This window comes from Dermacentor albipictus, chromosome 3, assembly GCF_038994185.2.
Source record: "Dermacentor albipictus isolate Rhodes 1998 colony chromosome 3, USDA_Dalb.pri_finalv2, whole genome shotgun sequence".
NCBI classification, from domain to species: Eukaryota; Metazoa; Arthropoda; class Arachnida; order Ixodida; family Ixodidae; genus Dermacentor; species Dermacentor albipictus.
Window position 1 is genome coordinate 186,640,634 of NC_091823.1, and position 288,358 is coordinate 186,928,991.

At 47.9% G+C, this 288,358-nt stretch overlaps 2 protein-coding genes across 2 annotated transcripts; both read right to left on the bottom strand.

Moving 5' to 3' along the window:
- Positions 1 to 2,732: 2,732 nt before the first annotated feature.
- Mip (Myoinhibiting peptide precursor) lies at positions 2,733 to 239,856 on the bottom strand. Its single transcript, XM_070536382.1, has 4 exons — positions 239,760 to 239,856; positions 125,595 to 125,799; positions 79,495 to 79,645; positions 2,733 to 3,162 (listed from the first exon to the last, which is right to left on the bottom strand). The coding sequence occupies exons 2-3, from the start codon at positions 125,796 to 125,798 to the stop codon at positions 79,523 to 79,525; spliced, it is 327 nt and encodes a 108-aa protein (XP_070392483.1). The 5' UTR covers position 125,799; positions 239,760 to 239,856; the 3' UTR covers positions 2,733 to 3,162; positions 79,495 to 79,522.
- On the bottom strand, positions 93,599 to 103,251 carry LOC139057110 (uncharacterized). Its single transcript, XM_070534885.1, has 5 exons — positions 103,108 to 103,251; positions 98,351 to 98,695; positions 97,951 to 98,236; positions 95,071 to 95,106; positions 93,599 to 94,116 (listed from the first exon to the last, which is right to left on the bottom strand). The coding sequence occupies exons 1-5, from the start codon at positions 103,249 to 103,251 to the stop codon at positions 93,599 to 93,601; spliced, it is 1,329 nt and encodes a 442-aa protein (XP_070390986.1).
- Positions 239,857 to 288,358: the final 48,502 nt, after the last annotated feature.

Here is a 288,358-nt window from a genome sequence, read left to right on the forward strand (position 1 = left end):
GATTGATTGATTGATCCCTAGACTATCAGGCAAGACACTTGTAGTTCAAAACTATGACCAACCCTCGGTACACAAGACTTGGTCAGGGATGACTTGAGGCACGACAAATCTATGCCCCGTTTTTCCAGTTTGGTGTGAGAGCAGTCAAGAGGTAGAATGTGCGTTGACTGTGCTAGCCGCAGTGGGTTCAACACTTTTAAAGAGGTTCCAGTCTTCACCTAATGTATGGCACGCCAGAGGCCAAATAAGTTTGTCGTGATGCCATATCTCGAAACGATTTCTTACAAACTCAAAAGGATCGGCCAAGAATACGGCGTTGAGCTCGTCTTCACGCTCCTTTCAAGCTTTCTTGGTTGTGTGCCCTTGAGAACGGCCATAAGAAGAACTGCGAAAAGAAACACACGAAGACCTTCGCCTCCTGTGCCGCCTAAGTGTTACACAATATACCACTCGACTGTGGAAAAGTTTACGTTGTGCAGACGGGCAGCTGTCTAAATGACAGGCTAAGAAAACATTCTTCATATTTAAAGACCCTGAGCATCTCCGCGCACCTTCCTGCGCACTGCAGGGAATGTGGCTGCAAACCGCTTTTAGATAAAAGGGATATTATAAGCAGATCCAAAGACCGACTCGAAAGGGAAATCCTCGAGGCAGGTCAGATTCACGCTCACGTTAACCTTTGTATTAGTGCCCCGTCAGTGCATATGATGGACAAGGAATTGACGTTCTTCGCCCTAGGCTGAAGCTTCTGCGCCTCCTCCTCTGTGGCCCCCGTGTACGTGCCGGGCCACGTTCAGGCCGTGTACTTCAGGCCACGTGTACGTGCCGTTGTTCCTATCACCCCCACTAGCTGCCGTTATCGGTGTAGTGATGTATTCCCCGTTCGGTGATTTTTCTTAAAAAATGTTAATTTTTTTCACAATTCTTGATGGCAGCGCATGCGAAGTATCGTTTTTGGTTGTGTGTCTGAAAATATGCTTAGTTGCACCTATACACAAGTATACACAAGTATACCTATTCCAATATGTTTTTATTCCAATCTCCTGATGTCAAATTTGCGTAATCACCGACGCAAGGATTGGTCGGTCACCCGCAGGGTTGTCTGAACAGACCAATAAAACGCTCTCCTCGTTCATAGGAGGTCACTTTTGCTTGCTTGAAAAACGAATAACACTGTCTACACTGAGCGGCTTGTCTTATCTAATCAGCTCACAAGAGCCGACGAGCATGCTCAAGTGGAGAGGGATTCGATGGGGCCGAGCCACTGCCCTGAATATCGATAACCGTTTGAAGAGGGTGGTGCCGGCGTCTGCGATTGGTCCGCTTTCTCTTACTTAGCTGGCGGTGGCTCCTCGACAATCGCGGTGGCATGCAATGGAAGCTTAAGAATGACCCTAAAACCGATCGTCAGCAAAGAGAAGTTGGCAGAACAAGGTCGTAAACGCGCCGAAATTTCTCGAGAACGTTACCCGGCCACGAAAAAGTTTTTTTTTTACACGGAAATAAACCCAAGCTCTCCGGCGGGGGCGAGTAGCCATTTCCGCAGCGATCGGCTGCAGCCATCTTTTATTCCTTTCGGAAGGGGGCAGCCTGCAGCTATTCAGAAGAAAATTCAGTTTTGTTCGGCATATTATTACGTCTTTAACGCGTGCGCGTCACTTTGACACGGTAAGTTTTTGCGGTTTTGTGACGTCCTGTAAAAGGCAGGTAAAGTGGGTGCAGCCCGAAAAGTTTTGAGCAATAGCCGAGGGCTGTAATGGCGAAAATGCGTCAAATCAGAAATAACTATTTTTGTTTTGTTCCGTCAAATTATGCATAAACAGTGTGTACACGTCATATCAGATGGGGAGCTATCGTGGTTTTCATGACGTCTCGTGACAGAAAGGTGAAGTGGGGGTGGTCGAAAAAAGTTTTTAACCAATCGTGGTGGGCTGATTGCAGAATTGGAATAGAAACGTTTGGATTAGTTTTACGTTGTAGCACCCATATATAAGAAAACGGCTTACAATTCTCATGTGTGGGCAGATGTCGCGCTTGAATACATTTCGCGACTCATTCTCGATAGATTTTATCGACTTGTCTCTCACCAGATTTCTTATAACAAAGGTGTGCCAGCTGCTGCCCAGACAACTCGGTTATTTGTGAACGTTCACCGTCTGGCTTTTCTCTGCACCAGTGTCACCAGATTATCACCGTTGTCCCTCGGCACAAGTCTCGCCTGCCTTACTCGAAACTTGACGAGCGCTTTCGCCTATGTTAACTTGGATACATTTTAAAATCCACGAAATTGAATGCTCGGGTTTGACGTGCCACGATTCGATTACGAGGCACGCCGTAATGGAGGACTCGGCATTAATTTTGACCACTTTAGGTTCTTTAACGAGCGCCTACACTATGCACGTACACACCTGTGATTACACTCTTGTCTCTGGTGCATTAGTGGCCCGGTGAAAATGCGCAGGTGGTAAAGAAACGCAGCGCAACACAGGTCGGCGGCAAGTTGAGTGGCCGAGTTTGCGCGATCAGCGGGACTCCAGGCTGATGCGATGAGAAAAAAGGCGACCTCGTGATGCAGCGTGGTTGTCAACCAGCGATTCTCCGATGGCGCGAAGCTGGCCGTGCGGTCCAATCAGTGGCCGAGCAGCGGGCACTGTGGAATCTACGCAAGCACCAGCGATGGCGGTGAAATGTGCGGTGACTGGACGAGTAAGGAAACAGAGGCCGTCAGCATCTTTTTCAAAGGGTTGCCTTTATTGGTGCGGGAGCACTTGCGGAGGTAAAGAAACACGTGGTTAGATCAATCATATCAAAGAATGGACAAAGCCTGTCTGATAAAATTAAACTGCAGTAGGTGCTGCAAACATTTCTGTTGCACGCTGTGCACGTAGAAAGATTTCATTTCCTATTGGCTGCTGCTGAAATGAGCAGCTACAGGCTGACGAAAAAAAAGATATGTGGGAGTCCAAGCTGAAATCCAACTACTGGCGCCAACAGGTGACCAGTAATGTGCCGCAAAAATAATGAAAATAAACGGCGGTGTTTTCAGAATCGTCTGCTCATCGGCTCCAACTGGCTTCCTATGTACACATGCCTGCCATTCTTCCAGGGACCAGCGGAGGCAACCCAAAGGCTTGCGGCCGTCGGAAGCACTCGGTGGTAAACCTGCGACAAGGCAGAAGCAGTGTCCAATGGTATGCAATAAACCAACTCTGAAATCGTTCACCTGACAAGCAAGGCGCTATGACCGAGGCACACGACGCGAGTCGAGCAAGGCGACAAGTTACCAGGGGCTATCGTTTCAATGCGTCTAGAAAATGAGTGTGCAGTTAAAGGGAATTTTTTTTCGGCACCTAAGTATACACAAGGCCTCAGAATGACTTTTGCCATATTTTAAAGCACTACGGTTTTTTGTAATTAAGAATTTCCTAAGAGGTACACTAAATACTCCTACAGAAGACATTCTTTTCACCTTTGCAACTGGTAAAAGCATTGAAAAAATCATTGCATAAGTGCAACAAGTTCGTTTCTTTTTTAAGTATGTGATGGTAGACTCAACACGGAGGCTACTAACTGAGATACCTTAAATAACTAGTTGCAATGTAGCGTGTTTCAACTGCCTCCTGCTGTTGATAGAGGCCGTAAACAATGAGCGAGTTTTGTCGGCAGATGGTGAAGATGATTGCGTGGCGTACCTATACCGGACCCATTTTCGGTGTAGCTCAGCACAAAACACTTTCGTGGTAAAAAAAACAAAAAACTTTTTGTTTTCATTGCGGGGAGAACAGAAAGGCAAACCGGACACACACAGCGCTGTGTGTGTAAGATTCGCCTTTCTGTTGTGCTTGTTCAGCTTGCGCTACAACGAAATAAGATATGCCGTCCCAACAAGCCTCTATAGATATCGTCACCTTCCATGCACCCTGATTTACTGCGATGAGGATGGTCAAAACCTCCAGATTTTGCTTCCGCGTTTCCATGTTGCATCGGATACATCCACTAGCTACAGCACTCAATGACAGAAACAGGAGTCGTAATAATATTGGGGTAGGACACACAAAAATCCATTTAGCAAGAGCACGACGTCTGGAGTTCAGAAGTCTCACGTTCTTTATGCCTACTTTAGAACCGAAAATAGAGCAATGGTAATCATGAAAAAAAAAAACAGACACGTTCAGGTTTCCATCCAAATTGGCTTTATACCACATATATTTCAGTTACCCGGACAAGCGCATACGGATAGAAGAAATTGTTTGTTGAATGATGCGCTTCGAATGTGCTGTTCTCATCTCTGTGGTTCAGCTTTGCAGCGCTGCGTTTTCAACGCAAATTCTTGGAGTCGAGCGTTTGTCATTCCAGAATCAAACTTTGAAGGCATGTAAGCTATGTCACGCGCTATTATCAACTGATGCGTAGCCACGACGGCAGTCCGGTCCTGTCCAGCTTTGGCGTCTCCTCCGTTGCCCATTTGGCATGCTGGTGTATATGATGTACCGACATGCCTGTGCACACAGTACTTGCGCGAAATTCCAATTAAATGTATTGTCATTTATTAATCCGTAAAGGCCCCTTTAAGGGGTGTATATATATATATATATATATATATATATATATATATATATATATATATATATATATATATATATATATATATATATATAATTGGAGCTGCAGCGGCGGCGCAGAGGTAGAGCATCCGCCTGGCGTGCGAGAGGACCGCGGCTCGAATCCCACGATGCCATGCATTTTCCACCGGATTAAGAAAAAATTTCCGCGTGTTTATAAAATTGTACAAACAGGCCTGGAGTGCGGCCTGATTGCGGGGACCAGAACCGGTAACGCACTCCCTCACCAGAGTAGGATTGGCCACCCTGGTGCAGTACTTGGCCACAACCTCCTTAATGAATAGAACAATCAAACCCCGGCCCTCAGTCCCCAGCAGCTGCGAAGCAACTGACCATGGCGGCGGTCAGACCTGTGATGCAGCAGAGGGTGCTAAGAATCCCTGGATCGGGACAGGGCGCCATTGGAATCTGAAACTGGCAGCGTTTAAGGTTAAAACGATATCTTACTGGCATAACGTTAAAACGTTATGCCAATAAGCTATCGCAGGAGACGAAAGATCTGATTAAGAAACGCTAATGTAAGAAAGCCTTTAACCCTACAGCTAGAATAGGACTGGCAGAAATTTCCAAGGTAATCAACAAGCGTAAGACAGCTCACATAAGGAAGTGTAATAGTGATAGAACTGAACATGTTCTCAGCAACGGAGGAAGCCTAAAAGCAGTGAAGAAGAAACTAGGAATAGGGAAGAATCAGATGTATGCATTAAGAGACAAAGCCGGCAATATCATTACTAATATGGATGAGATAGTTCAAGTGGCTGAGGAGCTCTATAACATTAACGAGAGGGTGGCAGGTCTTGTTGTGAAACTTAATAAGAAGTACAAATTGAAGGTGGTACAAGTCTATGCCCCTACATGCAGTCATGATGACCAGGAAGTCGAAAGTTTTTATGAAGACGTGGAATCGGCGATGGGTAAAGTCAAAACAAAATACACTATACTGACGGGCGACTTCAATGCCAGGGTAGGCAAGAAGCAGGCTGGAGACAAGTCAGTGGGGGAATATGGCATAGGCTCTAGGAATAGCAGAGGAGAGTTATTAGTAGAGTTTGCAGAACAGAATAATATGCGGATAATGAATACCTTTTTCCGCAAGCGGGTTAGTCGAAAGGGGACATTGAGGAGCCCGAATGAGGAGACTAGAAATGAAATAGACTTCATACTCTGCGCGAACCCTGGCATCATATAAGATGTGGACGTGCTCGGCAAGGTACGCTGCAGTGACCATAGGATGGTAAGAACTCGAATCAGCCTAGACTTGAGGAGGGAACGGAAGAAACTGGTACACAAGAAGCCAATCAATGAGCTAGCTGTAAGAGGGAAAATAGAGGAATTCGGGAGGAAGCTACAGAACAAGTATTCGGCTTTAACTCTGGAAGAGGACCTCGTTGTTGAAACAATGAACGACAATCTTACGGGCATCATTAAGGAGTGTGCAATAGAAGTCGGTGGTAAGTCTGTCAGACAGGATACCACTAAGCTATTGCAGGAGACGAAAGATCTGATCAAGGAACGCCATTGCAGGAAGACCTCTAACCCTACACTACACTTAGACTTAGAATAGTCTTAGAATAGAGCTTAGAATAGAATACACTTAGAATAGAACTGGCAGAACTTTCGAAGTTAATCAACATAAGGAACTATAATATGGATAGAATTTAATATGCTCTCCGGAACGGAGGAAGCCTAAAAGCAGTGAAGAAGAGATTAGGAATTCGCAAGAATCAGATATATGCGTTAAGAGACAAAGCCGGCAATATCATTACTAATATGGACGAGACAGTTCAAGTTGGTGAGGAGTTCTATAGAGATTTATACAGTACCAGCGGCACCCACGAGGATAATGGAAGGGAGAATAGTCTACATGAATTTTAAATCCCACAAGTAACGCCGGAAGAAGTAAAGAAAGCTTTGGGAGCCATGCAAAAGGGGAAGGCAGCTGGGGAGGATCAGGTAACAGCAGATTTGTTGAAGGATGGTGGGCAGATCGTTCGAGAAAAACTGGCCAACCTGTATACGCAATGCCTCATGAGCTCGGGCGTACCGAAATCTTGGAAGAACGCTAACATAATCCTAATCCATAAGAAATGGGACTCCAAAGACTTTCATTTCATTTCATTTCATTTATTTACTCTCAGGGCCATTCGGCGTTACAGAGAGGAGTGGGTATACAAAAATGCAAATGGCTATACACGAATTCATTTTTTTTAAACAGGGAGCTTAATGAAGGTGATCGTATACAGCAGACTTGAAGACTTCGGGTACTGCGATGGACACGACGGAGGCAGGAATGTGGTTCCAGTCCGCGCTTGTCTTCGGAACAAACGAATCAAAGTAAAGATAAGTCCTGCAGCTTGGCATGCCAACTTTGAACCGGTGGTCCATGCGGGATGAAAAGTAAGTAGGAGTAGTAAAGAGTGGTTGCTTAAGAGTGTCAGAGGTGAAATATACTTTGTGAAAGAGGCATAATCGAGAAATACGACGGCGTAAGGAAAGGTCAGGAAGATCTAATGCTTTCTTCATTAGCGTTACACTGGCTGAACGAGAATAGTTAGAGAGTATAAAACGAACAGAATGATTTTGGATGGATTCGAGGGCTTGTATGAGTGATTTAGTGTGAGGATCCCAAATGGAAGAAGCATATTCTAGTTTCGGACGAACAAGAGTATTATATAGAAGTAGTTTTAGGGACACAGGAGCCAGGAAAAAATTACGGCGAAGGAAACCAAGTGTGCGGTTAGCATTATTAGTGATATGTTCAACGTGCTTTTTCCATGATAGGTTGGCAGTAATGTATACGCCAAGATACTTATAATCAGAGATTGAAGTTAAAGAAGCGTTATTAAGGAAGTAGGTGCATGAAGACTGGTTAGGCGTGCGCGTTATTCTCATTGCTTTGCACTTACCAATATTTAGTTTCATAGACCAGGTATGACACCAAGTGGCGATGTTATCCAGATCACATTGAAGAATGGCTGCATCAGAAGGTTTAGATATTTGTCTATATATTACGCAATCATCATCATAGAGTCTAATTTGTGAGTCAATGGAATCAGGAAGGTCGTTAATATAAATTAGAAAAAGCAGAGGACCTAGTACGGAGCCTTGGGGAACTCCGGATGTTACGGGGCATGCAGGTGAGTCACAGTAATTAATTGAAACGTACTTCGTACGGTCCTGCAAAAAACACTCGATGCACTTCATCAGATTAGTATCTAGGTTTAGTTAACTAAGCGTGAGAAGTAGTAGTTGATGAGATACAGTATCAAATGCTTTCGCGAAATCTAAAAAAATACAATCCACAAGTGATGAACAGTCCAAAATGGAAAACAAGTCATTAGTAAACGCGACCGGTTGAGTTTCACAGAAGTGGTGTTTGCGAAAACCATGCTGATTGGGTGTGAAGAAAGTTTGATTCTAGATGCAACATTACGTTATAATATATTATATGTTCAAGAAGTTTGCATGAAATTGATGTTAATGAGATAGGCCTGTAGTTGTGGGGGCTATGAACATCACCAGATTTAAGCACCGGAACCACCTTTCCCACCTTCCAGTCGTCCGGCAACGTGGCGCTCTGCAATGACTGAGAAAAGACATACGACAGTATAATGGATGAACAAGTCTGAGTGTTTTTCAGAAACTTGTGGTTAATACCATCGGTGCCAGCTGACGATGAGAGTTTAGCAACTTGAATGAGTTTACTAATGCCTACCCAATCGATAAGGATAGGGTCCATTTGAAAGAAGTCAGGTGCAGAAATAATAGGAAGGGTTATTGGTGCAACATATGAAAAAGATAATGAAAATGTGTCATTGAGTAAGATACAGCACTGTTTATTTGATACAAAGAATCCTCGATCATTCTTCAAGCGAACTTCGGATTCGCGCATGCCGATAACATTCCAAAATTTGCGTGGATTTGAAGTAAGTAAAGAGGGAAGGGTTGAATGAAAATAATTGTGTTTAGCACCGATGAGAGCACGTTTATATTCCGCAGCGGTAGATTGATAAGCCAACCTTGATCTATCAGTAATAACTTTCTTGCAGCGGCGGAACATGCGCTTTTTCCTGTTTAGTAAGCGTTTTAAAGATAAGTTGAACCACGGCGAACGCCTCTTGCTAGATATTCTTCGTAGCGGAATATATTTATCGATGAGTGCTTTGACTTGCATTTGAAATAACCGCCAGTTCTCTTGCACTGTGCGTTCCCAGAAGTGTGGCAAGAACTCGTCAACGAATTTTTCCAAAGCAGTAATAATGGCTTGAAAGTCTGCTCTCCCGTTATCGCGGATTATTTTCGAGTGTTTCGATGTGCGGCGCGAGCGCGATGGCGCAGTAAAATGGATTGTATAGCTATGTTCACACTACGGTCGTAACGCGCGTAACAGCTCTTTCGGCGTATCGAACGTAACGGCTGTAAAAAACGTTACGGCAGTTAAGCCGGTACCTTTGTTCACATTTACTGCTGCGTAAATTACGGCTTTTACAACAGGCCAATCAAATTTGGAGCTGCAGAATCGACGTCACCCGCAGACCAATATGGCTCCTGTCAACATGCGAGCGCTGGCCGAGATCGAAGAAATTCACGCTCAAAACAAACTTACAGTCATGTATTCAATCGCACAAAGACGACGAAGGCGACGCAGAAGGGTTTGAGAGTGGCGTGTATTTCTCGACGGGGCCGTGGACGGCGATTTTCACAACCTTTTCGCCAAGCTCCGAGTTGGTGACGCTGTGATGTTTCATAACTTCATGCGCATGTCGCCCCAGCAGTTCCGCTTCCTAGAAAACCTAGTGAGACCACTCATCGAAGTTCGGAGCACGCGTCTGCGGCCATCGATTTCCTAAGCGGATAAACCAGATGAACTGAAAACATTGTTGTAAGGCGCACTGCACAAATTTTCACGAACACAGCGAACCTAATCGTGCGCACGGAATGGCGCTTCCCACGCCCGGAGCTGTCTGCAGACGGGAGGATGGAAGCGTCGTCACCGGTTGTTGAAAACCGAAAGCTCATCGGTCATTGGCTGTGTCGCAACGGTCGTAACATAACAGTCGTAAATGTTGCCAACCCTTTAACACTCTCACCCACGATTTTTGCGAGAATTGCGCACGTTGGTACCTTTACGTTCGCAGTCTGAACTAGACGCATACGCTTGTTGCGCTTCTGCTTACGTATGTTACGAAAAATCGGCGCCTTACGAACGTAGTCTGAACATAGCATAAGGCGATCACTTAGACCTGGCAGTAGCGTTAGGGAAGAGACCGAATCGGGATAGTTGGTGAGTACAAGGTCGAGTACATTTGCACACGAAGGGGTAACACGAGTTGGTTCTTGTACAAGCTGGAAAAGATTAAATGTAGAGCAGAGGTCAATGAAAGCTGTACACTCGGATGAATTAGTAGTTACAATGGGGTTAGAATCGGTCCACTGGATACCTGGAAAATTGAAGTCACCCATAAGAAATATTGGCGCTTTCGGGTATCGAGACACAACTTTGTTCAGACTATCATGGAGTTCATCACAGAACGTGGTGGCAGAAAGCGGAGGCCGATAACATGCACAAACGATGACATCTTGATGGTTTAAGGTAACGCATGTACATAGGAATTCAAGCTGTCATTGGATCGGGACAACGTAAGAATTTATGTCTTCAGAAAGGGCAATCAAAACACCGCCCCCTGATCGGTCCCTTCGGTCGTGTCTGTACACTGTATATTTCTTTTCACATGAAAAGAGTTCACAATTCATGACTTTACTTGACAACCAAGTCTCGGTGAAAACAACGATATCGGCTACGCACGTGTTTATTAAACATGACAAGATATCACGCTTCTTTAATATACTTCTGATGTTCGCAAGAAGGAATTAATAGTCGCCGATGTGCTTCGTCTGAACGGCCGGTGATTCCTAAGTCGGAGCACTATGAGGGTGTGACACATTGGAAGTTGAAGCAGTATCGGAGGCATGTGCCAGAGGAAAACCAGCAACGTGTTGCGGATCTGAAGAAGATAGGTGGATACCAGATGCAAATGCGCTAGGGGAATCTATTTCACAGACGTTATCAGTTTCTTTGGAGTAGACGTAGCATTTTTTATTAATATATAATCGATTATATCTTAGGTTGTAGGGCTGCGTGGTAGCTTTGGCGAAATCTATCAGCTTTTTACGTATCTGTCGCGTTGTTTTACAGAAGTCCTTTTGTAGAGCGACTGCCGTATTTCTAAGTTTAGACCTGTGTGCTAAAACATTCTCTCGTGTTTTAAACGAAGCAAACTTCACAACTATAGGACGATTTCTGCCAGTAACAAAGGAGCCAAGTCTATGCGCTCGTGAAATTGCATTTGCAGGAAGTTCTAAAGATAGATGATCTGCAAGAATGGCTCGTACGGCTTCTTCAGTGTGGACCCAGCTTTCTGAAGGATTGTCTTTCAAGCCATACATAATTAGGTTTTCACGGCGGGACCGGTCCTCAAATTCGTCAAGGCGTGCTTGCAGTGCAGCGTTTAACTTCGCACTATATTAGCAGCAACGCGGTGAACTTCGGTCGCATCCACATTGTGAGTGCCTTCGAGAACGCTTAGTTTCGCTTCAACAGTTGTTAATCTCGTGGTGATATCAGACACTCGTTCTTCCAACAGCTTTTGACTAGCTTTTACCTCATCAAGTGAAAACATCACTTCAGCGTGTCGTGCCTCCATCATACTTGCGAGAGCATTTATGGCAGCCAATACTTCAGCATTGCCCTTGTCAACTTTATCGGGACCAGGGTTTTGCTCCACATCACCGGACAATAGCAACATCTTCAACACTTGAAAGCAATCCGCAACCAAAAGTACCAAAACATGTGCGCGTGGGACGAGCAGCAAGCAGCGATTACTCGAGCGTTTAGAATGCAAGGAATATGAAGCACCAATCTGGATAAAGAAGAAACATGTCTTTAGCCGCGCCTGCATACTTGCTGCCCGCCAACGCCCACTGAAAGGTGCGCACGATGCCCGGTCCCATAAGTACAGCACGTCCGGCGATGTCCTCAGTGATGTGGTTGACCAGCCCAGAGGGAGCACTGGTGCTGTTTCCAGGCGGAACTTGGAAACAAGAATTGGATAATCATCTGCCGCCGTCAGCAGCACGTTGCGGGCGATAGTATTCATCTGGTGCACCACGATAGCAAGTTGATCCGTCAAGGCAACGGGCCAAGTCCAGGTGAAAGCCAGAAACTGGATAAAGAAGAAACATGTCTTTAGCCGCGTCTGCATACTTGCTGCCCGCCAACGCCCACTGAAAGGTGCGTACGATTCCCGGTCCCATAAGCACAGCACGTCCGGTGATGTCCTCAGTGATGTGGTTGACCAGCCCAGAGGGAGCACTGGTGCTCTTTCCAGGCGGAACTTGGAAACAAGAATTGGATAATCATCTGCCGCCGTCAGCAGCACGTTGCGGGCGATAGTATTCATTTGGTGCACCACGATAGCAGGTTGATCCGTCAAGGCAACGGGCCAAGTCCAGGTGAAAGCCAGAAACTGGATAAAGAAGAAACATGTCTTTAGCCGCGTCTGCATACTTGCTGCCCGCCAACGCCCACTTGAAAAATTATAGATTGATCAGCTTACTGGCCGGTGCCTATAAAGTATTTACTAAGGTAATCGCAAATAAAATCACGAACACTTTAGACTTCTGTAAACCTAAGGACCAGGCAGGATTCCGTAAAGGCTACTCAAAAACCGACCATATTCACTCTATCAATCAGGTGATATAGAAATGTGCGGAATATAAGCAACCCTTATATACAGCTTTCATTGATTACGAGAAAGCGTTTGAGTCAGTCGAAACCTCAGCAGTCATGGAGGCATTACGAAATCCCACGTTATTCCCACGTTAAGTTCAACGAGAACTTGACGTGGGAAGACCACGTGGAACATGTTGTTTCTAAGATTTCAAGTGTCGTAGGAGCTACGTACATTAATAAAGAGATACTGCCTGTGCAGGTCAAGGTTATTCTTTACAATACATTATTTCACTCATATTAATTATGCACATTTAGTTTGGGGAACTACGGCTGTTAAAAATTTACGTAAAATTCTTACAATGCAAAAAAGAATGTTGCGACATGTTCTCGGTGTTCCTCGAGATCATACATCTCAGCCTTTGTTTGCAAAGCTGGAAGTTATGAGAATTACTCAAATGTATCCATACCGTCTGTGTTTAACATATAAAAAGGATGTGAAAGAAAACATAAACTTTCTCTCAGCTTTAGCTGCTCTGTCTAAGAAAGCTCCTTTATACGATACACGTAGTAGGGAACTTTGGAACGTAGAAACGTGTCGAACTACCTATGGACAGCAAATGATGAAAAGAAAGCTGCCAGAATTATAAAATTTTTGTCACAGACACGCTATACAAATAGAACATACATCAAAACAGCAATTAAAATTGTTCTTTTCTGCCTCAGTTGTATTTCCCTGAACATTGTTCTCGTATGTATAATTGGTATGCATATCAAATTTCTTTTTGTCTTCTGACGTGCTTCCTGAACTTTCTTTTTTCATTGTGAAATGTAGTGACGAATGTTCATGATATACCATTATGCAGATATTAATAAGCCGTTGTTGTGTGTACGCTGTTTACATATGTCTTCCAACAGTGTTCTGTAAACATAATGTCGTTACTACAGTTACATGTTCACATGTTTGGGAATGTGCATATTTATACTCCACAAAGATGCTTGTAGTTCTACGTATTATTTTTGTACAATCAAAAAATGTTCTTTGCTGTCGATAGCTTAACTGTCTGCCTTTATGGAATGTTTTTTTTCTTTGGGGGGGCGGGAACTAGTCAAGCTGTCTGTTACAGCTTTTTTTCCCTTACCTCCCCCATCACGTTGATGGAAAAATAAATAAAGGTTATTATTATTATTATAAGGGTGTAGACGAGCCGTATGTATAAATACTGAAAGATATCTGTAGCGGGTTCACAGCCACCGTAGTCCTCCATAAAGAAAGCTACAAAATTCCAATAAAGAAACGTGTCAAGCAGGTGCATACGATCTCTCCAATGCTATTCACAGCGTGTTTACAGAAGGTATTCAGAGGCGTGGATTGGGAAGAATTGGGGATCAGACTTAATGGAAAATACCTTAGTAACTTGAGATTCGCTGATGCTATTGCCTTGCTTAGATACTTAGGGGACCAATTGCAAGACATGCTCACTGACCTGGAGAGGCAAATAAGAAGGGTGGGTCTAAAAATTAATCTGCAGAAAACTAAAGCAATGTTTAACAGTCTCGGGAAGAGAACAGCAGTTTAGGATAGGTAACGAGGCACTGGAAGTGGTAAGGGAATACATCTACTTAGGGGAGGTAGTGACTGCGGATCCGGATCATGAGACTGAAATAATCACAAGAATAAGAATGGGCTGGGGTGCGTTCGGTACGCATTTTCATATCATGAACAGCAGCTTGCCATTATCCCTCAAGAGGAAAGTGTACAACAGCTGTGTCTTACCAGTACTCACGTACGAGGCAGAAACCTGGAGGCTTACGAAAAGGGTTCTACTCAAATTGAGGCATACGCAACGAGCTATGGAAAGAAGAATTTCGGGTGTAACGTTAAGGGATAAGAAAAGAGTAGATTAAGGGAACAAACGCTAGTTTATGACACCTTAGTTGAAATCAAGAAAAAAGAATGGCATGGGTGGGGCATGTAATGAGGAGGGACGATAACCGATGGTCACTAAGGGTTACGGACTAGATTCGAAGGGAAGGGTAGCGCAGCAGGGGGTGGCAGAAAGTTAGGTGGGCGGATGAGATTAAGAAGTTTGCAGGGACAACATGGCCACAATTAGTACTTGACCGGCGTAGTTGGCGAAGTATGAGAGAGGCCTTTGCCCTGCAATGGGCTTAACCAGGCTGATGATCATGATGGTCATGATGATGATATACATAATTGAAGGAAAAGTTCTGTAGGTTCGTTACACAGGTAGTTGAAGAAACTAATGATTTTACGTTTCGGGCCGTGGCACAGCCTGACAAAGGCCGCGCTACTGCCGAAACGCTAAAACATTAAACATGCAATTTTCGTAACTGTGCTTTTTCGTTTCTTGAACTATGTACTTACATGCACGAGAACGAAGGAAAACCGAGGGGCGAGATCTTTGTTAATCATGACTGTATAAAGCCAACACACATCGTATTGTATAAAGCCAATAGCTTGGTTTGTCCGATGCCGAGTTTCCTTCTCACTGATTTCAAGCTGCGTCCATATTTTACGGCTTCCTCAGTCTTCCTCAAGTTAAAATTTCGAATACGCCTCGTTTCCGCCTTGTTGATCAGTTTAGAGAGTTCCGCGAATTCAACCTTATCTCATGAATCGGACACTTTCATTCTTGGTCGCTTCTTTATCAGGTCATTTGTTACTTGGGAGAGCTTGCCTACTGGTTGCCTTGGAACCTTGCCTCCCACTTCAGTTGCTTCCTCTGAAGCTAGCCTAGTTAAGGTTTCAATCATTACCGCTATGTCATCTTCATCCGTCTGTTCTAGGGCTGTATGTTTCTTTGCAAGCACCAGCCTCAATTTGTCACCATTTACCCTAACTGCATCTAGGTTGGCCTGTGTTTTTTTACCAATTTTCCTTTTTCTCTCTTCAAATTCAGGTAAATCCTAGCCTTCACTAACCTATGACCCCTGCCCCCGCCCCCTTTACCTTACCTGACACTTCTACATCCTGCAATATGCTGGGATCGGCAGAAAGTATGAAATCAATTTCATTCCCTGTTTCACCATTGAAGCTTTTCAAGGCCCACTTTTTGTTGCTACGCTTCCCGAAGAAGGTGTTCAATATGCCCAGCTTATTCCTTTCTGCGAATTCTACTAGCATCTCTGCTCTAGCGTTTCTAGAATCGACACCGTCGTGCTTGTTCACCAGCCTGCTTGAAGTCGCGCATTACTACACTGTACTGGTAGGGCAGCAAACCTGGCTCAGTCTTGTTAACCTGCCTGCCTTTCCTTCTTCCCTTCTCTCTTTCTCTACACTATACTGAGTTGTGCACTATTCTCATCGCTAATTCAACATCTTCATACAGCTGATCTACTTGATCGTCATTGTGAGTGGATCTTGGAGCGTAGGCTTGCACTACCTTTAATCTATACCTCTTATTAAGTTTGATTACGACTACTGCTACCCTTTCACTAATGCTGTAGAATTCGTCAATGTTGCCCGATATGTTCCTATGGATTAGGAATCGTACCCCCTATTGCTTCTTATCTGGATCACACATCTCAGTTTCTCTATTCGCACAGTTGTCATATCTTGATACACTTTTCAGTCAGCGCTGTCTCTGTGAGTTCCTTCTTGTATCGTCATGTGTGGTAGCGCTGTTTCCTTAAGGTCATAAACCAACTTGCCCGAGTCAATATCCGATAGCGTTCCAAGACACCACAATGCCACAACTTGTTTCCACGGGGGCCACAAAATAGCATTTTGTTTCTAAATATTGGCCACCGATATACGCTGGTGCATTGTGGCGAAGTTCGACAGACGGCCGAAGGTTCAATGGCCAGAATTCTTCGACAAATCTCCCTGCCCAAACCCCCACTCTCCTCAAGAAAAAAAAAAACAAAAACAAAACAAGCTCACTTTTTATTTTGGCTCAACCCCGACAGTACTAAGCAAAACTTTTGAAAAAAAAACAAAGACACTGCTCTAGGTATATTATTGTCCACACGCAAATGCGCATTTGTTTTCTCTTTCGACAGAAGATGTGATGTTTGAGAGCTTCTGCGGCGTGCTCCTTGTTCGCGTGTTATCTGCGAATTAGAGGCCAAGTTTTTAAACTGAATCGGCATTACGCATGTGTTGCCTCGGTGACTTGTGCATAATGATGGCGTGAAGTAACACGAAAATTATGAAGACGGCCGTGCGGAGAAGGTAGGTTAAAGAGGCGCGAGAAACGAGGACAGCGAAAGAAACTCACAGCACACCGTGAGCGCAGACTGCCCACTGTTTATTCATGAAACCAGAGTATAGGCTATTTCAAACTGGATGCCCGGCACATGACCACATCGTCAATCACACTTGTGCAGATAACATAAGAGAATTCTGCAGACTAACTGTAGCATAGTTTGCACCGAATAAATATGATGAAAAAAAAACCAATCTGTCATGAGCACAAGCATTCAGCGATCCAAAAAAATGAAGCCAACACACGTAATAACCGAAGTGTAGGCAATAAGTGAGGGAATGTAAAAGCGCGATGGTAACGGTAAAACATGATTACAACAAGGTCAACACAAGTGGCGTAAAAAGGAGAAACGATAACCAAGATGACGGAGTAAAAAGACAACAATCAACCGAAGTAAAGGCGAAGGTGAAACTATTGAAACCTGAAAACTTGTGAAATGGTATGAGAGAAGAGTAATGAAACCCGTTAATATATGATAAAGGTCAGCATGAACTCACGAGCTCACAAGTGGCTCCCCCCCAAAAAAGCTATTTTTCGTGTAGAAGCGAGACAGACGGCGTGCAAGGGCAGTCAGCAAGTGCAGCGCTTCCTTTCGGCTGGATATCCGGCGAATTTATTCACCAGCGCGTGTGAAAGTCTCCTGCAGAAACAAAAAGTTCGCAAAAAATATATTGTACTGTAAAATAGGGAGCAGTGGGGCTGTGGCTAGGAGAGAGACAACGACTATGAGAAAGAACAACCTTGTTTCGGTGCTCGGTCGGCTACACTACCTCTCGCTGCTCCAACGTTCTAGTCGCGAACGCTTACTGCTCAAAGTGCTTCGCGAAATTTGGTGGAAGGTGCTCGACTTATTGCAAACCTGGAACTCCGAAGCCGGACGATCCCTGTTACATCTCCCATGCCTGAGGAGACTAGTCCTCCCGCGCCACCCATGGCACCGCCTCCAGTCGTCTGTCCTGGTGCGCCACACCAACGGGATCCTCCCATATTCAATGGCACTGACGATCATGACGTAGAGGACTGGCTATCATCATACAACCGAGTGAGTGCCCACAACAAATGGTCTGAAGCTGACAAGCTTGGCTACGTACCATTCTACCTTTCCGGGGTCGCCCATCTTTGGTTCCGCAACCATGAGGCTGACCTTTCCACCTGGACAGCATTCCGAACGGCACTTCAAGAAGTATTCGGTCGCCCTGCTGTGCGCGAACTTCGGGCTGAACAACAGCTTCGCTGTCGTGCCCAACAAAAGGGCGAAACCTTTACGAGCTACATTGGAGATGTAGTTGACATCTGCCGGCGTATAGACCCAGATATGACCGAAGATGACAAGGTCAAGAACATCTTCAAAGACATAGAAGATGACGCCTTCCAAATTCTCATGGCTAGGAATCCTCAGACGGTCAACGACATCATAACACTTTGCCAGAGCTATGAGGAGCTGCGCAAACAACGGCTTTCTACGTGCCAAGCGCTCTCTCCGGACGTCGCGCTTTCAGCTCTGAGTGATGGTGTCACTTCTACTCCTTGCAGTTCAGAAATTTTCGACAGAACCAAGCAATTTGTACGAGAAGAAGTGGCGCGCCAACTCTCTCTTCTGCCAGTCGCTCCAGGCTCAGAGCCGCGCTTGTCTCCAGATCTCCGTCACATGATACAAGAACAAGTTGCTAACGCAGTACCACTTCCTCATCAACCGCCTCCTACGCCTGTGCCACTTACGTACGCTGCCGTTGTCGCTAATCCAAGGTCTCCTTCTGCAGGTAATCAATACAGACTTACCAGCGCCTTTCCCTCCCCTCCGCAAGCAGCTGCAATATATTCTCCAGCCCCCCCAAGCAGCTACTGGCCGCCACAGCAGCCCGTGCGCCCTCCTCGCCAATATTTCCAACAGTCTCCACCCGCTGTTCTCAATCCATGGCGCACCCATGACAATCGGCCTATCTTGTATTCGTGCGGCCTACCTGGGCATGTAGCACGGCTTTGCCGCCGGCGTGGATGGTGTCCTTCGGATTCTCCGAGGGCACAAAGTAACGGTTTCGACTCTCCGTCCCGTTCTGCTACTGCTGATCAGCCCTTCGAAACCTCGTCTCCTCTTTCCCGACCCTTCAACACCCGTCGGTCTCCGTCTCCCCGTCGGCGTTCTCTGTCGCCGCTTATCCGTCGTCCTGAAGCTATCCGAGAGGAAAACTAAGGACCGCAGTTCCGGAGGCAAGAACTGCGATCTCAGCGAACTCCTCAAGACCTCATTTATTTCCTGCGAACGTCCTTGAAATTTATGCAGAAGACATTGCCCTTCATGCGCTTGTAGACACGGGAGCAGCAATATCAGTGATTGCGGACCAGCTTCGTCTTACCCTAAAAAAAGTCGCGACGACTTATTCAGTCATTTCATTACGTACAGCAAGCGCTGCGCCGATTGAACCCTTAGGGCAGTGTACCGTGCGTGTTGTTATAAGCGGCGCTTCATACCATATTGAGTTCGTTGTTCTGCCTCGCTGCTCTCATGCCATGATTTTAGGATGGGACTTTCTGTCCTCTCATCATGCCGTTATAGATTGTGCCCGTGCTGAACTCGCGCTGTCGCCATTCGGCACCGACGTTTTTGAAGATACTGATGACACTTCCGGTCGTGTGTTCGTCACCGCCGACACCGAGATTCCTCCATACTGTACCGCACTTGTACCCATTTCCTGCGTTGGGTTTTCCGACTCCGCAGTTCTTTTCACTCCGTCTAAGCTTGTTGCTCGCTGCCATCCTTTCTTGCTTCCTTTTGCCCTTCTTGCCATTCGACAAAATTCGAGCGCACTTTACGTATCGAACCTGTTTCCTTGCCCTGATAGGCTGCTCCACAATGAGTGTTTTGGTTGTGCCGACGAAATCGAACCAAGCTTCCTTTACGATGTGCCTCCGGTTGACGCTCTGGTCCTTCAAGTTTCTCCTCTCACGCCACCGTGTGATACAACATTTTACCAGAGTATTGATCCCAACCTCACTCCAGCGCAGCACGCCCAGATCGTCTATCTTCTAGACCGCTTTCGCACGTCATTCGACCTACAACAATCTCGCTCAGGCCGTACTTCCACTGTTGTCCATCACATCGACACCGGCAACCATGCGCCTTTACGCCACAGGCCGTATCGTGTATCCGCCACGGAGCGTAGCGTGATCGCTGAGTAAGTTGCAGACATGCTCCAACGCGGCGTCATACAACCTTCGCACAGTCCCTGGGCTTCTCCTGTAGTGCTGGTAAAAAAAAAAGATGGCACAATTCGCTTTTGCGTGGACTACCGGCGACTTATTAAGATCACACGCAAGGAGGTTTATCCGCTACCCCGTATTGACGACGCGCTAGACTGCCTCCAAGGCGCTGAATTCTACTCATCCTTAGACTTATGATCCGGGTACTGGCAAGTGCCAGTGGCTGAGTCAGACCGTCCGAAAACGGCCTTCATCACACCTGACGGTTTATTTGAATTCACCGCGATGCCATTTGGCCTGTGTAATGCGCCTGCCATATTTGAAAGAATGATGGACAACATCTTGCGCGGCCTCAAATGGCAGATATGCCTGTGTTATCTGGACGACGTCGTTATCTTTTCACCGGACTTTCCTTCCCACTTACTTCGACTTGAACGCGTCCTAAAGTGCATCGCCGATGCTGGCCTCCAGCTTAACTTGAAGAAGTGTCACTTCGCTGCACGGCAGCTGGTCATCCTCGGCCATGTCGTGTCGAAAGAACGTGTACTCCCTGATACGGCGAAACTACAAGCTGTTGCCAAGTTTCCCCGACCAACGAATTTGAAAGAACTGCGCAGCTTTATTGGATTAGCGTCATACTTTAGCCGTTTCATCCGAAAGTTTGCCACTATAATAGCACCTTCAACGCAGCTTCTTCATGGTGGCCACAACCTTTCAACCTGGTCACCGGATTGCGATGCCGCCTTCACAAAGCTGCGTCGTCTCTTGACGTCACCACCAATCCTGCGCCATTTCGACCCAAGTGCTCCAACTGAAATACACACGAGTGCCAGTGGCGTTGGCCTAGGGGCCGTTCTCGCTCAGAGAAAGGCTGGCTTCGATGAGCACGTCGTTGCCTTCGCCAGTCGTGCACTCACTAAACCTGAATTGAACTAATCTGTCACAGAAAAGGAATGCCTGGCTATAATTTGGGCCACAACCTAATTCCGGCCATTTCTTTATGGCCGCCCGTTTGACGTCATAACTGATCACCATTCGCTGTGTTGGCTGTCGTCCTTAAAGGAACCATCCAGTCGTCTTGCTCGATGGGCCCTTCGACTGCAGCAGTACGACATTCGCGTGCTGTATCGTTCTGGCCGAAAACATTCGGATGCGGATGCCTTGTCTCGTTCGCCACTAACAGACGAGGCTAGCTTCCCGAAGGCCTCATTGTCCGAGTCTTCCCTTGCCGCCACGGACATTCTTCTGGAGCAGAAGAAAGACCCATAGATTGTGCCCATGCTGCGTTTTTTGTCCAGCCCATCGACACCCACTACCAATCGCGCATTACGTCGCCAGGCACATCACTTCTCCATTCGCGACGGGCTTTTGTACCGTCGCAACTGCCTCCCGGACGGCCGCAAATGGCTGCTTGTCATCCCGCGACACCTGCGTTCGGATATTTGCGCAGCGTTCCACGACGATCCCCAATGCGCGCATGCACGGGTACTGAAGACATACGCGCGTCCACGCCTTCGTTACTACTGGCGGGGGATGTATCGATTCATCCATCATTATGTCCGCTCCTGTCTGGTTTGCCAACGCCGTAAAGATCCCCCTCGTCTTTCAACGGCCCCATTGCAGCCGTTGCCTTGCCCAGCACGTGTTTTTGATCGAGTATTCGCCGACATTTATGGACCTCTGCCAACGACATCAGATGGCAATCGCTGGGTAATCGTGGCCATCGACCATCTTACGCGCTACGCGGAAACTTGCCCTTTGTCCAGAACTTCAGCATGTGACGTCGCCTGGTTTCTCCTGCGCCACATCATCCTTCGCCACGGAGCTGCCAGTGAATTACTCAGTGACAGAGGACGCGTCTTCCTCTCCGACGTCATCGAGGCTCTCCTCAAAGAATGCCGCATCATTCATCGCACCACTACTGCGTTTCATCCGCAGACTAATGGCATGACCGAACTCTTTAATCGCACCCCTGGTGACATGCTGGCCATGTAAGTTGCATCCGACCAAACCAAATGGGACCATGTTCTACCTTTTCTGACCTACGCTTACAACACCGCCACGCAGACTACCACGGGATTTTCGCCCTTCTTTCTCCTGTACGGACGCGAACCTTTTTCTACAATGGATACTATCCTTCCGTACCGCCCTGACTCCACGGAAACAACTACCCTATCCGAAGCTGTGGCACACGCAGAAGAGTGTCGCAAGCTTTCCCGTATATTTACGTCAGAAGACCAGCAACGCCAGAAGCACCATCGAGAAAGTTCCAATGCTCCTGTATCCTGTGCTCCTGGCTCGCTAGTGTGGCTTTGGGTTCCAGCCTCTACCACTAGACTGTCACTGAAACTCGCGTCGAAGTACCAAGGCCCATACCGCGTGATCGACCAAACGTCTCCAGTCAACTATATTGTGGAACCCCTCGAGCTACCTTTGGATCATCGCCGTCGTGGACGCGAAATTGTGCATGCCCAGCGTCTCAAGCCCTACTATGATCCGCCTGTGCTGTCCTACCCGTAGGTCGCCGGTACGGCTTCCTTTTCCGCGGGGGAGATAACTGTACTGTAAAATAGGGAGCAGTGGGGCTGTGGCTAGGAGAGAGACAACGACGACGAGAGAGAGAGAGCGTAAACTTTTATTTCAAATCAGCAAGATTTGAGTCCGGCGTCTTTTAGTGGGTCTGGGCACCCGCCGCGGACGCGGTTCCGAGACCTTGTCTCGAAGCGGGTTCCTCGGCTCGCTGGACGGCCCAGAGTTGTGCTGTCAGGTCAGAGCTGAGCAGTGCGGTCATCCAGCGTGACTGGAGGCTGACGGTGGAAGAGACGGAGGGGTCGGCACTGCCCGACTTGTTTGTTAGGTCCCGACACTCCCATAGCATGTGATTTAGTGTGGCAACCTCGCCACACGATGTGCATCTGTTTGTAGTGTACATGTCTGGATACATGGCGTGCATGAGTCTGGGGTTTCTGTAAGAGTCTGTTTGTAATTGTCTGAAGTGTACTGCTTGCGTCCTGTCTAACATAGCGTGAGGGAATGGGTATATACGTCTTTGTAATTGGTAGTGTGCCGTGATGTCGTGAAAAGTGGTCATACGATCCTCCCATGCCCAGACGTTTGCAGTACCCCGCGGGGGCTCTTCTTCCGATGCTGCTCGGTGAGTCAGGCCTCGAGCAACGCCGTGAGCCGCTTCGTTGGGGGTGCTCATTCCAGTGTGTGCCGGGATCCATAGCAAATGCCTTCGGTTATCAACGTCGGCCTCTCCCTGGTGTACGGGATGTCGCTGGAGTATCTGATACGCCTCTTGCGAGATGCGCCCATTTGCAAAATTGCGAATTGCCGTTTGCGAGTCACAGATCACGTGTGTAGCTTTGGTTTGTGTGAGGGCCAGTGCTATGGCCGCTTCCTCTGCCGCTTCGGCATGTGCCGTGTTCACGGTGACGCTCGTGAGGTGGTTGCCTCGGTGGCTAGTAACTGCTGCCACGAAACTCTTCCTGTCTCGATAGCGGGCTGCGTCGGTGAACACCACCTCCTTGTCGTTAGAGTAACTTTTGTTCATTTGTTGTGCCCTGGCTTTACGCCTCCCCGTGTGTTGTTGGGGGTGCATGTTGCGAGGCAATGGGGGTACGTATAGTTGCTCGCGTATGGGTCTTGGAATGTCTACTTTGACGCCGTGTTGCGAGTGGTATGTGATGCCGAGATTTTCAAGCACGTGTCTGCCCGGACGGGTCTTAGATAGGCGTTCAAGTTGGGACACTTGTTGCGCCTCCACGAGTTCTTCGAGCGTATTGTGTAGGCCTAGTTCTAAGAGCTTGGTGGTAACTCCAGGCGCAAGTCCCAACGCACATTTGTATGCCTTGCGTATGAGCGCGTTGAGCTTGTTTTTTTCCGCAACCGTCCAGTTGTGAAACGCTGCCGTGTACCTTATCTGGGAAATGACGAAGGCTTGTATGAGTCGGATGACGCTGCCTTCGCGCATGCCCGCGTGTTTGTTGGTGATGCGTCGAATGAGCTGCATCGTGCTGGTGGCCTTTGCCGTTATCTTGCGAAGTGCATCGCCATTGCCACCCTTATGCTCTATCATCATTCCTAGTACCCGGATTTTCTCTACTATCGGGATGGGTAGGCCATTTGATGCCGTTAATTGGATCTTTTGCTTTTCCAGGGGGGTGTAGCATTTAGGTGGGCGCCCCTTTCTGACTGGTCAATACAGCAGCAGTTCGGATTTTTCGGCCGAGCAGGCGAGTCCCGTGCCCACGAGGTAGTTTTCTACGCATTGGATGGCCTGTTGTAAACGTTGCTCGATCACTCCGTCGCTGCCCGTTGTCGTCCAGATCGTAATATCATCCGCGTATAGCGTGTGATGCAGTCCTTCGATTTGAAACAATCGGTCGGGCAACCCCAGCAGGACGAGGTTGAAGAGCATTGGCGAGATCACCGAGCCTTGCGGGGTGCCCGAGCTGCCGATGTTGATTTGCTCTGACTGTAGTTGCCCCACTCGCATGCGAGCGGTTCTCCCGTGAGGAAGTCTCGGACGTAGTTGTGCGTGCGCAGGCCGACATTTAGATTGTCTATTTGTCGCAATATGGCATCGTGGCGAACGTTATCGAAGGCCCTTTTCAGGTCCAGCCCGAGGATGTCTCTCGTCGAACGCCCCGGATTGTCTATGATTTGGTGTTTTAGTTGCAAAAGGGCGTCTTGCGTGGAGAGATGTCTTCTGAACCCAATCATGGTGTGTGGAAATAAGTCGTTGTCCTCGAGGTAATCCGTGAGTCCATTGAGAAACGCGTGCTCCATTAACTTGCCCACGCAGGACGTGAGGGAGATGGGGTGCAGGTTCTCCAGCTGTAATTTCTTGCCAGGTTTCGGTATCAGTGTGATATTTGCTTCTTTCCATTGCCGGGGTAGCTTGCCGTGCGCCCAACACTCGTTAATGTATTTTGTTAGTTTCTCGATCGATCCGTAATCGAGATTGCGTAGTGCCCTATTGGGTATTCGATCGGGGCCAGGGGCCGACTTGGTGTTCAGCTTTACGAGGGCCGCCTGGATTTCGGCAACGGAGAATTCCTCGTCTAGGGTGGCGTTGCTTTCTCCTGATTAGTCTGGATATATTTGCGGTGGCGTTTGGGACATGTAAAGGCGTTCCGCATCCCGTAGGAATTGTTCTTCCGTTCCCCCGTAAGCGTGTGTGATTTTGTATATGCCTTGCGTGTGTGTGGTCTTGGTGTTGGCGGGATCGATCAGGTACCGCAGTATCTGCCACGTGCAACGCGTGGTGAGTTGACCATCCATCTCCGCGCATTTCTCTTCCCATTGTTGATGTTGCAGGTTAAGCGCGTGCTTTTCTATTTCTTTGTTGAGCTGTGCTATCCGTTTACGCAGTCTCCTATTGTGTCTGTTGTTTCCATCGGTGCTGCAGGTTAGTTTTGGCTTCCCACATGTGCAGCAACCGGGAGTCTATTGTCTCGAGCCCAGCTGTCGACGGGATCGTTTGCGTCATGCGCTCGATATCCCACCGCAGTTGGTCGGTCCACTGTTCTATATCTGTGATGTCTTCCATCTGTTGCTCATCACGATGTTTGCGTAGCCGATTCCAGTTGGTGATCTTCATTTGACGACCGGCATTGTGTTCCTGCGGACCGCCTTCTGCTTTTATGGAAATAATGTAGTGATCGCTCCCCAAGTCTTGCATGGTGTTTGTCCAAGTGACTTTGCGTGTGTTGCACGTGAAAGTAAGGTCCGGCGTCGTGTCAATGCTTACGCTGTTGCCCTGCCTTGTTGGTGCCGCGGGGTCGGTGACCAGCTCGAGTCCGGCGTATTGCGCCGTTGCCCATAGATGGGTGCCTTTGGGGTGATCGTGCTTGTAACCCCACGCCGTGTGCGCCGCGTTAAAGTCCCCCCCAATGAACAGCTGTTGCCCCTTGGCGGTGTCGATTGCCCGTTTGAAGAGGACATGGAAGCGGTGCTGGCGGCATCTGGGACTGCTGTAAACGTTGAGTACGAAGATGCTATTGCGGGTCTTGCGTGGTGGAATTATTTCTACGAGAACGTTATCGATGTCTCTGATTTTGGTATCGTGTTCGATAACTGTGTGCGCTCGCTTGACCAGTGTGGTGACGTTTGGTTTCTCCGCCTTGCCTGTTATAGGCTGGTACCCCGCGAGTTTGGCGGGACCATTCGTTTCCTGCAGTATGATGACGTCTGGGCGTTCGGGGATCGTTTTCACGTATTGTTGTAAGTGCGCTCGTTTGTTTTGGTAACTTCTGCAGTTCCACTGCCATATCGTGTGTTTTTGTTTCGATGAGTGTCGGGCCATGCTTATATCTTGTTACATGTGTTGCACCGCTTCCCTATGCGACGGTACGATCGTGCTGTTTGCGGCTTCTAATCTCGACAGTCTGAGGTGAACACTCTCCAGGCTCCGCTGGATGGTACGCGTGATGGACGCGATGATAGTTCCCTCGAGATTGCTTAAGCGAGCCTCGAGTGCATCTATTCGCGCGTCGCGTATCGCTGCGCGCGTGCGTTTGGGTCGTGTTGCCTCTGTAAGGGTGGGAGTGGGTCTTCGTTTGGTATCGGGGAACTCGACCTCGTCGTCCTCTATGGGTTCCTCTTCTGTTCCCTGCGTGGCCTGAGTGGTCTGTGAGGGAGCGGGTCTGCGTTTAGTGTCGGGGTATACGACTTCGTCGTCCTCTATGGGTTGTTCTTGAGTTTCATGCATGGCCTCTGTATCGGTACCGCTCTTCACGGCATGCTGGAGTTGTTGTATGAGGTCGTCTTTTGCGCGAATTTGTGTCTGCATGTGTTCTATTTGCTTCTGCAGCGCTTGTATCGCCTGTGTTAATTTAGTTACCTCCGTCTCTGTTTTAGCGGGTGCTTTGTCGCCAGCCTTCGTGGTTGGTGCTCGTTTTCCCGTGGCCACATCTGCCCAGCTCACCTTCTCGGTGGTTTCGGTGTCTCTTGTTGAGGTCCTTCTGGGGGTGCGGCTGCGAGACCGGCGTTGCTGCTGCTGCCGTGGGTTTGGGGTGCGGCTCCGGGACCGGGAGGGGCCTCGGCTGCGGGTCCTGGATCTCGAGCGTGGCTTGCCGGCGGGGCTGGTGGCTTTGGCGGCCGCCTCCGCTTCCTCGGCGGCCCTGTGTCGTTCCCATTGCCTCTTTGTCACGACGTAGGGGGTCTTGTACCTTGCGCGGCAGTTGCGATCCGCTGTCATGTGTGTTCCCCCACACAGCTTGCAACGTGGGGAGCACTGGTGGTCGGGGCCTGGGTTTACGGCGTCAAAACCACGGCACACTTTGTCCTGAGGATTGAGGCACACGTCCTTGCGGTGACCGAGTCTCCCGAAGCAGTGACACATGTCGACTTGCTTGCGATACAGGGTGCAGCGAAGTAGGGCGCCGCCGTACCTGACGTAGGAGGGCACTCGCCGTCCTTGAAAGGCCACTATGACCGTCTTGGTATTACTGAGCCGTTTGGCTGCCAGGGCGTCGGGGTTGCGGGCGTGAACGATGTTGGTGTGAATGGACTTGGCGTCCTCCTCCAACGGGATTCCCCTGATGATTCCCTTCACCGTGTAGTCGGGGGCCGTCTCATAGGCACTGACCTCGTGGCGGCGATCACCGATGGTGATGGCTTCTAGTTGTCTGTACTTAGCGGCGTGAGTAGCGTGAGGTGTACTCACGACTATGATGTTTTGGCGGTTGTTGGTGCACACCGTGTCCTCCCCTGCTTCTTGCCCCGGTACGTTGGCCGCCCGGTAAATGGCCGACGCGAGGAGCACGGTTCCGGTGGCGGCAACGTCGAGGCCTCCTCTTGCTCGTATCACGACCTTGAAATCACTTCGTGGGAGTAGTGGCATTTTACTGTTCCTGATGACTTGCTGCTTGACGTTACGCTGTCTTTGACGCGAACGCTGTCGGTCGCCGTTCGCTCCCTCGCCGGTGCGGGAGTGGGTTCCGTTCTGGGTGTTGCTTTGCGCGGCCTCGCGGTTGAATTGGGTATTGTATCGAATGGTGCACCAACCGTTGCCTTGGAGAAACTCTTCAGGGGAGATGTCCTCCCCGTTCACTTGAACTTCCATCACTGCTCCGGCGAAGCGAGCTCCGGTGAGGGTTAGCGTGGAGCTGGTCAAAAGCCTCTGTGATTGGGAAGGAAGTCGTTTCCCACCTTGAATATGGTGCCAGTAGAATCTTGGTGACTTCCTGCATACCCTGGTGTTACATTCATGAGGTGAATGAGCGATAATCACAGCAAAAGTCTTGGAAAACGGAGCCGACGTGAAGTGCGTTCGCTCCCTTCGGCGACTTCTTCCAACGACGACGAGAAAGAACAACCTTGTTTCGGTGCTCGGTCGGCTACACTACCTCTCGCTGCTCCAACGTTCTAGTCGCGAACGCTTACTGCTCAAAGTGCTTCGCGACAATATATATATAATGAGACTTTCAATAATGGTAAACTGCAGGTTATGACCTACATTCATCGCGTTTCACACAACATTAAAAAAGTGCCCAGTCGTTATGAGGTCAAGGTCGGCTTCTCGGCTCCATGTGAACTCAGCAGTGCGACTTTTGGTGACGCAAAAAAATAAGCATAAGCCTCAGTGCAGAACAACGCCCGGTAAGAAGTTCACTGAGTGCATTTGTGGGCTTGTTTATGTAATTCCCCTCACCTGTGACAGGTTGTACATAGGACAAACGGTTAGGTGTTTCAACGATAGTGCACGTGGATATAACTGGAATGTAAAGAATAACGCAGGGGGCACCTTAGCCCAACATTGCAAAGGATGGAAACGTAAAGGTGAGGGAAGAAAAAGACTCCTTGCAAGCCGATGTTGGAAAACATGACGTTTTTGATCGGTTCGAAAAACCAGAGAGAAAGGGAGACTGCGAAAGCATTTCACGTTACAAACTCTAGCGATAAGTCTGTCAGCACGCCATCTGTCTCGCGTTTGCACCAAAAATTCCTTTCTTTGTAGGAAGCCACTTGTCAGCTCGTGAGTTCATGCTGACCTTCGTCATATATTAACGTGTTTCATGATTCTTCCCTCATGCCATTTCACAAGTTTTCAGGTTTCAGTCGTTTCACCTTCGCCTTTACTTCAGTTGATTGTCGTCTTTTCCTTCTGCCATCTTTGTTATCTTTTCTCCTTTTTACGTGACTAGTGTTGGCCTTGTAACCACGTTTTACAGGTACCATCGCACTTTTATATTCCCTCACATTTTGCCTAAACTTCGGTTACTGTTACGACATCTGCCATCTTCATTTTTTTTTTGCATCGCCTAATGCTTGTGCGCACAACAGATTGGTTCGGTTTTTTTTCTGTCATGTTTATTCGGTGCAAACTATGTTACAGTTTGTCTGCAGAATTCTCTCATGTTATCTGCACAAGCGTGAGTGACGCTGTGGTCATGTGCCGGGCATCCGGCTTGAAATAGCCTATACTCTGATTTCATGAGTAAACAGTTAGCAGTCTACACGTGTGGTGTGTTTCTTTCGCTGTCCTCGTTTTTCGCGCAGTTTTAACCAGCCTTCAAGTATGATCCAACTAGCCCTCAAGACCGTCCTACTAAACGCGTGGAGAAACAAGCGAATGAGGCCACGATCAAAAGGTGCTTTGTGTTTTCGAGAAACACTTTGATCTTTTGTGTGATCCCTCCGACGTCACCAAGTCAGCCTTCCTAGTTGCAAGCTAGAGTTTGTCATGTAGTCCAGCTAAGTCTGCATTACATTAGTAAAAACATAAGCTGATACGTCAATCCTATCAAGAATGTCAGCTGGTGACATACTAACGTAATGGCAAATGCTTTATTTATTTTATTTACATGAACACATGTTTATTTTACTTATAACTCTCAGTCGAAAGTCAGGTTTCTTGAGGGAGCAGGCTATCCTTATTGCTCTATTGCCACCTTGCCGAGGCATCCCACCTCGACGCAAAAACTGAAAGCGAATGAACGGGAACGAAGGAACTAAGGGATTCCACGGTTAGAGTGTTTTTTGAAAGTGGAACAAAAGAAGCGAAGGGAGAGAGTGAAGGCCTGCCGCGAGAAGAAGTGCACGGCGTGCGCGAGACGATTGACGAGCGCGATCCGGAAGTGCGCGATCCGGAAGTGGTTCGTGAAAGACCGCGCACCACGTGCGCACTGGTAGCTTTAAATCTGGGTGGCGAGAGGGTGACGTTCGGGAGTAATTGAATCGGAGCAAACGATACAATACTTGCACATAGCGGGTTTGACTATAGCCTGTGTAATTGCAATATGGCCTCTAGAACTAAACTGTTGCGTCAAGGGTAGAAGAAACTGTTCAAGTGCAAACAATATTCGCGGCCACGGTCATCCACTTGACAGATATCAGATAGCTGAGCAAATGAAATGTGACGAACCCAGCCAAAGAAGGAACAAAATATGTTGATCAGTGGTCTTTGAAACGGCGTATGCGAAGGGACACCGCTTTCCTAGCTAGATAAACAAACCTAAAAAAATCGCGTATCCCGCATCGATAGCTTTAGGTGCTACTGGAAGAGCTCAAGAATACGTGCCCCTCACACGCTCCCGTTCTTCCATGACGCCCTTCGTATTCATCATCATCATCATCATCATCATCATCATCATCATCATCATCATCATCATCATCATCATCATCATCATCATCAGCAGCAGCAGCAGCAGCAGCAGCAGCAGCAGCAGCAGCAGCAGCAGCAGCAGCAGCAGCAGCAGCAGCAGCAGCAGCAGCAGCAGCAGCAGCAGCAGCAGCAGCAGCAGCAGCAGCAGCAGCAGCAGCAGCAGCAGCAGCAGCAGCAGCAGCAGCAGCAGCAGCAGCAGCAGCAGCAGCAGCAGCAGCAGCAGCAGCAGCAGCAGCAGCAGCAGCAGCAGCAGCAGCAGCAGCAGCAGCAGCAGCAGCAGCAGCAGCAGCAGCAGCAGCAGCAGCAGCAGCAGCAGCAGCAGCAGCAGCAGCAGCAGCAGCAGCAGCAGCAGCAGCAGCAGCAGCAGCAGCAGCAGCAGCAGCAGCAGCAGCAGCAGCAGCAGCAGCAGCAGCAGCAGCAGCAGCAGCAGCAGCAGCAGCAGCAGCAGCAGCAGCAGCAGCAGCAGCAGCAGCAGCAGCAGCAGCAGCAGCAGCAGCAGCAGCAGCAGCAGCAGCAGCAGCAGCAGCAGCAGCAGCAGCAGCAGCAGCAGCAGCAGCAGCAGCAGCAGCAGCAGCAGCAGCAGCAGCAGCAGCAGCAGCAGCAGCAGCAGCAGCAGCAGCAGCAGCAGCAGCAGCAGCAGCAGCAGCAGCAGCAGCAGCAGCAGCAGCAGCAGCAGCAGCAGCAGCAGCAGCAGCAGCAGCAGCAGCAGCAGCAGCAGCAGCAGCAGCAGCAGCAGCAGCAGCAGCAGCAGCAGCAGCAGCAGCAGCAGCAGCAGCAGCAGCAGCAGCAGCAGCAGCAGCAGCAGCAGCAGCAGCAGCAGCAGCAGCAGCAGCAGCAGCAGCAGCAGCAGCAGCAGCAGCAGCAGCAGCAGCAGCAGCAGCAGCAGCAGCAGCAGCAGCAGCAGCAGCAGCAGCAGCAGCAGCAGCAGCAGCAGCAGCAGCAGCAGCAGCAGCAGCAGCAGCAGCAGCAGCAGCAGCAGCAGCAGCAGCAGCAGCAGCAGCAGCAGCAGCAGCAGCAGCAGCAGCAGCAGCAGCAGCAGCAGCAGCAGCAGCAGCAGCAGCAGCAGCAGCAGCAGCAGCAGCAGCAGCAGCAGCAGCAGCAGCAGCAGCAGCAGCAGCAGCAGCAGCAGCAGCAGCAGCAGCAGCAGCAGCAGCAGCAGCAGCAGCAGCAGCAGCAGCAGCAGCAGCAGCAGCAGCAGCAGCAGCAGCAGCAGCAGCAGCAGCAGCAGCAGCAGCAGCAGCAGCAGCAGCAGCAGCAGCAGCAGCAGCAGCAGCAGCAGCAGCAGCAGCAGCAGCAGCAGCAGCAGCAGCAGCAGCAGCAGCAGCAGCAGCAGCAGCAGCAGCAGCAGCAGCAGCAGCAGCAGCAGCAGCAGCAGCAGCAGCAGCAGCAGCAGCAGCAGCAGCAGCAGCAGCAGCAGCAGCAGCAGCAGCAGCAGCAGCAGCAGCAGCAGCAGCAGCAGCAGCAGCAGCAGCAGCAGCAGCAGCAGCAGCAGCAGCAGCAGCAGCAGCAGCAGCAGCAGCAGCAGCAGCAGCAGCAGCAGCAGCAGCAGCAGCAGCAGCAGCAGCCTAGTTACGCCCACTGCAGGGCAAAGGCCTCTCCCATACTTCTCCAACTACCCCGGTCATGTACTAATTGTGGCCATGTTGTCCCTGCAAACGTCTTAATGTCATCCGCCCACCTAACTTTCTGCCGCCCCCTGCTACGCTTCCCTTCCCTTGGAATCCAGTCCGTAACCCTTAATGACCATCGGTTATCTCCCCTCCTCATTACATGTCCGGCCCATGTCCATTTCTTTTTCTTTATTTCAACTAAGATGTCATTTACCCGCGTTTGTTGCCTCACCCAATCTGCTCTTTTCTAATCCCTTAACGTTACACCGATCATTCTTCTTTCCATAGCTCGTTGCGTCGTCCTCAATTTCAGCAGAACCCTTTTCGTAAGCCTCCAGGTTTCTGCCCCGTACGTGAGTACTGGTAAGACACAGCTATTATACACTTTCCTGTTGAGGGATAATGGCAACCTGCTGTTCATGACCTGAGAATGCCTGCCAAATGCACCCAAGCCCATGTTTGTTCTTCTGATTATTTCAGCCTCATGATCCGGAACCGCAGTCACTACCTGTCCTAAGTAGACGTATTCCTTTACCACTTCCAGTGCCTCGCTACCTACCGTAAACTGCTGTTCTCTTCCAAGACTGTTAAACATTACTTTAGTTTTCTGCAGATTAATTTTTAGACCCACCCTTCGGCTTTGCTTCTCCAGGTCAGTGAGCATGCATTGCAATTGGTCTCCTGAGTTACTAAGCAAGGCAATATCATCAGCGAATCGCAAGTTGCTAAGGTATTCTCCATCAACTTTTATCCCCCATTCTTCCCACTCCAGGTCTCTGAATACCTCCTGTAAACATGCGGTGAATAGCATTGGAGAGATCGTATCTCCCTGCCTGACGCCTTTCTTTATTGGGATTTTGTTGCTTTCTTTGTGGAGGACTACGGTGGCTGTCGAGCCGCTATAGATATCTTCCAGTATTTTTACGTATGGCTCATCTACACCCTGATTCCGTAATGCCTCCATGACTGCCGAGGTTTCGACTGAATCAAACGCTTTCTCGTAATCAATGAAAGCTATATTAAGGGTTGGTTATATTCTGCACATTTTTTTATCACCTGATTGATAGTGTGAATATGGTCTATTGTTGAGTAGCCTTTACGGAATCCTGCCTGGTCCTTTGGTTGACAGAAGTCTAAGGTGTTCCTGATTCTATTTGCGATTACCTTAGCAAATACTTTGTAGGCGACGGACAGTAAGCTGATCGGTCTATAATTTTTCAAGTCTTTGGCGTCCCCTTTAATCTTATGGACTAGGATTATGTTAGCGTTCTTCCAAGATTCCGGTACGCTCGAGGTTATGAGGCATTGCGTATACAGGGTGGCCAGTTTCTCTAGAACAATCTGACCACCATCCTTCAACAAATCTGCTGTTACCTGATCCTCACCAGCTGCCTTCCCCCTTTGCGTAGCTCCTAAGGCTTTCTTTACTTCTTCTGGCGTTACCTGCGGGATATCGAATTCCTCTAGGCTATTTTCGCTTCCACGATCGTCGTGGGTGCCACTTGTACTATATAAATCTCTGTAGAACTCCTCAGCCACTTGAACTATCTCATCCATATTAGCAACGATATTGCCGGCTTTGTCACTTAACGCACACATCTGGTTCTTGCCTATTCCTAGTTTCTTCTTCACTGTTTTTAGGCTTCCTCCGTTCCTGAGAGCCTGTTCAATTCTATCCATACTATAGTTCCTGATGTCCGTTGTCTTACGCTTGTTGATTAACTTAGAAAGTTCTGCCAGTTCTATTCTAGCTGTAGGGCTAGAGGCTTTCATACATTGGCGTTTCTTGATCAGATCTTTTGTCTCCTGCGATAGCTTACTGGTTTCCTGTCTAACAGCTTTACCACCGACTTCTATAGCGCCCTCCTTAATGATGTCCATGAGATTGTCGTTCATTGCTTCAACACTAAGGTCCTCTTCCTGAGTTAAAGCCGAATACCTGTTCTGTAGCTTGATCCGGAATTCCTCTAGTTTCTCTCTTATGGCTAACTCATTGATTGGCTTCTTGTGTACCAATTTCTTCCGTTGCCTCCTCAAGTCTAGGCTGATTCGAGTTCTTACCATCCTATGGTCACTGCAGCGTACCTTGCCGAGCACGTCTACATCTTGTATGATGCCAGGGTTCGCGCAGAGTATGAAGTCGATTTCATTTCTAGTCTCACCATTCGGGCTCCTCCACGTCCACTTTCGACTAACCCGCTTGCGCAAAAAGGTATTCATTATCCGCATATTATTCTGTTCTGCAAACTCTACTAATAACTCTCCTCTGCTATTCCTAGAGCCTATGCCATATTCCCCCACTGACTTGTCTCTAGCCTGCTTCTTGCCTACCCTGGCATTGAAGTCACCCATCAGTATAGTGTATATTGTTTTGACTTTACCCATCGCCAATTCCACGTCTTCATAAAAGCTTTCGACTTCCTGGTCATCATGACTGCTTGTAGGGGCATAGACTTGTACCACCTTCAATTTGTACCTCTTTTTAAGTTTCACAACAAGACCTGCTACCCTCTCGTTAATGCTATAGAATTCCTGTATGTTACCAGCTATTTCCTTATTAATCAGGAATCCGACTCCTAGTCCTCGTCTCTCAGCTAAGCCCCGGTAGCACGGTACGTGCCCGCTTTTTAGCACTGTATATGCTTCTTTTGTCCTCCTAACCTCACTGAGCCCTATTATATCCCATTTACTACCCTCTAATTCCTCCAATAACACTGCTAGACTCGCCTCACTAGATAACGTTCTAACATTAAACGTTGCCAGATTCAGATTCCAATGGCGGCCTGTCCGGAGTCAGGTATTCTTAGCACCCTCTGCAGCGTCACAGATCTGACCGCCGCCGTGGTCAGTTGCTTTGCGGCTGCTGGGGACTGAGGGCCGGGGTTTGATTGTTGTATTCATATGGGAGGTTGTGGCCAAGTACTGCACCAGGGTGGCCAATCCTGCTCTGGTGAGAGAGTGCGTTACCGGTTCTGGTCACCGGGATCAGGCCGCACTCCAGGCCTCTTTGTGCGATTTTCTCAACACACGGTTTTTTTTTGTATTTTCCGGTGGAGAATAGCGCGGCACCGGGATTTGAACCACGGTCCTCTTGCACGGGAGACAGATTACTCTACCGTCCCCGCAGTAGTTAAATTAAAAAATTAGGTTATGGGGTTTTACGTGACAAAACCACTTTCTGATTATACGGCACGCCGTAGTGGGGGACTCCGGAAATTTCGACCACCTGGGGTTCTTTAACGTGCACCTAATTCTAAGTACACGGGTATTTTCGCATTTCGCCCCCATCGAAATCCGGCCGCCGTGGCCGGGATCCGAGCCCGCGCCCTCGTGCTCAGCAGTCTAACACCTTAGCCACTGAGCAACCACGGCGGGTCCCGCAGGAGTTGTACGCCTCATTTAACCTACAGTGGTGCCCTATTTGATCAGTCAAGGTTGGCCAATCTGAGATCGGTTATACCGCACGGATGGCACTCGACTAGAGATCCTGGTATTTATGACGTGCACATGTGTCGTCATACCTAATTGAGGATGCATATATATATATATATATATATATATATATATATATATATATATATATATATATATATATATATATATATATATATTTTAAGAGGGTTCCCGTTCAGTCATAAAATAAAGGAAAAGACATTAGAAAAAAATAGAAAAAAGGGAAAAAAAAGGAACATAACAGGTGATTTGAACTGATGACCCTTGGATGTTGCCCGGAAAGATAGCTCAGTCGGTTGGTTCGTCAGGCCCCAGGTTACTTTCAAGCGCCATAGCTCCTGCTCCGAGCCTCATACTTACGTGGAAAGAAACTGATGTTGTCCGCGACAGTCGAGTGGTTGGAAGGCACAATTTCTTAGGAAAAAGGGGGGGGGAAAGATGAGGGGGGAAATATGCGCTAATAGGACCCTAATAGGACTACTTTCGAAAGAACAAAAAAAAAAGAAAGGAGACGGTTCAGAGGGCTATACTACGAGAGCTATGACTGATAATTTTCTATGTATATATGTATTCATCTCATCTATGGGATCGCATGCGCGCGTTGTTGCTTTGTCTCTAAGAATCAAGGAGAGGAAAGCAAAATTGCAGCGCCGTGGTTTTAAAGCGCACCCGTGGTAGAGAAACGGAAGGCGATATAAGCGTGCGTGGCTATGATACGCACACGAAAAACTGCCTCAAAATAGTTAGACTTGAGGGAAATATTCGTTAACAAACTATAGCACAGCAATCAGCATTCGAATATAATCATAGCCCTAATAATATTTGTAAATATTCATCTCATCTATGGGATCTAAGATGAGATGAATATTTACAAATATTATTAGGGCTATAATTATATTCGAATGCTGATTGCTGTGCTATCGTTTGTTAACGAAGATTTCCCTCAAGTCTAACTATTTTGAGGCAGTTTTTCGTGTGCGTATCATAGCCACGCACGCTTATATCGCCTTCCGTTTCTCTACCACGGGTGCGCTTTAAAACCACGGCGCTTACATTTACGAGCGGCAGGAAATCTCTTGAGCGCAACTTTTTGTTTCCAGCAATTCGGAACGTACCGGGGACAGATGTTTAGCTTGAGCATACGCATTTGCATTAGCATTCACGATTCCACCCCCGCCCCCCAATTTAAGGAAAAGAAGACCGCATGCTGAAATGGCAATTGCAATAGTCCATGATCCACGCAGTATTTAGAGCGCCCCTTCACGGTTGCGGCCCCTTCCTAAACTAAACAAGTGCCAGTGGAATGCCTACATGAGTGAATGAAAGGCCACGAACCGGTCTTTTCTATCCAGGGCCATAAAAAGGAGAGCATAAAAGAAAATAGCCTGTCGCATAAATAAAGCGCGCTGCTGTAATCGCGGCTGCAGGCCCTCGTCGTTTTGCGCGGTGCACTGCTGAATGGAGTGCGCAGTGCAGACGGCACTTTTATGTGCACGCGAAAAAGCGACGCGCCACAAACTTCTTACCAAGCTTCACATGACAGGGGCACGCACCGAGGCGAAGTTGAGAAACCGCGGCTAAAACTGTGACCTAGGGAGGCCCTGTAGGTCATATTTATGACCACAACAAAGGATAAAAACGGTGTGGCGGGTTCCTATTTGTGACCGCAATGGCTGCAGTAGAAAAAATGATAAGTGATAATTCTTTCTTTTTGCTTTTATTTTTATGCGTTTTGACGTGCCACAACGATGATTTCATTATGAGGCAAGCCGTAGTAGGAGATTCTGGAATAATTTAGACAACCAGGGGTTCAATAACGAGCAGCTAAATCTAAGCACACGGGTGTTTTCTCTTTTAAACGCCATCGAAATGCGGATAACAGGGACTGGCCAAGGCATAATAAAAGTGCTTGCGCATGCCCTCGGGCAACGAATTTATTAGCGCTTAGGTGAAAAAAGAACGCAGCTGTATCTGTTTTTTGCAGCAGACGACAGAAAGCGTCGCCTGCTTCGCACTAGGCTCCCGTTACGCGCCATCCTGAGAATGTACTCCGTCTCATGCATAACGTGCAACGCTGCCAAGAAGGGTGCTGCTTACGTCGAGAAAAGGTAGTGCACAACGCTGCTCGAGGAAACAAAAAAAATTACATCGCAATTATAATAACTAGGATTTCCTCACTCTTTTGTCAAGAAACAAAGTTGATCCACACTTAATGCTCCAATATACAAAGCATGTTGGTTTGAATATCCGTCTTATAGTTCGTATCATGTTTTGCTTCGTCCGGATAGCTGAACCAAACAAAATGGCGTCTCCCGCTTCAGTGGGAAGCGCATCAGGTCTTCGCTTGTTTTCTGGTATACGTTTCGCGAAGTATTCGAAGCAGTGCAATTGCGAATATCTATGCCGCGACAAGGCCCGAAAAAGAGCCCACGAACCCGCCGTGGTTGCTCAGTGGCTATGGTGTTGGGCTGCTGAGCACGAGGTCACATGATCGAATCCCGGCCACGGCGGCCACATTTCGATGGGGGCGAAATGCGAAAACGCCCGTGTGCTTAGATTTAGCTGCACGTTGAAGAACTCCGGGTGGTCGAAATTTCCGGAGTCCTCCACTACGGCGTGCATCATAATCAGAAAGTGGTTTTGGCACGTAAAACGCCATAATTTAATTAGGAGCCCGCGAAGTTGTTGATATTGTGAGCGCTGACAGGTGAGTGCACTGTCGCAGAATGGAAGACCCTCCAGCCGTCTGACCTACGGAAGGGTGCTCGTGGAGTGTCACGCTCTTGTTCCGTTAAGCAGGGCAGTTTTATGCTTCTCGCTCTTGAGCTGAAGATGCATTGTATGTATGCTGAAAAAGAACTTCCAGCTCTTGAGCAAGTTCTCCAAGCGGTTAACGAAGTAGATGACCTGCCGCAGCTGAGCGAGACGACATTGTGCAGGGTGTTGCATCACACTGCTTTAACAAAAGAAAACGAAAGCTGGCGGTCATCGAAATGCGATGATATTATTGGTTGGCGTCGGAGTTTTACTTGAGAGCCACGGAGGAATTAAGGAAGCCTGGCAGGTACGAATCATGAACTATACTTTTGCGATTTAAATGCTTAGCTTATTTTCCTGCGCTTTCTTGTTTTTGGTAAGTTACATTACGAACAGTTTATGCACTCTATTGGCTAAAATAGAGCAACACTTGCTTTACTTGGCACTTTAATTGTTTCTTACGTAACGCAATGTCGCTAAGCTTCAGGGGCAAAATTCAGTAAACTGTGCTGTCTGTACGCAATCTCTTAGCCAAAAAAGTTCATAGCTGAAGGAAGGGTGCTGCCGGAGTCGCAGTGCATTTAACTCACGGTGCTGTATGAAAGCGAGGAGGAAGCAAAGCTCGGATTAAACGACAGAAAATGAAAGCGTGGTCAGCATGATCGCACACCATGCATGCGTAGACGAGGCTATATTATTAAGGCAAACACCCTTACTCAACAGCCTTACTTTTTGTGGGTCGCCTGCTGCTGCGCCGACAAGCGCCACCGCCCTCGCCTTTTGACCGCACTGCCGTATAAAGAAATGCAGTGGACGTGTTATGGATTCTTCTCACATTTGTGCGATAGACACGACTGGCGGTCACATGGTGACATATCTGGCGCAGAAAGAGTCGCTCAGTCGGAGCAATTGCCGGCAAGGTCCGCCAGGCTGACCCTGTTTGCATACATCACCACCACCACCGTACTACAGAGCAGCTAAATGCCTATTTTTCTATGCTAATTACGGAAATAAAAATAATAAGCTCCATAATATATGGTTCTATGGCCTCAACGCAAAGGGCCCATCATCCGTACGTTCATCGATGTGGTATGCGATTGCGCTGCACATGGTTGCGAGCGCATATACGGTTCCTTGCGGCAGTCGGCACACCGTCTAGAAGATGCTGGTCGACGATGTCATCCACCGCCAACCGATGACGAAACTCCCTTCTCATAGGATCACTGTCGTGCGCACGGAGAATTATGAAAGCAGCCGTGGCTACGGACATCCGCGAAATTCGACAGAAAACTTCACTGGGTAATATTGTTACGTGTAGAAAGACACAGACAAAAGAGGCTATTTAGAGACTATTTACACTAGACTGGTGCCAGAGCGCCAGGCCGACATTCACTCGCGCCAAGGGCACAGACCCACTTCGTCGTCGTTCTCACGGCGGCTCGTCTCTCGGGTATCTACCGATAATATCGTAATACTACCCCCCGGCGGCAAAAGCGCCGTCACGGTGCTGTTAAATATCCAAGGCACGTGGAGAGTTGTAGGGCTTGAGTCGGGCGACGTGGACAATGTCACTGGTTGTTACAGCAGAGGACGTAGTGGGCGTGGCGAGAACGATTTCGTAGGTGACATCTGTCACTTGGCTAAGCACGCGATATGGGCCCGTGTAGCAGGAAAGCAGTTTTTCACAAAGGCCAACTTTACGCGATGGTGACCAAAGCAACACGAGGGTGCCGGGAACAAAATTGACATCATGGTGACGGATGTCGTAGCGCTGCTTTTGTTTGTCTTGGGAGACTTGTAGACGAGCGCGCGCAAGTTGGCGAGCATGGTCAGCATGGGCGATAGCATCACGGGCATAAGCGCTAGTTGATGCTGTGGTGGACGGAAGCACAGTGTCCAGTGGCAGCGTCGGTTCACGGCCATACAATAGATAAAAAGGAGAAAAGCCAGCAGTGTCGAGACGGGAAGAGTTATACGCAAAGGTGATGTAAGGTAGAGCCTGGTCCCAGTCACGGCGGTCGTCTGAAACGTATTTGGATAGCATGTCTGTAAGGGTGCGGTTCAAACGCTCAGTGAGGCCGTTCGTTGGAGGGTGGTAGGAGGTGTTAAACTTATGCTGTATTGAGCAGGCACGCATAATGTCGTCAATGACTTTGGCTAAGAACGTACGGCCACGGTCTGTTAGCAATTGACGCGGAGCACCATGAATCAAAATGATATGCAGGAGGAAGTCCGCAACATCAGTTGCGCAACTGGTCGGAAGAGCGCGGGTTACGGCATAGCGGGTCGCGTAGTCCGCCGCGACTGCAACCCACTTGTTTCCTGATGTAGATTCCGGAAATGGGCCGAGAAGGTCTAAGCCGACACGATGGAAGGGCTCGGCAGGGATGTCGGCAGGCGGCGACGTAACGTCGTACGGAACGGGCAAGGCCCGGCCAGAAAAAACGGCGACGTACACGGTCATAGGTTCGAGATACGCCGAGGTGTCCTGTCGTTGGTGCGTCGTGAAGCTCTTCTAAAACGGTTGAGCGGAGGCGTTTAGGTATGACAAGTAGGAACTCAGAGCCGTCCGGATGAAGGTTGCGACGGTACAGAGTACCGTCGCGGAGGACGAAGAGGCGTAGTGTGGCGTCGGCCGGAGAGTGTTCAAAGCGGTCCTTGGTTGGCCCATATTGTGATATCATCCGCATACATTGCATGTCGTCTGCCCTCGATTTCGCCTAGTTTCCTGGCCAGGCCAAGCATCGCAATGTTAAACAGTATGGGTGAAATGACTGAGCCTTGTGGCGTACCTTTGCTTGGGTTACAAAGGTTTCGCTTCTTATATCCCCTAGTCCTATTGGGGCCGTTCTTTTTGCTAGGAAGGCTCTCACGTAGTCATGAGTCCTCTTCCCAGAATTTATGTTTTGAAGCCCTTCCGTTATTGCCGCGTGGCTGACATTATTGAAGGCTCCCTTGATGTCTGCAAGCGGCAGCAAACCGCGTAGAAAACTATGGTAAAGCAAGAGGCCTGGCTTGCTCCACAGAGAAATCGGAAATACTCAGAATTGGAAAGAACCCCACCAAGGCCAAAATCGAAATAAACTCAGAGGGCCAGCTTATAGCGGAAAAGAACATGATAAGAGTTCTAAGAATGTGGCTGCAAAGCAGCGGAAAATGCAGTCACACAATTAGCTTACCCAAAAAATCGACATATCAAGTAAGCAGGATGATTACGAGAGTTTCAAATAGAAGACATGGCATGAAAGAGGCAGACACGATCAAGTTGGTTAAAAGTTGAGTGGTCAGCAGAGTCCCATACTCGCTACCTTACCACTTGATGAACAAGCAGAAACCATACTAAGGAAGGCGTACAAAACGGCACTACACCTACCGAGGAATACTTCAAACGACAAGCTACTGCAGCTAGGAATACACAACACGTTCAGCGAGCTGGCAGAAGCGCAACTAAACACACAAATAGCGAGACTTTGGCAGTCGGCTACAGGAAGAATGCTCCTAAAGAGACTAGGATACGATACGAAAGGGGCAATAGATCGAGAGGCAGACATCCCAGACAACGTCAGACAAACCCTCAGAATAAGTCCAATTCCACGCAACATGGATGCGAACCTACACGCAGCTAGAAGGCAGGCAAGGGCAGATTACGTGGAAGGCCACCTGGCAACACAGGAAAACACGGTGTACACGGATGCAGGGCTATACCCGTGGGACAAGCACACCAGAACACACAGAGCTACGGCTGTAGTAGACTACATGGGAGAGACAATCAGCTGCGCAACCATAAGGAATCGCACGGTAGCGGAGGGGGAAGAGGTCGCCATAGCGCTTGCAGCGACCGAAGGCTACCGAAGTAACAGATCACTAACCATATTAACAGACTCCAAAGCTGCATTCAGGCATTACATGCAGGGGAGAGTCTGTAAAGAGGCCCTGCGAATCCTTCTCGGAGCAGGAACCCTCGGAAATAAAGTGAAACACAAACTTTTCTGGATACCGGCCCATACCTGGATAGAAGGGAACGTGAGAGCAGACAGTCTAGCAGAAGGGTTGAAATCTGGGCCAGTTGGTACATACTTGAACGAAAAAACCAGTCAAAAACACAAAGGACAAGAGAAGAAGCTCACGACACAACGACACAGTCGTTGTGTCGTGAGCTTCTTCTTTTGTCCTTTGTGTTCTTGACTTGTTTTTTCGTTCAGACAGCCTAGTTCGTGAGATCACATACCGAGCTGAACAGATAGAGCCTCTCGAGACCCCTACAACGGTGGAGCCGACGTGTGCGGAAATATTAAACTACTATAGAGGGCAGAGAATCAAATATCCTCTGCCACACACACTACTTACACTACAGGAAGCAACCGACTGGAGAAGGCTACAAACCGGAACTTTCTATAATCTACACATACTAAGTAAAATGTACCCGACACCATACAGAAACTCCTGCCCATGGTGCGGAGAAATACCAACTCTTTACCACATAACATAGGAATGTAAGCATAACTACACAATCCATAAACATAAAAACCCGAGTGCGGAGCAATGGGAGGGCCTGCTCACCAGCAGCGAACTCACCGCCCAAAGGGCAATGGTGCAGCACGCGTGCGAAGTGGCCAGGCTCAGTGGAGCCCTGGAATAGGGGCACACCCGTGCTGAAGAGCCAGGCAGCAAGCGCAAGACGGCTCACCGCTAAACCCCTTGATTGAATCAATAAAGGTTTTCTCTCTCTCTATCTCTCAAAACGGTCGATGAGTGCTCTGATGTAGGCGTCACGACGTTGCTCGTCGGCGAAATGAAGCAGCTGCGACACAGAGAATACGCAAGCAGCACTGGTAATATTGGAGGAGTCAGGGTCGTGAACAGGGTAACGCGACAAGCTGTCAGCATCTTGGTGCAGGCGGCCAGACTTGTACAACACGGAATATGAAAATTCTTGTAGCCTCAAAGCCCATCGACCAAGCCGGCCTGTAGGATCTTTTAGCGATGAGAGCCAGCAGAGGGCATGATGGTCAGTGACTACGGAAAAAGGGCGACCGTAAAGGTAAGGACAGAACTTCGCAACCGCCCAGACTACAGCAAGGCTTTCTCGTTCCGTAATGGAATAGTTGCGCTCCGGTGGTGAGGAGGCGGCTCGCATAAGCAATAACGCGATCCTGGCCACGCTGACGCTGGGCTAAGACGGCACCTACGCCATGACCGCTGGCATCTGTACGCAATTCTGTAGGGGCATCAGGGTCGAAGTGGGCGAGAATGGGTGCTGAGGAGAGAAGAGTAACGAGACGAGAGAAGGTGGCGGCTTCTGCAGTACCCCACGAGAATTGTACGCCTTTCTTCAAAAGATTAGTGAGGGGTCTAGCAATTGCCGCAAAATCTTGAATAAAAGGACGAAAGTACGAGCATAGCCCTACAATACTTCGAACGTCGGCTGTCTTCGGAACCGGAAAGTCTCGGACAGCGCGAGTTTCGTCAGGATCAGGCTGTACTCCGGAAGCGTCAACGAGGTGGCCCAGAACAGTAATTTGGCGGCGGCCGAAACGACATTTGGACGAGTTAAGTTCCAGCTTCGCCTTTCGAAATACATCAAGTATTGCTGTTAGACGTTCAAGGTGAGTGTCGAACGTGGGTGAGAAGACGATGACGTCTTCGAGGTAGCAGAGACATGTGGACCATTTGAAACCTCAGAGGAAGGAGTCCATCATACGCTCAAAGGTGGCAGGGGCGTTGCATAATCCAAACGGCATTACTTTAGATTGGTATAGGCCATCAGGTGTGATGAACGCGGTCTTTTCTCTGTCCATATCGTCAACAGCAATCTGCCAGCATCCAGAACGACGATCAATAGAAGAGAAATAGCTGGAACCGTGGAGGCAGTCAAGGGCGTCGTCTATACGTGGGAGCAGGTAGACGTCCTTCTTAGTAATGTTGTTCAGATGACGGTAGTCTACACAGAAGCGCCACGTGCCATCCTTCTTCTTAACCAACACTACAGGTGACGCCCAGGGACTCGAAGAAGGTTCAATGATGTTTTTGTCTAGCATTTTGTTCACTTCGCTTCGGGCACGGCGAGACCTTCGTGAGCACAGCGATGAATCCGTTGCTCCTTTTTTTAGAGGTCACGCTGTGGACTGCTTCCATACCTGTTCGCAATTCATCGGATAACACGACAACGATCGCCGACGCTCAAGACCACGTGCTCACCTACGGAAGACGGGCTTTCATGACGAGGCCAGACCATCCGGACATGACATCAGCGCCGCCACTGGGATATATAAGCCACGCCGACGGGGAGCACATCAGAGGGCACGGCGGGACCTTCATGCGCACAACGATGAATCCGTTGCTCCTTTTTGTGCAGGTGGGTGTGCAACGCTCATCTATATGTCTTCGTAGCGATAATAGGTTCATTATTGTCCTGCCGTGCCCGGCTGTATGTTTGTCACTGATTGATGAAGCGTGGAATGTACTTTTGCTACTGCTGGCTGGGGATGTAGAATCCCGGACCTTCTGGTATTGAGCTAATGTTAAAAACCATGCAAAAAACCTTGCAGGCCTCGATTACCAGCGTTTCTGTTTCACAAACATCTCTTGAAAAAACTATGAATGATAGGTTCGATAAACTGAACGACGTACTAACTGTTATTGCAAAACACACAGAACAACTGGCTCAGTTACGGTCCGAGGTCAACTCTTTGAAAGAAACTATACACAATCAACAGAAGAAGTTAAATGACTTTGAAGACCGAACTCGAAGAAGGAATCTTATAATTTTTGGCCTTGAAGAACCAACAAATGAGAGCGCTGGTGACTTGAGAAAGCGGGTTCTTGATGACATATTTCGTGCAAAACTAGGTGTCGGCACCAACACAGTCAAACGGATACACAGAATAGGTAGAATCAGCGATAAACCTAGACCTGTGTTGATTAATTTCTTTGACTACAATGAAAAAGTGTCTGTACTAAAGAATTGCTTTAAGCTCAAGAAAACAGGTATATCGATCTGTCACGATTACTGTAAGGCTACGCTGACTAAGCGTTCTCATCTTTGGCGGTATGGTAAGCAATTTAAAGATGAGGCGCGAAAAATTTCACTGGACTATGACCGGCTACGCGTAGACGACAAGATATACGAATGGGACGAAGTAAGCTCGCAGGTTGTCGCGCTTCATAAATCTCGATCCACCCGGACATCTAACTGACCCGAAACGAAAGAACTCCGAATGATCTTGCTTAATGCAAGAAGTCTTGCCAATAAGTCTAATCAGCTTGAAGACCTTCTTTTTCTTCACAACCCACATATACTTGCCGTAACTGAAACGTGGCTTACACCTAATATTAATGATTACGACATTATTCCGCCTTCCCACAAAATAATAAGACGCGATCGCGAAGGACGAGGAGGGGGGGTGGCTATAATAACAAAAAATGAAGTACAATGTGTCGAGCTTGAGGGAATTCGAAACCATGAAAGTGTCTGGTGTAAATTCAATTACAAAAATATTTCTACCTTGTGTGGCGTGGTTTACCGGCCACCAAAAAGCAATGTGTCATACCTGGAAGCACTGGCCGCTTACCTAGAGCGCATGCTCAAACCAAATCACAAGCTGGTGCTCACTGGCGATTTCAACTTGCCAGGCATAGACTGGAATGTACTCGCTATTTCGGGGCCCGATGATGCAGACAACGCACGCTTACTTCTCGATTCTTCATTTTTTCATGACATGAAACAAATAGTCACTATTCGGACTCGCACCACTGCAACTGTGCAATCGGTTCTCGACCTTGTTTTTCTGAAAAATTTTCCTGAAGATTACTCAGTTATTACTTCTGATGGCATCTCGGAACACAAGATTGTTCAAGTTAGCCTAAAAGTCAATAGCACAAAAGCACCTCCCTCGGTAGCAACTTTTCATGACTTTTCTGCTGCAGATGATGAATCTGTCCTACATGCAATGCATTTCTCACTTTTTGATTTTGAGCATGGTGGAGATGTTTCTCATCTTTGGAACGAGTTCAAGAAATAAGTGTCATCATGCATTGACAGGTTTGTTCCTTTGCGTAGAAAGATTACAAAGCGTCGGAACCCATGGATTAGTCGGGACATAATCCATCTAAAGCGGCGTATTAAGCGAAAGAGGAAGGGTAAAACTACGTCAGCATTAACCGCCCTTCAAGAACAGCTGGTTACTAAAGTGAAGCTTGCGCGTAGTAAATTTTATGGCCAAACTATTACAGCTTTCTTAAAGGAATCTCCTGAGAAATTCTGGCGCTACTTGTCAGGTTCCCAACCGCGCGTGAATTATCTAAATATTAACGGTAACATGTGTACAAACCTTACTCTTGTTGTAAATGAATTTAACACTACTTTTCATCAAGCGTTTACAAGACCGAATGTTCAATATTTACGAACGCAATACTCTGATCCACCGCCCATTGCAAACTCAATGCCTGACCTAGTTCTTGGTCGCGAAGGAATCCTTTCTCTTCTTTTAAATATAAAAGTGAAAAAGTCAAGTGGTGCTGACGGCATACCGAATGCCTTCCTTGTACGGTACTCAGAGATTGTGTCCCATTACCTTTTTGTTCTGTTTAATGCATCACTCAATCAATGCTCCTTACCCGCAGATTGGCTCAGGGCAAGAGTAGTTCCCATATTTAAATCGGGAGACAGGCTAGAAGCTCGTAACTACAGACCAATTTCTCTAATAAGCACATGCTGTAAATTGCTGGAGCACGTAATAGCTCACCATATATCTCAGTACCTTGAATCAAAAAAATTCTTCGTTGAGTATCAGCATGATTTCCGGAGGACTGTCTCAACAACTACACAATTAATTTCAGTTATACATGATTTTGCTTCAGCTCTAGATAATTGTTGGCAGATAGATGCGGTTTTTCTTGACATGTCAAAAGCTTTTGATCGTGTGCCACACACTTTACTCATTGACAGATTAAGGGATGCCGGGCTTCCTGAGAGATTGATATTATGGTTGCAGGCTTATCTGAGTAATCGCTCACAATTTGTGGAGTGTGCGGGTGTTAGGTCTGCTGATCTGCCGGTATTGTCTAGAGTTCCACAAGGTTCAGTGCTTGGTCCTCTGTTGTTTTTAATTTATATAAACGGCATTGTTTCTAACATCGATAACTCTGTTACAATAAAATTGTTCGCTGATGACTGCGTGATGTATAGTGTTGTCAATTGCTCCTCTTGCCAAACACTACTGAACAATAGCCTCTGTACACTCGCGGACTGGTGCGAACGAAACGGTATGCAAATAAATTTTGATAAAACAGTTGCCATGACAATAACCACCAAGAAAAAGCCACTGTCTCATGCGTACCACATTGCTAATAAAGCTATTAAATCGGTAACGTCAGCCAAATATTTAGGACTAACTATCACAAGCAACTTAAAATGGGACAAACATTTGAAGAACGTTTGTACAAGAGCGTTCAATAAACTTTGCTTTTTGCGCAGGAAACTAAAAGACTCGCCGTCAAGTGTTAAACTCGAGGCATACCGCACTTTGGTTCGACCAGTCCTTGAGTACGCTTCCGCAGTATGGGACCCATACAACGTTAAAGATATCGCACAAGTAGAACGAATTCAGTGCCTGGCTGCCCGATATATTGTGTCTGACTATCGGTCTACATCATCTGTTACTGACGTGTTGCAGCGACTGAATCTGGAACCCCTCTGTGTACGCCGAAAGCTTGCAAGACTAAACATGGTTTATTTGATATATCAGAACAAAATCGGTCTCCCGCGCGAAACTTATCTTTCCCGCTCACAACACAGGTCTTCTAGAATTAATCATTCGAATGTTATCCGCCCGTACTTTGCGAGGACGAAAATGTTCCAGGAGTCTTTTTTTCCGCTCACCATTGAAGAGTGGAATTGTCTGCCAGCGTCTGTTGTTGATTGTGCAAATGTAGATTCCTTTGTGAAATCTTTGTCATTGCACTTGATGTAACCCTCTCCTGCTAGGGCAGCATTGCTGCCTGCAGTATTTTGAAATAAATAAATAAATAAATAAATAAATAAATAAATAAATAAATAAATAAATAAATAAATAAATAAATAACTTGGAGTTCCGACGCAGAAAGTCGGTACGGTCGTCGGTGAATAGGAGTAGCATCGCCAGTAAGAATCCGATGTTTGACCGCGAGCGTCTGGCCTAAAGGGTGATCGTCGAAGTCGAAAATATCTCTGTAGGCCGATAATACTCGATAAACGTCTTCAGCCTGCGCAGAACACAGGTCCGTCGCAACCATTTTCTGTATCTTGGGATCGGCGGCCGAGGCTGGCACGAGAGGCCTGCTAAGCTCGCAAGAAGGATCGGTTGATAAATTTGCCACGTGGTGGTCACCGAGACAATCAACTATGGCAAGGCAAATACCTTGTGGTAGAATTTGCTTCGCCAATCCAAAGTTAAAGATAGGCATGAAAGTGCGGTTCGCAGTAATAGTAAGTATACTGTGAGGCACGGTAACGTCATACTGTAGTGGAATGTTGCGCAGAGGAGTGACGAGGTACTCGCCATCAGGGACTGGTGGGGAAGACAAGAGTTCAATATAGGCTATTGATTTTGGCGGCAGACAAATAAAGCCAGTGGGGCGTAGGCGGCACTGGGGTGCGTCAGAAGGTTCTGCGAGAATCGGGAACTCAAGGCGAAGGGTACTGGCAGAGCAGTCAATAAGAGCAGAATGCGCGGAGAGAAAATCGAGGCCGAGTGTGAGGTCGTGGGGGCAATGAGCAATTACGGTGAAGAGGACAGGAGTGTGGCGGCTGGCAATGCTAACACGTGCCGTACACATGCCGATGATAGGCACAGTACCGCCATCCGCAACGCGGATGACGCGTGCCGACGCTGCGGTGAGGAGCTTGTTCAGTCGTTGTCGGAAGGCAGCACTCATAATAGAAAGATGTGCCCCTGTGTCGATGAGTGCCGTGATAGGATATCCATCAACGTCAACGTCAAGAAAGTTTTGGTTCGTGTTTAACGTGAGCAGAGGATTTGAGGGCAGTGTCGACAACGCAGCTTCACCTCCAGAAGCTGCAGTGCCTAGCTTTCCGGCTGGGCCCGGGAGGTGATAGGCGGCGAAGAGAAGCGTCGAGATTGGGGCGAACGGGACTGACGGCGTCGAGGTGAGGGCGAGCGGCTGTAGTGAAGGTTCGGAGCAGGAGCATCAGCGGCAGTAGGTTCACGGCGGGTGGCATAGGGAACAGAAGGCCCAAAGGTGCGGGAGTAAGTGGCAGCGTATGTCTGAGGAGGCGGAGGCCATCGGTTGTGGCAGTGACGAGCGACGTGGCCGATGAGACAGCAGTGAAAGCAGATTGGTGTGTCATCAGGGGTACGCCAATCGGATGGGTTGCGGCGAGATGTGGCGGAAAAGGACTGACGGGGACGAGGAGGGCCGGTGGAGAACTGGGGAACGCTGGGTTGAGATGTTGAACACACGGAGTTCAGACCCATGTTCTCAAATTCTTGTCGGACTACGGCGTGAATCATGGCAATCGTGGTTGCTGGCGGATCGGGAGGCGTCGTGGAGAAAGCTGGCGAACAGGCGGCCTCAAGCTCGCGGCGAACAATACGGGTGACGTCGTCACAGGCGGTGGCCTGACGCGATCGACCCTCACATGTCGACGTAGCAGCGGTGTTGGGTAGCCGCGTGATGTGGTGTGTGATACGACGGCTCTTGGCTTGTTCAAGGCGACGGCATTCTTTAATGATGGCGTCGATGGTCGAGACATCGCCGAAAACAAGCAAATTGAAAGCGTCGTCGGCGATGCATTTTAGGACATGTGACACTTTATCTGATTCAGACATAGCATCGCCAGCTTTGCGGCATAGAGCCAAGACGTCGAAGATGTAGGAAACGTACGGCTCTGTAGATGTCTGAACGCGAGACGCAAGAGCCTTTGTCGCGGCAACCTTGCGGCCAATGGGGCCGCCGAACAGTTCCCGTAGCTTTTCTTTGAAAGAGTCCCAACTGCTGATCTCTTCGTCATGCGTCTGGTACCACACGCGTGAGGTGCCGCCAAGATAAAAGATGACATTGGCGAGCACAATGGTTGGGTCCCACCTGTTATTAGCGCTGGCATGTTGATATAGCTTGAGTCATTCATCAACGTCCTGTCCCTCCAGACCAGAGAACACACCAGGGTCGCGATGTTGGGCAACCGTGACGACGGGAGCAGTCGGACCAGCCGGAGCCGTTGCAGAGGCGGGCTCGTCACCGGGAGGCATGGTGACAAGCTCGATGTACCGACCATTCCGGAGTTCCGTGGCGAGGACGGGTATCGCTGACCTCCACCAGAATGTTACGTGTAGAAAGACACAGACAAAAGAGGCTATTTAGAGACTATTTACACTAGACTGGTGCCAGAGCGCCAGGCCGACATTCACTCGCGCCAAGGGCACAGACCCACTTCGTCGTCGTTCTCACGGCGGCTCGTCTCTCGGGTATCTACCGATAATATCGTAATATGCACACCTGTGAGTCGTGCTGCCTATCACTCTTTGAGATCGTATCAACGTTCATCGCCTCTTCTTGGCTTAAGCTGATAAAACACGATGAGGCCTCGAACCAGATCGAGAGTTTGTTTCGCAGGTTCCGGCGGCCGCATTCTGACAGCGGCGGAATGCGCAAAGGCGCGTGCACATAAACTTTGGAGACTGGTCATAAATGATAAGTTGGTGACGTCACGGCCTAGGGTCCCTTACTATACGCTGTCTGTCATAGCCCAAGAATCACCTCATATAAGTCAATGCTAATCAGTCAACATCATCCCGATGCTCGATCGTCATAATACTCCGCACCAAATAGTGGTTCAACATTCTAGCTGGTTTCGGATCAAATCGGTTCCAGTCTTCGATTTTGCGGCACTGACGCGCTTTGTTCAGAGTACTCACTACACATACAGTACGGTGCCATGGCGGCATCCAAGCGGAGCCCGACGCGGTTCTGTGAACATGCGAATGCGCCCTCGCAGTGCGAAGTGAACTGCGGCTCCAGAGTTACAGTCCGTTAAAATTTCGGACGGGTTTTGGATGTTGCGAAACTTCATCAACGTACTTTTATGTTTACTACAGGGCGAAGGCCTCTCCCAGCGATATATAATTGGCCCTGACCTGCGCTGATTCGTGGTTGTGCCTGCAGAATTCATTATTTCGTTACCCCACCTAATTATCGTTCATTTTCCCCTTGCACCCCCTCCATATTTCTAGTGGACCACCCATTATCTGCCCGACGAATTATCTGCACTGCACAGCTACAAGTTTTTGTGTTAACTTGAACTACTGCTAGCCCAGTTTGCTCTTTAATCCACACGCCTTCTTTCCGTCTGTTAAGGTTAAACTTGACATTCTTGGTTTCATCGCCTGTCTGAGCGGTCCTGGACTTGTTCTCATGCTTCAATATTACCCTTAGATTTCCTGCTCCATATATGGTAGTGCTGAAAGTGTGGAATGATTGCAGACTCTTTGTTAGAGACCATGCTGAACTCCCCGTAATGTTTTGATAATGGCGGCTGTGTGCGCTCCGACCTATTTTCATTCCTCTGTATATTTTGTTATCATGATCAGGATTCTCTGCGAGTAATTAACCGAGATGAACTCCCTCCCGCACGCACATTAATGGTTGACGGCCGATGGGTAATTCTTTTTTGCTGGGAAGAATATTCAACGTTAGCTTTGTCTCCTGCACAGTAACCTTCAGCCTACTCTTACACTTGCTCGGTTAAGGTTCTGAATAAATTATTGAAATTTCTTCCAAACGTTGCTGAACAGGACAATGCCGTCGGCATGCTGAACTTTCATTAAAACTTCTTTCTGGGCGACTTGGTGCATACTTGATTTGAAAATTATAAGAGCGCTAACACACGCATCCACAAAGGAACAAAGACGAGACACAAGAGGTGAACGTTGTTGATATATTCGCCGTTGACCTTCACTCCTAATCTTTCCCAGTCTAACAGCTTCAACATTTCTTCCAGGCATGTAATGAATATAGTTGTAGATATTGTGTCTCCTTGCCTGACAATTTTCTCGACAAGTATTTTTCCACTTTTCTCGCACATAGTAAAAACCTGTGAAGCCTGAGGCAGATTCGAAGCCTAAGGAGTTGCGGATACATGCGCTATGTCTTTGCGTATTTACACGGCTTTCTCACTTACGTGGCAATTACATGGCCTTGATGCGAGTCCTTCAGTACGATCCACGCGATATGCACTTGCGCCGCTAACTACACGCGATTGTCTTAGCTTCGTCCCAGAGCACTAAAGAAGTTCGAACTGCGCGCCGCAGGGAGAGCAGACAAGGAAGCTTAACTCGAGAAACGAAAGCGCTGACCTTGCTGATACAAAGCGTTTTAGCGACCATGCTTGTCGTCTAGCACGCTTCACATCATTCACTTCGCGATGCCAGGCCACTGCGGCCGACTCTTTCATCCGTCATTTTGACCTGACTACTGCGCAGCAAATGCGGAGCACAGTAAGACTACCACTGGGTTGACGAAAATTCTTGCGCTGAATTCCCAAACGCCTCCGAAAGCATTCTTAGTTGAGAAATGGGAAAAATAAAAAGAACATCGCACAAAGAAACTGAAAGACGCGAGTGACGTATTTTCGGCCAAGACCAATCTTAGTCTGGGTTTTAGAATAAGCATCTGCAGCCGACCATAAGACGATGATGGCTATCGTATGCTGTCGCTTTGCTTTGTCGTCTGCGCTTCCCATGGTGCCTTGTCTATTACAAGCTTTTTCAGTAATAACAAGAACGCAGGGGCGTCATTATGACCATTATTTATGGGTGTGCGTTTGTGTGTGTGTGCGTGTGTGGGCTCAAGCGACAATGATTCAGATCGTTCGTGACGTGCATTTTATTTCACAGCATCACTTTTCTTCTAGCAGTCCACATGATTTTCGCATCAATAGTGATACGTGATTTTATTCGCTATTTAGTTTTTTGCGTCTTCTACGTATTTGACGTCCCGCTTCACATCATAGACAGGATTTCCGTCCGTCGTACGAATACGCTCGCTCACACCGTAGGCCACAGGGTGAGCAAAACCGTGAGCACAGACACTACGTCGCTTCGACTTAACGCTGATTTGAAACTATGAGTAATATAAGGCTATAGCTGGTAGCATGGAAAATGACAGCTAATTGTACAACAGCAACAAGCTTTGATAATTAGTAACATTTAGGCGTTTCTTTCCTTGTTTCATCTCTCATGGAGATGCATAGCGGCAAAAGCGTCGTGATATATAATCATCCGAAGCCCTCTGAGCGAAAGCTCAAACTAGGAAAAAAGAAGTGCTCAAAAGTTATGAATGACAAACTTCATGGTCCTCAGGGACGGACACCACGTTTATATTTGCTGGTACCCAATAGAGTGTCAGGTGCAGCGGTGGCGTAGAGGTAGAACAGCCGCCTCGCGTGCAAGAGGTCCGTGGTTCGAATCCCGGTGCTGGCAATTTTCCACCGGATTAAAAAAAAATCCGCGTGTTGATAAAATTGCATAAACAGGCCTGGAGTGTGGCCTGATCCCGGTGACCAGAACCGGTAACGCACTCCCTCACCAGAGCAGGATTGGCCACCCTGGTGCAGTACTTGGCCACAGCCTCCTATATGAACAACACAATCAAACCCCGGCCCTCAGCCCCCAGCAGCTGTGAAGCAACTGGGGGCTGAGGGGGCCGCAACGGCGGCGGTCAGACCTGCCACGCAGCAGAGGGTGCTAAGCATCACTGGCTCCGGACAGGCCGCCATTGGAATATGAACCTGGCAACGTTTAACGCTAGAACGTTATCTAGTGAGGCGAGTCTAGCAGTGCTATTGGAGGAGTTAGAGGGCAGTAAATGGGATATCATAGGACTCAGTGAAGTTAGGAGGCCAAAGGAAGCATATACAGTGCTAAAAAGCGGGCAGGTCCTGTGCTACCGGGGCTTAGCGGAGAGAAGAGAACGAGGCGTCGAATTCCTGATTAATAAGAACATAGCTGGTAACATACAGGACTTCTATAGCATTAACGAGAGGGTGGCAGGTCTTGTTGTGAAACTTAATAAGAGGTACAAAATGAAGATTGTACAGGCCTACGCCCCTACATCCAGTCATGATGACGAAAGCTTATGAAGACGTGGAATCGGCGATGGGTAAACTGAAAACTAAATACACTATACTAATGGCGACTTTAATGCCAAGGTAGGCAAGAAGCAGGCTGGAGACAAGGCCGTGGGGGAATATGGCATAGGCACTAGGAATATCAGGGGAGAGTTATTAGTAGAGTTTGTGGAACAGAATAATATGAGGATAATGAATACCTTCTTCCGCAAGCGGGATAGCCGAAAGTGGACGTGGAGGAGCCCGAACGGCGAGACTAGAAATGAAATAGACCTCATACTCTGCGCTAACGCTGGCATCATACAAGATGTGGACGTGCTCGGCAAGGTGCGCTGCAGTGACCACAGGATGGTAAGAACTCGAATTAGCCTAGATCTGAGAAGGAAACGGAAGAAACTGGTACATAAGAAGCCGATCAATGAGTTAGCGGTAAGAGGGAAAATCGAGGAATTCCAGATCAAGCTACAGAACAGGTATTCGGCTTTAACTCAAGAAGATGAGCGTAGTGTAGAAGCAATGAACGACAATCTTGTGGGCATCATTAAGGAGTGTGCAATGGAAGTTGGTGGTAACTCCGTTAGGCAGGATACCAGTAAACTGTCGCAGGAGACGAAAGATCTGATCAAGAAACGCCAATGTATGAAAGCCTCTAACCCTACAGCTAGAATAGAACTGGCAGAACTTTCGAAGTTAATCAACAAGCGTAAGACAGCTGACATAAGAAAGTATAATATGGATAGAATTGAACATGCTCTCAGGAACGGAGGAAGCCTAAAAACAGTGAAGAAGAAACTGGGAATTGGCAAGAATCAAATGTATGCGTTAAGAGACAAAGCCGGCAATATCATTACTAATATGGATGAGATAGTTGAAGTGGCTGAGGAGTTCTATAGAGATTTATACAGTACCAGTGGCACCCACTACGATAATGGAAGAGAAAATAGCCTAGACGAATTCGAAATCCCACAAGTAACGCCGGAAGAAGTAAAGAAAGCTTTGGGAGATATGCAAAAGGGGAAGGCAGCTGGGGACGATCAGGTAACAGCAGATTTGTTGAAGGATGGTGGGCAGATTGTTCTACAGAAACTGGCCACCCTGTATACGCAATGCCTCATAACGTCGAGCGTACCGGAATGTTGGAAAAACGCTAACATAATCCTAATCCATAAGAAAGGGGACGCCAAAGACTTGAAAAATTATAGACCGATAAGCTTGCTGTTTGTTGCCTACAAAGTATTTACTAAGGTAATCGCAAATAGAATCAGGAACACCTTAGACTTCTGTCAACCAAAGGACCAGGCAGGATTCCGTAAAGGCTACTCAACAATAGACCATATTCACACTATCAATCAGGTTATAGAGAAATGTGCGGAATATAACCAACCCTTATATATAGCTTTCATTGATTACGAGAAAGCATTTGATTCTGTCGAAACCTCAGCAGTCATGCAGGCATTACGGAATCAGGGTGTAGACGAGCCGTATGTAAAAATACTGAAAGATATCTATAGTGGCTCCACAGCCACCGTAGTCCTCCATAAAGAAAGCAACAAAATCCCAATAAAGAAAGGCGTCAGGCAGGGAGATACGATCTCTCCAATGCTATTCACAGCGTGTTTACAGGAGGTATTCAGAGACCTGGATTGGGAAGAAATGGGGATAAAAGTTGACGGAGAATACCTTAGTAACTTGCGATTCGCTGATGATACTGCCTTGCTTAGTAACTCAGGGGACCAACTGTAATGCATGCTCACTGACCTCGAGAGGCAAAGCAGAACAGTGGGTCTAAACATTAATCTGCAGAAAACTAAAGTAATGTTTAACAGTCTCGGAAGAGAACAGCAATTTACAATAGGCAGCGAGGCACTGGAAGTCGTAAGGGAATACATCTACTTAGGGCAGGTAGTGACTGCGGATCCGGATCATGAGACGGAAATAATCAGAAGAATAAGAATGGGCTGGGGTGCGTTTGGCAGGCATTCTCAGATCATGAACAGCAGGTTGCCATTATCCCTCAAGAGAAAAGTGTGTAATAGCTGTGTCTTACAATACTCACCTACGGGGCAGAAGCCTGGAGGCTTACGAAAAGGGTTCTACTCAAATTGAGGACGACGCAACGAGCTATGGAAAGAAGAATGATAGGTGTAACGTTAAGGGATAAGAAAAGAGCAGATTGGGTGAGGGAACAAACGCGAGGTAATGACATCTTTGTTAAAATCAAGAAAAAGAAATGGGCATGGGCAGGACATGTAATGAGGAGGGAAGATAACCGATGGTCATTAAGGGTTACGGACTGGATTCCAAGGGAAGGGAAGCGTCGCAGGGGGCGGCAGAAAGTTAGGTCGGCGGATGAGATTAAGAAGTTCGCAGGGACGGCATGGCCACAATTAGTACATGACAGGGGCTGTTGGAGAAATATGGGAGAGGCCTTTGCCCAGCAGTGGGCGTGACCAGGCTGATGATGATGATGATGAATAGAGCGTCTGGAAAGTATTAATGATCCGGCTTTGCGCGCATAAAGAAACACAGCCTATCAGACATTCAGCAGAGAGACGCAGCGCAGCATTTATCTTACGGCCTTCCACAGCACCGCACGCCCAATACGATTATGTAGTAAAACATATGTACTAAAACATTTTGTGACCACCGCAACGACAGTGGTCACAAAAATCACCTCCTTGACGCAGGTTCTCCTCCTGTGGTTCGTATTGTCGCTTTGGCGGAGCTTCCACGGCAGCAACACGTTTCTAGCTTATCACCAAAGAGCACCCGCCCAGATGCTACCCATGGTCCTGAACGATTCTTCACAAGTCACCTCACACAAGCCGTTCCTTGCCACAGTCCGGGTTTTCGTCTGGCAACATCGAACAACTATGCACGAGGGACAGCCGCATCGACTAGATATTGCACCACCGGACTGGCGCCAGTTGGGGCACGCCACCGCAACGACAGTGGTCACAAAAATCCCCTCCTTCACGCAGGTTCTCGTCCTGTGGTTCGTATTGTCGCTTCGACTGAGCCTCCACGGCAGCAACACGTTTCTAGCTTACCACCAAAGCGCACCCGCCCAGATGCTACCCATGGTCTTGAACGATTCTTCGCAAGTCACCTCACACAAGCCGTTCCTTGCCACAGTCCGGGTTTTCGTCTGGCAACATCGAGCAACTATGCACGAGGGACAACCGCATCGACTACATATTGCACCACCGGACTGGCGCCAGTTGGGGCACGCCACCGCAACGACAGTGGTCACAAACATCCCCTCCTTGACGCAGGTTCTCGTCCTGTGGTTCGTATTGTCGCTTCGGCTGAGCTTCCACGGCAGCAACACGTTTCCAGCTTATCACCAAAGCGCACCCGCCCAGATGCTACCCGTGGTCCTGAACGATTCTTCGCAAGTCACCTCACACAAGCCGTTCCTTGCCACAGTCCGGGTTTTCGTCTGGCAACATCGAACAACTATGCACGAGGGACAGCCGCATCGACTACATATTGCACCACCGGACTGGCGCCAGTTGGGGCACGCCACCGCAACGACAGTGGTCACAAAAATCCCCTCCTTGACGCAGGTTCTCGTCCTGTGGTTCGTATTGTCGCTTCGGATGAGCTTCCACGGTAGCAACACGTTTCTAGCTTATCACCAAAGCGCACCCGCCCAGATGCTACCCGTGGTCCTGAACGATTCTTCGCAGGTCACCTCACACAAGCCGTTCCTTGCCACAGTCCGGGTTTTCGTCTGGCAACATCGAACAACTATGCACGAGGGACAGCCGCATCGACTACATATTGCACCACCGGACTGGCGCCAGTTGGGGCACGCCACCGCAACGACAGTGGTCACAAACATCCCCTCCTTGACGCAGGTTCTCGTCCTGTGGTTCGTATTGTCGCTTCGGCTGAGCTTCCACGGCAGCAACACGTTTCCAGCTTATCACCAAAGCCGCATCGGTAAGAAATTAAGCCCACGGGTAGCACCCGCGGGTAAGCCCACGGGTAGCACCCGCCCAGATGCTACCCGTGGTCCTGAACGATTCTTCGCCAGTCACCTCGCACAAGCCGTTCCTTGCCACAGTCCGGTTTTTCGTCTGGCAACATCTAGCAACTATGCACGAGGGACAGCCGCATCGACTACATATTGCGCCACCGGACTGGCGCCAGTTGGGGCACGCCACCGCAACGACAGTGGTCACAAAAATCCCCTTCTTGACGCAAGTCAGTTACCTTCCGAACGCTGCTTGTGTCCGCTCTGAAAATCGCTCTTTTCTTGCGGTGTCGTGTCCCCCTTGTGTTAGTGGAACTTGTTGTGGGCTGTTGTGTGAAATGTTATCTTTATACATCAATGCTAACACAATTACTCTGCTCCTGTTGCTGTCGGGCGATGTAGAATTAAGCCCAGGACCAAATGACGTTTCACCGCCGTCCATTGAAACTATTGCAAAGGCCATATCTCGCATAGAAACATCACAAAACTCTGTTCTGTCCGAACTTTCTCTAATCCGAGCATCACAGAATAGCACCGAGACCCTCGTGACCAGCCTTTCGGCTCACGTTGATGCCCTGGAGAAGATTGTCCAGTCGACTCAGTCAAACGAAATATGTTTAAACGCGGACGTGAATGGTAGCCTTGCAAAATTTTCCACGGAAATCAAATTTCTTACCGAAAAATGCGATGATGCAGAAAATTGCCTGCGCCGTTCAAACTTACTTTTTTTGCGGAATTCAAGATACAAAGGGTGTGACTTGGCTTGAGTCCCAGACAAAAATGGTATCATGCTGCTCCGAGCATCTCGGTGTATCCGTTAGTACAGACGACTTGGAGCGTACACACCGACTTGGTCGTTACCAGCAAGACAAAACTAGGCCTAATATTGTAAAATATGCAAGATTTAAAGATAAATAAAGAATTCTTGCAGTGGCTTCTAAGCTCAAGGGCACGAATGTTTCGATTCGCGTGGACTACTCAGCCAGAGTTCGACAGGCGCGAAGGGAACTTTATCTTCATGGACAACAGAGCGGCAGATCATTTAAACTTCGCTTTGACAAGCTGCTGCTTGATGACAAGCAATTCACGTACAATGCTGAATCTGATTGTATAGTTGAACTGAGGGCATAGCGGTCACGGCGTCTCTCCAGGCATGCGCGTCCCTCTCCTCCCCCCAGACCTGCCTCGCCTCGATTACTGTCCCTGTTTATCAGAATATGTCGGTCTTGCTCGCAAACATGCGTAGTTACCTGCCTAAGAAAGACGCCCTAGAATCTATCTTGAAAGACAACAATACTGACCTTGATATACTTGCGGAATCTTGGCTGCGTGCAAATATTGCTGTCCACGAGCTACTAAATGATAGCCAAACATACGCTGTTCACAGGCTTGACAGGTTGGGGCGCAGGTGAGGCGGCTTTTTGATTTTTGTGAAAGAAAGTGTTCCTTCATATGTCACCAAATTGAACTGTCAACGTGAAATTTTGTGTGTAAATATATCACTTCGGCCAAGTATGACTGTGATTATTGCTTGCTATCACGCTCCTGACTGTGATGTTTCTTTCAACCATGAACTAAATTCTGTACTAGCGAATCTTTACTCACGCTTCCCGTATGCGAATTTTATGCTCTGTGGCGATTTTAATTTTTGGGACATTAACTGGGCAAATGAAGAGGCACATAACCGGCAATCCAAAGATTTTCTTGACACAATCCTTACATTCAACTTTACTCAGATGGTTAATATGGCAACCCGTGGGGAGAACATTCTAGACCTTGTCCTTCTTTCTATCCCCAAAATAATAATATCGCTATCATCCGTTGCTGGTCTAAGCGACCACAAATTACTGCTATTTAATCTCTGCATCCCAGTTCCTTCCAGACAGCCCTCGACCGAATACATTAGGGACTACAACAAAGCAGATTTTTGCAAAAATAACACTGAACTGAACACTTTTTCAAATTTTTTTCGTGACACTGCTCCTTCTCCTGCAGTAGATGAAAAGTGCTTGTTATTTAAGAATAAATTATTATGGCTTGTTGAGAGACTTGTACCTCATGTTCGCATTCGCGGTGATTTAGGAAAACCCTGGTTTTCTAACACACTTTGGAGGCTGTCGGGAAGGAAAAAATGTCTGTTTGGTGATGTGAAACGCTCTAAATCTTGTTCAAAGTGGGACAAGTACTTCAAATGCCTGCGGAAACACGCTAGCACTTTGAGACAATTTAAAAAGAAGTTCTTCCACCACAATTTGCCTAACATCATACGTGTCAACCCCAAAAAATTTTGGAATATACTGAAACCAAACAATAGCTCAAATAACATTTCCTTGACTTATGCTGATGGTTCAAAGGTGCCGCTTGATCAGCAGTCAGACGCAGTTAACTCATATTTTTCTTCTGTTTTCACTCGTGGGCCTGTACTGAAGGACCTTGATTTGCCCAGCCACAGTTGTCCCCTCATGTTTCCCATTACAATTAATTCTCAAGGCATTATGAAACTTATTGATAACCTAAAGATTTCTAGTACCCCCGGGCCAGGTAACATCACTGCTAAGGTACTCAAAGGTACGAAAGCAATTTCCAGTCTAATATTACAAATAATTTTTACCCAGTCCATTACTGATAGTTCACTTCCAAATGACTGGAAGATTAGTAAAGTGGTACCGGTATATAAGTCAGGCAGCCACTCTGATCCTTCTAACTATCGCCCCATTTCCCTAACGAGTATTCCCTCTAAACTCCTAGAACATATAATATATTCGCAAATAGCATGTCATCTCGGTGATCATTCCTGCTTTTTTCACAATGAGCACAGTTTCCGGCCTGGTTTGTCATGTGATACACAGCTTTTTGAATTTATTACTGAAATTCACCTGAACTTACACTCATCATTTCAAACTGACGTCATATATGTAGACTTCGCCAAAGCATTTGACTGTGTTCCCCATCAGCGGCTTTTGGCCAAACTTTCATGCCTCGGTCTCGACCCTCTCGCACTGTCATGGATCCGTTGCTTTCTTCCTAATCGATTCCAGTACACAGCTATCGGAAATCATTGCTCTACCACTGCTAGCGTCATCTCCGGAGTACCACAGGCGTCCCTCCTCGGTCCCCTTCTCTTTCTCATCTTCATAAACGACCCCCAACGGCATATCATCCTATATCCGACTTTTTGCAGATGACTGCGTAATCTACCGTCGCATTACAGATCCAGCCGACCATGCAATGCTCCCAAAAGACTTACATTCATTAGAAACCTGGTGTTCCAACTCTTTAATGAAACTTAACATCTCCAAATGTAAAGTTATGCAGGTAATTCGTAAACACTCTAACAAGAATCATCCGTACGTTTTAAACTCGACAGCCCTATCCACCGTTGAATCTTATCGTTATCTCGTCATCACTATTAATAGCAAGTTGACCTGGTCTGACCATATAATAAAATTGGCTACCGACACTAATAAATCACTTGGTTACGTCAGACGTACCCTTGCGCTGTGCCCCTCATCCACAAGAAAACTAGCTTATGAAACTTTTATGCGAAGTAAACTTGAATACGCCTCAGCTATTTGGAGCCCGCACCCAGCTTACTTAATTAATATGTTAGAATCAATGCAAAATCGTGCCGCTAGATTCATCACTTCCAGGTACAGCCGCGAAGAAAGTGTCAGTGCAATTAAATCATCTATAGGACTAGAACCATTGGTGTTGCGTCGGGAAATTGCGAAACTGTGCCTTTTCCAGCGACATTATTATAACTTCCCCAAACTGCATGGAAGGCTTCTAATCCCACCAATCCGTACATCTCGTCACCTTTTTAACTCTTGCAGTATCCAGCGCTTTCATGGTTAAACATTTTCCTTTAATCAATCGTTTTTGCTTAGCGCCATTATAGAGTGAAACAATTTACCAGATAGAGTTGTCAATGAGCGCAACCCCATTTTCTTAATGCAGCTGCTTACTGATCACCTTAAACCCTAACATTTTAATGACCCTACTGTGCCTTCATTCTTTTGCGATTGCCGTCTCACATTGTGACTGTTCTGCTGATTTGCTTTTGCATTCTATTCAGTGTGCCTCTTGACTTTTTGTTTGTTTGTTTTAATGCGAATACACAGGCTGAGTCTTGTAAGAAATTGTAACCATATCTTTGTTTCTATCCTAATCTTCTGTAACCCCCCCTTATATAATACCCCGACAGGGGTCCTTAAGGAAAAATAAATGTCTATGACGATGATGATGATGATGGTGATGATGATGATGACTACCACTTCGAGATGGAGGACACATGCACCGAGATGGATGGCACATACTTGGAGCACTGGTTTACGACGAAGCTGTTGCCCAACATCTCTGACAACAGAGTATGGACAATGCGCCTCATCACAACGTCGCTCGAGGAAAAGTGCCCAACGCATGGCGATGAAAAGGTGGCATCCAAGCGCGGCTTACAAGGCGGAGAATTGCTGGGGATCAGTCCGTGCCGAACTTTCAAAGAGAGTGAGCGCGCCCAACGCTGGCACTCTGTACAGTATAGAAACGATTGCTGCTCAGCACGGTCATGATGTGTTGAAACTGTCTCTGTGCCACTGTGGATTCAACACGATTGAGAATCTATGTGGTTTTGTGGAAAGGGGGCCAAGTAGCCATAACAAACAAAGAGTGTACTTTGGCGCGTGCTGAACAACCTTGCCAGAGGCACATCCCCAGTATCTCAACAGATGTTGAGAGTCTGTTGGGATGAGGCCGCACAGATGAGGCTCCTGTGCGGCCACTCAGCACCATTATATAACAGCACAATGAGCTTTACGCTGATTCTGCTGCTGAATTGCCCAGAACTTGTTTGATTCCCTAACATGAGCACCGTTAAGGCACTACGCTGGAGGGTACTCTACAGTATTGTGTCGACTGTCGAGAGCTGAACGATACCCGAGTGTTACCCACTGCCCCGAATCGACACATATGACACTACGCCGTGCCGATGCTGCAGCCCGAACACAAGAACAGGCTCGTGCAGCCGAGCGCAAGCAGCAGCTACTTGCCGAGGATCCGGCAGCCTACGAAGCCATCGTTTAATGAACAGTCGGGATTAACCGAGTGATAAACGCCGGGGCCGTACATTTAGCTTCGCTGGTTAACCATCTGCACGGAGTGCAATGGGCAATGATGTTGCTTTTTGTCAGTTCGCTAATTTTTTTTAAGGAGTGTTACAGTAAGCAAGCAATCTTTAAAAATTCTTTTTCATGCTTTGTTGGGGAAAAGCAACTCAAAATAAGGCTTGTTCTAAGGCTTGTTGCTTAGATATAAGTACGTAATAAAAATTTTTACTTTTTTGCAACGTGCTTTTACGCGGTGGAAGAAACGCGGTTTGAGTCAGTACATGAACAGAACGGGACAGTTTTTTTTTCTGTAGGGTGTGTGTGCTGTGCTCGTGGCTTGACCGTCTAGAGGAGGAGTATGCAGGAGAGTAAGCCTCGCGATATCGCTGAATACATCGCCGACCTACAGTGGAGACCTCGACGTTCTTTGCATTTGCTGTCGCCAGTACGCTGGCCGTCGCCGCTGCGCGCACGGTACATAGGACCAGCCCGTGTCCGGTCCGTAAGCCCATATCCGCAAAACTAAAACAAAAGAACGATGGAGGTACGGTTTCTGTACATCGAAGTGAAGATGATGGTCTGTCGCCGCTGATGCGATTCAAGGTCTATTTCGACGACGCAGCAAAGAGGCGCCGTCATCCCGACGAAGCATGCAAGCGAAGAATACACCGATAAAAGTTGTCAAGCTCCCGACAGCAGCCACAGGTCAACGCGACGCAGCCGTGATCCGACGCCAAGACCTAAGTGCAACGGAAGACAAAGGACCACCGAACTCGACGTGCTTCTCGATAGCCTTGAAGTCACCGCGCTTGCAGACACTGTAGCCAACTACACCGTCATCAGTTGAACAAAGTCAAGACTGCATGGGACGGCCCTCACATTTAGGCAGCTGGAGGACACCTCATAACGCCATCTGGAATCTGCACGGCATCTGGAATCTGCAAGTTCATAACCGGACCTACCATTAGACCTTGTTCTCTAACAGTATTCCCGAGACGTCATTCTTGGCATGATCATCCTGAGCCAACACGAAGCAATCATCGACCTCAAGTCGAAGTCGATAACGCTGTCGGAATATCAAGCGATAGCGCCGGATAGCTCCCGTAGTCACCACGCTTTCAGGGTGCTCGAAGATTAAGTGAGCATCCCACCTCGCTGCAGCATTTTTATTTCCGTGGGCCCTGAAACAATCGCAGTCGTAGAAGGCGTCATAGAGTGCGATCAACGTCTACTGCTCAACCATGGAATTTGCGTCGCAAGAGGGATCGCTCCGCTGCACGGACTGAAAGCGAAAGTGATGCTGAAAAACTTCAGCCAGGAGTTCAAGCACATCAACTAAGGCACGGTGATTGCGTGCATCATGGAATGTGTGGAAACCAGCAACGCGTTTATCCTCTCCGATTCTTCCGCATCTACGCCGACGACCTTGGTTCCCGAACCAGACTTCCACATGAATACAAGTTACCGCATGATTGAGCAGCAACAGCTGAGAAATCCGCTGCGACGATAGAAAGACTGCTTTTCGACGTCGTCGAGGATTCAACAAACGTCAGTCGCAAAGCGTCGCATAATGACCGAAGAGTGCGCTCGACCACTATGCCACAGCCTTTACCGAGTTTCGACGCGAGAGCGTGAACCTATACAAGTCGACTAAATGCTGCACGACGACACCATCCAGCGTTCGAAAAGCCCGTGAGCATCTTCTGTTGTCTTGGTGAAGAAAAAGGGCGGAAGCCTACGTTTCTGCATGGATTATCATCGATTGAATAGGATCACCAAGAAGGACGTATACCCCCTCCCACGGATAAACGGTGTATTGGATCGTCTCTGGAACGCAAAATACTTCTCGTCGATGGATCCCAAGACCGGTTACTCGAAAATAGAAGACGACGACAGGGATTGAGAAAAAATAAACTCTACGAATTCAAGGTCATGCCATTCGGTCTGTTCGCTGTGCCTGCAACGTTCCAGCACGTGATAGATACGGTGTTAGCGGGGTGGAAGTTGCAGACCTGTCTTGTCTACTTGGATGACGTCGTCGTCCTCGCCGGGAATTTCTACGATCATCTTAGGTGGCTTGCGACAGTACTAGGGTCATCAAGTCACCAGGGCTCACTCTGAAGCCAGGAAAGTGCTGCTTCACTTACCATGAGCCTGTGTTCCTGGGCCACGTGATCAGCAAGTATGGAGTCCGCCCCGACCACCAGAAGACAGCTGCCATCCCAAAGTTCTAGCAGCCCATCGACAAGAAGGCACTGCGTACATTCCTTGGCATGTGTGGCTACTACAGTTGCTTTAGAACTTCAGTTTGGCCTATTTGGTATCTACTGCATATCATATTGAGCGCAAATAAAGACGGGGACAGCGGAAGAGAACACAAAAACCGCCCTGTTCTTTTTGTTCTTTTCTGCTGTCGCGGGCAAAGAAGACCTCACCCTGCGGACGTGCTTCGTGTCGGCTCCGCTACTTTCCTATGTTTTTGGCTGATTACCGAACTTCTTGTGGAAATTCGTCCCAGTGATAGGCGGAAGCTTCAGGACTCCCTCAACATCAAGTTCTGCCAGGTGGGCCCATATTCTGGCCGATAGGCAGCGCCTTTTGTCCGCCACGCAGGCGGGGCAAGCTAAGCCTAGCATCTCCTCGCCCGCATCTCCCTTGCCCGGCCGCCACGGCGGCGGGGCGTGCCAAGCTTATCTTGTCGCCGGAGCTCATCGGGGCTCCCAGTCGCCGACGGCAACGTGCCAGGCCTTTCCCGGCGTTAAATGGAAGTTGTCCAGGTAGAAGGAACAGAGATCAGGCCGGAAGACTTCGGCGAGGGAGCGAGGTGGTGGGATGTCAAGAGGAAGAAACAGGCAGACGGTGTGACCGCGTCGGCGCATAACCAGCAGGTGCACATGCAGCGACGGATGGTAGCCACGTCGAATGCGGCAATCACCACAGCGCAGTACAAAAGGAAGTACGCCCGACAAGTGCATCAGATTGCCATGGCAAGCCGAATGCCAGAGTTACCGCCAGACGATTACAAAATCGTCGTACGCCCCCGAGGCGGTTTCAACGTGCGCGATTACGGGACGGATCGCATTTACTGCTGCCTACGTAAGGCGGCGGGTGTAGGCAGAGAAGCGGCCGGGGAAGACAGCATTCTGCCTCAACGTTAAACAGAACGTTGTGGTGCTGAGCACGCCGTCTGAAGACAGAGCTAAACGTTACGGAGCTATTATTAGCAAGCTTTGCGTCGGAGACCGAGAGTTCGAGGCGAACGCCTATCAAGCCGCCCAGGAGAACACTTCCAAGGGCCTGATCAGGAACATTACAAAGACCGAGAGCCCGGCAGAGGTCATTGCTAATCTAGTGACGCAGCGCAACCCCGGTGTGTTGCACGCCAAGCGCATGGGCAACACAGACAAGATAATCGTTTTGTTCGACGGATTCCACGTACCGAGATATGTATATTACGGACCTACGCTGGTGAGATGCTGCCTCTACAGGAAGCAAATTGATGTATGCTACGAGTGCGGGAGAATGGGACACCGCGCCGACGTGTGCCCCAATCCCAACGACAAGATTTGCCGTGGATGCGGATGCAACAATCCGTCGCCTGACCATCGATGCGAGCCGCGTTGTCGACTATGCGGCAAGGGACACTTCACGGGAGACCGCAGGTGCAAGGCGAGATACAAGACCCCGTACATAGTCAAGCGACGCCAACTAGAACGAAAAAGACAAGAAGAGGAAGTAGCGGCCGCAGAGTATGGCAGCTGTTACAACAGCAGCAGCGGCTGTAATGGCAACGGATGCTTCTACCTGAATTACTCAGAGATAGACTGTCATTCAGTCACAGACAACCGAAGAGGACGCTCGGCTAGCCGCGGTGGGAATGGAGGCGCGGGAAAATCCTGATCCCTATCCCGTTCTCGCAACCGGCCACAGCGGCCGAGAAGCACGTCGATGGCGCGCGGTGGTGCCGGTCCGGGCATCGCAGCTGTCGGCCACATCAATCAACAAAGTCAGCAGCAGCAGCCGTGGCAGCAGCAACAAGGTCACAGGAGCACTGGGCAACAGGTGAGCAGGGCGGCTGTCGCCGCTTCTCCCGGCGGCGGAGGCGCTCCGGTGGGCCGCCCTGGCGGGTCCGCCGTCAGCGGTGGCGGTGGGAACGAGCTCGAGCGAGCGATAGAGCGAGTACTACGACAACGCCTAGAACCATTAGAATCGATGATTGCCGAGCTTAAGCGCGAAAATGCGCTCCTTAGAGAGGAAAATTTGAAATTGAAAGGCGAGGCTCTACAACCGCAGCAACCACAGCAACATCACCCGACGATGCCGCCGTCCTCGGTGCCTCGATCACCGACTCCATCTCGGCCTGAGCCAGCCGGGTTGGATACGGATGGCGAGGGTAGCTCGGTGGAGACAGCGGATGAACGGGGTAATCGTCCAGTTACCGCGAAAAGGATCGCACTAGATCCCGCAAGACCCGACACCACACAGCGATGCGGCTGTTACGAGAAATTAGAGAAACGAGTAGACAGCATCGAGAAGAGCCTCGAGGAACGTTTTGCAAAACAGACGGCACATATGAACGAAATGTTTAATAACGCGGTAGCTAAGCTCTCTGAGCAAATAACACAAATGTTTGCCGCGCACTTGGCGCGCATAGACGACATAGAAGCGAGGCTGCCGCCAGCTGCGGGTAGACCAATAAAAACGATGAGCAAGCCGTACTCTAGACAGCAGCAACACAATCAGCCGCAGCAAAACACGCTCACAGACGTAGAGACGCAACCGCGGCAGCAACCAAGTCGCCTCGATGGCGATGGGTTAAATTAAACACAGGCATCATCATGGCTACACACGCAACGAGTCACACTAACATGCACCCGACGCACCACGCCGCGAGACGCAACAACCGAGCAAGAGACCTTCAGAAGTTTGGCAACAGCAGCGAGGCGGTGTACGTAGACGCTGCGCGATATGAAGGAGAGAGAAGCGCACACGCGATCGCGGTTGTCGACCGCACGGGTAAGTGCCTCGCGAGCGGTACAGTGACCACGGGACACATGGAGGCGGCCGAAGAAGCCGCAATAGCCCTAGCACTGGCCATGGTGCCTAGCGCTGCGATCGTGATCAGCGATTCGCAGCTGGTAATCCGCGGGTTCGCGCGCGGTCGCGTCTCGCGGGAAGTGGTCCGCATACTCGAAATCTGTGACGACGGCGACTCGTCATCACCCTCGCAACCCCAAAATTCTACAGTCTTCCTCCTCTGGACCCCGGCACACACCGATGTCCCGCTCGCAGCCAACGAGGTGGCCCACGCCACGGCTCGAGGTCTCACACGCCGAGCCGCCGCAGATTATGTGGCCTCCGCCCCCGCCCCCGAGAGCGGGGCATCGGATCTGCCTGATCGGAACACTACAATAGAAATGCGGCAACAAGAATCACAATGGGCGTGGGGAGATCGCGTGACCACGTTCAGAGACCTCACCCAACAATACAGACTCCAAAGACGCACATTCCCGCCACCACACGAGAAGTTAAACAGGAATGAGGCCGTAACTTTACGCTTGCTCCAGACACGCAGCTACTCTAGCCCCACGGTCCTACATCACTGCTACCCAGGTTTACATCCAACTGATGCCTGCAAAGCTTGCGGACAGCGAGCAGCGCGCCGACACATGCTCTGGGAATGTGCCGGCAACCGCGGTAATGGGACCACATCCGTTTGCGACGCGTCCGTAATGGCGGCCGTTACCACAGTGCGGGAAGCCTCGAGCTCGCTTCTTCCCGACGCCGTCCAAGCTGCGGGGGCCGCCAGGGGACCTTCTCCATCGGCGTCGCCGCCGCTGGGAGGCGGCTCTCAAAAGTTCAGAGTTGGCAGACTAGCTCTGGGCCGTCCGGCAAGCCAAAGATGCCGCCCGAGTCCAAGGACTTCGAGCGGCCACCTGAGGTCACCACAACGAAACTGCCGGCCATTCATTAATAATGTTTCTTCTCTCTCTCTCTCTCTCTCCGCTGTCGCCGTCTTTATTTGTGGTCAATATGATACACAGGTGCTTTGTCAAGGACGTTTCACGCATCGCTGAGCCGCTGACACATCTAACTAAATCTAATGTCGAATTCATGAGGGAAACGCCACAGACTGACGCATTTCAAGAACTCAAACGACGCATGAAGTCGCCACCGGTACTTGCGCACTTCGACGAAGACGACGCCGCCGAAATCCACACTGACGCCAGTGAGCTAGGCCTCGGCAAAAGTGGGAGGCAATTATTCTACGACCGAAAAAAATCCTTCACCATCATTTGGGCTACATGAAAATTTGCCCTTGGCCTATATGGCAGGCCATTCAAAATCGTCAGCGACCATCCCGCGTTGTGTTGGCTAGCGAAGTTAAAGGACCCTTCAGGACGGCTGCGGAGTCTCGTAGTCTGTGGAGCCTCAGACTACAAGAATATGACATCACTGGAGCCTACACTCTGATGCCGACTGCGTATGGCGCGCCTCTACTGACCCGCCAACGCAATACGACGATGATGATGACGCCTTCCAGGAGCAATTACAGCGGAAGGCTTCGCTGCAGAACAACGAGCGGACCCGGAGCTACAAAAAGCCTCCTCCGCTATTTGAATGGCAACACCGACGTTGTCCCTAGGGCACTTAGGCCAGGTTTGTCTTCGTTTTCGCTGCAGACGAACGTGCTCGTAAAAAAAAAAAATCTCCCCAGTCCACGCAAACTACTTTATGGTTATGCCCATGGCAAGCTGCCAGAAATCCTGCACGCCCCTGCACGATGATCAGACAGGCGGACACTTCAGATTTTCCCGCACACTCGCTAGAATACAAGTGCTACTGGACACGCCTCGCCACCGTCGTCACCCGTTACGTGAACAAATGTCGACACTGTCAGCGACGCAAGACACCCCCAAGGCCAGCAGGACTGCTGGAGCTCATCGCGCCTCCATGCCGACCGTTTCAACAAATCGGGATGGACGTATTGGGGTCGTTTCCGACGTCAACATCCGGAAATAACTGAATTGTCGTGGCTATCGACTACCGTACCCACAACACCGAATCGAAAGCCCTATATATACTAAAGGTAGCAGAGCCGAATTGGCGAAATTCTTCGTCGAGAATACCCTGCTGCGACATGGCGCACCGGAAGTCCTCATCACCGACACAGGAACGGCTTTTACAGCAGAGCTCACCTAATCCCTTCGGAAATACAGCAAGACATGCCATAAGAGGGAGATGAATGCTCTTACGGAGCGCTAGAACAAGATCCTCGTGGACATGCTAACAATGTACATGTACATCGACGTCGAACACAAGACGTGGGATACGGTCCTGCCGTACGTAACCTTCGCTTATAACGCGACAGTGCAAGGAACAACTCAACGCCGTTGAAGCTGGTTTACGGAAGGAACTCGACGATGAATCTCAACGCCATGCTGCCGCACGCCACTGACGAAGAGAATCTCGACGTTGCCGCTTATCGCCAGCACGCCGAAGAAGCGCGACAGCTCGGCCGCCTGCGCATCAAGAATCAACACAGAACCGAAAGCCGACACTACAACCTTCGATGACGTTACGTCGACTACCAGCCCGGCGACCGTGTTTGGGTTTGTACCCCAATGCACCGACGAGGACTATTTCGGACCCTACAATATCATCCGACGCATTGGCGCACTCTACTATGTGGCCTTGCCAGACGGCACTCCACTATCACAGCGGCACCGCTCACGACCTGAAATAGTCCACGTTGTGCTACTTAAACCGCTCTACCAGCGCTGACGAACTTTCGGACTTTGCACAGCTGAACTTTGGACTTCCTTGTTATTTTTTGTTCTGTACTACATTGGACTTTGTTCTTTTATTATTGTTGGTGAATAACTGTCCTATTGTTTTTGCCTCTCCTGTTTGTAGCATCGGGAGGATGCTTTTTGAGACGGGAGCAGCTTTTGACAAGTGCAGCTGTTTATCTGTTTCGAGTGACCGCTTTTCGCCGTCTAACAAATGCTGTTACTCAGCGTAGGACGCGCGCGCATGTATCGGGAATTTCTCGAATGTTACTCATGCTGCTTCCTGCTGCCTGCTGTCACCGAAGCTTGTGTCATAGAGAAACATATATAACAAGAGGGGACACTCGGCAAATTACGCCACGCTATAGTATTAACGCCGACTGTTTGCTGCCGCGAGCATAAAAAAAAGAATGTGAAATGAGATTACCAGAAATTGTTTTATTATTTTTATTCTTTCCCGGCAAAAGTAAAAATATCTGCGTGTAAATTAAATTAAACTTTGCGGCTTACTTCCGTTGCCTAGCGACAGGCGAATCGGCGAATGACGAGCCAGAGTCATGCGTCATTCGTCAGACACGCTACCGAAGCGAGAGACAGGCCGCGCATCTGAGCATTGGCCTGTTCAGTCGCCCGTGTGCCTGTTTTTCTATTTTTAAATTTAGCCTGGTTTGGTGGGCTCACGACGAATTCTTGCGTTCTTTCTGAACATCGACATGACACTATTGGACTACGGCAAGGTGAGAAACTTTGTTCGATACTCTGCGACGCATTTAAAGCAATTAGGCTTACGGCACGGCACCTAGGCTAGACTTGTGACGCAGTTAACGAAAAAACAGCGTGGCCGTCGTGGCGCGGTTAATTTGAATTAATGAATCGTACTGCGCGATGGTTGCGACAATTTCTATGAACCCCAATATTATTTTAACTTATTTCGGTAGTTTTTGAGCACGCTAATCGCACAGAGTGCTGTGACGCAGTTGCTAGAGTACTGATTCTTACTGCGACAAGTTTTGGCGCTTTCGGTGACCCCCAACATTATTGTGACAATATTGTCACAGACAAAGCCACAAAGGACTTCGGTTGACGCTGTAGATCTCTTTATTTATCGCTGTCCTGGAACCTTCGTCGTTCTCTTCTTCTGCGAGCCACCCAACATGCCTAGCATGTGGCACCGAATTGCACCGTGTGGCTGTCAGCTGTGTCGAGGTCGTGGCATTACCCCTGTCGAGCCAAACCTGTCGAGCCAACAAGACTGACAGATTGCCTTCAGCGATTCCGAGACGGGGAGGATCATCGTCTGTTTCTACGGTGATCAACGCAGTACTCCTGGGTGCTAAAGTAGCACAGTCACCCGAAACGCGTAACACCGTGGACTTTGGGTGGTAGTCGTCCGAATGAGTTGCGTGTTCGCTGGAAAAAGTGACAAGTAACTCGCGAAGGTTTATGATTGCGCCGTACTCCCGAAGAAAGTCCATGCTGAGTATGACCTGCCTAGAGCACTCTGCCAGTATAATAAATGAACCGACAAATGTGGCCTCACGAATTTGTATCCTCGCAGTGCATTTGCCGATCTGCGTGAGAACATGACCGCCAGCTGTACGGAGTTTAAGTCCTGGCCATGGTGTCGTCACCTTGCGAAGTGCAGTAACCAGGTGTCCGCTCATGACAGAATAATCGGCACCAGTATCGACAAGAGCGGTTACCGGATGGTTATCTACAAAAACAAGTATGTCGGCTGAAACCGGTTCACGGTTTTCGAAGGAAGGTGTCGAAGGTACGCAGTCGTCGTTGTCGTCATCGTCGTCGTCGTCGTCGATGCCGTCGTCGGGGTGTCGCAGCGCAGGATCTTTCGAAGTGCGTTGGACAGCGGCCCCACCCCCAGAGGTCGCTGTTCTTAGTTTCCCCGACTTGGGCTCGTGGCCCGGTTGCCCACGGAAGCGGAGAACGTAGTGTAGCGGCTAGGTGACGCCGATCGTCGAGGTGGTGGTGATCGCGACTGGCGCCTTTGCGGAGACGGAGATCGGGTCGCTGGCAGGGACTGTTCAACCGGTGGGAACTGCGCGTACGGTGACGAAGGTTGACTGGCCAGATATTGCTGGATTTCTCTCGGGCGCTCTCCCTCACGTGGGCGACGAGCGCCGGGTGATAGCCCTCGAGTCCTATTCTTCGGTAGTAGCAGGCACGGTACAAGTGGCCCGCTTCGCCACAGTGGAAGCAGAGTGGCGGATAGTCCGGTGTGCGCCACACGTTTGACTTACGCGTATTGATTCGGGGGCTCGTGGACCCGTATATATTTGTACGTGAAGCTTCGCCCTGGAAGTGGCACAGCGGTTCTTCAGAAGGCGGGTTACGGTGGTTCCCGGGTTGCGATGGTAGCCTCACTGCTTGTGGATAAGTCAGTACGGGGGCGGCTTCAGGTCTGGTTTGCACGAATGGCTGTGCCGCCTGGCGGACTTCTTCGCGGACGATATCTGTGAGGGACGTTACGGTCGGTTGAAATCGTGCTCCCTGTAGTCGATCGAGCTCCTCACGCACGACACTACGCACAAGCTCTCGAAGCGCATTGGTGTCATAGGGCAACGAGAGAGAAGACGCTGATCCCAGGCTGATTTGGCGATCGTAGACTGAGGAACGTTGCTGAACGGCTCGCTCCATTGTCGTAGCCTCACTGACGAACTCAGCTACTGTAGCTGGAGGCCTTCGCATCAGTCCAGCAAACAGCTGCTCTTTCACTGCACGCATCAGCAGGCGTACTTTCTTCGCTTCTGTCATGCCAGGGTCAGCACGCTTCAAAAGCCGCCACATGTCCTCGACGAACATGGCGACGCTTTCGTTCGGCCTTTGAACCCTGTTCTGAAGGGCTTGCTCTGCTCGCTCTTTTCTCGCGGGGCTGCTATACGTATCGCGTATCTGCTGTTGAAATTCTTGCCAGGTGGTAATGGATGGCTCGTGGTTAGCGAACCATGTTCGGGCAGAGTCCTCTAGAGCGAAGTACACGTTCCTTAACTTTTTCTGCTCGTCCCAATAATTGACGTCAGCCACACGATCAAAGTCGTCGAGCCAGTTTTACACGTCCTAAAGGCTCACCATGGAACGGCCGCGGCCAGCGTGGGGTGTGGAGAACCAGCGACGCAGGAGGCTGTCCCGTACCGTATGTCTCCTGTGTCTGGCTTGCGGTTGTGGTGGACATCCTCGGCAGATCTTGCAGGCCGTATTCCGGAGGCAGTCTTTGAAGCCGTCGGCTTTTGCGTAGGTTGTCCACTTCCAGTTCCGGGGGTCAGAGTACATAGACGCGTACCCAGCAGGTCCACCAGTTTGTCAAAGACAAAGCCACAAAGGACTTCGGTCGACGCTGTAGATCTCTTTATTTATCGCTGTCCTGGCACCTTCGTCGTTCTCTTCTTCTGCGAGCCACCCAACATGCCTAGCATGTGGCACCGAATTGCACCGTGTGGCTGTCAGCTGTGTCGAGGTCGTGGCAATATTCGTTACATTTAGGGGTGCTTTAAAACGCAGTGGGCGCGCCTGGTACTGTGACGTGGTTGGCGAAGAACAGCTCGGTCGTGGTGCACAGTTAAGCTTCGAGCTTTAATGCTCTGACAAGTTCGTGGCGCTTTCTCTGACGCCCAACATTTGGCGAGCAGCACTGCTTGTTTCTGCAGGGTTGTGGGAAGAAATAGGCGTGCTCCTGGAAGGACGATGCCCTCAGGCGTTATTGTTAGTTTTGTCTCTATTGATGCAAATAGCTTCAGTTCCGCTGAGACCCAGCTGTTGAGTGGGGGCTACTGAATAGCACTGATAATTAACCGCAGCTGCTTGTCTGCTTTAATTGCGTCAGCGACCTCTTGAACCGAGAAGGCCTTTGAGATGTTCTGGCGCTGAACAAAGTTGACATACTCATTGGGTATCTTGTCGATGCGGGCACACATTTTCGCCTCAGGAACTGGGTGCCTAAAAAGGTAATCGGAAGGATCGCTACTTCCTGCAGTACATAGAACTTGTAATTCGCAGAGCGAGGTGCTCAATGCGCGCGGATGATCTTAGGTTTCCCAGTATGCTCACCAATGACTTGTGATCAGTCACCAAAACGAAGTTGACTTCACAAACGCTAAAGACGGATGTGTGCCCATACAGGTGCGAGCGTCCCGCGTTCACTTTGGAAGTAGCGGCTTTCAACTGGTCTAAGCGCTCTGCTTACACAAGCTATCACTGCAATGCGTTCACTGTCATGCTGTATGAGGATAGCACTCAGTCCATGTGGACTTGCATCTACCCCAGCTCTGTCGGTTAGGATATGTCAAAGCAAGCAAGGGTGGAGGCATCGGACACGACTTGCATTAGCTTCTTAGGAGTGTCCTGCTGTCGTTCTTTCCACTCATTTACAACATTCTTCAATTTCAGTTTACGCAAAGGCAGTGTGAGGTCAGCAAGATTTCTCAGAAGTCTGCCTGAGTAGTTGATCATTCCTAGCAGGCTCTTCGCTCTTTGTGGTGACTCCGGTGTTCTAAGTTGTAGGAAGGCTGCTTTTTTCTTGGGGTCAGGAGGACCGCCATCAGCTGAACAATTAAGTCCAAAGAAGTTCAGTTCACGTTGATGAAAGTGACAGTTCGTTTCATTTTGTGTCAATCCAGCTTCGTGGAGTCGCTGCAGAACGGCTTCCAAGGAGGTGTCGTACTCCTGTTTTGTTCGCCCAATGACAAGAATATCACCACTAACGTTCAGGACATTAGGGACGCCATTGAACACTTGGCGTATGGCATTCAGAAACATTTCAGCTGTACTGCTAATGCCGAAGTTCAGGCGTTTGTAGCGAAACAAGCCAACATGTATTGAGAATGTTGTCAGTTGCCTTGAAGAAGGGTCAAATTACAACTGATGATATTAATTCTTCGAGTGAAGATTGCAGAAGATGTTTGCTCCATTTAAGACAACAATGGTGTCAAACACTGTTGGGCACAAATTTCGTTCCCGTCGAATGGCAGTGTTTAATGAACGAAGATTGATTTCGCATCGAACATGGAGGACGGTGACAACACGCATGCATTGTAGCTTCGAATTTCATCAGGCTGGTGTGGTTTAGACACAATGAGCACAGGAGAAACTCATAGTGTAGGTCGGATGGCTAACTCGATGATGTCTTCTCACAGGAGGCGTTCAAGTTCATTTTCTGTGGCATCACGTTAGGCAAACTGAATACGCCTGTGTAGTTGTGAAACAGGTGGAACGGTGTCGTCCATAAAAGGTGAATGTGCTGGTTTTTGAGTTTTCCAACTCCATTAAACAATTCGGGGAATGCTTCCACGATTTACTTGTCACCTTGATGCTCATTAATTTTGTATCTGATCTGCTCAAGCCCCAGGTTGGATGCTTCTGTAAAGCTTAAGAGTGGTGCACATTTTCCTGGAATGACAAAGATGTCTTCTTCATTGCAGTTATCTTTGTATCTCACTGCGACAGCGACTTTGCTAGAAGTTCAAGTAGGGGTGTTGCTTTGTATGGGAACACTTTGATAAATGCTTCCAAGAGTTTCACCTATAAGAGATCGCTCATAAAGTCATTCTCGCCAACAATTTACCCTGTTGTGCTTGTGTCGATGATTTGTTTTATTTATTAAATACTGCAGGCACGTGGTCCAAGCAGGTACGGCGACATATGGTACATACAATGAAAATGAGATTGACAAAACAAATAGAACCATGAAACTACAAGAATACGAAGTGGATTCAATTAGACAATTTCATTCGGTTAGTGTTCGAGAAAAAAAAGAAAACTTATATTTGTTTGCTCTTGCAGAGTAAGGGGTTAATGCATCATGTCTGCGGTCGCGTGTAGTTTTGGTCGATAAATGCGATAAACGTTCAGATGGGTCAAGGCATAAATTGTTGGTGTGAAGAGGTTTAAAGAATTCAAGTCTCTGCTTCTTTCTTCTACGTTCGAGTGGTTCAATGTTGTTGATTTTCATGAGTTCGGTGGGGGAATCACATCTGGAAAATTTGTGAATAAATCTGACCGCTTTTCTCTGAATTCTCTCAACACTATTGATATTAGTTTTTGTGTATCGCTACCATACTAGGCAAGCATATGCCAACTTAGGTCTAATTAGGGAGGTGTAGCATAGTATTCTAACGTTAAATGGGGCTTTCTGAAGTGTGTGTCTCAACGGGCATAATTTTCTGAAGGCTGGTGAAAGTGACTGGCACATTTTTGGCAGTGGCAATAGCCTTTGGTGATGGGCCTGCTTGAGGGGAAGTCATGGCAACAAAAACATAGTCGTCACCATTGAAATGTATTTGTATAGCGCAACAAAACAAGGACACAAGAAGAAACGAAGGCGAAGACAAGTGCTTGTCGTCATCTTTGTTTCTTCTTGTGCCCTCTTTTTGTTGCGCTTTTCAATGTTGCACCTTTTCAATGTTGCACCTTTTCAATGTTGCACCTTTTCAATGTTGCACCTTTCAATGAGGACGAACCAATAATACTCGCCACTGCTTGAAATAGTGTCACGGGTAGGAGCAGGCTCTTTGGTACTCGAACTCTTCTTACTGCACTCTGCCTGTGTATTGCTGTTTCGACCATTGCTATTGTACACTGTTTGTGCCATTATTCTCGGTTAACGACAGAATCGTGCGAAGCGACGAACCTTGTTGCATGCCTTCCATGTTTTGCCCCATGCAGCACAATTCGATCGTCCGCTTTGGTAAGGCCCCTTCCCACCAAAGTTGCGACAATCTGCCGATGAGACACAAGTTCGCTGGGGTGCATAGGTACCATGGCACCTGTCGTCAATTTCTTTGGTCTTGGCCATGGTGCTGTCCTTTGTGCACTACGAGCGCTGCCGCATTGCTGTCGACGTTCTTTTCAATTTCGGACGCATCCCGTGCGACATCCTCGCACATGCTCCCCTGTTTAATAAGTCTGGTAAAGTCAGGGACTGAAGCATTGCATATTTTGAAGGCGATAGCATCTTGTGGCGAGGTTTATTTGGTTCTCCACTTCAGCGTCGATGCTCTCAAATTTATAGTGGCGAGAAAGCTGTCGGAGGCGCGCGTAAAAGGCGTCTAGTGACTCACCAACGTTCTGCAGTGCTTGACGAAATTTTAGATCGCAAATGTCGAGTTCACTTGCGGAAAAAAAATACGCACTCAGTTTCTCCTGCTGTCTTCCCATACAACGTTCTTCAATGTCAGTTCACGCAAAGGCTGTGTGAGATCAGCAAGATTTCTCAGAAATTTGCCTGAATAGTTGATCACTCCTAGCATGCTCTTTGCTACTTGTGGTGACTCCGGTGTTTTATTTTTGTAAGAAGGCTGCTCTTTTTGGGGTTCAGGACGAGCGCGATCAGCTGAACAAACAAGGCCAAAGAAGTTCAGTTCACACTTCTTTTCATCGATTGTCAATCCAGCTTCTTGAAGTCACTGCAGAACGGCTTCCAAGGTGGCGTCGTGCTCCTGTTTTGTTTGCCCAAAGGCAAGAATACCGTCACTAACGTTGAAAGGGTTGAATGCTTACCTAACTAAAGAGTTGAATGCTGGGCAAGCTGGTATTTTGGCATGAGAACCTTCCGCTTTATTTCAAGATGGCACTCAGTTTCGCTCGTGATGTATCATATTCCGGCATCGATGTGCTCTGCGTGGTCTTGGCCGTGCTTGTAGCCATTGCAGCTTGCGTATTGCTGAGAGGGAGGGAGCGGAATATGTGGTAGACTTCATCACCAACTTAGTGCAGGCGGAGCCTTTTCTCGTGTGTACCTACCGTGATATCGCACGTTAAAGAAAGTTCTCGAACCTTTCCATCGACTTCGTCCTTTGTGGCTGCGACTGCAGGTTGGCGCTTGCTGCAGAGGAAATAGATGACCGACTGACTGTTGGTTTGGCACTCATGCGAGATCAAATAACACTTTTGACACCATTCTAGTCTTCCTGCCGGCCGGGATGCGTTCTGATTGATGAGATAGGTGTGACAGGATGATGCAAGCTTGTTGCTTAAGCTTCCATGTTTTATTATCTCATGGTTACCAACCGAGTATTCATATTTGGTTAAATGCCGGTAATAAACGCTACAGTAATTTCGAATCTTTCTCATTTCCAATTCAACATTTCCACCAAACTGCCATATTTCCTCATCATCATGACTGTGCGGTTGACACTTTCGGTTTTTCTCTCTCGTTCGTATTATCGTTGCGCAGCTTGTTTGTTTTCATGCGTAGGAATGTAATTCTTTACACTCCGTTAAATTGATAATCTGCCTTATTGACAACAGAGAAAGGGGCACGAATTACGTGGTGCTAGAGGGCGTTCACCTCGGCCTCAGCCCCAGTAGCCGCTGAGGTCGTTCCAGTGGTTCTCGCGCAGGGCAGCCGGTCCTGCGGCACGGGCGCTGATGCCGTGTCCTGCACCCTCGCCAGACTCTCCGGCACGCAGCAGCAGGGCCTGCACGCCGCATTGCAACAGCTGTGAGATTCCTTTTGCCAGCCATGGCTTCCAGACTGGCTTCGTCCGATGCAATGCATGAACGTGGACTGCTAAAGAACTTACCTTTCAACGCACAAAAAAAGAACAGACTTCTTATCCTACATTTAGCTGCTAGCTTTTACTCCTGGCTAGATTGCACTGATTTGTCCAATTTATTGACATGTATTTTGGGCTCTCGTGAACAAGTTACGCCATGCACATTCGAGAGAGGGCCCCGGGTTATTTAGCTTATCGGGCCAGATCGTGATCGAATCTGTAGTACACATTTCTCGAGATTCGTTGGATTTGAGTTTTTTCACACGTATGGACATTCCGTAATGGCGCATTGAAGGCCACCAGAACAGTTTTTATTATGCCTTGTCGCTAACCATATGCCCCAAAAGAAAATGACGAACCGCCAGTAAAATCTCAACCCGTAATTAACGGGACGGTAAGCGGATCAGCACAAAACAATGGCTCGGACAAGGAGGACGCCGGCCTCGGCGTATTTTCCGGCACAAGTTACGGCCATGTTGCTTTCAGACGATGAACCACGCATGTTTGCCTCCTCCGCCAGCACTGTCCCTAAGTGCAAAACGGGGCATGACAGAAAGTCGCGTTGCAGTGCAACAATGGCACATTGTCTTATTCTCGACGCTGCCAACACTGAGGTTCAGCTTTGCCATTAGTGGTTCCATCGGCTGAAGCCGCGGAATGGTCATTAGCAGATGACCGTAACTTCAAAGTGAAGCTTTATTTCGGAGTTCGAGGCACTTATGCATACGTATCTGGCCTCTAAGGCCGAAGGCATTGAAGAGGATGGTGGCGTCATCTAGCGACGCTGTAGCGAAGAATTAGTTTACCATCTCAAACTTAGAGTTTCATATAATAATTAGTAGATAGAACTGTGGCACTAGCGTCTATGGGAACTGCAAGCAGTGCCATTCAGCCAGTATGGGAGTGATCGATATTACATGAATTCGCCTGAAGTTGGTCCTTCTGGTTTCGAACGTTATTATGAATTCGCTAACTCATTTCAAGCAAAGTACGGCAAGCTAAATGATTTATTAAGCATGAATAAAGTTTCCCGGCGGAAGCATTCGAACACAGGACCCCTAGCAGACAAGCCTGTCATCGATACCATTGCGCCACACACGCATGCTTTGACAAGCGGCGTAGAACACCCTGTCTTGAGCGAAACTGAGTGCGCCTCGATCCGCAGTTGCGTTAGGGGATACCGACGCATCGTGAACACCATCAGTGCGACAGCACGCTGTGAATCGCCACTGAAATTTTTAGCAAATAACATTGTAGATATTGTGTTCTGGGTGTATGTATGTGTCCATCCTGTCCCTCACTCGCTGTAAATAAAGTTTCTTCGCATACCATGCTGCTCTTGAAACTAATATTTGTATCTCAATAACCACTTTTTGTATACTCAGAATATGGTTCATGAGGGAATAGCATTAAAAATACTTGGCTTAACATAGATGTGCAATACAATTGGGCCGGTTATTTTTCTTTTTTTTCTGTTTCGCGGAAAACGAGCGAGTCCTTTGAAATCTTCTGTTAGCGAGAGCTTTGCAGATTGGATAACCGTGCACGGCAGGAACACGTTATTGGTAGTTAAACGCAAATGGTAGGCGGACAACGTGATACAAGCAACACAGCGCATTAAGGACCACGAACAACTCGAGACAGGACAAGCGCCAACTTTCAACGAGGATTTTAAAGCGGATTCCGAGAATGTAGATACACCCATCCACAGAGAGGAGGAAGGTACACTGCCACGTGCTGAATATTTCAAAGATTCAAGCTCTTTTTTTTTCATATTATCACTGACGGCCAACAGACTCAATCATCTCCTGCCCGTGTGATCTCGTCAGCGTCTATTACTTCCCTAGCTAAGCTATCGCGATAACCCACCGTGGTTGCTCAGTGGCTAAGGTGTTAGGCTGCTGAGCACGAGGTCGCGGGATCGAATCCCGGCCACGGCGGCCGCACTTCGATGGGGGCGAAATGCGGAAACACCCGTGTACTTAGATTTAGGTGCACGTTAAAGAACCCCAGGTGGTCGAAATTTCCGGAGTCCCCCACTACGGCGTGCCTCAGAAAGTGGTTTTGGCACGTAAAGCCCCATAATTTAATTTTTTTTAAGCTATCGCGATAGCGATACACGGCAACAGTCTGATCAAACAAAGGCCGGCAAGGTGGCTGCGCGTCAGGTTTTTTACCATGAGCTGCCAGTTAGACGTCTGCAGCAATATTGACTTTTTTGTTGTGCTCTTGCAGACGCACATTCAAGCACTTTTTCGTTCTTGTCACTCATGCGCGATTCAGCCTTCTTTCTGCGATGCCGGCCTTCAGCAACTGAAACCTGCCTCAGATACCACGCCGGCTCCGAGCGAGCCATTTGCCTTTGAAGGCTTTCTACCATGGATTGATCGCGTGATTTGCAAAGAACGCCAAGCAAGAAAGAGCGCACTATATTTATTTGGACAACCTTAGAATGTGTTGAGCTGTGTGGTAAAGGGGGTTTTCTTGGCTCCTGACCCATTCATTGAACACGTGTGTTCATCTCTGAGACGCAGCCGGAAATCGAATGCTGCGCTGTTCGCGGAATTTGAAGGCGAAAGTGCGTTAAAAAAATGCGTTACATGCGTTAAAAGAGGGTAAAATACGCGAGACAATAGGGTCTGTAAAATCTAAAAAGCAATCTAAAGGAGTTTGGCCAATAGGGCCCGTAAAAACAGATCTATTTAAAAAAAATATAATGAATCATCAACGTACCGTAAAATTTTTGAAGCCTTAAGTTCACCAAGCAGCTCAAAAAAAGCCTTGTCACATCGGGCTAAAGGCAAATCACTTAAAATATTTGCAATGCGCGACCCTATGCAAGCACCCAGTTTTTGCGGGTAAATGTTCTTGTCAAAAGCCATAAAGGTTGACGTTAAATAGCATGATAAACACTCTAAAAACCATTGGTACTCACGCCACAGGCGTTTTATAAGTCTACAGCACCGAGCTCGTCACTTGCAGCCTCGACACGCAATAGCAGTTCTTTATTTGTAAAAGAATAATTTTTTATATCAACACAGAATGCGCTTAAACATTTGTGGTCACTTCACCTTAGGAAATCAATAATGGCGGCAGAATCTTTAGTCAGGAACGGGTCGACTACGTCAAGTAAGTTGAACTTGATTTGCATGAAGTCCGCTACGCACTTTTGCCACGTACCAAATTCAAGGACGATCACGTGGAAGGCACATCCCACCATATGAGTCTTAGCCGAGAAAGACATTTCCAAACAGTCGTTATCGCCGCCCGCTACTTGCTTTACAACGCTGAACAGGTTGAGCTGCCCGCACAGCCTCTCTCTCTCTCTCTCTATATATATATATTATATATATATATATATATATATATATATATATATATATACCAAACAAGAAAGAAAAGAGACGATCGTTATAGCATATGTTTTTACTGACGTGTCGGCTGGAGGACCGGCCTAAACGTCAGTAATAACATATGCTATCACGTTCGTCTGTCTTTTTTTTCTTTTTTGAATGTTGTACCATCGGGTCTGGCGTGAAACCCTTTGTCATATGTATATTCAAACAAGACGACGGATTTTCTCGGTATGTAGACCAGCTAATCAAACCAATTCCCCCTACCTTCCCTTCTTATAGAAAAGAAACTAGCAATTTCTACAGCGAATAAGTAGACCTGCGCATTAGCTCTGGTTCACTGCTTGCGACACTGGATTTCATATGCTTTTATACGAATATTCCGCATTCAGACGGAATTCGCGCTTTGTCCCTAGCCTATGGACGAGTTGAAACTGAGAAGCACATTAGCGTTCTCGCACTGGCCACTCCATTAAAACTCATATTGAAATTAGGTAATTTTGTATTTAATGGCAGCTTTTATGTGCAGGTCTGTAGTACTTCTAAGGGAACACGGACTGGGTCGAATTGTGCCAATATTTTTATGGGCATACTGGAAAGCAAAGTTCATGAAAACCGCACCCTAACCATTCATGCTATACATAGGCGTTTCATTGACGACGTGGCTCCATGGCGAATCGACACTGCTTACCTTTATTGGTGCCTTCAATAGCATTCACACGAACATTTAGTTTAAACATAACCACTCCAGTTCAGAGATTGACTTCCTCGATGTTACAGTTTCAATAACCGGAAATAATCTGTCAACCAAAGTTTAGAAAAAGCCAACGGACAGGCGCCAATACCTCCGTTTCCAATGCAGCCACGTTCGTCATTGTAAAGCCGTACAGTCAGGCGCACCGTTTTAGGCGTATATGTTATGAACAAATAGATTCTGATGAGCTGAAGCGTATATTTGTGGACTGCCAGCACCGCAAGAAAATTATTGATCGCGCAATAATACCAGCCAGTAACTTGAAAAGGAAAGACATTCTCGTTAAGTCCAATCTGGCGGCGACCACTTCTGCAACTAACCTTGTTTTGACGCACTGAGCGCCAGTTCCTAATGTTTGCGCCATTCTCAAACGGCATCGAAATATTCGAGACCATAGTGACAGTGACCGTATAACAACTTCTCCAGTGGCGCCGCGAGTAGTGTACTGACGCTCAAAAATATTCGCGATTTGATAAGCACTACTAAAATCGGCGCCCGCGTACTTGCAGGTTGTAGTCCATGCAGGAAGCCACGCTGTAAAGTACGCCCACATATGCTAACTACAATAACGGCGAAAAGCTGGGCTTCAAACTTCGCGGTCCGTATCAAAGGCAGCTTCAACTGTGACACGTCGAACGCCACTTATCTCCTTGAGTGGGGTACGTCCGACCTAAAATATATTGGTCAAGCAGAAACGCCGTTCAGAATGCGATTTAGTTATCATCGTTCTGACGCAAGGCATTTCCCACAGCTTCCGCTGTTGAAACACCTATGTACAATTGGACACTCTTTCGACGGTATTAGAGTGACTATACTTGAATCTGGTTTTCCTTTCCACCACGATCGTTTGCTCCACGAATATTACCTGATACACATGTTCGATGCTCTTTCTTGTAGTATTAACGAAAACATCGGAAACTAACCTGCGTCAATAATTTTGATTGACCAGTTTATATACATTTTCTTAATTGTGCACGTGGTCACGGTGGCCTTTTGTATGACGTCATCCTATGTTGGGAATGTTTAGATTGGTGCCCGGCTGCTGGAAGCTACGGCTATGACATAAGCTGCACGGGTGGCATAATGGCTGATGCCACGGGCGTGACTATTGTAATTTTGAGACGACAGAAAGCTTTGGTTTTATAAGCATGGTATACCGGTTTTTGTCCACGTGTGCGTTGTTAAGTATGTCCGTGTCTCCACTTTGCAAGCCTGATTTCCGCTGCAGTGCGTTATACAGCGCTAGCCTTGATCTTATACTAGTGTGCAGGTTTTCTAGAACGGCCCGGCTATTTTTAGATTTTTTCACGCTGTACTCATTTTGTATTTTTGTTTGATTAGGGCTTGGTTATGTGCGTGTTCTTGTTGGACAAAGTGTTAGTGTCTGGTGTCTAGATATATAACTGTGACGCCACTACACTTGAATTCAGTCTGACGAAGGCCGCTCTTCCGGCCGGAACATCAGTAAAAGCATATGCCTCAATGTTCGTTTTCTTAAAATCTATATATTTATAAATTTATTTATAAGTACTGTCAATTCCAATGGGGATTATAATAGGGGGGGGGGGCTAGTACAAAAATTGAGATAAGTAAACATAGAAATAAAGACAAATAAAACATTATCAATCAAATGGCGCGCAATTGACGGCTGTAATGCATACAACGGTATCTACAAAAGTAGACTGCACGGGTAAAAGACATTGGCAATTGGTTTATATGAGGACAAAGGCGAAAACATGTTTCAAAATTGAGAGGCTAGCAAATAGCTTTGAATAAATTTAAAGAAACGAGGTAATGATGTGCTACAGGTAATGCAGGGGGTAATGTTATTCAATTTACTGATCGCCAGGGAAAAAAAAGCGAGCGAGAATTTGAAGGCATCTGTATGGAATTTGCAAGAAACAAGGGTATGGCAATGATACTGGTGGGTAGTTCTCGCTGCGGATTGCTCAATATAACGGGACATGTCTATATTTAGGTGGTTGTGTAGCAGATGGTACATTATGTTTAAGCTCGCCAATCTTCTTATGGCTAGTAATCCAGCTTTCTTAAGCAGTTCTGTGGGAGAATATGTTGGTTTAAATTTGTTAAAGATGACCCTAAGCGCTTTTACTTTGAACTTCTTCGAGTTTGTTGCTTAGTCTTTTTTTCTTGTGTACGGAAACCAAGCAGTGTTTGCGTATTCCCGGATGGGTCTGATAAGTGTATCATAGGCCTGCAACTTTGTTTCTTGGGGCTAGCTCTAATCGCCTTTTTAGAAAAAGCAGTCCTTTAGTGTAGATGATGCGATATATTGTATATGAGAATCCCATCCTAGATCTTGAGACAGAATGACACCTAGGTATTAATGCTCCTTATTTTAGACAAGCTAGTTGAATGTATGGTATAATGAAAGTTCGATGAATCTTTTTTTTTCCACTTATGGATAACAAAGCGGACTTCTTTTTGTTAATGTGCATTTTCCAGTCACTGCCACACACTGAAACTGTCTCTAAGGCTGTATTTAAGGTGATGTGGTCATCATGGGAATTTATTTCTTTGCACAGAATGCAGTCGTCTGCAAACAACCTGCAGCCGACATTAACAGATGAAGGTAGACCGTTCACAAACAGTAAGAATAATACCGGCGCCAAAACACTACCCTGCAGTACACCAGAGGTCACCGGTACGACTAAGGATTTCACATGATTGAATTCTACGAATTGCATTCTGTCTTTGAGCAAGTTAGTGATCCAGTCAAGAATTTGTCCCTTGCACAGCGTAAATTGGAGACAACTAAAGGTTCGATCGAGTTTGCCACTCTAATCTCTACATTAGGCTGATTTCCGTCATCAAAGGTGAAAATAGACTGAAAGTAGCTATTTAATGTATTGGCGAAATTAACACTTTCTTCACGCGTTTCTTGGGCTGCCTTTCGGACCTTGCGATTCATATATTGCCAAAAGTTTGTAGGGGAGCTTTTTATGAATTTCGATAGGGTTTTCCCGAAATAAATAGATTCAGCTGCCCTTATTTTAGATTTCGTATCAGTTATGCCTGCGCTCGGGCTCTGTCTGTTGCAAGTATTCGGTTTGATTCTAGAGATTTCCTGAAACACTTCACCTATCGTTTGGCACGTGTAATGTCACGCGTGGACCATGGATTCGTTTTGTGGTTTTCTTTCTTTTGGACGGAATGTGGTTTTGCAAGCAATAAAGGCCAATTTCTTTAAACCTGTGCCATAATGTTTCGATGCTAACAGCGGAATCAGAGCTAGTTCTTCGAATGATGGGAATTCGTAGAATAGGAAGTCGAGAATGCAGACGTCATCACCTTTGCTAAAATCTACAAATATTTGTTCTGCGGTGGTCGGCGTTATACTTTCATTTATTGGTACTGTACAGTAAACTATATTGTGATCTGATATGCTTTCGAATATTTCTATTTTGCATCGCTGTAGGCATGTTATCAGTGAGAAATATAAAACCGAGCACACCGGATCTATGTACCTATCCACGTGTAGGCTGCGTTAATATTTGCGTAAAGTTAAAGGAAAGCATTAAATCGAAAACAATTTCTGAGCTGTCGCTGTGGTACTGTATCGATTCGCAGTTGAAAGCAAGAAAATTAAAATCCCCCACCAGAATAAGTTTGGCGCCAGATGCGTGACGCCGCATATATGCGTACAGTGCATCCATACAATCAGGGCTCGACAAGGGAGGCGGTAGGTAGACCCGAGAACGATACTTTAATTTGCAGAGTAGCGCTTCTACACTGTCTACGTTAGGTAGCAATGTGAAAGGGAGCTTTTTCATATATATATATATATATATATATATATATATATATATATATAGAACAGGCCTGCTGGAGTGCGGCCTCATCCCGGGGACCAGAACCGGTAACGCACTCTTTCACCAGAGCAGGATTGGCCGCCCTGGTGCAGTACTTGGCCACAACCTCCTATATGACTGCAACAATCAAACCCCCGCCCTCAGTCCCCAGCAGCCGCGAAGCAACTGACAACGGTGGCGGTCAGATCTGTGACGCTGCAGAGGGTGCTAAGAATACCTGGCTCCGGACAGGCCGCCATTGGAATCTGAACCTGGCAACGTTTAACGTTAGAACGCTATCTAGTGAGGTGAGTCTAGCAGTGTTATTGGAGGAATCAGAAAGTAGTAAATGGGATATAATAGGGCTCAGTGAGGTTATGAGGACAAAAGAAGCATATCAAGTGCTAAAAAGCGGGCATGTACTGTGTTACCGGGGCTTAGCGGAGCGACGAGAACTAGGAGTCGGATTCCTGATTAATAAGGAAATAGCTGGTAACATACAGGAATTCTATAGCATTAACGAGAGGGTGGGAGGTCTTGTTGTGAAACTTAATAAGAGGTACAAATTGAAGGTGGTACAAGTCTATGCCCCTACATGCAGTCATGATGACCAGGAAGTCGAAAGCTTTTATGAAGACGTGGAATCGGCGATGGGTAACGTCAAAACAAAATACACTATACTGATGGGCGACTTCAATGCCAGGGTAGGCAAGAAGCAGGCTGGAGACAAGTCAGTGGGGGAATATGGCATAGGCTCTAGGAATAGCAGAGGAGAATTATTAGTAGAGTTTGCAGAACAGAATAATATGCGGATAATGAATACCTTTTTCCGCAAGCGGGTTAGTCGAAAGTGGACGTGGAGGAGCCCGAGTGGTGAGACTAGAAATGAAATCGACTTCATGCTCTGCGCGAACCCTGGCATCATACAAGATGTAGACGTGCTCGGCAAGGTACGCTGCAGTGACCATAGGATGGTAAGAACTCGAATTAGCCTAGACTTGAGGAGGGAACGGAAGAAACTGGTACACAAGAAGCCAATCAATGAGTTAGCGGTAAGAGGGAAACTAGAGGAATTCCGGATCAAGCTACAGAACAGGTATTCGGCTTTAACTCAGGAAGAGGACCTTAGTGTTGAAGCAATGAATGACAATCTCATGGGCATCATTAAGGAGTGCGCAATAGAAGCATGTGGTAACGCCGTTAGACAGGAAACCAGTAAGCTATCGCAGGAGACGAAAGATCTGATCAAGAAACGCCAATATACGAAAGCCTCTAACCCTACAGCTAGAATAGAACTGGCAGAACTTTCTAAGTTAATCAACAAGCGTAAGACAGCAGACATCAGGTACTATAATATGGATAGAATTGAACAGGCCCTCAGGAACGGAGGAAGCCTAAAAACAGTGAAGAAGAAACTAGGAATAGGCAAGAACCAGATGTGTGCGTTAAGTGACAAAGCCGGCAATATCGTTGCTAATATGGATGAGATAGTTCAAGTGGCTGAGCAGTTCTATAGAGATTTATACAGTACCAGTGGCACCCACGATGATAGTGGAAGAAAGAATAGCCTAGAGGAATTCGAAATCCCACAGGTAACGCCTGAAGAAGTAAAGAAAGCCTTAGGAGCTATGCAAAGGGGGAAGGCAGCTGGGGAGGATCAGGTAACAGCAGATTTGTTGAAGGATGGTGATCAGATTGTTCTAGAGAAACTGGCCACCCTGTATACGCAATGCCTCATAACCTCGAGCGTACCGGAATCTTGGAAGAACGCTAACATAATCCTAATCCATAAGAATGGGGACGCCAAATACTTGAAAAATTATAGACCGATCAGCTTACTGTACGTTGGCAACAAAGTATTTACTAAGGTAATCGCAAATAGAATGAGGAACACCTTAGACTTCTGTCAACCAAAGGACCAGGCAGGATTCCGTAAAGGCTACTTAACAATAGACCATATTCACACTATCAATCGAGTGATAGAGAAACGTGCAGAATAAAAGCAACCCTTATATATAGCTTTCATTGATTACGAGAAAGCGTTTGATGCAGTCGAAACCTCAGAAGTCATGGAGGCATTAAGGAATCAGGGTGTAGATGAGCCATATGTAAAAATACTGGAAGATATCTATAGCGGCTCCACAGCCACCGTAGTCCTCCACAAAGAAAGCAACAAAACCCTATAAAGAAAGGCGTCAGACAGGGAGATACGATATCTCCAATGCTATTCACAGCATGTTTACAGGAGGTATTCAGAGGCCTGGAGTGGGAAGAATTGGGGATAAAAGTTGATGGAGAATACGTAAGCAACTTGCGATTCGCTGATGATATTGCCTTGCTTAGTAACTCAGGAGACCAATTGCAATGCATGCTTACTGACCTGGAGAGGCAAAGCAGAAGAGTGGGTCTGAAAATAAACCTGCAGAAAACTAAAGTATTGTTTAACAGTCGCGGAAGAGAACAACAGTTCACGATAGGTAGCGAAGCACTGGAAGTGGTAAGGATTGGATCTACTTAGGGCAGGTAGTGACCACGGATCCGCATCATGAGACTGAAATAACCAGAAGAATAAGGATGGGCTGGGGTCCGTTTGGCAGGCATTCTCAAATCATGAACAGCAGGTCGCCACTATCCCTCAAAAGGAAAGTGTATAACAGCTGTGTGTTACCAGTACCCACATATGGGGCAGAAACCTGGAGGCTTACGAAAAGGGTTCTGCTGAAATTGAGGACGACGCAACGAGCTATAGAAAGAAGAATGATGGGTGTAACGCTAAGGGATAAGAAAAGAGCAGATTGGGTGAGGCAACAAACGCGGGTAAACGACATCTTAGTTGAAATCAAGAAAAAGACATGGGCATGGGCCGGACATGTAATGAGGAGGGAAGATAACCGATGGTCACTAAGGGTTACGGACTGGATGCCAAGGGAAGGGAAGCGTAGCAGGGGGCGGCAGAAAGTTAGGTGGGCGGATGACGTTAAGACGTTTGCAGGGACAACATGGCCACAATTAGTACATGACCGGGGTAGTTGGAGAAGTATGGGAGAGGCCTTTGCCCTGCAGTGGGCGTAACTAGGCTGATTTATTTATACATACTGCAGCCTCGGTGAGGCTATTGCAGGAGTGGGTAGAAAAAAAAGGAAAGCAAGAAAACGAGATACAGGCCCAAAAATAAATATGAATATCAAGTATATGTAATTGCTTTCAAAAATTCTTGCATAGGTAAAGAGCGGATGCTTCCAGGCAGTGCATTCCAGAGTTCAATGGCCAGTGGAAAGAAGCTGTGCTTGAACATCTCCGTTCGGCAAAAGAAAGGGATAAGGTTGAGATTATGAGAACTCCTAGTGATAGAAGGTGGACTAAAGTTCAAATAATTATTTAGTCTATCAAGGCGCTCAGAATGAATAAGCGTGTGTAAAAATTTCATGCATTCTAAGCGGCGGCGAGATGAAAGAACTGTAAGACCTGTAGCTGTATAATGCGAAGAAGGGGAAAAATCTCGGCTATAGTTGCGAAAAATGAAGCGCACAGATTTCTTTTGGACTGATGCTATCTGTTTAATATCGGATTTCTTATGAGGATTCCATATGATGCAGCCATAATCAAGAATAGGTCGGATAAGTGTTTTATACGCCATCAGTTTGGTATCCTTTGGAGCCTTACGCAGTGAACGATGGAGGTAACCGAGACGTCTAAAAGCTTTGTTACATGTGATGTCAATGTGTTTCGACCATGACATGTCATGGGAGAAATGAAGACCAAGGTATTTAAATTCGGTTACTCTTTTTAAATCTTGACCATGGAAAGTGTACGTGAAAAGTGATGGAGATGGGCGTCTGGAGAAGGACATGGAAACAGTTTTAGAGAAATTAATGTTCATTTGCCATTCCTTGCACCACCTACAAAATTTTGCAAAGGAGTCATTAAGTAAATCATGATCCATTCGTGTGTTAATACTATGATAGAGGACGCAATCATCAGCGTAAAGACGAATACTAACGGACACGCAATGCGGCAAGTCATTAATATATAATAAGAAAAGAAGCGGGCCTAAAACGGAACCTTGTGGGACGCCGGATGAAACACTAACAGGAGAGGAAATAGAGCCGTTAAATTGCACAGACTGAGAACGGTGGGTTAGGAAGCTATGTATCCAACCAACCAGAGAAGGGTTATTTAAAATGGAGTTAAGCTTGTAGAGGAGTTTTGGGTGTGGGACGGTGTCGAAAGCTTTGGATAAGTCAACAAAAATGCCGTCAATCTGTCCGCCTAAATCTAATGACTGACAAATATCGTGCGTGAATTCGATCAGTTGGGTAGTGGTGCTATATCCGCGACGGAAACCATGTTGGTAATTGGATAGGATATTATGGCTTTCAAGAAATTCCGTGATGTGTTTAAAAATTATATGTTCGAGTAGCTTGCATGAGTGGGCAGTTAATGAAATGGGTCTGTAGTTCTGCAGAAGTTGAGCGTTACCGGATTTGTATATCGGAATGACCGTAGCAAGCTTCCAGGATTGGGGAACAGTGGAGGTTGATAATGATTTACGGAAGATAACGGAGAGGTATCTGCTTGTCCAAAAGGAGTAGCGAACGAGGAAAGAATTGGGTATGTCATCTGGGCCGCAGCTCTTTTTAGTATCTAAATGGAGGATCATGTTCAGAACACCTGAGCTAGATACGACGATGTCTTCAATAGGAGGGTATGAGTCACAGCTAAAAGGTGGAAGTGAAGAGTTATCCTGTGTGAACACGGAATGAAAATACGTATTAAAAGCGGAAGCAATCGCGAGTGAATCTGAAACTGCCACGTCCTGAACAACTAAACTGTTAGTTGTGCTGTTACTTGGCTTTATCGATTTCCAGAACATACGAGGGTTTGTTTTCATAAATTTTGGCAAAGTAACAGCATAGTAGAAATCCTTGGCAGATGTTAGTTTCTGGCGCAGTTCCTTCTTGGCATCATTGAACTCAGTAATTTTGTCAGGATTACCATTTCTTTTAGATTTGCGCAATCGCGAAACACGACGAGATAAATGCAGTAGTCCTCTTGTCATCCACGGTGAATTTATATTTTTCTTTTTTGTTTTCAGGGGAACGAATTGGTTAATACAGGTTTCAACAATATTCTCAAAAAACCGTACGGCAACATTGATATCATTGTTCAAAGATAATTCATGAAAGTTTTCAAACGACTCGCTAAGTGTGTCGGTAATTGCAGCATAATCGGCGCGGCTAAAATCACGAAAAGTGCAGTACTCAATCCGCGGTTTGGGAACAATACAGCAAACCGAGAACAGTACGGCTTTGTGGTCAGAAATCCCGTCAGTAACGCAGCACTGGAAGGCACCCTCGAAAAGACTTGAGCCAAGAAAAACTAAATCTAGGACAGCCGTTTCTCTGGTGTTCTCGTGGACAATCTGTCTAAGACCGAGTGATAGGGAAAGGCGCAGTAATTTTCTTGAGAGTGACACGTCGCCGCTGGTAATGGCGAGAGAGGGCCAGTGAATGCCTGGTGCATTAAAATCTCCCATAAGTATTATATTTGATGATTTCAAATTATGCAGAATGTTGCTAAGAAAAGTGAACTGATCACCACAAGAGCCAGGAGGCCGGTAAAACACTCCAATCAGCGCGGATGATCTTTCCAAATGAATCTTGCACAAAAGCAATTCAATTTCACATGGGGTTTCAAGGACTGAAAACTTCAGGTGGGACTGTATATAGAGGGCGACACCGCCACCTCTACCATTTGGTCTGTCAGCTCTTACCAATGTGTATTCACTTAACGCAACTTCGGAGTCGAATATGCCGTCATGTAGCCATGTTTCCGTAATGCCTATAATATGGGGGGAATGAGCAGTTACTAGACAGATGAAGTCGGGAAATTTATTGACAAGGCTTCTTGCGTTAATATTTAATACACGGAGGTCATTGGTTTTGCGACGAAGGAGTCAAGGCGGAGAGGCAGGTGCAACGCTATTTAGTGCTGTATTACGATGTACTTTCTCTAATGTATTAGAAGCGCTGTTCCAGTTATAGCGAACTTTATCAATAAATATATGGTCAAACCGTATGCGGACCGTGCACCCGTTGTTCCTAAAACTCTCAGACGCTTCCCAAAGTTTCTTGCGGGTATTCCGGACACGTAGTGAAAAATCTTCCGAAATACGGTAATCGGTTTCCTTTAGCCTGTGACCACTTTTTAATACAGAAACTTTCTCCCGATAGTCCAGAAGTTTCATAATCACGGGTCGCGGACGGTCACGTGAACGCCTTCCAAGACGATGGCATCTTTCTATTTGAGGACAGCTCATTTTAAGTTTATTCTCAAACCATTTCGCAATGTCTGAGGACAGGCGTTCATTACCTTCATCGGAGAATTCTGGCAGACCATGTAAGATTAAATTGTTCCTTCGAGCACGGTTTTCTAATTCATCATTTTTATGCTTCAAAGTGTTGTTTACACTGGCTTTACTCAACAAAGTATAACAAAAACATAGACGTTTCGCCACCTATGCGGGTGGCATCGTCAGTACACAATGGCAACAAATGAGAAATACATCCTATTTATCTATGAAAGTGCCGTAAACATCCGGCAGGGGGCCACGGTTAGAGTTACATGAAGATTGATTACGACGGATGAACCATGATTCTACGAACTTTCTTGGGCCCCATCGGTGCTCCCGTGCTAGTGTGGTTACATTGTTAAAATCAAACATGTGTCCCTTTGATAAACAATGATCAACCAATTCTGTCTTGGCACGTGTAGCATGGGTGGCTTTCGTAGCATCTCTTAGATGTTCCTTGATACTGGTGCGACGTCGCCGCCCTGTCTCGCCAATGTAGCTGGCATCACAGTCCGAGCAGTTGACCTTGTAGACGACACCACTTTGTTCGTCCGGAGGTGTGCGGTCCTTTGGCTTCGGGAACACGTTTGCCAACGTGTACGAGGGTTTAAACACAGTTCGAACACCTAAAGGCCGTAAAGCCCTGCGCACTGCTTCTGATACACCGCGGACATACGGAATGCACACAAAGGAAGCTGGCCTTTCGGCCTTGCTCTCACGAGGTTTTTGCATGCGGCGCTGCGTATCATTGACAAAGTGCTCAGGGTAACTCCGCTTATGCAAAAGAGTGGCCACATTCGTTAATTCTTGCTCCCTCAAAGTTTGCGTTGACGAGAGCGCATCGCAACGAGACAGGAGAGTGCGTACCACGGCATGTTTGTGTTCTATAGGGTGGTGAGAGTCAAAACTCAGCACACTCCCGCTATCGCAAGATTTGCGATATACGGCTGTCTCCACCGAACCTCCTTCGCTCCGTTGTACCAGCACGTCTAGAAAGGCTAGGCTGCCACTATTCTCCGTCTCACATGTAAATTGAATGGCATGATGGACGGCATTAAGCGCCTCATGCATGGCACGCAGGTTTTTCTTTTCGACAATCACAAAGGTGTCATCTACATAGCGGCAGTACATTTTGACCGGGAAGGGTAAGGACGTCATCGCAGCCGTTTCCACGTGTTGCATTAACAGATCAGCCACGATTACAGAAACAGGACTACCCATCGGGACGCCTTCTATCTGGTGATATATGGTACCGGCAAACGAGAAATATGTTTGCTTCAAGCAGAACCTAAGCAGAATCATGATGTCGTCAACAGTCAGGGAAGTACGACTTTCTAACGTACAGTCCTCCTGCAGGCGTTTCTCAATAATATCCGTAGCCAATGCTATCGGCACATTCGTGAACAAGGACACTACATCGTAGGATACCATAACATCGTCGTCCCGAAGCTGCTGCTGGCGTACCGCGGTAACAAACTCTTTAGAATTCTTGACCGTGAACGTGCTCCCTTCCGCAAGCGGCTTTAAAATTTCAACCAAAAGCTTAGACAAGTTGTATGTCGGCGACCCAACAAAAGAAACAATAGGGCGTAGGGGGCAGCCGTCTTTGTGAACTTTTGGCAACTCGTAGGCTCTCGGCGTTGCTCCGTCAGACGAAAAGAGTCGACGGTACAGCGACTGGTCGACCCTTCCTTTCGTTTTCAAGCTGCGCAAATAGTCGACCAACTGCCTTTCGCAACTGGAAGTGGGGTCGTGCTGTAACTTCTGAAAGTGCAGAGGATCATCCAAAAGCAGTTGCATTTTTCTATCGTAGTCCTTGCGGTTCATTATTACGATACCTCCGCCCTTATCAGCTTCGAGGACCACGACCGATGCGTCAGACTTCAAGTCATGAAGCGCTGCGCGCTCCTTAGTGGTTAAATTAAACTGAGGCGTCTGGGCATTTGCCAAAATGTTCACAATGCGGCTACGAGCAAGGCATACAGCTGCAGTATCTTAGCCGCATTGTGAACATTTTGGCAAATGCCCAGACGCCTCAGTTTAATTTAACCACTAAGGAGCGCGCAGCGCTTCATGACTTGAAGTCTGACGCATCGGTCGTGGTCCTCGAAGCTGATAAGGGCGGAGGTATCGTAATAATGAACCGCAAGGACTACGATAGAAAAATGCAACTGCTTTTGGATGATCCTCTGCACTTTCAGAAGTTACAGCACGACCCCACTTCCAGTTGCGAAAGGCAGTTGGTCGACTATTTGCGCAGCTTGAAAACGAAAGGAAGGGTCAACCAGTCGCTGTACCGTCGACTCTTTTCGTCTGACGGAGCAACGCCGAGAGCCTACGGGTTGCCAAAAGTTCACAAAGACGGCTGCCCCCTACGCCCTATTGTTTCTTTTGTTGGGTCGCCGACATACAACTTGTCTAAGCTTTTGGTTGAAATTTTAAAGCCGCTTGCGGAAGGGAGCACGTTCACGGTCAAGAATTCTAAAGAGTTTGTTACCGCGGTACGCCAGCAGCAGCTTCGGGACGACGATGTTATGGTATCCTACGATGTAGTGTCCTTGTTCACGAATGTGCCGATAGCATTGGCTACGGATATTATTGAGAAACGCCTGCAGGTGGATTGTACGTTAGAAAGTCGTACTTCCCTGACTGTTGACGACATCATGATTCTGCTTAGGTTCTGCTTGAAGCAAACATATTTCTCGTTTGCCGGTACCATATATCACCAGATAGAAGGCGTCCCGATGGGTAGTCCTGTTTCTGTAATCGTGGCTGATCTGTTAATGCAACACGTGGAAACGGCTGCGATGACGTCCTTACCCTTCCCGGTCAAAATGTACTGCCGCTATGTAGATGACACCTTTGTGATTGTCGAAAAGAAAAACCTGCGTGCCATGCATGAGGCGCTTAATGCCGTCCATCATGCCATTCAATTTACATGTGAGACGGAGAATAGTGGCAGCCTAGCCTTTCTAGACGTGCTGGTACAACGGAGCGAAGGAGGTTCGGTGGAGACAGCCGTATATCGCAAATCTTGCGATAGCGGGAGTGTGCTGAGTTTTGACTCTCACCACCCTATAGAACACAAACATGCCGTGGTACGCACTCTCCTGTCTCGTTGCGATGCGCTCTCGTCAACGCAAACTTTGAGGGAGCAAGAATTAACGAATGTGGCCACTCTTTTGCATAAGGGGAGTTACCCTGAGCACTTTGTCAATGATACGCAGCGCCGCATGCAAAAACCTCGTGAGAGCAAGGCCGAAAGGCCAGCTTCCTTTGTGTGCATTCCGTATGTCCGCGGTGTATCAGAAGCAGTGCGCAGGGCTTTACGGCCTTTAGGTGTTCGAACTGTGTTTAAACCCTCGTACACGTTGGCAAACGTGTTCCCGAAGCCAAAGGACCGCACACCTCCGGACGAACAAAGTGGTGTCGTCTACAAGGTCAACTACTCGGACTGTGATGCCAGCTACATTGGCGAGACAGGGCGGCGACGTCGCACCCGTATCAAGGAACATCTAAGAGATGCTACGAAAGCCACCCATGCTACACGTGCCAAGACAGAATTGGTTGATCATTGTTTATCAAAGGGACACATGTTTGATTTTAACAATGTAACCACACTAGCACGGGAGCACCGATGGGGCCCAAGAAAGTTCGTAGAATCATGGTTCATCCGTCGTAATCAATCTTCATGTAACTCTAACCGTGGCCCCCTGCCGGATGTTTACGGCACTTTCATAGATAAATAGGATGTATTTCTCATTTGTTGCCATTGTGTACTGACGATGCCACCCGCATAGGTGGCGAAACGTCTATGTTTTTGTTATACTTTGTTGAGTAAAGCCAGTGTAAACAACACTTTGAAGCATGAGTTCCCCTGGCTTTTGGAACATTTTCTCACGCATCATTTTTAGTTGAAAGGTTGTGAATTTCGTTTGTTAGACGTGCGAGTTCACTGTTAAGGCTGTCGCTTGGGACGGCAGGCTTATGTGACGAGGACTCCAGAGCGGCCAGACGCGATTCGATAGTCTCAAAACGTGTATTAACAGATTGTTGAAAGTTCTTAATTTCGGCGATATCCTCAGCTAATCTTTTCTGCCCGTTCAAAAGCTCAGCGAGCATTTCAGACACCGATGGTTGATCGTCAAAACCTTGCGAAAGGCTCGGATTTTTTTGGGAGCGAGGACCAGGATTGCTTTCAATGTCACCACTCTGTAACAATCTACTAATACAAACAGCGAGCTGCGAGTACAAAGAAATATAAGCAAAGCATCTGCGAGAATGGTGTGGGCAAGGGAGCAACAGTAAGAATCGGTCATCAGAGCGAATGCAGCGGGCATTCTGAAAGTAACATACCTGCGTAAGAAATAGGCAGCGGGTAAGCATGATGCTCGTACTGCTGCCACCTTGCCCACTGAAGAAGGAGGGATCCGGCTGGGAATATATAGGCATGATCGTTGACGTCATGGGACTGGGCTTGATTGTGAGTGGACGGTTCAGTGTGCCAGCTATGCCAGGGCTCCGGGCACGTGTGGTGGCGGTCAGATCAAGAGAGTCATCCGGAAGGGAGATAGGACAGTTCGTACAGCTGCCAGCGGAATCACCCAGGGATCTTGATGATGGCGGCGAGTGCACGAGAGCTGTGACGTCAGGAGAGATGACCGCAGCACATTCGAAGTGGCAACAAGCGAGGAAAGCGATCTGCGTAAGAAATAGGCAGCGGGTAAGCATGATGCTCGTACTGCTGCCACCTTGCTCACTGAAGAAGGAAGGATCCGGCTGGGAATATATAGGCATGATCGTTGACGTCATGGGACTGGGCTTGATTGTGAGTGGACGGTTCAGTGTGCCAGCTATGCCAGGGCTCCGGGCACGTGTGGTGGCGGTCAGATCAAGAGAGTCATCCGAAAGGGAGATAGGACAGTTCGTACAGCTGCCAGCGGAATCACCCAGGGATCTTGATGATGGCGGCGAGTGCACGAGAGCTGTGACGTCAGGAGAGATGACCGCAGCACATTCGAAGTGGCAACAAGCGAGGAAAGCGATCTGCGTAAGAAATAGGCAGCGGGTAAGCATGATGCTCGTACTGCTGCCACCTTGCCCACTGTGCCTATATATATATATATAGGCACACCGCCGCCTCGTGTTTGTCTATTCTTGCGTATGATTGTATAGTTCGGGGTTGTTAGCTGAGCATCTTCAATATCACTCATTAGGCAAATTTCAGTAATGGCCGAAAAGTCGGGTTTAAGGCTAATAAGTAGCGATTCTCAATGATCTAATGTGCTCATAATACTGCACGAATTCACGTTTGCAAATGTTATTTCGTCCCATCGTTTGGTCGGCGAGGCCTTAACTCCCGAGGTTTGAATTGAGCGTTCTTTGTTGCGTTTTCTGGGGTTCCTTCTGGTGTTAGAGTAAAGAAAAGAGAAGCTACGTTCGTGGTCGTGTACAAGCTGGTAATGCGTCTGATTGAGATGGCTGATATGAAAATACAGGAGGGTGAACTTTCGAGTTGCGTCAAGTGTTTTTGCGCCGTCACAGTTGTGTAGCGTTGTTAGATCCCGTGTCCCACACGCAAACATCATTGTTCATAAACAACTCGTTGAAAACGAGCCGAACACGTTCGCCATCCCTCTTTAAAGCCTTATAACATTGAAGCAATTTACGCCTTTTATCACGAACGGCCTCCGAGTAGTCCCGTGCGCGCTTAGTGTTGTTCTTCAATTTGTACCCCATGCTCAGTATGAATTCTGCTTCTTTCACGTTCAAAAAATTGACAATAATCGGGCGCTTCTTATCCGAAGAAAAACGGACTGGATGGTGAGCACTAGCAGCAGAAGAAATAGATATGCCAAGATCGTTGGAGCAAAGCTCTTTAACAATTCGCTCAGAAGCATCCTACGACTCGTAGCCGTCAGTAACGGTAACACCGTAAAACAGTAAGTTGGACCGGCACTAGCCGTTTTGCAAGTCATCTGATTTGTATTGAATTTTGACAAAATCGCTCTCATGCGTAAGTACGACCTCGGAATCGCTATTTGATACTTTAGACTGTAAGTCGTCAATTATCGTTTGCATCCTAGAAAATTTCTCCGATCTCGCCCATTATTTTCGTCATAGATTCCAAATCTTTCTACAAATCAGCATGATGTAGCAAAACCCGATTGCTGGATTCCAGAAGACTCGCATGATTAGTTTCAATGCGTCGCAAAGTGTCAAACATTGAATTAGGCTTCTACTCCTTAGGATTAGTCAAAGGACGGGGATCGGATTCAATGTCGCCTCGAGGAAGCAGGAGGCGAACATTCGCGAACAGCTTCAGCGCACAGAAGCACGTCAAGGATTTTCAGATCGGAAACTGTGACAAGGTAATTGAGAAAAGTAAGTAACCTGAAGGACAGAAAGATCTTTGCGTAAGCCTTTGGCTGTTTCATTCATAGTGCCTCCGTGCCCCCTGAAGCAGTAGTGCTGGATGCTTTATCTTATCCTTTCCAAGGTAGAGAGCGTTGTCCTCGCAGATGTGCACTGGTGGTATTGCAACGGGCGTTCGATGCGCCTGGTCAGGTCCACGCAAGCTGTTGCCAGCAGGCCTAAGTCTAGGGCAGGGGCGGTAGCACAAATTCTGTCCAAGGGCATGAAAATCCTCCCCAAAGCGAACCCAAGACGCGAAGGTCACGAGGGCGACTAAGTTTAGGACGAAGAAATAGGTGCGTAAGCCTTTGGTTGTTTTATTCATCGCGCCTCCGTGTCCACTGAATCCATACTGTTAGATGCTTGATCTTATCCTTTCCAAGGTAGATGAGGTTGACCTCGCAGCTGCGTACTGGTGGAATTACAGGGGGCGTTCGATGCGCTTGGTCAGTTGCACGCAAGCTGTTGCCAGCAGGCGTCAGTCCAGGGCATGGGCGGCAGCGCAAATTCTGTCCGAGGGCAGAAGGTCCTCCCCATTGCGTGCCTACACCACAGTTTCAGGTGCTGTTCGGAAGTAATTCAAGAGATAGTTGCTGCTCTGAGGGTGGAGACCACCAAGAGCTTGGGTGTTGTAGGTGTCACGTGCTCGCTTTTGCATACCTGGCTTTCCTGGCACTTAATTGTAGTGTCTTTTGTTTATTCATGGCCAACTCATTGTCAAGATTATGAATGGGAAAGCATTATATGTCCCATGAGGCCAAATATCTCGCGTGATCAAGCGATGATACCGAAAAACAGCCGACGGCGAAAAGAGTAAGAACATGTCTATAAATGATCGGATAGGTGTCAAATTTCTAAGGAAAGTTCCCGTAAACAAAGTACATGAACCCCTTTGAAAAAAAAAGAAAAAAAAAACATTGGTACATTTGAGTCGGGGTGGTAATCGAGCGCGGGCCTCCGGGTAGGGGGGAGGGGGGGTGAGACGAACACGCTTCCTCGACGCTCCAAGGTTCTGGCTGACTAACGGTCAGCCAGAACCTTACTATTATTATTGCACATGTTATTGCGCATGTGTTATTGCACATGTCAAGTCGCAGCCATCTGGCTATGACGTAAGGTGACTTAAAGTTTAGTCAAGTGAAGTAAGGTGAAGTAAAGCGAATCAAGATGAATGGGAGCGGATCAAGGTTGATTACAGTGGATTGAGGTAGATTATGGTTAGTAAAAATTTGAGCAACGTGGATTCATGTGGATCGACGTAGAGTCGTCAAGGACGCTTGACAATGTATGACATCACGTATCTTTGTCACATCATAATTGGATGTGAAACTGATTTCGAGATGCCCATGTATGACGTCACGTCACTTGTCACAAGCATATAACGAAACAATCACAATATGAACTCGTAGGTACTTGGCGATGAGTTGAGAATGGTTGCGGTCTGGTGAATAAAGAACACAGAGAAAGGAAAGCGCAGAACGGAACGCAGGCACGTTGTAGTACTCAAGGTGTCATTATTGGTTATGGCTTAATAAAGTCACAATGCTTTCGCATTGTGACTTGTGACAGGATACCGAAGTGACTGTCAAGTTTCTTAATCGTTAATGTGAGAGTCCCATTCAGTAGCATAATGTCATACCGAAACATCATGAAATTCAAAAACTAAGCAAAAAGATGAATAGGTGCGTGAAGAAACATTGTGACGGTGCGGTATGAAAACCACCACAAGAAATTGTTGGTGGTGGTCAGCGATCACTGTTACTGAGCCACACATCACTACAAACTGCCAACTTTTTGTAATACCCACCTGAAGGTAAAATCGTGGCGATGGAATTTCCCTTGCCTCGTAACCGTGTTGCGAAACCGTACCACGAGGGAAAGGCGCGGGGCTGCATATTTCTGAAATGGCGTTGCGAAGGTAACACTGCAAGTGTTACCTCCGTTCGGATGACCGCGAGATGCTTGATTATAACCTCCTGCGTAGGAGCGTGCTACTGTGCTACTTGGCTGAAGAGGCGGCTTTGGCCGTATCTCGCTGTAACTTCCAAGCGGCAGGAGGTTAGCTTGTCAGCCTGTGTCGACCTTCGCCTCGACTGGTACATTTATGACGTGCACCTGAACCATCCAATGCCGTTAATAAATCCCGCTTCTGGCAGGTACGCTCAGTATGTCCAAGTTATCCTCGCTGTTTTGAACTTCGCCAACTTGCCTAGGTGTCCTGCAACAGATAGCGAAGTGATTCGGTTTTTTGCACTTCCTGCATGTCTGTCGAAAGGCAGGGAAATTTCACGGCATATATGTGCATCCGCATTTACGGCAATTGCAATCCTCGAGCTGTTGCCTTTGTTTGCTTGGACTCAGCCTGTGAACAGAATCAACCTGCTGTTGTGCCCGAGACCAGATTTATCGGTATGTTGTCTTCAACACCGCTGCCTTGCAGATCCGTTCAGCTTTCTGCAAGGTCAAACTATTGCCTCTCACCATCTTCTGTCGTAGCTTGGCGTTGTTGATCCCGAAAACGCCTTGATCTCGGATCATAGTCTCCTTAGTGGCACCGAAGTTGCAGGCGCGTGATTGGGTGTTCAGGTCCCGTAAAAAGTACTCAAAGGGCTCACCTTGGGATTGAATTCTGTTCCGGAAGACGCAACGCTCATCCACTACTTGCTTTGTGTGCTGCCGTATTTCTCAAACTTTTTTACCGCAGTCTCGTACTCATTGCGGTTCTCAGCTTCTGCGAAAATGAACATGTTGAAAATATCGGTGGCTTCTTCACCGGTGACGCTCAGAAACAGGGCTGCTTTCGTGGACTCTGGGCATTGCTTTTCGGACGCGGCTGTTGCCATTACGAACAGTTCAAGCCTCTGCTAGAACGAGTGCCAATTCTTGCTTATTTCCCCGGCCATAGTTAAAGGTCCCGGTGAAAGTTTGAAAGCTTATTTAACATAAATAATGTATGCAATTGGAATGTAGACACTTTTGGGACCCAACAAATATGTTAAAGGGCCTTACGAGATCCATTTTGCTCGTGCGTAGTCGTTCCTTTGCCGTAGCTAAAACGGTGTGGCCTCGCCACTTCTAACGCCATTTACCGTGTCGCGACGAATGCGTGACATGCGCACTGGGTTCTGGGCAAAAAAAAAGGAAACAAGAACGTACATTCAGGTAACGTTGACCAAAACATTGCAAAGGTTTAATAGGCACAACGCTACCAGACGCTGCTCGACAGAATGACCGTGTGTTTACAAGGTCGATCCAAATGGGTCGCGAAGCTTTGGGCGGAAAGCGGTTCAGCGCAGGTTGTCACCGACAGATTGTCACCGGTTATTGGTGCAGCCATTAAAGCGCGACTATGTTTGGAGGTAGCAAACATTGGGAAAGAAAAAGCGTTTTTTTTTAGTTAACGCGAGACACAGGTTTATCCAACGAAAATAAGATTCCCCATCAATTCATCATCAAGAAGAAGAAGCAGAAGAAAGTGGATTTGCCCCGCATCGGCTCCGTCTTTTTGAATGATTCTGCAGGCACTTTTGGCAGGACCACGCATTGAAGCTCATCATCGGATTCATGAGGTTAAACCGAATCGGGGGATACCATTGGACAAGGTGGGCCAGCATTTTTTGGGCTTCTATAGCCTCTTTTCTGTGCATCGCACGTGGGCGCCACGCTGGGCCTAACGCCACGTAGGTCTAGCGAGCCCGCCAAGCCGGCATGGCCGATATACGCATGGGCGACGAACTCTCCTCGGAGACGGAAGACGGCGAGGAAAGAATGGGTTGGCAGGTGGTCACCAACTGAAGATCGCGATCTGCGGAAAAGACCTGGGGTTCTAGTGGAGCCGCCAATTTGATCCAAGAATCACAAGGAAAGGAGATCGCCAACAAACGTGCTGGCGGGGCCGACAAGCTCAAGCGCCGGATTGTGAAGGCGTCAAGAATGCCGCAACTGCCGGAGGAGCACAGGAAAATTATCGTTAGGCCTCGGGGAGGCCTTAACCTGGACAAGGTCAGCACAGCTATTGGAGAAGCGATCGTCGAGGCAGCCGGACTTACAGCAGACCAAGCGAAGGAAGACATCGTGTGCCCCAACTTCACACAGAATATTGTGGTGGTTAGTACACCGGACTCCTCTCATGCTGAAAGGTATGTGAGAATCAAGTCCATTACGATCATGGAGGCAGAATATGAAGTGAGCGCTTATAGACTTCAGACTCTGTCCAGGCGGCGCTGCGGAAAAACCCGTCACCAGCGCCCCCATCGGAGCCTTGGCGCAAACTGAGTAGTGCAAGGAGAGCTGTCCGCAAGCGAAGGTGCTTAGGCCACAATGGACCCTTCTCTTTCGTTTGTGTTGAGGCACAGTTTCCTAAAAATCAAGGACCTGGAAAGCTTCTTCCGCCCATCCACGCTTCGGAAAGGAAGCTCAGCAGAGCGAAGTACATGTACAATATAAAATAAAGTCTCAAGTGGTATTTCGGCGTGCTGCAACTCGCAAGTACAGAGAGCATCAGGTTTGTCTGTATGCATATCAGCATAAAAATCTAAGCATTTCAAATTGGTTTATATTGAATATGTCCTGAACACAAGACTTAAGTATCTCCGATATGTTTATGTACTTTATCCTAATGTTTAGTCTCGCAATTATTTACAGAGTGTATCCTTCCATAACTTTTTCCAGGGCAGGAAACAGAAAATGTTTTCCAAGGCAGCAAACAGCGTGAGATCATAACGAAAGAAGCTTCCTACAGTGCCTACGCGCTGCATCTTTCTCGCAGGAGCAACAGCATCGCTCGTACCTTAATTTGAACTTTTCGCAGACGCTTCGAGCAACAAGCGCGCGCAAATAAATGTAAATACACGCGACATTTTTTTTTCTTTACACACGTGCGTTACTTCGCAATTACTCGTCCAGTGCTCCTACAGCAACTTCATTGCTCACATTTGAAAAACGCAGTCGAGCAGGCCCAGCACATTGCGACGCGTGCTTGTATCGGCGCAGGACATACAAAATACCGAAAGTAGAAATGAGCTCGTGATACAGCGATGCTCTAGAACAGGATTTTGAATTCGTAAATGAACCAAAATGTTTGGTTAAGCTGACCTGCCAAATCTCTCCGTTCCACTTGTTGAGTCAAGCGGAGGCGGACGTCTCTTAAAAGGGGGAGATATCGATGGCACATAAGCAGGATGGTTCGCTACGATGTTTTTTCTGTCACCAACGAAATGGCGGCTGCATATTCTTGAGGTCTCGCTTGGTTACCATGGTCCTCCGTCAGGGCTACGCAACACAGTTACAGATGAACAAAATTGTCGCACTTTCTCATGCGAGCCGCTGTGTTGTGGGGAATGCAAGTAATCCGATTACCCAACAGGTTGAACGGCCCGTATCCAGCGCTCTCGCCTTTCCGCTTCATACGATCGCGATGGAAATCGGTAAAACTGAACGTTGTTATTCCGTCCTTCACGTTCATGGCAATTTACAACACAACAGTAGCGTCGATTGCGGCGTTTCTTCGTAGCGCGTAGCTATCGCGGTTGCCGTCGTTTCCGCCATCAGTCTGAAAAGTGAGCCAGCAAGCGTTTTATGGCGATTCGGCGGCGCGTCCGACTAGCGTAGAAATTCATAGCTCTCTGTCTGGGTGGTAGATGCGCAAAACACTGATATTGCCAGTGTTTTCTTGACGAAAATGTTGACCAAAATCTAGTTAAATCGTTGTTTCGCCGTCGCTAGCTGCATAGGCAACTTAGCAAGGGAGTCGGGCTTGGCACTACTCAATTACTGCCTCTTCGCACCGGCAGGTGGCGCTACGCGTCTTGCAAAACTCCAGAGTCTGACGTCCATGAAACAGCCCCTCACTCGACGTGCAAGGGGGTTATAAGAAGAGTGAATCTCAATGACAGTCAGAGTGTGATCACGAAAAAGATTGTGCATGAATACAACCCAACGGCGTTGGCTGCACAACGCATCAAAGCTACGGGATCGATTATTGTGCTTTTCGACGGATTCAGGGTGCCCAACTTCATCAAATATGGGTCAACCCTCGTGAGGTGCTATCTGTACAGGAAGCCATTTGACGTATGTTACGCATGTGGAAGAATCGGACACAGATCAGACGTTTGTCCAACACCTGATGTTGTGCAGTGCAGGGCATGTGGTATGCAAGGCCCAGGGGAGGCTCATATCTGCTCTCCCAAGTGCAAGTTCTGCGGTGAAGATCACCCCACAGCTGACAGGGCTTGCAAGCAGCGGTACCAAATACCATATGTAGTAAGAGTAAGAAGAAGACAACGTTCCAAAGTGGAGACCGAGATGGAATCAGCCCAACCGACAAAGGAAACCCCTCAAGGCGCCGGAAGGCGCTCGCGCTCGAGAAGCACATCAAGATCAAGACAGCGCTCAACATCGAGGGAAAGAAACCGTTACAGGTCTCGGGAGGCGCAGGTGCGCTTCGAGGAGAAGGAGCTGCAGACAAACAAGAAGAAGGAGCCAGGAGCGACCTGGGCCGAGAAAGTCAAAGGTACTGTGAAAGTCACAGGTGCGCTAGCCTCGCAGGAACAAAGCAATGATGCCAGAGTAGAACAGCTGATCAGAGGGGTTATATCAAAGAAAGCAAATGAAGAACTTAAGCAGCAGGTTCAGGAAATGAAAGAAGGGTTGAGGACAGAAAGCGGCAGTGTGGCAATAGCTAAGCCGGTGTGTAGAAGGAACAGCCAGGAAGAAGACACACCGGCGCCCAAAAAGAGAGCTGTAGTTCCGGAGGCAGAATCGATGTTCTCGGTTCTGGAGGAGATTGGGAATGCGATCAGGGACCTAAAGGACACGGTAGACAGCGTTAACCTTAAGGTGGATAAAACATGCAAGTGGAAGTTAATAGCCGAGAAAAGGTTGAAAAAGTTAGAGGCCCAAAGAGAGGATGAAGAACATGCCCTTGGAAGCCGAAAGCGCTAGAACACCCCCAGGAGCGGTAGGTGGTACAGTCAAGCGAACAGTGACAGGGGGTAGCAAGTCAGGGGGCAACGACAATAATAATGGATAACAGAAATAGACTTAGTGCGTGGCAGTGGAACTGCAAAGGATTTCAGCAAAAAAGAGCGTCACTAGCACAGATAATCAAAACGGCTGAAAATAGGCCGAAATTAATAATGTTGCAGGAAACTCTAGCGGAGGAGATCGGGCTGTCCGGCTTCAACTCGGTTTGCGAAGGCAAAGAACCAGGCAGAAGAATTGCCACCCTAATTGACAAGAAAATTCCCTACATAGCGCACGATCTAAAATTAGGGGTGAGTAAAATTGACCACATATTCATAGAAATAGCCTTAAAAAGGCACAGAGGTAAAGCGAAAAGCTTGTTCTGCTTTAACATATATAGCACTCTCACAGAGATGAGACAGAGCTTCAGACGCATCATATTTAATAAGGCCATGAGGGTAGCCAAAACTGCGCCACTCATAATAGGAGGGGACTTCAACGCCCCACACCAATCTTGGGGTTACCGCTAGAGTAGTAAGAAAGGGGAAGGAATCTGACATCTCGCCACAGATTTAGGCCTGTTTCTTATCATGGACCCAGCCTTTCCTACCAGGTTTGGCAGTTCCACGTGTAGCGACACTACCCCGGACTTATCCTTCACTTATAACTTACCCAGGGCAGACTGGATCAACTCTGGTACGGACCTAGGAAGCGACCATTATATACTACGCACAATAGCGGAAACGACTGGGATCACCTAAGAAAAATCCGAAAAGACAGAGCAGACACAGATAGAAAGGGGCGCATCAGGCTACAAGAGTGGGTGGCTCAGCTTAGGGATGACTTGAATGCAGCAACTAAGGCTATAGAGACAGAGGAAGAGCTCGAACAACAAATTGATAGTAGATTGGCGCATTTGATCCAAGCCAAGCAATCGAGTTTACAAAGATGGAAATCACAACGTTTAAACAGGAGACTTAGAGAACGAATTGCTCAGCTCAATAAGAATATAGAGAAACACGCACAATATTTGCAGGAACAAAAATGGCATGAGGTGTGTAAATGTGTAGACGGAAGGATAAAACGTGGAGGCAATTGGAGTCTGCTCAGGCATCTGCTCAATGAAAAAGGCACTAAATCGAATAGACGTAAGGCAGTGGCGAAACTGGTACACCAGGAAAGTCACACTGCAATCGCAGAGAGCATAATGGAGCGAGTGGCTACTAAATACTTGCCTCTCAGGAAAGAAGATCAGGATCCCGATTACTTAGGGGTAGAATGCAAATATGTGGATCAGGAATTCACCGAAAGTGAGGTACGCACGGCACTGTATGATCTGAATAGTAGGTCAGCAGCTGGCCCGGATGGCATCTCTAACAGATTGCTTAAGAATTTGCACGACGAACCAATAAAATATCTGACCACATACATTAATGACCTATGGAAAGATGGGGTCTATCCAGAAGAATGGAGGACGGCCAGTACTATCCTAATACCAAAGCCGGGCAAGCAACTCAACTTGGATAACCTGAGGCCAATTTCGTTAACGTCATGTTTAGGGGAGACAATGGAGCATGTCATATTGAACAGGTTAACGAAATATGTGTAGGACAATGACATCCTACCGTATAATCTGATTAGTTTCAGATCAGGCTTGTGCACACAAGATGCCATGTTGTTAATTAAACATCAACTGCTATTAGCTAAACCGAAAAACACTCGAGCTCTCTTGGGGTTGGATGTCGAAAAAGCTTTTGACAGAATTAAGCATAGAGCAATACTTGAACTGATTTCCGAACTGGGACTGGGGAGAAACTGTCGTCTGGGGAGAGTGTCGTCTTTTCCTGTTTCTCTTCACTGTGTCCGCCTCTGTGCGCTGCTTCACCAGCAAGGTATCATGATCACACACCAACTAGCCCAACTTTCCACTTTACTGAACTCTATGAAATGGTCAAAACCTTTCGTGGCAATCGTTCAGCTCACCTTAGATTCGGGGATATGAAATCAAAGAAGATGGATCTGGGTGACAGAGGGACGCCACAAGGGTCGGTCTTGTCACCTATGCTTTTCAACCTGGCCATGTCAAAAGTGGCAAAGGGACTAAAAGAAATAGAGGGCATTCACTTTACCATTTATGCAGACGATGTGACTATATGGACCACTGAAGACATGGGACATGCAGAAAGCAGACTTCAGAAGAGCATTTATAAGGTAGAGTCTATTTTAGAAGACATGGGACTCAAATGCCCTGCTAATATGTCTGAATTCCTTGTACTCAAGAACAGAAGAAGGGGTAGAAAACCAAGGGGATACGTTCCCGAGGAAGAACCCAGGTTAGTACTAACCACTAAGGCAGGCGAATCTATTAATCAAATTGAATCCATTAGAGTCTTAGGGTTATTCCTGGAGGCAAACGGGGCAAATGGAAGAACAATACGGCACATCACAAGCAAGACTGTGGAGGTAATAAGACTGCTAAGGAGAATCACTAACAGACACAGCGGGCTGGGAGAGGAGAGCGCCATGAGACTGGTCCATGCTTTCGCCTTGTGTCACTTCTCATATGTAGCTGGGATGCTCACTTGGACACAGACAGAGATAAACAAGTTGAACAGATTAATTAAAATGCTAGTCAAAACAACAGTGGGATTACCAATTAACACTCCGGACAACAAATTAATGAAACTGATGCTCCACAATACATCATCCGAGATAATTAAAGCTCAGCAAATTGCCCACAGAGAAGGGCTCTCTGGAACAAGGCCAGGTAGAGCAATACTAGAAGAGGTAGGATGGAGCCCAACCGAATCCAAAATTTCAGGTGAAGGCACAGTAGAAATAAAAGATAGCATAAGAGAGATAATCAAGACGACTCCTTTCCCAGAAATATGCACCCGGTGCACAACCTGGAAAGACAAAAGGCAAGGGCCAAAGCTCTCCTGCAAGAGATAGAACACGACAGAGAACATGCGGCATTTGTAGATGCTGCGCGGGTCAGAGGAAAGAAAGCCTTCACGGCAGTAGTAGTAGATGCAGATGGTCTCACTCGGGATGCTATTACAATCATGACTAAATAGACGACAGTCACGGAACAAGTAGCGATAGCATTAGCTTTAAGGAATAATAAGTGGACGAATATTTACAGTGACTCTAAGATGGCTGTTAGACACTTTACCAATGGCTTTGTAACCGAAAGGGCTGCCCAGCTGATCGGTGAGTTGGACAGCCAAGAGATCTAAATCCGCTAGTTTCCTGCGCACATGGGGTCTGTCGATCCATCTGGGAGGAATTTAAACGAGATGGTTAACGCAGCTGCACGAGGACTTACTATCTGTGCACTACGTGACCAGGACCTTAATAATATACAGGAGGAGAACAGGGACCAATTACTTACATATAATGAAATTACGAGGCATTACTACATGAACAGAAGGGAATTCCCAGTGCCACACGCTAAGCTCAATAGAGCTCAAGCGGTGACTCTGAGATTGTTGCAAACAAGAACTTATCCAAGTCCATACTTTATTAACAAGATATATCCTGAAAGACCAATCAATCGCGAGAAGTGTAATGGCATTATTACTCTGGATCACATGCTTTGGCAGTGTCCTGTGACTTTCACAGACTGTGACAAGGAGAGAGACGGGTGGCGGCGAGTCCTACACAGTGGAGTTCTTTTCGATCAAGTACAGGCCGTCCAGAAGGCCCATGATAAGGCGGTAAGGTTAAACCTTACTGTCCCGACGTGGGAGCCGCCTGCGTCAACCTAAGGGTTGATCTTCAGGACATTAAATAAAGTTCATTATACCATACCATCAATTTTACATATGCTTGACAAGTAATAAACAGAGAAATCCATGTTATTTTACCATTATCGATAAATAACTTTGTTTAGGGCCCATCGCAAAAAGGGGAGCTGACGCCGCTATCTCTTGCAAAGCAGTGTAGCTCTGAAGTGTTCACCTGTTACAATACGCCCGACTAACACGCTGTGCTCGTTTCCTTGTCGATATTTTGTGTTGTGGGTAGCTTCTTCGTTTCTCAACGTGTTCAGTCAAAAGTGAGTTACAACCGCCAGCTAATTGCATACTTTAGTTGTTTTCGTACGACTAGGCAGGCCAACGGGCTTGGCGTCCGACGAGAGAACAGGCACTCTACACCTAACGTTTTCAGCGGCCCCCAAAGAATGTCTGCCTTTTCAGGGGTACGAGTTTGACACCCTTACGGCTGACTTTTTCTTGCATCGCTTTCCGCGGTGAAAGCTCGAAACGCCCATCGAGTTGAATGGACGGGCACATAAATATACAGCTGTAAAATGGCAGACCACCAAAACAAATTTCGCATTTTTGGGAACAAAATGACGTCACTTCTGTTTTACCGGACATAGCGCACATTGTTTTTTCTTCCACCGGAAGTGTTCCCTGTCCGCACAGATGGCGCTAAGCTGATGAACCACCATGTTTTGAACGTATGGGCTTCTGTGGAAGCTTCGCTAGCAGATTTATTTACCTTAATGTTTATGGCAAAACAGGCATATACACATACAAAGAAAGCAAAAGCTGCGCATGAGCATCACTGTCACGTGAAATCTGCGGCGCATACAGTATGTATGCGCATGGTGCCTCTCAAGTCATGATGCATTCAAGGCGTCCGTCATACTCGCTAGTAGTCGGCAACTCCACTTAACAAAAGGCTCGCTATAATTTGTGTGCACCCGCACTTGTTTCTATGTGTGCGTGCGTGTATATGAATACCAATTCATTGGATCTGCTGGATTTATTTAAATGGGAATTATTGGAAGGAGTCGTAACAACCAAACAGGCGTGTTCTCTGAGGCGGTCGAGGAGGCACAGGCTATCATCATCATCATCATGATCATCATCATCACCCTGGCTACGCCCACTGCAGGGCAAATGCTTCTCCCATACTTCTACAACTACCCCAGTCATGTGCTAATTGTGGTCATGTTGTCCCAGCAAACATTTTAATCTCATCCGCCCACCTAACTTTCTGCCGCCCCGTCTACGCTTCGCTTCTATTGGTATCCAGTCCATAACCCCTAATGACCATCGGTTATCTTCCCCCCTGATTACATGCCCTGCCCTTGCCCATTTATTTTAGAGCGCAGCTCTTTGGCGTCCGTTCCTGGGTTTCGCGTCGTCGTCGGCGTCGTCGTCGTCGGCGTCGGCCTCGTAACCAGCTCGCCTCCGCCGCCGCGCTCCGCCGCCGCGCATGCGCCGCTGCTCCGCCACCGCGCATGCGCGCTGTCGGCTCTCCGGGCGAGGGAGGATGATGGAAGGGAGGAGGAGAGACTGTGGAGGAGGGCTGGCTACACAAATGGCTCTTTGGCGTCCGTTCCTGGGTTTCGCGTTGTCGTCGGCCTCATAACCAGCTCCGCCCCCCTTTCATCCCCCCAGCGCTAGCAGCGACCGACTGATACCGCTTTCGTGAGTCCGCTACCGCACTCACGAAAGACGTCGTGCACTTCCTGCAACTCGCATTAACCGTCCATCGATCCACACCGATGTTAGTAGTGGGGGACTTTAATGTTGACATAAAGACAAACAGCAATTTCCTAACACTTATGCGGGAGAACATCCCGTTCCTCTCGCTCGTAACGCGTCCCACGGCTGTGACAACCTCGCGAGGCACTTGTATAGATCTCGTCTTTGAGAATCAAGCATTGGTGTACCAAGTCGAACATATATCAGTCTATTTCTCCGACCACAAAGCTTCCTTCATGACTGTCAAGAACTGTTAATGGAGTCTTTGTTAAAGGAATACGTGTGAAAAATAAAAAAAAATTCTGTGATAGCGCATACATGTGTTGCTCGATTTCTTTGCCTCAATCTATCGAAAAGGTGAAACAGCTTATTTGCTGCGCTCAAATTTCGCATTAGGAAGTAACGTATTTATTTATTTCAACTGAAAAGTCAGTAGCTCGCGTTTGTTCTCTCCCCCAATCTCCTCGTTTCTTATCCCTTAACGTTACACCCATTATTCTTCTTTCAATAACCAATTGCGTCGTCCTCAACTTAAGTAGAACCCTTTTCGTAAGCCTCCAAATTTCTGCCCCGTCGGTGAGTACTGGTACGACACAGCTGTTATACACTTTTCTTTTGAGGGATAATGGCAATTTGCTGTTCATGATCTGACAATGCCTGCCAAACGCACCCCAGCCCATTCTTATTCTTCTGATTATTTCAGTCTCATGATACGGATCTGCGGTCACTACCTGTCCTAAGTAGATGTATTTCTTTACCACTTCCAGTGCCTCGACACCTTTCGTAAACTGCTGTTCTCTTCCGAGACTGTAAAAGATTACATTAGTTTTCTGCAGATTAATTTCAAACCCACCCTTCTGCTTTACCTGTCCAGGTCAGCAAGCATGCATTCCATGGCAATATCTCCCCTTAGTTACTAATTAAGCAAGGCAATAGCATCAGCTAATCGCATGTTACTGAGGTATTCTCCATTAACTCGTATTCCCAATTCTTCCCAATCCAGATCTCTGAATACATCCTGTAAACACGCTGTGAATACATTGGTGAGGTCGTATGTCCCTGTCTGACGCCTTTCTTTATTGGGATTTTGTTGCTTTCTTTATGGAGGGCTACGGTGGCTGTGGAGCCGCTATAGATATCTTTCAGTATTTTTACATACGGCGCGTCTGCACCCTGATTCCGTAATGCCTCCATGACTACTGAGGTTTCAACTGAATCAAAGGGTTTCTCGTAATCAAAGAAAGGTATATTTAAGGATTGGTTATAATCCGCACATTTCTGTATCACCTGATTGATAGTGTGTATGTGGTCTATGATTGAGTCGCCTTTACGAAATTTTGCCTGGTCTTTTGGCTGACAGAAGCTTGTGTTCCTGATTCTATTTCCGTTTACATTAGTAAATACTTTGTAAGCAACGGACAGTAAGCTGATCGGTCTATAATATTTCAAGTCTTTGGCGTCCCATTTCTTATGGATTAAGTTATGTTGGCGTTCTTGCAAGATTCCTGTACGCTCGAGGTCATGAGCCATGCGTATACAGGGTGGCCAGTTTTTCTAGAACAATCTGCCCGCCATCCTTGAACAAATCTGCTGTTACCTGATCCTTCCCAGCTGCCTTCCCCTTTTGCACAGCCCCCGAAGCTTTCTTTACTTCTTCCGGCGTTACTTGTGGGATGTTAAATTCCTCTAGATTATACCCTCTTCCGTTATCTTCGTGGGTCCCATGGGTACTGTATAAATCTCTATAGAACTCGTCAGCTACTTGAACTATCTCATCCATATTAGTTATGATATTGCCGGCTTTGTCTATTAACCCATACATTCGATTCTTGCCTATTCTTAATGTCTTCTTCACTGCTTTTAGGCTTCCTCCGTTCCTGAGAGCATGTTCAATTCTATCAAAATTGTACTTTTTTATGTAAGCTGCCTTGCTCCTGTCGGTTAACTTGAAAACTTCTGCCAGTTCTATTCTAGCTGTAGGGTTAGAGGCTTTCATACATTGGCGTTTCTTGATCAGTTCTTTCGTCTCCTGCGATTGTTTACTGGTATCCTACCTAACGGAGTTACCACCGACTTCTATTGCACACTCCGTAATGATGCCCATAAGATTGCAGCTCGTTGCTTCAACATTAAGGTCCTCTTGCCGAGGTAAAGCCGAATACCTTTTCTGTATAAGTGCAGCGGGGGCGTAGATGTAGAACATCCGCCTCGCGTGCAAGAGGACCGTGGTTAGAATCCCGGTGCCACGCAATTTTCCACCGGATTAAAAAAAAACAATTTGCGTGTTGATAAAATTGCGCAAACAGGCCTGGAGGGTGGCCTAATCCCGGTGACCAGAACCGTCAACGCACTCCACCAGAGCAGGATTGGCCACCCTGGTTCAGTACTTGGCCACAACCTTCTATATGAACACAACTATCAAACCACGGCCCTCAGTTTCCAGCAGCTGCGAAGCAACTGACCACAGCGGCGGTCAGACCAGCGACGCAGCAGAGGGTGCTAAGAATTCCTGGTTGCGGACAGGCCGCCATTGGAATCTGAACCTGGCAACGTTTAACGCTAGAATGTTATCTAGTGAGGCGAGTATAGCAGTGCTATTGGAGGAATTAGAGGGCAGTAAATGGGATATAGTAGGGCTCAGTGAAGTTAGGAGGACGAAAGAAGCATATGCGCTGCTAAATAGCGGGCACATCCTGTGCTACCGGGGCTTAACGGAGAGACGAGAGCTAGGAGTCGGATTCTTGATTAATGAGGATATAGCTGGCAACATACAGGAATTCTATAGCATTAACGAGAGGGTGGCATGTCTTGTTGTGAAACTTAATAACAGGTACAGATTGAAGGTCGCGAAGGTCTACGCCGCTATATCCAGTCATGATGACCAGGATGTCAAAAGTTTTTACGAAGCCGTGGAATCGGCGATGGGTAAAGTCAGAACAACATAAACAATACTGATAGGCGACTTCAATGCCAGGGTAGGCAAGAAGCAGGCTGGAGGCAAGTCAGTGGGGGAATATGGTATAGGCTCTAGGAATAGCAGGGGAGAGTTATTACCAGAGTTTGCACAAGAGAATAATGCGCGGATAATGAATACCTTCTTCCGCAAGAGGGATAGTCGAAAGTAGACGTGGAGGAGCCCGAATGGCGAGACTAGAAATGAAATAGGCTTTATACTCTGCGCTGACCCTGGTATCATACAAGACGTGGACGTGCTCGGCAAAGTGCGCTGCAGTGACCATAAGATGGTAAGAACTCGAATTAGCCTAGACTTGAGGAGGGAATGGAAGAAAATGGTACATAAGAAGCCGATTAATGAGTGTGCGGTAACAGGGAAAAAAGAGGAATTCCAGATCAAGCTACAGAACAGGTATTCGGCTTTAACTCTGGAAGGGGGCCTTATTGTTGAAACAATGAACGACAATCTTACTGGCATCATTAAGGAGTGTGCAGTAGAAGTCGGTGGTAACTCTGTTAGACAGGATACCACTAAGCTATTGCAGGAGACGAAAGATCCGATCAAGAAACGCCAGTGCATAAAAGCCTCTAACCCTACAGTTAGAATAGAACTGGCAGAGCTTTCGAAGTTAATCAACAGGAGCAAGGCAGCTTACATAAAAAAGTATAATTTTGATAGAATTGAACATGCTCTGAGGAACGGGGGAAGCCTAAAAGCAGTGAAGAAGAAATTAGGAATTGGCAAGAATCATATGCATGCGTTAAGAGATTAAGCTGGCAATATCATTACTAATATGGATGAGATAGTTCAAGTGGCTGAGGAGTTCTATAGAGATTTATACAGTTCCAGTGGCACCCACGGCGATAATGGAAGAGAGAATAGTCTAGAGGAATTTGAAATCCCACAAGTAACGCCGGAAGAAGTAAAGAAAGCCTTGAAGCAAAGGGGGAAGGCAGCTGGGGAGGATCAGGTAGCAGCAGATTTGTTGAAGGATGGTGGGCAGATTGTTTTAGAAAAACTTGCCACCGTGTATACGCAATGCCTCGTGACTTCGAGCGTACCGGAATCTTGGAAGAACGCTAACATAATCCTGATCCACAAGAAAGGGGACGCCAAAGACTTGAAAAATTTATAGACCGATCAGCTTACTGTCCGTTACCTACAAAGGATTTACAAAGGTTATCGCAAAAAGAATCAGGAATACGAGCCAAAGGGCAAGGCAGGATTCCGTAAAGGGTACTCAACAATAGACCATATTCAGACTATCAATCAGGTGATAGAGAAATGTGCGGTATATAACCAATCCTTATATATAGCTTTCATTAATTACGAGAAAGCGTTTGGTTCAGTCGAAACCTCAGCAGTCTGGAGGCATTACGGAATCAGGGTGTAGACGAGCCGTATGTAAACATACTGAAAGATATCTATAGCGGCCTCACAGCCACCGTAGCCCTCCATAAAGAAAGCAACGAAATCCCAATAAAAAAGGCGTCAGGCAGGGAGATACGACCTCTCCAATGCTATTCACAGCGTGTTTACAGGAGGTATTCAGAGACCTGGATTGGGAAGAATTGGGGATAAAAGTTAATGGAGAATACCTTAGTAACTTGCGATTCGCTGATGATATTGCCTTGCTTAGTAACTCAGGGGACCAATTGCAATGCATGCTCACTGACCTGAAGAGGCAAAGCAGAAGAGTGGGTCTAAAAATTAATCTGCAGAAAACTAAAGTAATGTTTAACAGTCTCGGAAGAGAACGGCAATTTACAATAGGCAGCAAGGCACTGGAAGTCGTAAGGGAATACATATACTTAGGGCAGGTAGTGACGGCGGATCCGGATCATGAGACTGAAATAATCAGAAGAATAAGAATGGGCTGGGGTGCGTTTCGCAGGCATTCTCAGGTCATGAACAGCACGTTGCCATTATTCATCAAGCAGGTACGTACGGAGGAGGTTTTTACGGGGGGGGGGGGGCAAATCAAGGTAACATTTCTATGCATATGAGGGGCAGGGTACTTTTACTAGTACTAGTGTGAATAATGCCCAGCATTCGCCATAAAGACGCGTAAACCCGTAAAAGAGAATTGAAATAACGTGTATCTCACAGTATCAATTGTATAACGTGTAAACCTGTGAGATACACCTTTTCTTTACTTGGCAAACAAAGAACCACATTAAATGGACTCGCGCATGAAAGATGCGCAGGAAGAACCTTGCAAGAACAAGTAAATAAGCGAAAGTACCAAATAACGATTTCTTGTAGCGTTTTTCGAATTAGCTCTGTTTTGCATCCCTCGTTTACTGCTCGACCATGTGCCAAAACCGATTCGTGTTGTTATTTGGGAAGTTGCGTAACGATTCGTGGTCCCAAGTCCCGTACAACCGCGTAGAGCGCAAAACGCTGTGGGGTTCTAGACGCACTGAGGCCACCGCGGAAACCAAGAAAAACACGCCCGTTAGGACAGCAGGCAAGTGGATACGTCAAGCGGGTCGATTCATAACTGTAGAAGCGTCATTCAACACACGGAATTATTGTCAACTTCCGGTGGCATTTTCTCTACTTCCTATTTAAATAAAAAGATGTAGATCCATAAATATTTTCACGATCAATTCTCGCTTTTCATCCCTGTTTGGCTGTTTCCGTGGCTTTGTCCCTTAGTAGATCGCTTAGTTTCTCATCTGCTTGCGACTCTTGTTTCCAGTTGCCAATTTTGCACGAAACGTGCTGTACAATTAGGGAAAAACCAGACGAGGTAACGGGTGACAGTCATAATGCTTATGATTTAGCGGTTATTGCAGGGTATGATGATGGACGCTGTTTCGAAATATCTAATTTTCCACCTTATCTAACCCATAACGCGGATATATGTTTCCGAAGATCCGCCAGCGTCGCGGCGAACCGTCACTCGAGGAAATAATGAAGTAAAAGGAAAAGTTAAACGCAACTGACAGTTTCTCCGGCAACAACTCGTTCCACGAGCATACAGACCAGCTGACTACGAACCGAGTCCATTTCCTCACCCCTGGACACGCCCTTGGATCAGTCTAAAAAAGGGAAGTTGAATTAACGAAGCAACAGCGATGGGCGTGATGATTGAATAGATGGTCAGATGAAAAATTTTTTAGCCATTATAAACAAATAAACTATTATAATTACAACAATAAACTGCGCCCTGCCTGCTACAACAGATGGTGACAACTGACTTCATCTTGAGTTAGTAGCGCGAGTACCGAATCGATGAGAAAACTGGTCTACACACTCCAGGAGATGCCGATGACTACCGCCATCCAAAAGAAGTGCAAAAATTGACAACCATTCCACTCTGTGAAGATGGAATGGCAGCGAAAGCTGACGACAGTCAAAGCTCTCAAACGAAAAGCAAAGTGTTTCACCTCCACTGGGGTCGGCCTGAAGATAATGAAATATCGGGCCGACCCGCGGCCGAAGTGAAGCAGGCGTTAAGCACCCCGCATACGTGGGCCGATCCCCAAGATAGTGCAACACCGGGCCGACTCCCTGCGGCGGTGAAGCAGGCATTAAAAAATTACCGACGATTACGTTACTTCCTAATGCGAAATTTGAGCGCAGCAAATAAGCTGTTTCACCTTTTCGATAGATTGAGGCAAAGAAATCGAGCAACACATGTATGCGCTATCACAGAATTTTTTTTTTATTTTTCACACGTATTCCTTTAACAAAGACTCCACTAACAGTTCTTGACAGTCATGAAGGAAGCTTTGTGGTCGGAGAAATAGATTGATATATGTTCGACTTGGTACACCAATGCTTGATTCTCAAAGACGAGATCTATACAAGTGCCTCACGAGGTTGTCACAGCCATGGGACGCGTTACGAGCGAGAGGAACGGGATGTTCTCCCGCATAAGTGTTAGGAAATTGCTGTTTGTCTTTATGTCAACATTAAAGTCCCCCACTACTAACATCGGTGTGGATCGATGGACAGTTAATGCGAGTTGCAGGAAGTGCACGACGTCTTTCGTGAGTGCGGTAGCGGACTCACGAAAGCGGTATCAGTCGGTCGCTGCTAGCGATGGGGGGATGTAAGGGGGGCGGAGCTGGTTACGAGGCCGACGACAACGCCGACGACGACGACGCGAAACCCAGGAACGGACGCCAAAGAGCCGTTTGTGTAGCCAGCCCTCCTCCACAGTCTCTCCTCCTCCCTTCCATCATCCTCCCTCGCCCGGAGAGCCGACAGCGCGCATGCGCGGCGGCGGAGCAGATTCGTCGGCGAGCTGGTTACGAGGCCGACGACAACGCCGACGCGAAACCCAGGAACGGACGCCAAAGAGCTGCGCTCTAAAACTCCCCATACGTAGGCCATTCCAAAGATATTGCAATACCAGGCCCACCCGCGACGGAGGTGAACCATGCGTTAAGTGCTCGCCATACGGGAGTCAATCCCGAAGGTAGTGCAATGCCAGGCTGACCCCCTCCGGCGTTGAAGCAGGCATTAAAAACTCCCCATACGTAGGCCATGCCAAAGATATTGCAATACCAGGCCCACCCGCGACGGAGGTGAACCAGGCATTAAGTGCTCGCCATACGTGGGTCGATCCCGAAGGTAGTGCAATGCCGGGCTGTCCCCCTCCGGCGTTGAAGCAGGCATTAAAAACTCCCCATACGTAGGCCATGCCAAAGATATTGCAATACCAGGCCCACCCGCGACGGAGGTGAACCAGGCGTTAAGTGCTCGCCATACGGGGGTCGATCCCCAAGGTAGTGCGATGCCGGGCTGTCCCCCTCCGGCGTTGAAGCAGGCATTAAAAACTCCCCATACGTAGGCCATGCCAAAGATATTGCAATACCAGGCCCACCCGCGACGGAGGTGAACCATGCGTTAAGTGCTCGCCATACGGGAGTCAATCCCGAAGGTAGTGCAATGCCAGGCTGACCCCCGGCGGAGGTGAAGCAGGCATTAAGAACTCTCCATACGTAGGCCGATTCCAAAGATATTGCAATACCAGGCCCACCCGCGACGGAAGTGAACCAGGCGTTAAGTGCTCGCCATACGGGGGTCGATCCCGAAGGTAGTGCAATGCCGGGCTGTCCCCCTCCGGCGTTGAAGCAGGCATTAAAAACTCCCCATACGTAGGCCATGCCAAAGATATTGCAATACCAGGCCCACCCGCGACGGAGGTGAACCAGGCGTTAAGTGCTCGCCATACGTGAGTCGATCCCGAAGGTAGTGCAATGCCAGGCTGACCCCCGGCGGAGGTGAAGCAGGCATTAAGAACTCCCCATACGTAGGCCATGCCAAAGATATTGCAATACCAGGCCCACCCGCGACGGAGGTGAACCAGGCGTTAAGTGCTCGCCATACGGGAGTCGATCCCGAAGGTAGTGCAATGCCAGGCTGACCCCCGGCGGAGGTGAAGCAGGCATTAAGAACTCTCCATACGTAGGCCGATTCCAAAGATATTGCAATACCAGGCCCACCCGCGACGGAAGTGAACCAGGCGTTAAGTGCTCGCCATACGGGGGTCGATCCCCAAGGTAGTGCGATGCCGGGCTGTCCCCCTCCGGCGTTGAAGCAGGCATTAAAAACTCCCCATACGTAGGCCATGCCAAAGATATTGCAATACCAGGCCCACCCGCGACGGAGGTGAACCAGGCGTTAAGTGCTCGCCATACAGGAGTCAATCCCGAAGGTAGTGCAATGCCAGGCTGACCCCCGGCGGAGGTGAAGCAGGCATTAAGAACTCTCCATACGTAGGCCGATTCCAAAGATATTGCAATACCAGGCCCACCCGCGACGGAAGTGAACCAGGTGTTAAGTGCTCGCCATACGGGGGTCGATCCCGAAGGTAGTGCAATGCCGGGCTGTCCCCCTCCGGCGTTGAAGCAGGCATTAAAAACTCCCCATACGTAGGCCATGCCAAAGATATTGCAATACCAGGCCCACCCGCGACGGAGGTGAACCAGGCGTTAAGTGCTCGCCATACGTGAGTCGATCCCGAAGGTAGTGCAATGCCAGGCTGACCCCCGGCGGAGGTGAAGCAGGCATTAAGAACTCCCCATACGTAGGCCATGCCAAAGATATTGCAATACCAGGCCCACCCGCGACGGAGGTGAACCAGGCGTTAAGTGCTCGCCATACGTGAGTCGATCCCGAAGGTAGTGCAATGCCAGGCTGACCCCCGGCGGAGGTGAAGCAGGCATTAAGAACTCTCCATACGTAGGCCGATTCCAAAGATATTGCAATACCAGGCCCACCCGCGACGGAGGTGAAGCAGGCGTTAAGTGCTCGCCATACGGGGGTCGATCCCGAAGGTTGTGCAATGCCGGGCTGTCCCCCTCCGGCGTTGAAGCAGGCATTAAAAACTCGCCATACGTAGGCCATGCCAAAGATATTGCAATACCAGGCCCACCCACGACGGAGGTGAAGCAGGCGTTAAGTGCTCGCCATACGTGAGTCGATCCCGAAGGTAGTGCAATGCCAGGCTGACCCCCGGCGGAGGTGAAGCAGGCATTAAGAACTCTCCATACGTAGGCCGATTCCAAAGATATTGCAATACCAGGCCCACCCGCGACGGAGGTGAACCAGGCGTTAAGTGCTCGCCATACGGGGGTCGATCCCGAAGGTAGTGCAATGCCAGACACTATCAATCAGGTGATAGAGAAATGTGCGGAATATAACCAACCCTTATATATAGCTTTCATTGATTACGAGAAAGCGTTTGATTCTGTCGAAACCTCAGCAGTCATGGAGGCATTACGGAATCAGGGTGTAGACGAGCCGTATGTAAAAATACTGAAAGATATCTATAGCGGCTCCACAGCCACCGTAGTCCTCCATAGAGAAATCAACAAAATCCCAATAAAGAAAGGCGTCAGGCAGGGAGATACGATCTCTCCAATGCTATTCACAGCGTGTTTACAGGAGGTATTCAGAGACCTGGATTGGGAAGAATTGGGGATAAAAGTTAATGGAGAATACCTTAGTAACTTCCGATTCGCTGATGATATTGCCTTGCTTAGTAACTCAGGGGACCAATTGCAATGCATGCTCACTGACCTGAAGAGGCAAAGCAGAAGAGTGGGTCTAAAAATTAATCTGCAGAAAACTAAAGTAATGTTTAACAGTCTCGGAAGAGAACGGCAATTTACAATAGGCAGCAAGGCACTGGAAGTCGTAAGGGAATACATATACTTAGGGCAGGTAGTGACGGCGGATCCGTTTCATGAGACGGAAATAATCAGAAGAATAAGAATGGGCTGGGGTGCGTTTGGCAGGCATTCTCAGATCATGAACAGCAGGCTACCATTATCCCTCAAGAGAAAAGTGTATAATAGCGGTGTCTTGCCAGTACTCACCTACGGGGCAGAAACCTGGAGGCTTACGAAAAGGGTTCTACTCAAATTGAGGACGACGCAACGAGCTATGGAAAGAAGAATGCTAGGTGTAACGTTAAGGGATAAGAAAAGAGCAGATTGGGTGAGTGAACAAATGCGAGTTTATGACATCTTAGTTGAAATCAAGAAAAAGAAATAGGCATGGGCAGGACATGTAATGAGGAGGGAGGATAACCGATGGTCATTAAGGGTTACGCACTGGATCCCAAGGGAAGGGAAGCGTAGCAGGGGGCGACAAAAAGTTAGGTTGGGCGGATGAGATTAAGAAGTTTGCAGGGATGGCATGGCCACAATGAATACATGACCGGGGTTGTAGGAGAAGTACGGGAGAGGCATTTGCCCTGCAGTGGGCGTAACCAGGCTGATGATGATGATGATCACCATTATTGGAACAATATATTTGTTCTCCCGGTATACTCCCAGTTTCTTGCTACTTCACCCTGCGGCAACTGTGCGTGTGTGTGTGTGTGTTTTGCCTACTTGGGCTCTCGTGGTGCTTTCTATCGTTAGTCGATTCAGCTAGTCAGTTTCCCTTTTTCTATCCAACGAGCGTGTCGGAACAGCCCATGCTCCGGTGGCGCCACCTCAAGGTTTTCGACATCAAGAGCGGCAGTTCTGAGTCCTCCCTGAATGCGCTACCTAATATTACAGTATACGATAATGCCGCGAGCTCATGATTAGCAGCGTAATATTATCACCGCTAAGCCATCATGGTGGCACATGCTATAGATAAACACGTAGCATGATCATCATGACATCTTTATGTCCTGTCTTGCGCCAGTTGATTCCCACATGCGCGCGCAAATTTTTCGTAATTTTATCACCCCGCGTAATTTTCCTACCGTCCTGAATTGCGCCTCCTATCCCTTGGCACCCATTCTGTAACGATCCACTGGTTACCTGCCGTACGCGTTGTATAGCCTGTCCAGCTGAATTCTTTTCTCGTAATGTAAACTAAAATATCAGCTATCTCCATTTGTTCTCCGATCCACACGACTCTTTCGGTCTATTAATGTTACGCCTAACGTTTATTGTTCCATCGATCTTCGTGCGGTTTTTGTTGTCGAGCGTCTTTGTTAATTAAGCTCCATATGTTAGCACCTGTAAATGCAGTGATGGTGAACTTTTTTTTCCACAATGATAAGCTTCCAGTCTGGATTTGGTAATGCCTGTTGCATCCACTGCAACCCATTTGTATGCTCCAGTAAATTGCTGTCTCGTGGCGAAAGTCATCAAACATTTAGGATGAGAATAGATAAATATGTGCCCAACATTATGGTGACAGGGAAAACTTGCGATGAGTGTAGATATAATTGCTATCGCTACAAAAATAACATAGCAATATTTATGCTAGTGGTGAGAGTGAGCATCAGTTGGTGCTTGGGACACATAAAGATATTCCTTTCTGACTTTATTCCAATCTCGTGGCAACAATTTGAATAATCGCCGACTCGAGAATCGGGCGGTGACTCGCAGCATTATTTCAACACCCAAATCAAACGCTCTCCTCATTTATACTAGGACACTTTTGTTTGCATTTAACGAAAATAGCATTGCCTGCCTTAACAGCTTGTGATGAAATAGGCCGACAAGATGCGAGACACGTGAACAAGTGGAGAGGGTTACGATGGGTCCAGGCTAGAACAGCAAAAGTCGATAACCTGATGAGAAGGGCGGCGTCTGCAATCTATGCGCCTCCCATTGCTTAGCTTGGGGTAGCTGGTAGGCAATCGGGTCGCGACGCAACCCTCCGGATGCCGCTAGAACAGATCCTCAGCAGAAATGAGTTGCCAGAGTGTTCTCGTATATATACCGAAAGGGCTCGACAGCGTTAAACTGCGACCCAAGAGTGTTTATTATAGGCGGAGGAATTCGCTGTCCCCGGCCGATCTGCGTAGCCAATGCCAGAGCCATTGGTAGGCTGGATTTTCATTCTTTCGTAACGAGGCTATTTCCGGCTATTCAGAAATAGAAAATGTCGGGTTTGTTCTGCATGTTAAGGCACCTTAAGTGCGTGCATGCCACTTTGATGTACAGACTTCTCACGGCTTTGTGACGTCGCATGATAGAGGCCAAGTGGGCCCAGCCCGAAAAATTTTGACCAATTGAGTAGGGATCATGGAGAAAAGTGAGTAGAACACTGAAGAATTTTGTTTCTGTTGTTTCGCCTAATCATACATGATCGGTGTGTATACGTCATATGAGATGGGGAGTTATCGTGGTTTCTGTGATGTCACGTGACCGACAAGCAAAGACGGGGTGGCAGAAATGAAATTAGAAGAATTCGAATAGCTTGACGTTCTAGCGCCCCTGGTTTCGGCGCGAAAGACAGCACCAAAATACAGACAATTAAATTCGCCCATGTAGCCCAGTGAGTGGCGCACCTGGTAGGGTCCGTAGGGGCCCCGCTTGCCCCACATGCTGGAAAGGCGGTTCCAGTCGGACGAGGCGCGCTTGCCCCACATGCCGGACAGGGCGTTCCAGTCGCCGCCAGCCTGCGGCTCGGCCAGGGCGCCCAGCAGCGAGCCGAGCACCAGAAGCGCCAGCATCCACACGCCGGCGACGCTGCTGCTGCTGCTTGTGGCCATCCTGCAAGGGGCACTGCTCAGTGTGGGGCAGCGACCATTGCAGCCAGCGGTATAACGTGGGACGGGAAGCAACAAAATGTGTTCACAGAATAGTGTAGTTGAGCATCAGCGGACGGTCAGCATTTTAAAGCGATCGTGCTACTTGGAGCTTTATATCCTTTTCCTTGTGAATATTTTGCTATGATGTATTGAAGGGGAAAGAACAAAATATTCGCACAACTGCAAGTGTCTTAACTAACTCTTTAACTTATTCCTTGAAAAGAAAGTGACATTAAAGCACCACGGAAGCGGTGAGTATAATCGCCGAAATATGACATGCGGTTAATGCGCGTCGGTTATTTTATACACACGACTCATCCAAGGTCCCAGCGTATTTGGTGGTGCCCGCGTTCTTTCCTGAAATAGCCACCCAATTCGGGTCGAAATTCAGGCAAAACAGGGGTAAGACGGGAGACGTCCTCGTTTTGTTCGTGGCCAATTCGCGCCGAGCGATAAAGTTTAACATTTGTTAGGCCGTGAAAAGAAGTCACCGGATACGGGGTTGCATGAGTTTGGTCAAGCTGCGATAGAAGAGATTTTTCTCAGGCCACTGTTTTTCGCTTGTTAGTTGATTGCATCAAGCGAAAATAAAATTGTTCAATTAGATTTCTCTCTTTTTCTTTCTTTTTGGTTTACTTAAATACCCCAGGCATGGGTCTTACATACCGGGCGGAATTACAACTATAGTTAAAACAATATTAGTTAAGGCGAGAAATCGCTGACCCTGCTTGGGTGAAGTAGAAAAACTGGTGATGGCAGCGATGGCGTAAGGAATGCAGTTCCAGTCTACAAGTACGCTCTAAAAAATGACTTGGGGCACGCGGCACTTAATCCGATGATATTGATCATGTGGTGAAGTGCATGGCGCGAGGCTGAGGGCATTGTAAAAAAAATATATTTGGAGCAATGATAGGCTGGCGGTGCGACGGTAATACGAGAGTTGACAAACGGGAGCCTGTTTCAAGGAATGACATGGTCATATCGAAATGATAAGCTGAATTTGATGAATTGTGATGTTTTACGTGCCTAAACCACGATTTCATTATGAGGCACGCCATAGTGGGGGTTTTAGGAATAATTTGGACTTCCTGGGGTTCCTTAACGCCCACAGAAATCTAAGTACACGGTTTTTTTCGTATTTCGGCGTGCCACAGAAAGGCGGCCGCCGGGATGGATCCCGCGAACTTGTGCCTAACAGCCCAACACCATAGCCACTAATCAACCACGGCCTCAGTGAATGAACCTAGTAGTGCGATTCTGTACGCCTTCAAGGGTGTTAGTGGGGTAAATTTCATGCGTGCTCCAGATGGAAGAAACGTATTCAACTTTAGATTTATCTGGGGAGGAGCTTTTTGTCACTGACATTTATAAACCGAGATTATTGTTAGCGAGCTTTATAATGCAATTTACATGTAAGCACGAGTAAATACCGTGAGAAAAAGTGATATCTAGATATTTGAAGTACCCATCTTAACACAGGATGCATGTTGATTTGAGAATTCTTTAGAAGCACGCGTTGAGTAGTTACCTTGTGAAAGGCTCTTGCTAAATCGAGAAAGATTGCGTTAGTCTGTGTGTTAGTTCGAAGTTTGAATGTAAATCATGAAGAAAGATGGCCTACTGTATTTCACAATTCAGTTCCTTATGGAAACCGTGCTGCGATTGATGAATGGACGAAACCATTTGAGTGGAAAAAGCTCATTAATTGAGAAAAAATATATTTTCCATGATTTTTAAGTGACTATTATTATGTAAATTGCGCGGTCATTTCGTGGTGAATCTCTATTGCCTGATCTATAGACAGGAACGACATTGCTCACTTTCCATTCAATCCGCAGGTTACGTATGGTTAGCGACTCAGTAACAGCAAGAATAAAAAAAAGCCGTAATGAATTTCGTGTTTTTATGAGTTTTGAAATTATTTTTCAGGGACAGCAGACGACTAGTTCTTGACATTTTCTATTACGCTGCTGATACGTTTTAATGAAAAGACAATGACAGTTATTTATGACATGGCAATAACAGACATGTTTGGAAAGGGCGTATCGGATTCTATGCTGAAAACGTCGTGTCAAACACGTAAGACTGTCAATGTCTGATAAAGGACCAGTCATTTTGAATATCAGTTTGAATACTGATAGTACAAGATGTCTGGGGGATTAGTGATGCGACAAAATTTTTGTAGGTTAACAGCTGTCATGTGATGAAGGTTGTTCTGATAAAATCAGTGTTTATGCATGCGCACAGCTTCCACGTAGGCACGCTCAGCCTCGTAGCCTCGCAGGCCTGGGGCCGGGACGGTTTAATTTTTGCGGGTCGAAAAAAAAAAAACGCTTTCTTTTTGCTCTCAACAGTTTTAAGTGTTTTGTTAAACGATTGGTGATGTCGGTTGGCATGAAAGTAATGCTTGGAAACAAATTAAATTCCGACGTTTTCGAGCCAAAACGATGATGTGATTATAACGCATGCCGTAGTGAGGGACTCCGGATTAATTTTGTTGTGCACGCGACGTCACAAAACTGCCAAAACTGACCTCGTGAAAGTGACGTGCACGCTTCAAAGATGCATTAATGTGCCGATCAAAACTGAACTTATTGCAGAATAACCGTTGACTGCCTCGTTGCGAGATTAATACAATATGGCTACACACCGATCGCTCTGGCACTTGCTACTCGGAGCTGCCGGGGAGAATGGATTTATTTGCACGTAATAAAAACATTTGCATGCAAGATAGCATTGTCGAGCCCTTTCAGCACTTACAGGACATTGCTCGGCCGAAGATTCTGCGTTAAGGATCCGTTTTAGCTGCATTTTTACCTTCACGTTGCACGCCGCCGCTAGTTTTGACCAGCCACCGCAAGCTAAGTAAGGCGAAGCGGACCAGTCATGGATGCCGGCACCACCCTCTCACTCCAGTGATTTATTTGCACTCCGATCTCCACCGAAATCCTCTCCACTTTAAGCGTGCTGCTCGCCTTTTGTCAGCCAGTTAGATAAGACAAGCCACTCAATGTACGCAGTGTTATTCGTTTTCAAAGCAAACGAAAGTCACCTTCTCTAAACGAGGAGACCGTTTGATTGGGCTGGTCAGACAACGCTGCCGGTCATGGCCCGATGCTTGCGTCGGCGATAGCGCAAATTTGATGTCAGGAGATTGGAGCAAAAACAGATTGAAATAGTCTTAGGTTATATGTCCCTAGTTGTTTTCCAGAGTGCGAATGAAAACTTGATACTTGATTGGAATATTTCATAAATGTTATGTAGATCTTGATTCAGTGCAGCATATCGAAAAATATAGTGGAGTCGCATGTTACGACTAAAGGTGAAGGCGGCGTGAATTACTTCATGATGACTAAATTTACGGAGGTAGTTAATGGTAGACAAGATTTCTTGTATGAGTGGTTAGTATAAATTTAAAAGATTCTGAGAAGCCTGGGTTATGCGAGTTGGGCTTGTCACGAACTGCGTTAAGTTAAAGCGAACATCAAGGAAGTATTTAGCACCTGCTTGGTTTGACGTAATTGTCCAAAAGACCAGTCGACGTTTGGATAATTTAAATCTCGGAAAGGCATGATCCATGAATTACCCTCTTTTCAGTCGACTGCATCAGGATATCGTTCAAAATGAAATCAGTATGGCTGCTAGAGGGGCCTTGACAACCGAGTCGCCTATTCCCACCGATATCACCGCCACTTCCTCTCTAAGCACGAAAACATTTGTTACGTTGAAACGTTGAAAGACTTAAAGAACGTTGAAAAATTTGAAAAACTTTGAAAGGTTGCACTTGTCCGTGTTCGTTGCCTTCTCGTCCTTGTCTGCGCTGCGCATTTTGTTATTTGTAAGCATTATGAAGGAACTGGCCTAGCAGGAAGCCTTATTGAACCACGTTTGTAACGACTTGACTGAAATGATAAAAAGAAAAGAAGACATGGTTTTGAGAAACGTGCAGCTATGCATGCAAAATTCTTAGGTGACAGTTCACAGGAGCATCATAAATTATCTTATGCAGAAATGTGAAAAATTCCGGCAAGGTGCTTCAGGTTGCGGCGCATTAAACTTAGAAATTTGTAACGTTTTCGTTTTTTCGAATAAAACCTAAAATTTAGATTGTGGTGCATTACGTGCCAGAACCGTTGTATCATTATGACGCACTCTGTAGTGGAGGACTATGGAATAATTTCCACCTCTTGTGTTCTTTAATAATCCTATTACGTAATTTGTGTTTCACGATAGATAGGCAGTTTTGTATCTAGTATATTATAGTCCCGTTGTGTCTAGTTGTTTTCTTATAATGCAGTTGTGCTGCGGTTATGAACTTGTTGCTTTGTAACTATTTGTATCTCTCTTAATGTTTAGGCTATCTTGAAAAAAAGTGTTTTTTTCATATATATTGTATGCCACTAGTTTTTTTCAGTTTTTTATTACCTCTACGTCTTCACTTTTAAATGTGTACCTTATACCATGATGGTGTCTGAGGTGTTTCTTTTATTTTTTTACACTTTATCATTACCGCTCCGAAATTTATTCCGTGGCTTTGAAGAAGCACATAAAAAAAGAAAGATTGCTCACAGTCCTTCAATATATACATCCACAGGATGAAAAATAAACATTGATTGAATAATTGACTGGCTGATTACCTTGTTTAAGGCAGGTTTCTCCCATTGTTCTAGCTTTTTTTATTGTAATGCAATCACTTTGGTACTGCTGTCTTTGTTTATATAGACACGCACCAATATAACCACTTTTTTTAGTTGGCCTCATGTCGTGCTGCTTGCATGCTCACGGTCTTTTCCTTCTTCTGAAGAAGATGTGGTGCTCGTAAATAATAATATAAATATATAATGTTTGGGGTTTTACTTGCCAAAACCACTTTCTGATTATGAGGCACGCCGTAGTGGAGGACTCCGGAAATTTTGACCACCTGGGGTTCTTTAACGTGCGCCTAAATCTAAGCACACGGGTGTTTTCGCATTTCGCCCCCATCGAAATGCGGCCGCCGTGGCCGGGATTCGATCCCGCGACCTCGTGCTCAGCAGCCCAACACCATAGTCACTGAGCAACCACGGCGGGTCCTCGTAAATATTGCCCACCAGAAAGAATCTATTTTTGCTTGCCGAATAACCAAACTTATAAAAAAGAAGCATTACGTGGCGGTATCCAACGTCTTATCTCTGTATAGCTCTTTGAGATTATCGCCGCGTGGCACAGTCGCGCCCGAGCCAGCATAGATGAATGCGCCTTGGGCCTTAGCCTAGTAGCCCTCGCCTAATAACGCGGAAACTGACACACGTTTCAGCTATCTCGATGTATTTAAACGAAGGCTAGCTGTACGTAGATTCCAGCAAGTTGCGTTGCAACTTATGTTGGCTTTCGGCACGTTGCCTCGTGTTTACACCGGTTACTCGCCATTTCAGTGGACGTCGTTGCTGTCTCCATCATGTTGTTCCTGTTACAACGAAAAAGCAAAATATCTTCTAGTTCGTTCATCGTTTTCAGCCCAGGCTATGAAAAAAAAACTACATTATGGGGTTTTACGTGTCAAACCTCTATACGATTGTGAGGCACACCGTAAATTTAAACCACTCGGGGTTCTTTAACATGCACCTAAATATAAATACACGAGTGTTCTTGCCCCCGTCCAAATACGGCCGCCATAGCCGGAATTCGATCCCTCGACCTCGTGCTTAGCAGCCCAATACCACAGCCACCAAGCAACCGTGGCGGGTAGACCAGGTTATAAGCGTCCCTAGGAAAGTGAGCTTGAGGGCAGCCCTTCTCCCGGTGATGGATTGAAGGTTTCTCGTGCACTACAGCGTTTCTTTCAGCTACACTATTGAATATAAAAGCAGGACTCTTATGTTCTGGCAGATTTGCAGCTAGATACGTAGGCGGGGTAAAGGATTTGTAACGCGCAATTATACAATCTTCATATTATGGATGACTGGCGCAAGTAGTTCAGATAATTGCAGCGCTTGTGCTCACCGTGTGAAAATGCATTGAAACCATTCATCCAGCCCATAGAGCCTAGTTAGGTTAGGGTATTACTGCATCCTGAGGAAGCATTAATAATAACGCGTGGCTTTGACAAGAGCCCTTCGGTTCTCATGAAGAACCTCCAATGCTACCGTAAAAATAACAGGGAATGCTAAGAAGATTCAAGAAAACCTGAAGAAGCTTGCGTACAGCATTCTTTATTTTCAAGCGCCACGTGCGTGAAATACCAACTTAGCAATGTTGCCTTTTCTTTGGACCGAGGCCAAGTTGTCCCCCTCCCCCCCCCCCCCCAAACAAAAATAAAACTCTCAACTGCTTGCATGGTTTGAATTTGACACTTTCAACGGTCTTCGATCTTCAACTTCATTCACCACAATTTTCGCGCTGATCATGAGCACATATTTCTCTTACTCGGTTTGCAGCCATTTCTCTTCCCCAATGTTGAGTTACCAGGTCAGGACTTTGATTCAGGCCGTCTTCTCTGCTTTTCTATTACGATAAATGCCTTCCTCGCTTTCCTTGTTATTTTCTGTGACGCTGGCTTTTCTTATAAAAACACGCATACTGTCTGATGGAGCACGTTTAATTCTGATGCCCGTGTATTCAAGAGCAAAGTCTCAGAGGCTTTAGGATTAATGCCGCGGTAGATCGCACATGTACATCGCGCGGTAATTATGGATAGGCGTAACCTTTCGACAGTCGACAGCGCAAACTGCCAAGAAGAGCATGGTCAGAGATCGGTAATTGGCATGAGATCAGGGACATCGCGTACGAGGGATCACTCATTTTCGGTCCTGTTCGTGCCGCCTACTTTCTGCGTTTATTGAACCCCACCTATTTGATAAAAGAAAAAAAAAATACGGACATTTCGCCTATTAGAAATGGAACCAAAGAATGTTTACAAAAATTAGCAGTGTGCTGATTTGTTCAGTGCCTCGGTCGATGTTAATTAGTGGACGCAGATTAAATGGCATCCCAATGAGAGCATAAATATTATCTCGCCGTGCCGGCCCTGCGAAAGCGTATGTCCAGTGAAGCTGTTGAAAAGCACCACTACAAGAGCTGAGGGCGGATGCAATGTTTTATTACTTTAGAGTAATGCTAGTAATGATAAGTTAGAGTAATGGATGTGATTGTAATTTTGGCAGCACGCCGCCGGCGGTGCTGCGACAACATTGAACGTATTCGCTTGGCTGGTACACGAAAGGCAGGGACGTCGCTGCCTTCGTCGCAAGCTGTCCTCGCCGCGGCAGCTTGCGCAACAGTAACATTTGCCGGAAAACATATGCAGGGAGCGCTACGGGCTTGGAATTGTTATCCGGAGCGCCCTTTCGTCAATTATTCCATTGGTATGCTTGTTCTGTGCTTTTTCTTTATTGAAACATGTGCTGATATGCCTGGTGAATGCGTCATTCCAGAGAATGTATGCATCTTTGGTTCTTCTTTTCTGAGTGCTTGAAGCACCTGCCTTACAGGAGTCACTGCTCCTGGCTTGCACTGCCGCCGGCATTGGCCCACATGTTTTGTAACGGACGCGGACACGGAAAATGCCGACCACCGAGAGGCTTCACTGTAAAAGGAAGCGTGTGTCGAAACTTTGAAATAACGTTACAGGTCTTGATACATCTTTGATTTGCAGGAAGGCAAATTGAGATCGGCATTTCGCTTGCATTTCTCCTGAGCACTACAGAAAGTAGTCACCCAAGAATAGAGAAAGCCAAGGCCCGATGTAGTAAAGCGAATGAAAACAACACTACCAAGAAATAACGAGAATAAAAAGTGTAATCTGACGTCCGTCTCTCATTTTTAATACGACAAGCCTCATTTGCCTACTTCAGGCGTTTTGAGCTTGCCTATCTATCTATCTATCTATCTATCTATCTATCTATCTATCTATCTATCTATCTATCTATCTATCTATCTATCTATCTATCTATCTATCTATCTATCTATCTATCTATCTATCTATCTATCTATCTATCTATCTATCTATCTATCTATCTATCTATCTATCTATCTATCTATCTATCTATCTATCTATCTATCTATCTATCTATCTATCTATCTATCTATCTATCTATCTATCTATCTATCTATCTATCTATCTATCTATCTATCTATCTATCTATCTATCTATCTATCCGACCTAATGACCCAAGCCCCTGCGTATGTGCTCGTAGTAGTCATGACAATTCGTCGTCGTCATTCACTCACTCTGGGCACCATGATGCCTTCCATGCCAACTCAGTAGTTGTCTAATGGTGAAGTGCAAAAGGCAGGTCGTGAGACCCTCGTGGTCGTTGCATCGTCATTCAAGCTTTCTCATCCGGCTCTTGCCATACCGTCATTGCCACGCTTGGCGCTGTTACACAGTCGTTATGCATTAATCTTCATACCACTGCCGTTAAGTCGTCGCGGTCGTTCCACCGCCATCAGATTCGTCGATCGACTGTAGTCATGACGTATTCGCCATGCAATCGTCGTCACAGTCATCGTTTCACTATTGCCGTGAAGCCGTCGTTGTCACGTATTATTTTATCATCTTTATCACATGAGAAATGTAAACCCAATCGTAACCATTCATTCTTCGTTAATCTATTTTTAATTATGCTGCCGTCATTCAGTCGCGATACTCGGCCGCCATTTTCAAGCTATAGTCGTCGTTACGCAGTCACAAAACAATCGCTTGTAAACATCCGTTGCCTTACTGTCGTCTTCCTCCAATCATTGACGTGCCATGGCCACCATTCCAGTTTCGTAATCTGATGCTTGTCATGCCGTCGTCATCCCGCCTTCTAGGCCGACTCTGTGGCTCAAGTTGCTTAATATCTTGGACCACTGTGATTGTAGTCGTGATGCCGTCGTGGTCATTCTGTCATCGTCATTCCAGTTTTGCCTTGTAACTTTCTTCATGCCGTTGTTGTGAAGCATTCCAAGCCCCCTCAGGAGCCCAAAACTGGCGAATAGTTTTGACCACTAAGTATGTGTTCTTGGTCGTGATGCCAATGTGGTCATTGCATCGTCGTCATTCAAGCTTTGCCATCTGATTCTCAATATGCTGTCGTCATCACGTCATTGGCACGTGTACTTGTTTGTCTTTATCGGGCGAAACGTTTCACCGCCTAAAAAATGTTATCGTACAGCGCACAACGCGCCTGCATGTATCGGAAGTTTCTGGAATGTTATCGATGCTTCCATCCGCTGTCTGTGACGATACCTTGTGTAATGTGATCGCATGTATACGCGACGCGAATAATGCAGAACTTTGTAGAAGGCACGCGGGTCCCAGCGATTACTCTGGAACATTCGACGACTGATGTATAAAAGCGGACACGCTTGACCCGCCGATCAGATTTGCGACGATCGCCGACCGTGTTCGCAGCTATCGCTGTGCTGTAAGTGTAGCCTATTTTTGTGGGCACAGGTTCACCCAATAAAAGTTAGTTTTGTCTTTCGCAGTATTGCTACTGTGTTCTTCAACGTCACTACCACGTGACATCTGATGGAGGTGCTTTTCGCTCATGTACCGGACGCCTCCGACAAGACGTGATCCAAGCCCGGACCGCAAAGAGAACACCAACGTAGTCCCGGACCATCGAGTAAGCCGCCGTCTTCAACAGCTTCCCCCGGAGTACGGATTTCTACCTGAGAAGGCCAAGAAGATTGTGGCCAAGGCAACCCCAATGGCAGACCCAGCGTCCCCCATCGTGCTGCAGCAGCCCAGGGAGCCTGCGACATTCCGCGGTTCAACATTCGAGGACCCGGAAACCTGGCTTGAGACGTATGAGAGGGTCGCTGCATTTAACAGCTGGAACAGCGATGACAAAGTGCGACATGTCTTCTTCGCATTGGAAGACGCTGCCAGGACGTGGTTCGAGAACCGAGAAGCCACCTTAACGACGTGGGACCTTTTCCGAAGCGGCTCCCTGCAGACCTTCAAAAGCGTCGCACGCCGAGAACGAGCCCAAGCTCTACTAGAAACCCGAGTGCAGCTGACTAATGGAACCACCGCGATCTTTACAGAAGAAATGAGCCGCCTATTCCGCCACGCCGACCCGGAAATGTCCGAGGAGAAGAAAGTCCGTCTACTGACGCGTGGTGTAAAGGAGGAACTTTTCGCCGGAATGGTACGAGGCCCACAGAAGACCGTAGACGAGTTTCTTCACGAGGCCACTAGCATCGAGAAGACACTGGAAATGCGGAACAGGCAATTCAACCGCCGCACGAACTCTACAAACTACGCCGGAGTTGCGTCACTGGCCACCGACGACCTGCGCAAAACTATCCGAGTGGTCGTGCGGGAGGAACTGCAGAAGCTGTTCCCTTCATCACAGCCTCAAGCGGCTTCAATTGCCAGCGCCGTCTGTGAGGCGCTCCAACAACAACTCAGAGTAGCCCCTGAATCGTCGCAGCCTCAGCGGCAAGCGATGACATACGCCGCTGTAGCCCGCCGTCACGTACCTCCTCCGCGCCCACGGAAGGGCCCAGTGACGACACAGTTCCGTCGTCCGCCACTAACCCCGCCTTCAGCACGCCAACCCATCACCCCACGCAGCATTCCAAGGAAGACTGACGTTTGACGCGCCCCCGACCACCGCCCGATTTGCTATGACTGCGGAGAAGCCGGGCACATGTACCGCCGATGCCCATTCCGGGAGATGGGACTCCGAGGGTTCGCCGTTAATGCGCCGCGACCACAGATTTGCGAACGACCTCGCGATATCGCCAACTACATCGCCGCCACTCAGTGGAGCCCTCGACGACCGTCCCGTTCGCCCTCACCAGGTTGCTACCTGTCGCCGCAACGACGACCAAACTCTAGCCCAGACCGGGGCCAATCCGTCAGCCCATATCCGGAAAACTAAAAGCAGCAAGCGATAGAGGTGCGGTTGCTGTTCGTCGAACTGACGAAGATCCTCCGCCGCCGATGAAGACGACGAAGAGACCATCTCGGCGACATAATAACGACACGCCGCGTCCCGACGAAGTCAGGAAGCCAAGACTGCACCGACGAAAGACGACTTGACCACGCGACGTTCCAGCTTCAGTTCAGCATGACGCAGCCGTGATCCGACGCCAAGACCTAACTGCAACGCCAGACAAAGAGCCACCGACCTCGACGTGCTTCTCGACGGCCACGCAATTACCGGCTTAGTGGACACAGGGACTGATTACTCTGTCATGAGTGCACACATCGCCGCCCAGTTGAAGAAAGTTAAGACTACATGGAAAGGCCCTCAAATTCGGACCTATGGAGGACACCTCATCACGCCGACTGGAATCTGCACGGCAGGAATTACCATTGACAACCGGACTTACCCTGCCACCTTCGTTATCCTCCAACAGTGTTCACGAGACGTCATTCTCGGCATGGACTTCCTGAACCAACACGGCGCAATCATCGACCTGAGGTCGAAGTCAATAACGCTGTCGGAAGATCGAGCGATACCGCCGGAGAGCCTTCCTGGTTACCGCGCCTTGAATGTGCTCGAAGATCAACTCAGCATCCCACCTCGCTCCAGCATTGTTATTTCGGCCGGCACCAAAACACCTGCTGACGTAGAAGGCGTCATTTAAGGCGACCAACGTCTACTGCTCGATCGCGAAATTTGTGTCGCAAGAGGTATCAGTCGACTGCATGGAGGAAACACGAAAGCGTTGCTGAAAAACTACAGCCAGGAGTTCAAGGACATCAGCAAGGGCACGACGATCGCATACATCGAGGGAATTTTGGAAGCCAGCAATACGTTTGTCCTCGAGGATTCTGCCGCATCTACCCCGACGACGGTAGTTCCAAAACTAGACGTCGACATAAATCCAAGTCTCCCCATGATTAAGCAACAACAGCTCAGAAGTTTACTTCGGCGATACAAAGACTGCTTTTCGACGTCATCAAGCATTCGACAAACGCCAGTCGCAAAGCATCGCATTATAACCGACGAGTGTGTTCGACCACTCCGCCAGAGCCCTTATCGAGTTTCTACGCGAGAACGTGAGGCTATAAGACGCCAAGTCGACCAAATGCTACGCGACGACATCATCCAGCCATCAAAAAGCCCGTGGGCATCTCCTCTAGTCTTGGTGAAGAAAAAGGACGGAACCCTACATTTCTGCGTCGATCATCCTCGTCCGAACAAGATCACGGAGAATGACGTATACCCAGTCCCAGGAATAATAATAACAATAATAATCTTTATTCAGTATAGTTAAAACAGTATACAAACAGTATACGCTAAATAATTCTCGTCGATGGACCTCAAGTCAGGCTATTGGCAAATAGAAGTTGACGAAAGAGATTGCGAAAAGACCGCCTTCATCACCCCAGGTGGCCTTTACGAGTTCAAGGTTATGCCATTCGAACTGTGTTCTGTGCCTGCAACGTTCGAGCGCGGTATGGACACGGTTTTAGCAGGATTGAAGTGGCAGACCTGTCTCGTATATTTGGATGACGTCGCCTTCGCTGGAAATTTCGACAATCACCTTAGGCGGCTTGCAACAGTACTAGAGGACATCAGGACATCAGGGCTTACTCTGAAGCCGGAAAAGTGCCGCTTCGCTTACGAGGAGCTTCTCTTTCTAGGCCACGTAATCAGCAAATCTGAAGTCCTCCCCGACCCGCAGAAGATAGCTGCCATCGCAAAGTTCCCGCAGCCCATCGACAAGAAGGCAGTGCGTAGATCCCTTGGCTTGTGTGTCTACTACAGGCGCTTTGTCGAAGACTTTTCGCGCATCGTGGAGCCGCCAACACATCTAACCAAATGTGATGACGAGTTCAAGTGGGAAACGCAACAGGCCGATGCATTTCAAGAACTCAAACGACGCATGCAGTCGCCGCCGGCACTTGCACACTTCGACGAGGACGCCGATACCGAAATCTACAGTGACGCCAGTAGCCTAGGCCTCGGTTCGTCCTAGTCCAGAGGAAAGACGGACTTGAAAGGGTGATAGCTTATGCTAGCAGGTCGCTGTCAAAAGCGGAAGGCAATTATTCTACGACTGAAAAGGAATGCCTCGCCATCATTTGGGCTACAGCAAAATTCCTCCCTTACGTATATGGGAGGCCATTCAAAGTGGTCAGCGACCATCACGCGTTGTGTTGGCTAGCTAAATTAAAGGACCATTCAGGACGGCTGGTGCGGTGGAGCCTCAGACTACAAGAATACGACATCGCTGTAACCTACAAGTCTGGACGAAAACACTCAGATGCCGATTGCCTATCACGCGCCCCCATTGACCCGCCGCCGCAAGACGACGAGGATGACGACGCCTTCCTTGGAATAATAAGCGCGGAAGACTTCGCTGAGCAGCAACGAGAGGACCCGGAGCTAAAAGGCCTCGTCGATTATTTGGAAGGCCACACCGACGTTGTCCCTAGGGCATTGAAGCGCGGATTGTCTTCGTTCACACTTCAAAACAACCTACTCGTGAAGAAGAACTTCTCACCAGTCCGCGCCAACTACCTTCTTGTTGTTCCGCCAGCGCTGCGTCCAGAAGTACTGTACGCCCTACATGACGATCCGACCGCTGGCCACCTCGGTTTCTCCCGGACGCTATGGAGGATACAAGAAAGGTATCACTAGCCACGCCTAACCGCCGATGTCGCCCGTTATGTCAAAACATGTCGAGACTGTCAGCGACGCAAGACACCACCGACAAGGCCAGCGGGATTACTACAGCCAATCAAGCCTCCATACCGACCTTTTAAGCAGATCGGGATGGACTTACTGGGACCGTTTCCGACACCAACTTCCGGAAATAAGTGGATCGTCGTGGCGACGGACTATCTCACCCGCTTCGCTGAAACTAAAGCTCTACCTAAAGGCAGCGCAGTCGAAGTGGCGAAATTTTTCGTCGAGAACGTCCTGCTCCGACATGGTGCTCCAGAAGTCCTCATCACCGACAGAGGAACGGCTTTTACAGCAGAGCTCGCCCAAGCCATTCTGCAATACAGCCAAAGAAGCCACAGGAGCACAACTGCCTACCACCCGCAGATGAATGGTCGCACGGAGCGCCTGAACAAGACCCTCGCAGACATGCTAGCAATGTACGTCGACGTCGAACACAAGACGTGGGATGCCGTCCTGCCGTACGTAACATTTGATTACAACACGGTGGTGGAAGAAGCAACACAGATCACGCCGGTTAAGCTGGTTTACGGCAGGAACCCGACGACGACGCTCGACGCCATGCTGCCGCACATCCCTGGCAAAGGGAATTTTGACGTCGCTACCTATCTCCAGCACGCCGAAGAAGCCCGACTGCTCGCCCGCCTACGGATCAAGAAGCAGCAGCGTACCGACAGCCGACAGTACAACCTCCGACGACGCTTCGTCGAGTAGCAGCCCGGCGAGAGAGTTTGGGTATGGACCCCGATACGCCGACGAGGACTGAGTGAGAAACTGTTGCGGCGCTATTTCGGCCCTACAAGGTCATCCGACGTATTGGCGCACTGGACTATGAGGTCACGCCAGACGGCATTTCCCACTCACAGCCTCGCCGCGCACGATTTGAAGTGGTCCACGTGGTGCTTCTTAAACCATTTTAGGGACGCTGACAGCTTCCTTATTTAAACGCGACAGCGTTAAGGAGCTCGTCTCGCAGAAAAGCCGGTGTCGGCGTCAGTGGCGTTGGCCGTGAGTGATAAATTTCAGAAGGCCCTTCATAAATAAAAAAATTGGAGGACGCTTAAGCTTCGCCTTCAAGAGTAGAACGCGACAGCGTTCCCGTCGACCCGCCAAGGGGTGTAAGACAGTGTGCTACGGCGCAGCGACTACGCGCCCCGCATCAGACGCGGTGAGCGTCGAGCAGCACCGCGTTCGGCGCGGCAACGAAATGTGCGCCTGAGCAAGCGACGCACGCCTGAGCCTTACAAACAGCTTGTTTCTAAGGCAACACCGCATTCACTAGAGACGCTATTGTACCGCTCGGAGGCATCGAACTCGTGGCTGAGCGGTAGAGTCTCCGTCTCACACTCCGGAGACCCTGGTTCGATTCCCACCCAGCCCATGTTGCAAGTTGTTTTTTATTCATGAAGTGCCTGCTGGGATTTATGGCTCACGGCCAACGCCGACGACGCCGACACCGGCTTTTCTGCGACAGGAGCTCCTTAACGCTGTCGCGTTAAAAAACAAGTTGCAAGATGGGCTGGTGGGAATCGAACCAGTGCCTCCGGAGTGTGAGAGGGAGACGCTACCACTCAGCCACGAGTTCGTTCCTTCAAAATGGGACAAAATCGCCTCTAGTGAATGCGGTGTTGCCTTCGAAACGTGCTGTAGAAAGTTATACGGCGGTGTGTGTTTGCATAGGAGGCAGTGTAGACCGCGCCTACGCTTACAAGAAAATGAAGTGCGAATTCATGGAACATAGTTACGAGTCATGTGATGCCGCGTCCAAGAAACTTAATTCTTTTTCTGTGAGAGCCACAGATGGGAAGCTAACACACTTTTCACCCAATTTCGCGATCATCTGCACTTCAGATATTTCACGGATGAGCTGCGTGCTGCCACAGGATACAACCGTGCATTGATCCTCAAGAGGTTTGCATCCATGATCGCGACAGTGGATCGCCAAGAAGCCACGAGAGCCGTTTTATACATTGTTGCGGCGCTCGCGGAGCCGATCATTGAGGCAACGCCCAGTTTGTACGATGCATTTCTTCCCACATGAAAGCGGGAGGTTGTACGCCACCCGGCGGAGACACTCGACTAACTTTTTGCGGTGATGCTTTGTGCACTTATCGGAAGGGACGGCATTTGAATCCGTCAGCCTGCAAAACCTGCCGAACTTGTTGGGAGCAGAAAAAACAACTCTTATATTCGCCCTTTGGGCCATCTTTTTCAAGTTATGGGATATCCCGTGCATGTAAGGAATGACACTTACTTTAGGGCGTATGCCGGGAGGGCATTGGCAACTGACTTCTGCGTGCTGGATGGCGCTTCTCTTAAAATGCGTTCCGCGACCGACACTGGCACCACCCTAGGATATCCAGCCAACGACAAACGTAGACTTTCCTTTTCAAAGCTTGCGTCCACTACATGACAGCAAGACTTGCTCCCTGTGCCTCTGTTTCCCTCATTGCCGCTATCGTTTGTGAAGCACGGATGCTCTCCTATTGTTCACGCATGAAGACCATCCCTCCGGACTCGGTTTCCCTGCTCGGAGGCTTTCTTCCTTCAGCGGGACACTCCACCAGAATCTCGAAGATCCTGCGTTCCGAGTGGAACCACCAAGCGCGACTCTACAGGCAGTCATTTGCTTGTAAATGGGCACAAATAAAATGAAATGAAAAGTACCTTTCGGTGCAACTTCAGAGCGGTGGAGGGCGCCTCACAGCTAATGGTCTGCATCGCGAGTACTTTCGGTTGGCGGACCAGACAACTGAATTCCTGTGGCAGCAACAACTACGTAGACTCCGAGAAGAGCAGCCACAAAAGAAGCAGTCGGCCCCGCAGAACCTCGCCCATATTCCAGAGTCTGTTGCTTTGCCTGAAAAGGTTCGAGAGGTTCTATCTCTCGGGCCGAAGTTTGCCGTCGAAACTAAAAGGCCCCCCAGAGAACTTCTGTCCTACGTTCGAGATGTCTCAAGGCTTGTCCCAGACCACGAGGTAAGCCGCATCGTATCGGAAGGTGTCGATGTACTACAAAGGGTGCAAGCAACCGAAGGCGGGGGTTTCGGTGAATCGGGTGGCCTCTTCACTCCTTGACAATTCGCTGTGTGTAATTCCTGCCGATAAAGAAGGCGGTTTTGCTGTGTTAGCTGCTGACGACAAGGCTGTAGAAACCATCAGTGCCACGTTTAACTCTCATAGGGAGGTGTCGCTGGCCACGGTAAAGGCTGTGGCAAAGCGCATGTGCGAGAGACTTAATCTGCAGAATTAACCAAGGCCTTTGAAAACAGCAAACGAGATCATCTACAAGTTTTCTTCAGTGCCAAAACACATAAACCCGGTGTTCCGTTACGGGCTATTGTGTCAGAAATTGATACTTGGCAAAAGCCGTTCGGGGTGTTATTACAACAAATGTTGGGCCTTGTGCCTGTCAGCGACCCTTTTCTAGTTAAGAGCTCAGATACTGTGATTGATTTTTTGAAATCACATTCTGACCGTGGTCTTCAGGCGTTTCCTATTGATGTAAAGGATCTTAGTTATTTCTTGCCGCATAGAAGCGTACTGTCCTTCGTTGAGCAATGTATTGATAAGTATGGTGCTGTTTCCTTCCAGAATGAGGCCTGCATGTCTTGCAGTCAATTTTTAGAACTTTTACAGATTTATCTTAATTCCACCTTTATCACATCGAATAACCAATGTTTTTTGCAGAAGAGCAGAATTCGTATTGGCTTTTGCATTGCTCCCATTCTTAGTGACTTGTTTTTATCCTATTTAGATTGTGAAATTTCATCACAAGTGCAAGGCGCTGCAGTTTTTAAAATATTTAGACACGTTGATGACTTTTTAATTTTAATTGACTGCTCTTCTGATGACTTCATTCTGGAAACTAAGAAAGCGTTAGAAACGTTTCAGAATTGCTTAGTCCCCCTTCAAACCACTCATGAGATGCCGGTAGATAGGTCTCTTCGTTTCCTTGATCTTCGCCTGAGCTTTCAGGACAGCCACACGTGTTGGTCAAATGAGCCGCGAGCCAACAAGCCACTTCTGCCGTATACGTCCGCACATTCTAAGCTTGTTAAGCGGGCCATTATTAGTTTGTGCTTCAAGAAGGCCCTTAGCAAGTCTTGCTGTCATGTAGTGGGCGTAAGCTTTGAAAAGCTAACTCTACATTTGTCCTTGGCTGGATATCCTAGGGTGATGCTAGTGTCTGTCGCGGAACGCATTTTATGAGAAGCACGATCCAGTTCGTATAAGTCGGTTGCCGATGCCCCTCCCGGCATACGCCCTAATGTAAGTGTCATTCCTTACATGTACGGGATATCCCATACCTTCAAAAATATGGCCCAATGGGCGAAAGTAAGAGTTGTTTTTTCCGCTCCCAAAAAGCTCGGCAGGCTTTGCAGGCTGACTTATCCAAATGCCATCCCTTCCGATAAGTGCAGAAAGCATTACCGCAAAAAGTTTGTCGAGTGTATCCACCGGGTGGCGTACAGCCTCCCGGTTTCATGTGGGAAGAAATATATTCGACAAACTGGGTGTTGCCTCAATGATCGGCTCCGCGAACACAGCAACAATGTAAAAAACGGCTCTGGCAGTTTCTTGGCGATCCACTGTCGCGATCATGGATGCAAACCTCTTGAGGATCACTGCACGATTATATCCCGTGCAGCACCCAGGTCATCCGTGAAATATCTGAAGCGCATATGATCGCGAAATTGGGTGATAAGTGTGTTAGCTTCCCGTCTCTGGCTCTCGCAGAAAAAGAATTAAGTTTCTTGGACGCGTCATCACATGACTCGTAACTATGTTACATGAATTCGCACTTCATTTTCTTGTAAGCGCATGCGCGGTCTACACTGCCTTCCATGTATAACATCGACGCAGTGGCACAATAAACTTAGTTGAAAGCTTGCGCTTGGTGTGTCGTCTTCTCTCATGTCCGTGTCGTTTTTTTTGTCACGCAATAGCATTCAAAGGGAAGCTGAAAGGTTTTCCAGAAAAAATGAGTGAACATCTGTACATAATAGTTTTCAACCCTCCGAATTCGAATATCGTATCGAAATTGAGCGAAAGAAAGCGCAAATATATTTTATTTCGTCGAAAAGTGCAGCAGCGAACACGCCCAGCTCACGCGTTTCGTTTCCGCCTATGATTGGTCGGTGCGCCTCGTGACGTCAACTCTGCCGCTGCCGACCGCTGCCGCTACACATGAAGCGCGGTGCCAGGTAGTTTGGTGCTGTTTTTCTGAGACGGTAATGGAAAACTTAGAGAGACTGCGTTTTTCTGAGGAGTTCGGCGTTACTCCCTACATGTACGAGCCGATTGCGAAGAGCCGGCCTCTGGAAGAAGCAAACGATGCTGGTGCGAGCAGTGCTTTCGACGCGATCGAAAGCAAAGTCTTGGGATCTCCTCGTGTTGGAAATGCTCTTTGGTGAGTATGTTTTTTGCAAAGCGATCTAGTGATCTCGCCGATCTTTCGGCGATCTAGTGAGCTCGTTTCCGGTCAAACAACTGTAGTGTTGTGTTCCTGCATGCCTCCTCGTGGAACGTAAGCGGGGATGCGATCGTCGGCATTTGTGCGCTGTCCAAGGCTGTCGGCAATCTACAAAAATGGTTTAAACGCGTGAATAGCTTCCCGCTTGATGCAGTACGTGTAGTGACCTTCATCTGTTGACTACCACTCACGTTGACTACCACTCACGTTGATTACCACTCACGTTGATTACCACTCTCGTTGATTACCACGCACGTTGATTACCACGCACGTTGACTACCACTCTACATACACGCCGACGCACCGACAAAGGAATGCAGGGTTGATCGAAGCAGATTACGTTTGCACGCACGCAGAAACAAGCGTGGTCAGGCACGGTCGCGGACGCTGCGAAGGAACGAAGCAGAGTTGACGTCACAACACCGCCGTTTCCGGTCTCCGCTCCGCTCGCTCACTCAAAGGGGGGCGGAGCTACAGCGCAATTTCAACCGATGATTACGTCGCTCCTAATTGAAAAAAAGAACCCCAAATTTTACCTACATGGTTTATAAGGTCCCACATCCGTATATGAGCGTCTTATTGAATTCGACAGACTCTTCAGCTTGGATTGGATTACCAACTTGCCCGGAATGCTGCTCTCATAGTAGAAGGCACGCGGGTCCCAGAGATTACTCTGGAACATTTTGCGACTGATGTATAAAAGCGGACGCGCTTGACCCGCTTGACCCGCCGATCAGATTTTCGACGATCGTCGACCGTGTTCTCCGCTATCGTTATACTATAAGTGTAGCCTGTTTTTGTGGGCCCAGGTTTGTGGGCCCTATAAAAGTTAGTTTTGCCTTTCACAGTATTGCTACTGTGTTCTTCAACGTCACCACCACGTGACACTATTGTCGTAACAAGGTCGCCATGCATTAGTTGTAATTCCTTCATCGGAAGGACGTCGTGGTCGATTCGTTGTCATCACTCCGGCATCGTGATTTCACTCGCCGTGCCATCGTCGTGATACAATCTTCCTGATGCCGTCGTCGTCACGTTATCGTAAAAATAAATTCGTCGGCATGCTATTTGCTAACACCATTGGCACGTCATTGACGTCATTGCCTCATCATCATACGCTCGTCGTCTTGTCATAACGGCGTCGTGGTACCATCACGAGCAGGCCTGCTGCGGAAGGTTCCGAAGATGCTTGTTCATGATCCGATCTTTGCCCGGGCTGGTGTTTCTGGTGAGCGTCGATAGTGCTGCAGAGTGTTGAGCATGCGCGAAGCATTGGTCAAGGTCGCGGTTTGGTTTCCCACCGTAAACTTTGTCATGTGCCGTCGTACTAACGGGTGGGTCGCCGCACAGCTTCTTTTGAATTCCTCAGAGGAGGTTCTCTTCCGATCCGGCGTGGTTGCGCAGGAGCCTACAGAGCTTCTGTCGCTGCTGCGTCTTCGTAGGGCCGTTGTCGAGAAGAGCGCGCAGGAGATGCCACGTCGTCTTTGTGCTTAAGGTTCCCTGGAGCGTGTCACAAAATGCGTGCCAGTTATGTCTTCCTAATCTCTCCTCGTATGCCTGTGCTTGCTCGGTGAGGAGGGCAATTCGCTTCTTTAATTTCTTGTTTAGACTCTGCCTCTTCCACCTCTTGAGGAGAGCTCTTCTGGCTTCCCACAGGTGGAGGAGGTGCGTGTCGACGGCTGGCACTACTTCATTCAGCTGTATTGTTTTCGTGGCGTCCTGCCGTGTCGAGGACTTTCTCCAGCCAGTCATCTATGTTCTCGATGGTGGTGTCGACATTTAGCACGTCTCTGAGTGACTTCCACTCCGTTACCCGGGCCGTTCCAAGCCTAGCGGGCTTGCGAGTTTGAGCCACGGTTAATTGGAGGATGCGCAGATCGCTGCCCAGGGTTTCTGGCAGTCGGCTCCATTCTGCCGAGGGCACGTTTAGCGTGAAGGTGAGATCCGGGTTTGTGTCTCTGGAGACACTGTTACCTATGCTCGTTGTTTGGAGTGGGTCATTCCACTTGGTGACTCTGTGCTGTTGTGCAGTGTCGTGCACTCGGGCTCCTTTCTTCGTGATGGTCTGGTATCCCCAGGCCGTGTGTGGCGCGTTGAAGTCCCCTACTATAACGACTTGATGACCATCGGTGCGCTTCTTAATTTCTAGGACAAGGTGGCCGAAGTCTGAAAGGGCGTCTTTGGGAGGGCTATACACACTGACTACGAATACGCTCTTGAGCGATTTCCTGTCCGGTATGATATCGATTAAGGTGTGTTCGGTCGGTATATTGACCAGTTACAATTCCTGTACAGTGAGATTCTTCTTAATGAGAATTGCCGTGCGTTTTGTTTGTACGTGGGCGTTGTACGCTTGTAGCCGGACGTTTTGTGTATTTGTTTCTTGCAGCGCTATGAGGTCGGGTGGGTCTTGTTTGACAAATTCTTGTAAGGTAGCATGCCGTCGTCGATAGGAACGACAGTTCCACTGCCATATGCGAATCGTTGAGAGCGCATATGATATCCTGTGATTAGGGACCGCCATCTTCGGTTGTTTCTGTTCCCTGCCGGCGCTCGCGAGTAGGTGAAACTGAACGAGAGGCACTTCGGCCGTTTGCTCGCGGCCGCTCTCTGTGGGGCTGAATGTCATTTAGTGACGTGTTGAGGTGCTGTTTTGTTACGTACGTCTTCTTGATGTGGGCTATGAAGTTGTTTTGTTACGCTGCGAGTCCGTCCACCTTGCCGTCTAGCGTGGTGACCTTATTGGCTACACTTGCGGCGAAATCGTTATTGCTGCCTGGACGATTTTCTCAATTGTGTCGTGGGTACTTTTCATGAGAGTTTCTTGGAGGATTTGGAATCTTTCGTCAACTATGGATTGAACATCTGCGTCGGGAAGTGAGGGTCGCGGTTGTGCAATGCTCTCTTGAACTTTCGTACATCTCTGTTGCAGTTTATCAATATCTTTTTGCTCCTCGCACTTCTGTAGAAGCCTGTTGTATCTGTTGCTGTATCTGTTGACATTGGATCAGCTTGTCGATGAGGGCCTGTTGGCTTTGTCGTTGGCTGTTTTGATTGTGCAACGTGTTTTGTTGTATGTGCACCTGATTTTCGGGAGTCTGAAGGGCCGCAGTTTCGGCCGACAAGAATTTGGAGCTGCTCGTGGTTCTCGATCCACTCGATCCGCTTACCACATCCGCGCAGCTCACGTGTTTGGGCGAGTGCGAGCGTGAGCGTGATCGGGAAGGCGATCGGAGTATAGATCTAGATCTACTTCGTTTGGGGATGCTGCCATCACTGCTCCTAAAGCTGGTGGTTGAGCTTCCTAATTGTGGGAATTGTTCGCCATCTGAGCTCCAGCGACTATATCTCACTTTGAGCCTGTCGATGCGTTGCTGTCGTACGTTGAATGGCGGCGGGTTGGGTTTCAGACTTTTCTTGAAATCTTTGCTAGCGGTTTCGTGCCCTTCTCCACACAACTTGCATGCGGGTTTGCACTCATGGCCGGGTAGCTGACCGGTTTTGCCTCATTTAGAGCAGAAGGCTGGCCATGGTCTCGGGCAGAGATGCTGGTGGTGTCCCGTGTTGCCACAAGTTCTGCAGTATTGCACTAACTTGCGGTAGGGTCGGCATCGAAAATCGAGACTCTGGAAGCGAACGTAAAAAATTGGAGGACGCTTAAGCTTCGCTTTCAAGAGTGGAACACGACAGCGTTCCCGTCGACCCGCCAAGGGGTCTAAGACAATGCGCTACGGCGCAGCGATCACTTACGAGGCACTCCGCGTCGGACGTTTAAACTACCAATCACGTGGTGAGCGTCGAGCAACGCAGCGTTCGGCGCGGCAACGAAACGTGCGCCTGAGCAAGCGGAACGAACCAAAGAACTCAGTGTCTCGGAGGGGGAAACGATGTGCGCCAGCCAACCGTCGTGATCGACACGGACAGAGAGATAGACAGATAGTGATCTAAAGAAAGGAAGGACGCTTGATTCTGCAACCCACGGAGGAAGGAAACTAAGGAGAGGCCCTGACGTCACTTTTTGTGAAGCAAAAGTGAAGCCGGAAGTTGGCGTTGCTCATGGCGATGCTCCGCCTTTTGTGCCACCCTCCTCTCTTGTTTACATCTTTCGCGAAACCACGCTAAACCACGCCGCGCTGCGCGTGGTTCGGCTGTCAAACTATACCTCTGGTGCTATGCACATTTTGGGGATGGCAAGAAGTTTCACTAGACAAGGTATCAACCACACAGGCATTTAAAACGTTGAGTTAAGGGTGTTTAAGACTGACTAAACACAATTTGCCCCTTGGCTTGGATCTCGATTCCTTTCCCCTCTAGTGTCATTGACTGAAGAGCCACAACAGAAGTAGAGCAGAATTGTTTTGTTGTCTTGCCTGTTTACTAATAGCAAGAAACTACGGTCTAGCACTGTAGCATAATCAAAGAACAAAAGGTCAAGTTTATTGAGCAAGCTTTATCAACCAGCTCTCCAGTAGTCTGGGCCCCACGTCAGAGGGTATCGTCGTATGGTGTCATGATTACAATAGCGCATGAAGACTACTAGAGGCTGCAGTTTCAGTAGAAGGTAGGGGATAACCCCTAATTAGGGGTAAGCCTTTGCTTTTGACAATGATCGGCCAAATTTAATCACGATTTCGCACTTCTCCGCCGGTGCAGAAATGCCATCGTCCTTTTAAGATTGACCACATTACAAAAACGTACGTACGTACGTAGTCCTATACACTGCGGCTGGTCGCGTCGCAATTCCTTGTTTCTCTAGTTTTAACGCCCGCGCAATACGTATGTAGTACTCAACAATCGGTTTGCTCTGGCGCAGTTTTAGAAGACGATCGTCGTCGTGCTGTTTGCGCATCACAAACGCATCACACACACGCACACACACAACTCGATTGTGCAACACGCGCTGTTCCACCTTGCATCGCTTCGTTCGTGGTCGTGCTGTTTGCGCGAACAAACGCGTCACACACGCAACTCGATTGCTCTGCGCACACCAAACGCCAAAACGCGATGTTACACCTTCGTTCGTAGTCGTGCTATTTTGCGCATACACATTCATCACACGCGCAACTTAATTGCTCTTTGCACACACCAAGCGCGTCACACACACACGCAGCTTCGATTGCCGTAAAACCCGCTGTTCCAGCTTGTATCGCTTCGTTCGTGGTCGTGCTGCTTGCGTGCACGCGCAATGAACCTCCCACTCTGTTGCTTGTCTGCTGCGGCGAGTTGGCACAAACCCTGCGCTAGCGCATATTTCTATGGGCCCCCCGCGCGCGCGCATGGGGACTAGGGCATTTCAGGAGCTAGACGCGTTTTTTACACGACGACTAGGGACCTAGACTCCCCTAGGGCGAAAAGTTACCTAGATATATAGTTCCCGTTGGTGCCGCGGGGGCGGCGCTGCAGTCGACCGGCTGCACAGGCGAGCGAATGTAAATGCGCGTCAGGGCCGCGATACGCCTCGCACCGGTCCCCGCACAGCCCCAATGCGCGCGTGGCGCGCCACCTGTCGGGGCAGCGCCGTACATTGAGAGGAGGGGGTCTTCTGTGTTTGCCGCAAGATGGCTCTCTGCGTGTGTGGAAAGCGCAGAAAAAATGTAGCAGAAGCGCCCTTCGCTACTCGTGTAACTGCGACTTCTGTAAGTTACATGTGCATAATTACCGATATACACCGCAGTATAGCTTTCTACAGCTCGTTTCTAAGGCAACACCGCGTTCACTAGAGTCGCTTTTGTACCGCTTTGTAGCATCGAACTTGTGGCTGAGAGGTAGCGTCTCCGTCTCACACTCCGGAGACCCTGGTTCGATTCCCACGCAGCCCATCTTGTAAGTTGTTTTTATTCATGAAGTTCCTCCCGGGATTTATGGCTCACGGCCAACGCCACCAACGACACCGGCTTTTATGCGACACGAGCTCCTTAACGCTGTCGCGTTAATCAGGAACGTGCGGTCCTTGGAAAAAGATCACGGCGCGGACGATTGCCCGAGCATACGAGCGTGGAGGACGGTGTACCTCGCTGGTGCGCGAAGGCTTGCCTTGAGTCCTTCTTCACTCGTGCAGGGAAAGAGCCCGCTCATTGCGACTCTGGATACATCGTCCGGGGTTCTCATGTTGCCTTTTACAGTGAAGAATGTGCCGCCAAGTTGTATTGTGCTGATATTTTCGAGTTTCTTCGCGTCTTCCCAGTCGGCCGTGCTTGCAATAATTAGGTTGTCAATTCTTTGCACTTGAACGAACACTTTTTCGCCGAAGTCTTGCTGCGAAAAACCGCTGGCTCTTGCGATGGCGTGCATAATGGCGACATTGTTCCACTTTGCAAGCTCGAGGCCTGGTTGAGGGCGGAATACGACCTTGTAGTCGTCGACTGGTAGAGGCGGCCTTCGGGGCTGTTGCGGTGGTGGTGGCTTTCCTGTCGTTTGTTGCTTGGCTGGGTTGCTTTCTTGTGTAGTTTGATGCTCTGCGTCCTTCTTGCCTTTTCTGCCCCTCGTAATCCAGATGCTCTCGAGTTCAATAGTTCTTCCGCTGCTTGCGTCATAATTCCAGGCAGTTTCTATGTTGTCTACTTCAGTCGGGTCCATCTGCATTGTGTTTGTATCTTCCAGCTGTCTCGGTTTGTTGATTGCTCCTACTGCTGCTTCGCTCATCTCGAGAGCTCGTCGCTGCGTGGGCAGGCGCCCGTGCTATGCTCGCAGGTACGCTCGAGCGGCGCGAGCACGCGCCACGGGGTTGCAGCCGCTCGTTCGGCGTTGGGCTTACCTAGGCGGCTGTGCGGCCGCAGCAGAAATTAGTAAATATGACACTCACTTGATGGTGGCTAGTGTCCACCGATTTCGCTCGTCTTGCCGGTTATGCAGTTGGCAAAATTAAGTTGGTCGCTGGCCGTGATCCTGGTTGACAGGCAGGAGAAGCGGGAGCCCATGTGAAGCGCGTCTGTTCTCCACGGCCCCCTAGCAGCTTTTCCTGCTCTGTTAAGCCATTTGTTAGGGTAGTATGCAGATGTCGTCTTATGAACGTGATACAAGCTCTGAGTACTTCATTGATCCTTGTTGACATGAGAGTCCGCGCGCGATCGCTCAGCAGTACAGGATGTGCACCATTACGCAGAACAATGACGCCCAGGAAGATGGTGGCAACGTCTGAGGCCGAACTAGTAGGTAGAGGAGCGCTCTTTTCGTACCGCCTGAGATGGTCGACAGCTGTCACAATGACCTACTTAGCATTATGGGCAGAAGTCCGACGTGGTCTATCCCAACCATGGCAAAATGGGTCTCGGGACATGGGACGGGCTGTAAAAACCAGCCGGAGGCGAAGTCGGTCGTTCCCGCTGTGTACACAGGACAAAAGAAGCGATGTACTTGGCCAGAAAGGTGCGCATGCCTGGCCAAAAGAAAAACGGCTCCCAACGCGGTTGTGTTTTGTAGAAACCCAAGGGGTCAACATATGGGTTGTCGTGAAAGGCGTCAAGGACTTGTGCGCACAGCGAACGTAGAAGAGCAGGTATCCAGCAGTGTCCGTGGGTGTAGTAACGTAGCACTTGGTTTTCGATCTTAAATAGTCGCAGTTGTCGACGTAATCTGGCATTCGGTGCAGATAGTTCCGCACAGGTGTTGGATAATGCAATCGCAGTATGGATCAGAACATTGACACGAGGCGAACTGACTGCCGTGATTGGAAGATTGCGTGTGAGTAACCGCCAGCGGTGATAACCTACAGTCTCATCATCAAGTGGCGGGCAATGGAGAGACGCGCTCGTAGGTGATAGTGGCTGCCGGCAGCGAAACAGAGCATCCCATCTTGATGTTCTTTTCCAGACTTGTACACAACGTCAAAAATGTACCATTGCAGTCAGAGAACCTATCCACCAAGGCCTCCAGACAGTTTTCAGTGACGACAACGAGCATAAGACGTGACGGTTGCTTATGACAACGAAGTGGTGTCTATAAAGATATCGCCGAAATTTTTGTATGGCCCAAACTACTGCGAGGTCTTCCGGCTCTGTTATCGAGTAGTTGTGTTCGGCGACCGTTAATGCGCGACTGGCATAAGCAACAACTCTCTCGTGTAGTGGCATCAAGATGTAGAATGATAACACGAATCCCATGCCCACTTGTGTCGATGTGCAAACAAGTTAGTATGTTCTCATCAAAGTGACAGAGGACGGGTATTACAGTTTGCTTGAGGGCTCGGAGAGAACGTTCGCAGCCCAAGCAGCGCCAGACGTGAGCAACTTGTGCAGCTTCGACGCCATAGCAACAAAGCGGCGCCAGTAGGATGCCACGCCCAAGAAACTTTTTTTTTTTTTTGCGGGGCCAGGAAACCGAATCACGGCCGCGATATTACCAGGATCCGGTCGAACTCCGTCTTTACTGATAAGGTGGCCCTTCACTTTGGAACTTCTTTCAGGCAAAATGGCAGTCTTTGTGTTGAGTTGCAGTGCAGCGTTGGAAATTCATGTGAAATTTTGGTCCTAGCGCTCAAGGTATCGACGAAAAGTTGTAGGAAAATGATGTCATATAGTAAAACAAACTGGTCTTCCAAATGAGGCCGCGTGAAACTGTGTCTATCAGGCATTCAAATATTGTTGGAGCATGAAATAAATCAGAGGGCATCACGTTGTCATCGTAAAGTCCATCTGGTGTTGCAGAAGCTATCTTGTCCTTGTCTGCTTCGTGCATAGGTTTTTGCCTATAGCGCGATCACAGGTCTAGACTTGAGAAATATTTAGCGTCCTGGAGGGAGGCAATGGCATCGTCGATTATAGACATCGGCCTTTGTGCGTGATCTTAAGTGTCCGATAACCAACGCAAAGTCATACAGAGCCGTCCTTCTTCAGGACCAGCACAACAGTAGGCGTTCAAGAACTGCACGGTGGCCGAACGATGTCTTTGTTGAGCATGTCATCAACGTTGTCCGCAATGATGTTGGGCTCTGCGGAAGACACGTAGCATGTGCGGCGGCGTACAGGGGAACAGCCTTCGGTTCCGATGCGATGTGAACAAAGTGAGCCCCTGAAGCATGAAGTGAGCGTGATGTAAAGCCCCGTGTTTTTGCAGAAAGACAGAAAGGTCTTCCTTTTGCGGAGCAGTCAGCAGTGGTTGCCGCATGAGAATCAGACTAAGGGGGTGACTCGGTGTGAAGGAGTACTCGCGAAACAGGCTCCGTGTCAGTAAAGCACAAGTCGTAGTGGTGACCTGGGAGAGCACAAGTGCCGAAGAAGTAAATCGATCAACGCTATACCGTCGTGAAACCGCACAAGGCTGGAGCCATGCTAAGCACACCAAATACGCAACGACCGCAAAAAAACACGTCTCTTCTGGAGTGAAGAAAGGCGGCAGTAGCAGCGGTCGAATTTCTTGCTTCAGCGCGAACGAAACGTCGAAAGCACAGCGCACACGAAGCTGCTAGTACTAGGTGCACTCTGCAAACATCACAGATGGCTTTGAAGATGAGGCCCGCGCGGGCGCGCACTTTGTCCACGTCGCAGATCGCTTTCAAGGTACGGCGCCCGCGCGGCTGCTCCGTGGAAGCTGCAGCCGCCGGTTCATTGGAAGGGAAGTAAATAAAAAGAACAGCTCTGCATGGCTTTTGCGCAGGTTTACATGTACAGCCTCGTCCACTCTTAGGGTGAACACGGCTCACCGTGGCCGCGCTCCGCGGGGTGCCAGTGCGTCCGGCGCGGCGGCGCATCGAAGCGAAGCGGCGCAGGCGCACTAGGACCCAGGGGAGGCGCTTCGCGTCGTCTGCTACAGCGCTGGAGCGCGCCGCTCTGGCTTTGCTGTAGACTTCGCTAGACCCAGGTGACTGAGCGACCGAGGCGGCGTGGCGGAAAGGCGCACATCACTTACTGGAGCATTTTCCAGCTAGTTCGGTCTACAGCTTGTGAACAGCCTGCTTAATCTATATACATTAACAGAAACAAGCTTATCACCACATAAATCACTTAGCATGTTTTTAATAAGTGATGAGGGTAAAAAGACAGTCATTTCTTCGCGCTCTTTATTAGGCTGGTGCCATTTTATTTTACTCTCACAGCACTTGGTGTAGTGCATACCGAGAAACCTATAAGGCGCGCTCTTCTTCATTGGAGTCATCATGTGATGAGCCTAGCGCGCGATTTCGCGCATGTCTTGATGATAGAACGAATTTGCTTAATTGACCTGAAAAAGCGACCGAAACACGCAATAAATTCCACAGAAAGTTAAGGAACGATTGTTCAATCATGCATCATCATGTTTGCCATCGATTTTACCATTAAGGAGGGCAATAATATTACTTCGACAGCAACTAAGAAGTGACATCCGCTACTTTGCGACTTTCTCATTGACGCGTTAAAGGGACACTAAAGGTTACTATTAAGTCAACGTGGACTGTTGAAATACCATCACAGAAACCTCGAAACGCTTGTTTCGTGCCAAGGAGAGACTTATTTTAAGAGAAAATGCGTTCTGAAGCGTCCGCGTACCTCTAGCGCAGTTCAAATCGCCCGCCCTCCGATCGAGGAGTACTGACATCATGGTCTCATAGTGACATTGCGCCATCGGTGAGTAGAACGGCGTCCGCAGACGGTGCTACGGCTTTTCTGCGCAAAACGCAAACGCGCGGCCAGAAACAGAGCCAAGACAGAGCCGACAGCAGAGCGAAAGCGGGAGTATGGTGGCTAGCGGAAGGAGAAACGAATTACGTCCCACATTACGTCCCACGGCACACGGAGAGTCCGTTTTCGTTAAACTATAGGCTGCGGCGAGCCTCAGCGTGGTCGGCGTGGTCTGTGAGAAGTGACGAGCCTTTTCGCACTCGCAACAGGGCATAAAAAAGTGCGAACCGACGCAAAACTCGGCCTAGAAACGTGCTTCGCCACAGCCGACCCAAATGTCGTTTCCCGCACCGCCACCAGGCGCCGCTACTATACCTCGAGCTCCAGCGCAAGACGCCCATAAGCTGGTACTTCATTCTATGACGCAAACTTCGACGCTCGTCGCAATGGACCCTGACACCGACAGATTGGCTCGCGATGGTGGGCTCAACTTCAGCGATTTGAGCACCGACGAGCGCGACCTGCTGCTGAGGGCTCGCACTGCCGGCGTCGTTGCGTACTACGACGGCGGCCTCGACACCGGCTCTCCGGAGCGGGAAAGCAACGAGGGCTTCCCACGACATCACATGGACGTGGCATTCTCGCTGCTTGTTCCAAATGAAAGTTTCGCGAGCCAGCAGAACCCTCACAGCACGACGCGATAACGAAAGTACTGAAACTCCGAAGCGTGCGCGGCGCAGAGTCGAGCGCGCAGAGTCGAGCGAAAACGAAACCTTTCGAACACCCATATTACTGAAGGGTAACGTCAAAATGTTATTTTTTCTTAGAATCAAATAGACGTAGACAAGCAGCATTTTTTCCCGTCTTATAATCGAATGAAATGATATTTTTAATACGAGTAGTTGAGTATTAGTAACACACATTATGAGGAGTCCTTTCGTCATCGGGCTAGTACCGGAATGTCGCTGGGGAGTCTCAAATCGTGTCATGTATTTACCTCAATTTCTCGGTTACTAAAGCTCTGTGCGCGATTAAATTGACGCCTTAGACGTTCTAGAACATTGCTCTACCACTTTAACTTGAGTTTCTGCTAACCTTTAGTGTCCCTTTAATGTCGCTGGTAGGGGTGCATGGAGCGCTTTACGCGATGTTGGAAAGGGCTCTCCCCTGCATAGCAACTGATTTGGCGGCAGTTTTACTCCCCCTTTTCATCTTTCTACATCATATTTTTGTTGTCACAGATTGGTTAAAATCGCCGAAGCGGTGCCGGTCCTTTGACGGCTACCTGACGTGAGAAGTCGCATTCTTATTTAGAGAAATCGTCGGTCAGTTATTTGATTACATTGATTAGGTGGAGTGAACCATGTGGCGCCGTCGTTTATTTGGTTGTTTGTTTTGTTCTCCTTCGTGTCGATGCACACCGCATGCGAATGCCCCTTCTGTCCGTTTTGAATAGGTAATTGAATAGATGGATGAATGGATGCAAAACTTTAATAAGGTCCTGAGGTACGCGACTCAGCGCGCTGCGGGCCGCTCCCACGATGGGACAGTCAGGCCTTCCCCGACCGCGTAATTGAAGTGGAAAATTTATAATCTACGTGTCTGTTTTCTAGCTTAAATTACGTCTTGCCGGGTAATTTAGTCGTTACTCGCTTGTATTTCATTTCAGTACTTCCTCGGAATAGGTCATATGTATATTCTCACTAGCATATAATTGTTCGGTATGCGTCCCGAAGCGGCACATGGCCTCTGCGTTACGCCATATAGGGGGGCATCGGATAAATTTGGAGAAAAGGTGGAATTGATTTCTCATTTCTTTTTAGGGGTTAGGGGGGTGGCGAGGCTGAGTGGGTACAACCCAAATATGAATACGGCACAGGAACCCTTGCCTTGAACAAGCCATGCTGTTGCCGTCATGGGGAAGTGGCCGGTGCGTGTGTTGGACGAACGCGGCCACTATGTTCAAACCGGCGGTCATGAGGCCTGCCCGGTGTCGTCTGCCGACAGCATGCCGGTGGTCGGCCAATGGGCTCGACATTTGTAAAAGCCAAGCCCGGCCCAAGCCAGATTGCTATGTTCGGGCCAGTCTACTTTTTAACTGACCATGGGCGTCAGCCGGATCTACCACCGAGCCCCCACCCCTCCCCTTTAATTTTTTGGCTTTGGACATGCTACTCCATTTTAGCTTAATATGGTGATGTGGTGCAGCCAACGGCTGCTCAAGTGTGTGACTGGCCGCTCACGAGTTAAATATTCTGGGATGACTCGTCGAATCGAAAGACAACAGAGGTGTTTCCATTAAAGGCATTTTATCGACTTGCATGATGAATTGCATTTTGTTCGGTTGTCGGTTGCCGGGGCACTTCGGCGACAAAAACGCTTAACAGTACAGGGTTTTATTTCCCCGATGCACTTTCGGAAACTGGCCGTGTCGCGGGTACCGGAAAAAGAAAAAATTACCGACGATTACGTTACTTCCTAATGCGAAATTTGAGCGCAGCAAATAAGCTGTTTCACCTTTTCGATAGATTGAGGCAAAGAAATCGAGCAACACATGTATGCGCTATCACAGAATTTTTGTTTTATTTTTCACACGTATTCCTTTAACAAAGACTCCATTAACAGTTCTTGACAGTCATGAAGGAAGCTTTGTGGTCGGAGAAATAGACTGATATATGTTCGACTTGGTACACCAATGCTTGATTCTCAAAGACGAGATCTATACAAGTGCCTCGCGAGGTTGTCACAGCCGTGGGACGCGTGACGAGCGAGAGGAACGGGATGTTCTCCCGCATAAGTGTTAGGAAATTGCGGTTTGTCTTTATGTCAACATTAAAGTCCCCCACTACTAACATCGGTGTGGATCGATGGACGGTTAATGCGAGTTGCAGGAAGTGCACGACGTCTTTCGTGAGTGCGGTAGCGGACTCACGAAAGCGGTATCAGTCGGTCGCTGCTAGCGCTGGGGGGATGAAAGGGGGGCGGAGCTGGTTATGAGGCCGACGACAACGCGAAACCCAGGAACGGACGCCAAAGAGCCATTTGTGTAGCCAGCCCTCCTCCACAGTCTCTCCTCCTCCCTTCCATCATCCTCCCTCGCCCGGAGAGCCGACAGCGCGCATGCGCGGCGGCGGAGCAGCGGCGCATGCGCGGCCGCGGAGCGCGGCGGCGGAGGCGAGCTGGTTACGAGGCCGACGCCGACGACGACGACGCCGACGACGACGCGAAACCCAGGAACGGACGCCAAAGAGCTGCGCTCTAAAAAACGACGCATTGCAGATCTGTGCCTACAAAACTATTCTCAACGCGTTATATTGTAGGTGACAAAAACGCCATTAGGCCACCATCAAAAAGGCCACCACCGAATAGACCAGGCTTACAAGAGGGATGGAAGAATTGCGGATGTTCCCCGTAAAGCCCGGCAAACAGTGACCACTGAAGCTGAATACATGACCATTGTTGCGGCGGCTGCTGCAAACCCCACCTTCATGGCTCGGGAAATTAAGAACACCCTCTGGCTGGGTGACGTCTCTGACACGACTATCAAGCGTCGCCTCTACGCCCCAGCCTAATAAAAAGCGCGAAACCCGCCGTGGTTGCTCAGTGGCTATGGTGTTAGGCTGCTGTGCACGAGGTCGCGGGATCGAATCCCGGCCACGGCGGCCACATTTCGATGGGGGCGAAATGCGAAAACACCCGTGTACTTAGATTTAGGTGCACGTTAAAGAACCCCAGGTGGTCGAAATTTCCGGAGTCCTCCACTACGGCGTGCCTCATAATCAGAAAGTGGTTTTGGCACGTAAAACCACATAAATAAATTAATTAAAGAGCGCGAAAAAATGATTGTATTTTTACCCTCATCACTTAGAAAAACATGCTAAGGGATTTATCTGGTGATAAGCTTGTTTCTGTTAATGTATGTTGATTAAGCAGGCTGTTCACAAGCTATAGACCGAACTACCTGGAAAATGCTCCAGTAAGTGATGTGAGCCTTTCCGCCACGCCGCCTCGGTCCCTCAGTCACATGGGTCTAGTGAAGTCTACAGCAAAGCAAGAGCGGCGCGCTCCAGCGCTGTAGCAGACGACGCGAAGCGCCTCCCCGAGGTCCGTGTGCGCCTGCGCCGCTTCGCTTCGATGCGCCGCCGCGCCGGACGCACTGGCGCCCCGCGGAGCGCGGCCACGGTGAGCCGTGTTCACCCTAAGAGTGGACGAGCCTGTACACAGCTTATTTTCTACTCGTTTTCCGAGCCTGAAATGAATCAATTGCGATTGAGCAAGTACTTAAAAAAATGCATTTACCTAAAGCGTTACAAACCTGGGACGAGAAGACGATCGAGGAAGGAAAGAAAAAAGAATGGTTCATTCATTGCTTTAAATAAATACCCTTGGTTTCAATAGCATAAGATTTGAATATTTTTTGGTTTTGTGTTATCACAAGCTTATTTACAAGAATGTGACCAGTTTTTTTTTCGTTTTTTTTCAATTCTTTTTTTGTTCAGCGGCACAGTAGACGAATACGCCCGCCGCTAACAGTAGTCACCAGACTTTGAAAACTTCCCTCGTCGTAACTTCGTATTGGAGCAAAACAAAACACCAAGGAACAAGCACGCAAGATGTTTGTTTGCAGCGGTGTGTCGCCACGGGATTCTGTTTTCATACGAAGCGTCCGCCATGGTCGCTGCAATTTTTCGTCGCCGGATCACGGCTCAGAATAACCGCATGCGCTACGAATGACGCATCGTAAGCTAGCAATAATATTTGCGGCATAGTTGACCACCACAGACACTTTGGTAATTTACTCTGACGAGGGCAGACGTACTCGACAGACGCGAGTCGGCCCAGTTGGAACCGCAGGCGACCATCTTCTCCATCGGTGAGGTCACCGGCCGTCTGGCTTGTGATGTCAGTCTAGAGTGCGCGTCCATTGGTGAAGGTTCGTGTGCATCCTTCTCGTAGGAGTAAACGCTCATTTTTACTAAAGTTGTACCCGACTATGAATAGAATGGAAGAGAGGAGCGGGGAAAGAATGCGGGCAGAGAATGGGTAGAACCGACGCAATCGGGAAACGAGTGAATAATACTGTCGCCACGGTGCGCTCACAGTCCCCACATAAATTCAAGGGGGGGGGGGGATAGCGAAAAGGTGACGTGAGAAGGCAAGGAAACGCTGCATAAACTGAACTACTCAATAAGTAAGCACCAGTAAATTCTCCCATGTTATCCTGGATGTCTGTTTGTTTGGCTCTCATGTCATGAATACATATACATATACATACATATATATATATATATATATATATATATATATATATATATATATATGTATGTATATATAATATCATCGTATTGCAGCGCACGGGTCATCGGAGGAACCGCGTCAATTTTCATGACGTGGGTTCTTCCAGTGCAAGTTAGACGAGCGTTTTCGCAATGTGTGTTGTGTTGTGTTTTATGGCACATAGGCAACTAAGGCCATCATGCGCCAAGCTCAAGGTATAGGAGATTTTTCCGTGTAATTTTATAAAAATGTAAATAATCGATGGTGGTGTTGTGTGCTTAAATAGTTAGAGTTACCTCATGATGGAGTAAGAAAATGTAGTAACAATTGGTACTGATAAAAGCTTTTAAAGGAGGTCGGGTAACCTCAGCGGCCATCCTTGCCAGAGCAAGGATCTCGAGGCTCCTAACCAATCAAATAAAGTCCTCAGCCTTTTTCTCAGGAATGAGAAATGGCTGTGGTGTATGAGGTGAAGTGTTGCGTGATGATGTACATACTTTTAAGAAAACCAGCTTCTGTTAAAAATCTAAAAACGCTAGACATATCCACAATTGCATTATCACTCAAGAGCAGTGCTGGGTGAAAAGAGATGCATTGGTTATAAGACGGGGAAAAGCACTTTTTCCGTAGCTTTTCCAGTTTACAACATGAAATTAAAATGTGATTGATTGTAAGTTCATCTCCGCAAGTGCAAATTGGTTTGTCTTCTTTCTTCAGCATAAAGAAAGTTGTGAGTAATGTGTGTGTGACCTATACGGAGACGGCAGATAATGACTTCCTTGAAACGCTTCTGGTGCACGCATGACTTCCATTCACCTAGAACTGGTTTTATTAATTGTAGCTTGTTATTTAGTTCGCTGTTCCAAGTGGACTGCCATTTTTTCCTTGCATTACTATGCAGTAAGTTCATGCAATCTTTATAGGGCATATTTACATTCTTAATTTGCTTGCCGTAAGCTTGAGCAGCGCACAAATCCGCTCTTTCATTGCCTTTTAAGCCGACATGACTTGGTACCCAGCAGAGCCTGATGTTTTGGCCTTGAGCTGTGGCTGCTGTAATGCTGTGTATGAGGTCTCCCAGCAGAGGAGCCATTGCATTTCCAGAATGAAAGGCCGTGAGTACACTCACTGAGTCTGTGTATATGACACTGTTGGCGAGTCTCTCATTTACTATTTTTTCTATGGCTACACAGATGGCATAACTTTCCGCAGTGAAGATGGAAGCACACTGCGGAAGTCTTACTATTTTATTCCAATTCCCCTGTACAGCTGCGCTTCCTACATAAGCATCTGTTTTTGAACCGTCTGTGTAAAAAGCTGCAAAATTACTGTACTTTTCTTCAAGTGCGAGGAATTCTTGTATTATATGTTGTTGCGGAATTTGTTTTTTACGGAAGTGTGTTAGAGTGAAATCACAGATTTCAGAAAAATTATACCATGGCGGCAGTGGACCTCGCCTTTGGGCAATGTTTGTCCAGCATGCCGAGGTTTTGGCATATCTCTTCGAAACGTAGGAGGAGTGGCCTAATAGCTTGTGGTTTGTTGTTAAACAGTGTTCTTGATGGGCATTTTGTGGCTATGGGGTAACATAGGTGTTTAGGAAGCGAACGGATTTTTAGAATGTACGAGCATGTGAGCATGGCTCTTCTATCTGTAAGTGATGTCTGATTGGTTTCTACATGGAGACTGCTTATGGGTGATGTCCTGTATGCACCAGTGGAGAGACGCAAACCTATATTATGTACTGGATCTAGCCGTTTCAGGTACGATGGTCTCGCTGACCCATACACTATACATCCATAATCCAGGGTAGAGCGAACTAAAGAGCGGTAAATTTGTAAGAGACAAGTCCTATCGGCTCCCCAGTGTTTTCTTCACAGCACTTTGAGTATGTTCAGGGACTGAGAAGCTTTCTTTTTCAAAGCATTTATATGAGGCAGGAAGGTGAGCTTCCTGTCAAATGTTACACATAGAAATTTATGTTCATTTTTTACGGGTAGGTTTATTTCGTTCAGATGTAGGGTGGGATCTATTTGTATGCCTCGTCTGAGTGAGAAAAAAATGGCCACCGATTTCTGTGGGGAAAAACGGAAACCATTTTTGTCTGCCCATGGTGCTAGCTTGTTTATTGTTAGCTGTATTTGTCGTTCGCATGTTGATATGTTCGAGGATGTGCAAGCTATCTGGAGATCATCTACATAGAGAGAATACATAACGGATCTTGGAATTATTTTCCTGATAAAATTCATTTTTACAATGAAGAGTGTTGTGCTCAAAATACATCCCTGAGGTACTCCATTTGCCTGAATAAAATTCCTTGAAAAGGTTGAGCCAAGGCGGACACGAAATGTACGGTTAGACAAGAAGTCCTTCAGGCAGTTCAACATCCTGCCGCGGATGCCCAGTTCAGCCAGGTCCTGAATGATCCCAAACCTCCACGTTGTATCATATGCCCTCTCTTAACCGAAGAAGACAGATAGACAGTGTTGCCTGTGTATAAAAGCTTCACGAACCATGTTTTCAAGATGGACAAGGTGGTCGGTGGTGGAGCAAGCCTTTTTAAAACCGCATTGATGGACATCTAGGAGCTCCCGGTCTTCTAACACAAATGTTAATCTGATATTCAATAGACTTTCAAAGGACTTTGCTAAGCAGCTAGTCAGAGCTATGGGCCTATAGGTGCTAGGAAGGGCGAATGGTTTTCCGGGTTTTAATAAAGGAACAATAATGGCCTTCTTCCAGGCTTCGGGAAGTTTCCCCGATACCCAAACTTTGTTAAAAAAATTTAAAAGTGCTTCCACAGCCGGTTCAGAGAGATGAGCTAACATATGATAATGAATTTCGTCTGGGCCAGGTGAAGTTTCCTTGCCAGCGGACAGCACTCTATTTCCTGAACTGTAAGTAACTTATTATAGGGTTCATTTGTACCGCCACTTGTCGGCAGTCTTTGTCTTTCAGCTGTGTTCTTGTATTTCAGGAATGATTCTGAATAGTGAGATGAACTGGAGACCACAGAAAAATATTCACCCAGAATATCTGCCTGTTCTTCTATATTTGTCTGTGTACCAGGGTCAGAGAGAAATGGAACCGTGAATGGGGAGTAGCTGCCATTTATCTTTTTTACCATCTCCCACATTTGTTTTGACGTAATTGTGCTATTTATTGAGGACACGTAACCTTGCCATGAAGTTTTTTCTGCATTACGGCGGATATACCGGGCTTTTGCTCTGAGCTTCTTGAACTTGATGAAATTTCCCTGCGTTGGGTACCTACGAAAAATTCCCCAGGCTTTGTTTTGTCTCCTTTTTGCGTCTCGGCATTCTTGTGTGTACCAAATTTTGTGATTCTCTTTTACTACTCCTGAAGACTGAGGAATTGCCAGGCGTGCAGCGGTTAAAATACAGTTGGCGATAGCTTCGTTCAATTCGTCTATGCTTAAATCATCTGAAACTATTTTATCTAAGCTGGCCCTTTCTTTAAAAAGTGCCCAGTGGGCTAAATGTAACTTCCACCGTCGTGGTTTTGTTGGGATGACTTGTGGTGGAGAGGTTAGGCTGATTAATACAGGCAGGTGATCGCTGCCGTATGGGTTGTCGATGACATCCCATTTAAAATCGCTAAAAACAGAGGGTGAACTAAAAGACAAACCTATGGAACTCATTTTTCCCGTGCTCGGAGAGCAGTATGTACTTTTGCCGGTGTTTTAGGAGGCAAACATTATTACTTAAAATAAAATCTTCTAAAATACGGCCTCTCGCATCAGTGTGTGCACTTCCCCCAAAACCGGAGTGGGCGTTGAAATCACCAACAAGCAGGTACGGCTCTGGTAGTTGTTTCAAAAGGGTTTCTAAATCATTAAGTGTTACTGTTAGGTGTGGCTCAAGATATATATTGTATATTGTGATCGTCTTAAAATGAATGACAGTGACAGCAACAGCTTCGTATTTGGTTGTAAGTTTGATTTCTTGGGTTGCAATACCAGTCTTCATTACAGTAGCAACACCTCCAGACTGTCTACTTGCGTGTTCTCGGTCAGACCGAAAGACATTGTACTTGTTTAAAATGTTTTTTTTTGTTTGGGACCTAAGTAGGTCTCCTGTAAGCATAAAGCCACTGGGGACAGTGTGTTTAGCAGTTCTTTTATGTCACTGTAGTTATTCATTAGTCCTCGGCAGTTCCACTGTATAAGGAACGCCATGTTTGATGAGTGTAGTTAAAACTAGGATGCTGGTTTTCGGGGTGCCAATACTGGGGTTTTTTCTGGTTTTTTTCGCTCCAGGGAGCTGTGCTTCTTCTGCAGCAGAGGCGAGTTTTGTGTTATGTCCGCGGTGAACCTTTTTGTGTGACTTCCGCGGTGAACCCGCGGGTGTACGGTTAGTGGGCTTCTCTCGACTGGGGGAAGCCTTGCGGGCGGCCGACTGAGAGTCCGGCGCGCCTTTGTTCAGAGGTGGCAGAGCAGCCTTCGCTCCGTCTGCCGGGGGCGGGAGTGGCCCTGCCTCAGGCTTTGCCTGGGCGGTGGCCGAGGCCTGGTGTGGTGTGCCGTCCCTGCGCACCACATCGGCGAAATTTGTTTTTGCTTTGAATTGAAATGTTGAGGAGTGTCGTTTTCATGCCTCTTGATAAGTTATGTTTTCCTTGGTCTTTATCGTTATAATTTATTTCTCTTTCTTCCAGGGCGGACATGATCTCGAATCCCCTTCACAGTTCGCGCACAGTGATGCAGCGGTACAGTCCACGAATTCATGAGCATTTGATGAACATTTGGCACATGTTTGGCGGTCACGACAGCTCTGAGAGCCATGGCCGAATCTTTGACATTTGAAACATCGTCTCGGGTTTGGAATGTGTGGTCTTAGAGTTATTATAAGATAGCCTACTTCTATGGATTCGGGGAGTTGGCTGGAGGCAAAGGTCAGGATTATGTGTCTTGTAGGTATTTCCTTGTTGTCTTTTCGGATTTTGATACGATGGACTTCGGTGACATTCTGGTCTTTCAGACCATCCAACATCTCTTCTTCAGAAAGGTTCAGGAAATCGTGCTCAGATATTACTCCTTTGACTGTGTTTAGTGAATGGTGAGTAGTTACGGTTACCCGGACGTCTCCAAAGGACACTAAGGTTGGTAGTTTCGAGTATTGTGCTTTGTCTCGGATTTGGAGGAGTAGGTCGCCACTGGCTAGCTTCGTCACCTTGTAGCCAAGGCCCAGGGCGTAAGTCAGATATTTTGATACTATGAATGGGGACATTTTTCGAGCTGGTTGATCTGGATCTTCACTATGTATAACATGATACCTGGGAAAATGTTCGTTTGTTTTTTGGAAGCATTGGGAAGTTATGTCCTCGGTCTGTACTCTTTTTGGAGTGCGATCATTTTCTGGGAGAGGTGGAGCCATAAAGTGCGTTTAAAGTTCGGTCATGATGCCAGCCGCCCACCATGGAGCCCAACGAGGGGACGGGACAGGAACTCGCAGGCAAGTCCTGCCCACGCCAGCTGTAACCTCAACTATAACCTAATACGACATAACCAAGGTAGGTTAGTCACACAAGGTTAACCCTTGCCACCTACGAAAAATTGAAGTGAACAGAAGATACAAGAAGACAGGACAGGTGTGAAAGAAGAGGTTAAAGAAAAAGCGTTTAGAGGGAGAAGACAGGAAAAGGTGACTGCCGATTTCCCCCGGGTGGGTCAGTCCGGGGGTGCCCTCTACGTGAAGCAGAGGCCAAAGAGGTGTGTTGCCTCCGCCGGGGGGCCTTAAAGGTCCGAACACCCAGCATCGGCTCAACCTCCAGGATCCTCCTTTCCCCGGACACGGCTAAGCCGCACACGGTTACACGCAGGAGGGCCCAACCCTCGTGTGCTCGGGTACGTGGTGTCGCAACACACCAAACGCCTGCTGACGCAGACGCCCCTGCGGGGTTTCCGCAATGTGCGCCAGCTAAATTCGATTGCCGCGTAAAAAAAAATGTCAATGAAACTTCTATTTAGTGCAGCATGACGAACACCAGCAGTGGTCATGGATGACTAGCGCTGTCATGGGCGGTACTCTCGGCATGGACGCTGGTGCTGAACAACGCGACGCACAGTCACCCGGTTGGAAAAGACCTCTTTGCGGATGATCCAAGCGTATGCCAAAGACTCGTAGATTGTTTTGTCTTGCCGCCGTCCTCCTTCTCTTTGCACTTTTCGGCCGTTTCCTGGGTGTGATTCGATGATTACTGTCACGTGGCACTTCAACGGCTAAATAGGAGGGTTTTTTGCGGTTTTGGGAACATTCACAAAATGGGCCTGCAAAAAAAAAAGCGCTGCTGTCCGCATTCTCCGACAAGAGAAGTTATAGTTGCAGTGAATTTGAATAGCGCACGGCGGCCGTTTCATTGGTTCAGCCAGATAGGATCAAACTCCGTTGAGAAGCGACAAGTGCCCGTAGTGGACCACTGGTACAGGCACACTCGGTGGCGCTAGTTCTATTGAAATGATGGCGCGTGTAAGTTAAAACTAAGCGTGCGTTTTCAAGCGTCGTCTGTTATAGTTTCCAATTAGCAAAGTAAAGGCCCTGCCGACAGCGGTCGTGTCTTTGCGAAAAGTCAGCGTGGCACATTGCAGGAACAACTGTTAAGTGTAGGCTTTGCGAGCTTGCTCTCAGGCGAGTTCAAGTACCAGATCCGGCTGCCTAAAACAATCGCCTCAGTACTCATTAGAGGATTATGCCGTACTCCAGCATTAAACCGGGTGAATGAGAGTACGAGGCTATCAGAGCACGCTTCTACTCCACCTCTTCGATAGAAGGAATCTTAGCTGCTGAACTGGTCCGAAATAAGTATTTCCCTTGTTGGCCCCTGAAGTTTATAGCTTTCAACACAACTCCCATATGGGAGCCCTGTTCACAACAAAAGCGATGAAGCAAAAGAGAGCGAGCACGGTTTGATGGGCTAGTTGGTACGACGTACCAAGCCAGCAGCGCAGGGAAGACGTGAAAACAAAAAACGATTGTGGCGTCTCTTTTTCACGTTTCATGTGTTGTCATCTTCCCTGCGGCCTTAGCAATGACAGCGAATTTAAATGCGCTTCAATGTGTCACGTAAGCAGTGAGCATCTCCGTATGAGAGCCGAAACATCACTAAATTCAGGGCTCTTTTGGTGTGGCTTTTACTCGACGTCTTTCGACAAGCCGACCGAACCGGTGGCCGTAAGGCTGGATCCCACAACATAATTTTATTTGGACACGACATAGCTTATGCGGGCAAAACACGAAATCCCATTGCGCAGAACAATGTTTCAACGCTGGTGCCGTAAATTATGGCGGGACCGAAACCATAAGCACGGCCTTCGAGATCGGACAGCGTGTGGCCGCAGTTCTTGGAAGGCGTGCCAGATGACATTCTGCACGCGCGCTGAGGAGAACCTTCGTCGCCGCACACTTGGGTCCAGTGGCGGTAACTTGGTCTCGCTGAAAAGGTATAACGCCATTAGCGAGGATGCACTCGCAGAAGGCGCCGGCCATATCCGGTGCATTAGTAACGGGAGCAGCGGCCGCCATCTTAGGTTTCGGCCCGACTTTGTGCGACGCGATGCACCGCAAGGGTTTTGGCGGCTGCGTGCAAAGCGCAGCCATCGTTGTCACTTGATCGCAAGACACGGCTTTCGCTGCGCGCCGCCGTTCCTTTCTGTGTGCCGCCAGCGGCGTCGGATGTCGTCGTCCTGTTTTCGATAACTGACGCAGCGAGAAACCTTCGCTCGTTCGCGTGTAAACTAACTGTGGTCATCTGATGATGACGAAGCCTTTGTTAATGGCACAAACCCACTGTGGGGGATAGGCCACGAATCGGGTGGTAATATGATTCAATAAGTAAAATAAAATAAATTGGTTAATAAATAAATAACACACAAAAAAACAGGAAAACAAATAACCCAAGATGCAAAATAAAGTGTGAATACATGAGATAAAGTATTGATCAATACTACAGTGAGCCTTGCATTGATAGGATTGTTAAAAAAAGCAAGAAAAAAGTAAGGTAAATTATGAATAATAATAGTGAGATTTAAACTGTTAGTTAGTTAGTTTAATGGGGTTTAATGGCGCAAAAGCAGCTAAGGCTATGCTGCGCCAAACACGAGGTGATCTAAAATACAGTTTATAAAGTGAAAGACTGTGTTAATAATCTATATTTTATGTAAAAATCCAGTGTCGTCTAAAAATTTACAGACGTCACAAAATGGGACTAGTGGATCATCGCCTAAAATTAGAGCAGGGTGTAACGGTATGTGTTGTTCATATAATTTGTGCAAGAGTGCTCGTCTGTGTGTTTCAATCTGCGTACATGTGAGTAATATGTGCATAACTGTTAGTGGCTGTTGACATTTCTCGCATGTTGGTGTGTCTTCTTTCCTGAGTAGGTAATTGTGTGTGATGTGTGTGTGCCCGATGCGTAGTCGGCACAAAACTACTTCGATGAACCGCTCCTGATGATAGCATGACTTCCACTCCCCAACTATGGGTTTCGTGAGATGTAGGTTGTTGTCGGAACAACGGTCCCATTCGCGTTGCCATTTTACCGTTAAGGCTTTTCTAATTGCGCGGATGCTATCTTTGTATGGGAGTGTTGTGTTTGTAATGTCTTCGTGTGCTGCCATCAATGCATTTGTATCAGCTGCTTCGTTACCCGGTATCCCAACATGGCTTGGGACCCAGCAGAAACGAATTGTCCTCCCGTATTCATTAAAAGCCACCATGTTTAAAATGTCTCCAATCAGGGGTTCACACTCAGATTTCAGATGTAGTGCCTTCAGTGTGCCTAAAGAATCTGTGTATATGACTGCATTTGTGTGTTTATCAGCGATAATTTTTTTCACAACAACCCATATGGCGAAAACTTCGGCCGTGAAAACAGAGGCGTGTTGTGGCAATCGAATGCGTTTTTCCCAATTTTCCGTTATGACCCCCACACCCACGTGTTCTTTCGTTTTGGAGCCATCAGTGTAATATTGCACGTTATTTTTATATTTCTCCTGAAGTTCACGGAATTCTTGTGTAATGTGTTCGCGTGGGGTGTCTTTCTTCTTTAAATGTGTCAATGTCCAGTCACATAACGGTTCAAAATCGTACCATGGGGACAAACGCTGTGGCTTTCTGGCAACCTCGAGGACTTCGCAAGGAATGTCATAATCCCGGACATATTCCTCATATCGCAGGACAAGCGGTTTGATCATGTTCGGTTTATTTGTATAGTGTAGGCGTGAGTTGCATTGTGTGAGGATGTTGTAGCATATGTGTTGTGGTGATGACTGAATTCTTAGTACGTAGGAAAAAGTGAGGAATGCTCTGCAGTGCTGTAAGGAGGGTTCATTACACTCGACGTATAAACTTGGAATAGGTGAAGTTCGGTAGGCACCACTTGCCAGTCGAAGTCCAAGGTTATGTACCGGGTCAAGTCGTTGGATGTAGGACTGTCTGGCTGAGCCGTAAACCACGGAGCCGTAGTCTAAAAGGCTACGCACAAGAGACCGGTAGACACGTAAAAGGCACGTTCGGTCAGAACCCCAGTGCTTATGAGACAGAATTTTAAGGATATTTAGAGCTTTATTTGCTTTAATCTTCAGTGCTTTTATGTGAGTTAGGAAGTTAAGTTTGGTGTCAAAGGTTACTCCTAAAAACTTATGGTCTTGTTTTACCGGCAGTATGGTGTCGTTCAATTTTAGGACTGGATCGCTGTGTAGCCCTCGTTTCTGAGAGAACAAAACAGTAACTGTTTTCTGTGTGGAGAAACGGAAACCATTTTTGTTAGCCCATTGGGTAAGTTTGTTAATTGTTATCTGGAGCTGCCTCTCACAGGTTAGCAAATTTGAGGCACGGCAAGCCACTTGGAAATCGTCTACGTATAAGGAGTGCATAAGAGACGACGGTATGATCTTATTAACTGTGTTCATTTTTACTATAAAAAGTGTCGTGCTGAGAACACAGCCTTGTGGAACACCATTTTCCTGTTTAAATGTATGAGATAGTACTGAGCCCAGACGTACCTGAAATGTTCTATTACTCATAAAATCAGCTAGGCAGTTTAGCATTTTACCCCGGATGCCGAGGTCAGCCAGGTCTTTTAAAATTCCATATCTCCATGTGGTATCGTAGGCTTTTTCTAAATCGAAGAAAACTGCTAGACAGTGTTGTGTGTGTAAAAATGCATATCGAATTTCATGTTCTAGACGGACAAGATGGTCAGTGGTTGAACAACCCTTTTTATATCCACACTGATGGGGGTCAATAAGGTTTCTTGATTCTAAAATAAATGAAAGTCTTATGTTGATGATGCTTTCATATGATTTTGCCAAACAGCTCGTGAGGGCAATGGGTCTGTAGCTGCTTGCGGATGTGGGGGATTTATCGGCTTTTAGAAATGGAACTACTATTGCCTTTTTCCATTCTTCCGGCATTATGGCAGATTCCCAGATTAAGTTAAAAAATTTAAGGAGAGCGTTTACAGATGCCTGAGACAGATGAGCCAGCATGGCGTAGTGAATGCGGTCGTGACCTGGCGCTGTGTTTTTCGCTGCAGAAAGAACTCTGTTTATTTCTTGTTGTGTAATGGGGGAATTGTATGGTTCATTTGATGCACCAGTTGTGGGCAGCTTCTGTTTTTCAGCAGACTGTTTGTATTGTAAAAATTCCTTTGTATGATTCCCTGAACTGGATACATCACGGAAATGTTCTCCAAGTATATCTGCTTGTTCTTGTATTGTTGTTTGTGTGCCTGGACTTGTAAGTAACGGTATTGTGTAAGATGAGTATTGTCCTCTAAATTTCCTAACCTGGTCCCACATTCGTTTCGATGTTACCGTACTATTAATTGAAGAGATGTATTTTTGCCATGATGATTTTTCAGCATGTCTTCGAATGAATCGTGCTTTGGCTTTGGCTCGTTTGAAGTTTAACAGGTTGCTATAAGTGGGGTACCTTCGTAGGATCCCCCAGGCCTTATTTTGCTCTTTTTTAGCGTTGGTACAGTCCTTCGTCCACCAGGGGTTTAGTTTTTTGTGAACTATATCCGATGACAGGGGTATCGCCTTTTCTGCCGCTGTGATTATGATTTCAGTGATTTTTTTATTAAGTTCATTAATACTAAGCTCTGGCGAAAAGACATTTTCCAGTTTCGCGTTCTCCATAAAAACCTGCCAGTCAGCGAGCTGTAATTTCCGCCGACGTGGTCTAGTTAATAAAGTTTGTGGTGATGGTAGGAGTTTGATGAGTGCGGGTAAGTGGTCGCTACCGTATGAAGTGTCGAGAGCTTCCCATTTAAAATTAGTGAAAAGAGTGGGCGAACAAAAAGCTAAATCTAAACAACTAAATGTGCGGGAAGTCGGTGAGAAATAAGTTGGCGCTCCTGAGTTTAAAAGACAGATATCATTTGATAGAATAAAATCTTCAACGAGTTGTCCTCTTTGGTCAGTCTTGATGATGATGATATGTGGTGTTTAATGGCGCAAGGGCCAGGTTTGGCCAAAGAGCGCCATGACAAGTGGTGATGTTGACGATGTATTATGGAGATGTCACTTGGCTGTAAAGTGGCCTAAAAAATTGTCGCTGTAAAGTGCGTAAAATCTACGTTCTATAAAATTATGGCGATGACTAATGACGAATACTCTAAACACTAAAATCTATCGTAGAATAATGATGCAAAATATAAAATATATAAGATGGTAAAATTACTTGGAGCACTGCTGCCTCGCCTGAGCCCTTGAACCACAAGGGCCTAGAGGCATGTGCTATTCAAAATAATGATCACAGCGGCATCCTCTGAAGAGAGGAAGCGCTACGAACATGTGGGGCTAAAAACATGCAAAACAACATCTTTCAGAAAACTTAAGACTGCGTTAGTGTCAAATAAAGGTTCTGGGCCGAGTAACATAACAGGATGAACGGGGATCTGCTGCCGGTATGCTAAGAGAAAATGTTTCCTTCTTTCAGATTCGGCTTCCCGACACTCCAGTAGAACGTGGAGGACGGTCAGCCTCTCCCCGCATCTACCACAGGTTGGAGGCTCGTTTCCTGTGAGTAAAAAGTTATGTGTGCCAAAAGTGTGTCCTATTCTTAGACGGCAGAATAGGACATCTGTCCGGCGGGATTTTGTTACAGGAGGCCAGAAACCTAATTGTGGCTTTATTACATGCAGTTTATTATTTATTTCTTCGTCCCACATGCGTTGCCAGTGGTTTCGTAGTTTCCTTCTTAAAAAAGGCTTCAGGTCTGTGACAGGGACCGAAGCAGTAGAGTTAACTGCATGCAATGAGATTGATGTGGCCATCTGGTCGGCTAGAACGTTTCCCTCGATGCCCCTATGTCCAGGCACCCAGCATATGATCACATGTTGGTTAGATATATATGATTTGCACAGTGCGGAGTAAAGTTCAATAACTACTGGATTTTTATGATTACAGAAAGACATCAAGGCCTTCACAACACTGAGGGAGTCCGTATATATCACTGATTTCGGGAGTTGTGATTTGTTTATATGCTTTACGGCCGACAGCAGGGCGTAGGCCTCAGCCGTAAAGATACTAGTTTCCGGATGCAGTACGTCGGATTCTGAGAAGGATGGACCGACGGCTGCATAGGACACCCCGTCGTGTGACTTTGATGCGTCTGTGTAGAACTCCGTGTAGGAGTATTTGTGCTGGAGTTCCCAGAAGTGCATCTTGATTTCAATCTCTGGAGCATGCTTTGTGACTTCCACGAAAGATATATCACATTGTATGAGCTGCCACTCCCAAGGAGGTAGCAGCTTGGCTGGATGCATAAGGCGAAGCTCGAGGAGTGGAATGTGCATTTCTTCACTAAGCTCCCTCACACGCAGCGAGAAAGGCTGTCTTACGGAGGGACGATTGCGAAAGAGTGTAGCATATGTCATGTCATGAATGGTATTAAAACAGGGATGTTGAGGATTTGAGTGGACTTTCAGAAAATATGTATGGCTGGTGTATGTTCTCTGGATATGAAGAGACCACTCATTCGATTCTGCATATAAACTTTGTATGGGACTCGTTCTGAATGCGCCAGTGGCCAGACGGATTCCTAGATGGTGGACCGGATCTAGCATCTTTAGCGCGCTCGGGGCTGCAGAATGATAGATCACGGCACCATAGTCTAGTCGTGATTGAATGAGGCTCTTATAGATATTCATTAAACACTTTCTGTCACTACCCCATGTAGTCTGGGATAGAAGTTTGATTATGTTCATTGTTTTCAGACATTTTTCTTTAATATATTTAATGTGGGGGACGAAAGTGAGTCTGTAGTCAAGTATGACACCAAGGAATTTGTGCTGTTTGCTGATAGGTATTCGTTGTCCACACAGTTCTAAGGAAGGATCCGGAACCACGCCTCTCTTTCTTGTAAAAAGAACGCAAGAGCTTTTGTTAGGATTGATCTTAAATCCATTCTTGTCTGCCCACACTGAGACTTTATTCAGGCCATACTGTACCTGTCTCTCGCAGACTGCGAGGTTACAAGATTTGAAAGCTATTTGAATGTCGTCCACGTAGACAGAGTAAAAGATGGCGGGTGGTAGTGAAGCACGAAGCGTATTCATTTTCACGATAAATAGCGAGCAGCTGAGCACGCCTCCTTGGGGTACACCCGTTTCTTGCGTAAAAGGACGTGAGAGTGCATTGCCGACTTTTATCCGGAAGGTACGATTTGACAGATAGCTTTTTATTATATTAAACATATTACCGTGGATGCCCATTTCTGACAAGTCTCTTAAGATTCCGTAACGCCACGTCGTATCGTACGCCTTCTCCATATCGAGGAATATGGATAAGAAGAATTGTTTGTGTACAAATGCGTCCCGGATATTTGCTTCTACACGTACAAGGTGGTCATTTGTGGAGCGTCCTTCTCGGAAACCGCACTGATAAGGATCAAGAATTTTGCTCTGTTCAAGGAAAAAGATGAGTCGCCGATTTATCATTTTTTCGAACACCTTACAAAGGCAACTTGTGAGGGCTATCGGGCTGTAACTTGCCACTGAGGAAGGGTCCTTGCCTTGTTTCAAAACAGGGACTACAATGGCTTCCTTCCACGCGGTTGGAAGGTACCCTGCATCCCAGATGGTGTTGAAAAGTGTGAGTAGTGTAAGTTGGGTGTCTTTATGTAAGTTTTTGATCATTTCATACATGATTCTGTCAGATCCCGGGGCAGAGCTCTTGCATGCGCTCAAGGCAGCTCTCAACTCGGCAATGCTAAAAGGACAATTGTATGGTTCATTCTGTTGACATTTTCTCATGAGTGGCTTACGTTCTTCTATTTGTTTATATTTCAGAAAGGATTGCGAGTAATGGTTGGCACTTGACACGCTCTCAAAGTGCTCCCCAAGTGAGTCCGCCTGATCTTGTAGGGTATCGCCTTCTGTGTTTACCAAAGGGAGTGCATGTGCTTGTCGCCCTCTTATCCTATTGACCCTGTTCCAGGCTTTCGCCTCATCTCTGAACGAGTTAATACTTGATAGAAACTTCTGCCAACTTTCTCGTCTGGCCTGTCGGCGGGTTCGCCTGCCTTCGGATTTTACTTTTTTAAAGTTGACTAGATTTTCTGCAGTGGGAGAAGCGCGTAGCAACCCCCACGCCCTGTTCTGTTTTTTACGAGCGATCCTACAATCGTCGTTCCACCATGGGACACGCCGTTTGCAGGCCAAGCCTTTTACTTCTGATATGCATTTATATGCGACATCTATTATGAATGCTGTAAAAAACTCGACTGCAGCGTCAATTTCTAACGAAGACAGGTCAGCCCATGAGATACTAGTTAGAGATCGAAATTTCTCCCAATCAGCTGTCTCAATCTTCCGCCTAGGAGCGTATGGTGGATATTCGTTTTCTTTATATGATCTTAGCAGTATAGGGAAGTGGTCGCTACCGTAAGGGTTGTCGGTAACTTCCCATTCAAGTTCAGGCAGTACAGACGGGGAGACTATACTGAGATCTATTGACGAAAAGGATCGGTTTGCAAGAGAGTAATATGTGGGCTCTTTTTTATTGAGAAGGCACGCTCCAGAAGAGAAAAGGAACTGTTCAACAAGGCGACCTCGCGCATCTATACGAGAGTCGCCCCACAGGGAGCTGTGCGCATTGAAATCGCCAAGAACAGCATAAGGTTCTGGCAATTGATCGATCAAGGAGTGAAATTCATGTTTGTTCAGTTGGTAATGCGGGGGTATGTAAAGGGAGCAAATGGTGATGAGTTTGTTTAGTAGGACAACTCGAACCGCCACTGCTTCAAGGGGCGTTTGTAGCTGTAAAGGTTGACATGCAATACTTCTATGAGTAAGAGTCGCAACACCACCCGATGATGCGACGGCATCATCGCGATCTTTGCGAAACGTCAGATACGTACGGAGAAAGTTTGTGTGTTTAGATTTTAAGTGAGTTTCCTGTAAACACAGCACTTTTGGATTATGTTTGTGGATGAGTTCTTGCAAATCATCAAGGTTTCTAAGGAGACCTCTGATGTTCCATTGGATGATTTGTGTATCCATGTTTAAGGTGAATTGGTGCTGTGTTTACGGAGACGGAGTGGATGCCTTATAGTACAGAGCCCTTTCGAGGCCCTGTAATAGGTGTTTTGTTCTTTCTGAAGCGTTCGAGCGATTCTCGACGCTCCTTAGGCGTTTGGTGCGCCTTGGGGTCAGGTGTAGTGTCCATTGCCTCGTGTGAGGCGCCGGACAAGCGCTCTTGCGAGCGAAAGCTTTTCAGAGGGAGTCCCGCCTTGGAGGGCAAGACCCCTGCGCCCACCAGCCCGGAGGTCGACGGGGTTCCCTGAAGGATTTGGCTGCGCTGGACGTTGCCAGCGCTGGAAGGGGCCTCGGAGGTTGGGGCAGCCTCGGCTGCACCCACCTTTGGGGTGGAGGGTCCCTTCTCCTCGGTTGACGGAGCAGCGCTAGCTGCAACCGCCGCGGGGGCAGATGACGTAACTGCCGACTCACTGCCTGTGGGTCTGACAGCCGCCGGAGGCCGTTGCGACGCTGCCCCCTTACGCGCCACATCGGCAAAGCTGCTCTTAGACAGGTATGACACCCGCCTACGTGCCTCCTTGAAAGATATATTTTCTTTGACTTTGATTGTCACAATCTCTTTTTCTCTTTTCCAGGACGGGCAGGCGCGCGAGTATGCGGCGTGCTCGCCATCACAGTTGACACAATGTGGAGTCTTCTGGCATGTTTCGGAGGAATGTTCAGTGTCACTACACTTGGCACATGTCAGCCGGCCTCGACAGTTCTGTGAACTGTGGCCGAACCTTTGGCACTTAAAGCATCTGAGAGGATTTGGCACGTATGGCCTAACACGAAGTTTGATATAACCGGCCTCGATGGACTCGGGGAGGACACTTGAACCGAACGTGAGTATAAGGTGTTTCGTGTTGATCTCTTTACCGTCTCGCCTGATCTTAATTCGCTTAACATTTATTACATTCTGTTCACTGAAGCCCTCCAAGAGTTCAGCTTCAGTGAGCTCTAGCATGTCATCGTCCGAGACAACGCCGCGGGTGGTGTTCATGGTACGGTGCGGAGTTACTGTTATTTGGGTTTCGCCAAATGAGACGAGTTTCGGCAGTTTCTCGTACTGCTTCTTATCGTGGAGCTCCAAGAGAAGATCACCACTTGTCATTCTCGACGCCTTATATCCTGTTCCAAAAACTTCAGTTAAAGACTTCGAAACAAGGAACGGTGAGATGTTACGCACTAGTTTGTCTGGGTTTTCTGAGTGGATCACATGATATCTAGGAAAGTTCTGGACTTGTCGTCCGAAAAACTGAAAGAGATCTTCGGTGCGCCCTCGTTTGTGAGGGCGATCAGGGAGTTTAGGAAAAGCGTTTTCCATGAGTACAGTAGGGTTTTCGGCCGCGATGCCGACCACCCACCATGGAGCCCAACAGGGGGACGTGACAGGAGTTCCTGCTAGAGAGACCCTGCCAATGCCAGCCGTACATCACTGCTATAACCAAATACAGCATAACCAAGGCTGGCTAGCTACACAAGGTTAACCCTTGCCGCCGGGAAACTACGAAGTGAGGAGAAGTAATGAGAAGACAGGAAAGATGAAAAAGACGAGAGAGAAAGACGATGATTGGAGAGGAGGACAGGAAAAGGCGACTGCCGATTTCCCCCGGGTGGGTCAGTCCGGGGGTGCCGTCTACGTGAAGCCGAGGCCAAAGGGGTGTGTTGCCGCCGCCGAGGGGCCGTAAAGGTCCAAACACCCGGCACTGGCTCAACCCCCAGGATCCCCTTTTCCCCGGACACGGCTAAGCCGCGCACGGCCACACGCGGGAGGGTCCCACCCTCGTGTGCTCGGGTCCGTGGTGTCGCAACACACCAAACGCCTGCTTGCGCAGACGCCCCTGCGGGGTTGGTCAGTCTTGACACTGCCCCAAAGAGTACCATGAGCATTGAGATCTCCTACCAGGACGAATGGCTCCGGCAACTGATATGTTAGTTTTTCTAAGTCTTTAATAGTAAAATGTGTGTGGGGTGGAATATATAGTGAGCAAATGGTGATGGTTTTGTAGGACAGAATGGTGACAGCTACAGCCTCTAAAGATGTATTTAATTGGACATTCCGGGTGGGAGTGCTGCCCTGTACGACTATGGCCACTCCTCCCGACAAACGGCTGGAACATTCGCGGTCCCTTCGGACAACGGTGAAGCCTCTAAGGAAGTGACTGTGTTTAGGGCCTAAATTTGTTTCTTGTAAGCAAAATGCGACTGGCAAGAACTTACTTGTTATGTCCTTAAAGTCACCCAAATTGTGAATAAGTCCTCTACAATTCCAATGTATGATAAAAGGCATAGTGACAGAAGTGAGAATGTTAATTCATATATGTGTACTATGCAACTGTAGGTGACATTTATTATCGGAAATGTACTATTGGAAGAACGGTAACCGTCAGGTTACCGGTCCCTTTGTTCGCGTAGTTATTGTGATCTTGTCTTTCTTAGTGCGCTCCAAAGAGCGCTGATCTTTTGGCGTCGATGACGCCGGAGTTTTTTGTCGACCTCCATAGCCTTCTCCGAGGCGCTGGACCAGGCGCTGAGACGCGCGTCTCAGGCCTGGGAGTTCGATTTAGCCTTGGCCCCTGTGGAACCGGGGTCTGCAGGCCGGTCTGTGATGATGATGATGGAGCAGCACTGGCTGCTGCCACCAAGGGGACGGATGGAGTTACTACTGGGCCACTGACTGCGGTCCCTGTAGACTCCTGAGACCACTGCGGTGCTGTCCCCTGTCGCACCGCACTGGCGTAGGTTGTTTGAGGTAAGTGTGCAAGTTTCTTTCTGGCTTCATAGAAGGAAATCTTCTCTTTCACTGTAAGTGCAATTATCTCTTTTTCTTTCTTCCAGCAAGGACAAGATCGTGAATATGCTGGATGATCTCCTTTGCAGTTTGTACAGTGCGGAGCAGCACTGCAGTTCTCCGACTGATGGTCATTGGCGCTACACTTTGCACATGTTGATTTACCTCTGCATGACTGCGATGCATGTCCGAACCTCTGGCACTTGAAACACCGCCTCGGGTTTGGGATATATGGTCCTACGTTGATCTTCAGATAGCCTGCTTCAAGTGTAGTAGGTACAATACTGGTACCAAAGGTAAGTACAGTAAAAGCTCGTTAATTCGAACCGCAAGGGGAAGCCGCTTCATTTCGAATTAACGAAAGTTCGAACTAACGAAAGTGAAGGAGAGCAACAGTACACTGCGATTTGGAAGCAGTAGGGCATGTCAGAAACTTGCCGTGTCGGAAAGTGATGGTGTGTGCTGCGGGCACACGCCATCTTCAAGTCAAAGCTCTGGTTTCGACTGTACCACACCACCGATGTCCACCGAAACGAACGTTAGCCGAGGCTTAACACCATCTCAATGAATCCCGATGGCCGATACCTCCTAAGCTGAAAACAGAGGTGCACAACCGAAGAAGACTGCCGAGACAAAGACGCTGAACATGTGAAGGTGGCGAAGGGCCTGATTCGTTGGTTCTTGATTGCAAGCGCAGCTGCGACGTACTTGATTCGCTGTGTTTTGGCGCTTGCCGTGCCATCTCCGCACATTAGCAGCTGTACAAGATTTGCAAAGCCTCCGTGGTTCGCAACAGGCAAGAAGTCTCGGAGGTTACGTAGAACGGAGAGGCGGCAGCCGCCGCTGCCTTCTTGCTGACCCCGCGTCGGTGAGATTTTTTTCCGATTTTGCCTTCTCTCGCTGTTCTCTCCGTTTCGGAGGCAATACAGCCTTGTGTGTAGGCAATAGGCGCGTTTCTCTGGCCGTGTGCCAGGCGAGCGTAGTTCGAATTATCCGTGAGGGAACCTTCTCGCGTTCGAATTAACGGACTTTTTTATACATATACTTCTGTGGAGCTTGGCCGGACCAAATCGTACAGTTCGAATTATCCATAAATTCGAATTATTGAAGTTCGAATTAACGAGCTTTCACTGTATAACGTGTTTGGTCGGGATTTGCTCGTTATTTCTTCGGAGAGTTATTCTTTGAACCTTGATTACATTCTGTTCTTGGAAATCTTCCAGTTCTTCATCACTCAGGTTTAAGAAATCTTCTTCTGATATTACGCCCCTGCTTGTGTTAAGCGAACGGTGTGCTGAGACTGTGACTTTGATGTCACCGACACTGGCGAGATCAGCGAGCTTTTCTACTTGGTCTTTCGTTCTGAGTTCAAGGAGGAGGTCCCCACTTGACATCTTTGAAACCTTGTATTGCTTTCCAATTTTTTCGGCTAGGCATTTTGCTGCTAGGAATGGGGATATTTTTCTCATTGGCAGAGGTCCTTCACTGTGGATCACGTGGTAGCGTGGGAATGTTTCTACGTTGGTTTTTAAAGTGAAATCAAAAATTGCTTCGGTGCGCCCTCTTTTGTTAGGACGATCTGGAAGGGGGGGGAATGCATTTGCCATGTCATTCTTAGAATATTCAGCGGCGATGGTAGCCACCCACCACCGAGCCCAACAAGGGGACGCTACGAGTTTATGAATATAACTGTATACGTCAGCTATACAACGCCGCTATAACCTAATATATGTACCCAAGGTTGGGTAGATACACACGGTTAACCCTTGCTGCCGGGAAAATGAGAAGTAAACTGAAGTGAGTAGAAGACAGGAAAGACTCAAAGTGATAGAGAAAGACTAAGAGTGGAGAGGGGGACAGGAAAAGGCAACTACCGATTTCCCCCGGGTGGGTCAGTCCGGGGGTGCCGTCTTCGTGAAGCCGAGGCCAAAGAGGTGTGTTGCCGCCGCCGGGGGGCCATAAAGGTCCAAACACCCGGCATTGGCTCAACCCCCAGGATCCCCTTTTCCCCGGACACGGCTGAGACGCGCACGGCTACACGCGGGAGGGGCCAACCCTCGTGTGCTCGGGTACGTGGTGTCGCAACACACCAAACGCCTGCTTACGCAGACGCCCCTGCGGGGAGATTTAAACTGTGAATTTGTGTTTTCACTTTCTGAATTTTTTAAACTGAAGTAAAAATAAATCAATTCCTAAAACAAATAAACTATTAACAATGCATTCTTTTTGTGCCACATAGAAAATTATAAATGGCTAGGCAAACGTTCCTGTGGCTATATCCCAAAACTGTTGCTCCAAGGGATATTGAAGTATATACTCTCGCGGGATATTGAGTATATCACGGGATTTTGAAGTGGAATTTCCAGACATAGTTTTCGATGCGTGGAAAACCGCCGATATGATAACAAAAGATAATGTATAGTTTCCGGTTCATTGCAGAGGTAGCATAGAGGGGATACCGCCTGACCACATCTGTGCAAATAAATATTAAGTGTTGGAATACGGCAACGCAGTCTAGTAAGTGAAACTTCGAATTTCCGGTTAGGACACCATTGCCTGTTCCAAGAATAATTTAGGTGTAAAAAATCTGAAGATTTTGCTAATGACAGAGTTTTTTTCTCTTCGCTCAAAGAAAATTGCCTATATCTGGCTGCAGTAATGTGCGAAGTTGCCGGCAGCACACATAGCACAGGATCTGCTAAAGAAGCTCGTGCTAAGGAATCGGCTATTTCAATAATATGAATGTCTGGGTGGCCAGGGACTCCTACTATATGCACTAAACTTAAGTGACAACTGACTGGCTTGACAAAGTCGGTCTACTCGTCTTCTTTCCATGTCGGCAACTTCATCTTGTCGGCCCTTCGAGCCTGTCCGTAGCTTGGAGTTCCTTTCTCCTACCCACTATGCGGAGGCGCTTGCGGGAAACGATCGCGCTCTTTCTTTGACTAACTCCCTCGATTTAATGAACGGGCAACACTGCGCGAAATCAATAATTTTGTAGCGTGGCCGAGACAGGCATGAGTGGCGGCTTGCAGTTATCTTCTAAGCTGGTTTACTTCAATCGTCAAGGCATTCCCGAGTGATATACCCGGATGCCTACACGCAGTTGTACATTTCTGTTGTCACGTCAACCTTTATAACCAAATTCCCAATTGCATAATGAATTAAACCTTTCTTATGCTGTCTCAAGTTTGTCCTTTTCTGGTTCTTTTTTTAAGTTCGTCTCTGTAACGTAGTTGTCGATGCAGTTTGCTTTGGACCGGCAACTAGCCTCATGGCTAGTTGCCTGGCCATTTATCTATGTTGAACGTAACTGATTGATTGATTGATTCGTTGATTCATTGAGTGAGTGATTTTGCTACAGACTGCGACTGTGTGACACTCAAGACAAACGGTTCACACGCAGCTTTTTATAGGGAGATCGCACGCGAAGCCGCAAAGAAAGTGGGTCATTTGTCGAATTTCTCAAGAAGAGGACGGCGGCAATGCGAAAAAGCTGCAATTTCACTAACCCCGGCCAACACTCTCCGACAATGATGCACTTCATAGCCGCGTCTGTAAGACAGCTTTTGAAATAAATGGATGCACTGCGTAAGGTTGGGGATGGTACAATGTAGGTAACATAGGAAGGTATAAATAATTGTGCAGCAAATTCAGCGACAGAGAACAGTTGTTTGACAACGGTTTAGAAAAAGCACTAGCACTGACTTACATTGTATAGCCAGTGAGACTTAAAACAAGTACAATTAAAATACGTAACACACTATTTTGCATTCTAAGTGGCGCGAATAAATGCAGTAATTAGGATAATGCTTGGAAGAATTGCGAACGAAGAAAAAATAGGCATGCCAGTAACCGTGAACTTAGATAGCCAGAGACCAAAACGAAAAGTGAAGTCTTTCGGGGTTTTACCATGCAATAACTCCGTAAACGACAAGAGTGGAGACTCGAGCCGTTTTGCGGCCAAGCTATAGAAATTCACCGATTCCGGCCGCTGGCCCTACGCGTTTCAAGGCGAGGTGGTTACGGTTGCCGCCATGGCTAGCAGCTTGACAGGTAGCCCAATCTAACGTGTTCAAATGGCAATTAGACCCCGTCGCTACGCTCTCGACGTCGGTACCCTGTTACAGGCGCCCGAGGATCGTTGTCGGGTTTTTCTGCCAGCATCTGAAACTACTGCTTCGTCACCGTTTCATGGTAAGCCGCAGAAATTTATTTTGTACGTTGTTAAACACTTATTCTCTGCGTATTTCGTTGTGTCACTGTTAGCCGCATAAACGAGTGACGAGGGGGGGGGGGGAGGGAGGGGCATGATGGTCTCGAAACCATAAACAGGCGCTTCGTATTCGTAGAGTTGAATTTCCTTTTGCATTCTTGTTCTTTTTTACCATGCTCAGCAATGAGTGGTGATTTCAGCGGTAGCAGCGACGCAGCAGCGTCCGAGCTGCGAAGCACGTTCGAAACAATGAAGAAGTTCGAATAGAAAGGAAAGTGAAACGGTTCTTTGAGAAATGCGGCCAGTTAGTTCGTAAGGTCCCCAGGCCCCGAACACTCTCAAGTTCAACAAATGGCCACAGAGGGCGAAAAAATCGACCGCGCGGCGCTGCTAAAGAAACAGGCATAGTACACCAATTAAGAAGTTTCCCCCTTGAGCACATTATTTCCCGCTAGAGGCGCCGTAGTAAGCGCAATTTTAACCTACCAGCTCTCTTCAACAGTAAACGAAGCGTTTTTATTACATGATAAAGAGTACAAAATTATAATACCTAATTTTACACTGTATTTTTCATTACCAACTTTGCTGTTTTTTTGTCATTTTAAGCGCAAAGTAGCGTTCAGCATCATCGACCTCCCACGTGACCTCTGGCCTGGATTTAAAATTTTTACCAGAATGTTCGCGTGCACGGCAGGTACGGATTCCTTGGTTCGTACATTGGTTGGTTATTTTGTGCTAACACCAGTTTAATGCGCATCGGTATCTTGCGTTAATCAACCTGAGGTGTAAGCCCGAAAGCTGAGTTTCAGTCGTGAGCCATGTGGAACACGTCTGCATCGAAATGGGAGCCGGGCCCTGCTGCGACTGGGGACAGTAATACCGACGAGTCGTTTAACACCGCTGCTTCAATCACTATACAATTTATTCGTCTCGTTAACTTACAGGCGGAGGCAAGTTAAAGAACTAGATGCTGCATTACATATGGGTAGTCAGGACCCTCCGTTGCTGTTTCCGAAATAAACTTTCAGTTGCGAGGCCATCATTATACACACATTCACGAAAGTGAAAGTGATATCGGAACGAGCCTCACATTTTTCATCTCGTTGCAGCCGTAGCCATAAGTAGCTGAGCTGCCTTATCAATATATATTTTTTTCGAGTGCGGCAGCAACTTCCTTCGTTCACAGAAGCGAATAACCTTTGGATAAACTGAAGCTAAAGTACTGAATGTAATGTATTAAATAGTAGCACACATGATAATTCACCCATATTTCGTACCTGTTGGTTCCAAATGTTCTTGATGTTAAGTTTGGTTTTTCTCAGGACATTTATTTTTGCAGTAGTGAAGCGGTGCGTTACGTTCATGCACAAAAAGAATGCATCATTTCTAATAGCTTCGTGTCTTTCATCTATTTGCTTGTGAAATCATCAGTGTGATTTCTTGTAGTGTATAAACGAGGGCACAAATGTTCTTATTTGTGATGTTAATATTTAAGCTGTTGACATGCATTGTAGTTACGCAGACATCAATTTTACGGAGAGTAACCATATTTATTTACCATGCTTCTTAAGCACCCTAGAACAAACAGTGTACATTTGCATGTGTTCTGTAATCACAAACCATTGCAATGTATATGTCGCACCTTTTCGCATTTTATATTGCAAAATTGTGCTTGTTCAATTTCTGATGCAGTCAAAATTTCTGTTCTAGACATGCAGTAAAGAGGATGGCACCAGTATAAAGCAACACGCTCCATGCACTAAATAGAAGCTGCTGCCTGCTACAACAAGGTCATTGTGTGGACTTTGGCTGCTACTACAAGGTAAACAACACCTGGTTCAGAAATAAATATGCTTGATATATGCTGTATTGGCTTGCTAGTCTTGAGATACATGTCATTTGTTTGTAGCAGATGATATGAACGTTTGTTCATGTTTGCAATTCAGCATAATTGGTTCGAGCATGAAAGAAAACACTACATGAGTTTGGATAATCTCTGCTCTTCCTCATGTGCCATTGTTCCCCCCAATACAGTCTGTGCCAAGTACATCTTGGTCATCACGGAAGCCCCATCTACACCAACAGGAGGGGGATGGAGCTGAATTTGCAAGACCACGAACAAAGAAGCCATTCCAGAATTATTTGGATGAGATATCAAGTCTACGGATGACTGTTTGAAGAGTGAAAAGCACCTACGCCATCATTCCACCAGCATGGATATTGGCCGAGTCATCCAGGTACCTCAACAACAAAAATTCTGTCTTCAGATGTAGTACCTGCAAACTTTGAACAAGGACAGACGACGCTGGCTAAGAGTGTTCTGTCAGCTTGCCCTTCTTTAGTGAGCTTCCTGGCGTTGCCAATTCGTGCCAAGTATAATTTTGTTTCAATGAATGCAAGCTTTTTGATTCCACATTTTCGTTAGAGGTCATTCCTATTCCTCATCCAAACAACAAAGGTCAACCGATTCTTTGCTCATACTTAATACCAGTCACTGTCTAGAAGCATAACATATCTGTAGCAGTACTTTCTAGTGTATGTTGCCATGTGCAATTCCTCTCCTGAAATAGCTGATGCGACATTGGCGTGTGTCTTGCATTAACCTTTACACTGTGTGCTATGTAGCATTTAACTTTTGTCAATGTTTTTGGCTTTCTGTGCTTGCAAGGTAGAGTGGCTTCTTTCTTGAACTCAAGCTTTCTCATTCCCATATTCATTTCCTAGTCTCATTCAGGATTGCTATTCCTGCTCGACAGCCTGTGTCTCTGTGCAAGCTACATTGAAGTGATTGATTGCAGAATCTGGTTTCGCTGCTGTCCGACTTCGTACTTGTCAACGAGTTACGTTTCTCATATTTGGGAGCCTGGTAAGCACCTGCCCCTACAGTCCGCACAGTGACATAGACTGCGAATTTGCACGCACCGTGGTTGGTGCTCCCCGTTCCGTCCTTTCCTGCTGCTGCCATGTGCAAATTTTGCTTGTGGCGTGAACGCGGACTCTCATACATAATTACATGGTTCTAAGTGTATGAAGTTGATATCCACATGTGTGGAAAGGCCTCCAAAAGTGGCTGCAAAATGGCGATGTCCACAAAACCGACCATGCCCATGTACAGAGAATGTTGGGGACCAAGTGTGAGTTACACATTAGTGGCATGCAAAAGAACAGAAAGAAACATGCAGGTTGGAAAGGCGGTAACGCTAAAATGCCGGGCACTCCATGTCGCTGTGCTGGCGGCGGCAGCAGATGCTTGCGTCACCCGATCGCTTCGCAATGCAAGTCGCTCATATTCAACGCCGACTGTCGGTGCAAACACGTGGGACGCATTGTCCAACCTGCTTGCGCTGCTGGTTGTTGCTTGTTACCAGATTGCCGTGTGCGACGAAGGCAAGCACTATGCCTACAGTCGGACGGTTGAATGTGCCGCAAGCAACCCGTGTGCGTGGATGCTCACTGTTGTCATGTAGATCGTAGCCAATTTATAGTGCCAATGTATAGATTGAGCGTTATGTTAGAGTATGCTGAAGTGATTTGATTGCAGAATCTTGTTTCAATGTTGTCCCACTTAGTCATGGTTGCCGTGTTACATTTCTGGTATGTGGCGGCCTGTTGAATTGCATTGGACAACGGCCTCTCGAGGTAAGCACCTGCTCTTGCAGTCCGCACAGTGACACAAACTCCCCGTTTACATGTACTGCGATTGGTGCTCCCTGTTTGTCCTTTCCTGCGGCAGCCGTGGGTAAAGTGTGCTTGTGGCCTTTATCGGCCGTGATCTGGCGTGCATAGAGACTATCATACATGATGACATGGTTTGAAGTGCATGAAGTTGATATCCACATAGGTGGAAAGGCCTGTAAAAGTGGCTGCGAAATGGCGATTCCCACAAAACAGACCACATCCATATTGAGAGCAGGTGGGGCACCACATGGTAGCGACACATTAGCGGCCACCGAAAGAACAAAAAGAAACGTGCATGTAGGAAAGGAGGTAACGCTAGGATGCCGGGTAGTTCGTGTCGCTGCGTTGGCCATGGTAGCAGGTGCCTGCGTCACCCGATTGATTCGCAGTGCAAGTTACGGTGACTGTCAGTGCAAACAGGTGGGGTACTGTCCAATCTGCTTGTGCTGCTGCTTGTCACTCGTTACTAGACCACCATGTGCAACGTAGGCAAGCACTGTGCCTGAAGTCGGATATCTGAATGTGCTGTAAGCGACCTGTAGTGCGTGAATGCCCACTGTTGTCATGTGGATCTTAGCCAAAGTACAGTGTATTGTCTGAACCTTATGCGGTGATTCAATGCAGAGTCCAATTTGATAATGGTCGCCGTGTTATGCTTCTTCGATGTGGCGACCTGGTCAGCTGCATGGGCAACAGTCTCCCGAGGTAACCATCTGCTCCTGCAGTCCACACAGCGACAAAGACTCCCAATATAGATGCGCCGTAATTGGTGCTCTCCCCATTCGACATTATCTGCTGCAGCCACCAGCAAATTACGCTTGTGGGCCTTCATCGGCCGTGATGTGGCGTGAGCGGAGACCAGCACACGTTATTACATGGTCCGAAGTTGATGGCCACTTGGGTGGAAAGGCCTGCGAAAGTGGCTGCAAAATGGTGATGCCCACAAGAGAATGTGGGGCCCGAACTATGAGTTACACATTAGCCGCCCCCGAACGAACAAAAAGAAACGTGCAGGTTGGAAAGGCGGGAACGGTAAAATGCTGTTTAGTCCATGTCGCTGTGTTGGTTGCGGCAGCAGATGCCTTGCGTCACCCGATCGCTTCACAATGCATGTTACGGCGACTGTCGATGCAAGCAGGTGGTGCAATGCCGTATTTGCTTGCGCTACTAATTGTCGCTCGTTACCAGATCGTCATGTGCGACGACGAAAGTGAGCAGTTTACGAGCTCGCGTTAATGGTTTCAGCGCATCTCGACATGCAAATTTTATTTCTGATCTTGCATGAGAAGGTGCACTGATTTTTTTCTGCTAATAAAGTCGCACATCCTGTTAATTCACTTGTGGCTTGTTTGTATGGGCGTGAGTAAAGGCCCTTTAGTCTGCTGGCCATTAAAAAGCGACAGCTGAGGCATGCCGCAATGCCAGCGAGGCGAGCACGGCGCGTACCCAGCGCACGCCACCGGTATAAAGCGGCCATATTGGATATTGCCCTAAAAAAAGGCATTTCCGTTTCCTGATTAAGTAGCGCCATCTGTCGGGCCCCCCGCTAAGTTCCATGCGCTGCCTCTCCTTATTTTCGAACCACTGTGGCATGTACAGTTTCCCTTCTCTAAAGTTGGTTCTTTATTCTATGAGGTCCCTCTATAACAAGGTAGCAACACGTGCCACGCGCGCCACCTAGGAAGTTCCTGTAGCAGACAGCGCCCACGCTAAATCGCAGCGCCGCGGCATTCGTGAGCTGAAAAAATATCTGCACACGCGCGGAAATAAAACTTACTGGTGCCTGACTGTGGTGAAAAACGAAACAAGGGCCTTAAGTGCTCAATCTAGTCATTTAGTTTCAAATGAGCGCTGAAAGAAAAACGCTAAAGAGAGCGGCATGAGGCCTTGATCGCCTCGATTCCGCATGTTTGCCTTTCGTTCGTTTGCCTCTCAATCACCGCACGAGCCTTGGTGATTGCTTGCGCTTAATTCCATTTGCTCTGTGAATTCCTTTGCTTGTAAGTGTGCTGCACACATATAGCGGTTACGTTGAACGAATAATTCGTCTAAAAAGGCTGACAGTCGCTTGGACCGAAAAACTTTCGCCATAACATCGCTGAAACGTGCGACCCTCACGGCAACTATACAGCATCCTGTGTGTGTGTGGAAACGCGTGCGCCAACAGCCTTCATGCCGCAGAGTGTGTGTGTCGTGTAGCGATTACACGACTACTTTTGTGTTTTGTGGTTCAGTGCTACGAGCCAGTGCAACTGTCGTGACATTCTGCAGCGGCGGTATGGATCTTGTCAGCGAGTCTCCTCGATTGTGTTCGGGTTGCCAGCGCGATCTAATGTCGCGGCACACCAACATCGAGCGTATGTGCGCGTGTGCGAATGCGGTTGACTGTTCTCGGGAACCGTGCGACGTCGCCAAGTAAACCTGAATCATTACACGCATTGTTGTGTTTATGCCTTTTCGCCTCCGTGCACCGCTAAAGCCCCGTATGAATAAGAGGGCCCTTATACGAAACGCACGCGGACGGGCCTAGCTATTACTGCACTGTGCTTTACTGGCAATCCGTGTATCGCTTCTGGCGTTTTTCTTATGTTAATTTGCACTTGTGTGTTTTTCATCAGTAAAATGCATCGCCGATTACTGGAACTTCTTCGTGTGTAAGGGAAACTTGGAAGGAACGAGCTCGCAGCTGTATGTATTGTACTTTGATATATTGCATTATACTTTATTATTTGATGGCCAGTAGCAGTGGCTATACAGTATTTGTTTTTAAAAGCAGAGTAATGCAGGCACTTAGGAATATATTTATTCACATATGCAATGCACAAAATACGGTTAGGATATGCAGAGTTGGAAATGATTTTTTGGACATATTGTAACGATAACAACGCGCGCAAACACAGGAAAGTGTGAAAGTAGAATTCGCTGCTGAAGTTTTTATTTTTTATCGCACGTAACGCAATGCGAATATTTGCCAGCGAGTGCACTTGCTAAGTCAACGGGCTCATAATGCACTAAAATCAATTATATCCACAAACTTCGGCCGTCAACATTCATGCGCGTGAATGAAATACTATCTCAGCTCTGCACACACACGTGTATACTTTCTCTCGCATCTTCGTATCGCTCTACGTTGCTTTCTTCGCATAGTCGTGCAGTTACCCTGGTTCTGTCTTTCCGTCCAATTATATGCGAACACATTTATCTTCTGGTTAGGTTTTCTTTGCCGCGCGCAATTCAATATAACTTCTTGCCGTCCTCCGTTTGATCTCGGCACCCACCCGCACAGCAACAAGGCATTTCGGTCCTTCGTATCCTAGGTCATACTGAGCTATTCAGCGGGGTCATTACCAACTAAAATAAATAATCTCCACAAACTTCGGCCATCAACATTCATGCACGCGAGTGACATACTATCACAGCTCGATGCATGCGCGTGTATACTTTCTATCGCACCTTTGTATCGTTCTATGTTTCTTGCGTCGCATAACCGTGCAGTTAACGGCAGTTCAAAGTCCTTCCGTCCAATTCTGTGCAAGCATACTTTTCTTCTGGTTAGGTTGCGGTTGCCGCGCGGGATGCAAAATAACTTGTTGCCATCGTTCGTCCGGCTTCGGCACCCAACCACACAGTAACAGGGCATTTCGGCCCTCCCGGAACGAAATTATCGCAGCAATGTGCATAGCACAACAAGCGAAACACGCGCACTTCGCCCGGCACGCCGGAACTTTCATGGCGGCAAAGGGGCGAAGCAAGGTCACATGTCACCGATCAGCCTATCGCTGGCGTCGTCGGCTGGATCGAAGCCTGTCTGTACTTTGGAATTATTGAGGGACTTTAGTAGCACCGAGCCACAGGTGTTCCGCCGCTGCGCAGCGCTGCGCCTTTCCGTCGTCGCCATTTGGTATGACGTCACACCGTGTTCCTTGTCGTTGCGCTCGCCTCCGCTCGCTTCGCCAGCTGCATCGCATGCCTGATAACATGTCGGAGGATTGAAAAGGAGAGCTCGCGTGCGCCGCAACCACACTTGAGGCGGCAGTATGAACGACGACAATTCTGATAAGCAGGAAGTCTCCTGGAATTCATATCGGAACGAGATGAAAAGGAAACGAATCGCCGAGGAAACAGACGAACAGCGCACCGAACGACTGGCTAAACGCCGCAATATAGCTAGAGAACCACACTAACGTGGACTTGCAATCAAGATTACCCAGGCTAACCATGCGATGCCTTAGCTTTCACTACGTATATCCTGGCATAGCAGAGCTAAGCCACTGCCAACTTTTTTCTCCTAATCATGGTGGAAGGAAATTTTGTCCGCAATTATCCTGTCAAGAGAGCTGATTGATATCGTTACGCTGCATTTTTAGGGTACCGTGCGCGCAAGAGAGCGACGGATAGGAAGTGGTAGACTGTCTTCTTGAGCTGTGAGCTTTGTACCAGCCTGCGCGATTACTACAAACGTTTCCCTATGTATATAGTCGTAAATACATTTGTGCACCGGGCTTCCTCTTCGTAACATTCCGTGGAGGGGCTGGGTAACGACTCGGAACGAAGCTTCGCACTGGCCGCCGCTTCAGTTCTTCACCGATGTCGCAAGAGACGGTGCCTTGTTCGGCAAGCCTGCGTCGATTGCGTCGACTGTCGTACACACGCATCTGCGTGATACGGGAACCTTCTGCGGCACCGATGGCGCCGACGACTGCCTGGAGACGTACGACTGGGAGAACAGCCACAACAAATGGGATCCCACAATGATTCTGACGAACATAATTCTTTACTTGGCCATGAGCCATGAGCCATGGTATGTGCTGACGTGTCTCACATGTGCTCCTCGATTTTTCGGCAAAAGGCCCGGTAATTCACCCCAGCTCATGCAAGGTCTCACACACCGGCATCCGTGAAGTTACAAGGACCATGTGGATACCAAAATTTGAGGTGCGAAGCCATTTTTCTCCGGTTTAGGAGGATTTTTTCTACGAGCACAGTGTCGCTGCGAGCTAAGCCGGAAGAAAGCAGGGCCTAGCGGCCGTGCTTAGGCGTGCTCCGGCGGAGCCATCGACCTTGCCGGGGACCTGGAGGCGAAGTGCTTCAAGAAAATGGCGTCCGCTATGCGTGTGGAAGTGGAGGGTGAAGAAATAATGCCGGAGGAAGTTTCCGAGAAGATTGGCTGGCGCGTCGCCGGGGAGAAGAAGACCCAAGAGGAAGAGAGCAAGCTAAGTCTAACGCCGGTCAACGGGGGGTCAGCGGCTGCCGGGCATCGTCGCCCACAGCGGAAAAATTTCAAGAGCAAGCTACTCAAGGCAGCGAGGATGCCTGTGTTGCCGAGGCAAGATATCAAGATTGTCATGCGTCCCAGGGGAGGTCTGAACATTGGAGAAGTATCTAGATGCGAGATCAGCCGAGCCATCGTCGCAGCTACGAATGTGAGTGGCGAGGAGGTGACGCAAGATGTTCTTTGCCCGAACAAACAGCAAAACATAGTCGTTATCAGTACGCCTAAACGAGAGAACGTAGACCGCTACTCGGCAGCCAGAAGCTTCATTATCAACGGCACGGCACACGAAGTCAGCGCCTACGAGACCGCCCTCCACGGCACCGTTAAGGGCGTCATCAGGGGTGTCCCGATGACGGACACTATTCAAGAAATGAACGACTACATCGTTCAAGAGTATAATCCCACTGCTATGCAAGCCAAGCGCATCGGCAAGACGACGACGGTGGTCATCGCCTTCGACGGCGACAAGGTCCCGAACTACATCAGATACGGCAACCTGCTAGTCAAGTGTTCGCTGTATCGCAAGCAGATTGATATGTGCTACCGGTGTGGTTGCCTCGGTCACCGGATGGACGTTTGTCCTAACCCCGAAGACAAGATATGCCATGGTTGCGGCATGAAGAAAGCCACGTTTGCAGTAACACTAAGTGCAGCCTCTGCGGGGGCAACCACCTCACCGCGGACAAGGAGTGTACAGCGAGATTCAAGACGCCATACGTCGCTCGTAAACGGCGTTGGGAACGTCAGCAACGAGAACAGGTGCAGCAGCAGCGGCCGCAGCCGAGGAGGCCAGCGTGGCAGCAGAGAGCGTGGCAGGCACCGAGCGGGCATCGCAGCCGCTCCCAGACAAGGCGAGGGAGAAGCACGAGCGATACCAGGTCACCATCGGCAGCAGGGGCTCGCAGGCGAGAATCTCGTTCGAGGTCCAAGTCGAAGACCCGGCGGAGCAACGGCACCGAGAAACAGGTGGGCTGGGCAACGGGGTCTCCCGTCGCTCTTGGCAATAGCAATTTCCCTCCCCTCCCCTCCTCCCGCCCTTCCAAAGACAACGAGTGTAGACACTGTTTGGAACTCAAGGAGATGATAGAGAAGCAGAACAATCAACTCAAGAGCTAAAACAATCAGATAAAAGCAATGAGGGAGCGTATCGAGACGCTCAGTGGAAAAAAGAACAGTGATAATGACGTCAGTGCAGTTAAAAGGAATGTACCCAAGAGAGACACCACCAGCGCTGCTCCAGCGGCGACGAAGCTGATCACGTCACCGGCGCAGATAACATCACCGGCGTTGACGCAGTCAGTGACGCAAACTCCACAGGCAGAAACGGCAGTGGTTGCCATGGAGGAAGAGAAGGCTGAGGCCGCCGTTCCTCCGACCATGGAGTCGGTCATGAGCATGCTTACGCAAATCTCCAGCCAAGTTTTCCAAATGTCTGTGCAAGTGAACAGTCTAACAGTAAGAATGGATAATGTGGAGGCCAAATGCAGCCAACTCTCCGTTAGAGTCATGACGATGGATGCGAAACGTAAGCATCTCACCGTTGCCAAGATGAAGTCATCACGGCTTAATCTGCGGGTCAGGCGGCGAAAATTTGGTTCCGTGCGCAAATCTACCGCTCAAAAAGTAGAAAATGACGAAGACTAAAAGAAAGCAAAAAGAGTCTGTGACGTTAGTTCAATGGAACTGTAGGGGTATTAGAAACAAGAGAGAGGAGTTACAACTATTCGTTGATAAATTGGACCAAAAACCGGATAACATTGCGTTACAAGAGACCAACGGCCGGGCCAAGCTCGCGGGATACATTACGTATACGGACCCTAGCGAAAAGGGCACTGCGATCTTGGTCCGCAGCAACGTGGCGGCCACATAGCACGTGACCGCTCAGCAAGGCTGCGAACATACGCTCATTCACAGCAGAAGAGTGTGTGTGTGTGTGGGGGGGGGCAGGAACTTTTTCGTCCTGAATGCTTATTGCCGACCGTCCAGCAGGGTCATTGACTTTGAAGGCACCATATTCGACTGCATTAAAAAAGCAAGAACAAGACCGATTTTAGTGCTAGGAGATTTCAACGCCACCCACACGATGTGGGGTTATAAATATTCGTCCAAAAGAGGAAACCAATTGGTTAAAGCTATAGAGGATCACGACATGGAGGTGGTTAACGAACCGGGCGTACCGACCGGGACAGGCACTAGCACGGTCAGAGACACCACTCCTGATCTGACGCTAGTTCGGGGGAACCTCGACGTAACTTGGCATAACACGGGGAAAAATCTTGGCTCGGATCACGATATAATTTGTGTAACCCTCGGGGGGACTGACATCAAGGCGAAACTGGGTCAAGCCAACGTTACAGACTGGGACCGGTACGTAGAAGCGCACACAGTGAAGGCGAGGACGAAAACCAAGACACCAAGACGTGTGAGGCGTGGGCCAAAAAGCAACGCGAATTTGTAAAGAAATTTACGCAGAAGATTACTACAACCACGCAAATTCCCTTCGTAGACAGGAGGCTTAGTCACATGTGGGCGGCCAGGCACGGTCTTACTCGAAGGTGGAAGAAGCAAAGACGTAACAAGAAGCTTCGCAGACGTATACACGTGCTCAACAAGCAAGTGACCAAGTATGGGGAACAACTATGCAGGGAAAACTGGATGAAGATGTGTGACGACCTGCAAGGCACACTGTCTACGAAGAAGACTTGGAAGCTGTTGCGGCACCTCATAGATCCGTTAAAAAGCAAGAGCGCACGCGCTCGAGACCTCACAAGAACAATCAACAGTTACGACGGGGACGGGGAGAAGCTCATTCGTGAACTCACAAGTAAATCCCTCAAGACCGAGAAGAGCGGTAACCCAACTCACGAGTATGAAGGCGATAGCAACGTCGAGATGGACGAAGCCTTCACCGAACTGGAGCTGGTTGGGGCAATCAATGAAAGTAATCAAGGCAGCGCACCGGGAATTGACGGCGTTACATACAAGATGCTAAAAAATATGCGCGACAAAAGCCGAGCTGAACTGCTAAACCTCGTCAACGCGTCCTTGGAGAAGGGTTCGTTACCAAAAGAATGGAAAGAAGCTGAGGTGCATTTCATTCCCAAGCCGGGGAAACCACCCCACGTCGACAACCTACGCCTCATCTCCCTCACGTCGTGTGTAGGGAAGGTGGTCGAGCGTATGGTGTTCAAGAGACTACAGAGACATTTGGACGTCACTGATCAGATGCCACCGACCATGTACGGATTCCGGAGGTACCTGAGCACGCAAGACGTCTTGGTGCAAATACACAAGCTGGTTATCAAGCAAGCCAAGACCCCTACGCCAAGAGCTATCCTGGCGCTCGATCTCAAGGGGGCCTTCGATAACGTCACACACGAAGGTATTCTCCGTAACCTGCACCAAACGGGATGCGGAAAGCGAACATTCACATATGTGCAAGATTTCTTAAGCAATAGAACGGCAACGATCAAAATTGGAGAGGAGAAGTCGAAACTGATAGCCCTGGGAGACAGGCACCCCGCATGGATCGGTTCTTTCGCCGCTTCTCTTCAACCTTGCACTCCTCCTTCTCCCGACTTTGCTTCAAGACATAGAAGGCATAGATCACGCTCTCTATGCAGACGGCATCACTGTGTGGACGCCGAGGGCAGGGTCGGAGTGTTGGATGAAGGAGACCCTTCAGAGAGTGGCAAAGACCGTGCACGAGTTCGCTAAATCGTGCGGCCTCAGTTGCTCGCCACAGCAGTCAGAGTTACTCGTCATCAAGCCAAGAAGAAAGAAAGGAGACCAAGAGAACGTACGCATCACCATCGACGGGACGACCATAACACCAACCACGCAAGCACGTATCCTGGGTGTCATCTTCCAGAACAATGGCAAGGCGGGGGCGTCGATCGACAAAATCAGTTTCAACGGAACAAATTTTGAACATGATCAGAAGAGTCACAAACAGACAAAGGGGATTGAAGGAGGACGATGTGCTGACGCTTGCCCAGGCCTTCTTGACGTCGCGCATCGTTTACGTGGCGCCGTACCTCAGGTTACTGAAAAAAGACAGGGACCAATTGAACGTCATTATACGAAAGGCAACCAAGATGACGCTGGGCATTCCGAAGCATTTTTCGACCGACAAGCTTCTCGGCATGGCCAAGCACAACGTCTTCGAAGAGTTAATAGAAGCTCATCTGTCTAATCAAAGAGTTCGACTCAGTCAGACGTCGGCGGGACGTCGCGTTCTTGCCAAGTTGGGCTGGTGAGACGCAGAGCGGAAGGAAACGGGGCCGTTACCCAGGTTGTGGGTGCATAAAATCCACAGTAAGCCACTGCCTAGAAACATGAGGTCGAGTCAAAACGACGGCCGCAGAGCGGCTCGTATAGCGGCTTTGACGGAGACTTTGGGTCAAATAGTAGAAGAGGAAGAGGGCGTCACTCTCTTCACAGACGCTTCGTTACCCAAGTTTTCATCGAAAGCAACGCTGGCACTTACGACGCGCCTCCTGCGCCTCCATCAAGACGTCTTTTCCAGAGGTGGCAGAAGAGGCTGCGATAGCGCTAGCATTCGCGCAGCCCAAGGTGGGAAGAATTGTCACCGACTCGCAAAAGGCGTATAACAACTACAGAAAGGGGTGGGTATCTCTTGCGGCACTAGATATTCTCAAAAGTAAACGCGACGTACCTGAAAGGAAAGTTGAGTTAATATAGACACCGGCTCACTCTGGGCTGGAGGGCAACGAACTTGCCCATCAGTTCGCCCGAGAGATGGAACACCGGGTTGGGGAAGGTGAGCCACAGTCCATATTTAGTGACAGAGACATTACGAACCATTATAAGACGGAGAGGCGCCGTTACCCCGATCCTCACAAATCGCTTAGCAGAGAACAGCAAGCGATCTACAGGCAAATACAGGCAGGATCCTTCCCGCATCCTTACCTTCAAAACAAGGTGTACCCGGAAAGGTACGAGGAGGATTTTAACTTCTGCCAAACTCAGTTAGGCACGCTCCAACACGTCATTGGAGTATGCGATTTCATCAAGGCGATCCCCCCACCTGCCCCGCTACCCTACCCGATCCCTCATCCACCCTTGCCGAGCGATGGAAGACCTTGCTAACCAGCCCCGCCCTGGAAGATCAGCTCATCCTGATCTCCAGGGGCCAGGCGGCTAGGGAAGCATATGGGTCCCGTGAAGAGGGAACCACTTCCATCGACGGCGTCTAAGAAGATGTCGAGCTCGGCTCAATAAAGTTGTTTCTCTCTCTCTCTCTCTCTCTCTGCGCGAGAGCGGTTTCCAAACCACGAAGAACAACTCCGTGACTGCGATACCTTCAAGCAGAAGCTGCGAGATTTCTTCAGAAAACCACGGGGTCACAAGGTCGTCGCCAAGAAAGAGGTGGCATCGCGAGCTCAGGCGTCCACCGAAGACTGCGTCGCCTATATACAAGACGTGCTGGCACTCTGCCGCAAAGCCGACGTTGAAATGCCGGAGTGTGAAAAAGTCCGGCAAGTCTTAAAAGGTATCGCCGATGACGCCTTCAATTTATTCATTTGTGAGAAGTGTACACAGGTTAATGACATTATCGCGGTATGCAAGCGTTTCGAGCAGGTGAGACGCTGTTGTAGCTATAGGTCATTTTCACAGCTTCCCAATACAGCTGTAACATCGTCCTATGAAGGCCGACAGGACCCTCCTTCGCGGCAGCAGCAACCTCCACAGCAGCTGACGAAGATCGTGCGCCGTGAGCTGGAAGCCCTGCGTCCCGTGGCTCCGTACCCACCTGTCAAGAATACACGCGCTCCTATGGTTCCCCTTGTTCAGGCTAGTGTGCGCCAAGAACTTGCCAACGTCGGTTTGCAGTCAGTTTGCACCAGTTCATGGCCAACCGAACGTCCTTTGCTCGTGCATAGTAAAAATCAATGGATCCGTCCAGGTTCTCGTAACATGGCGCAGTGGCGAACACCGGATGGCCGACCTATTGGCTTCAGTTGTCGCCGTGCTCGTCACGTCGGCCAATATCGCAACCGCTGGTCCTCGACGCCGTTCTCGAACAGCCTTTGTCCTGAGGGCGGTTTTCGCCATATCTGAGCCTGCACGCCACTGACGGTACGACAGCATGGCGCCTTCGAACACCGTCGCCGAACAGTCACCAGTCCTGTTCACCACAGAGTCATCGCCTGTTGCTTGTCACAGCCATTCCGATATGGGCGCAAACCATCGGAAAGCTAAAAGATGCAGCTCTCAGATGTGACGCTGCATTGTCGACATCTCTACCAAAGCCTGACAACCTGCCAATCAGACGCAATGCAGTCGATGTAGAAGTTGACAGTGTATTTCTCCCCGCGCTTGTTAATACTGGAGCCATAAGTTGGTGATGACCAACGATCTTTGTTGCTGCTTGAAGAAAGCCCTTACACATGCCGCACCTCATGCCATCCGGGTCGTTCATGGAGCAGCGCCCATTATCTTTGGCATGTGCGCTGCCCGAATGACTGTTACTGGTTTCAATACTTCTGTTTTATTTGCTATTCTTGAACGGTGTTGCCACGACTTGATCTTCGGCCTGGAGTTTTTATCACACCACTCAGCACTGATTGACTGAGCTTCCGGCCTCCTCCAACTCGAGCTTCCTATTTACTATGTCTCTATTCTGGATTCACACAAGATAGCCGAGCGCTGTCTTTATCGGCTTGGCCGAAATCAATCTGGAGTACCTTGCCGCTTGGCGGTGTTTCGACCCGAAAGAAATCGAGAGCTGCCCATGCGCACCTCAGACTATGGCAGAAACGGCGGCGATGCATCGTGGCTAGTGCAGGCAGGGATTGAGGTTGCCTCACGAAGGATGGGGGACGAAGAGTGAATTTCAGACCAAACATCAAGTGAAGCAAGTCCTCACTGGGCGCAATGTTGAGTATTAGTAATGCATTTTATTAGATCTCGATAAATAATTTGTTTCTTTTTACACCATTACTACAGAGGCGCGGCTATTTAAGCGAAACCAAGAACTATAAAAAACGTGCCGCACTTTTTACACATAGCATAGCGAAAATGTGCGAAAATTAACGACGGCCACAAAGCTGCATCAACGCCGGAGGTGGCAATGAAAGCGCTTCTCCTATGGCGAACAAGTCACGTAGGGCACGTGGAGTACGAACTGCGCAAAAAAATAAAATATTGCTCGGCGAACACCACGGAGAGGATATACACCGAAAGTGCGTGTTTGCACAGCCGCGAGGACGCGACGTACAGTGTTTGGGGTTCTGACCGGCGAAATGAGTTTCGTGGTGGTGAATTCGATTTGTGCATTAGGAACGTAGGCGAGAAGGAGACACGTCGCCTCATCTAGCCCGTAGGCGGATTTTCGATCGCCTTCGCTTTGGCGAGAATCTGAATTTAAATAACAATGTGGGCGCTCACGTTTCTTGCTCTTAAGTGCGCGACTCCAGCAGAATCGAGCATTCAATGTTGTCAAGAAAATTGATTCGGCACGCAGGGAAACGACACTGGCAGGCGAGTGACTCACTGAAGCCACGGCGCCACGTCTCGGAACAGCGTAAACGTGGTGCGCCACTCGACTGAAGGGTACGGGTCCATGGAGGGCCGACCGTCATTCGAACAGATCAAAGTCGAGAATCAAGGTGCCGTGTCTACGCAGAGCCTAGAACCCTACCTTGAAGCTAACGTTTTGTTGCTTCCAAGTTGGCGCTGGGTGTTAAGTTTCCTGCCGTGCTCTAGCTACAGGAGAGACTGGGTGGCGGTGATTACCGCGCAGCCCGTGCGCGATAAGCAGCGACTGAGTTGTGACGTCTCGCAGAAACTAGTTGCAAGTTCTTCACATTGTTCATGCTCCTGTTGTCCCCAAGAACGAGAGCGGTGACCAAGACGTGGCACCCGTAGCAAGTGTGCTAGTGAGGACGAGTTGGACTGCAAGTTAACTGTAGTGATTGTAATGTGTGTTTTCTTATCTGAATAACTTTAGTAAAAAAAGAAAAACTCCATCGACGTCTAGCGGGGCGCTGTTCCGCCGCAGCAGCCTCCGTCCGCGTAGACCAAGCGAAGTTCTATCGCGGTTCAGAGCTTTCAAAATATGAAGCGCCAACAGAGACAGCACAGCAATGAAGAAAGCACAATGACAGAATAAGGCGCTTTGTCATGTCATTGTTGTTTCTTCATTGGTGTGCTGTCGCTGTTGTCGCTTCATCTTTTGAAAGCTATGGAGCAACTTGACCAACTAGCGCCAAAACGTGTTCTACTGCTATCGCGTTTACACTGTAAAAATATTTCGTAATATTACGGTCAAACCATACGCAAAAATTACGTAGACAGTTCCGTTTCTTGAAAAACAACAACATTCTGAGTAAAAAAAATGGACGTGAGCTCAGTTTTCGATATACGGAGAGCCGTCCGTAATTTAATGTGGAGGGCAACTGAACATGATAAGAGCGAAAAAGGAACACGCAGGGAATATGAAGAAAACACACTGCCTACTTTCACCGGCAGTTACATAATATGATCATAGGTAACGCTGTTTCCACATTATTCATAGGAGGAACGTGAAAACACACAACAAAGAAGAGGTTTTAGTGGTGGCGCTGCTTACCACCCTTCGTCGCTCCTGCACGACCGGTTGCGTTTCTCCGGCACAAGAGCACTGTGTGGACAGCGGCTGCAAATGGCGGTGTGCGGGGGTGGTATACCTGTTGCATTTGAGATTTCACCTTTAAAAAATTGGAAGGAATAGACGATGGATTGCGATATAGGTGAGTGATTTAAGTGTATTCTCCCTGTTGGCGGACGTCGCGTGTGCGAAATGCATTGCGATGGCCGGTGACGAGCTGAATTTGTTGCATGAGCACGCCCTGTATTGACGTTCCTGCTTGGCCATGAAGGATCGATAAAGCCGCGATATTGCAAGTATCTGGTAAAGGTGTAGAATTCGTTGTGCTGATAGCATATTGAGTACATTGAGACGCATAGGCAATATCAGCGTCGATGACGTCTTTAGCAGCTCCGCTGTCGCTGCATGTGATAGCTGGTTCACTGACGTTGGCATTCCAATTTGCACTGTGTCGTCCTATGTTCTTGGCTTTCCAAAATAAAGTGAAGTCAGTGTTCCGCTTAGCGATCTCTCTCGACACTGTGTAACGATGTGTTAGCCGTATTCAACGACGCGTTGCATCAGAGCGAAATTCTTAGCCATTATTATTTTCCCTCAAGCTTAGGACGCAGTGCCCTATCAGAGCGTGCATAATTGCTGCGTGCATGCTCGGAATTGAATCATTGCTTGTCCAGAATTGAAAATTTGCTGGTGTATGAATACCTCCTGGAGCATGTGGGATGCGTATTCCCCTACATTACAATGAAAGGACGATGTAGCGCGCTCGTTGCCGTATACTCGTGCCATATGCAGTGTTCAGAATGCTGTGCAGTGCATATATGCAATGAACAGAATAATATGCGGACAATGGATACTGTCTTCCGCAAGCGGGATAGCCTAAAGTGGACGTGCAGAAGCCCGAATGGCGAAACTTGAAATGAAATAGACTTCATACTCTGCGCTAAACCTGGCATCAGATAAGATGTGGACGTGATCGGCAAGGTGCGCTGCAGTGACCATAGGATGGTAGGAACTCGAATTAGCCTAGAGTTGAGGAGGGAACGGAGGAAACTGGTACATAAGAAGCCAATCAATGAGTTAGCGGTAAGAGGGAACCTAGAGGAATTCCGGATCAAGCTACACAACAGGTATTCGACTTTAACTCAGGAAGAGGACCTTAGTGTGGAAGCACTGAACGACAATCTTATGGAGATCATTAAGGAGTGCACAATAGAAGTCGGTGGTAACACCCTTAGACAGGATACCAGTAAGCTATCGCAGGAGACGAATGATCTCATCAGGAAACGCCAATGTATGAAAGCCTCTAACCCTACAGCTGGAATAGAACTAGCAGAACTTCTAATTTAATCAGCAAGCGTAAGATAGCTGACATAAGGAACTGTAATATGGATAGAATTGGACATGCTATCAGAAACGGAGGAAGCCTAAAAGCAGTGAGGAAGAAAGTAGGAATAGGCAAGAATAAGATGTATGCGTTAAGAGACAAAGCCCGCAACATCATTACTAATATATATGAGATAGTTGAAGTGGCTGAGGAGTTCTATAGAGATTTATACAGTACCAGTGGCACCCACGAAAATAATGTGAGGGAGAATAGCCTAGAGGAATTTCAAATCCCACAAGTAACGCCGTAAGAAGTAAAGAACGCCTTGGGAGATATGCAAAGGGGGAAGGCAGCTGGGGAGGATCAGGTAACAGCAGATTTGTTGAAGGATGGTGGGCACATTGTTCTAGAATGACTGGCCACCCTGCATACACAATGCGTCATGACTTCGAGCGTACCGGAATCTTCGAAGAACGCTAACACAATCCTAATCCATAAGAAAGGGTACGCCAAAAACTTATTAGATATTGTTAGATATGTTATGTTATGTTAGATATGTTATATGTTAGATATGTTATTAGATATTATAGTTTTTACGATGTAATTTATAGCAATCATCCAGATTTCTTCAGCTAGTCATGCATTTAACCTGTATTAGATCAACATGGTTACGACATGCTTATGGGAGTTATTTCAAACTAGATTGCTCAGCCAGAAAAAGTACAAATGAAAGTCTTAATGTTTATTCCAATGTGGTATTCCCAAACAGATAATATGGGCAGAATTTTATGCCTGCTTGCATTTCCTGCAATTCAACGTTCAGAGCTGGTAAAACTGATTCCTTTTCTTGGTTCCGAAAGGCTGCTTCAATGTCGATAGCAAGCTATAATTATTCATTTCGAAAGCGTTAAGTAATGACTATATATCTAAGCTTATCAATGTGTTTTTGTTCCACGAACACAATTAAGTTTTCTTTCTCGCTCTCACTGACAGCCATGGCATGAAACCATTCACTTTCATAAGTATCAGAATGCAAACATTCTGGAGTTTGTCCTGAGCATTTGTCTGCATCCTATAGTGTGCATGTTTGTATCAAGTTCTGGTGTTGCGATCGCAGTGATCTACGCATATTATTATATTGCAACAAACCAATTTATCGAACTTTGTTTTCATATATACATTGCGGCCATGCAGTAACGACATTAATAAGCAAAAGAAAACTGCAGATTCAGTGTACTTGTTGGAGTCTATGCGAAGTAAAGTTTTTGTGAATGCTCAAGTGAATGCTGTTAAAGTAACTGCGATATATACAATTTGTCTTATTTTCAACAATACAATATGGCATCTTTTGCAAGGTTTGCTTAGGCACTGCATAGGTCATAACTTTAATATCATGCAATCTTTATGCACTACACTGTTCACAAACTATACCGAAGTGCAAACGGCAGTTAATATCGATGCACACTGCGAGACATCAACACAGTGACGTTTGTTGAGCAAAGGAATGGTGCGAGGTGTATGCAGATGAATGAATGACATGTGCGTATGTACTTATTCATTTATATACCTTGCAGGCTGCAAGGTTGGTGTATTAGGTGAGGAGGAATAAAAAAGTAGTTACAAAAGGAAGAAGGGCACAACATTAAGAAAAAAACAGCAAAAAAAGCAGCACCAATACAATGCACCAACTATCCCAAGGTGTTTTACTGGCACAACATTATACAATACTTAACAAACAATTAGAGAAAAAAATACTGCCCATGCACTCTGTACACATGGTAAACCAGGGAAGCTGAAATATGCGGCTCCAGTGTTTATCACTGGGTTAATTCCGACGGTTTGTTCAAGTCTTTCTACATTATTCTTCATGTCTGTGTTTCTTCATGAGGTTTCGCGCACGTTTGGCTTGGGTTTATCACGTTGTTTATTTGTAATGCCACACATCGCGCTTCGCATAAGCACCATCATGAAGGGTGCAATGAATTGTTCATTCTATTAATCCAGCGGGTTCATCAGTCTTTCTGAATTATTTTACGCATTTGTGTTATGTATTATGCAAAAAAGAGGTAAGGCGTGCAGACAGGACACAAGAGTAGAGAAGTGGACAACACGAACGCCGACTATCAACTGAAGGGAGCACTGAGGCGAAAAAAGAAAGAAGACACAAAACTCATCTGGGCTAGCTCAGGAATGCCACGTGTCAGTCGGGTACATGCGCCGGTCTGCGTGAGGGATAAGTGTTAAGGCACTTAATCTCTTCCTTATGTAAAGTAATCGAAGGCTGACCACGCACGCACTTCCACCAATATAAGTATGCCACGCCTCTACCATAAGACGCGTATCTTCATTCTTCTGCCTGTACAATATCGCCCCTTCATCTAACTCTGGCGTGAAGTTACAATCTTGGCAATGTAGGGAAATATTAGAAGGCGATCCACTGGTTAACGACCTTTTGTGTTCCATTAGCCTCTGATTGATACACCGTCCCGTTTGCCCTACATAGAACTGACCACAGCTAACGGGAATTTTTTAAACAACACCCATACGACAGTCAATAAAACTGTTCTTATTGTGCTTCACTGGACAAATATCTGCTCTTTTTTGCCTTTTACCTGCTCCTTTTTTCTTCTGTACGGCAGCGCATATCTTACCTAGCTCATTGGGAGCAGTGAAAGCAACATTAACATCATATCATGATCATTGCAGTGGCTATTCCGTACATTCATTTAGTTTCGCACAGGCTTAATATAGTTGCAAGTAGATATAATATTAATGTTGCTTAAAAATTTTAATCTTGCACGAGCGCATGCTCAAATCAACCATCAGCAATTCAGTCATTAATTTTATATACTGCATAGGTGCCATTATAATATAAAAGCACGCCACAGAACCATTAAACACACATCGGAGAATATTGTGGCGAACGATGCTGTGGCATAAATTATCACTGCGGTTGAGTGTGGTGGAAAATCTACTGCTACTACTGCAGACATTTTATGCTGTGGTATAAAACCTACCTGCAAAAAACTAAACGCAGATGCACTATGATGATTCAATATACACTTGTACCCAATAATTTGCTTTATTTCTTTGAGAATCAATGCTTCCTTTAGTCGCGTTTGTTATATCTTCTCGTGAAACACGACACCCTCTGACAGCAGGACGCACACAGAAGAACGCACTCGGGCACACGCTGGAGTACTGTAAGAGCTCGACGACCGACAGAATAGAAGCGTCGAGCATGCACAATAACTATTCTGTAGGGGGAGGAAAATGTTTTGTACACTGCAACAGAATGTAATATGATGCGGTGTATTTTTTTTCTTTTTTGCCTTTCTAATGCATAATTGGGGGTGGTTCCTAAACCGCAGCAAACGTCGGGTTCCTTATAGAGAACGCCAGACACGCACCCCTTTTGCCCGCTCGCTAACACGCGAGAAAGACGCCGCTACCTTCGCATGACGCTCCAGTAAGGTCTCGTAGAGAGATGAACGGGCGCTCACGGTATCAGGCCACAGTGGCGGCCGGCCAAATGAGGAGATAGAAAATATATAGATACAAAGAAACAGCAGCATCTTTTTAGAGCAATATAATCTTGTTATCCTGTTATGTGACACTTTGGCGGAACTATAGCTTGATTATTGTTTGTATTTGCGCCCTATAGACGGACACCATAATCAAACGCGCTTCAGCTTCAGCCAAGCTTGAACGCAGTCATATCTCCTCTGCGTTGTGTAGCTCCCAAGAAGCATGCCGGGAAGAGTATCACCGATGCGGTCTTTTTGTAACGGTCGTGTCCCGCTCTGTTTCATCGTTTGAACCACGTTTTAACGCTTTCTGATTTGGTGGCGTGCGCTTACCTAGCGTGTTGTGTGTCTGAGTAGCTCGTGACGTGTGCTACACGACTCCTAAAAGTGCGCGAGCCGCTCAAAAGAAGCATTGCCGCCATGGAGCAGCGACTTGCCTGGCGCGCTGCAAGGGGCCGCATTGCCGATGGACAATGGTAAAAGTTCTTCGCTCACGTGAGAGTGGTGAGCATCGCTTATGTTGTGACTGCTGTAATGAATACTGAAAACAGTAATAAATATGGTCCAGGTAGGCAATGCTTCTTGTTCAATTATTTATTTGCTGGTGCATGTGTGTCGTATATATCACCGTCAATTCATGATCATGCTTACGCTACTCAGTTTTATTGAAGCGCACTACTTGCTCGCTTCATAAACAGTTTTTTTTTAAATCTCTCTGATTCACCCTATTGGTTATTCTTAAAGCTCGAGTATACGTATGTTGCACTTTTGTGCGCACGCTCACCTTTAGACCTCATGCACGGAACGGGTGTTCTATGCTGATATGGTCATATGTTTACAAATGAATTGTAAACTATACGTAATTAATGAATAATAATTGCAGTAATTCAGTTTATAATCACTCGATATCGCGATTTTACGGTTAAACTGCAACATTTTTGCGGTGCTGCTTTTGTACTGGAGTGGAGCACGAACTGACTTGGGAAATAATTTGCGTTATTAGTTTTAATTGCTTAATATCTTTTTAAAATATTTATCCTTGAATTTTTATTGTTACCGAAATTTCCTTGTAGAACATACTTAAATTTTGTGTGTTTAACTATATGTTCTCTGGCAATATTTTCACTTTTTGTGGTTAATTTGTGCCTTTCAAAACATATTGATAGCTGTTTGCAGTGTGACTTAAACAAGTACTACAAGATTTTAAGATTACTATTCTGTTCTTGTAGGTTCCACTGGAGATCTGAGAATTAACAACTGACATACTGGCAGCTGACCTACTGGCCGCTGATACGGGCTGACATACGCTGACATACGGAACATACTGACATACGGGACCAACTGCAATGCATGATCACTGACCTGGAGAGGCAAAGCCGAAGGGTGGGTCTAAAGATTAATCAGCAGAAAACTAGAGTAATGTTTAACAGTCTCGGAAGAGAACAGCTGTTTACGATAGGTAGTGAGGCACTGGAAGTGGTAAGGGAATACATCTACTTAAGACAGTGACTGCGGATCTGGATTATGAGACTGAACAATCAGAAGTATAAGAATGGGCTGGGGTGCGTTTGGCAGGCATTCTCAGATCATGAACAGTAGGTTGCCATTAGCCCTCAAGATAAAAGTTTCTAACAGCTGTGTCTTACCAGTACTCACGTACGGGGCAGAAACTTGGAGGCTTGCGAAAAGGGTTCTATTTAAATTGAGGACGACGCAACGAGCTATGGAAAGAAGAATGATAGGTGTAGCGTTAAGGGATAAGAAAAGAGCAGGTTGGGTGAGGGAACAAATGCGAGGTAATGACATCTCAGTTGAAATCAAGAAAAAGAAATGGGCATGGGCAGGACACGTAATGAGGAGGGAAGATAACCGATGGTCATTAAGAGTTACAGAATGGATTCCAAGGGAAGGGAAGCGTAGCAGAGGGCGGCAGAAAGTTAGATGGGCGGATGAGATTAAGAAGTTTGCAGGGACAACATGGCCACAATTAGTACATGACCGGGGTAGTCGGAGAAGTATGGGAGAGGCCTTTGCCCTGCAGTGGGCGTAACCAGGCTGATGATGATGATGGTGGCGATGATGATGATGATACTGGCAGCAAACAGACATGACTGTGCTCTCCACAGGGCTGAGGTCGTCTTCATTATGATATTGTAAAACTTCATGCATTTGTATTTAGTCATATTGTACAGGAACCTTCAGCATTTGTCTATTTGCATCATTCCTGATGCTGCTGTAGCAATAACTGTGTGCTGCTACGCAGCGCTGTGCTCCAAGGTTTTTTTCGTTATTGCTTTATGGCCGTGAAGAAAAAGAGAGCAACTTTGAGCTCCCAAACTGTCTGCATACAAACGAACATAGCATCTACGGATCGATGCTATAGGTGTTCTGTTAGTGTCGCATGGCCTTCTGTGATCCTAATACATTCTCTCAGCAAAACACGGAAAAGCTTCAATCATGCTTATACGATAGTCTGTTTAACAAGATTAGCGTGCTTTCAAGTAGACTTTGAGTAGACTTGTGGTGCCAGCAATAGAAATGTATATACCGGCTTCATCAAACTCAGTAGCATTGAATTTCTATTTGCAATATGAGCATTTAATTTACATAACTACAAATGTTAACTAGTGAGCTATACTTTATTTAAGGTGATACTTGATATTTGTGGTGGAGTGTCTGTGTTCATACAAGTGCAAGAGTGAAGGGTGATGATCTTACTATTTTAAATTGCTACACACTAGTCAGTATGTTTGAGATATTCGTCTGGTATATTTGCTAAGATTTAGTATTAGCTCATATGTATGCAAACATTGCTTCTACTAATTGCATGAACATGTATAGACGTGTAATTTCAACATCTGTTCTTAATTTTACTCTTGCTCAATTACAGGCTCAAAGGCTGCTTTTTTTTGTCTCTGCCGATTTCCCTATAATACTAACTTGAAAGAGCTCTTTTTTTTAGATGTTACCCACAATAAAACATTTGTAATCTTGAATTTGTGTGTTTGCTGTACTGCATTTGGAGTGTCTTTGGAACCATATTGACACGTGTACATGTTTATCTTTCTCGGCTGACCACGCTTTACCGCCTAACAAATGTTATCACGCAGCACAGAACGTGCATGCATGTGCAGGAAATTTCTGGAATGTTATGGATGGTTCCATCAGCTGTCTGTCACCGAACCTTCTGTAATCTGATTGCATGTATGCGCGACGCGAATGGTGTAGAACTTTGTGGAAGACACGCGGGTCCCAGCGATTAGTCTGGAACAGTCGACGATTTATGTATAAAAGCCGATGCGCTAGACCCGTTGAACAGATTTTCGACGATCGCCGACTGTGTTCGCCGCTGCCGCCGTTCACTGAGTGTAGCCTGTTTTTGAGGGCACAAGTTCGCGCCATAAAAGTTCGTTTTGTCTTTCACAGTATTCACCACCAACCACGTGAAACCACCATTCACCACCACTATTCACCACCACTATTCACCACCACGCGACAATATTCTTAATGTACACCAGTATGTGCAACAATACTTGTCTGGACTTCAAAGATGATATAATAACAATGGTACCATACCTGTTGTAGTGCCTGTAACGTAACGGTGCAGTTCAAATTTTCCTGATTTTCTTGTTTTCCAACCGCATTGAAAACATATAGACAGTTATCAGCATTGCACTGACGCCATGTATAGCTCAAAGTGTAATATGATGCAAATGTTACAACTTTTGAGAGACACTTATTGCTCACATGCACAGAGAAAGTGCTTCCTCCAGTGCTCACACGGACATTTATAGTACTTTAATCTCAAAGTTTAACATCCGCCACGTGTGCAAGAGGACCGTGGTTCGAATCCCGGTGCCGCGCAATTTTCCACCGGATTAAAAAAAATAAAAAAATTCGCGTGCTGATAAAATTGCATAAACAGGCGTGGAGTGTGGCCTGATCCCGGTGACCAGAACCGATAACGCACTCCCTCACCAGAGCAGGATTGGCCACCCTGGTTCAGTACTTGGCCACAACCTGCTATATGAACACAACAATCAAACCCCGGCCCTCAGTCCCCAGCAGCTGCGAAGCAACTGACCATGGCGGCGGTCAGACCTGCGACGCAGCAGAGGGTGCTACGAATGCCTGGTTCCGGACAGGCCGCCATTGGAATCTGAACCTGGCAGCGTTTAACGCTAGAACGTTATCTAGCGAGGCGAGTCTAGCAGTGATATTGGAGGACTTACAGGGCAGCAAATGGGATGTAATAGGGCTCAGTGAAGCTAGGAGGACGAAAGAACCATATACAGTGCTGAAAAGCGGGCACGTCCTGTGCTACCGTGGCTTAGCGGAGAGACGAGACGAGAACTAGGAGTCGGATTCCTGATTAATAAGGATATAGCTGGCAACATACAGGAATTCTATAGCATTAACGAGAGGGTGGCAAGTCTTGTTGTGCAACTTAATAACAGGTACAAATTGAAGGTCGTACAGACCTACGCCCCTACATCCAGTCATGATGATCAGGAAGTCGAAAGCTTTTTTGAAGACGTTCTATCGGCGATGGGTAAAGTCAAAACAAAATACAGTATACTGACGGGCGACTTCAATGCCAAGGTAGGCAAGAAGCAAGCTCGAGATAAGTCAGTTGGGGAATATGGCATAGGCACTAGGAATAGCAGGGGATAGTTATTAGTAGATTCGGCAGAACAGAATATTCTGTGGATGATGAATACCTCATTCCGCAAGCGGGATAGCCGAAAGTGGATGTGGAGGGGCCCGAATGGCGAGACAATAAATGAAATTGACTTTATACTCTGTGCTAACCCTGGCATCATACAAGATGTGGACGTGCTGTGTAAGGTGCGCTGCAGTGACCATAGGATGGTAAGAACTCGAATTAGCCTAGACTTGAGGAGGGAACGATAGAAACTGGTACATAAGAAGACGATCATTGAGTTAGCTGTAAGAGGCAAAATAGAGGAATTCCGGAGGAAGCTACAGAATGTGAAATAGAAGTCGGTAGTAACTCCGTTAGACAGGATACCAGTAAACTATCGCAGGAGACGAAAGATCTGATCAAGAAACGCCAATGTATGAAAGCCTATAACCCTACAGCTAGAATAGAACTGGCAGAACTTTCGGAGTTAATCAACAAGCGTAAGACAGCTGACATAAGGAAGTATAATATGAATAGAATTGAAAATACTCTCAGGAACGGAGGAAGCCTAAAAGCAGTGAAAAAGAAATAGGAATAGGCAAGAATCAGATGTATGCGTTAAGAGGCAAAGCCGGCAATGTGGTTACTAATATGGATGAGATTGTTGAAGTGGTTCTGGAGTTCTATGGAGTTTATATACAGTACCAGTGGCACCCACGACGATAATGGAAGAGAGAATAGTCTAGAGGAATTCAACATCCCACAAGTAACGCCGCAAGAAGCAAAGAAAGCCTTGCGAGCTATGCAAAGGAGGAAGGCAGCTGGGGAGGATCAGGTAACAGCAGATTTGTTGAAGGATGGTGGGCAGATTGTTCTACAAAAACTGGCCACCTTGTATACGCAATGCCTTATGACTTCGAGCGTACCGGAATCTTGGAAGAAGGCTAACATAATCCTAATCCATAAGAAAGGGGATGCCAAAGACTTGAAAAATTATAGACCGATCAACTTACTCTCCGTTGCCTACAAAGTGATAGAATCAGGAACCCCTTAGACTTCCGTCAACCAAAGGACCAGGCAGGATTCCGTAAAGGTACTCAACCATAGACCATATTCACACTATCAATCAGTTGATAGAGAAATGTGCGGAATATAACCAAGCCTTATATATAGCTTTCATTGATTACGAGAAAGCGTTTGATTCAGTCGAATCCTCAGCAGTCATGGAAGTATTACGGAATCAGGGTGTAGACGAGCCGTATGTAAAAATACTGAAAGATATATATAGCGGCTCCACAGCCACCGTAGTCCTTCATAAAGAAAGCAACAAAATCTCAATAAAGATAGGCGTCAGGCAAGGAGATACGATCTCTCCAATGCTATTCACAGCCTGTTTACAGGAGGTATTCAGAGACCTGGATTTGGAAGAATTGGGGATAAAAGTTAATGGAGAATACCTTAGTAACTTGCGATTCGCTGATGATATTGCCTTGCTTAGTAACCCAGGGGAACAACTATAATGCATGCTCACTGACCTGGAGAGGCAAAGCAGAAGAGTGGGTCTAAAAATTAATCTGCAGAAAACTAAAGTAATGTTAAGAGCCTCGGAAGAGAACATCAATTTTCTATAGGTAGCGAGGCACTGTAAGTGATAAGGGAATACGTCTACCTAGGGCAGGTAGTGACGGCGGATCCGGATCATGAGACGGAAATGATCAGAAGAATAAGAATGGACTGGGGTGCGTTTGGCAGGCATTCTCAGATCATGAACAGCAGGTTGCCATTATCCCTCAAGAGAAAAGTATATAACAACTCTGTCTTACCAGTACTCACGTACGGGGAAGAAACCTGGAGGCTTACGAAAATGGTTCTACTGAAATTGAGAACGACGCAACGAGCTATGGAAAGAAGAATGATAGGTGTAACGTTAAGGGATAAGAAAAGAGCAGATTGGGTGAGGGAACAAATGCGAGGTAATGACATCTCAGTTGAAATCAAGAAAAATAAATGGGCATGGGCAGGATATTTAATGAGGAGGGAATATAACTGACGGTCATTAATGGTTACGGACTAGATTCCAAGGGAAGGGAAGCGTAGCAGGGGGCGGCAGAAAATTAGGTGGGCGGATGAAATTAAGAAGTTTGCAGGGACAACATGGCCACAATTAGTGCATGACCGGCGTAGCTGGAGAAGTATGGGATACGCCTTTGCCCTACAGTGGACGTAACCACGCTGATGATGATGATGTTGAGTCGTAGGCTGAAATGCTTGTTTTTGGTCTTGATGACAAATCTACATTTATATTGGTTTGGAAGCATGCACAGCCTTATGGTGCCGTCTTCTTTTCTAGCTGTCACCTATAGCCAGAACTTTGTATATCTTTTGCGTTTGCTACATTGAATTGGGAGCGTCTTTATTTTCGTACTCTAAAGCTGGACAGGATGTGTAAAGCTTTTTTTTCTGTAGTGTCCAAGTTGGATCTGAACTCAAGTGTCCAATTCATGCTTTAGTGCCTGCAATCACATGTACTTAACCTTTGCCTTGTTTCCTTGTTACAGAGTGCTGTACAAACTTTTACATGAACAGTTAACGCGTATTTAATGTAACATACATGGCTCAAACACCGCGATATGAGACAAGTGATTTCCTGTGATATTATGCAAGTGACACTTTTCATTTGAAGTTTCCAATCTAGTCATGTGCCAGCAAGGCCTGCTGTATTTGTGGTGTATACTATGTTTTATTTTCAAATAAGTATATTGCATTCTAAGGAATCCTATACCAGCTTTGAGACTGTCAATTTGTACTCAAATTATTTAAACGAGCCAACTATGCCTTCTCCTCAGCCCTTCATATTGTGTCTTGAACTGTATTGTTGGGAACATTACCATTACATATTTGCTCAAATATTGAGTAACAGGCTATCTCACGGGGAGTTTCATTCCGTCAGAAATACGAAATGATACTTGTAGTAACCCTTTGCTGGCTGAAATACAATTTAAGTGATTTAAATGGTAGTAAGCTTTTGTTACCCCAATTCAGCTGCGCGGTGTCCTTGCAGAGAATTTTATATGGGCCCTTCTCTTTACATAGTCAGCCGAGCCGGGTGCGGCCTAGCTACGGGGACACGGCACCTCTTGGTTTTCTACTAGAAAAGCCAAATCCGCGCATGGTGCACCCAGACGGCTGTCGCCAAACAAGAGAGGTTCGTCATTTCCTTTTTTTCGCGGTTCTCTTTGCTTGCGCCTCTTTTTTCTTGCGCGCTTCTTTCCGCTGCCAGATTAAGCAGACTACAACCGTGCGCGGAGAAATCTAAGCCCTCGCGGAGGACGCCACTCGGTCAGTCCTTGTTGGACACTGTCTCTTCACGCGCTTGCGCTTCGAAAGAGTTCACGTGTCCAGATCGTGTGGATTCCACAGCAAAGGGTATCCTTGTGTCTCAGCCTAAGCAAAAAAACAAAAAGACTGCCTTTTGCTGGAAACTTAGAACTTATACGAGCCGTAGCATCTCCTCTTCGACTGCAAGGATGTCTAGTGAAGAAATGCTCTGAACCGCTCAAAAAGCACAACAAATGTGAGCGCGGGAGAACAGATCTTTACTTACCAATTGCATAGTAAGTGACAGACGCACACGTTTTGGGTACAATACAATTGCGTAGCTGTTAGGCAATAAATGAAGGAAATGTTCGCTTTGCCTATGAACAACGTCAAACGTTCAGCCCCTTGACCCGTGCTGTTGCTGGTTTTCTCCTCTTGCGCAAGCATTTACGTTTACTGTGTGGATTGTTCCAAAGACGCGAAATATTCGCGATAATAATAGACGCTAATAATAATAATAATAATAATAATAATAATAATAATAATAATAATAATAATAATAGACGCGATAAAGACACGATTGTTCCAAAGACGAAACAATAAGACGCGATCGCGAAGGACGAGGAGGGGGCGTGGCTATAATAACAAAAAATGAAGTACAATGTATCGAGCTTGAGGGCATTCGAAACCATGAAAGTATCTGGTGTAAAATCAATTACAACAATATTTCTACCTTGTTTGGCGTGGTGTACCGGCCAAAAAAAGCGATGTGTCATACCTGGAAGCACTGGCCGCTTACCTAGAGCGCATGCTCAAACCAAAACACAAGCTGGTGCTCACTGGCGATTTCAACTTGCCAGGCATAGACTGGAATGTACTCGCTATCTCGGGGCCCGATGATGCAGACAACGCACGCTTACTTCTCGATTCTTCATTTTTTCATGACTTGAAACAAATGGTCACTATTCCGACTCGCACCACTGCAACTGTGCAGTCGATTCTTGACCTTCTTTTTCTGAAACATTTTCCTGAAGATTACTCAGTTTTTACTTCCTATGGTATTTCGGACCACAAGATTGTTCAAGTTACTCTAAAAATCAATAGCACAAAGACGCCTCCCTCGGTAGCAACTTTTCATGACTTTTCCGCTACAGATGATGAATCTGTCCTAGATGCAATGCATCTCTCACTTTCTGATTTTGAGCATGGTGGCGATGTTTCTCATCTTTGGAACGAGTTCAAGAAATTAGTATCATCATGTATTGACAGGTTTGTTCCATTGCGTAGAAAGATTACACAGCGTCGGAACCCATGGATTAGTCGGGACATAATTCATCTAAAGTGGCGTATTAAGCGAAAAAGGAAGGGTAAAAATACGTCAGCATTAACAGCCCTTCAAGAACAGCTGGTTACTAAATTGAAGCTTGCGCGTAGTAAATTTTATGGCCAAACTCTTACAGCTTTCTTAAAAAAATCTCCTGAGAAATTGTGGCGCTACTTGTCAGGTTCCCAACCGTGCGCGAATTATCTAAAGATTAATGGTAACGTGTGTACAAACGTTACTTTTGTTGTAAATTAATTTAACACTACTTTTCATCAAGCGTTTACAAGACCAAATGTTCAATATTTACGACCGCAATACTCTGACCCACCGCCCATTGCAAAGTCCATGCCTGACCTAGTTCTTGGTCGCGAAGGAATACTTTCTCTTCTTTTAAATATAAAAAATGAAAAAGTCAAGTCGCGCTGACGGCATACCGAATGCCTTACTTGTACGGTACTCAGAGATTGTGTCCCGTTACCTTTATGTTCTGTTTAACGCATCACTCAACCAATGTTCCTTACCCGCAGATTGGCTCACGGCAAGAGTAGTTCCCATATTTAAATGGGGAAACAGGCTAGAAGCTCGTAATTACAGACGAATTTCTCTAATAAGCACATGCTGTAAATTGTTGGAACATGTAATAGCTCACCATATATCTCCGCACCTTGAATCAAAAAAAATTCTTCCTTGAGTATCAGCATGGTTTCCGGAGGACTGTCTCAACAACTACACAATTAATTTCGGTTATACATGATCTTGCTTCAGCTCTGGATAATTGTAGGCTGATAGATGCGGTTTTTCTTGACATTTCAAAAGCTTTTGATCGTGTGCCACACACTTTACTCACTGACAGATTAAGGGATGCCGGGCTTCCTGAGAGATTATCTGAGTAATCGCTCAGTTTGTGGAGTGTGCGGGTGTTAGGTCTACTGATCTGCCGGTATTGTCTGGGGTTCCACAAGGTTCAGTGCTTGGTCCTCTGTTGTCTTTAATTTATATAAACAGCATCTCTTCTAACATCGATAATTCTGTTACAATAAAATTGTTCGCTGATGACTGCCTGATGTATAGTGTTGTCAATAGCTCCTCTTGCCAAACACTACTGAACAATAGCCTCTGTACACTCGCGGACTGGTGTAAAAAAAACGGTATGCAAATAAATTTTGATAAAACAGTTGCGATGACAATAACCAAAAAGAAAAAGCCACTGTCTCATAGGTACCACATTGCTAATAAAGCTATTCAATCGGTAACGTCTGTCAAATATCTAGGACTAACTATCACAAGCAACCTAATATGGGACAAACATTTGAAGAACGTTTGTACAACAGCATTCAATAAACTTTGCTTTTACGTAGGAAACTAACAGACTCGCCGTCAAGTGTTAAACTCGAGGCATATCGCACTTTGGTTCGACGAGTTCATGAGTACGCTTCCGCAGTATGGGACCCATACTGCGTTAAGGATATCGCACAAGTAGAACGAATTCAGCGCCTCGCTGCCCGATTTATTGTATCTGACTATCGGTCTTCTTCATCTGTTACGGACATGTTGCAGCGACTGAATCTGCAACCCCTCCGTGTCTACCGAAAGATCGCGAGACTAAAATGCTTTCTTTGATACTTCAGAACAAAATCGCTCTCCCTCGCGAAACTTATCTTTCCCGCTCACAACACAGGTCTTCTAGAATTAATCACTCGAATGTTATCCGCCCGTACTTTGCGAGGACGAAATTGTTTCAGAAGTCTTTTTTCCGTTCACAATTGAAGAGTGGTATTGTCTGTCGGAGTCTGTTGTTCATTGTGCAAATGTAGATTCCTTTGTGAAATCTTCGCCATTGAACTTGATGTAACCCTCTCCTGCTAGAGCGGCATTGCTGCCTGCAGTATTTTGAAATAAATAAATAAAAGGTATCATTCAGCATGCAAAAATTAAAGAAAATCAGTCAGCTGAAATTAATTTTTCTTTAATTTTCGCATGCAAAACGATACCTTAGGAGGAATCCTACGAGTAAATATAAATGCATGTGCATTTATATTGCATGTGCATGTGCATTGCATGTGCATTGTATCGTTTCGCATGCAAAACGATACCTTAGGAGCGATCCTACGAGTAAATATAAATGCATGAGCAGGAGAAGACGAACAGCAACAGCGCGAGCCAAAGGTCGGAACGCTTGACGTTGGCAAAGCGAAAATTTGCGTCATTTATTCATTAGCAGCTACACAATTGTAACCCAAAAGAATATATGAGTCTATCCCTTACAATATACTATTCAAAAGTAGAGAAATTTCTGTGGCTCCTGCGCTCAGCTTTGCTGCGCCTTTTTGGGCAGTAGGTGGCATTTTAACGCGACAGCGTTAAGGCGCGCTCACACTAGCGGGAGACTTCCCCCGCAGCGGCACAGCGTCAACGTCAACGCAGCGTTGCAGCTCCTCCGAATGACGCTCTCACTGCGTGCGTTTTCTCACTGCTGTTGTCTTGGAATGTAGAGAGTGGAGGCGTCGAGGGAAAACCCTAACGAGCAGAGAGAGAGGGGGATAGTCACGTGACACCAGAGAACACTGGAAAGCGCGCTCTTTTCCCCAGACGTCCCCGGACCTTCGAAGCGAGCGGTCGCATCGCCCCTCGCTCCGACGACTACGGCTCGCCCGCCACTTCTCGCGCGCGTACGTCTCCACCTCCTACCGCGCTCATGAGCGCAGCCCTTTTCAGGGCTCGCACGGCAGCTGGCACGACCTACTGAGCCACGCTTCCGCTCGGAGGCCCCATCAATTATGGGCGACCCTCCGAAGAAGCAACAGAGGAAGAGGCCGAAGAAGCCATCTCCTGGCCTCGACGACTCGGGATCCCGACGAGCCCTGCAGCACCACCCGCGTGGACGGCAGCCGCGCACCGGGAGATCGCCTCCTGCCTTGCGATGGAAGCGCGGGCTGCAGGCACGTACGCTGCGTGCACTCTCGGCCGACTCGGCGAGCTCCACGCCGTCATGGCCACCTTCGCGGGGGAGTGCGACGCCATCCGCTCGCGCTCAAATACCCATGGATACTTCCTTCCGCGCGTTTTCTTTTGATGCGCCGGAGACTGCTCCCAGCGGCCACCACGCCGCACAGTCCGCCTCAACGGACACCACCTGAGAGGCCCCCACTTCGGCTGCCTCCACCGACGACGATGCCAGCCGCCCGTCGACCGGCGACACCGACGAGAGTGCCGGCACCTTCTTCCTGCCAACCGCAAGTATGATTGGCGCCGACACTACGTCCTCCCGCACGGACGCGACCACCTCGCCCGAGGCTAGTCCTGTCCGGCCGGACTTCCCATCATTGTCGTCGCCGACGGCCTGCCCGTCACCGCCGCTCACCAACACCAAGCCCACCGCACCTGCGGCGGACGAGGGACCGCTCCCCGCGGTGGTGGCCGCTCCTGTCGATGACGACCCAGCTGACGGCCCCTCGTCCAACAGGAGCCGGCCGAGAGCACCTACCCCAGTACCTGAGGGAACAGGGGAGCTCAACCCGCAACTACTCGAGGCAGAAAAAATACGCCCAACCCTGCCAGCCTGCAGCGTTACAGCCGGAGAAGCGCGCAAGAAGGAGACGCCGTTTTCGACGGTTCGTCGACTTCGAGCCGCACTCCCCACTGTTGTGCCATTACCACAAGCCCGGATTCCGAATCTGCAAGATGCAGAATTTATCCTGCGAGCGCCCAAATTCTCCCTTGAAAAGGCAAGATGCTGAGCCGTCAGGCAGCGGTGTCCTGCGGGAGAAGCCTCGGCGAGCAGCGTGTTCGGACGTGTCAGCGTGTGCCAGACAGCCCGGCGCCGCACCTCCCTTTGCCTGGAGGTCACCGCGCGCGCGAACTTTGAACCGGGTGGCCAGCGCGGTCGCTGGTTGGGCCCCTCGGACGACCGTCGTGTGCTGACTTTGTATTGGGCCGTTTGAGTGACAATGGTTCCTCGGGGATTATAAAAGCAGCGACGCGCTGCCTGAAAAACAGGATCCGCCGACCCACCGGGAGACAGTGTCGCTCCCGACTGGGGTGAGATGTGTCACGCGTTTTCGCCGGACGCCGTCGTGCGGGAACAGTCGCGTTTGTTGTGAGCACTCGGCCCCAGTGCCGACCCGTTCATGTCCTGTACGATAACCTGTATATAATGTATAAAGTCCCTTTTGTTATTCTCATCGACGCCAGGCTCGGAGTCTTCGCTACCAACGCTCTGTCACGAAACGGGTGACGAGCGCTACGGGACCACAAAGCCGTAATCGTGGTGCAGCGGTGCAAAGTTCGTAACACTGGATGGCAGCGACGGGATTGACCGGCATCAGCTACCTCGGCGCGGTGAGTGCCTGAAGTTTACCTCAAACACCAGACTTTCTCTGACACAGGTTATAGTAGCTTAGGGAAGGATTTGGTGTTGCATTGTGATAACCTTGTGTGTTTCAAGCCTAGTAAGAGTGTTTTGAAAACCAGGGGATGCTGAGGGGGTAAACAGGGCAGTGTGTGAAATACTTGCATATGTCTTACTAGTAGTGTTATAGTAGCGTACGGCAGGTATATTCAAAAAGGGTAAACAGCAGGAGGACAGTGTGAACGATGGAGAAGTACAAGGTGAAGGAACTTCTCGAAATTTGTGAGGAGTTGGGCATTGAGTTGGGCTCAACTAAAAGAAAGAATGCGATCCTTGAGGTCATGAGGACTGGGGACGTAACGGCTGAGGAAGCCGCAGAGGCCTTGGCGGGTATCAATGAACGTCGCGACGAGGAAAGGGAGGAAAGGAGAGAAAAGGAACGTCGCGAGGAGGAAAGAGAGGATAGGAGAGAGAGGGAACGGCGCGAGCATGAGCTTAAAATGAAAGAGTTGGAGATCCGAAATAACTCGCCGGCGCCTGGTCTCACTTCTAATGTTCCTAGAATACGCGATCAACTTCCACCCTTTGTCGTCGGAGAGGATATGGCCAAATACCTCGTGAAATTTGAGCACGTGTGCGAACGGAATAGCATTGAGCGATCCCTCTGGGCACAGAATCTGTTAGCCTTGCTTCCTGGGGAGGCATCAGACGTAATAACTTGCTTATCGAAAGAGGCGTTTGAGAGCTACAGTGATGTGAAGGAAGCGCTACTGCGGAAGTACAAATTGTCGCCCGAAGCTTTCCGGCAGAGGTTCCGGTATGCAAAAAAGGGCAAGGAGTCGAATGTTGACTTCGCGTTTCGTCTAAAAGCCGACTTGGTGGAATGGCTGAAGGGCGAAGAGGTTTACGACGACCGCGACAAAATTGTCGAATGCATCGCGTTGGAGCAGTTCTACCGTTGCATTGATGAGGATGTCCGGCTCTGGCTGCAAGATAGGCTAAAGGAGGTTAAGCTAAGCAGGGCAGCAGAGTTAGCGGAAGAGTATTACACCCGCCGCAGCTTGCACAGCAAGGCAGTGCGCGTAGAAAAAGCGGATAGGAGAGATGGGTTTTCCAGGGAGCCCGACGAACGGAAGGAAATCACGCGTTGCGAGTTTCGGGAAGACGAATCCCTTACCAAAGAAACTGTCAGGGAAGGGCATTATGCATCTCAGAATGATAGCGATGGTCCCAAACAGCGAAACGATACGACGCGTTCTTTTGAAAAACGGAAACCGTTAACCTGCTACAATTGCAAAAAGCAAGGGCACATCGCTGCAAGCTGCCCAGAGAGAATTGCTTTTGCAACGATACAGGAAACTCGCAAAAACATACGTCTATTGGAGCCCTATGTGCAGGAAATTAAGGTAAACGGCAAGAAGTGCCGAGCACTGCGGGACTCTGCAGCAACTATGGACGTTGTTCACCCGTCTTTCGTCTCCTCGAGTGATTTTACGGGAGAGTGCGTTAGGATACGGCAAGTGGCCGAGAAGGAGAGTGTCTGTTTACCGATCGCAACGGTTGTCATTGAAGGAGAGTTTGGGAAACTTAACACAGAGGCCGCTGTGTCTGCCGCCCTCCCGGAGCAATTTTCCTACCTCTTCTCAAATAGCTCGGAGCAGCTGCTGAGGGATCAGGGCAAATCATTCTTTGCCGACGTGGCGTACATGGCCCCCACGCGATCCAAAGCGCGCCCGCTGTCGAGGGAACTTGACTTAGCGTCGGTGAGCGAAAGGCGGTGCGGCACACGGACTGATCAAGGTAACTTGAGTGGCGAGCAGTCACGGGAGAGGCAGAGCTCGGACGCTGGCCTGGACGAGCGGGTCATGGAAGTGAGTGGGAGTGACGCGTGCAGTGCTAGCCGCGATATAGACGCGACGCCGCAATTAGGCGACGCGGGCTCCACACTCGCTCCGGTTTCCGCCAGCCGGCAGGAGCAGGCTGCAGTTGAAAGAGAAAGTCTGATTCGCGAGCAACAGGAAGACTGTTCATTAGCCGATCTGAGGAAGAGCGTCAAACGGGGAGTGAAAAAAAAGAGGGTTTCATTTGGCAAAGAATCTGGCTTATTGTACCGCCGCTACACGGATAAGCAGGGTCGCAAATATAAGCAGCTTCGGATTCCGCGAAAATATCGCCGGGAAAAATGAATGACCTCATTTGCTTCCTCAGTGGTATGTTTTCGGTCCAAGTGATTTCAAGGGGACCATTCCATTTGTAATTATTATTGCTGATTAATAATTGTTTCTATTTTGTTGAGTTGTTAATTTGAAAACTGGTTGTTTGATCCTTGTATACCAGATCGTATACCTGTCTCTTGTTGCAGCGGGAGAAAAAGGGGGATAACAATTTAGTTAGGTTGATTTGGATTATGGCCTTGTCTGGTGTTTGACGGGAGACAGAGGGCACTTGTTCGTGTTGGGTGTTGCCTTTTGCCGGTCGGTTTTGCAAGCTGCAGAACGACCAACCGGGACCAGTGGCGAGAAGCAAGGTCTTAGGAACGACGCGAGCGGAGCTGGTCGAGGTGCCTTGGCGACAACGCGGTGAGCAGAGCTCCTGTCCTGGCGAGTCGGACCTGGGCACGTGAAGTTACCTGGCGTCCCGACACTGGACGTGAACTTGGACGAGCCTGACGAACGTGCGCGCCTGGCATCCGAGCCACGTGGAGGCAGCTCGTCTTCCCGGCGCCTTATCTGAGGGCGGGGATGCTGTTGTGCCATTACCACAAGCCCGGATTCCGAATCTGCAAGATGCAGAATTTATCCTGCGAGCGCCCAAATTCTCCCTTGAAAAGGCAAGATGCTGAGCCGTCAGGCAGCGGTGTCCTGCGGGAGAAGCCTCGGCGAGCAGCGTGTTCGGACGTGTCAGCGTGTGCCAGACAGCCCGGCGCCGCACCTCCCTTTGCCTGGAGGTCACCGCGCGCGCGAACTTTGAACCGGGTGGCCAGCGCGGTCGCTGGTTGGGCCCCTCGGACGACCGTCGTGTGCTGACTTTGTATTGGGCCGTTTGAGTGACAATGGTTCCTCGGGGATTATAAAAGCAGCGACGCGCTGCCTGAAAAACAGGATCCGCCGACCCACCGGGAGACAGTGTCGCTCCCGACTGGGGTGAGATGTGTCACGCGTTTTCGCCGGACGCCGTCGTGCGGGAACAGTCGCGTTTGTTGTGAGCACTCGGCCCCAGTGCCGACCCGTTCATGTCCTGTACGATAACCTGTATATAATGTATAAAGTCCCTTTTGTTATTCTCATCGACGCCAGGCTCGGAGTCTTCGCTACCAACGCTCTGTCACGAAACGGGTGACGAGCGCTACGGGACCACAAAGCCGTAATCGTGGTGCAGCGGTGCAAAGTTCGTAACACCACCCGCTGACGGCGGTGTCGTTCACGATATCTCAGTCACGGTTCTATACCGTCCCACCGGGAGCAAAGCAACCTTCCTGGCACTCTGGCGGGATACTATCGCGGCGCAACTCTCCCGTGTTCCAGGTGTGAGATGCGTTCGCGTGAACTTTCGTCGCAATGTGGTGGCTGCGGATGTGACGCGCGACGCCGACTTGGCGCCCCTCCTTGCAGTGTGCGACATCAGTGGCGTGGCGGTGCGCTCAAAGGCACTGCACAGCAACTCCTGTGTGGGTGTAATTTATGGGCTTGACCCATCCTTCGACGCCCGCACTGTGAAAGAAAACATCGAAGCCCCCGTCGCGGTGCTGTCTTGTTCACGGAGTGGCGCTAGCGTCACTGTTACCTTCGTCGGGAGCGTCCTACCAACAAACGTGCGACTCTTCAAGCAGCTCCGCGCGGCTCGTGTCCGTCTGCCTCGACCACTACAATGTGACCGCTGCGGCGTTTTCGGCCACGCCGGCGCCACCTGCTTCCGCGACGCCCGCTGCCTTCGCTGTGGTGAGTCGCACGCCACAGGAAACTGCCCCGCCGAAAAGCCACGCTGCGTAAATTGCGGTGGCCGTCACCCCTCAACCGAACCAAGCTGTCCTGAGTGGCAGCGCGAGAGAAGGGCGGCCGTGTTGCTGTCCTCGTCCCAGCGGCCCCTATCGCGCAAAAAAGCGCTTGAACTAGCCGGCGCCGTACCGACCGAGCCGCGTACGGCCGCTCCGTCTACGTCTGCTAGCTCCCCGCAGGGCCGATCGTACAGTGACGCCCTGCGCGGCCGCAACAACCAGACAGCCGCAGCTGAGCCGTCATGCGGCCCTCCAACCGCTACGAACAGCGACCCTAGAGACGTGCTAATAGCCGCTCTCCAGGCACGTACCCAGGCCCCCCCCCCCCCCGAAATCATGTGGCATACCCCCCCCCCCCCGCCCTCTCCGCACCCACGCCAACACTCCTCACACATTCCTAAAGCGCCGCCAGATCAATGTTGAGACTTGGCAGCTGTTCATCGGTCAGCATTATGCTGCCTTTTTCACTTCTTTTAGATGGCGGTAGTTATCGGCATCTCTTGTAATGTGAAGGAAAGTTTTCTCATACATTCCGCACCCGCGCGATTAACTCGAGATGCGTTCAGTTGTCACCATCTATTCAACCATCACGCGCATAGCTGTTGCTTTTGTTAGTTCAACCTTCTTTGTTTAGGCTGATCCTGGGACCAGGAGAGGGATGCGACTGTTACTCAGCTGGCTTGTACTCCCATGGAACGAGTTGCGGCCGCAGAAAACGCCAGTTGCGTGTAACTTTTGCCTTTGCTTCATTATTTCCTTGAATTACGGCTGGTCGCGACGCTGGCAGATGCCCGGAACCATGTACACGTCATATGGGTTAGATAAGGTGGGAAATAAAATAATGTGAAAAAGCGTCCATTATGAAACCCTGCCATAACCCTTATACCCATAAGCAAGATGACTGTCGCCCGTTACCTTGTCCGTTTTTCACTAATTGTACAGCACTTTTCGTGCAAAATTGGCAACTGGAAACAAAAATCGCAAGGAGTTGAGAAATTAAGCGATCTACCAAGGGAGAGAGCCAAGGCAACAACCAAACTTTCAAGCAAAAGCGAATAATAAAAAAAGTTAACCGTGGTTTATGAGAATATTTATGGATAAACATCTTTTTGTTTAAAAAGTAAGTAGAGAAAACGCCGCCGGAAGTGGAGAGCCATTACTTGTTTTGAATGACGCTTCTACAGTTATCGGTCGAACCGCCTCACGTAGCCACTTCTCTGCTGTGCTTATGTGGGTGTTTTTCTAACCTTTCGCGGTGAGCGCAGTACGTCTAGAATTGCAGAGTCCTGCGCTCTACGCGGTTGTATGGGACTGGCGGCCGCACAGCGTTACGCAATTCGCGGAACTGTCAAAACTGATCCACAAGGCGAAAATAATTAACTGATATTCGAAAATATAACATGAGAAAGATTGAAGAAGCCGTAAAAAAATTAACGCAGCCTGAAATCAGTAAATAAGTAGCCTGGCATAGGACAAACCATGATGTATTCACTAAAATATAAGTAGGATAATATCATAAGCAATCTCGAAGTTATAGTAAAAGCAGCTGAAAAATTCTAAGCTGACCTGTATACAGTACCCAGAGGAGTAACGATACCTTACTTAGAAACAGTAATGAACAGGATACAGAAACTCTCCTATAACTAGCGATGAGGTCAGAAGGGCCCTGCAAGACATGAAACGATGAAGAGCGGGAGGAGAAGGTGGAACAGTCAGTGGCGTATCTAGGTCGTCTGGCACCCGGGGCCCGTAGGTCTTCTGTCACCCCCCCCTCTCCCCCGGGGTGTAGCCGGCAGTAAGAGGGGTGTCTTCAGACGTATATGACACCTCCCCCCCCCCCAATGGCCCCTTGCACCCGGGGCCCACGGCCCCCCTGCCCCTCCCCCCCCCTTGTTGCTACGCCACTGACAACAGTCAATTTAATCAAAGATGGAGGAGACATAGTGCTTGGAAAACTGGCGGCTCTTTACACGAAGTGTCTATCGACTGAAAGGATCCCAGAAAACTGGAAGAATGCAGACATTATACTAATCCACAAAAAAGGAGACGTCAAAGAATTGAAAAATTATAGGACCATTAGCTTGGTCCCAGTATTATATAAAATATTTACCGAAATAATCTCCAATAGAATAAGGGCAACACTGGATTTTGTCAACCAAGGGAACAGGCTGGCTTCAGGAAGAGATACCTTACAATGGATCATATCCATGTCATCATTCAGGTTATTGCGAAATCTGCAGAGTACAATAAGCCTCTCTATGTGGCTTATATAGATTACGAAAATGCATTTGATTCAGTAGAGATACCAGTAGTCATAGAGGCACTACGTAATCAAGGACTACAGAACGCTTACGTAAAAAGCTTGAAAAATATTGCTACATGCCTGTGGTATTTGTTTGTTTGAACGAGGTACGTGGGCGCCATCACTCCAGAAAAGAGGAGGAAGAACGAACTGGGCTCGCGCTGTGAATCTAACCGGTCAGCGCTGCAACCTCAGCCCTCAGCGGTCAGCGCTATTGTTGTAAATATAATCTGTAAATAGTTTCTCGTCTTACTGACTCGTCCTTCGCGTAAGAATATCTACAGAGGTTCTACAGCTACCTTAATTCTACACAAGAAAAGCAGGGACATACCTATAGAGAAAGGGGTCAGACAGGGAGGCACAATTTCTCCAAAGCTATTCACTGCGTGCTTAGAAGAATTCAAGCTATTAAACTGGGAAGGCTTAGGAGTAAAGATCGACGGCAAATATCTCAGCAACCTTCGGTTTGCCGATGACGTTGGTCTATTCAACAACAATGCAGACGAGTTACAACAAATGATCGGAGACCTTAACAGAGAGAGTGTTAGAGTGGGGTTGAATATTAATATGCAGAAGATGAAGATAATGATAAATAGCCGGGCAAAGGAACAAGAGATCAGGATCGCCAGTCGGCCACTAGAGACCGTGAAGGAGTACGTTTACCTAGGTCAATTAATCACAGGGAACCGTGATCTCGAAAAGGAAATTCACAGAAGAATAAAAATAGGTTGGATCGCATACGGCAGACATTGCCAGCTCCTGACTGGAAGCTTACCATTATTATTGAAAAGTAAGGTGTGAAATCAGTTCATTTTGCCAGTGCTAACGTATGGGGCAGAGACTTGAGAACAAGTTAAGGACCGCGCAAAGAGCGATCGATAGAAGATTGCTTAAGAGAGAGAAAGAGAGCGGTTTGGATCAGAAAGCGAACGGGTATAGACGATATTCTAAATGACATCAAGAGGAAAAAATGTAGCTGGGCAGGTCATGTAATGCGCCAAAGAAGGAAAGCGCAATCGAGGACGACAAAACACTAAGTGGAGCGATGAAATCAGGAAATTCGCAGGCGCTAGTTGAAATCGGTTGGCGCAGGACAGGGGTAAATGGAGATCGCAGGGAGAGGCCTTCGTCCTGCAGTGGACATCAAACAGGATGATGATGATGACTATGATGATGCTGATGGTGGTGGTGGTGGTGGTGCCCCCCCCCCCACCCCCGAAAAAAAATCCTGGGTACGTGCCTGCCGCTCTCGCTACTGCACTGCGGGCCCTGCTCGTCCAGTGCCCAGCCATCGACGGCAACGTTCGTCAAATGCGTGACGCGGCTCTCGCCGCGCAGGAAGCACTGCTCCGACACGACTAGGCGCGTCACCGCGCCTCATAAGCGAAGGCCACCGACTTGTCCGCGCACGGCGTTCTAGCCGCCGCCGCCGCCCCTCCTTCACCCCTCTATCTATTCCCCTTCCCTCCCTGTGCAGTGCGGTTGAGGTGTCCTCTTCTGAGAGACAGTTACTGTGCTGCACTTTACCCCATGTTTTTCCTTCCCAAACCAAGAATCTCTTTTCCCGCGTCGTCGTCTTGATCGTCTGCTAGCTCTCCTCCCGGACGCCCTTTTTGTCACGAGGATGGCTGGTTCCAACGATGAGCTGTTGGCTACGGTAAACCTACTCATACTTGCTTGTTCGCTGCTTCTGCACCGTCGCCTCAAGTAACATGTTCATGCTGGCAAAGCAACCGCCAAGTGTTCCGCAGCACGCGCGCAGCCTCGGCCTCCGCCGACGGGGTCACTGAACTGGGACCGACGTCACGGTTCACGGTCGGCTCCCATTGGCTGTTCTCGTCTGCGGCGCGGGAAAAATAGCTACCGGACCCATCGCTCTGCAGGACGGCACAGCAGCCTGTCTGCGGGAGAAAAACCGGTTTGTGCGGGAAGCGGCGCGCGGAAAACGTTCTGCGTTGCGCGTTTTCCCGCCACTGTGAACGCGCCTTTAAGGAGCTCGTGTCGCAGAAAAGCCGGTGTCGGCGGCGTTGGCCATGAGCGATAAATACCGGGAGGCACTTCATTCATAAAAAATGGCTGTGGCTTAGCTAAGGTTAAGCCAAGGATGCGAAGCATACTAGCCTTTATTTTAGTTGTTGAACCACTGTTTAGCCTGGTGAACTGCTGTTGCTTGGCTATATTTGGTTCGGCTAGACGAAGAAACAACTCATGCGTTACTCTGCTTCGCCTTCAAGAGTGGAACGCGACAGTGTTCCCGTCGACCCGCCAAGGGGTGTAAGACAATGGGCTACGGCGCAGCGACTACGCGCCCCGCATTGGACGCGGTGAGCGTCGAGCAACGCAGCGTTCGGCGCGGGAACGAAATGTGCGCCTGAGCAAGCGACGCATGCCTGAGCCTTAGAAACAGCTCGTTTCTAAGGCAACACCGCATTCACTAGAGGCGCTTTTGTACCGCTTTGTAGCATCGTACTCGTGGCTCAGTGGTAGCGTCTCCGTCTCACACTCCGGAGACCCTGGTTCGATTCCCACCCAGCCCATCTTGCAAAAGTTGAGACAAAGCCACGTAGAAACAAGCGCAGCTGCTTATATACCGCCGCGACGCCGCGAGCGGCGGCGCGAGTTGGAGCCCCGTTTCTCCTCTGTCGTGACGTCGCGGTGTCACGTGGTATGGCATGGGGTCAAAGGTAATTGAAGGCGACCCCGCCGCGCCTGAGGAGCTGGGTTGAGCTCTCGTAATATGCTTCGCATAAAAGCAACTTGCACGATGGGCTGGGTGGAAATCGAACCAGGGTCGCCGGAGTGAGACGGAGACGCTACCAGTCAGCCACGAGTTCGATGCTTCAACGCGGTACAAAACCGCCCCTAGTGAATGTGGTGCTGCCTTAGAAACGTCCCGTAGAAAGTTATACTGCGGTGTCTATCGGTAATTATGAGCCTGTAACTTACAGAAGTCGCAGTTACACGAGTAGCGAAGTACGTTTCCGCTACATTTCTTCTGCGCACACGCAGAGCCATCTTGCGGCAAACACAGCAGACCCCTTCCTCGCAATGTGGTGCGCTGCCCCGACACGTGGCGCGCCACTCGCCCGCTTCTGCACTTCAGGCCGTGCGGGGACCGGTGCGAGGATGCCCCACTACCCTTGCGTTTAATAAGATTTCTCGCTCTCTCCCCTTTAAACTTCACTCCGCACTCGAACCCTCGTGTTTTGGCGACGTGACTCCTCTTTGCGCTCGCAGCGTGATTCCTAGGTGCAGCGTACGATGCGGGACGCCTCTGACGCGGTCGCTGCGCCGTAGCGCGTCTGGTAGGAAAGCGTCCCCTGCGATGTGTGCCGAGCTGCTACCGAGCCGTCATGCGTCTGCGTGGTGCTCCCAAGCGAGATAGAGGACGGTCCCATCGAGACGTCAGCCCCATGATCGCGTCGGCCTTCATGGCGCGTCGCGGCACGGCTCTCCGTGCCGATCACGACGTTTGGCTCGCGTAGATCGTTTCTCCCTCCGAAACACCGAGTTCTTTGGTTTGTTCCGCTTGCTCCGGCGCACGTTTCGTTGCCGCGCCGAACGCTGCGTTGCTCGACGCTCACCGCGTGATTGGTGGGTGCAAAGTCCCATGCGGAGCGCCTCATAAGTGATCGCTGCGCCGTAGCGCAACGTCTTATACCCCTTGGCGGGTCGACGGGAACGCTCTCGCGCTCCACTCTTGAAGGCGAAGCTTAAGCGTTCTCCAATTTCTTATTTCTTCATATCCTTGACGTATCCTGATCCTCGCCGCTCCACCTAGTCAAGCGTCTTCCAATTTTTTTTACTGATGTCTGTAATGTCATCATCATCATTCCCCTCTTTTACGTGTTCACCTGTCATGTAATGTTTTATTAAGACCTTTGAAGTATCAATAAATAAGTAAATAAATACACATCCTCCAAGCGCACCACCAGCAATATAATCAAGGCATAATGAAACCCTTCACCTATTGAGTATATTTTGAAGGAGCTGCGTTTTTATTACAGCTGTTGCAAATTCAGAATTTGTTCTAGAATTTTTTATGATTAATCGACGTAGGTAAGCAAAGTGGCACGAGGTTGTTCCAGCAGGAGTGTGGTGCCTATCGCCAATATTTTATTGTTTTATTTCTCTAAAATTAACCTGCGCTATCACGTGAAGCATTACGATGACTCTTGCTGCGGCAGGCACTGACATTTATTGAGGATGATAGTGTCCATTCAATTATTGTGTTTCTTTTTTTCGTTCAATGCACCTTTCAGTGACGCCTAAGGTAATGCAATCGCGGAGCCAGTATACAGGGTGTCCACCTAACTTGAGCCAAACATTAAAAATATGCAAATGCCACAGAACCAAGGTAATCTTGTGTGTCGTCACCTGGAAATAGCAGATTATTTTTATTCATTCGGGTAATTAGGTAATTAGTCTGAAATGATTAGTCAACTTCTCGAATATTGTAATTAGATGAAAAATGTCCATGATAAAATTGTAGAGCAATATCAGAAACTCCCGTATAGCTTTCTGTTGCTCAATACGTGCTGAATAAAAGTGTTTTCCTGAGCGGAAAGGAAGCCCGCAAATACACGTAGAATTGCCGCGCGACTGACCGCGCGAGGCAAGTCAGGACGAGAAGAGGCCAACGCTGACGCTTCTCCCGCGCTCCAATTCACCAGCCCCGGCAAGACGGCTATGATGACGACTCTTTCCTGCTGACGACAGGTGTCGACGACTTCGCCGAACTGCAGTGAGCTGACACGGAACTAAGAAGCCTTGTCCAGTTCTTGTAAAGGAAGACCGACCTTGTCCCAAGGGTTTTAAGCGCGGGTTCTCTTCGTTCTCGTTCTAAAATGATCTTCTCGCAAATAAATACTTGTAGCCAGTCCGAGGCAGCTACCTTCAGGTTGCGCCTTGCGCATTGGGGTCAAAGCTTCTCCACGCCTTTCATGATGACCCAATGGCAGAGCATCTATGGTTTCTTCAATGCTAGCGAGGCGTCAGGAAATGTATTACTGGCAACGCTTGAACGCCAACGTCGCCATTACGTCAACACGTGTCGGCAATGCCAGCGGGATTGCAGCAGACGATCAAGCCTCCTTGGCGACCGTTTCAAGAGATCGGGATGGACTTGTTGGGCCTTTTTCCGACGTCAACATCCAAAAACAAGTGGATCGTCGTGGCCAGCGACTACCTCACCCGCAATGCAGCATCGGTAGTGCGGCGGAAGTATAGACATTCTTCATCGGGAACATCCTCCAGCGAGACGGCACCTCAGAAGTGCTCATTACTGACAGAGGAACGCCTTTACTGCTGAGCTTATTCAAGCCATCCTGCACTACAGCCAGAGAAGTCACCGGAGTACAGCTGCCTACATCCGCAAATGAATGGCCTAACCGAACGCCCGAACAAGACGCTCGCCGCCGTGTTTGCGATGTACCTCGACGTCGAGTACAAGACGTATAGCATAACATCCTTCCGCACGTAACCTTCGCATACAACATGGCACTGCAAGAAGCAACGAAGTCGGCGCCGTTCAAGGTGGTTTTCGGCAGAAAGCATACGAAGACTCTCGGCACCGTGCTGGCACACGTCACCGACGAAGAAAACCTCCACGTCACCTCCTATCTCCAGCACGCCGAAGAAGCCCCACACCTCGTCCGCCTGCGCATCGAAAACCAGCAGCGTACCGACAGCCGACACTACAACCTCCGACGACGCTACGTGGAATACCAGCCCGCGATCATGTTTGGGTTTGGACCCCGATACGTCGGCGAGGACTTAGTGACAGGCTTTCTCGACGCTGTTTCCGTACCTGCAAGGTTATCCGACTACTGGCGCACTGGTCGTGCAAGGCTGTAATTCCAGCGACACCGCGTACGACCTGGAGTCGATCTGTGGGACTTGGTCTCTTTGTTGTTGTTTTCTTCTTCGCTGCGGATGCTTCTGTCGCTCGCTTTTGTGTTTGTTTCCAGCATCGGGACGATGCTTTTGAAGAGGGGGGGGGGCGTTGACACTTCTTTAGTCGTTTGGCCTTCTGTTGTTGCAGGCGTGTACTACATCGCATGGCCGAGGAGGTTGAAAAAAAGCCACTGTATCGCGGCCTCACAAAGCTCCCATCCCCCGTGAGTACATCAGGCAGTTTCATGCAGACAGATGATCAACTCGATATGAGTATTGCAAATAGTACCTTCAGCGAATTGTATAGTAACACAACTGAAATGTAACGCTATAGATTTCCCCAACTTCATAAAAAAAATCGGAAACAATATTTTCTTAAGGTTTAAGGTGTAAGGAGAGATGGTTTTAATATACAAATAATTTAAGCTATGGTTATTTAGAGTTGACGGAAAAGCATATTGCAGTGCTTGCATTCCATAATTTTTTAACGGACGTGTGAAAATCCAGAATTGATGGTGTCGTTTTGTATAGTGATTTGGGTTTCTTCGTATATTCGGGTTTACGATAAACAAGTAATTCCGTGCTTAATTTGCGACTTATACACGTAATGAATACGCATGGTATAAAGAGCAGTTACTTTCCTTACACTTCAGTATAGCGGTATTAGAGGGAGTTAAAGAAGTGTACATTGGCCATAGCTTTTAAGGCCTCGTTTTGCATTGTTAATAATTCGTTCTTATTTTTCATCGAGGTACTTCACCACGCCATACATACACAGGTAGTGGGGGAGGTCAACAGAATGCCAAGTTGCATATGTTATTCAGCCACATAAAGTGTGCGTACATCTACAAAAGTGTCAAAGAAATGGTCAAAATGACCAAAATTGGTGATACCTCCTGTTTGTGCGACGCCTGTTTTCCTTTTAGAACGCGTCGCTGTACGAACATATCAGTCGACCGCGTCCTCTTTTTTTTTCTTTTTTGAACTGGTGCGTGTACACAAACAGCGTCGGCATTCTCACGTAGTAGCGACGGCAAAGAACACAGTAGCAATACAGTGAATGACGAAATTAACTTTTATTGGCCGAACCTGCGCCCACAAAAACAGGCTACACTTAAAGCGCAACTATACCGGCGAACATAGTCGGCGATCGTCAAAATCTGATGAGCGGGTCAAGCACGTCAACGGCGTGCTTGACCCGCTCAAGCTTTTATACATGAGCCATCGAACGTTCAAGAGTAATCGCTGGTGCCCGCGTGTCCTCCAGAAAGTTCTACAACATTCGCGTCTCGCATACATGCAATATGATTACACAAAGTCCGGCGACAACAGACAGCGGATAGAACGACCGATAACATTCGAGAAACTTCCAATACATGCGGACGCGTCCCGCGCTCAGCGATAACATTTGTTTGACGGTGAAAAGCGGTCACCCGAAAAAGATAAACAAGTACACGTGTGAGTGTGTAGTCCAGATGTCTGGGCGACGGCGCCCCTGAAATGTATCAGTTACACAATAAGACGCGCCACTCGACTCCAGAAGATGCCGCACAGGAAAATGAGCCTTAGTACGTACCGTGCCAACGTTACTAGACTAGTTTCAGTTTTAAAACTCGGCGCTGCTGCGCGGAACCGCCACCCGCCCGCGCCTTCGTGGCGCTGCAGTCGCGCCCGGCTTCACTTACTCACTAGCCGGCTACGCGGGCGGGCCGGATTAAGCACGCGGTGCAGCGTTGGTGTATTCTGTGGTTCGTTTTTGACAGCGAATTTCAGCTAGCATGTCATCCGTGGTACTGTAGCCTTCGCCGAGTTTCTTAAGAATATCAGCAGACGATGCCGACGAGCTGCGTACCTGGCTGCATAGGCCGCTATCGGAACGATGTCGACATTTCGGCGCACCACTTTTTCTGTGCTCCCAGCAACGCGACGCTTCGCTCGGCGTGAGACAGAGCGATTCCTCGTGCCGACGGGGAAATTGTCTTGTCTTGTGTCCCAGACAGTGGTGTGTACCCACTATGGTGGATTGGCCAAGAAGCAGGCGGTTTTCCGTATGGTTAGAAGTAGAGAGAAACTAGATTTGTATAGTGGAGCGTGGGACGATAGTACTGTAATTTAGAAGTGTAATTAAATATTGTTAGGAATTCCGATAAAATAAGTAAACGTAAAAAATGAAATAAATTAAATTATGGATAATTTTAAAAATTCAGCAGGTCTTTTTGTGTCTCTAATAAAATTGTTAACTGCCAGAAAAGCATCCCTGTGGCTGGATCCCAGTGATGTCGCCCCAAAAGAAAGAATGGTTGGCGAGGTTAGCGAGAGGCCAAGTTTGGTAAATCAGTATTCTAATAGTTTTCTTTGTCTTAGAAAGCGGCGGCACGAGAGAAAGTAATGTCCGATAGTTTCAGGTTTACTGCAAAAAGAACATAAAGGGGACACTGCGAGACCAGGCCTGTGTAAGTAAATATTTAGAGGAGGTATGCCGTATGCGACCTCTCAATTTTGTAAAAGAAGCTGCCAATTGCCTTGAAGGACACCAATTAGTATTCCATGGGAAGCCAAGGTGGTGGAAATCAGAAGACGGTGTTAGAATGGATATTCCAGAGTTTTGATCTATACCGAAATTTCTGTACCTAGCCGCGGTGACATAAGCTGATGTCGGCAAAACAGATATGATAAGGCCGTTCAGGGAAGCTCGTGCGAGTGAATCAGCCATTTCATTCAAGTGCAACCCATGATGTCCCGGTACCCAAAGCAAACGTACTTTTCTTAAGTACGGAGGCACCATCGAATGAAATGTTATTTGAATTACTGAATTTAAAGATGCAGTTAGTGCTGTTCATACAGATAGCGAGTCGGCCACAATAACAGCTAATGGGTCATTTTGGACTTTCTGCGAAATCCACGGCACGCGCTCGTGCCACTGCTCCCGCGTTCGTCGTCGTCTTCCACAGCTGGCGGCGTGGCCGTTCATCTTTCCAGCGTTGAATTTCACTTCACTTCTGTCGTCGTAATCGGGAGGCCGGGTACGGGGGCACGAGCCATTGCTTAAGGGAGTATGAGCCACTCATCGTCTTACGTAACGAAAAGATTTAATTTTGAAGAAGTTTAATTTCGAAGAATCAAGCAGCAAATCGCAGGCGAAGGCTGCTAACCATGCCGCCGAGCAAACTCGAGACATCGAATGCAAGCCACAACTGCGGACGGCGAGCATACCGTCAGTGACGTCGTTCTCTCCGTCGCAGCCGATTTTGTGTGTAACCTCATAACTGAGAAATACTTTAATGAACCCTCGGGATTAACCCAGTGACAAAAACAGGGGCCGTACGTTTCAGCTTCGCAGATTAAGCATTATCACGGAATGAAAAATCTGACTTTTTTTTTTTGCTTTTGTGCACAAAGACCGACCTCATCTTTCTTTTTGTAGCGCTTCTTTGGCGTGGTGAGAAGCTTCGGTGGGGATAATGATGGCCAGATGTTCAGGCTCGTGAGCCTAAACTGCGCGAAATGTTAAGACGACAGGAAGAAACACGCGACGTTTAGAAACACAGCTTCTGCGCTTCGCTGTATGCGTTTCTTCCTTTCGTGCAGTTTACCCTTCTTTCAGTATTAACGAACCGGCGCGATAAATCTTATTGCTGTAGGTGGACCGCTTTCTCCTGGTATCACTATTTCGGACAAGGGAGAACGCCAGCGAGCGTGAAACACGCGCAAACTGCCCGTCCGCACGAGCTCAAGGCTGTGACGAGGCGTCTGCAGTGGAGCCCGATGAAACAGCGTTGCCCTCTGGCGGCTGTCACAGAAGTGGCGACAGCGGCTATAAGCGCGCGGGCGGGGAGTTTTACAACTGAAGCTAGTCTAGTAACGTTGTACCGTGCTACATCCCGATTCACTAAATGAACACAAAAGCCTTCTGCAAGTAAATATTCACTTGGTGCCGACAAGAATGACGAAACGACAACTAGCAACGATTGCTAGATAGCACTATCAGCTACTTCCACAGTGCGCGCTGTTTCCCACGTTAGCCCAGCAGTGCAGGTGAGCTTGGCTCCGACAGATAACTACGCTTACATCACGAGCATTCGCTGAGCGTTTATAAAGCTGCAAGGGTGCACGGTGTGCAGTTGAGAAATGACGGCGTTCTAGCGACGGACGCACAAAGGCGTATAAAGGCTATAGAAAAAAAAGAACACTTCGTCTTTCACTCAACCAGGTTGCGCGAGCTCAGAGATCGTTCGTTTCGCTAGCTCAAACATACATTTGCCACAGCATTCAAGGACAGTTCTAGCTGTGTGAACATTGGTAAAGATTGACCTGCCTTTTATGCCGCATGTCTGATGTGGCCCTACAAGTGACTTAATAACACTTTGAAGGCGACGAGCTAAAATCTTCATGAATATCTTATAGTCCACGTTTGTTAGACTGATGGGACGGTATGATTCAACAGACTGTAACTTAATCGGATCAGTCGTTTTAGGAATTAGTACTACGTGGCACGCTCGGAAGGATGGAGGACTTGTTTTCGTGTCATAGAATTCACTAATTAGTCTTTCAAGTGCGACTGCCATTTCTGTTCTAAAGGCTTTATATAGAGATGCACCGAGACCGTCTGGCCCAGGTGACTTGTTAGAACTAAGCTCCAGAATCGCTGATTCAATTTCCTCAGCCGTAATACTGGCTTCTAGAGCGTGCACAAGGACATCCTCTAATCTCGGCATCAGCGATAGGAATTCTGTTCTGAAGTAGTCAGTGTCCGGAGTATTAAGGCTGAAAATATCTGTGTAATGTTCGACGAATGCCTGTTTGATTATTTCTCTTCGATTTGTGATTTCGTTTTGATAGCATATTTCCGTTATCTCTTTCGACAAAGCGTGCCTTTTTTCATCACTGAGCGCGCGTTTGGTAGGCGTCTCTCCGGACCACAGTTTCTCGTTACGCGCCCTTATCACTGCGCCACGGTACATTTCTTCGTCTATTGCCTCGAGCTTACTTTTAGTCTCTTTAATTTCCCTTGTGAACAATCCCGGCTCGTAGCACTCCGTACTTAGCATAAAATCTAGAGCACTCTGCAGCTCTTTAACTCGTTGTTTTTCTTTTCGCCGGAGCGCACATGACCTATCAATAGCGGCTATTTTAATATCGCATTTGAACTGCTCCCATACTTGCATAAAACTTCCGGAGTTACTTCGCAGCATGTTCGCTATATAATCCTTGACTTTAGTCACGTACTCTTCATCTTCCAGTAATTTATCATTAAACTTCCACAAGTCCCAATTAAATTTCGCAGCTATTCTCTTCGTACCGATTGTAACCATGACTAGGCAGTGATCACTAAAAGAGACATAGATCGTCTGGTAGTCAGAACATAACAGCGAACATTCGACAGGAACATATATACGGTCCAATCTAGCATGACTGCCTCCCTGAAAGTGAGTGTACATTGCCTGGCCTTCATGCGTCGATATGGGCGCGTGGCCATGTTGCAATTAGATCTCCACAAGGCGTTCGATAAAGTCGTACATGAAGTTCTGTTCTTGATCCTAGACCATATCAATGTTGGAAATGTTATTATAGAAGGTGTTAAAATGATGTACAATGGTTGTATAGCGAAGCTGATAATTAATAGGCAGCTAAGTGATGGTATTCCTGTGCTGTCGTCTGTGAGACAAGGCTGCCCTTTATCCCCCCTGCTTTTCGCTCTCTACCTCGAGCCCTTTTGTTTGCGGCTGCTGAAGAGCCCAAACATTCGGGGTTACACTTTTCATAAAACTGAAGTTCGAGTTTTAGCATATGCTGATGATGTAGCAGTGTTTTGTACGGACCATGACAGTGTTAAAGCGGTTGTACAAGAGGCTGTAAAATTTTGTACTGCAAGTGGAAGTGCTATTAACTGGAACAAGTGTCTTGGTTTTTGGCATGGGAATTGGCAATACAAGCCCGAGACTTTTTGTAACATGAAATGGGCAGTAACTCCAGGCACCTACCTAGGTGTCCCCCTCGCACATTATCGAGATAGCAAAGAATATTGGGACAATGAAGTAGTGCGAATGAAAACCCAGACCGGCAAATGGGGAGGGCATAAATTTTCAATGTTTGCAAGAGCCACAGTGTGTAATTTGTTTTTAGTCGCGAAAATCTTTTATGTGATGCAAGCGTTATGTCTGACGAGGATGTCTGTGCAAAAGCTACATAGAGTATTTGCGATGTTCATTTGGGCCTCAACATGGGAACGTACAAGTCGTAGTAATCTGTTCCATAGAGTGTTGAATGGGGGGCTGGGGTTGTCACATTTGTTCCTCAAACAGATTGTAAGCAGGTTTCTTTTTTTGCGTGATCAAAAGGATGCTTTTCTGAGAACAATGATTCAAGCTAGACTGCGTGATTCATTGCCTGATTATGTAGTGTCGTCCATGCATACGGGGCCAATGCCTTTAAGTGCCTTTTTGCGTGAAGTGGTCGCATCTTTCCGAATACTAAAAGCAAGATTTTCCAGTGAATATTTGGCCGTTGTTACTAGTAAGAAGTTGTACAAAGATCTTGTTGATGTATTCTTCCCTGTACCGTTGTATCGTACAGTATTTGTTTTAGGTTCAGAACGAGATGTTCTTAAGAGAGTTAAACGAATGCCGGTAAGAGCTTCTGTTAAATCTTTCTTTTTTCAACTACATACAGGCACTCTCCCAGTGAAACCGTGGCTGCAAAGCAAAGGCATTTTTGTACCTTGGTCTGTGAATTGCTTTATATGCAAAAAACCGGAGACGATTGAGCATATCTTTTTGGACTGTCATGACGCAGTGTTTTTGTGGGATATTCTAAAACGTAGCCTTAAAAAGGAGTTGCCCTTAAGTGCTTTCGGAATACGCTTCCTGCCATGCGCGGAACCAGAGGGAGTGCCTGTCGATCTGTTAATGCTTTTGTGCATGCACAGTGTGTGGCGAACGCGTATGGATATTAGACATGAGCGCATTGTTCAGGCCCCTGCACATGAATATTTCATTGAAAGTGTGTTATATATACGCGAATTTTTCTGTGCACAGAGTGACCCTCCTGATTGGCTGAGTGCTTTGGACAAAGTGACTAGCCTACATCGTTCTTATCACACCACACTGATCCGGCATTGACTAGTTGTTTTTATGGCCATGTAATACTCACATTGTACCTTCTTTTGCCAAGCCGGTAATAAAGAAAAAAAAAACATACATTTGCGTCTTCGTCCAGATTGCTCATATGAGTCGGTAATGAAAAAATAGAGAGGTAGACTGCATATGCCAATACATACCCGTCACAAAGTGCAGCCCTAATCTAGGCTTCACGGCGCGGAGGATCGCGTTTTACCAATTGAAATCGGAAAATCCGCATTGCCCTGCTGGGATGGTCGCGGGAGGTGCAGCCGTAAACGAGACACGACATTGGCATCGCGCCAAATTTCGATGGCAGTAATGTTCGAAAGGGGTTCCGTGCGCGCGGCAGCGAGAATGGCAAGGAGTGAAATAACTTTATTCGAGGTCCGGCGAGGACGCGAACTTGTCGTGCACCCGGCTAGTAGCACGTCAATACTGGCAGGTCTAGCCCACCGGCCCGGTCACGGGTACGCCGGAAGGCCAGGATTTGCTTGTCCAGGGCGGGGCTACGCAGACGCGAGTCCCACTCTTGCTTGCTGAACTTGGGGTAACTCGACCCGCACTCCAGGTGCATGTGGGCTGGAGTGGAGGTCTGCCTGCTGGACTGGCAGGCGTCGTCGCAATATACGTCGGGGTAAACCGTGTAGAACGGCAAGGCACGGATATGTGCCGGTCCGTAAGGGCCTAAGAGAAACGGCTCGCGCCCTATTCCACTGACAAGTGCAGCGCCTGCCACGGCCGTGCTCCACTCATTTGGAGGAGAGAGTCGAGTCCGGCCGTGCGCCTGCCAAATTGCTTCGGTCCTCAGCCACCAGCGCGCTGCGCGTGCGCAGTTCGGCTTTGCAAAAGGCGGATTGCGCTAGAAGCTTCCGTGAGTCAAGTACAAAAGCCGACGCGTTTCACTCGCTGACCAGGTTTCGACTATCGCCGCTATCGTTGTGCTTCAAGTGTAACTTGATTTTGTGGGCACAGTTTCGCCTAATAAGAACGTTAGCTTCTGATTTACGGTATGGCTGCTGTGTTCTTCACGGTCACTGCAGCATTGCAATTTATTGAGGGCGGCTATAACGTGGGCGAATGCCCGATCAAAAACGACACTTGCTTACAGCGAAGGCGCATCGTGAGTCCTGATGGGAAAGCCCCACCAGTGTCGTCTGTCGGCCCGTGTTGCAGCCACGGCGTCCCCCTGGTCGCACGCCGTGCCTCTGCGAGTGGCAGTGCCGAGGCAGCGAATATCGCACACCTTGCAAATGGGGCGAGTTCAAATCGTAGTAGCGCACCGGAAACCACGTGTGCAGAGAGCATACAGAAACGCTGTCTGGCTGTGGGAAAATAACGTAAAACATGTAGGTTGTCCCAGCGAAGCTGGTAGAAATGTACTGCTGCAATGTACGATTATGAGACCTATGGTGATCGGTCATTAGTCGTCCGCCACTGCAATGATAATCGCGCCGAACACGCAGCGGGAGCTAACAGGGCAGCTTGTTGACGAGTGAGGCAACAAAAGCCCCTCCGAGTCACCCCTAATTGCGCCGTTACGCGAGGTCACGTAATCACGTGGCACTTCTGGCATTTCATGTCCTACGGGTTAAACGAGTATCCCGCAGGGCAGCGACAAACTGCATAGCGCGGAACTGGATGTTTGCGGACGCAACACCGATTGGAAGTCACGATTTGAATATAAACGTTGCATAGGCAATCTCTAAGTGGCGTCGCTTGCAGTTGCCGCGACGAGGGCTGCAGTTTCCGCATATTGCGTGAGATTATCCACGGCGAGAATGTTGTGCCGTCTATTGTGCGTCGTAGAGGACCGTAGAGGTCTAACCGACTCGTTCGAACGGACACGGCAAATGCTGCACGGTGAACAGTGCGGAGACGTTGTTGGCAGGTGGCGACCACATATGTGCGCACAGCGCAACTGTGCATCCAGCGCCACTGATAAGTTATCATGCAGGCGTCCCCTTTTATTAGTATTCCGCGCAGCAGAGTGGTGTACTAATAACTAGTGCGTCCGGAAACTTTAACGTTGCTTGCCGAATTAGGAGCGTTGTGAGTAATTATTAATAAAGTTCATTAAATTAGGGGGTTTTAGGTGTCAAAACTACAATCTGATTATGAGGCACGCCGTAGTGTGGACTCCGGAATAATTTGGAGCACCTGGGTTTCTTTAGCGTGCACCTAGATCTAATTACACAGATGTTTTCGCATTTCTCCCCCATTGAAATGCGGCCGCCGTGGCCAGGATTCGGTCCGGCGACCTCGTGCTTAGCAGCCCAAATGAATATTTATTGAACCTTCGTTTTTCCCCTTCTCCCCCTACGAACCAGGTTCGTAGTAGGTTTCCCTGGTATCACCGGTGAACAGAACAAGGTACCGCGTTTATATATACTTAAATTTAGGGACATGATATGTACAGTGTGTGGGCGAAGTTCAATGCCTGTAAAATTATTATCACCTTAGGGGCAAATTACGCAAGGAAGCATTCCAGACCGCTGCAAGTATTGTGTTAGTTGTGTGTCCAAAGGAGGTGGTTGGTTCATCTTTGGAATAAAAACAGAGCACACGACAGTTTGTTTTGTGAACGACGCAGAATTCAGCATGCTCACCGGAGAGAAATATGTATGCCACCAAGACTAAATACAGTTCAAACAAAGGAAACGTTACTGACAACGTGCTCGCTATGTGAAATGTGCGCGGATGCATAAGAACGTTTTAAAAAAATCCTTAATAAAGACGGGAAACACTATCTGCGGCTACCATTTCAAGCGGCCGAGTGATACGCAGGAGTTCTTTTAATTATGCATTGTAATTTCAGACAGGTCAATTCCATTGATGCAATTGCCTGACAGACTCACTAAAAATTCGGCTGTAATTTTGCTCAGCTGACAAGCCCAGCCCTGAAGACTAGCATTGTCTGGTGAGCAGGGACAAGCTCCGGCAACCGGAACTAAAGGGGACACTGTCTACCTGGGGCGACTCTACGGTCAGCTCATTTTTACAAATAAAGTTTATTCCTCCTCCTCCTGTAACTTTGCAAGGTCGCACAACCCTCCTGTCTTTTTTTAGCACTTGGATAAAGTTAGCTGGAACATCTTTCATGCCATATACGTACAACGCAGGCAGAAAGAATGAAATAAAAGAAAGAGGCTCAGTAAGAGTACATATACCCATGGGACAGACAAGTAAAAATAATGCGATGTTCTGTCAAGAATCATCCAAGAATGAAACGCTCTCTTTGGTTACGGCTGCAGAAGATGTGAGTCCGCATGCTTAAAGAAAATCCACCGTGCAGCTACAATTTCGCGCGTGCACTCGTCTCGGTGGCGCTACGAAAGTATGAGGCACGTGTCCTCGGTTACGGCACGACTTGGCAGTTTGTGGCTTGGTGCCAAGGCACTCTCATGCTGCCGCAAACAGAGCCAAGCACAACGCCTCGCCGTGCGAGATGACAGTGGAAACTTGCACGGGATGCGACAGTCAGCGGAAAGAGCTGAAAGCCCAGAAAGGGAGGTGCACAGACTCTTCATTTACCATCGCCACCAGGCGACGTCGCTACACAGGCCACCCAACGAGTCGAAGGCTGAGATGGGCGCCCGTCTCGGAAAACCCGGATCGCTGCGGTATTTAGACGTCGCACGAGCTCATGGACCTGAAAGGCTCTCAGTGCAGGCAGCATGCGATGCGAGCCGTCAGTCCTGTTTGTCCAAGAGCCGCGAATTGCCGGAGACGCGATTGCTGCTGCGTGCTCCGTGTAGTTCTCGAAACCGGTGGCGTGGATGGAATGCAATTACGATGTATAATTGGCGCGCTCGGCGGTGAGCGTCTCCAAAAATGATGGCGACCATATGTGTCCTGCCGGGTCTTCGCAGTGCAGCGGCGGCGCTGTGCTGGGGGGCCAGCAAGCAGCGCCTAAATCAATTTGCGCCAGCAAAGAGCGACGTGGTGTCGACATCTCGCTAATGGTGGACACAACAGAGGTGCCCAGAGCGACAAGTTTGCGCCTTTGAAGAGAGCTTCTGTGAGCGTGCTTTGCCGCTTGGATGCTCTTCCACGGCATCGCCCAGCTGCGAAAGGCGACATCGTGGTCCAATACGCTTTTCGAAAAACGCTGTGCTCGAAAGAGGTCCTGCTTACCCTGAAAGAACATTCCCCATTACACGTGGTTCTGATAACGAGAGTCCGAAAGAGCGACAGGATGAAAAATAAGAAGCATGGTCGGACCGAGGCTACGGAGGGGAAAAAGAGCAACAACCAGCTTCAATATTTTGTGTGGCAGCAGCTACATTATTTTCCGTGTTACGATGGTAAAAAGTATTCTCGCACTGAACATAGAAGCACGCGAACAAAGAGTGCTTTAACAGCCGAGCGAATCGTGAATTCGTTATCAAGTTCTCGTAAACTGCCCATACACAATGCGAAATGCCACAGATAGTAGCATTGTGACCTCCACAAATGCCTGCTTAGGCCGCAATATGTGAACCAGCTAGCGCAGTTGAAAAATATTTGATTGCGCTGGATAATCTTGCGCAATATTCTTGTAGCAGCTCCCACCAGAAGGCCGTCCGCACAAAGGTCTCGCCGGCATCCCTCTCTGCTGCGTTTAGACTGGGCCGTGTTGTGCCTCCGCCGAACCCGATTATATATCGAGCACAAAGTGCTGAGCCGAAAGCTAGCCACATGGGTCTAGAAGCCGCATCTTGATCTCGGGTGAGAATGAAAGGCCAGGCGTCAGGTTCGCGAGCTCTCTCAGAGAGCTGACATGATGCTGCTGCTTGTGTGCGTCGCTGTAGCGTGCTGCGTTGCTATGTGGAAATGTTCTAGCTCGTTCTGGACATTTACGTGATGTCAGCGCGTACGAGGTCGTCGAAGAATGACTGCCCCTAGACAACCACCTTTGGGTGCAGCGCTGACTAAGCCCATAAATGTCTACTGCAGCTGCCCAAAACACGCAACTTGCATCACCACTTTCTATGTATACGAGTCATGAACTATTTTGGTGGGTTGCCAGCATTGATGGGGAGACATTTTCATTTATCTGAACGCTTGGGCGTGCTCGGCTAACTCAGTGCAGCCTCGAAATATCTGAGCGCCAATCATTATAGAATTACGTCAGGCGCCGCCATGGTGGTGGTAAAACTTCCCCTCCATTAATTTATTTCCCAAAGTACGGGTCCTGAAGGACACTCTGCGAGGCACCAGGCAGGCGTGTGGGCGCCCCAGACGCCCACACGCATGCCTGCACACGCACAAAGTCAAACAGAAACCGAGCTGGAATTAAGCCAGGCATGCGGTAATAAATCTGCCAAACAGAAACACCCCACGCAAATCTACCCGCAAGAAGACAAATAAATGACAGCCATCGCAAATCAATCTCTTCTCCACCACGAAGCGCCGAATTCCTACAGGCTAAAAAACTTACTAATAAACGTGAGAGCTACGGCTCCCGTCTGAAAACCTACGCAGTCCGCACAGAGAAAAATATTGTCACGCGGTGGTGACGTTGAAAAACACAGTAGTAATACTGTGAAAGACAAAAGTAGTTTTTATTGGGCGAACCTGTGCCCTCAAAAACAGGCTACACTTATAGCACAACAATGGCAGCGAACACGGTCGGCGATCGTCGAAAATCTGATGAGCGGGTCAAGCGCGACGGCGTTTATACAGCAGTCGTCGAATGTTCCAGACTAATCGTTCGGACCCGCGTGCCTTCCACAAGGTTCTACACCATTCGCGTCACGCGATGAAATCAGATAACACAAGATGCGGTGACAACAGACAACCGGGTAGAAGGATCGATAACTTTCCAGAAACTTCGGATACATGCAGGTGCGTCCCGCACTGTGCGATTATATTTGTTAGGCGGCGAAACGTGGTCGCCCGATAAAGATAAGCACACGTGTCAATATAATCACTAAAGGTCTAACACTGAAGGCCGCACAGGCTCTAGGAACACTCCCACCACACCATCGGGCAAACTGGCAAACAGCATTGAACAATGCTTCACTTTCACTTTTGAATATCCTCAAGGAACACTGCCAAGAACAAATCGAAAGTTTTAGCCACAGACTTCTGAACATAGCTCTGACGCCGGACGAGAAGAAAGATTCAGAGCATCACGATGAGAAACATACTAAAAAATTGGTTCAATAACAAATGAAAAAGCAAATTTTAATCAAAAAACAACCTTCCAGGCAAACAGCCACCTCACGCCAGCAAGAGGGGCCTCGAGTCTAGAAATACCAGACGTGACGGAAACTTCCACAAAATTAAACTAGTCCAATGTTGTAGACATTTCAAAAACATTAAGTAAAAAAGAAATATGCGTGCTCAGCAAGGGCCTAAACTTTTGTGCCACGAGTGCCACGAACAACACAATAAATGAATTCGAGCTTCACAAGGACCTTTCAGAATTCCGACGAATGCGTATCAGACACTTTTTCGCAGACAACACACCAGACACCGGGACGACACCACTGAGAGCCCCAACCAGTTGGACTCCCAAACCAGAACAACACACAGAACTTGACATATACCTTAAAACTGTCAGTAAAGAAATTATCAGACAATCCAAGACATCTGAGCGACCTAAAAACATAACTGCGTCGGAGAGTCGTGTCATTTGAAATCTTAGTTGGCGGAATAACACTGTTATTAAGGAAGCAGATAAGGGTGGAAGTATGCTTATTTGGCTAGTTGAAAAATACAAGCACGAAGCTTACAGACAACTAAACAACTCAGAACATTACCGTAAGCTAGATAACCATCCGACATTATCCTACACAGTGACAATTACCAACAGGCTGAAATGACTTTTCGCGGTTGAATAGCTAACACCGTCAGAATTCAAATTTCTTAAACCAAGAAACAAAACTGCCGAGTGCCTCTATCTCCTTCCAAAAATTGATAAAATTCCATCCACTGAACAATAATACACCGCTATTATTCCAGGTTGCCCGATAGTATCAAACGACAACACCCCGACAGACAGCATCTCCACATTCCTTAACCATTCCTTGGTGACTTGCCAAAAGCACTTCCGTCATTTATACAAGACATGCCCCACTTGCTGAAAATTATGGAGGACATTACTACCAATGGCACACCACCCCACAACATGACTCTCGCCACACTAGACGTCACGGCCCTTTAAACCAACATTCTAATCCCGGATGGTTTATGTTAGATAAAACAAAAGCTATCTAAACACAATGCACAACAGTCTAGTGAAGTTTACTTGTCTCTCCTTGATCGAGTTAAAACATGTAACTACTTAAAATTTCAGCAGAGTTACTTCCTACAAATACACGGGACAAGCATGCGTACGCCTTTTGCACCAACCTACGCGAACATATTTATGGGTATTCTGGAAACGGATTTCCTATCGCGCTGCAGTGAGAAGCCCCGCACATACTTACGATGCATAGACGACATATTGATGATATTCCCCATGGTCAAGCAAGCCTAGATAAGTATGTAGGATTTCTCAATTCTTTTCAGCCAAAAATAAAATTCATATCAGAAACTTCAACTGAGCGCATAAACTTTGACACAACAATATACATTGACAATGGGGCACTAAAGACAAAGCTGTATAGGAAACGTTTCGACAAACAACAGTACCTGGAATATAGGAGCCACCATCCCAGACATTGCAAACTAGGCATCTTTAAAGGCCAAGCCAGACGACTACGTCGCATTTGTGTTGAAAACCAAGACTACATAGATAGATTCGAACCCCTTAAAGAAATCCTATCAAACAGGAACCACCCATACAGTGACCTTCAAAAAGCCTACACCGCAACTACCAAACTTCATCGAGCAGAGGTCCTCAATCCCCGTCCGAGGATCACAAGAACAACAACGCCTTTTCTTACTACTAAATTCTCAAACGCACTGCCAAACGTGAACCACATCCTCAATAAATACTACCTACTTGTCAACAGCAACCAGAAACTTAATAAGATTTTTCCCGACCCGCATAGAGTAGCCTACAGACGCAATACTAATTTGAAAGATATTCTCGTGCATGCCAAACTAAGGTTAAAGACGAAGTTGGGTACCAGTCTCTGTGGCTGCCTCAGGTGCTCTACATGCAAACATATCCAATTTACTGCTGCAGTAAAAAGTACAGCGTCGAATTACGCACACAAGGTAACTTCAGCTTTCACCTGCACATCAAGCAACGTAGTCTACTGTCTAGAATGTGCCACTTGTAGCAAACAATACATAGGTGAGACTGGACAACAAATTCATACAAGACTCAACGGTGACCGAGCCGATACAGAACACAATTTACTTAAACCAGTAGCCGGCCACTTCAATGAACATGGTCATATATTCGACAAAGCAAGGCTCTGTATACTGCAAACACATTTCCGTTCACCTCGTGAAAAGAAATATACGGAATCATATTTCATACACACGTTTAATTGCCTACAACCGACGGGAATCAATTTGGCACGTGGCAACTTAGAATCTTTAAAAGCGGTAATTTATGTCTGAAATTCTCATATCAGCCAAGGCACAAAACACATTATGCCACAAGCTAAGCGTAATTCTTAACCTCACCTATTCCTCCATTTCGAAAAATGTTTTTCCTGCCTACTCCTCAATGTAATATACTCTTTCATGTTTTTACGTTTATACAAAGTGTACGACCCCCTTTTCCCAACTACACCTGCCCCCGCCCACTTCTACGCACATCACCATCCTATTTGCTCCGGTTTCCGTTCCCCCCTTTTTTGTCTGTTTCTTATTATACACTTTTTTGAAACACCCTCATTAACACATTCCGAAGTCCCAGGCGCCAGGATACCTTTTTCGGCGCCTCAGCCACAAAGGGTATCGTCACTTCTGTATACCGCCGTAACGACACCTGCGTTGAGCTACTGAGGCTAACGTCCCTTGAAAGACCATGCCACTCCCTTCCAATCACCCCATGCATTGCACCCCGGACTCCTTGTCTCCGTGTTAACTCCTTCAACATTACTCGATGCATTGCTGCTACGCTACTGTAGTCATTCTTTCTACTTATATCTTTTTGGGTCTTTTTTGTTACTCGCGCACTCACCGCCTGATCGGCTCTTCTAAAGCCACAATAACATGCCGCCAGCGACACCCCTGAATGCTCCCTAAATCTGGCTTCCCCAACATCCTTCCATTCCCTTCTTTTTCTTTTCCTGATCTTTTTTCCCTCTTAGCTTCCTTCTCATATTTTTCTTTTTTTTTCTCCTTTGCTTTTCTCCCCGCCTTCCCACTCTCCTGCTCCTGTCCCCTCGTCTTAGGAACCACGCTCACAGACGTCAGGCGGCAGCGCTGATTCTCTTTGAAGTCTCTCCCTTTACAACCAGGCGTCACCAACCACCACAGGTGTGGTCACTGCAATAACCCTTTAAAACTAACATGCCGAGGATAACGAGGCCGTCTTTGACGAAGATAGGTCCTCCTATCGAAACGTTGGCTAACTTTTCTGAGGAACCTTATTCCAGCTTGTAACCTTTATACCACAGTTCAATTCTCGAAGTGTTTCTTGAGTGTGGGTCCCTTTCCCGTGGCTGTGCTGTGGGGCAGGCAGGAACACGCGCAATGGCACGCGACACGAGTCGCCCCTCACCCTCTCTCTTGACCGCCCGCCCAACTATGCAGAAAACGACCCAACGCATCAAGCGCTGCCCGCCGCATGTAGTTCTCGTTTAGTGTGCCGCTCTTGCCAAAAAAAAAGTACCAAAAAAAATAACCTCTTTCCAGGGATTCCTGCCGAAGCAATTTATGCGTCAAGTCTACTAGGCTACGGTTCGAGCGCGTACTGATGCGTCACTTCAAGCACTGTGAGTAACCGAGGCAAATATGGAAAACGCATGCAGTGCGAAATGGTCGAGAACATGTCGCCCCACACAAGGACACAGTGAATGTTCTCCTCTATTTGCAAATACGTTTCTCCCGTTTATTGCCACTTATTTTAAAGCATAAAATGCTGTTAGCTGCCGTTGTCGGTGACCTTGAAGTTACCTTGAGCTAAAAGCTAGAGCCGTTATCCGGACACGTTGCGAGAACAAAACAGGATCATCCAGGCAACCAGTACACGCGGTAGTTATTTCCCAAAGAAGTTACAAAAAATATTCCTTTTAAGTTTTTCTAAGGCTTACTTACAATATCACTAAAGCTGTACCTTCTAGTACGCTAAAGTTTCATTTGTCATTTCCAATAGCGACGTTAAAAAGGCAGGTGCAGGGCACCATACACTTGATTGTTATCTGTTGTCGCTCAGACAGGGTTACCTGCGCTATTTTTAACGGCAGCGGTCCGTGAGTTTAGTGGCGCGGGTTTTGCGTCCCCTCAAAAGATGGTGCCACGCTGCTTGCCGCTTCCTTTAAGCGCTTTCCTTCTTCGTGCTGGGCACTGCAGTCTGCCCCTCTGGTGTCTGGCTGCGTGTCGTGCCAGCTTCAGCTGGTTTTCTTCTAGCTGCGCAGCGTCCAGATGAACCAGCGCGCAGTATGGCGTGGTTCGGGGTGGTGTATTGGGGTGTGCTGTACCGAACATGCACTTTATCCATTTGAGGCTGTGGCTAGTATCATTTCCAACCAATCCGTTTTGCGAGTTGCCATGTCATGCCGGCTCCGCCATCGGAGCCAGCAGTCGAAGTGGAGGACAGACTCGTCGGCGCAAGCGATGGTTCGAGGCTCGGCTTGGCGCTCTTGGGCGCGGCCTGCCAGGACTTGGGCCAGCTGGCGTGGATTGAGGGACCGCCCCGTTCCCACAATGCTTACATCTACTCTCGAGTACAGTTGAGCCAGCAAGTTTTTCCTATTAGCTTTCTTTACTGCGTGTCTTGCTGATCTACCTCCCTGTCATGTTGTTAGGGAGTTGGGGGCGCTCAAGCCATCTTTTTAGAGCTTGTTTCTCCTCCACTGCTAAAGGAGAAATAAAACTTCATTCATTCATTCATATTTGAGGTAGTTTTCGTTGTCCTCAAGAGCACCTTATTATCTTATGCGTTGCTGCTTCTGGTTACGTACGACGAATTGAAAATGATGTGCGGTTATTCTATGTGCAAAACTGGCTATCATCCGAGTTATGCGAGTGTAACGCGCACTTCCGCGATGATTTCTTCAAGATAAACCATACTTTCGCTAGCACGTCTTTACGGAGAAGCAGAAGCTGCGCACAGCAACTTGTGTCTCGAAGCTATGCACTGAATGACGAAACTGCATGTTCAAGAGTTCCGCGGTCTCATGTGCTTGAGCAATGTCTCCAAAGCTCCAATGTCTACTAGACATAGGCACAACTTTTCCCTCACGCCATTATTTGCTAAAACAAAATCTCACATTAATAGCTTTTATCCGCGTACTATAAACGAATGGAATTCTCTCCCTGTTGAAGTACTTCAATCGGGGAACTTCACAAATGCGTTGGAGAACTATTTTTCACATAAAATAACACAACCATAAACACAAATTTTTTCATTATTTTTCTCGTTTTCATATGTGAAATTTCCACTATTTAGTCATGTCTACTGTCCGATTGTTGTTTGGTACAGCGTTTTGATCCACATATAACACATCACATTATGGGGTTTTACGTGCCAAAACCACTTCCTGATTATGAGGCACGCCGTAGTGAAGGACTCCGGAAATTTCGACTACCTGGGGTTCTTTAACGTGCACCTAAATCTAAGTACACGGGTGTTTTCGCATTTCGCCCCCATCGAAATGCGGCTGCCGTGGCCGGGATTCGATCCCGCAACCTCGTGCTCAGCAGCCTAACACCATAGCCACTGAGCAACCACGGCGGGTGATCCACATATAAATTCAAATGTGCCATTATTTTGTTGTAGTTACTGTGCTAAGGGAAGCATTGTGATCTTAGTAACGTGGCTATGGGATGCATCATTTTCATGCACTGTTTATATATACATTTTTTATTATCTTTGTTGCATTGTTATTACCTTGTCAACTGTATTACACCTCCTGCATGGGCCAGTATGCTGGCCTGCAGTATGAATAAATAAACAAATATCCACTGGTTCCTGAGCTCTGCATACAATGTGAACATTTCTTCTGATGTACCATATCAGGCTTGCCGAAAAACAACAGCAAATCGCATCGCATTGTTTCAGCATATATGTCACACCTTCTAGTGGGAGAAAGGAGGTCCAGACAAAGTAAAATAAACATGTCACATGGTAGAAAAGAAATTGTACAGGAGTGATAGGTATTTCTTAGGCGTTGTTTGGGGATAATCTGAGAACACGGCATGCCTTGTCGGGATCGCCGAGATGCAGCCGCTTGTTAATCTCAATGATGAAACAACAGCCGCAGCCACGCGATAATAGCACGATGAGGAACATGGCAAAAGGGGTCAAGTGACGCGCATCACGAGGCAAGCGCACATCGTATGGCGCCACCTCCGAGGGGAGCAATCGCGGCGGCAAGCGCGCGAGGACCAAGTTGGATCGGCAACTTCGAAGGACCAATTTGTTTATTTCATATCTTGTGCGCTCAGTTTTCAAATTTGTTATGAAATATTGTGACGTAGTGGTGACGGTGAAAAATGCAGCAAAACTGTTATAAACGAAACTAGCGTTTTATTGGGCAAGCTTGTGCCCTCAAAAGCAGGCTGCACTCAAAGAACAACGATATCGGCGAACACACTCGGGGATAACATTTGCGTTGTGCGATAACATTCGCTAGGCGGTGAATTGTGGTCGCCCGATAAACGTAAACAAGTACACGTGTCAATACCCCCTCTTAAAAAGCATCAACCGGATGCTGCAAAAAAAAAAACGAAAGTAATATACAAAAACAATCGTAGCAAAGAAACAACAAAATACGGAACTTCGTCAGCGTGCGTAAAAGGGCTTAAGACGCACCACGTGTACCGCTTAAAATCGTGCGCGGCGCCGCTGTGAATGCAAAATGCCATCTGGCATGACCTCATAGACCCATTCACCAATGCGTCGGATGATTTCGTAGCGAACGAATAGCGTCGCAATAATTTCTCAATGAGTCCTCGTTGGCGTATCGCGGTCCAAACCCAAACACGGTCGCTGGGCTGGTATTCGACGCAGCGTCGTCGAAGATCGTAGTGTCGCCTGTCGGTACGCTGCTCGTTCTTGATCCGTAGGCGGGCGAGCAGTCGAACTTCTTCGGCGCGCTGGAGATAGGCAGCGACGTCAAGATTCTCTTTGTCGGTGCCTTGCGGCAGCATGGCGTCGAGAGTCATCGTCACGTTCCTGCCGTAAACCAGCTTGAACGGGGTGATCTGTGTTGTTTCTTGCACCACCGGTGCTGTAAGCCAAGGGTACGTACGGCAGGACGGCATCCCAGGTCTTGTCTTCGACGTCAACGTACAATGCTAGCGTGTCGGCGAGGGTCTTATTCAGGCGCTCCAGGCAGTTGTCCTCCTGTGGCTTGTCTGGCTGTATTGAAGAATGGCTTGGGTGAGCTCTGCTGTAAAAGCCGTTCCTCTGTCGGTGACGAAGACTTCTGGGGCGCCATGTCGCAGCAGGCTGTTCTCGACGAAGAATTTCGCCACTTCGGCTGCCCTAGCTTGCGGCAGAGCTTCAGTTTCAGCGAAGCGGGTGAAATAGTCCGTCGCCACGACGATGCACTAATTTTCGGATGTTGACGTCGGAAACGGCCGCAACAAATAAATCCATCCGGATCTGCTGAAATGGTCGGAAAGGCGGGTCGATTGGCTGTAGTAGTCCTGCTGGCCTTGTTGGTGGTGTCTTGCGTTGCTGACAGTCTCGGAAAGTCTTGACATAACGGGCGACATCGGCAGTCAGACGCGGCCAGTAATACGTTTCTTGTATCCTCAATAGCGTCCGGAAGAATCGGAGGTTCCCAGTGGTCGGATCGTCATGTGGGGCTTGCAGTACTTCTGGACGCAGCGCTGACGGAACAACAAGAATGTAGTTGGCGTGGACTGGCGAGAAATTCTTTTTCACGAGCAGATTGCATCGCAGCGTGAACGAAGATAATCCGCGCTTAACTGCCCTAGGGACAACGTCGGTCTTCCCTTCCAAATACTCGACGAGGCCCTTTAGCTCCGGGTCTGCCTGTTGCTGTTTAGTGAAGTCTTCCGCGCTTATTATTCCGAGAAAGGCGTCGCCGTCCTCGTCGTCTTGCGGCAGGGGATCTATGGGGGCACGTGATAGGCAGTCTGCGTCAGAGTGTTTTCATCCGGACATGTAGATTACCATGACGTCATATTGACGCGTGTATTCTATACAGACGACGACGACGACGACGACAACGACGACGATGAGAGCCCTAACGAACTCCGCCTAGTGGGTCAGAATGAGATTGGATGATGACAAAGAAGACGTGCCTCTGCTCTGTTTGGTTTTGAACAGGTTGTCCTATTGTTCTTGAACGTCTCCCTGTCTTCTGTCCGCGTTGTACTGTGACACTGATGGAGGTGCGGGGTACTGAGTTCGCCTGATGTTCCGGAGCCCTTCTGGGAGTCGTTAATCTAGCCCGGGGGCATTGCCACCAGTTACGACACCCGTGCATCGCTTTAGTCGCCGACTGCTAGGCCTTGCCCCGGAGTTTTCCCCTCTTTAACCACCTCTCTCCAGCAGCACCACACATCTCGTAATGGCCGAAACCAGTTTACCGCAAGCACCCCAAAGCGGCCGGTTTTCCAGTCTACAACAGGTAGCCGTTCTGCATCCACTTGTTCCAGATCGCTATCGCGGTGCAGTCTTCGAAGACATTGAAGACTAGCTTGACAAGTATGAACGCGTCGCACAGATTAACCAGTGGACTGAGCAGCAAAAGCTTTCCCACGTCTATTTCGCCCTTTACGACAGTGGACGTACTTGGTATGAGAACCGTGAAGCGAGCCTGACGACGTGGAATGACTTTCGGCAGAAGGTCACGGATACTTTTGCAAGTGCCGACCGACGCGACCGCGCCCAGCAGATGATGGAGCTACGTGTGCAACAACCTGATGATTCGGTCACGATGTTCGCCGAGGACATGGCCCGCCTCTTTCGTAAAGCCGACCCGAACATCACCGAAGATAGGAAGTTGCGCTACGTCATGCGAGGTGTAAAAAAGCAGTTGTTCGCAGGGCTTGTGCGGAATCCACCAGTCACCGTCGCTGACTTTATCAAAGAGGCTACGGCTATCGAGCGGGCCCTTCATCAACGGTGCAGGCAGTACAATCGACTGTCAACCAGCAATGCAATCAATGGCGCCGCAGGGACTGCCGAGTATCACAATTCCTTGCGTGAATTGATCAAAGCTTGTCAGAGAGGAAGTGCAAAAAGATTCTGACACCGACGTTAGATAGACCTGTAGCATCAATCGCCGAAGTGGTGCGCGACGAAATCAGGCAGGCGTTCCCGGCAGCCGATTTTCAAGATCACCAGCATCCCATGACTTACGCCGCCGCTGTGTGATGTCCACCACCCGTCACAACGACACCGCCGTACCACCAGCTTCCAACAGCCGCTCCTTGGTCACCGTCGCAAGAGGATGCTTCGAGGCGCGCACCCGTTATGCCGCTACAGTCACACCAGCAGCCGTCGTTCGCCGCCCCTTGATCAACGCCGCAAAACGACGCTACGGGACGGCCGCAACTTCGAAGAACAGGCGTAAGGCGCACTGTCGATAGGCGCCCACTCTGTTGTAACTGCGGAGGTGCCGGCCATATTTCGCGTCATTGCTGGCATCGTGACACATCATTTGGACCTCTTCGTCCGTGGTCCTATCGTCGACGTGCAAATGACGACGCCATGCTACGCCGCGACGACGCAACATTTCAGGGACTCCCAATAGCGCACCCGAGTGACGAATCCACGCCCAACGATCAGTCCGACTTCGGCCGTCGGTCGCGCTCTCCAATCCCTCCACGTCAGACGGCTTCATCTACTGGACGTACTTTTGCGGAGCTCCGAGGACGAAGGTCGGCCAGCCCCCGTCCGGGAAACTGAAGGCGGCGACTTCGGGGGGCAAGGTTGCAGGCCCCCCGCAAGACACTAAAAAGCCCCCAACATTCTCGCTGCAGAACGACGGGAAGCCGATAAACACTGAAGTGGTGAGCGCCGACATTGATGTTTTCGTGGACGGGCAGCCGGTGACAGCGTTAGTCGACACTGGTGCCGACTTCTCTATAATGAGTCAGGAACTCGTCCTCCACCTGAAGGAAGACGCCGTGGACGGGACCTCACATAAGGACGGCAGGCGGCGAATTACTGATGCCTACTGCAAGATGTACTGCTACAGTTAGCATCGGGGATTCTTCTTTCGTGGCCGCTTTCATCGTCCTTCCTGTATGCTGCAAAGATTTGATTATTCAAATTGACTTCCTAAAAGAACATGGCGCCGTAATTAACATCCCGGACCGGATGGTGACGTTTTATAAGAGCTCCGGTTTAGTCCATTGCTTATCGGCGCAACACAACTCCTTTCGTCTGATAGAAGACGACGTCATCCCCCCTCAATCGTGTGCCCTTGTTTCGGTAGCATGTGACATACCGTTTTGTTGCGAAGGAGTTGCTGACCAAATAACCACGTTGTTGTTTAATACCGGTATCTCGGGCGCACGAGGAATCGTGAATGTCACCGACGGGCGCACATACCTGTTGCTAACCAATTTTAGCACAGAGCGACGGCACCTTTCCAAGGGCACGGCTGTGGCTTATTTTGACGGCATTGCGGATGTTCGTTACTACTGTTCACTACTCGAAGCAGCGCCTACGCAAGACCCAGCTCCTGTACTTGACGTTAGCACTGCTTTGTCGCAGCACGAACGAGAGCGACTTCTGACGCTATTGGCCAAGTTGAACGACTGCTTTGCGTCGACGTCCAGCGTCGGTCGGACGCCTCTAACAAAGTACCGGATAATTACAGAGGATACGGCAAGACCAGTTAATCAAAATTCATATCGTGTGGCTCATAGAGAACGTGAAGCCATACAACAAGTGACAAAAATGCTTCAAGATGACGTGATCCAACCATCAACAAGTCCCTGTGCATCTCTTGTAGTTCTGGTCAAAAAAAGGACGGCAGCTTGCGTTTCTGTGTGGACTACCGAAAGCTAAATAAGGTGACAAAGAAAGACGTATGCCCGCTTCCCCGTATAGATGATTCACTCGACTGGCTTCGACAGGCACGTTACTTCTCTTCAATGGACTTAAAAAGCGGATATTGGCAAATCGAAGTAGACCCGAGAGACCATGAAAAAACTGTTTTCGTGACGCCAGATGGCCTATACGAATTTAAAGTCTTGCCTTTCGGCTTGTGTTCTGCCCCTGCTACGTTCCAAAGCCTCATGGATACAGTTCTTTCGGGTCTGAAGTGGAAAACCTGCTTAGTGTATTTTGACGACATTATCACGTTCTCCGCAACGTTTGAAGAACACCTCGAACGGCTTGAAGCGGTTCTGCAGTCCATACGGTCCGCCAGCCTCACCCTGAAGCCGCAGAAGTGCCACTTTGGCTTTGCGGAACTGCAATTTCTCGGTCACGTCGTCAGCCACGCAGGTGTCCGGCTGGATCCTGAAAAAATTGCAGCCGTCGCACAGTTTCCCGTACCATCCGATAAAAAGGCTGCCAGGTGCTTCCTGGGCCTCTGTGCCTATTACCGGCGGTTTATTGCAGACTTTGCGCGCATTGCGTCGCCGTTAACTCGCCTGACAAGAGACGACGTTGCTTTTGTATGGGGCGACGAAGAGCAAGGTGCATTCAACGACTTGAGGCAACGTCTCCAGACACCCCCAGTGCTTGCTTACTTCGATGATACCGCTCCTACATTGCTCCACACTGATGCTAGCAGTGTTGGCTTGTGCAGCGGCAAGAGGACACAGAAAGAGTGCTTGCCTATGCAAGTAGAACACCCTCACGTACAGAGGCTAATTATTCCGCAACTGAGAAAGAATGCTTCGCCGTGGTATGGGCGGTTATGAATTTTCGCCCATATTTGATTGGCCGCCACTTCACAGTTCTCAGCGACCACCATTCACTATGTTGGTTGACAAATCTTAAGATCCTTCTGGACAACTGGCGCGTTGGAGCCTAAGGCTGCAAGAGTTTGACATGACTGTCTCGTACAAGTCGGGGAAACGACATACGGATGCTGACTGCTTGTCTCGATCGTCGATAGAATCACCTGCTCCGCCCGAAGAAGAAGACTCAGCATTTCTTTGTGTTATGGACACATCCGCCATCGCGCAACAACGGGACGACCCTAAGTTGCTTGAACTAATCAATTACTTAGAGGGAAGATCTGCGAAACCACCGAGAGTTTTCGCAAGAGGACTATTTTCGTTTTGTTTACGGGCCAAGGTCCTTTACAAAAAAAAAGCTTTTCTTCGATCGGGTCCCCCTATTTGCTTGTCATTCCTGCAGCTCTTCGTACGGAAGTACTTCAAGCTTGCCACAACGAGGTGACTTCTGGTAACTTAGGCTACACGCGAACATTAGCCAGAGTGCAGCAAAGGTACTACTGGCCGAGACTTACCATCGCCGTGAAACATCACGTTCGCACTTGTCTCGACTGCCAGAGGCGCAAGTCGCCTCCGACAAAACCAGCCGGCCTCCTGCAACCCGTCCAGGTCCCTCGAAGACCATTTGATCAAATCGGAATGGATATTTTGGGCCCACTTCCTACTTCTACTGCAGGCAATCGCTTTGTTATCGTCGCAACCGACTATCTCAGACGTTACGCTGAAACAAAGGCAATCCAGAGCAGCACAGCAGCCGAGGTAGCGCACTTTTTCATTGAGCATGTGGTGTTGCGACATGGCGCGCCAACCGTCGTAATAACAGACCGGGGAACCGCATTTACGGCTGCACTTATAGATCACGTCTTGCTACTAAGTGGAACGGCCCATCGAAAGTCAACCGCCTACTATCCACAAACCAATAGGTTAACAGAGCTCCTCAACAAAACCATTGAAGACATGCTATCAATGTACGTGGATGTCGAACATAAAAATTGGGACGACATCCTACCGTATATCACTTTTGCCTATAACACGGCGAAACAAGAGACGACACGCATGAGTTCGTTCACCCTTGTTCACGGACGAGATGTACGAGCGATGCTGGATGCGATGCTTCCACACGACTTTGACGACACTGATACGGACGCCGATGTGTTTACGCAACGCGCAGAAGAAGCTCGACAGCTCGCGCGCTTGCGGATCTGCCAGGTGCAAGACTACGACGCAGGCCGCTACGATCTTCACCGTAGAATAGTTATTCTATGACGTCGGCGACAGAGTGTGGGTTTGGACACACATGCGGAAACAGGGCCTGTCCGAGAAACTGTTAAGGCGATACTTCGGACCATATCGGGCATTGCGGCGACTCAGTGATGTCACCTACGAGGTCGTTCCGGATAATCCCAACAGTACGCGGTGCCGCACACACCGTGCTTAACTTGTGCACGTTGTCCGCATCGAGCCGTATGTGAGCGAATAACTATTCTAACGGCCTTTACTTCCACAAGTAACATTTCTTGTTTAGCATCGGGACGATGCTCTCGTAGGGAGGGACAAATGACGCGTGTATTCTATACAGACGACGATGACGACGACGACGACGACGACGACGATAGGAGCACTAACGGACTCCGCCTAGTGGGCCAGAGTGAGATTGAATGATGACAAAGAAGACGTGTCTCTGCTCTGTTTGGTTTTGAAGAGGTTGTCTTGTGGTTCTTGAACGTCTCCCTGTCTTCTGTCCGCGTTGTACTGCGACAATATTCTTGCACTCTCAGGCTCCGCCGCGCCAGCCGTCCTGAAGGGCCCTTTAAATTAGCTAGCCAACACAACGCGTAGTTTTCGCTGACGACTTTGAATGGCCTGCAGTATAGGTAACGGCGGAATTTCGCTGTAGCCCAAATGATGGCGAGGCATTTCTTTTCAGTCGTAGAATAATTAGAGACTTTTAGCTCACCGGGTTTACGTTGCGCTCCGCTCGCGGTCTCCACCGTTGCGCCAGCGGAGTGGCTCGCGAAAAAAGAATTTTAGCCCGGCGGATCACTCACCCGCTCGAGCGGGATAAAGAGCGGGGCGCTCTGCTGCCCCACCTAGTGGTCCGAATAGGAGTTACTGGGAAATGAATTTTAATTACGCTTGCTTTTATAATGCAAGAAATGTTGAATAAAGATATATTACATGTTATCCGTACATTATTTGTTAATAATGTACTGAGTACTAATGTACAGGTCAGCGCCGCAGTCGCCGTCGTCGACGTAGAACTGCCGGCGTTCATGTTCGCGGCTGCCATCACGCATTTCCCATACACGCCCGCGCGCGCTTACGCACGCTCGCGTGCTGCGTATACCCTCCGCTGGGGAGTGCTTTCCAGCGGGCGTAAACGCTGCTCCGTAAAACCGCTGGCCGCCTCAGCGTTGTGCGCATGCGCAGTCGCGTCTCCGCTCGCCCGCTCCGCTCCGCTGGCCGTAAACCCGCTGGGCTAAAACTCTCTATTGCCTTCCGCTTTTGACAGCGACCATCTAGCATAAGCTATCACCTGTTCAAGTACGTCTTTCTGCTGCACTATACCGATTTCGACTTCAGGTCGATGATTTCGCCGTGTTGGTTCAGGAAGTCCATGTCGAGAATGACGTCTCGTGAACACTGTTGGAAGATAACGAGGGTGGCAGGGTAAGTCTGGTCATGAACGGTAATTTTTGCCGTGTAGACTCTAGTCAGCGTAATGAGGTGTTCTCCAGCGGTTCGAATGAGAGGGCCTTGCCATGTAGTTTTAACTTTCTTCAAATTGGGCGGCGATGTGTTCACTCATTACGTAGTAATCGGCCCCCGTGTCCACCAAGGCGGTCACTGCGTGGCCGTCATGAAGCACGTCGAGATCGGCGGTGCTTTGTCTTGTGTTACAGTTAGATCTTGGCTTCGGATCACCGCTCCGCCGCCTTTACCTGTGGGTGGTATGTGGCGTCGTCAGGTCATTTTTCGTCGGCGTATTCTTTGCTTCCAGACTTGGTCGGGACGGCGGCGTTTCGTTGTTATGTCGTTTATGGTCTCTTCGCCGTCTGCGTCGGCGGGGAAGGATCTTCGTCAGTTCGAAGAACAGCAACCGCACCTCCATCGGTTCCTGCTTTAGGTTTGCGGATATGGGCTCGCAGACCAGCCACGGGCTGTCCCAGTGTATGGTCGGCGCTGCGGCGACAGGTATCGGCCTGGTGACGGCGAACAAGACGGCCACGGAGGGCTCTACTGAGTGGTGGCGTGGTAGTCGGCGATATCGCGAGGACGTTCGCCAATCTGTGGTTGCGGTGCATTAACGTCGAACCCTCGCAGTATGGTGTGGTATGGTATGGTATGGTATGGTATGGGCACGGCGGTAGACGTGACCGGCTTCTCCACAGTGCTAACAGAGCAGGCGGTGGTCAGGGGTGCAACAGACGTCTGTCTTCCTTGAGTAGCGTCGCTGGACGATGGGTGGGCGAGCTGGCGGCGGCAGACGGCGGAAATCCGTCGTTACAGCGCTCTGGCGCAGTCGCGGCGTGTTACTTTGGCTGCGGGCGACGGCGCCGTAGGTATCGCTTCAGGCTGGGCCTGTGGCGATTTCGGCTGGCCTTCCGGAAGTTGCAGTGACCGCTGGATTTCATTTCTCACGACGTACGCGATCGACGCAACTTCAAGCTGAGATCTTGGGAATATCCTCTGAAGTTCCTCTCGCACGGCCGCTCTAATGGTCTCGCGTACGTCGTCGGTGGCCAATAATCGAACTTCGGCGCAGTTTCGCGGGCTTGCGCGGCGGTTGAATTGCCGGTTGCACATTTCCAAAGTTTTCTCGATGTTTGTGGTCTCGTGAAGAAACTCTTCAACGGTTTTCGGTAGATTTCGTATCATCCCGGTGAAAAGCTATTGCTTGACGCCAAACCCGCCTTGGCTGCTCAGTGGCTGTGGTGTTGGGCTGCCGAGCACGAGCTCGCGCGATCAAATCCTGGCCACGGCAGTCGCATTTCGATGGGGGCGAAATGCGAAAACACCCGTGTGCTTAGATTTAGGTGCACGTTAAAGAACCCCAGGTGGTCGAAATTTCCGGAGTCCTTCACTACGGCATGCCTCATAATCAGAAAGTGGTTTTGGCACGTAAAACCCCATAGTTTTTTTTTTTTTGCTTGAACCCACGCATGAGTAGGCGACACTTTTTCTCCTTGGATATTTTGGGGTCGGCGTAGCGGAACAGGCGCGTGATCTCCTTGGTGAAGATCGCTATGTTTTCTTTGGGTAGATGTTGTCGTGCTTCTAGCATAGCTTCGGCCATTTCCTTACGCACGACGCTCGTAAAGGTTCGCAGGAAGGCGCTACGGAACAGGTCCCACGTTGTCATGGTCGACTCCCGGTTCTCGAACAGCGTCCTCCGGCGTCTTCTAAGGTGAAGTATACACACCGCAGCTTGTCGTCGGAGTCCCAGTTGTTGAAAGTCGCGATTCTTTCATATGTCTAGAGATAGGTTTCTGGATCTTCAGACGATGATCCATGAAAGGCTGGTGGGTCCCGAGATTGTTGCAGCAGAATGGGGGACGCTGGGGCAGCCATTGGGGTTTCTGACTGGGGCTTGATCCCTCCGGTCTTCTCGGGAAGAGGTCCGTATTCCGGTCGCAATCCTTGCCGCCTACGGCTTACTCACTGGTCCTAAGTGACGTTGGTGTTTTCTTCGGGTTTTGTGCTTGGATCGCGGCTTTGCGGGGGCGTTCGGTACATGAACGCACTAGCACCTCTACCAGATGTCACGTAGTGGTGACGGTGAAGAAGGCAGCAAAACTGTTATTAACGAAACTAGCGTTTTATTGGGCGAACTCGTGCCCTCAAAAGCAGGCTACACTGACAGAACAACGATAGCGGCGAACACACGCGGCGATTGTCGAAAAGCTGATTAGCGGGTCAAGCGCGTCGGCCTTTATACATAAGTCGTCGAACGTTCCAGAGCAATCGCTGGGACACGCGTGTCTTCCACAAAGTTCTACACTATTCGCGTCGCGCATGCATTCAATCAGATTGCACATACCAGAAACTTCCGATACAGGGAGGCGCGTGCTGCGCTGTGCGATAACATTTGTTAGGCGGTGAAACGTGGTCGCCCGATAAAGATAAACATGTACAGGTGTCAATATTGTTTTGTTTTCGTCAGGCACTGCTCCCTGTTCATGGTGAGGACTGCATCGAAATTTTGTAAAAAACCTAAGTCAGTTGATCTGCAAGTATAAAAAGCACTGTTCTATCTTTTTGAGCACTCGAAGACAAATCGCAGTTTGCCTTAGACGTAAATACACCCTGCTTTTCTAAACAAGTTATAGCAGCATCAAATCGAGCATGAAATTCAAAGATTGCTCAGTGGCCTAAGCAGCGATGAGGGTTCTTAGTGCAGAAATGGTTCTCGAATATAACCTCAGCAGAAACAAAATTCAGTGCCCTTCAGCTCTGTGAAGAAGGATGACGAGCTAAGCTCTGAATATGGGCCCCTTACTAGTGAATCGCACCTCCGCGCGGTTCGGCCTGGTATAACACAATCTTCGGTATCGGCCAAAGTATAGGGAGTGCGTAACGCCTCCTCCACCTCTGCCGCTCTGCGGCCCAGCATTGCTCCATTTTCGGGATCGACCCATGTACGGGGAATGTTTAACGCCTACGTCACCTCCGCCGTGGGTCGGTCCGGCATTGCCTCATCTACGGGAAGTGCTTAACGCCTGCGTCGCCCCCGCCGCGGGTCGGCTCGGTATTGCACGATCTTCGGGATCGGCGCACGTACGCGAAGTGCTTAACGCCTGCGTCGGCTCGGAATTGCACTAACTTCGAGATCGGCCCACAGACGGGGAGTGCTTAACGCCTGCGTCACTTCCGCCGCGGGTCGGCCCGGCATTGCGCCATCTTCGGGATTGGCCCACGTACGTGGAGTACACCAGTCAATCCCGATCCCGATGCTGGCGTGTTTAAAGCCTGCGTCACCTCCGCCGTGGGTCGGCTCGGCATCGCACTATCTTCTGGATCGGCCCACGTACGCGAAGTGCTTAAAGGGCCGCTCACCAGGTCTGGCCATTTTGAGATGACAAACGCAGAGCATACATTGCGCGATAACGATCGTGTCTGCAAAATATTACATCGCTAAACGCCGCGGAAAGACGTGAAATTTCAAACCGAACGCCAGTTTTCCTTCTCATCTCGGCCGCCGCTCTCCAAGCCGGAGGATGATGTACTCGCGTGCCTATGCCTTGGTACTGTACTGGTGCCCACAGTGTGACGTCGCTCGTGGTGTGATGGGACTCAGAGGATAGTTCAACACATATGTTATCTGAGCCATCTGTTACTTGACGAATTTAAGTTTAGAGAAATAATCAAACAGACAAACAAAATGTCTGCGTGTTTTTTTTTATTAACTTCGCGCCGAAGCAAGAGAGATGTATTTCCGCTTCTTCTGCTTGTGCCCGCGGTCGTGCGGTCACGTGCGCAGGTACCGAAACTATGCCATTTTCTACCGGGTTCCAGCGCAATCCGCGATCTCTCCGATCCGCTTGTTCTGCCTCAGTATTCGTGTAGCACTGAATTATACCACTAGTCATGTTTTCTTGTGCACAGGGTGCAAAATATTGTGCTACGCGTGGGAGAGAACAGCTCGCGCGCGACGCCGTCAGCGGAAGTGAGTAGCGCCGAAACAACACGAGGAGAAAAAAAAAAAAACGACGGCGATGCTTATGACGTATGCGTAGCGTGATTCTCGACGTGCGGTGTGGGAGAACGGAGGCAAGGAATTTCGCTTGCGAAGGTTAGACAGCGCGATTGGAGAGAGCGTCTTGCTTGGCAGCAGAGCCCGCCTGCTGAAATCATGGGTTCGCGGCACTGAAATATTTTTATCTCGGCTAATATGAGCCGATTTGAAAAATCTTTGAGGCAGAATGCTCCCTAAAATAAACATAACAACTTCCAGCATATAACCAAATTTGCTATGGCGCCTGGTAAGGGGCCCTCCTTCAACGCCTGCGTCACCTTCGCCGCGGGACGGCCCGGCATTGCACTATCTTCGGGATCGGCTCACGCATGGGGAGTGCTTAACGCCTGCTTCACCTCCACCGTGCGTCGCCCGGTATTTCAATGTCTTCGGGATCGGCCCACTTTTGAAAGATAGTTGGTCTTTGTACACTAGAATCACCAAGAGAGACTAGGCTCGCCAGAATCTAGGCATACAGAACTTCGCTATAAAAAGAAAGAACGAAGAAGACGCAGCTTACTATGACTGTCGACATTATCGCGATTACCACTCAAGCAACAAACCGACACTCCGTATCGCTGAAGATACCCTGCGTGACCATCCAACCAGGAGGCACTTCGGGTTTTCCCGCGCGTTATCGGAGATACAGAAGTATTACTGACAACAACACCGCCGATTTTGCTCACTACATCAACAACTGCTGAGACGACAGCGGCGCGAGACACCACCGACAATTTCAGCGAGAGTGGTGCAGCCTATTCAACCTTCTTGCCGACCGTTCAGATAGGGATGGACTTGTTTGTGTCCTTTCAGACGTCAGCATCAGGCAACTAGTGGATCGTCATGGCCACCAACTGCCTTATCGCTTCCACCGATGTCGAAGCCTTGCCCAAAAGTAGCGCAACTGAAGTGACTAAAATCTTCGTCGAGAATATCCAGCTACAACATCGTGCTCCTGAAATCATCATCACTGAGCGAGGAACGACTCTTACAGCAGAGCTTACTCAAGCCATCCTGCATTATAACTAGACCGGCAACCTCAGGACCACCACCTACCACCCGCCAATGAAGGGCTTTAAGGAGCGCTAAACAAGATCCTCGCCGACATGTGAGCGATATACGCCGACGTGAAACAAGTTCGTTGCACTCCCTGAGTCCTAAGTATCATTCGCGTACAAGAAGCAGTGCAAGAAACGCCGCTGACAGTACCGCTCAATCTGGCTTAGGGAAGGAACCCGTCGGCATCTCTCGACGCCGTGCTGCCGCACGTCACTGACGACGACAACCTCTACGTCGCCGTCTACCAACAGTGCGCAGAACAGCTCGCCGTCCTGCATATAAAGAACGACAGCCGACGCTACAATATTCGACGACGCTATGTGGAATACCAGCCCGGCGACCGTACTTGCATTTCAGTTTCGGTTTATTGTTCATTCAAGATACATGGTTGTTAGTGGTACACTAACAACTGACTATGTATCTAGGACTCCAATACACCGACGTGAACTTTGTGAAAGCTACTGCCATGCTACTTCGGACCATTCAAGTTTATCCTACGTATTGGAGCCATTCTACTCGAGCTAAGGAACTCTGTGACGTCATTTGTATGTCGCTTCACTATATTTTTTGTTATCTGTACTTGTGTTTTTCGTCTTTGTGTTCTGTAGGCAGCATTGGGACTATCTTTTTTAAGAGGGGGGAGATTGCCGCACGTACTTGTAAGACCGTCTTTCATCGGCTAACAGATGTATAATGTTATCGCCCAGCGCAAGACACGCCTTTCTACATCGAAGGTTTCTCGAATGTTATCGCTGGCTCTATCGTCGCTGAGCATTGTGTAATCAGATACCGTGCGCAACGAGAATAGCAAGGATATACCCGTGCACAGTTATCACGTAAAGCCCCTCCATAAAAAACAAAAGGAACACTAGCCTTTGAAGACTGCCGCCGTCCTCCTCCCCTGCGCTTTCCCTCAACTCTCAGCCCTCCCATTGGCCGAACGCCATCACGCGCTTTTTTTCTTACTTTTGGTTCCGCCGCGATCGCGGTGCCGAACATTGAGAGTAACGTACGCAAGTACGACGTTTCGCGCCTCCTTTGTGCTTTTGTAGCGCAGTCATGCATTTCGTGGCGTTGTCTTTGTTTGGCCTGAACGTATGCTTTTGAGTAAATCGCGGTAGGTTATGAAGCGTGATGGTACGTAGGCAAACAGGTGCGCTGATGACGTTCCGATTATTAGAAGCCGTTATCGCTCTTGAGCGCCTTATCCATTCTCGTCGAACTTTTATCAACCGTGATCAAACGTACTCGGGCGGCGGCACTGCCGCGCGTACCTTGAAACCGACCTGCGATGCCGACAAACAGTGCGTTTTTCCTCGCCGCTCACTTAGCGTAGAAGAGAGACGCGCGGAGAGCGTCTGCTAGTTAGGCACCGCGTAGGGGGAGCCAACGCAGGCAGATGAGGAGGAGATGGCGCGTCTTTTATTTTATTTGGGGGCATCGCGCAGACGTCGCCCGTGCGCCGTTTCGCACATGCGCTTGGCTTCCTTGCATGGGAGCATGGCCCATCGAACATTCGAGAAGTTTCCCGAGCAGCAGCGATTACGCTGGAAAGTGTAGTGGGTGGTTATAGCCGTTGGTTGGTGGACATATTAGGTATTTGGGGCGGCTTGCACGAACATTTAATAACGAAATTAGTAACGAATTTGAGAGCGCGTTCTTAGATGAGCGCTAGACAATTTCTACTCCAGACTAGAACGCCTTTCTAAATTCGTTGTTATTTCTGTTATTAAACGTTCGTGCAAGCCGACCTTGGCGTTTACGAACCGAATGCAGACACGAGGAGCCCGACCAAAACAGCGAGAGGTCGTCGCTATCGGCAAGCTCCCATGAGTCTGGTGTGAGGCAGAAAAATCATTCTTGAGCCACAACAGAGTGCACATCCCGAAGATGAGTGCTGAATGCCTCGGTTGCTTGCCTCTATCTTAATTGGTACATTTGATTAGTGCAGACTGCAGCACCTCGCTTTTGTCTCGGTCATGGCGCGCCTTGCCTCTGCGGCTCGAACCGATGAGTCATCTCGCTTACGTCGCCGGTCCCCGCGGCCCACAATGCACGACTCTTTTTTGGCGGGCTACAGGCATTCACAATCTTGAGCTCGCGTGGAGGGTCCTGCTTCCTGTACAAAAATTTGCTGACGACTGCATTGTATACCGTTCTATTGACTGTTCCGCTGACCACGCGGCACACCAAAATGGTCTTGCACATATTAGTGATTGGTGTGCTACGTGGCTCATGTCCCTAAACGTGTCGAAGTGCAAAGTGGTTTCCTTTTACCGAAAAACCGTTAACTCCCACTTTTCTTATCATTTGGATACTATCATAGTTGACCACACCACAGAATATAAGTACTTACGAGTGCTCCTTACTCACAATCTTTCATAGACTAATCACCTCCATTTCAGCTAACGCCTCCAGATCATTAGGATTTCTGAGCCGCAACTTAAGAGCTGCGCCTTCACCACTAAGAAAACTAGCTTACATAACTATTGTACCGCCACAAAGTGAGTACGCCTCATGTATATGATCTCCTCATTAAAAATACCTCACCGAACTCCTGGAGAGCATCTAGAATAGAGCGAGCCGTTTCATTCCAAAAAATTATAGTAACCAGTCATGTGTAACCCAAATAAAAGTCAATCTGTCGTTGCAATCACTAACCACTCGCCGTGATATTAGCCTCCTATTATTATTTCATAGGTTAAATCACACAGATGGCCTACCTTATCAAACCTGAAAAAAAGCGTCCTCAACGTCACAAACACTGAACAATCAGTTTAGCTACAGTCGAATTTATTGCAACACACAAGCTTTTAATTTTTCAGCATTGCCCCGTGCGGTCCGTTTATGGAACGCTCTACCAGATAGCATCGCTTGCCAAACTAAACACAGCGCATTTCGCAATCTTCTGATTGATCAATATGCCGTTTCAACCGTCTAGCACGTCTGACCTTGTTTTAAATTTCTTTCCTGCATTTTGCTACCTGTTAGCAAAAGAATTTCAGTGATCATAATTTGTTTACTACTGTATACATGCAAAAGCATTTATAATGTTATTATGCTATTATGTTGTTGTGTATACCGTTGATTGTTATTGTTCAACATATGTATTTGCTAATGTCGTAATAATTTTCCATGTTGCATGCATATTCCTTTCATTATACTGATGTTTGTATTTTCCGATTCCATACTAATATGTTACTGTATTTCCCCCCTTACACAATGCCTTCTCGAAGGCCTGTAAGGTACATATAAATAAATAAATATTTCGCGGTACTGTGGCCACAGTCGGTTGGTTTGCATGTTGGTGGGCTTACGAATCACTAACACCTATCACGTGAAAGTGGTTTTTGCCTCCCTTGGTGCGCGGAGGGCGAGACCATCTGGTGACATTCAAAGGAACCGAGCTTTGTGTCTCTGTGACCGAACTTTCCTCTCTCAGCGGTGGAAGGGCACGGCGCAAAACTGAGCAACGAGCTAAAAAAAGCTAGCGCTGCAAATTGATGCTGAGCTGACTCTGTAATGCTTAACCGGTAGCCTATGAGAGCTTCAGAACAATTGCCAAGAGAAAGTAAGCGCAGTCGTGGGCGGCAGGAAGTTAGGTGATGTTAATTAGGAAACTTGCAGGCGTCAAAACCGGTCAGCTGCGCAAAACTGTGATAATTAGAAATCGCTGAGGGAGACCATCATTCTGCAGTGAACATAAATAGGCTGTTAATCATTATTATGATGATGATGGTTACACAGCCGAGAGAATAAGCGCGATTTAGGTACGGAGTATACAGCGTGTCCACGCCAACATTAGCAAGGGTTTAAAGATATACAAATGCCACGTAGCTGGACAGAACAAAGGTAATGTTGTTTGCCGCCGCTTCCAGACACTCATTTCTTTTCATGGCACCTAATGACATAATTAGTCTTGATTAATTAATCAACTTCTAAAATATTATAACTATACGAAACGTTTCCATGAGAAAATTGTAAAGCGACATGAAAAACTGCCGATACAGCTTTTTGTTGCTCATTATGCGCTGCGTAAAAGTGTTATTCTGAGCGTCGAAGAAACCCGCAAATGCATGCAAAATGCCGTGCGCTGGCCACTCGAAGCACGTGGCGTGCATTCGCGGGCTTCTTTCACGCTTGTAAAAGCATTCGTGCACCGCGTATTGAGCCACAGAAAGCTGTATCGGGAGTTTTTCATGTCGCTTTACAAGTTTTTTAATTCACACTTTTCATCTAAGTACAATATTTAGTTGAATAATTCAGTGACTAATTATGTAATTAGGCGGAATGAAAGAAAAATCTGGGTATCTCCAAGCGACGGCAAACATTGCCTTTGTGCAGCAACATGGCATTCGCGTATTTTAAACTCTGGCTAAAGTTAGCTGGGACACCCTATATAAACTATAGATAAATTAAGAAACTATTGAATGGTAAGTGACTAAATCGTAGTAATGCTTTATGATGCGAAGTTCGGTGATGCACTCACGATACACAGCGCTTCGCTCCGCTTTCGCGCTCCAACTCGCACGTTGGCACAGCAACGTCGCTCCGTGTGTTGTCCTCGCTTCTGACGAATGGGAGGAATTACCTGCTTTCGTTTATGTAGGCAAACTATACGCCCTGACGCATGTCTTCTAATTGCAGCTGTAGGAGAAGTGACTACAACCATGCCTGCGTCTGTTCTGGAGAGCCCTGGTTCGAATACCGCCGCCGGACACATTTTCCTATTTATTTTAAGGGGGCTCCAAATGATCCAAGACAGGAACCTACCTACTGCAAAGTGTATGAAAAGAACCAAGGAATGCTTCACATACATAAATTAGAGAGGGTGGCGAGGGTGAAATGAAGCCAAGGGGAAGACTTCTCTTAGTCAAGGCCCGGTCGTTCATTATTCACGGCCGATTAGGCGAGTCAGCGCACGTGCGGTGGACATCGGCGACCAGGTAAGGAATTAGGCAGTCGCGCCTCAATGATAGATGTGCTTGCAGCGTAAGGTCCGGCCGCCGCGCTCTACAAACCAGAGCGAGGAACAACCAAGTTATATACGGCCACCAGCCAGCTGCCAATCACTCCTCGACTGGTGTTCGGACATAAGAAACGGTGAAGCTGGCAATTCTTGCCAAACGGTTGAAACCATCTGAACCAGATGCTGCCTTAAGCTCGACGGCAAAATAACATGACATATCATCAGGTTTGTTTCTGTGAGGCGCCTCCGAGGGCAGCAAGCAAGGAACGGTAACAACCACCGCACACAATCACACAACATTCAAACGTACAGAATACAAGGTCTCCGGAGATGGGGGCAAGTGAGTCTTTTGTCCCTATATCCACGGGTGTTCGGAGCGCCTACTAGCGCGCACTCGCCGTTTCGCTGCTGCGGCGACGAACCGCACGAGCGGAAGACGTCGTTTACGTCGTGCGTTGGCGCTCGACCCTCTGATTGATACTGCTGAAAGCACTCACGAGTGAAAGCTGCCTCAGTGATAGTAAAATGGGTGAATAATATTCGCCAGTGGCTTAAGCACACAAGTTTATAGTAGGCACAGTGAGTCACTCGTTAGATCGCATAATCATTGGATACATATGAAGTTACGTTGTGCAAAACACCGAGATCCCTGAACCGCGCATTATATTTCACTTGTGCTCACTAAGTGACCCGACCATATCAGTTAGGTGTATTATGCAAGTAAATTTGATTCATGAGTGTTGTAGTTGTATCGATGGCGAGGTGTTCGATTGGGGGCTGCGGATATCGCAGTAGAATAATGAATCGTATTCGCTAGCGATCGAAGCCTCCCGACGAGGGCCTAGTGATTATCACCGAATCAACCTTTATTGTTCCGTTTGATAGCCATGACCAAATCGCATGTGTAATCATTAACTCAACGTACTCATGCTGACGTTTCCTCTCAATCTATTTCGAGAATTGTCATCTGCTGTGTCGCTCTCAGTCACGTGGCAGGATAGCTACTGGTTTCTCACCTCGCTCTTTCATTTTCAAGGTATTAACTCATAATATGTTCGCAAATTTTCTGAAGTCTTGAAATTCAAATTCTTGAATTCCGTTGTGTCTGGATTAATTTCACTGGCGTTAGGATTAAATTGAGTGGTCCTTGAGTTAAATTGTGTGGGGCTCGGATTAAAATCACTGGCACTTGGAATAAATTGAATGGCGTTCGGATTAAATTGAGTGGCGCTTGGATTAAATTGAGCGGGAAAACCTGCAGTACGGCGTTAGCCAGGCGAATCGCGGACGCCATATATAGTGGACGCCTTGGGCGGACGCCGTCAGGACGCGTTGCCAGCGCTCGTGTCTTGAAAGCGATCTGGTACATGGCTTAGGGCCGATTTACGCTCAAACCGCCCATGGCCGCACGCCGCACCGCATGCAGGCGGTTCGCGAAAAATGGGCGGTTCTCGCGATCACTCACAAAATTGCATTTACGCTGAAACCGCATGATGCGGTGCGGTTCGCATGCGCCCTCTGGTTGTCGAAATAGGTAACCAGCAACTGGCAACATGCATCAGCGAGTTGGCAGCCTCGTGTGCTGGCGACCAGCAATATTTTGCGCCTTGCCAGGATTTTGTTATTACGTTTGCTTTCTTATTAGTTAGTTTTTTATTAGTAAGCTCGAGCGGTTCGCATGCGCCGGCATCCGCACTTTGGTTTGGGGACGCGACGTCTGTCGAAAGCCAGCAAACATTCGGCAGTGCGCAGAGCAACACTGTTCGAAGTCGGCAGCTATCGCTAACAGCAGACGACACTGGCATACTTTTGTCGATGTAGTTTGAAGCTTCCGCGTCATGGTGAAAACACGACTCTTGCACTGTCAACTTCTGTGCTGCATGTGCAGCGATGACGTGGTGAACCGCATTTGGAACATTGTGCAGTCGTGTTTCCTGTGCCGCTTTTCTTTATTTATTTATTGCTACTGCATAATGTTGCGGCAACACGCGTCACTATGTGCTCGGTTGTGTATGGCGCGATGGCGCACTTTTTGTAGCTGTGCTAGCGAAAGCTTGTGTTGTGGACAATCGACGCGGAGCCGCTCCTCGGCTGGACAAAGCACCAGCGCGGAAGAAACGGGAAGAGACCCCATCTCGAGTCGAGTTCGGAGAATTCTTCGTCATCACCCTCAGCGTCTCGGCTACCGAACAGGGACCGAGAGTTTGCCCCCTCGAACACATGCAGCTCTCACCTGCGTCTTTTGTAGACAACAAACGTAGTCTGTTTTCTGCCACCAACCGATGCACACTCATTTCACGGATGGGGTCAGACCCCGTAACACTGGCAATGAGGCAGGAGTTGCGAAGCGGATAAGTTTTCGATGTTAAGGACGTGGCTACAGGACGAATGCACGGCGCTGCCAAGCCTTTCTCGGGCAAATCAAGGGAATCGTGGATTCAGCGCTTCGATTTTATTTCGTGGCGAGCGACGAAGCGAAGAAGCGGGCACTTCTCCTCACGCTTTGTGGAGCTGACACTTTCGAACACAGTGTGCGCGCGCTGATAGCGCCGAGGATCCCGAGAGAAGTCAACTTCGATGATTTAGTGACACCTCTCGGGTGGCACTTCGACACCAGTACATCCGAGCTTTACAGCCGGTACGTGTTTCAAAGACCCGACCAACGGCCAGACGAGTCGATCAGCAGCTACGCTGCGGCCCTGGAACCTTGACAGCCGACTGCAACTTCGGAGCGCTGCCTTTGGCTACAATATAGGCGACGTCACTCACACCCAAACGACCGCTTCAGCAGCGAACCCAACTATGCCATGATGCTCCGGGAGAATTTGGTCCGCGGCGTCTGGGACGAACATCTTCCACAGAGACTGTTCGCAGAAAAAGCCTGACATTTCCACGCGCTGTGGACTTAGCCCTGTCAGCGTAAAGTGGGTCAAGGCATCAGCGAGATATCAAGGGAGTGGCAAACTCGGGCGAAATTAAGAGGACGTCGCAAAACAAGCCAGAAGGCAAGCGTACGTCAGCACGACATTGCTATCGATGCGACGGCTTGCTTGACCCTCAAACGTGCGAATTCAAGACAGCCGAGTGCCGTTTCTGCTCCAAGGAATGTCACATCGAGCGTGCCTGCTTCTAAAAAAAAAGAAAAACACGGAACCACGCTCCGACAAATAGCAGCTACGGGTACACAGTGCCAACCTGCCACCTGGCAGCAAATCCTGCTGCAAGGTGCACACAGTGAGTGTACGCACACACTGCCCCAAGTTCCTCGTGGACTTGAGAGTGGAGGGAAAGGCAGTCCAGTTTGAGGTGGACACAGGTGCGGCATGCTCCCTGATAAGCGTGGACACGGACTATAGAATGTGGAAGAAAAACACTGCGTAGCTTTCATGCGAGCCGTTCAGTTTGCGCACATGGTCAGGTAACGAATTACATGTCCTGGGCTCCGCACAAGTTAGTGTGAGGTTGAATTCAAAGGACTATCTGCTGCCATTGTTCGTGATGAAGGGCACCAGGTGCAACCTCCTAGGAAGAGATTGGTTTTTGGCACTTCACATTCCGGTGAAGGGGATCAACCACGTTGGAGAGCCAGCACTAAAAATTACAGAGGTCCTGGGATGACACCCAGATGTCTTCAAGGAAGACATTGGAAGCTATACATGTATACCTGTATACAGGTCACTGCAGCACTGCTCACAGTGAACACCACAAAACAACTATTCAGCGTGGAATGCCTCCCGTTCTGAATTTCCGCTGCACCAGCTATCTTTCAGTGCGTGAGGGCTACAAAGACACCTGGAATTCCAAGGGTGAGTGTTCACCTTGACGACATCATTCTCAACGGGAATAGTGCAAATGAGCACGCACAGTGCCTTCAGGTTCTATTCGAGGCTAACTGAGAAAGGCTTACGCCTCAAGAAAGAAAAATGCAGGTTTGCAATTATATCAATTGAGTTTCTGGGACATCGAATTGACAGAAATGGTGTTCGCAACACTAAGAAAAAGGTTGAGGCTATTTTTCAAGCACCCAAACCATCTCACAAGACATCCCTAAGGGCTTTTCTGGGCTTTATTTCATTTGACGACTGCTTTTTGAAGAACGGAGCGATGGTTGTGGTGGAACTGTATAGGCTCCTAGAGAAAAACATGCCCTGGATGTGGAAGAGCAAACATCAAGCCAATTTCGAGACACTTAAGGAGATGATCCATGCACCTACAGTGCTCGCTCACTACGACGAGACGAAGCCCCTTCTTTTGCCCGTGCACGCATCGCCGTACGACGTTGATGCCGTCCTCGCTCGGGAAGATGCTATTTGCCGAGAGGCGTCCATTGCATTCGGTTCATGAACACATGGGAAGTGCCGAAAAGAGCTGCTTCTAGCTCAACAAAGAAAGTGTAGCAGTAATCTACGGTATCAGTCATCTTCAAAAGTACATAGCTGGCCGGCATGTGACCATAATAACAGTTCACCACGCATTGATTGGAATCGTGAGTGAAACAAAGCAAGTATCCCGGGTCTTTTCATCAAGGATGACGTGGTGGTGTCTTAAACTAGCAACGTATGATTACAAGTTACTATACTGACCTGGCCTACTGCACCAAAATATGGACACTCTAAGCTGATTTCCACTACCGGCACAAGTTGATGAGCCTTATCCCCCAGGAGACGTGCTCATGTTGGCTACCATACCCTGCTTCGAGCTTTCACCGCGTCACCTAGCAATGACTCGAGAGAAGTCAGTTTTGACGCAAGTGCTAGAGGCTGTCTCAAACGGTGAAGTTGCTAAAGTGCCAAAAGAACAGTTTTCATCGTGCAGGAAACTGGAGGCTGAGCTTTCAGCGCAGGAAGGGTGCCTTGTTAGAGGCTCCCGGATGGTAACTCCAATAAAAGCTAGAAGTTACTTTCTTAAACTCGCACCTGCAAACCACCACATAATTGTAGCCATGAAGGCATGCACACGAAGGTACTTTTGGTGGCCAGGCATTGACGCAGATATCGAACGGCTCGCTAGAAGCTGTGCAACTTGTTGTCAACACCAAAGGGCACCAGTGCCCAAATGGGAACGCACAAGAACGCCTTGGGACACACTTCACGCAGATTTCATTGGTCCCGTAGAAGGCAGAATGCTGGCTAATTGTTGTGCACGCATACAGCAAATGGTTGGAAGTTTGCTCCATGCATCCACATTGGTCCATTCGTGAATGCGTCCAGAGTCTGCCACATTGAGAAACTCTGGAACCTTTTCGCAGATTTTGGGCTTCCCAAAAAGCTTGTGACTGATAACGGACCATGCTTCGTTTCAGTAGAAGTTGAGAGCTTCCTAAAGAAGAAAGGGGTGACCTACGTAGCAAGTGAACCATATCAACCTACAACGAATGGCCAAGCAGAAAGGATGGCTTTTGAAACGAAATGAGCATTAGCTGAAAACAAGGACAGAACATTCGCATGTAGGCAGGCCCAGTTTTTTCTAAAGCAACACACCACCATCTGCACATCAATGGGCAAAATGCCAGCTGCACTTCTGTTCGGGCATGAACTGGATACAGCTCTCACGTGCATTCAGCCCTAAGCAAAAGCGAACAAAATCCATACCAACCGCAACAGGAACACAAAGTCGAGAGTACTCGCTGTCGGACCAGCTGTTTTCTTTGGAAGCTTCAGAGGGAATCTGATCTGGACGGAGGGAATGGTTTTAGAAAAGCTATAGGCCACAGATTCTGGCTCATTAAAAGCCCTAACATGCTAGTGCGATGACAAAGTGACCACATCAAGCCCGGTGCTTTGAGACCCCCCACAGAATATTCGGCAACACAGGATAAGGGCTGTACAGTAACCGCGAGCATTGTCCCGCTCCCATTTATGTTTGGGATAAAAGCAGATAACTCGACGTCCTCAGAGGCCACTCTCTCAGGAACGCTGGAGCCTTCGCAATCATCGGTGACCAAACCAGAGATTGGCACTGCCCGTGAGACCGTGCCAAACACGACTGCAGAGTCATACCCACAGCGGGAACGACACCCTGCGGGTCACTAAGGCGACTCCATCTAAGGAAGGAAAGTGTTGTGTACAAGTGACGCACCACCGATCCTTGGCTGCACAAAGCACCAGTGCGGACGAAACAGGAAGCGACCCCACCCCGAGTCTAGTTCCGAGAATTTTCCATCACCCCCAGCGTGTCGGCCACTGGACAGGGACCGGGAGTTTGCCCCCTCGAACACATGCGGCTCTCGTCTGCGTCTCGTAGAAAATAAACTCCGCCTGTCTTCTGCCACAAAAACCAATGCGCATTCTTTTCACGAATGAGGCCAGGCCCTGTACGTAACAGCTTGCAAGAACGCGCATACGTGAACACACAGGTGCATCTAAGGCAATGAGCAAGGGATATGTCGCAGCAACAGCGTAGCACGCTGAAGCGCCGCAGCGTTATCTATTAACATACTCCTATGCAGATGGTTCTATTATCACGGAATACAGCTGTGTTGATTGACTAGTCACTTCATTACCGTGCACGCGTGTGAATCATCAACAATGGCTTGTTTATTCAGTTGCACTTCGCTGCTGAGGTCTTTTTAGTACCTGTCAGTAGTGAGTTTACAATTGATTACATGATGTAATATGGCATCGTATTTCGGAACAATGACGTAACACCGAATGAACGTACAGGAGCGCTGTGTGACACACACAGCACTAGTATTCGTTTATTCTATGTTACGTTATTGTTTCAAAGTGCACTGCCATATTAATTCATGACTAACCAAAGAGCCCACCAGTAAGTCTTAAGCAATTGACTACAATTATGACAGACAGAAAAGCGATATGTACATATCATAGTTACTTCTTCAGGCAGAGATGCTTGTCAGATATGTTTTCAAGAGAAGAATGTTTGCATGAAAACAAATATTCATTCATATTATTGAAAAGACACCCCATATAGGCATGGATTCACGTACTGTTTCTATTTCTTGTTAGTGCTAAAAATGTCCCTCCAAATAGAAGTAGTGTTATGTCATTCATGCCTTAAGAGATGTCAGAGGTCCACGGGGGCACACAAGGCAGCAATGCCCATGCATAAAGGCCTGGGTGGCCAATCTGCTGCCCCTTCACTATTTATTCATACCGCTACCAGCATTTAAACAATGCACAGCCTGTGGTCAAAGTGAATACAGGCATGCTTGCTCTCTCAGCAATGGTGACAATCACGGATGATTGCCTTGAGACCGTTTGCTGCTGTCAACATCATTTATGCATGCATTCTCTTTTTATTCTTTTTCCTAGATAACAAAGAAGCTTGCACAGTCAGTAAGCTATGGCAAAGTAATGTTATTTGATTGCGTTGGGCATGGCCCAAATGTCCCATTCATATAGTGGCAACTTAACTAGCTAATGCACAGCCACATTAAAAAGAGAAGTACATAGGCTAACAAACAGGTACACAGTAACTGTACTTCATCTCAAAGCAAACCAAGATTATCAAGCAACTATGGAGATCTAGATTAAGGGGGCGCAAGCGTTGTGGTCCCGTAGTACTTGGGGTCTCAACGATTCCATTCCCCTTATCTAAAACTCTCTAATAAGCTTTGCAATGAGTGCAGTGATCTTGCATGTGAAATAGTTGACGTAGTAAGTCGTTTTATATTTGCGTTTCTTCATCAGTAACAGCTTAAACAGGTACACGACAATGATACGAAATGCTGGCACAAATGGTGCACAAGACACAAGTAGGGGAGAACATTTGCCATGCCTGCTGTAACACCAATACCAACATGCAATAGCTTGTAGGCAATGAATGCATGTTCATTGTGTCAGTGTAACTTGAACCTACCTCTAATGAAAGCACAGAATGTCTGTATTGTATACATTAGTTCATTAGCACCGTGTGCATGGCAGCACAAGAAAGTAAGGGAATGTTCATTGCCATTTTTTTTATTTTCATAGCCAACAGACAGTAAAGTGGAAAGTTGGGCTAGTTCGTGTGATCATGGTACCTTGGTGGTGAAGCAGCGCGGACACAGTGAAGAGAAACAGGAAAAGACGACACTCGCTGCACTCGCAACTATTTTATTTCGGAACACATACTTCATGTTTATATACCCGCGCACCCTCGGGCGTCAAAGCAAATCAAGGCAAGATTAAAGGCTTTTTTTTTTAAATCATTTGCCCGCGCACACTCGGGCGTCAAGGACATGGCACTTATCTATCCTGATGTGCAATCTTATCGTAGTTTGTTGCAACCCGAACAACCGTTTTTATTACACATTTTCTCTTCTCTTCTTTTTAGTGTACTTCCAAAAAGGCAACCTCACCGTGGCTTAGATGAACAGATGGCTGACTAATGCAACCCTCTCCCCTCTTGTGAATATGAAAGGCTTCGATTATTTCTCTGGTTAGCTGATCCTTATGCTGTGTTAAAACTGTCGTATCATTGTAAAGTGGCCAGCACCCATGTTGTGAGCAGTGCCCCTTGATATGGGAATGAATGTTTCCCCCCAGTGACCTTTTGTGCTCCAAAAGTCTCGTGTTTACACACCGACCCGTTTGGCCGATGTATACTTTCCCACACGATATGGGCAAACAGTAGACTACAGATGACCTGCACTCGACAAGTTTTTCTTTATGCTTGACTGTGCACTTACGACCATTTACTTTTACTTTTGTTGAAACTTTACGATCCAGTCCGGCACATATTTTTCCGAGTTTGTTAGGCGCTGAAAAACTACTCGTAGACCATATCTGCCACCGACGTTTTTTAAGTTATGCGCAATTTTGTGTGCATATGGTAGTGACACAATTTTTTTGCTGTCAGTCTCTTGTCTGTTGCGCTCTCTCTGATAGCCATTGCGCACATAACGAATCAACTTATACGCTGATGTACAGAGTGCATGTTTTTCGTATCCTGCATTCTTTAGTCTGATAACCTGTTGGCTGAAAGATTCTTTTATTTTTTCCGGGCAAGACTTAGTTAAGGCCGCCCTCAGGCACGAGAAAGCTATGCCACTTTTTACAATTTTAGAGTGTCCCGAATTATAACTAAGCAAGGGTTTTTCTGATCGTGGATTGTATGACCAGCAAACGTGGTCCGGTGTGGAAGTTAACGCCAAGTCTAAAAACTGTAGCTTGCCATTCTTCGGCAACTCAACAGTGAAAGCCAGTCTTTGGCTGTTGTCCTTGAACACTTTTAAGACTTCATTCACTCTTACGTCCAAAACACCATGTTCGATTATAACCAAAAAATCGTCCACAAAGCGGAACACTTTTACCGCTAGGTCCTTAAGGTTTGCAACAATCGCTTTGTCTATGCTACCTAAAAAAATTGTGCTAAGTACCGGAGCTACTTTAGAGCCTATACATATACCGGACTTTTGTCTGTACATAACATTATTCCACATTACAAAGGTGGACTCAAGGTAAAATGTTAATAGTTCAAGAAATGTATTAACTGAAACGCCACATTTGCTGACAAATTCCATCTCGTCGTTGTCTTCCGTTATACAGTGCTTAACACTCGATAATAAGGGACCATGCGGAATATTGCAATACAAATCCTGTACATCAATGCTGAAGAATTCACATCGTCCAGGGTTAGACGTGCTTAAGTACGCTTAAGTACGCCCGAGTGTGCGCGGGCAAATGATTAAAAAAAAAAGCCTTTAATCTTGCCTTGATTTGCTTTGACGCCCGAGGGTGCGCGGGTATATAAACATGAAGTATGTCTTCCGAAATAAAATAGTTGCGAGTGCAGCGAGTGTCGTCTTTTCCTGTTTCTCTTCACTGTGTCCGTGTCTGTGCGCTGCTTCACCACCAAGGTACCATGATCACACACCAACTAGCCCAACTTTCCACTTTACTGAACTTCATTTCCATTACAACGGGCCCTTTTATATGTTCGAGCAACTTCAAGCAATATGACCCTAGCACCCTGGCTACGGTTATGGCGATATGCGTCTGCAAGGCAAGAGTGGCATCTTGGCATGTAAGGTACAACGTGTGCCCCCAGGAACTCGAAACCATGTGCGGTTTCCTTCAGCCATCTTCAACACACTCAAGACGAATTTGTAGGATTGTGAAAGCCGAATTATGGAGACAAGCAAGACATTTCAAGGATTCCCTGAGAGTAACGTGCGCCTTGCTTCACGGTCGAGAGCACAACAGACGCTTCAGGGAGTGGTGTAGGTCGTCAGACAGTTTGGCGGAGTGGCTGTGGGCGACCACGAGACCACACCTACCTAGACCAAAGAAGCACAGACCACCGGAAGGCAGAGTGGTCACCTTGGGAGACGCCACCGTTCCCGAGAACTACAAAAGGATTCTTGGACTCGGTCCGAAGTTCTGCTTCGAGCCGGCCTTCACTCCACCAGAAAAAGTAGCACTGACCAAGACCATGGCGCGTCGTGTGGCCGAAGAAGAACGTCCACGTTTCATTACGGAGTGTATGGATGTGCTTTCCAGGACAATGACCGCCGACAGAAAAGAGCAACACGTAAGGAATCTAGTGAACTTCGGCGTGAAGAACGATTTACGGTTTCTGACTTCTGATAAGGAAGGTTGTTTTGTAGTCGTGCCTGAAGGTCTCTTCCAAGAGAAGGCGATGACTGCGATCAGAAAGAGTTTCGTACGTGTCGACGTAAAAGCTAACAAGGTGAGGGATAAAGCAATCACATTACTGGCAAGCAACAATTTTGAGCGACTTGCTTCTGCAGTTAAGCGCTCGTGCAACCTACACCTCGAATTGGTTTTCGTGGCAAAAACACATAAGGTTGACGTTCCGTTCAGAGCCATAGTATCAGAAAGGGACTCGTGGCAGTTGGTTGTATCTTCATTCCTTCAAAAACCATCTTAATGGCTTGATAGTTACTGATCCGTTCGTTTTACCAAACTCTGAAGCGTTAGTAACGTACTTAAGCACGTCTAACCCTGGACGATGTGAATTCTTCAGCATTGATGTACAGGATTTGTATTACAATATTCCGCATGGTCCCTTATTATCGAGTGTTAAGCACTGTATAACGGAAGACAACGACGAGATGGAATTTGTCAGCAAATGTGGCGTTTCAGTTAATACATTTCTTGAACTATTAACATTTTACCTTGAGTCCACCTTTGTAATGTGGAATAATGTTATGTACAGACAAAAGTCCGGTATATGTATAGGCTCTAAAGTAGCTCCGGTACTTAGCACAATTTTTTTAGGTAGCATAGACAAAGCGATAGTTGCAAACCTTAAGGACCTAGCGGTAAAAGTGTTCCGCTTTGTGGACGATTTTTTGGTTATAATCGAACATGGTGTTTTGGACGTAAGAGTGAATGAAGTCTTAAAAGTGTTCAAGGACAACAGCCAAAGACTGGCTTTCACTGTTGAGTTGCCGAAGAATGGCAAGCTACAGTTTTTAGACTTGGCGTTAACTTCCACACCGGACCACGTTTGCTGGTCATACAATCCACGATCAGAAAAACCCTTGCTTAGTTATAATTCGGGACACTCTAAAATTGTAAAAAGTGGCATAGCTTTCTCGTGCCTGAGGGCGGCCTTAACTAAGTCTTGCCCGGAAAAAATAAAAGAATCTTTCAGCCAACAGGTTATCAGACTAAAGAATGCAGGATACGAAAAACATGCACTCTGTACATCAGCGTATAAGTTGATTCGTTATGTGCGCAATGGCTATCAGAGAGAGCGCAACGGACAAGAGACTGACAGCAAAAAAATTGTGTCACTACCATATGCACACAAAATTGCGCATAACTTAAAAAACGTCGGTGGCAGATATGGTCTACGAGTAGTTTTTTCAGCGCCTAACAAACTCGGAAAAATATGTGCCGGACTGGATCGTAAAGTTTCAACAAAAGTAAAAGTAAATGGTCGTAAGTGCACAGTCAAGCATAAAGAAAAACTTGTCGAGTGCAGGTCATCTGTAGTCTACTGTTTGCCCATATCGTGTGGGAAAGTATACATCGGCCAAACGGGTCGGTGTGTAAACACGAGACTTTTAGAGCACAAAAGGTCACTGGGGGGAAACATTCATTCCCATATCAAGGGGCACTGCTCACAACATGGGTGCTGGCCACTTTACAATGATACGACAGTTTTAACACAGCATAAGGATCAGCTAACCAGGGAAATAATCGAAGCCTTTCATATTCACAAGAGGGGAGAGGGTTGCATTAGTCAGCCATCTGTTCATCTAAGCCACGGTGAGGTTGCCTTTTTGGAAGTACACTAAAAAGAAGAGAAGAGAAAATGTGTAATAAAAACGGTTGTTCGGGTTGCAACAAACTACGATAAGATTGCACATCAGGATAGATAAGTGCCATGTCCTTGACGCCCGAGTGTGCGCGGGCAAATGATTTCAAAAAAAAAAAGCCTTTAATCTTGCCTTGATTTGCTTTGACGCCCGAGGGTGCGCGGGTATATAAACATGAAGTATGTGTTCCGAAATAAAATAGTTGCGAGTGCAGCGAGTGTCGTCTTTTCCTGTTTCTCTTCACTGTGTCCGTGTCTGTGCGCTGCTTCACCACCAAGGTACCATGAAGCCAACAGACAGTTTCTTGGGTGGAGCTGTGTGACGAATTTATAATATGTTCTGTGTAAATCTGCAATGCAGACATGTTCTATTATCCAATCACTTAAGTGGTCAAATGAATGCACATAGCCCCATAAGCACTGTGAAACGGAATGCAGAAATTTGCAGTTAAGAAGCTATAGCGACTCGCACTCTGTGCTGAACATAAAATAGAAAAAAATGCGTAGTGGCAAATTGGGTGCACATTCTCATCTGTCATACAAATCCATAGATTACAAGTAATCTTTAACTCATTCTCGTATTGCTTGCAGTTGCACAAGCCTTACTGCAGCATCCACTGTGGAGTAAAATAATCTTGCAAGTCACAGCTACATGTTCACTCTATCCACATATATTAGCCCCCAGGCTCTCCTGTATTCCATCACGCATGTTACCATAGCATGGATGTGCTCAATGACCTCTTTCTATTCCACTGAAATGAACATGGCATATATTTGTTACCAAAATATCCTCTGAAGCATAACTGTTTATCATTCTTTAATGTTCTGAGAAGTAAGGAGGGATGTTCAGCCTTGCTGTTGTGGCATTTCATAGGTTCTAACCCACCGTCATTTTCCTAAACAAGCAATGATGCAATTATATAGTCAAACCATACCATTAGGACAACTGACGTATTGCTTCCCCAGGGAGTCTCTGCCACCTCCCCAATTTCGTAAATACTTAGACATGTTGACAACTTAGACATGTTGAAGTTAACATCACAGTCTATGTTTTAACACGACAAATGAGCCTGATTAACCCAACAGCACTTACATCATTCTTTTAATCACTTCAAATACTAACTAGCACATGTGCACAGAATGTCAACGCCGCAAGCCTGATCCTTGCCGCCCTTCTGGACCAATGCAACCTTTGCCATGGCCTTCGCGGCCCTTTGACCGGGTTGGGATAGACTTATAGGGACATCTGCCATACACAGCTGCTGGAAATCGCTGGGTCATTGTAGCTGTAGACTACCTCACGAGGTATGCAGAAACGGCCGCTCTAACAGCCGCGACGGCTCGTGACGTTGCTTCCTTTCTGCTTCACCGCTTCGTTCTACGTCACGGCGCTCCCCGCGAACTCCTCAGCGACCGAGGTCGCGTCTTTCTCGCCGACGTCATTCAAGAACTTCTCGCTGAATGCCGCGTCATTCATCGCTGTACCACCGCATATCACCCGCAAACAAACGGATTGACAGAGCGCTTTAACCGAACTCTTGGCGACATGCTTTCGATGTATGTCGCCTCCAAGCACACCAACTGGGACCTCATCATTCCCTATGTCACGTACGCCTACAACACGGCACCCCAGTCAACGACGGGCTTTTCTCCCTTCTTTCTTCTATATGGCCGCGAACCATCATTTCCCATTGACACTATTCTCCCTTACCGTCCCGACTTATCAGAGGGTACACCGGCTTACGAAGCCGGTGTACCCTCTAATCCACCAATTATTCACCAATTATGGCGAAGAAGTCCAACACGGCTGTTGACGACACGAAGGACGCGGACAAGAAGACGCAACAGCGTAGGCTTAGCCAGTCAAAACCAGGAACAGCGTCTAGTCCGAGCCCCACTTCAGTAGCGCTGGCGATCCGACTGCGGAGCTCGGCACGGCGCACTTCTTCCTTACACATGGCATGTAGTCATATTATATTCTGTTTGTATGTTTGGTGAATTGCACAAATCATTTTTGTCGCCCTTACAGCCTAGCTGATGCTGTATTTCTTTATGACAATTAGGCAAAAACCTCACTTGGTGCATTGCTGTGAGAACTGTAACTAGTTTTAGGCTTGTAGCGCAGCTCGGAAGAGCAAAAAAGGAATAAGGTAGGGGTAATCAAAGGGAACGGGAAACAGAGTGAGCGCTCACTCTGTTTCCCGTTCCCTTTGATTACCCCTACCTTATTCCTTTTTTGCTCTTCCGAGCTGCGCTACAAGCCTAAAACAGTCATGACATACCAACTCGCCCAAACTGCGACGCTTTTGAACTGTAACTAGCTTCACAGTAGTACTGCACATGTACCCTCACACCACATCCTAGACATGCTTATATAGGTACTAGAGGCTGGCCACAATCAGCACAATTTCGGAATCTAGTTGAGCAGGGTGCGAATTCATGTGTATCAAATAAATGTCTGTTCCATTGAGAGGCTGTGTACTTGTGTGCGATATAGTTATCGATTCACTACACTTATGGCAGAAGAATAGAATACACAAAACAACAAAATTAGGTTCTGTCTGAAAAGTTGCTTTTTGCCACTATTATACGCAGCATAGTAAGACTACAGAAAGCACAAATATGGCTTGGGTGCATCTTTGTACATTGCATAAGAAGTAGAGGTGGGCGAATGTAAATTGATTTGAAACACAAATTGAACAAAAATAGTAAGCATCAAATATTGAATAGTGACACGACGATGCTAGTACTTGTAGTAGGAATATTTATTTCCATAGATTTAGGTACTACATCTTAACCAACTAGTGTCAAAGAGAGCTAACTATTGGGGACAAATGATAAGTTTTAAATGCAAGGCTACTAATTGTTATATTAAAAAAAACTACTTGAATGGTCTATCAACATTTTTAGAGCCTCCTTGCAAAGAAGCTTTCCAAGAAATAATGACTGCTGTATGAAGAGATTCCAAAAATGCACAATAAATTGTTACCAAAAAACATGAAAGTTGTAGAAAAAATTAACTTAATGAAGGAACAATGTTTTGCGGACACATGTAAAAGGACTTGTTGCAAGGAAGACAACACAGACTTGTCGCATAAAAGATAAATCTGCTAGATCAAGAGATGTGTGGTTGGCTTTTATGAAAAAAAAAGCCTATGGGAAGGTTTCGCGCCAATATGGCTAAAAGATACTTTCGTTACCGTGCTAGCCTGCTAGCCTTTGGGAGGCTTGTGACATATTCGTTGTTACAAAACTTCCAATTTTTATATTGACACAAAAGCCTCCTCGGATCACGGAAAAAGAATGGGATTGTCATATAGTATACATAACATTTAGAACATCAGGGTACTATTTTTAACATTACACAAATACTCGTGAAAGACAAAACTGCAAGAAACAGCATAACACTGGCATAATCCATAACTGATTATGTCAATGAGTTTCCCATTCCATGTGGCAAAGTTGCATAGGGCAGATGGGATATGACATCTGTGATTCGGAGATGCGTTATTGTATCTGGGTACAAGTATTGTACAACTGATCATTCTGGGAATAAAGAAATAACAGGCATTGATTACCAGTCTGTCATCATGTCACTTCTATCTGAAAAGTGACTATCATTTCGAGTCAAAGTTGCATTGAGCCTCATGGTTATGTGCCCGTATATATGTATCCCATGAACCGTAGGTTTAAGTTATGACGAGTGTTATGCCATTCCTGTATGTAATTGTGGTTTTACACAATACACCTATAAAACTTTTGATCAGCATCCTAGTACATTTCCTTGTATTTGCACACAGGCTTTCTGTCGCAACACCCTCTTCGCACCCACGATAAATACTGCAGTCATACTGAGCTTTAGATTATTTCCTCAACTGCTTTCATTCAAGCAAGTAGACGCCGAGCAGATGCTGTGACACAAGTGAACATGTATGAGGCCATTCATCCTTGCTGTTTATTAAGGTGGCTGAAGGTAAATGGAGGGAAAGTGTACAGGTGAAGCAAAGCTCCGCTGACGCATGCACGTAAACAATGCTTATGGTTATGGCATAGAAACATTTTTTGCGTCAATCGTCCGACCATGGAGCATGTACTGACAGGATGGAAAGCAGACACTGAGCAGACGGCGCAGTGCGATGAACACATATTGAGGGGCATTCAGCCTTCCTGGTAGCTAAGGAACCCAGCAGCTTCTTCAGTGCTGCCAGGAACTACTGAGATGGAGTAAAGCTCATAGAACACATTCTTAGCGCGAAAGATTGGTGTCGCGTTCCAGGGCTTCCGACTGCACTTGAAACATGTTTTATTGCGTGGCAGCAACTTAATGTGACAGAATGACAGCCAAGAAATATAAGGACAAAAAGCACAGCACAGCTTTGCGGCCAGTGATTATATACACACAGTGGGCGAGGGTGATGCGATTGCAATATGACCGGCGTGAAAGAAAGGGAAACGCTATCACACATGTACACGTGTACAGATATGCGACAGTTGGGCAGTGGCAGGGAAGGTGCTTTGCTGTGTCGTCACACGTGCAAAAAATTGCATAAGAAGCATTTGCATGGCTTACATTACAGCAGATGACACCTAGCACAATGTAAATAATTGCAATACGATGTGTTCTGTGAGCTGTACTCCATCTCAGTAGTTCCTTGCAGCACTGGAGAAGCTGCTGGGCTCCTTTGCTAATAGGAAGGCTGAATGCCCCTCAAGATGTGTTCATCGCGCTGTGCCGTCTGCTCGTGTCTGCAGTGATACCACTTCTAAGCTGTTCTCTAGCCTCCCCTCATCATAAAGTGTAAAATGTGCACAGACAGCTCTGGAAACAAACGTGTACAAAGCAAGGAATCTGCTTTGATACAATACCTATACTGAGATGCATAAGAGCATAAGCGACCAGCGATGCTTCTGCAATGTTTATTGCTTCAGAGCACATGCAACTGACAGAAAACACTCAAAGATAATTACGATACTCCCTAATACAAAAGTTGAGTGCAGCTCTACACATGTTGTCATTTCGCTGGTGTGGACGATAAGTCTCGTGTGGCATGTTGCAAGCGGAGCGAAGTGTGGCGCCACTGCCTTGCTAATCTGGAGATCGCGTGAGCCAGCGCATGTGTGACACGTGGGCGCGATTGACAAAAGCCACCGCCAACAAACCTCCCAGACATTGCGTGCTACTTTGGCACCATCTCGTAGCTACCGTCACTGCACTTCGCTTTTATTCGCACGCTTCCGACATACACTCGTCTGCTTATTGCCTCATGGTTCTGCTGCACCTCCCTCTCCGCTTTCCTCCTCGCGCCTCTTCTGACTTCCCGCTTTTCTTTTTGATCTCCCACTGCATGCTGTGTTCGCTCTCATCATTTCCTGAACTCGTTCGCTCGGTTAAATGAGCGGAAGAGTGGTCCTTACAACACGACAAAAGCTAAAGGGAAACCAGCGATAGGAATACCCTGAATGCATGCACTATAAACCACATTAAAGGATTGATTGAATGCATAATAGACGTGGTGTACAAGATACCTTTGACACATGGGGCTGATTATGCGGGTGAAACAGACAGGTGCGTAAATGATTGACTGTGCGACCATGGACACAATTGCATTCTGATACAAGCACCCAGAGACCTTGCCGTATATTGCGCTTCATGCCATATCTTCCAGAGGATGGGGATCTGATCTTGCTGAAATATAGTAACTAAAGAAAAAGAAGTCATGGAAGCCTACAACATCAAGATGATCCCATGTGCCATCAATATCACCCAGCAAAGAGATTAGCTTAATGACTGACAATAGATGGCATGGCTCGACTGGGAAGAGGATCCCTGCAGATGCGAGTAGGCTATACGAAGGCCTCATTTTCCGAAAAAATAAAACAATTGTTAATTTGCACTCGGGTGCAGTGCATTGTTTTTCTTAAGTCCTGTCCCTTCGTAACTTTGCGCAAAAGTTTTTTGTCGAACCAACTAGCCCACTGAGAAATTTCCTTTAATTATATGTAATATGCTCTGTGTGCACATTTATGTGTCTTGTTTGCAACGCACATGTGAAAGACAGCACAAAAAAGATGCAATATTAGAGGTGAGCAAATAGAGATTTTTGGGACCGAATAGAATAGTGCCAGAAGCAAATTGAATCGAATACTTTTCTAAAAGCCAATAGCCATTACCATAATTAATACAAACTGGTGTTTACATCCCAGTATTTTTGAAGTTAGAAAGTTTCTATCATATAGTACCTTACTAAGTATTGTATTTGAAAAACACAAATTGAGCATTACGAGCAAACAAGTACTTTATTCGCATGCACAGGGTTCTTCAGAGGATGCAAATGACCACTGTAGAGCCTGTAAAGTGTGGCTACCTGAGTTACCTAGCCTGCTCCACTGTGCAAGTTCTCATGATTTATGGCTATAGTATGCCTGTCGAGGGGACAATTTACCGCACTTTTCTCCAATTTAATGTTTATGTGAGTGCGGTTGGCATTTTGAAAAGTCCGAAATGTATGAAAAAAATATTCACAATTGCAAAAAGTGACCACCAAATCGAATAGGTGCATAACTACAAATTTGCAAATATTCGCATATCCCTATGCAATACCAACAGCTTCAAATAATGGTTTCGACACTTACATAAACACTACATGCTCCAGCAGCCAACAGAGCATCATATATTGACAAAAGGTTGTTTAACGGGGCTAGTTGGTTCATTCTTTGAGGATTGTAGCAGCAGAACTTAAGGAACGTGAACA

Coding starts and splice junctions, on each gene's coding strand:
- LOC139057110 (XM_070534885.1), bottom strand. CDS start 103,251: ATGGCAACAGCCGCGTCCGAAAAGCAATGCCCAGAGTCCACGAAAGCA. Junction 98,696..103,107: donor GCAATGAGTACGAGACTGCG/GTAAAAAAGTTT, acceptor TTTCTTACGCAG/ATCGCTTTCCTCGCTTGTTG. Junction 94,117..95,070: donor TGTCGAAAAGAAAAACCTGC/GTGCCATGCATG, acceptor TGTTGAGTAAAG/CCAGTGTAAACAACACTTTG.
- Mip (XM_070536382.1), bottom strand. CDS start 125,798: ATGGCCACAAGCAGCAGCAGCAGCGTCGCCGGCGTGTGGATGCTGGCG. Junction 79,646..125,594: donor GCCCCTACGGACCCTACCAG/GTGCGCCACTCA, acceptor TGCGGCGTGCAG/GCCCTGCTGCTGCGTGCCGG.